At 51.8% G+C, this 284123-nt stretch overlaps 3 protein-coding genes and 1 pseudogene across 5 annotated transcripts; 1 reads left to right on the top strand and 3 right to left on the bottom strand.

The window, feature by feature from the left end:
- Positions 1 to 12423: 12423 nt before the first annotated feature.
- IFT22 (intraflagellar transport 22) lies at positions 12424 to 20790 on the bottom strand. 3 transcript variants are annotated; one of them, XR_009522162.2, is made up of 6 exons: positions 20671 to 20790; positions 18861 to 18937; positions 18653 to 18742; positions 17581 to 17783; positions 16530 to 16806; positions 12424 to 13296 (listed from the first exon to the last, which is right to left on the bottom strand). XR_009522162.2 is itself a non-coding variant. In XM_060032301.1 (5 exons), exons 1-5 carry the CDS (start codon positions 20707 to 20709, stop codon positions 16658 to 16660), a joined length of 558 nt encoding a protein of 185 aa, XP_059888284.1. In that variant the 5' UTR covers positions 20710 to 20790; the 3' UTR covers positions 13305 to 16657. The 3 variants fall into 3 exon arrangements, 2 of the variants coding, with proteins under 2 accessions (XP_059888284.1, XP_059888285.1); XM_060032301.1 differs by lacking the exon at positions 12424 to 13296 and having other exon boundaries at positions 13305 to 16806; XM_060032302.1 differs by lacking the exons at positions 12424 to 13296; positions 20671 to 20790 and adding an exon at positions 20431 to 20639 and having other exon boundaries at positions 13305 to 16806.
- A 25670-nt stretch (positions 20791 to 46460) lies between these two features.
- COL26A1 (collagen type XXVI alpha 1 chain) lies at positions 46461 to 221353 on the top strand. Its single transcript, XM_060033158.1, has 13 exons — positions 46461 to 46618; positions 90117 to 90239; positions 120879 to 120976; positions 200560 to 200621; positions 206032 to 206188; positions 208455 to 208553; positions 209239 to 209391; positions 211223 to 211306; positions 213419 to 213471; positions 217199 to 217234; positions 218406 to 218453; positions 220310 to 220394; positions 221193 to 221353. The coding sequence occupies exons 1-13, from the start codon at positions 46461 to 46463 to the stop codon at positions 221351 to 221353; spliced, it is 1317 nt and encodes a 438-aa protein (XP_059889141.1).
- LOC132438565 (histone H3.3A-like) lies at positions 62022 to 76988 on the bottom strand (annotated as a pseudogene).
- A 31842-nt stretch (positions 221354 to 253195) lies between the features above and the next one.
- On the bottom strand, positions 253196 to 261912 carry MYL10 (myosin light chain 10). Its single transcript, XM_060033157.1, has 6 exons — positions 261746 to 261912; positions 261134 to 261209; positions 260120 to 260224; positions 256053 to 256131; positions 253742 to 253790; positions 253196 to 253464 (listed from the first exon to the last, which is right to left on the bottom strand). The coding sequence occupies exons 1-6, from the start codon at positions 261779 to 261781 to the stop codon at positions 253366 to 253368; spliced, it is 444 nt and encodes a 147-aa protein (XP_059889140.1). The 5' UTR covers positions 261782 to 261912; the 3' UTR covers positions 253196 to 253365.
- Between the last annotated feature and the right edge of the window lie 22211 nt (positions 261913 to 284123).

Genomic DNA, 284123 nt, shown 5'->3' with positions numbered 1-284123 from the left:
AGAAACGCTACAAATGCGACAAATGTGAGGGCTTTCAGGAAAAGTCAAGCTCATTCAACGTCAGAGAATTCACGCTGGAGAAAAACCATATTCACGTAATGGCTGTGAAAATGCTTTTAGACAGTGCTCAGAGCTAATTAGACATCTGGGATTTCAGAGCGGATAGGAGCCCCGGGAGCAGGATGGATGAGGAAGAACCTTCAATCAGAGTTCTAGCCCCAGACAATGTCAGCTAATTCATTCGGGATGTGAAGCGGGCGTGTGTGAATGTGGAAAGCTGTCTAGGGGAAGCGTGGCGTATGCTGGACGTCAGTCAGATCATTCATGCTGGAGAGAAGCCTGTGAGTAAAGCCAACGTGGAGCATCATTTGGGGATAGTGCAGCCCTTTCTCATCTTTGGAGAATTCACAGGAAACAGACACTCTCGTTGTAAAGATTGTGGGAGAGCTTTTAGTCAGTAATCAGGCTAATTCATTCTGGAGAAAAACCTTGATTGTGGAGACTGAGGAAAAGCCTTCAGTTCTTTTCCTTATTGGATATCAGAGAATCCTTAGTGGTATATGGGGAAACTTTGCCGGGGTGGGGTGGGGTGGGGGATTCAGGGTTCATTAAGTATCGCATTAAAGCATTAATTGCATTAAGAAGGGGTTTAAACTTTTTGCTTCTTCCACTGCAACCAAAGCTTTCATTTCTGTCCCTGATTATCTCATAGAATTGTTTTTGTCTCTAATGACTTATCTTCCTTAAGGAAGTAAGGAAGATAAGCTTATAAGCTTGCTTTTGTAAGCTTAACTTCTAATTCTAGTAGGTATTCAGTACGTTTCTGCTGAATGAATGAAGTAATGCAATAGGTAAACAGCAGAGGCGGCCTGGCTTGGGCCTTCGGGGTCAGGACTCCATAAATCATGCAGAGCGTGTAAGGACCGCGTTGAGGGGGTGAGGCTTCCTGGCAGGATCTGGAGGTTGCAAATTCTACTATGACTGCAGCATATCTGTGTTCGGGCCCCATTAACTCGAGGAACTTCTACGGGCCACATCTCTACTGCTGAAGACTATTTTGTGATGGGAAGAGGGGGTGGTGATTTTTCTCAAGTTCTGAATGTAATGGAATCATTCGTATTTGAAGGCTACATTAGGAGGATGCCAGTTCCTCTTTGTTTTGTATCTAAAACTAGACATTTAAAGAGCAAGGGCTACAGTTCTTGAGTTCAACTTCTCATTTCATGAGGGAAGGGTCAGGCACACTTTCTTGTGTTGAAGCAACACGAAAACCACATTGCTTGATGGAAGCTGGATCAGAAGAAGCTTCATCTGGTTCTTATCCACCGACTGTGTTCTCTCCTCCCAACCTGACTCCTCACCCCTAGCCTAGGATTCTGAGTCTCCTAGAAGACGCCCTTGCTCACCACTATATCCATTCCCCAGTCGAGGGAGAAGAGATTCAGGTCGTGTGCATTTCTGGCTCCTGGCTTTGCATAGAGAAGACAGGAAGAAAAGTCTGAGAAAAAAGGGACAAAGAATGGAGAAAGTGGGGAGTGGCCACAACTCATGGCACCTTATTCCTAAGAGGATATGCAATGTCACTAAGGCTGGCTGGAGAGTAACTAAAGGGCTTAGTTTTGCACCAGTGTAGTTCTAGCTGCCATACATTTCTTCCAGCTGGTACGTGGGGCTCATAAAATCCTGCTGCATGGGACTGGCCTCCTTCTCTAGAATTCATCCAACCCAACCCACCCCTTGCCCATTCCAACTTGCTGCTCCTTCCGTGTGCCTTCCGTGGCCCTTGCTTAGGCTCTGCATCCCAGGGACTCATACCCCCCTACCACTATCCCACTGATTTGTTCTAAAATTCATCATTCAGCCCCATTTTAGAAGATGACCCCCATTTTAGAAGACATGCCCATATGCCTGAACTTTCCTGAATCTTTCCTTCCTTGTCGGTGCCCTGTAGGCCCTGGGACTCGGAACTAAGTGCTAAAGTTGCTTGCCTATGTAGGCCGTGACCAGTCTTGACCTGCATTTCCTACCACACAAGTAAGATTTCCAATGTCTAAACTTGGGCTGATTTTCCATTTGGAGCTACACCAAGAGCCATGGGGCTGTAAGGAATTGATGACAGAGAGGTTCAGAGGAGTGCTGTACTGGTTAAGAATGGCAAAGGCTGCGAAGAGCAGAAATCAGCTTAGGAAGTAAAGACATTCAATTCAGTGACCAACAAGACTGGAAGTAGGTGGTTCCAGGATACGTATAGTGGCTCAACGGTATCATCAAGGACCCAGGCTTTTTTTATCTGTCTATTCGGCCAACCTTGGTATGTTGGCTTTTTCCCTTGGTTTTGCTGCCTCCTGGTCTCAAGATGGCTGCTACAGCTCCAAGTATCACGTCTCAAACATCCCTGTTCAAAGCAGGAAGACGGGACAGGCCTCTTCACTCTCTCTTCTTTAATCAGAAAGCAAAATCTTCCCAGAAGGTCCCCCAGCCATTTCCCTGTAAGTTTTGTTGGCAGAACTAAGTCTTGTGCCCACTTCTAAGCCAACAGACAGCAAAGGGAAGAAGTTACGAGCTTGCTGCAGTGCAACGCATGGGTTGGGGAGCGGGGCAGGGCAGGCCTGGTGAGCCCGGGCAGCAGGGCGGCTCCAGGGCTGGCTCCTCTCTCTGCCTTTTTCACGGAGCCCCAGCTCTGCTCAGGTTATCCCCTCCTTTATCTTCTTCTTCTTCCACAAGAGGCTCATTCTTCCCCCAACTCTAATCGCGTTTTCTCCCTGTCACAGCTTGGTTTGCTTTTCTTCGGTCTCCAGTTTTCCTCCTCAGTGTAATTCTGGCCAGCACATGGCCCTACTTGCCCTCATGACATCGTGTCACACACTGCTGCCTATACGGTCTGATTTGGGGATTCAAATTTCCTAAAAGGGGAAACTGCCTGGCCTGACTGTCTTCCTTTACATTTTTGAGTCGGGCAACTTCAAAAGTTGTTGGCCAGCCTATAGAGATCCTGGTCCCCTGACCTGCCTGTGTGTGTGGTGTGGGGAGGGTGACAGAGGTGGGGTCATATGATACAACACAGCCACCTGGCGGGGGGGCTGGATGAGGCCGCTCCCCACAGGATGGGCTGTGTGTGTGTGTGTGTCAGGTGTAATGGAGTGGAGAAGAGCAGAGACAGTGGGTTCCTGGAGCCCAGGGAAACAAGATAAGATCAGGCCACTCTACACAGAGACGCCACAAGGCAGAACACGGGGGCACCAGGCACAGGAGGGAAAAAGCCATTTTTGGACATTTCAGCCCCATTTTAGTGGATGCCATGTGGAGAAGAGGAGAGGAAACTGGCTGGCAGACAGAACCAAGGCCCTTGACTTACGGCCGCAGTTGAACCTGCCCAGCCGAATCCAGATGTTCGGGTCACCCTATTTAAGGTCCAGACATGGTGGAGCAGAAATAAGATGTTCCTGCTTCGCTCCGCCTGTTACCTGACTTACAGAATTGAGAGCATAAGTCACAGATTCCTGAGTCTGCCACCACCTGGAATCTCCCCAAACTCCTACCGCAGAAATTCCAGCGACTGCTAGTAGGAAGCCGGGCATTCTCATGAACGTGGCTTTAACAGGGCTTGGAAGCATTTGGTACATTACTGGACTTGTATCTTAGAGACCCTTTTGTGGCTTTGACAGGCCACAGAAGAGACCGACTGGAGAAGCAGGACTAATTCAAGATGACCATGTAACGGACAGAAGATGGACCGGTGATTCCAGCAAAGGGAATTAAAAAGTCCGCAGTGGGAAAACGAGAACTTTGAAGAGCATGGAGAATGGGCAGACCTGGATTTGAACCTTTGCTCCTTTACTTCTTAGTTGCGTGACCTTAGGCAAGTTATGTCACCTCTCCAGGAGATAGTTACTTCATTTGTAATCTGAGGACAGAAATGTCCCATTTCAAGGGTTGCTGGGAGGATTAAATGAGATGCTGCACGTGAGGCACTAAACGCACGCGAGTCACTGCTACAGTCAGAGCCTCTCACGTACCCGGTGAGTGGGGCTGAGCCCCAGCAGGGAGAGCCCGCCTGCCGGTCCCCATCGAAAGAGCTGGCTTGGCGGTTCTGAGGGGGAGCTCCGCTGGGGCCCCTTGTGGTGGGGAGTGGCGCTGGGGGGTTATTTTACATACCATAAAGCACTTTACAGCTTTCCTTCTAGCTTCTTGAGCTCCTAGAAGCCTTTGGAACAGCCTTCGCCAGCTCCCCAGGAGTCAGAGTACCCTAGTCTCTCCGGGCTTAGAGTCCGTGTCCCTCCGGTCCCCTGCTCTCCCAACAGCCTTGATGAGTCATTTCAATCTCCTCTACCTGTTTCTATCATTTCTTACTCAATTTGGTCTTGCGATAGTCCTTAGAGGAGTGATTTGAGAGGGTGTTCTGGAGATCCAGTATAAATGACGTTCCAGCTATACACTTCCAAGTCAGGAGCACGAAAGCCCAGTGAGGAGCTGTCCTCCTGGCCAGAGACAGCGGCGTGCGTGAGCTCGTGAGCCTCGGGTAAGCAGGCAGAGAGGCAGCTGGCAAGGGGCCCCCTTCCTCTCCTTACTGCTCCACAATCTGCTCACATCTTCACCAGGTTCAAGGTTCAGCTGTTCAGAAGCAGCCTCCGCTTTCTAGGAAATGCAGTTCTTATGGGCAGTGCCAACACTAGGGACTAACTCTTATCAACCCCACCGCGAGCATTTCTAACTTACTAGCTTTTAAAGCAATTTAGAAGAGAGTGCCACGGCTATATAAATCGCTGGATATATACACAGAACCTGTCCCCATTTTTGGTAGGGGACGTAGAGATTTTGCAGCTAACAAAAGACAAGGGATGTTCCTGCACTTTGCGCTTGGGACCCAGAACTTCGCCGTATACGAAAAGATGATGTACTCGTGGCAGGGGTGGCACAGGTGGGACGTTTCAGTACAGTCGTTAACATCGTTCTCCTGGTTACCTCCACGCTGGTAACCTTGGTTGCTGGTAACCACAGAAGCACTCAGTGCCAGGTGTTAAGCGAGGCACTGTGAATACAGAGATGCTTCAGACATAGGCCTTGTTCTCAAAGAGCTCCAACTTCATGTTGAGGGTGGACCCTGAGCCAGCCATCCTTATCCAGGACACGGGCGAGCTCTCCAACATCCTGGTTTCTTGTTTGTCCCCTGCCTCCCCCTCTCAAGGTCACTCCCAAGGTTAGCGCAGTGCATGGCAGCCAGCAATGCCTCCCAGGCAGAGCCGAGGCAATGGGGACCAAGCCCCTGCCACCTCACGGACATCAGGGCTCATCTGGCTTCCGGGTCGGGAGGAAGTGTGGCAATAAGGACAAGTTGACCTTCCTCCTGTGTGACCTGGAGGAGAATGGCCGACGACCATCCCAGAGAAGGCAGGCTATGTCTTCAGTCAAGGGTAAGCGCATCTCCATCTGAGATGGCCCTGAACCACAAATCCATCTCTCTGCGTCCACTGCGGTGTCCACAGCTGCATACAGTCGCCAATCCCCAAGTCGTCCGAGTCCCTTGGTGCTCAGAGGTGCCGTGGAGAATACAAAGGACAAGATGTGGTTCTTCCTTGAAGAGCTTTCTGTCTGTCCGAGAAGAAAAAGGCACGAGAAGGTCACGAAGGACCAGAGCATTACCGGGGTGCTAGACGGGGCTCAGGGGCAGTGGATCTGGTGAGCACAGTGCAGGCTGGGAGCCCAACTGCAGGCGTGCAGCGTCCCAGGAAGGCTTCATGAAAGAGGTGGGCTTTGGGCCGGGCTTGAAGGGTGGGCAGCATTCGGAGGGATGGTGGTGGCGGCTGCATTCCTGGGGGAGCTGCACGTGAGCCATGACCATGGGTGCTCAGAACATGGTTCCCTCATCACCCCCTTGTGAAACAGAGGATTCAGCCAGTGGTTCCTCTTCTCGCTGCTGTAATCACAAGAGCCAGAGGGTTCTTGCAGGCACGGAGGTTTGCGTGGCCAAAGTGGGGGCCTGTGACACTCATTTCCTATGGTGTCTCACAGCGTGAGGCCAGGGACAAGGACATGCTGTCAACACCTGTGCTCAGCCTTTCTGCCAAAGCAGCACGGCGGGGGCCATCCTGGGGGGCCGCTGCTCCCCAGAGGCCAGGATCTGGAGCCTTTATGCTGAAGGTATTATTTTGGGAAACCACAGACTCTAAGCCCAAACCTCGCTCCACCGGCATGACACACGTGGCCAAACACTTGGACCGGATTCTGGCAGAAGATCAAAGAATTCATTCGGCAGAGGAAATCTTTGGCTACTCTGAATAAGGGGAAATTTCCATTCATCTCGTAATTCATACTAGAGAGATTCCCTATGAATGGCGCCAATGTAGGAAAATCCTCCGAGAGAGGCAGCCGCTATCACAGTTGAGAACTCACAGGGGAGGGCTGGGGGCACGGGAAGCAAAGACAGTGCAAACAAAGAGCTCAGCCTGGAGCCCATCACACGGGAGAAAACCTATATCCTCGTAAGCACAACGGCGCTCCGAGAAAACACAACCCTCACCCAACAATGGCTAAGTCCTTCTGCAGATTCATCGTGTAATGCATCAGGGGTGGTGATCATTTCAGGAGAAATCAGCCCTCATTCGTCACCCGAAGGTTCCAACTGGAGAGAGGGCAGATGCTCGTCATAAATGAGGGGGCTCTTGGGGGGTCTCTGGCCTCAGGAAACACGGAGACCATGCAGGGCCCCAGGAGGACTGTCAGAGGGGCCTCAGAGCACACGTCGTATCAAATGGTCATGGAAGAGGAAAACATGATGAAAGGGCGAATTTAGAAAACGATTTCGTTGGAACTTGCACTGTTAGCACCTGTAATGGAATGACAGACTTGGGCTGGAAGGGATGCAGACACCCCTCGGGAGACAGTCTGCTCTGGGGACACAGTCATTCGCTTGCAGCCCGAGGGGCCAACTTGCCCAGGGACCTAGTGCTGTGCAGGGGAGAAGAAGCCAGGCTCCAGAGCTCTCAGCAGTTTCCTCTTCCACAGGGCCTCGATATCGATGTTTCTTCATGGTCCCTCCTCCTTCCTCTCCCCTCAGTAAAGTCCTGGCCTTGTGTCTGCCACGTGCCCACCTGTCACTGGTGCTGCCCAAGGGGCAGGAGGCCATCTTCCCACCAAGAGGGTGGTGACCACCATTACATCTGACAACTTGCGAACACGCCGCAAGGGATGCTGCTGTGACCTGTCCCTTCATTCATTCATTCATTCAACAGATATCTTTCAAGCATCTCCTCTACTCTGTAGCTGGCACATTGTTTGTGTTGGGATAAAGGACAGGGGAAAAGGAGGTGTCAGCCACAAGTGGCTCGGGCCACCCTGGGGAAGAGAGAGGGGAATCAGGAAACCAGGAGCACCTTCGAGACTGCAGGGGTGTCTGTGTCCCTGGTTTCAGAGGGGGGCTTTGGAGAGAGCGCTGGGGAGGGAGGCGGAAGAACTCTGATCTAATGACTGCCTCCCAGGTGGCAGGCTAGCGTGTGCTGTCTCCGAGGCCCCTGCGTGCGTGGCATCCACGGTCTCCACTTTGTAAATAAAGAAAATCAGGTGCACGCGCAGCTGCCACGCGGCACAGCTGTCACGCGGCACAGCTGGTCCAGGTCTGTCTCCCTCCTGATCCCAAAGTCTTCCCATCACCACAGGGAGAGAATGGGTCCTTTAGGGGACAGTGGGAGGCCCCTGGTGAAGCGGGAGGAAAGGGGATGGAAGGGGAGAAGGGGACTGGCTTTGGTAGGCTGTACTTTAGGGAGCAGAGAGAGGCACACTCATTCATTCACTCCTCCCTTTATCCACTAGGCAAATCTCTACGGAGCCCTATGGAGGGCCAGGCGCTGTGCTTCAGTGCTGGGGACTGAGTGAGGAAGAGGGACACGGGACTTCTATTCTAGAAGGAGGTGGGTGATCCAGGAGGCTATGCGTTTTGAAGGGGAAGCCAGGGGAGAACCCTAACCTCGACCTGCACCGCTAAGGCTGACTTCTGGGAAGGGCTGACGCGTCAGGTAAGAGCTGAAAGAATAAGCATCAGCCTGGTGTGTGCTGGGAAGCGTCTTCCAGAGACAACCGCGCCGGCAGGGCTGTGGGTGACGGCAGGGCCGTGGGTGACGCCAGGGCGGGAGGAGCCGGAGCCGAAAGAGGGCCAGTGTCACATACGTGAGGAAACCCGTGCAGACACGGAGGGACGCGAGGAGGGACCAGGTCACCCAGGGCCCTTAGAAGGAGCCCAGACTGGACCCTGAGAAAAATGGGAAGCCCTGAAGAATGTTAAGCGCGGGGAGGCCCCGAGCGGTCTGCAGTTTATCCCTTCCCTCGGAAGCCCAGGGCTGCAACTGCCAGGAGAGTTGTCCGAGGATTCGTCTAACTAGGGCAGATGTGGTCAGAGAGAGCGTGTGAGTGCTGTCGTTTTTCCTCGTGAACCAAGGAGGTTTCCAACAGGTGCAGTGAGCCGAGTGAGCAATAAAGCTAGGGCCGAGTGCGGGTGGCTTGATCCCGAGGAGGAAACCTCTGGTGCGTGAAGGGCAGACCCGAAGGTCCCCCCACGAGTGCTTTGGGATGGACGTGTGTGTGCAGGCACCCCCCTCTTGTGGCCAAAAGAGGTACTGCACCCGTATTCCCAAACAGGCCGGACCCTAGGTTGTCGCTGGCTGGGGAAGCCCAGTGAAATGAAGCTGGGGCTGCAAGGAGCGGTGGACCCCAGGAGGTTCCCACCTGTTTTTTTGTTTGTTTTTTGAGAAACCTGAACAGTGGAGAAAATGTATATATATGCTTAGAAAGAAAATGCTAGAAAGACAGTGTTACCAGTGATTCTGGTATAGGCTCTGGAATAGGTGACTAAATTTTTCATCGCGTTTATACGTATCTTAAAACTTGCTCACGTATTACTTTTGTTGATAAGAGAAAAAAATGTATTATTATTATTTTTTAAAAAGAGCAGAAGTGACAGAAAAGTGCCCCAAGGGGGTACTGAAGCGGAGGCCAGGTGGCTAGTGTGAGAGCTGAGTGGCTCGGTGGGGGCTGCTGCCCGGGCAGCCCTGGGCATTTCACACCCGCGGAGCACAAGCCACGCTGAGAAGGTCCGTGCTGGGGACCAGGCTTCCTGGAGGCTGCCCTCCTGGCCATTTCTCTCTAGCTGCGTCCTACAGCTCACACGCACCCAGCTTCGGGGTCCCTGCCCCTCTGCCTTTCTCTCACGTGCTCATCCTTCTCCCATCAGAGTAGCACCCTCCTGACTTGGTCTCGCAGTGGCCCCAACCGCCAGGTTCTGGGTGACCTGGAAGTGTATTCCACACGCTCACACTGGAGGGTTCTCTTCTGCGTGGTCTCTGATTTGTAATGAGGGCTGGGTCTGCTCAGAAACTACAGCCATGCGTGTTCCATCCATGGGGTCTCTGCCTGGACAACTTTTCTGGCTGCGGACAAGTAGCTCACCTGGCCGGCAGTTCTGGTCACTCTGGTCACCTTCCCAGCTTCTCTCTTCTCTCTCCTGCTTGAAACTCTTCTCTGGGGCAGGGCAGCTCCTCGGCCTCCCCTCTGGAAAGTTCCCTGATGCTGGTCTAAGGGACTGGATCTGGAGGGCCAAGGACACAGCCCCCATCATTGCTAGGGTCATTCTTGACTGGAGAAGTTTCCAAGGAGGCTCACTTGTGCCGTGGGAGGGTTACATTTCAAAGAAACTCCTCATGAGCTTAATTTCAGAAACGTTCTGAAATACATAAAATATGTTTTTTAAAAAATCAAATAGGGCTTCCCTGGTGGCACGGTGGTTGAGAGTCCGCCTGCTGATGCAGGGGACACAGGTTCGTGCCCCAGTCCAGGAGGATCCCACATGCTGCGGAGCAACTAGGCCCGTAAGCCATGGCCGCTGAGCCTGCGCGTCCAGATCCTGTGCTCCGCAACGGGAGAGGCCACAACAGTGAGAGGCCCGCGTACCGCAAAAAAAAAAAAAAAAAAAAAAAAAAAAAAAAAAATCAAATAAAACCCCTTCATTATAGAAATTTTCAATCCCACTAAAGAGAATATAATGATACAACGAACTCTCATGTTCCCATCACCTAACCTCTATAGCTATTCATTTACTGCCATTCCTGTTTCCACCACACCTCACCACATTTTGTGTGTGTATGTGTCTGTCGAGTATTTTAAAGTAAATCTCAGTGTATCTTTTTTCAGATAGGTAACTCAGTATGTATCTCTAGATAATTAAATTACATTTGACGTTTTGGGGGAATGTGTATGATAACAGAATAGTTTAGTGATCTCCTGTACCCATCTCCACCCCCAGTAGACACCCAGCCACTCTCCTTTCATCTGCTCTCCCCTCTCCCACCACAATGGATATTTTTCAAGCAAATCTCAGACATCATTTCACCCATAAAGTCGGCAATATGTGTCTCTAAAACGCTTTTCCTTTTTAAAGCATAACCCCAATATCATTATCACAACTAAAAATTTTAAACAGTAATTCCTTAATATCGTCCATGTTCACATTTTCCTGATTTTCAAAAATTTCACAGGGCTTCTGTGGTGGCGCAGTGGTTGAGTCCGCCTGCTGATGCAGGGCACACGGGTTCGTGCCCCGGTCCGGGAAGATCCCACATGCCGCGCGGAGCGGCTGGGCCCGTGAGCCATGGCCGCTGAGCCTGCGCCTCTGGAGCCTGTTCTCCGCAACGGGAGAGGCCACAACAGTGAGAGGCCCGCGTACTGCAAAAAAAAAAAAAAAAAAAAAAAAAAAAATTTCACAATTGGTTGTTAGAATCATAATCCAAATAAGGTCTACAGGTTGCATTTGGTTGATAGTCTCCTCAGGTCCACTTCCCTCTTAAAAAAAAATTTTTTTTTAAATCTAGTAATTTGTTGAAGTATTTCAACAGTTTGTCCTTAGAACGGAATGACACAATGCTCGAGCGCCAGTTCTGTGCCAGGCACTGTGTTTTGTGCTGGAAATAAAGGCGTGGGCAGATCTGGGGCAAATCACTGACTCTCTCTGGGCTTCAGTACCCGCTTCTCTAACAGAAGAGGACTGGACTAGATGCTCTCTAAAGGCTCCACTCTGATTCACTCGGATCTCCATCTCATCACTAGGATCCACTGTGTGAGTCCACACGAACCGCAGTCAAACTTACTCCCAGGGAACCCCCGCCTTGACCCTACCTCTCTGGGCGCCGCCCACCTGCCGGGGTGCTCGGAGGTCGAGATAAAGCGGGAGGAGCTCTCCCGGACGGCGGAAAATTGCTCTGACCGCGGAAGCGAGCTGTAAAGGCAGAGACCTTGCGCACGGGCCGGCCCCGCCCAACTACACTTCCCACAGCCCTCTGCAGCCAGCCGGTTACCACGGAGACGGGCCGGGATAGTCGGCTCGGAGACTGTCCGTGGCCTGGGCCTCTGGGTGGCCGTACGCAGAACAGCCTCTACCCCCACGGCTTCCAAACGGGCCGACCACGCGCGCCCGCCACCCAGCCCTTGACTCTGGAGCCCGAGGAGGCAGGGCCATTTGGCTGGGTCTGGGCCGCCGGGAGGAGGCTGAACTACATTTTCCAGGAGCCTCCGGGCACGCTCGCGCGGGGCACAGAAAAGGTAACATCGAGTTGTTGCCAAGGAGACCAGTCCCGGGGTATTTGGGCCCCTGAAGCCCGTGGACAGAGGAGTTGGAGACAAAGAAGAGAGATAGAAGAGAGAATGAGGATGGAAAACTTGTTTATAAAGCAACATAAAGAGTACACTCCCTCCTGTTTAACTTTGTTTCCACCAACGCTCAGGGCCGGCGTGAGCATCGCACAGCCCTCTGGGAAATGCAGATGGCGCTGTCCTAAGGACTATGGGAAATGTAGTTATTGATTAACAGCCACTACCTCGAGCACCTACAGTAAGGATATGGGATTGAATCCTCCCTGCTTCTCCCTTCTTTTCCACTCAAACACAATGTTTACCTCCCCAATACTTACAGAATCTCTCTCTTTCTCTTCGTGCCAACCCTCAGTGCTGTATTTCAGACACTCCCTTAAATCTGTTCTCCTCACGGCCACCAAAGTAATTTTCCCTGCTCTCTTAGGGCTCTTACACAGCTAATAGAACCAAGTCCACATTAACCGGCTGGCATGTATATTTGACCTCTCACCAACTGTCTCACACTAGTCTCGTCATATGTAAGAACCATTCTCCTTAGATTGTTCATCTCATTTGTGATTGATATCTTAAAGCCATTGCCACCACTTTTTTTTTTTTTTTTTTGCTGTACGCGGGCCTCTCACTCTTGTGGCCTCTCCCGTTGCGGACTCCGGACGCGCAGGCTCAGCGGCCATGGCTCACGGGCCCAGCCGCTCCGCAGCATGTGGGATCTTTCCCGGACCGGGGCACGAACCCGTGTGCCCTGCATCGGCAGGCGGACTCTCAACCACTGAGCCACCAGGGAAGACCATTGCCACCACTTTTTAAAAATGCAGAGCACAACTTCTTGCTTTTAACAGTTGCCCCCCCAAAAGGGTGGTACATTCCAAGTGTAGCTGGATTTGCAAAATATTCTTGAAAAGTACTTGAAATAGGTTTCTATCAGTAGAAACCAAGTTCCTGATACTTTGATAAAATTAGGATTTTATTTCTCTGAACAAAATATTTCATTACATGATCTGGTTAATTCACACCTAGGTGTTTTCCAGGTCTTGTAAAGTCACACAAAAGATTAAAACAAAAAACAAAAACACGATGGTTCTTGTATGAATTACTTATCACAAAACTCCGGTAGGATTATAAACAGTCTTAATAGATGTTTTTGTTTTTACACAACACTTTGAAAGTCTAAGATCTATAATTACACTTGGTCCAAAGAGCTGTAAGTGTGGAGTGAATCTGCCTGAGGCTTTAGAGAAAGGAGGCATACTTTTAAAGGCTATCAGAAAGCCTAGATAGGAGTGAACTGTACGGTGTAAGAAGACAGATGAGGTATTGCTCACATCAAAGCACCAAGAAACTTTCCTTTTGAAGTGGGAATACTTGGCAGACACATTTCCATTAGCTTTTAACTTCGGTAGGAAGAATGGCCCAGATCATAAACATAGAGAATTGTTTAACTGATAAAGCAGTTTAGAAGTCACAGTCAAAAATACGTAATTTCTTCTTAACATTCAAAAGCAGAGTTTCCATCTTCCTCATTTATTTCTTTGGTTTTGGTTTTTAAAATGTAGAATCCTTCATTTCTTGCCTGAGGAAAGAGTACGTCTGTTGAAAAAGCATCCGCCACGGCCAGGATATTCATGTAGTTCTCAGGAATCAGGTGGGGAAGGCTGAAGTCAAGATCTAGAAGGGCCACAGTTCAGAATGATTTTCTTAAGTGGTACCAATGCAGTTACCTTTTCAATGGGTATCAGGAGCACTGCTCTTTTATTAACTCTTTTATGTTCTCAGTTACCAGCAAAGCTCCATCTGTTGTTATAGCAACTTAGCCTACACTTTGGACATAAGGGTCTTCTGGCGTTCCAGCAAATGTATAATGATCTCCAGGAGCTTTCCTGAACAATTTTGAGATATGGACATTCAGGTTACAATATAAGTTGTAATTTTCTTTACAACAGAGCTTCAGAATACTACTTGGTCATTTGATTGGTTTCAAGAAATATGATGGGGCTTCCCTGGTGGCACAGTGGTTGAGAGTCTGCCTGCCGATGCAGGGGACACGGGTTCGTGCCCCGGTCCGGGAAGATCCCACATGCCGCGGAGCGACTGGGCCTGCGCGTCTGGAGCCTGTGCTCCGCAGCGGGAGAGGCCACAGCGGTGAGAGGCCCGCATACCGCAAAAAAAAAAAAAAAGAAATATGATGCTAGATCTATCTGCAACATACTTGCAAACCATTTTCTGGATGGTTTAGCTCCAAAAATGGTTATTTGCCCTGCTGTGGTTGTTATTGCTTTACTAGGTTCAGTCTCAAAGGGTGAGACTCTTAGCCAGGTCCACTTGTAAACTCATCTGCCCAGTTACACAAGACAGTGGAAAGAGTGGGGGCATGGGATCCAGTTCTGTCCCAGTCCCTAACTCCCTAGCTGAGTCACCTTGAACTAGTCCTTTGTCACTCCCCCAAAACCTGCTCGTCCTCTTCCATTAATGCCTCAGTGAACAGCATCTGTGGTAGGCTGAATAATGGCCCGCAAAGACATCAGACCCCACTCCCTGTGACGTGCACATCCTGTAAATGATACTTTGCTTGGAAAAAGCGTCTTTGCAGATGTGACTAAATTAAGGATCTTTAGATGGGGAGATTATCCTGGGCCCTCAATGCAATTATAAGTATCCTTACAAGAATGAGGTAGAGGGAGAGTTGAGTCAGATAGAGGCGAAGATAATGTGAAGATGGAGCAGAGAGAGATTTGAAGATGCTGGCCTTGAAGACTGGAGTGATGGAGCCACAAACCAAGGAATGACAGCAGCCACCTCTACACTCGTCCTCCTTCCGATCCAGCCCTCACACTGAGGTCAGAGGGGCTTTTCTACCACGGAGATCCAACCACATCAACCTGCAGTGAACATCCTTCAGTGGCAGCTCAAACCCTGACACCTTGGCCTGGCAGGCAGATTCTTAACCACTGCGCCACCAGGGAAGTCCTGGCCTCTTAAATTTTAAAACATTTTTCTCGATTCAAGGGCTCACAAGGGTTGTACTCTGGCTATGGACATAAATGAAAGCTGCTGGGGTAATTTTTCTATTGAGCTCTTGGATAATCATTAAAAATCAGATAAAAATAATCTCTGTTTTGGAGCTGTAGTCTCAAGATCAATTATTATTATTGCAGCTATTATGTAAAGAAGATTTACTACAGTTTGCATTAACGTAATCTTGTGTTCCTTGCAAAAGTTCCAACTGAGAGCAGGTCAGGCAGAAGGAAATTAACCTGGGCCTAAAATGTGCTCACGGATAATCCAGGCCGTTTACTAAGAGTTGACTGTAGCTCAGTCTAAATTTACCAGGGGGCTTCCCTGGTAGCACAGTGGTTAAGAATCCTCCTGCAAATGCAGGGGACACAGGTTCGATCCCTGGTCCGGGAATATCCCACATGCTGCGGAGCAACTAAGCCTGTGTGCCACAACTACTGAGCCTGCACTCTAGAGCCCGTCAGCCACAACTACTGAGGCTGTGTGCCGCAACTACTGAGGCTGTGTGCCGCAACTACTGAAGCCAGTGCACCTAGAACCCGTGCTCCACAACAAGAGAAGCCACCACAGTGAGAAGCCCATGCACCACAATGAAGAGTAGCCTCTGCTCGCCGCAACTAGAGAAAGCCCGCACACAGCAACAAAGACCCAATGCAGCCAAAAATAAATAAATAAAAATAAAATTTAAAAATAAATAAATAAATTTACCAGGGAACTGTCGTTATCTGCCAACACCACTCTCTCAAGCAGACTGCCCACACACAGCCCTCTTCATTGTAAGAGTGGAACGCAGACAAGCATATATTTCATCTCTTGTGTCTCTACTTTTCTTCCACTCTCAGTTGAAAAGACCTACATCTAATTTTATTTTATTTTTTTTGGCTGCGTTGGGACTTCGTTGCTGCGTGCGGGCTTTCTCTAGTTGCAGCGAGCAGGGGCTAGTCTTCACTGCGGTACGCGGGAGTCTCATTGTGGTGGCTTCTCTTGTTGTGGAGCTCAGGCTCTAGGCACACTGGCTTCAGTAGTTGGGGCACGCAGGCTCAGTAGTTGTGGCTCACGGGCTCTCGAGCACAGGCTCAGTAGTTGTGGCTCATGGGCTTAGCTGCTCTGTGGCATGTGGGATCTTCCAGACCAGGGATGGAACCCATGTCCCTTGAGTTGGCAGGTGGATTCTTAACCACTGTGGCACCAGGGAAGTCCCTACATCTAACTTTTGATCTACTTAATATATTTTCAGGTTGGCTGTATTAAAAAATTCAAAAAGTACAAATTATGGAAGAACAATAATTCGTAAGATCACTAAAACAAACTCACTTGTACAATAAGCTATAAACTCACCATATTTGCTTATCCTGAGCATTAAATCTTTTGACTATTTTTACAAATGGTTGTTATGACAACATCACATTGTTTTTCCCTGTATTACATGAAATAATATTTAAGAATTAAATTAAAAAAAAACAAAGAATTAAATTCCCCTGAGATAATAAAAAACGTTTTTAGAAGATGTATATGTATTCCACCTTCCAGTGTGATACGGTGTCCAGATATCAAGGACATCTAAATAAAAATAAAATCTTGCAAAGGTTAAATGCTAATATTTTTCAAGAATATCCTAGGCAGATTGTACAGATTAAGGAATGAAAATCACATTTAAACCAATGTACGTGGATTGAACTACTGTTGGTATCACTGGGCTGTGACAGTTACGATTCCACAACTTTTACAGTATGGCATAATGTGAAGGGGAAAAAAAAACCACCTCAGTTTTCCAGCTCTCTGGAGAGATCTGGGGCAAAGGTATCAGAATTCAATAACAGGAGTTTCTCAGCTGAACTGAGGACAGAGAATAGATGGTATGAGTCAACTCCCTGGCTGACTGTTACCTTTGGCTAAATAAGGAAAATGTCTTCTACAGCCAAAGGGAGATGAGAACCTTAGTAGGTGGATGGATTTCAGATCTGCACTGAAATTGACTTCATTTGGGATGCGGAAGCGTCTAGGTGAAGGCCGGTTAGGTGATAATTGACATCTCCTCCCGGTCTCTGCTCTCAGACACTGAGTTGATTATGCTTCTTAAATACTTTACGAACTCCATTCTGATGTCTTCTGGGTCATCCTCAAGATTTGAGTGCACCAGCTTCAGCTTGTTCAAGGGTGGTGCTTAAAAAAGAAAATAATGTAATTAGGCAGGAACTTTTAGTGAGGGGCTATTCCTAGCTCCAAAGGACCTGAGTCTTTTATTTTTTATTTTAAAAAAATATTTATTTATTTATTTGGCTGAGCTGGGTCTTAATTGTGGCACGCAGGGTCTAGTTCCCTGACCAGGGATCGAACGCGGGCCCCCTGCATTGGGAGTGAGGAGTCTTAACCACTGGACCACCAGGGAAGTCCCAGGACCTGAGTGGTACAGGAGCCAATTTCTTTAACTTTCCCAAGTCCAAAAATAAAGTTGTGCCTTGCTTGACACAATTTAACAGAGAAAGGTTTCATCACACTGCCACCTGGCAACAGGATCACAGCTCTCCAAGCCACTTCCAGGCCCTCTTTGTTCTTACACCAGAGGAAGGCATTTCTGAATTTTGAGTTTTTTATGGTCACTTTGACACCTCTGTAATGGTGTGTGTCACATGCAAATTGGAGCTTAAAGGCAAGTCAGGAAAGAGTGTCCCTAATAGTACCGATGAGTGGCTAAAACCAGGTTTTTTTCCCCTCTTAGTGTCTGCCTACTTTTAAAGTGTCTGCATCCTGGCCTGGATGGTACAGCAGATCTTCCAACCCAGCAGTTCTGATTTACGTGGTAAGAAAAACAAATGTCTAGGACACAGCAGATGCTCTTTAACTGCACAGGGCTGCTGGTTTCCAAGACACAGGGCAATATAGAAATGCCCAGAGCTTTTCAGACTACAGCAGAAAGGAGAAGTCCAGGCTTCCTACCCAAAGCCAGGTTTCCTTTGTCACTTCCAGAGCCTGGTTTGTGGTGTGCAATTAACAGACATTGAGTGTCCTGTAAAAACTGCTGCTGGACGAAGCAGGAATACCACATCTCAATTTCCTTCAGGTGGCCTGGGATGTCAGCATTGAAGACGACCACCACCCCATGAGAGTCCTTCATCAGGGCTGGCCAGCAAGACTCGAACCTGCGTGGCAGAAAAGGACGCAGCGTGAAGGGTAGGTGGCTCTGGCTTCTGCATTTGTTTTGTTTTTAATTTTTATTGGAGTAGAGTTGATTTACACTGTTGTGTTAGTTTCTGCTATACAGCAAAGTGATCCAGTTATACATATACACATATCCACTCTTTTTTAGATTCTTTTCCCATATAGGCCATTATAGAGTATTGAGTCCCCTGTGCTAATATAGTAGGTCCTTATTAGTTATCTGTTTTATACACAGTAGTGTGTATATGTCAATCCCACTCTCCCAATTTATCAGCCCCCCGCCACTTTCCTCCCTGGTAACCATATGTTTGTTTTTTACATCTGTGACTCTATTTCTGTTTTTTTTGTGTGTGTGTGGTATGCGGGCCTCTCACTGTTGTGGCCTCTCCCGTTGCGGAGCACAGGCTCCGGACGCGCAGGCTCAGCGGCCATGGCTCACGGGCCTAGCCGCTCCACGGCACGTGGGATATTCCCGGACCGGGGCACGAACCCGTGTCCCCTGCATCAGCAGGCGGACTCTCAACCACTGCGCCACCAGGGAAGCCCTCTATTTCTGTTTTATAAATAAGTTCACTCGTACCATTTTTTTTCGAGTCCACGTATTAGCAATGGTTCTGGTTTCTAACTGTGGACTTTGAAAACGATGTCTAAGTATTAATCATGGATGGATGACCTCTCACTATATCATAACCCAGTCACTAAAGTTTCAAGAGCAATGCATGTCACCAGTAATTGATGGAGCCCCTAACACATGCTAGGAAGGGCGCTCGCTAGGCCCAAGTCCAAGATGCCTGGCAGGCAGCTGACTTTTGAATCATTTGATGGAGCAAATGCTCTAAAGGAAACGTACTTTGGATCGCCACCACAGTCCCAGAGCTCAAATTCACACCCCGTGCTTTTGTCGTTGCTGGTAACGTGTGGGTTCTCAAATTCCAGGATCCTAAACATAAAAACAAGAGCAGCACCTCTCCTTAGGAAACAATATACTTTGGGGATGCCAAAGTCAGGGGCGGGTGATGGTCAGGGACTGCGTGGGACGCGGACTGGTCAGGGCTCACCTCACTCCTTGGGTTGGGTTGTATTCGGTGATGTCAGAAGATTCTGTCAGGAAGTTGGCCAAAACAGTTTTTCCACTCTGTGAAAATGAAGACAGTGAAAGATCATTGCTGAAGAGCAGAAAAGTAAACCATAAGCAGGCCCTCCAATAGCCAGCCTGGACCCAGGTGGGATGCAGTAGAGGCCACGGCCGCCCTGAGATCACCAGGGCAGAGGGCTCTCTCTGGTTGGGTGGGCAGAGCCTGCTCTGGGTTGCCGGGAGCACAGATTTCAGTGCTGGCTCTGCTGCTGGGTGACTTTACCTGCTTCCCAGCAGAGGGAATAGCTAGTTCAAAGGCACCAGGCAGGAATGGACGCGGCACATTTAAGGACTAGAAAGGCCGGTAAATTAGAAGGGTAATAAGGGAGAGGGAGATGTGTATGTGCAGAAATAATTCTGTTGTTGAAGCCAGGTAATGGATACTAGGGTTCACTGTGCTCTCTCCCCTTGTATATGTTTGAGAATTTCCATTTGAAAAAGGTATCTGTGTTTGTTTTGCTTTTCATAATTCCGAGCATATTGTCGTTACTTGCCTGTTTAACAGTTTAAGTCTTGGAGAGTTCTCTGTGTCAGTTTACATGGATCTGCCTTATTTTGTTTCACTGCTGCACAAAGGAAGAATGTACCTTAGTTTATCCAGACATGTGCTCACTGATGGGCACCGAGGGTGTTTCCATCTGTTCCACATTGTGTAGGACTCATGGGGAACGTGGAGGAGTCTTTAGCTACAGTAGCTTTTGAGAAACGTAACTGCCACGCTAAAAGCTGTGCACATTTAAAATTGCAATCCCAGAATACTCCGTTCCCTGAAAGCATTCTAACACTGCATGTTATCAATATTCTAAACTTTTCTCATCCAAACTGATGAGCACATAAGTGCCATCTGTTTGTTCTGTGTTCTGCGACTGTGCGACTTTTCATACTTATTGGTCAGTTGTATTTCTTGTGCACAGACTTTGCCACATTATCTTGAGTTGCTTCTCTTTTCTTTATTGATTCTTAAACTTTCCTGTATGTTCTACCTATGAATCCTTTCTTTGTCATGCATTTTGCTAATAGTTTCCCCTGGCTTTAACGTTGCTGTCATTTCTTTTAAGGCTTCTTCATTTTTGTGTTGTGTTTAAGACCTTCCCTGTCACAAGATTAAAAACATAGCTTTCCATATATTCATCTACTACAGTGGTTCCCAGCAAGTGGTCCCTGGACGACCAGCATCAACAAAATGCAAATTCTCAGGTCCCTCCCAGACCTACTGAATCAAAACTCTGGGATAGGACCAGCGAGTTGTGCAACTGACCACCAGGCAATTCTGATGGGTGTTTACGTTGGAGAGTTATTCATTTACTACTTCCACAGTTGTTCTTTTACACATTTAGCTTTTTAGTCTATCCGAATTTTATTCTTGTGTACGGTGTGAAGTACACAGGTAGATTTAATCCCCCGCCATCACCACCCACATGGAAAAGCTAAATGTTCCAAGACCAGGTAATGGTTCAGTCTTTCCTCCTGGTTTTCTTGTTCCACAGACATACCTCATTAGGGAGAGCCACAGGCGCAAAGGAGAGTCGTGAGATCTAGGCTCTGATTCCATAACGCCACTCACTACCTTGGGCCTTCGGGCCTTAGTACAACCGGGTCGAGGTCTGGGAACACCGAGTTCACGGTGAAGCCAGCGGCGCACACCAGGATGGCCGCGGTGGGACTGGGCTCCCGGCTCCTGGGCCCCACGCCCGCCCGGGTCCCGCTTGCCGCCCCGCCGGCCCAGGCCTCACCTCGCAGGGCCCCACGAAGAGGATCTTGGCCTTCAGCATCGCGGCCCGCAGCCGGCAGACCCGCCGGAACCCCAGGCGCTGCCAGAGTCCTCGCCTCCGTCGGGGCGGAGCGGAAGCCGCCGCGCCGGTTGGCTGCCTTCGTTCCCATGGAGACGGGAGCGGCCGCGGGGGCCGACGGGAGTGGGCAGGTTTCTGCCGGGGGCCGGGCACCCGAAGGGCTCTGGGGTGGTCTGCCGGCCGCCTGGTGGGCGGCGTGGGTTTCGGGTTGGGGGTGGGCGGCAAGGCAAAGCAAGAGGGTAAGAGGGAAGTAAAAAACCCGGATCCAGATTCACTTGTGAGCGGGGAAGCCCGCAGAGCTCGCGGGGTCCCAAATCTCCTTTATTCCTCCCCGTAACCCCGAGAGCTGAAACGGGCCAAGTAGCTGGTGAGGTGGGGTGGGAACCAGGCATCTGACGCCTGTATCACTCTGGCATGATACTGTCCACACTGAGAACGGATTTATCATGTCCCTGGCCCAGTCTAGAAAAGGTCAGGGAGAAAATGAGTCTCTATGGTTCACCACTCACCGTCATTTGGATAATCTGGGAGAAACCAAAAGGATGATAATGTCCCGGCCTTGTTCACGGGCAGTGCAGGTGTCTGAACGCATTGCTGCTAAATTCAGTCACTAAGTCGGTTTTAAATTACGGAGGCGGAGCCGGTTCAGAAATTTGGGTGAGGCCATGAGGCCATTGTATGCTAAGAGCGCCGATACAAAATACGCTAGTCCCCCAGAAGTGCTAGTGTAACAACTACAACAAGAACAGCAACAAAACCAAAATAAATCTAACACCAAACTGCTTTTTTTGCAGTACAAGGTGAACTGGGACTTCCCTGGTGGCTCAGTGGTTAAGAATCGGCCTGCCAGTGCAGGGGACACAGGTTCGTTCCCTGGTCCGGGAAGATCCCACATGCCGCGGAGCAACTAAGCCCGCGCGCCACAACTACTGAGCCTGCGCTCTAGGGCCCGCGAGCCACAACTACTGAAGCCGGCTCGCCTAGAGCCCGTGCTCCGCAACAAGAGAAGCCACTGCAGTGAGAAGCCCGTGCAGCGCAACGAAGAGTAGCCCCCGCTCGCCGCAACTAGAGAAAGCCAGCGCACAGCAACGAAGACCCAACACAGTCAAGAAAAACAACAACAACAACAACAACAACAACAAGGTGAACTGTAAGGAAGAGTCTGCCTTAAGTTCAAGATGTCCTTAACTGATTGATTGAATCAATATCTTTTTTTTTTTTTTTTCTTTTTGGCGGTACGCGGGCCTATCACTGTTGTGGCCTCTCCCGTTGCGGAGCACAGGCTCCGGATGCGCAGGCTCAGCGGCCGTGGTTCACGGGCCCCTCCGCAGCATGTGGGATCTTCCCGGACCGGGGCACAAACCCGCGTCCCCTGCATCGGCAGACAGACTCTCAACCACTGCGCCACCAGGGAAACCCGAATCAATATCTTTTGAATGAATGCCTGCTGTGTGTTCTTCTAGGTACTGGGGATGTGCCTGTACCTCTTGAAGCTGTCATTCCAGTGGAGTAGATGGATATTAAGGAAACAAGTTAATAAAAAAAAGTACTCTCAGGTAGAGACAATTTTAGATATTGGTAAACGCTATGAATAAAAATAAATCACTAAAGAGTTAAAGAGTGTGAAGGAGCCAGTTTTGGATGGAGTAGTCAAGGCAACACCGTGGTGCAGAGGTGACATTAAAGCAGAAAACTGAGTAAAGAGAGGGTGCAGATAAAGCATTGAAAGATGTAGGGTATGAGCAATGCAGCAGAACAGCAAGGGCAAAGACACTGAGGTGGAAATAAACGTGGTATGTTCCAAAAATAGCCCGGAGGGCCTGTGACACCGGTGCAGGAAGAGTAAGGAGGAGAGTGGGAGGAGATGCTCTTGGAGAGGTTGTATAAGACGTTGGGGATTCATTCTAAGGGTGATTGGAAGCCTGTGCCAGGACTGTATTTGGCTATGTCATAGAAACTCCACCACAGCAACTTAACCAAATAAGGGATTCATTATTTTCTCACCTAACAAGGAATCCAAGGATGGGCGTACAAGGGCTGATGCAGCTGCCATCTCCTTACTTTCCTGACGTCTTTTGCTCCGCCTTTGTGTATTTGCTTTCTAGGCAGGAACAAAGGAGAAGAGAAAAGGTCAAAAGATATACAGTACTACAGACTCCCTTTTCTCAGAAAAACAATGGCTTCCTTAGAATCCCTATCCAGTGATTTCTCCTTCTGTCTCATTGGTTAGAACTGTGTCACGTAGCCTCCATAACTGCAAAGGCATCTGGGAAATATAGATTGTAGCTCTGTACATTTCTTTTCCCAAGAAGTGGGGCCCAGAGTGGGAGCGGGAGTGGGGATGGGGAGTTGATATTGGCTAGGAAACTGGCCAGCCGAAAAAGTCATCATGGAAGATTCTGAGCAGTGGATTGACGTGATCTGATTTATGTTTAAAAGCGATCACTGGCTGCCGTGTGGAGCAAAGGGGACAAGCGTGGATGCATACATGGCAATTAGGAGGGTATTCAGGTAGCTTAAGAGAGGGATGATGGTGGTTTGGCTAGGGCCGCAGTGGAGGTTGGATCTGGGACACATTTTGAAGGTAGAGGTAGCAGGAGTTGCTGATGGATTAGATGTCAGGGAAAGAGGAGTTAAGGATGAGTCCCAGGACATTGACTTATGAATGTCATTATTCATTGACATGAATAATGTTTGCCATTTCCAGACTTGGGAAGACTGGGGCTGGTTTGTGGTGGGAGATTAAGAGTTCTATTTTGGTTATGTTAGTTTTGAGATGCCTGCTAGTTGTTGAGGGAGAAATGGGATATAAGATTCTGTGCCTGATGGGTGAGGTAAGGACTAGAGCTATAAATCTGGACAAGATATCACTCAGCATGTGGAATGCCATGAAAGCCATGGACTAGATGAGAACTCGTAGGGGGTAAGTGTTGGCAGAGAAGATAAGTGTAGACAGATAGTGCCCTGGGACAGTCTTCTATTTAGAGGAGAATCTAGCAAAGAAAGCTGAAAAGGATCGTCCAGAGAGGCAGGAAGGAAACTAGGAGAGTATGGCATCGTGCAAGCCAAGTCAGGATGGCGTTGCAAGACAGGGAGTGATCCATTTTGTCAGATGCTTCCAAGAGATCCAGAGAAGTCACGGAAGGTGAAGGATCAACCATCAGACGTGGCAGAGGTCATTGATCATTTTTTTAAAAATACTTTTCACTTACTATCTTTAAACACGTGACCACACATACATATAGCTTTGTAAAAGTGGCTAAATATGATCATGCGTTTGCTTTCTTTCGGGGCAATCTCTTTCTTCTTTTTTTGTTTGGTTCCCTTACCTCACCCTTGACCTCTCCCTTTCCCTCTTTACCGCTTGAAGTTTTCATTCTAGTGAAGAGACAGACAGTGAGTAAACTCCCAATGGAGAGGCTATGATTACAACCTGGGGTGCATCGTTCAATATTTTTCTCCATACATCTTATAAACCCCCATTCCGCAAGGCTCTAAATGCATAGGGACCTGTAACAGGATGCTGAAAGGGTGACTCTATCCAATTTTGGCTGAGATTTAAAGGCTGACAATAGGTGTTGAGTGTCTCCCAGCGTCTAGTCCCTTTCTGTAGAACTTAAGCACATCACCTGGAAGTTATCAGAGTCATGAAGTTGAAGAGGGAGAGAGGGAAAATTTCTTTGAAGAGCATGCTGTTTGCTCATCTCGGGTCAAGTGAGACATGAGTCTTCAGAGAACTTGTATCCCCTGGCATTTGGGCAGCCCCCTGTTTTCACAATGCACCTTTGAAGATTATGTGCTTGAATCCTTAGATTGGGGCGCTGGAAGAAGAGGAGGGATGCATTCTCAGTTGATGAAAAATGAAGATGGAGTGGAAATAATCTGGATGGAGGGCCTTTGTATTTTGGGTGTGAATTAATTTGACTGAAATAACAAAACTGTATTCTAGTGTGAAGGTTGACAGTCTAGAGATGGTACAGCAGCACAAAAATGGCCTCATGCACCAGGTTCTTTACACCTTTTTTTCTCTGCTGTCCTAAGGTTTAGTCTTTGTCCTCATGCTTGTTACCTCATAGTCACAATGGCTGCTGTGCCTCCAGGCACCATGCCTGCAATTAAGGAAAGAAGAGGCGGGAAGAGCATATGCTTTTCTGGTTGAGTCTGTCCTTTTTTAAAAAAATTAACATTATTTAGTCATAATTTACATATAATAGAGTATACCTATTTTTTTTTTGCGGTACGCGGGCCTCTCACTCTTGTGGCCTCTCCCGTTGCGGGGCACAGGCTCCGGACGCGCAGGCTCAGCAGCCATGGCTCAGGGGCCCAGCCGCTCCGCGGCATGTGGGATACTCCCGGACCGGGGCACGAACCCGTGTCCCCTGCATCAGCAGGCGGACTCTCAACCACTGCGCCACCAGGGAAGCCCGATTATACCTATTTTAAGTGTTCTTTGAGTTTTGAAAAATACGTAGACTCCTATACATTTCCTATCTTACCATCTTGCTCAAGATATGGAGCTCGAGTCTAGATGGGGAGACCAACCTGTATCGTGCTTTTCACCTTGTGCTTTTCCAAATATAATCTCATTTTAATTCACAACTGGAGCTATTACTAAAAGGCACGTGATGAGTCCATACCCTAAATTGATGTCAGGGAGGAGGCAGGAACCATGAGGCTTTGCAGTGGTTCTCCTTTCTGTGTGAAAAGATGCTGTGTCTCCTCTGTGCACAGAAATGGCTTTGCCTCTCAGTCTGCACCAGCTGTGTCGGGTCCAGAGTCAGGGCTTCCTCAGCCCCTGTGTTTCCTGAGCCTCACTGGGAAATGCTACATCCTTTAACAACCTGTGACTTCTTTGAAGAGTCTTATTCATGTTTGGGTCCACTGGACCCAGTTCAAAGCCTGGTGCACAGTAGGTGCTCAATAAATTTCAGTTCCATCTCCCTCTCTCCCCACACATGCATGCAGACACACATACACATGCACATTCATTTATTCTATAAATATGTAAGTTAATGAAAGTTCCCTTATACTTGCCTTGGGGGCTTTAGTTTTTGTTTCCAGGTGAGAGAAATAAAAATTGTGAATTGCTTTACATTTCTTGGATATAGTTACTATATAAATTTGGGATTATTATTATAGTAGATTACTGAAATACTTTGCTTTATGACTTTCATTTTAATTAGAAGAGGTTGACTTCAGATGGCTTAATACCCAGCCTTTGATCCTGAAGGGAGCAATATGACATTGGCAGGGACCAGACCTGGATGACCTAAGAGTAATTTTTCTCCTGATTCTGTGATTTGATGCAATAAAACCTCTCACTTGAAAAAACTCAAAGAAATACATTTGACATATTTCAAATCCTTTCTATAAATTGTTGAAAAGATTTAATATAACCGCCCTGTCATAAAATCTTTAATTTGAGTTGACTTGCATGGTCCCAATTCTTACACATGCAGTTTTTATTACTAAAGAGTAAATGATGGATTTCCTGTTATTCAAGGGAATAAAAATGCCCTTCAATCACCTCCTCCTACAACATAGAGATTTGAACATATTCGGATGAACTCTCAAAGATAGGAATGATCACAAAATGGATTGTAACCTGGAAGTATTTTGTCTTCTATTAATGCGGGCAGCCCTTATTTTTATTATTGTCTTTTAAAAAGCTCTAGCCAAGGATAAGGTTCAGCAAGTTTGTTTAGGGAAAATTCAATAAGATAAAATTATTTTTCGTCAATTCCCATTAGAAAGCCTGAGCTATGCTTTCAATGTATATTAAAAAAAAAATTCCCAGGGGGTTGAAGATAAAACTTTTGGCGAAAACAATGAAACAGGGATGTGGCATAACTAGGACCTTTAGTCTTCATTTGGCAGTGTCCTGCATGCAGGCTTTGGGGAGGCAGTTGTGTGGTGGCAAGAGCGCTGATTTCGGAGTAAGCCGGGATTTGAAAGTAGCTGAGTGATCCGTAGAAGATTACTTATACTCTTGGGCTCAGTGGGAGCCAGCATTCAAGATGGCCCCATGACTCTCTCTTCTTGGTTTTCATGCTCTTGTGTAGTCCCTCTTGCACTGAATAGGGCTGACCTGTGTAACCAACAGGGTAGTGAGGGATATGTGACTTCTGAGGCTGGGTCATAAAAAGACAGTGTAACTTCTGTCTTCCACACTCTTTGATCAATCGTTCTGGGGCAGGCCAGCTGCCATGTCTTAAGGACACAAGCTACCGTGTGGAGAGCCCCATGGGGTGAGAAACTGAAGCCTGCTGCCTACCAGCTGGCAGCAACCTGCTGACCACGTGAGTGAGCCATCCTGGCTGGATCCTCCTGGTCCAATCAAGCCTTCGGATGACTTGCAACTCTGCCAACATCTTACCTACAACCTTGTGAGAGATTCTGAGCCCGAACCACCCAGCTAAGCTACTCGCAAACTCTTGACCCACAGAAACTGAGATAATAAATGTTTATGGTTGCTTTAAGGTGCTAAGTTTTGGGGTAATTTGTCATGTAGCAATAGATAACACCGAACCTTAGTGTCTCACCCAGTGAAATGGCGTTCCTAGACCAATCCTATAGGATTTTTAGGAGGATTGAATGAGATAAGACATACGAGCAATCTAGCCCAGTTCCTGGTACATTAGGTGGTTGATATCTGGCGATTACCATCACTTGTAGCACTCTCAGATCTTTATAACACTTGCGATGTTTTTGATGCACTCTTTTCATGCCCTTGATCACAAGAGTTTTCCCACTATACTGATTGTACCTTTTGAGCACTAATCTATCTTTGCTGTACCCCTCCCCCCTCCTTTTGGAGGAGGGAGCATTTATATGTTTAACTTATTGCAAATAAGTTAATGCCTTGACTAACACATGATATATTCCTGTTGAAATTTCTTCATAGAGAGTTTCTTCACTCTTGCTGATCTTCGCTAATTTCCTGCTTTCTCGACTTAGTTTGCTCCAGATTCTGTTTGCCTGAAGTGAAGGCTACTGTCCAGTCAATGGGTAGCTGCAAATTCCAGCCCCATGCATTACCTAAAGAAGTCTTCATTAACTCACCTCCCACACTGAGATTTTGTTTAGGAGCAAATTAGATCCTGTAGGCATGTGAAACTGTAGCTGACGATGCCCGGGAAACACTGTGATACACCTGTGGATTGCTTAGAAGGTTTGTGTTACGGAGTGTGCACCATTTATGTATTCCTGGAAAGATTTACTTTCCTAATGCAGTTTCAGATCTGATGCGTTGTCCCTTCCGGGGCCAGCCCTTAATCTGAAATTTAACCAAGATGATTCTAGAGCCTTCTTTTCTGAAAGAATGCCACCCTCATATAAAGCTGTTTTGAAATGTCGTCTTTATTATTCAGGTCTGGTGAGGCCAACAGATCAGGAGCTGGTTGCAATTGGGAAGAGAGTTTGTTCTCACAATTCCTAAGAGGAGGGTGCACATCGCCCCATGGGGGACCACGTGGGGAAGCACCAGGGTCAGTGAAAAGACAGAAGGAGCAAGAGAAAATTGTGGGCAGGAGCCTGTATTGTGGTTTCTGTAGGAAGGAGAGGCTAAGGCAGGGTCAGCAGGATTCGGGTTGGCTGGTTGGAATCATTTCAGGGGCTCTGGGATGTAGGGGCTGTCCCTGGTTGCCTGACACCTGGCCCTCAGGTGATTAGGGCGGGGGGACAGTGGTCCAGAGTTTGAGAGAAAGGAGGTGGTTGGGATGTGGGCTCCGGATTGGTTGGTTTGCATATGAAAAGCATGCTCAGAGGCAGGCCTGCGGTTTACAGTCTCTAGGAATTAGCTAGTCCGGGGAGGGGTGGTCTCTCCAGAGTCAGCGATGCCCTGGATGTTGAAGCATCAGAAGCACATGGTTCCTTCAAAAGCCCATCACTTAATAGTAGTTACCATATTATAAAATGTACCTTTTGACTTTCAATAAAGGTCCTTGTTTTTATAGACTGTTTTTGCCACTCGGTATGGATGGGTTGAAGGATTTCCTCGTTGCTTTAATACTGTATATTTAAACCTTTTTTTCTCTTTTACTTACATTTAATTTTTAAGCTAAAACAACGTATGAAAGGAATATCCGTATGTGTTTTTTAAAGTCTGTAATGAAAAAGAGTGAGAATTCACCTCTCACCGCATTCCCCACACTGTCCCCCTACCTGTCACCCAGACAACCACTTCCACCCACTTCTTTTGGTAGTTATCTTTATAATACAAAATTTTTATGCTTACACTGCTTTTTTTCTCAACATATCATTTTTAGACATAGTGTATTGATTGACTTTTCTGTTATGATAATATGTGAAGTATTAGCTTTCTTTTTTTTTGATATATATTTTTTAATTTGGCCACACCATGTGGCTCACGGGATCTTAGTTGCCTGACTGAGGATTGAACGCGTACCCCCTGCAGTGGAAGCGCGGAGTCTTAACCACTGGACCGCCAGGGAAGTCCCAGTATTAACTTTCTTGTTACCACCTCCACCTGTTGTCTCCCCATCCTCTCAATACAGTTGAATCACTATTTTTTATTTTATATCAGTAATCAGGTAAACCTTTTGTTAATAGGTTGTATTTGGAGATGTAATTATTGTGTGATGGAGTGCAGAAAAACTCTTTCAGTCCCTCTTTTAGAGGTGGGAGAGCTGGGGTCAGGAAGACCCTTGTTGGGCGGTACTGCGTGGCACCCTACACGGGGAAGAGGAGCCGGGAACGGCTGTTTCCTCGTGGCAGCACCTGCCCTCCAGGGCAGGCTGGAGAAGCATCCAAGGTGCCCTAGCGAGATAATGCCAGGTCATCATTCCCCAAGAGGCAGGAGGAACATTTTTTCCTCCTATGAGACTAGATCACGTTGTCTCCTGAAACAATTGCTATTTGACTTGGAGAGACATGCCTGCTTCTTAAGTAATTAGGAAGGAAGTTAGCTGCAATGCTGGTTGATAGAGAAACTGAAGTAGGAACCCCCCTGCCCACAATAGCCTTCCTCAGCCTGGGAACCAGGGTGCAGCCCTCCCCTTGGCCTTGGAAGTGCTTCAGTAGCCTGTGGACAAAGTCTGAGGCCCTGGAGATGCAAGACCCAGGAAGGGAGAGAAAAGCAAGGTCTCCTCTCCCTGTGGGGAGGGAATGGAGCGTTCCATAGCAGGGGTGGATCCCTGAGCTGGAAGGCTGGATTAGGAGGGGGATGGAGAAGAGAAAGCTCAGGAGACCTTGGCTTCAATGGGACTCTCTACCATCTGCTCGCCAACTTTCTTCCAAAAAACTTAAGGCTAAATTTTGTTTTATTTATGTTTATTTGTGTGTTTAAATAGGTAACAAATACACATGGTTAAAAATAAAAATTAGAAAAAGAAAAATCCGGAGGAAGTCTCTCTCCTACCTGTTCCCATCCCCCCCCACTCTGCAACCCCTTTCCCAAACATAGAACCACTTTTCTTGATTTCTCATGCACCTTGCGTTGTTTCCCCATATAAGCAAATATTAGTATACGGCCTTATTTCTCCCTTTATTGCGCAAAAGGCATCATGCTCTATATATCCTCCTCCACGCTTTTCTATTCTTCATTTAGCAGTATAGCCTGGAGATCTTTCCATATCAGTGTAGTGAGAGCTTTTGTCTTCTTTTCTACGGCTGCACAGTATTCTGCCATGTGGATGTACCATACTTTAATTAACCAGATCTGTTTTGATGTACACTTGGTGGTTTCCAGCATGATACCATTGCAAACTGTGCTGCAATGAATAACAAACACTATGTGTATCTCATTTCTGACATGCGCTGGTATATATGTAGGATAAATTCCCAGAAGTGGGTCAAAGGGTATATGCACTTTTTTTTTTTTTTTTTTTTTTGCCATACTCCATGGCATGTGGGATCTTACTTCCCTGACCGGGATCGAGCCTGTGACCCCTTGCAGTGGAAGCATGGAGTCTTAACCACTGGATTACCAGGGATAGGTGCACTTTTTGATTTGAATAAATAGAGCTAATTTGACCTCTACCTAGATTGTGCCATTTCCGCCAGCAATGTATAACAGCCCCTGTTTTCATTCAGTGTCATCCACAGAGTATATTGTAAAGTCAGCTTTCAAAGTTCCCAAACTAACGATGCCTATGGCTTGGGATAGGAATATTTATGTTGAAAACATCGGCTAACTTCTATGATGTGTTTCTTCTCTTACTTATCATTACCTGCCCAGTGGGTAAGGTGTTCAGATACAAGCTGTTGACTCCTTGGCTAGGAGAGGAGGAATAGACCATGGATGTGGTTGGACTAAGTGTCCTGAGATGCTCCTTCCATCCTGATTCTGTGGTTTGATACTGTGTCTCTTCCACTGATCTCATCGTCTTCTTCCCTCCCAATAAAATGTACATGTTGGAGTCATGTTCTAAAACATTTGGTAATTGTTTTCTCCAAAGGCACACTTTGATGTCTAAGTACGCGTCAACATTTCATGGACCAGCCCGTGGCGGAACTGACTGTGTGAGTTTCCTTTTCCTCGCGTGATGGCCAGGCTGAAGGAAGACTTGCCTGGATGTGGAGCAGGGCCTGGTGATTTTGGCAGCCCTTCCAGGAGACAAGTTTTGGGAAACAATTCCTTTCTCACACAAAGCAGCGCAGCCACCAGAGCAGATCCATTCAATGGCCTTGAGCGCTGTCTGAAGTCCCTTGGGAATCAAGCCAAACACAAACACAGGGTGTTTCCTCCATCACTGCCCTTCAAAGCACTTTGCCTCTGGTATCTAATCAATCTTCAGAGCAAGTTTTGGAAGGGAAGATTGTTTTCCTCAAGTCATGGTGACTGCAAGTCAGGAAACATGAGGAGAAGGCAGGTTTCCTGTAGCTCTCCTCCCTTGGGTGCCTTGGGAGAGTCCTGCTCTGTTTCGCCTCCGGCTTTTCTCTCTGAATCTCTTGGTGGAAGTTTGGAGGTCAGGATCATGTTCTCTCGTCTCTGAGCCGAAGGCCCTCTCCCATAGCCACTGGCAACTCAGCTTTTGCACTCTGTCTAAACACTAGTAATATGACTTTGGGTAAGCATAAGTCTTTGTTTGAGCCTCTGTAAGATAGGAATAGTAATCGGCATGTCATGGGATCATTGGGAAGATAAAATGAGAAAATGTACATGAAGGTGCTTGACACATCAGAGCCAGAATTAATTCAGTCAGGGAAAACAACCAAACCAACCAACCAACCAAACAGCATCATTACCGTCATCAACAACAAAATGGTTTGATCCAATCAGTTCAGTAGCCATCGGAAAAACATCTCAACATATCAGACAGGAACTTTATAGTCCCTGGCTGTCCCTGTTGGGTGAGTTGCTGTGCAAAGCAGTGCCGCAAAGAGTTTGGGCTCTGCAGCTGGACGGTCTGAGTTCAAAGCTTGCCTCCATGACTTCCCAGATGGGTGACCTTGGACCAGTTACTTAACTGCTTTGTGCCTCAGTATCCTTGCCTGTAAAATGGCCATAATAATAGCACCTGCTTTGTAGGACTGTTCTGAGGACAAATGTGCTAACCCACCCCAGGCACTCAGCTCAGTTCCTGGTACCTGAGAAGGGCTCCATCACCATCAGATTTCTAGAACTGCGCAAACCTGGCCCAACTCCAGGGTAACGCTGTTTCGTGGAATGGTCTTTCTCCATAGGCATGAAAAATTGCTAAGAAAGGCACTTAAGATGACTACAAATTAGAACCACAAGAGGAGCCAGAAAGAGGCTTGATTGTGTTGTGTGATGCTCTCACATGTAAACTGACTAGTTACATACCTGCCTTGCAAAGAGCAAGTGTGCTCGGGTGAGGATGGGTCAGCAAAGGATTCCTTTCAACGTCTTTCAGCTCACGGCACAGCTGTCTTGCAAAGGCTGCACAGGACTCTGGGCTGCAGGACAGCAGAGCAGATCATGAATCAAAGGCGTGCTCCCTCCTACACAGACGGCGGGAGAGCCTGGTGACACAGGACATGAGGTCCCCTCTCCCCCAGGCAAATGAATCATCAAGGATCACCGTCACATCGCTTCTGTCATCAGCTAGTTATAAGGAAAGGCCAGAGAGTTTGGGAAATTCTTACTTGAAAAGAGATCTCTGTGACCCATCTGAAGACTCTCAAAATGGTGAAGGGCATTAATCAAATTGTTTCTGATTAGGAGCATGTGAAAACTAAAAGGCACAGTTGTAGCCAAACAACTTGAGGCAATTCTTAGCATTCATATGGGATACGTTACAAAGTCCAGGAGAGGCTGGGGAGCAGGGGACGGGAACACGATGGTCACCGGGTTACAGTGGCTGGGGAACGTGTAGTAATGGTAATGAAATCAGCTAACATGAGCTGATTCCTTACCGGGTGCCACACCCAACTTGAAGCACTTTGCACCTATCCACTCCTTTAAAATTCTCAGCAACCTCATAGGTAGGTACTATTATTACCTTCATTTCTGTCTTATGGAAGGTAGAACCAAGGTACAGGGACTGTTTGAGGCCATCCGGGGTTTGAATGAAGGCTGTGTGAAGCCAGGACCCAACTCCCTGCTGCTACCCTGTCCTGCTACCTTGCTGGTACCATCATTAGGGTGGGATGTGGGTCACTTGGTGGCTTGGCAATGAGTCTTCTTTTTTTTTTTTAAGAGCAAACTTAAAAAAATATATATTTATTTGTTTCTTTGGTTGCATCGGGTCTTAGTTGCGGCAGGCAGGCTCCTTAGTTGTGGCTCACCTGCTCCTTAGTTGCGGCATGCATGTGGGATCTAATTCCCTGACCAGAGATCGAACCCGGGCCCCCTGCATTGGGAATGGCAGTGAGTCTTGATCAGGGAAACAGTGCAAGCTGATGACCAGACTGTTCCATCTCAGAGGGACGCCTCTAAACCCATTAACATTCCCCTCCCCCCCCCCCCCCCCGCCCCGCTTCCTTCCTCTCTTAACTTGTCAATATGGACAACTTAAATATATACACATCATTTGCTTTAACAATTATCAACCATTTTCGACCCCATTTTATCTACCATACCACTTTTTTTTCCCGGAGTATTTTAGAGTAAATCCCAGACATCATGTCATTTCACCGGTACATACATGTGTTTAACAGATAGGGGCTTTTTAAAAAATATAACCACCATGTCATTATCACACTTAATAAAATGAACAACGATTCCTGAGAAATATCATCTAATATCCAGTCCATATTCAAATTTCCCCGATTGTTGTAAAGATGTTTTTACAATGGATTTGTTCAAACCAGGATCCAAACAACGGCCTTCCATTGTCTTTGGCTCTTATACTTCTAAAGCCCCTCTCTCTTTAAAAAAAAAACCTTTTTATTTTGGAATAATTTTAGATTTATAAAGAAGTTACAAAGCTGGTACAAGAGTTCCTGTATACCTTTCACACAGTTTTCCTTAATGTTAATATCTTAGGCAATCATGGTGCATTTGTCAAAAGTAAGAAATTAACATGAATACATTACTATTAAGTAAATTTCAGAGTTAATTCAGGTTTCATCAGTTTTTTTCCCCACTAATATCTTTTTTTTCTGTCCCAGGATCCAATCCAGGATACCATAGCATTTGGTTAAGTCTCTTTAATCTAAATTTTGATCTAATTTAATCACCTTATTTTTCTTCCTTCATGCCCTTTGTGTTTGGGAGAAACCAGGTCAGCTGGCCTGGTGGACATCCTGCCTTTGGACTTGGCTGATCGCTCCCCTCTGGTATTGTTTAACGTGTTCCTGTGTCTCCCGTATTTCCAATAAATTCATGGTTAAACGCAGAGGCTTCATGAGATTGAGGTTCCGTGTCTTTTTGAGACAGGGATTCTTCGTGGATGCTGCTGTGTTATTGCATCATCTTATGAAACATAATGACTGGAGGTCCCACTTAAGGGCCTGGCATGTCATAGGCGCTCAATAAATATTTGTCAGATGAATCAGCAAATCGATGATCCTGTATATGTCGGAGGTGGGCCATTAGGGGGTGAGGGAGGAAGGAAGGGGCTCAGGACAGGCTGTGTGGAGAGTTATCCTAGCTGTTTCTCTCATCATGATCTGCGCAGTGATTTGTAGTTTCCGTCCCCAGCATGGATTTACCCCCTGAGTTCCAGGCCTGTCCTTCCAGTGAAATACCCTTCTTGGATAGCCTAGAGGCATATCCACATTCAACACATCCCCAAATGAATTCCTTTTTTTCTCTCACCCTCCCAGCCTGCTCCCCCGTTCCCAACCTCAGTTCATGGGACTTCTAGAAGTGCAGTATCGGTTGTGACTAAGAGCCTGGACCCTGGAGTCAGACTGCCTGGGTCCACATCCCTGCTCTGCCTGTGACCTCTCTGTGTCTTAGTTTTCCCATCTGCAAAATGGAGATAACACTGGCATCTGCCTCATTAGATTGTTGGGAGGAATGAAAAGAGCATGTGGATTAAGGCGCTTAGGACCATACCTGCATCCAGGAAGCGGGGGCTGCGTGTGGTACCCGCTATCACCCTAATCATCACTCAGTCTCCTGAGCAGATACCCAGAGTCATTGTAGGCACCCCCTCCCCCTCCATGGTCCCACTAATCCAGCACCACCCAATAGAAATAGAATGTAAGATTTAGACGTGATTTTTAGTTTTTAATAGCCACATTAAAAACATTTAAGAGAGAGAAAAGAGAAAAAAGAAAAAAAAAATCTGAGAGAAATACGAAGAGTTAATTTTAACACTTTTATTTAGTCCAGTATCTCAAAAATATAATCTCAACATAGAATCAATATAGAAGTTATTAGTGAGGTATTTTACATTCTTATTTAAAATTAATTTATTTTTGGCTGCATTGGGTCTTCGTTGCTGCACATGGTTTTTCTCTAGTTGCAGCGAGCGGGGGCTACTCTACGTTGCGGTGTGTGGGCTTCTCATTGCGGTGGCTCCTCTTGTTGCAGAGCACGGGCTCTAGGTATGCGGGCTTCAGTAGTTGTAGCACGTGGGCTCAGTAGTTGTGGCGCACAGGCTTAGTTGCTCCGCGGCATGTGGGATCTTCCCGAACCAGGGCTCGAACCTGTGTCCCCTGCATTGGCAGGCGGATTCTTAACCACTGCGCCACCAGGGAAGCCCCTATTTTACATTCTTTTTAAAATTTTGAACTAGGGACTTCCCTGGTGGTCCAGTGATAAAGAATCCGCCTTCCAATGCAGCGGAGGTGGGTTTGATCTCTGGTCAGGGAACTAAGATCCCACAGGCTGTGGGGCAACTAAGCCCGCACGCCACAACTACTGAGACCGCGTGCCTCAACTAGAGAGCCTGCGTGCTGCAAACTACAGAGCCTATGCGCTCTGGAGCCCACGCGCTCTGGATCCCATGCGCCACAACTAGAGAGAGAAAACCCGCACGCCACAACTAGAGAGAAGCCCATGCGCCACAACAAAAAGATCCCGCGTGCCGCAACGAAGACCTGACGCAGCCAAAAATAAATAAATAAATAAAATATTAAAAAAATTTTTTTGAACTAACTCTTCAAAATCTGTTGTGTGTGCCAGATGTGTAGGCCATCTCACTTTGGACCAGGTGTATCTCCAGAGCTCAACAGCCACAAGCGGCTGGTGGCTACTGTGTTGGGCAGTGCAGCTCTGACTGGGCAGAAAGTTTGGGGGATTCTCTCTAATCTGCTCCCTCGTCACCATCTCCACTTCTAGTCAGGTTTCTGCAAGAGCTTCTGAACTGGTTTCCCAGCCTCTCACCTTCCCTGTGCCTGTCTGCTCTACATCCTGCAGCCAGAGAAATGTTCCTAAAATGCAAACCTGATTATTTCTTGTCCCTTGTTTCTTGAAACTCCTCCAGGGGGCTCCATCCTCTGCAATGAGACAGCTTTGGCCCACTAAGCCCCTAATGATGTGTCTGGGCCGGTGCAGCTGTACTGGCCTCATCTCTTGCCCTCGCCCACATCTTCTCTGCTCCTGCTCCTCCTTTCCCCTTCTGTGCACTGTGCCCACTTTCTCTCGGGCAAACTCCTACGCGTCCCTAGGTCTTAGCTCACATAGGGCTCTTCTGAGACCCTTTAACTGCCACAGGCTGGTCTAGCAGCCAGTCCCTCTCCTGGGACTCCCTACACACTCCATGCAGGTGTCACACTGCTTGTATCTGTGGGTTCACTTATCTGTCTCCCCAAGTCCTCTGGGTCCTGGGCACTGAGCCATACACTGTTGCATCTTAGCTCATGCAATTTCCCAACCCTGTGTATATGGCTTGCTCTGGGATACGTGCTGGTAAAGAAGGAAGCAGTGAGAGATGATTCCAGAAGGGTAGTTTGAGGCCAGTTCATGAAGGTCTTCGAAAAATGCCAGTTCAGAGAGTTCAAACTTTATTCTGTAGGCAGTCGGGAGCCATGGCAGGTGTTTGAGGGAAGCAGGCAGGGCATGGGGTGAGGCCAAGAGGGCCTTTTGGTCTGAGCATCAGGCTCAAAGTGAAGTCAAATCTAAATCCTTGGCACCCTCTGCAAAGTCCTGGAGGGCAACGATATGATCTGCATTCTAGAACCATCTTTTCTGAAGGTCACTTAGGGAAGGGTTAGAGAGAGGAAGTGAGGAAGAGAACCAATACACATGGAGCTTCCATAGGCCCGGTTCTTTTCACATATTGTCGGTATGAATGTATATAGGTATGGATTTTCCTAGTGACCCTGCGTGAGAATATTCTTTCCACCTCACAGAGAGAGAAGGAAACTGAAGTTCAGGGAGGTTAAGAAAGTTGCCCAAAGCACCCTGCAGTAAGTGTCTGAGCTGGGGTTCTGTTGGGCCTGGATGCTTGCTGGAGGGCCAGGAGATGGCAGTGGGGACACCAGGGAGAGATACGGGCGGGACCAGGCTGCTGCTGCACCCTGAGCCCCACCCTCACACCAGGTGGGTAGCAGCCTCTGGATAGCACCGAGAGGTGCACGCTGGACTTGGGGGCTGCTTCCCCCCAAGATCCCATGGTGGGGTTCCTCTGGGTGGCTCTGTGAGGGTGTCCAGGCCAGCCTAAAAAAAACCTGTGTGTGGAATCAGACAGTTGTACAGGGCTTTGAAACAAAACGGGTCACTTACTTTGTCCCCCTCCTCCCCATAAGATTTTGACTAAATTGACAGGGTCTTCTGGTCACAACCAACGCCTTAGCTTTAATAGTGCCTTAATTTTAAAATCCTTGAAAGAAGTTTTGGCTCTCCTTAAGCATGAAAAGATTTTCCCCCAAAGCCTTTAATTCTGCAGTCATCTATTTTTCCAATCAAAGGCAATTCCGTGGACTGTCATGGTCTTAATTAATGACTCTGTAATCAGAGTTCCACTCTGGCTGCTTTCTCACGCCCCTCCCCTTTTTTCCTGGTTTCTCAATGAAGGGCTTATCTAGAACTTGTCTTGACTTCAAACAGATATTTCATGATAGTAAATTGAAGTGAGTTTTTTAAAAAATAAATAAATTTATTTATTTATTTGTTTAGTTGTATTTGGCTGTGTTGGGGCTTCGTTGCTGTGTGTGGGCTTTCTCTAGTTGCGGCGAGCGGGGGCTACTCTTGGTTGTGGTGCGCGGGCTTCTCATTGCGGTGTCTTCTCTTGTTGAGAAGCACGGGCTCTAGGTGCGCGGGCTTCAGTAGCTGTGGCTCGCGGGCTCAGTAGATGTAGTGCAGGAGCTTAGTTGCTCCGCAGCATGTGGGATCTTCCTGGACCAGGGATCGAACCTGTGTCCCCTGCATTGGCAGGCGGATTCTTTTTTTTTTTTTTAATTAATTAATTTATTTTTTGCTGCATTGGGTCTTGGCTGCTGGGCGCGGGCTTTCTCTAGTTGTGGCGAGCGGGGGCCACTCCTCGTTGCGGTGCGCGGGCTTCTCATTGCAGTGGTCTCTCCTGTTGTGGAGCACCTGCTCTAGGCACATGGGCTTCAGCAGTGGTGGCACATGGGCTTCAGTAGTTGTGGCTCGCGGGCTCCGGAGCGCAGGCCCAGTAGCTGTGGCGCACGGGCCCAGCTGCTCCACGGCATGTGGAATCCTCCCAGACCAGGGCTCGAACCCATGTTCCCTGCATTGGCAGGCAGATTCCCAACCACTGCACCACCAGGGAAGTCCCTGCACTGAGGTTTTATCAAGCGGAACAACCTTTTCATTCTCTTTGTTTTGGGTCTTGGTATCAGTGCAAAACCACCCTTAGGGAACATGGTCTGCCTTCCTCTCTGCTTCCGAGAAGCACTGGGAAGGTGTTTTCGATTATGTGCAGCAAAGACCAACATGGTAAATCCTTATAAGATGTTGGTGGGCTGGTATTTACGGGGCTATCTGGAGACTTCTGGTTTGAAGATTGCACCTGACAATCCTTTCTTAAGTTAGGATAAACTCAATTTTGGAAAGAGATGTGAGTGGGGTAGACACCAGTCCCTCTTGAAACGAATGGCAAGTCCCTTCTTTGGTCTGGTCATCTGACATTTGCATTTGTGCTTCGCTCTTTTTCTTTGTCACAGACAAAGAAGGAAGAATACAGAGTAAACAATTGTGTTGCTCAGGTTCCCAACACTGGCCCTTCTCTTCCTGAGGGCTTGGGAAAATGAACCAAGTGGTTCATTGATTTACTCAGATATCCAGCTAATATTTATTTAGCTTGGACTGAGTGTGATGCTGTTAGGCCCAGGGAGACAGAGATGGGTGGGAAACTACCCTTGTTCTTAGAGTGTGTAATGTGTGGTAGGGGAGACAGCAAACATGTTAAGAAGTAACCATGGCAAGTGGAAGTGTGTGTGGACTAAGAAGGTTGTGGAAAGACCTCTGGGAGCACAGGATGGGTATCAATCCTAGTTGGGGGGATTTGGTGACGAGCTGCATCCTGAAGAAGGCTCACCAGGAGGAGACTGAGTGAGGATGGAAGTGTCTTAATTCATTTGGGCTGCTATAATATCATGAACTGGGGGGATGATAATTCTCATGGTTCTGGAGGTTGGGAAGTCCAAGGTCAAGGTGCCAGCAGATGTGGTGTCTGGTGAGGGCCTGATTCCTGGTTTATAGAGGGTCATCACCTTGCTGTGTCCCCACATGGCCAAAGAGGGGAGGGAGCTCTGCGGGGTCTTTTATAAGGGCACTAATCCTATTCATTAGGGCTCCACCCTCGTGACCTAATCACTTCCCAAAGCCTCATCACATTAGGGGTTAGGATTTCAACATATGAATTTGGAGGGGACACAAACATTCAGTCTATGCCAAAAACATGCCAGATAGAGAGAACAATCTGTGCAAAGCCATGGCAGTGGGAAAGATCTCGGCCTGTTGAGGGAATGCAAGTGTTGCTCTGTGGCTGGAGCATGGGGTGGGGGTGGGGGTAGGTGGAAGTGGGGGTAGTGTGGCAGCAGGACAGACAAGGAAGGCAGGATGGGAACAGGTGGCAGAGGATGCACTCAGGGATCCAGGCTGACAAAGACCCAGCCTGGAGAACATCTGCTGTGGCAGGGACGGAGAAGGCTTGGAGAGAACTCATACTCTTTCTTTCCTCTTTGTCCTGGACGTGGCACAGCTCCCTTCTGCGCAGAGCTCACTGGCCAGAGCTAGTCACATGACCTTGCCTAACTGCAAGAGAGGCTGGTAAGGGAGGTTTTCTTTGTGCCCAGAGATGACAGGAGATCCAGATGTTGGTGAGCACTGGTAAAGTCTACCATACTTATTCATGCCTGTTCAGGGAAAATTCTACAGTTAATTAAATCCCTTTCTTGTCTCTGAGGTTCAAGAATCATGGTCTCAGGGCCATAGGTAGTGCTTTCTGCTTAATTATAATGTTTCTACTAGGTGCTACCCCACTCTCTGGCTGGATCCCGCTAGTGATGGGGAACTCACCCCTCAACGCACCATGCAGCTAAAGCCAACTGTGGCCAACCTGTTTCAAAGTTCTTCCTTATATTCAGCTGGCATCTTCCATCCATTGGCCCCCAATTCATCCCTCTGACTCAGAGAACACGTTTAATTCTTTTTTCCTGCATGTTTTTTTTTTCCCCCTTTCCTTTTCTAAGCCCAACGTCTCTCTTGTTACCTACCTGCCCTGATGGCTCTCCTTTTCACTCATGGTTTGTTTTACCAACAAGCTCTCATGTAGGAGCCCCAAGTGCTGAACTGCAGAACTGGGCAGTGGAGGGGGTATGGAGAACCAGGGTGGGGAGCCCTGAGCAGATCCCCCACCACAGACCCCCAGCTAGGGGCAGCTAGGGAGGGATATCATTGACATGGGTTCAATGTGTCTAAACCCCCTACATCTTCATGCCTGTGCGAGGATAAAGCTTGTTAAGCCAACACTCCCCAGGTGTTGCGTCTTCTTTATTTTATAGCTGTAATGGACTGAATGTTTGTGTTCCCCCCAGATGCATATGTTGAGATCCTAACCTCCGAGGTTTTGGTATTAGGAGGTGGGGTTATTGGGAGGTGATTAGGTCATGAGGGTGGAGCCCTCCTGAGTGAGATTAGTGCCCTTATAAAGGAGACCCCACAGAGCTCCCTTGCGCCTTCCACCATGTGAGGACACAGTGAGAAAACAGCTCTCTGTGAACGAGGAAGCAAGTCCTCACCTGGCTACGAATCTGCTGGTGCCTTGATCTTGGACTTCCAGTCTCCTGAAGTGTGAGAAATCAATTTCTGTTTTTTTAAGCCCCCTCGTCTATGGGATTCTGTTATAGCAGCCAGCCAGAAAAAGACATCCCCTTTCTTCATTTTTTCCCAGTAATCTCATTAAGTTCTTAGGGAAGCATTTGTTTAGCTGTGGCTGCATTAGTCAGCAGTCAAACTTCTTATCACCGCATTTGAGTTGGGCTTTTGGCATTGGTAGTTGGGCAGACTCCATGTTTTTAGTGTTTTTTAGGTTTTGCTTTTAATACTTCATTTTCCCTTCCAAATTTGTGTTTAAGATCATGGGCTATGGTGGTAGCCATCTAATTTGCTGTCTACTTTGTGTGTGTGTGTGTGTGTCATCATTTCTTTATTTCTTACAAGAGAAGACAGAGACAGTCGACTTGCTAAAGCCATACGTGAATGTTAATGCAAAAAAGACCTAGATGCATGAAGTATTTGTCTTAATTTGCTGTCTTCTGAACATCTATTTCACTGCCAAAGTTTGGGGAAACAGGTATGCTGAGCAAGGAAGTGTTCCCTGTTATAGGGTTGGGTGGAATTTTGCGGGTGTCCAGGTAAAGAAGAAAATTCAGAGTCGGCATCTTCCATTGTATCCACATTCTCATATTTTGCCCCTGGCCAAGTACAGAAAGTTTGGAGCAAAACAAAGAAGGCCCTTTGTTGCAACTGTCCCACTACGTTGAGTCAATCCAGCCCATTCCTGTGCTGGCCTGGGATCTGGAACAGCTGGGAGGATGGGCTGCTAAAGAGATCAGTATGAAAACCAGGCTGTCCCTACTATTGCTTCCCTGAACTTCTGGGAGGATTGCAGGATCCATGTCCTGTAAGGGTACTCACGGGGGAGGGGCAGATTCTGTTTTAGATTAACAGGAGGGTTTATCATGCCAGAAGGTCAGTATTTACCTTGGCTTCAGCTTGATGAGTATTTACTTCTCCGTTCAGTTGGTCTCTCTGCTGACTTCAGCAGAAGTGAAGATCTGCTTTTTGTCTGCCCAAGAGGATGCTGACTGATATTTTCTTATCAGAAGGGCCTGGAAACATAGTTGCGGAGGAGCCCACTTCTCTAGTGTGTGTGTGTCGGGGCCTTTGTCTACCTCCATCAAGAAATCTGATCCCTCTTTGTACAAACAACCCCGTTTCTAAGGCGCTTTTGAACTTACAGACGGGGGCGAGAGCACAAGATCGCAGACAGATCACTTCTCTCATCTCCTTGTATGATGAAAACTGGGGAGATTCTGAGAACCCTGATTGTGTCAGAGTTGTGGTGAGAGGTCGAGGAGTTAAGGGCTCAGTGGCGCCCTGCTGACCCTCATTTGTCCAGTTTCCATTTTATCGAGGTTTGGGGGTGGGGGCACGCTGTATGATGCCTGAAGATCACCAAGGAAGAGAGGAGGAGGGAGCCAGACTACGACCCGGTCCCAACTCCAAGGCTTCAATGCTTGATTTCTTGGGCTCTTGGGAACAGTGGCTTCTGTCTCTCCTGGGGCTTTAGCATGTATTTGGTGAGTGCCGCGGGCACAGTATAGAAATACAGAGACCAGTGCTCGTGTGGAGTTTGGATCAGGGGCCAGCCGGGGTGGCTGACGTTTGAGGAGGCGCTGGACCTTCTGAGGGCACCAGTACGCCCCTCAGTTAGGGGCTGTTCAAACTTTCCTGCTTTTGCCGCCGCTCACAAGTATGTTTTATCTTGAAAAATAATGCAAATGTCACATTCTATTCAATACTATCCCCGTATTTGTTTTAAAATAAAGTTTCATTTTAAACTGTCAACCACAGAGAAAGATGTACCAGGTTTATCCCGGGGCTCCAGAGTCTCCTGAGAAAGCTCCAAGCACTCCTGGGTATGAGCCCACTTGGGGCTTTGAAAAGGGAGCCATTCTTCAGTTTTATCCTTCACCAAAGCTCTGCAAATAATAATCATTAACATTGATTGAGCATTACAATGTGTCAGGCACATGATTCCAAGCACTTTGTGTGAATAATTCATTGAATTCTTTTAGCAAACCCATACATTAGGTACAGTTATTATTCTGATTTTACGGCTGAAGAAGCTCAGAGAGGTTAGGTAACTTGTCCAAGGTCACACAGCTGGTACTGGTTGGAGTTGGACTCTACTACCTGATGTCCTCTGGGGGTGAGGGAGGGGTTAGAATGTGATACCACAGAATCCTTCTCCGTTCTTCTCGGCTCCCATGGCCCCCCTTACGGGGCTGCTGCCGCTGGAAATCTTGCCTACAAGAGTGATGGCTTGCTAGGGTTGGGTTTATCCACAGCTGCCTTGGTGATAGGAGTGGAGGATGAAGGGAAAGTGAATTATAGAAGGCCACAACTGGAAAGGTCTTCAGAGACAAGCCAGTCCACTCTTCATTTTACAAATGAAGATGCTGGGGAGGACCGGAGAGGGAAGGGGTTTACTCCAGGTCACCCAGCAAGTCAGCAGGGGCACCAGGAGCAGACCTGGGGCTTCTGCATCTGGGTGGTGTGTGTGATATCACATTTCTTGGTTTTCTGCATCTTTGTCTTTTTAATCCCTTGCCCTCTGAATGGAACCTCCTCTTGTTTGCAGAGTGTTTCTCCAGACTGCCTGCTGGCTTTTAAAAAACATTTTATTTATTTTTGGCTGCGTCGGGTCCTGGTTATGGCACGCAGGATCTTTCGTTGTGGCACGCAGGCTTCTCTCTAGTTGTGGCAGGGGCTCCAGAGCACAAGGGCTCAGTAGTTGGGGCGCGTGGGCTCTCTAGTTGTGGCGTGCAGGCTTAGTTGCCCCGCAGCATGTGGGGTCTTAGTTCCCCGGCCAGGGATTGAACCCACGTCTCCTGCACTGGAAGGCGGATTCTTAACCGCTGGATCACCAGGGAAGTCCCTGGTGGCTTTTGAAAGAAAAAAAAAAAAGCCCATTGTAACGCTTCCTCAAGAATAATGTAAGCATCCTGAGGGTGAGAACCATGTTATTTGCTTCTCTAAGAGCGTTCACTGCACCAGGACAGTGCTGGACACGCAGAAGTTTCTCAATACATGTTCACGGGGCCAGAATGAACTTTTTGTCCTAGAAGTGAAACAGAGGACCAAACTAGACCTGGTTAGTCCTGAAGTTTCTGGGATGTATTAATTCTTTTCCTAAAGCTTTTCATGCCAAAAGAATCCTGCAGGTACGGAATAGTGGTATCTTTTCCTGTCCTTGGTCCCTCTAGCTTGGGTGCAGCCCATGGCACTGGAAAAATGAATTTAAGATAAAAACTAAATTCTTGTTCCCTTACTGCAGTGTCTACAGCATAAAGCCAATTTACAGCAACGTGGAATTCCTCTGGTCTTTAAGATCTCACTATGCAAGTAAAGGAGGGAAAGGAGGAAGACAGATGCTTACAAATTCCTGGCGGGGGGTTGGGGGGGGAGGATGACCTCATCATTTATTGGGTGTTGGAAAACAGCCCAAGGAACACAGTTCAGATTCCTTTTGGGGGAGGCACTGAAAATCTCCTGATAACCCAAATTCTCCAAATCTTTTAGGCCTTGAGAAAAGGATGGAGGACAAGATGAAGGAAGTGGTCCTAGGTGCAAGTGACGTTTCCCATTAGGGGACTGTCCACTCTGAGATGGACTGTTCATCCCAATTCCTAGATGGAAGCTCTGGACTTGGGAAGCGTGGAAGTTCCATTTAAAAGGCCCAGGCAGGGGACTGCAGTCCAGTGGTTAAGACTCCACCCTTCCACTGCAGGGGGTGAGGTTTCAATCCCTGGTGGGGGAACTAAGATCCCACTAAGATTCTGCATGCCTAGTGGCCAAAAAAAAAAAAAAGAAAGAAAAGGCCCAGGTAGGATTTGAGGGAATTGAATGGGTGGTTTGGGGAGAGGATAAAGGGGGTTGGAGATGATATCTTGGTATTTGTACTCAAGAGGGTACATAGGGGGAATGTACATATGGATACGTATTGGGATATGTAAACACGAGGACAAAAGCCTTGGGAGCGGCCCTTTCCCTCCACATTTTCAACAGCATCCTCCGGTTCTTCCTTTAACAACAGTCCCACAGTTCTTTTACGAAATGGATTGCAGTCCACGGAGCACTTCCATACTTGATGGCTTCTCTCCAGTCCTACTGGCATTTTACGGACTAGGAGTTCCCCACTGTTAGCAGGGACAGAGCTGGCCTCAGGACCTCTGCCAACCCTTGGTTGCTCTGGGGAGAATTAGAAAAAGACTTTCTCCCTGGGGGAGTGGGGCACGGGATGGATTTCGGGTCCCCCCTGCTTTGTGCTGGGTACAAGCCCTATGGGGATCCTGTGGTCCAGAAAAGACCAACTTGGGGCCAGGCTGGCCTTGGGCTCAGTGTGCGATCTGAGACCCAGCCTTCCCATCTGTAAAAGGTGGGATTGTGTTACATCTTCCCCCAGCTCCTTCCCAGATACGATGCCTCATGAATCTGTGAGTCCAGCGACAACTTCTCACCCCACATCAACTGCTTCCTTCCTTCCCAGCTGCTTCTCAGCTTAGAGAGACAGCTGGCAAGGTAGAGGCTGGAGGTGAAAGGGGGATAGAATTCTGGGGAAGTCTGGGTGTGCAATGGTTTGGTCAAAAGAGCCTTGGACAAGGAGTGTGTATTTTTTCTGCTTAACTTTTTTGAGCCTCAGTTTGTACCTCTGAAAAATGGAACGGCACCACCTTATATAGAGAGCAGTGCTGTAGAGATTAAACAACATTGCCCAGGTGAACTTGCCAGACACAGAGTGGGTGCTCCGTAAGCACTTGCGACCCGAAGAGGGTTTGGTTGGGAAGGTTCTAAAGAGCGTGTGTTTGGGGACCCAGGCACAAGATCTGGCTTTCGGGGCGCGCGGCTCCCCGGACCTCCAGCGGAGGAGGAACCCCAGCTCTGCCGCCACTGCCGCCTCCTCGGCCCCGGACCGCCGAGGGTTAATGAGAAAGCCCCACGCCCCCTTTGACGGCGCAGAGCCCACCTCGCCGAATTTGAAAAGGCGGCCCTGAGAGGCGTGGGCGCCCCCCAGACATTTCCAGCTCGGACCTGGGCTCCGCTCGCTCACCGGCGCGCTCGCTCGGCTCTCGGCGGGGGCCGCGGGTTCGGTCCGGCCGTCGGTGCGCTCCCGACTGTCCTCCCGCCCGGGACTCCGGGTCCCCGCGGGCGGCCGCGCAAGATGAAGCTGGCTCTGCTTCTGCCCTGGGCGTGCTGCTGCCTCTGCGGGTCGGCGCTGGCCACCGGCTTCCTCTACCCCTTCCCGGCCGCAGCCCTGCAGCAGCACGGCTATCCTGAGCAGGGCTCCGGCTCTCCCGGCAGCGGCTACGGGAGCCGCCGGTGAGTAGCTGGGGGCGGCGGGACCTGGGGGCGCGCGGCAGCCCGGGGCTGGGGGCGCGGGGAGGTGGGGTTTGGGGCTTGGGATCTTGGGATTGGGGGTTGGGGGCGCGGGCTGCCGGGTCTCGGGGCCGTCTGGGGCTGGGGGCGCGGGGGCGGGGTTTGGGGCTTGGGAAGGTGGGATTGGGGGCTGGGGGCGTGGGGCGGTCGAGGACTGGGGGGGCTGGGGACGCGGGGTGATCGTGGCACAGACAGTGGGGGCTGGGGGCTCGGGGCGGAGAGACTGAAGGTGCGGGGCTGGGACTGCGGTGGTCTCTGGCCGCGCCCACCCCCACTTCCTTCCCTTGCTCTCCCAACCTTCGCCCCTTCGGCTCCCGAATCCGGGTGGAGGTGGCTCAGACCTGCGGCGGGGGCGCGCGAAGGGGTGACCGTGGCTGGCTGGGGCTCGGTGGCTCGGTTCCTGGACGTTTACCGGCTCACGTGGCTCCGCCGAGCTCACCTGCGCGGCCGGGGCTTTGTGTTGGGGAGCAGGTTCCCGCGATGCCAAGGCCTTGCATCCGGGCCCCCTACTCTCACGCCGGCCGCCAGGGACACCGGAGGGGCGATTCCGTCCGGTCTTTGGGGCTGGGCCCGCGGAGGAGCCTCGGCTGCGGCTCCCCAGCCACCTAAGAACGCGGAGCCGGCTCCGATCGCATGAGTCCGTGGTGGGGTCGGAGAGGGAGCCAGGGTCACGGAGCCCGCGGTGCCCGGACCCACCCGCGGCCTCCTCCTCCGCCGGCAGGTGGCGCCCTGGCCACCCCAGGACGGTTAGGGCAGCAACTTCTCAATCCGTGGTTGAATTCCCCCAGAAAACGCGTTAAGTACTCAAGTAAAGGTTGCCAAATCCCTGTCTGCATAACTCATTCGAATTTAGCTTTTCCCATTTAATAGTAATTACGACTCACACGGCTGTAATAGCCTTCTAGAACACACAACATGCATTGGTAGCATCCATCTCTTTTGATCCTAACACCACCCCAGGGTTAGCTATTAGAGTATTATCTTTCCTTTAACGGAGGAAACAGGCTCAGAGAGAGGTCCTCAAATTCGGTGGCAACTCAGGGCTCACCTCTTGTCTTCTTTCTCCAAATCCTGTCCTTTCTATGGCCCCACTCTGCTTATCGTTTATGGAGCAAGGTCCATAAACCTTGCTCCATAAGGTCCCAGTTCTTCTGTCCTCCATGGTGTTTACCAAGCTAGGGAGGGCTACCAAGATGAATTCTGGCAACGTCTTGTATCAAGGAGACAGGGATATTTTGTGTTGAGAAGAGCGGTACACTTAATGGCTGGATAAGGCGGTTCTCAGAAGAGCATTTAAAGTGCTTCAGGAAAATTTTGCATGCAATTTTATTTCCTTCATTTTGTTTGGAAGTACTTCTCCCAGGCTCCTATTAGTATTACTCTCCAAACACCCACAGTAGTGTGGACTCTGCACGCTTGCATAGGAGCATATCTTAAAAACTCAGCTTCTCAAATCGCAGAATGATATGTATAGCATGATCTCACTTACGAAAAAAAATTCGATCTATGTCTAGATATCTATCTCTCTATCTCTCTATCTATTTATATCCAGGAAAAAAGTTGGTAGGAAACCATTTTTAGCAGTTACCTATAGGGAGAGACCTGGGGCTGGACTAGGGGAGAGTGAAAGAGGACTCCCATTTTTTCCCTCTGTTTGCTTGTGTCTTGTTTGCATGTTCTACAAGGAGGGTATATTCATGTATTACTTTTGTAATTCAAAAGTGTGTGTGTGTTGGGGGCTGGGAGTGGGGGTGGGGTGGGGGCAGAGCCTCCTGCAGCCTGGACTCTGCATGCAGAGAGGGGCCAGAGGGGAAGTCCATGAAGGGAGCCAGTGAATGGGGACGGGGGTTCTGGCGTTCGGTGGGCTGGAACTTGGGGACTCCAGAGACACTTGGAAAGGATAGTTTTAGCACAAATAAAAAGAGGCCCAAACAAATGTAATCTTCCAGAACTCTTTCTACCAGGCTGGGAGCAGGGAGAAGGTATAATTAGGTTCAGGGAAGATCTGGATGAATTTGTGGAAAATGGATTTCTGAATAGGATATTGGGGGGTGTTAAGGACTTGGGGCAGGTTCCAGATGCTTGAGATGGGTGTTCCGGACTGTAACTGAGCCCTTCCATGCAAAGCCCTGCGTGGGCACTGCAGGCACCTGATTCGGGTCCGGGCAAGTTATGGGCTGGAGCTGGCCTGGTGTCACATGTTCCTGCGTGTTATTTGCTCCAGAAGCAGAAGCCTTGGGGACGGCGTTTGGCACAGGGCTCTTCACAGCTTTGGCCTCTGCTTGGCTCCATACATGTGTTTACAGTGGCTTGGTTTCAGCTGATGGGCAGGGCTATAGGGCTGTTTCTCGACAAATAGTTTTATTTCATGGTTATTGCTCCTGTTGGCAGTTTGTGTTCTCCTTTCTGTGTGTGTGTGTGTGTGTACCTGTACCTACCTTCCTGGGTTGGGTGTCTGTGTCTAACACGTGCTGGGGGCATCTTGCTTTGCCCAGGGATGCTCTGCTCTGCTCACCTCCATCACAAGCCCAGGGTGGGCCCCTCTGATGAAGCTATTTTGGCAAAAAGAAGAGGACCCCAATTCCTTAGAGGCCTGTTTCCGGTAGAATCTTGCAGCCCTGTGTTTGGGCCACTCATGACTTTTGTCATCCACAGTGCTGTTCGGATGCCAAATAAAAGCTAAAGGGAAATGTAACGTTAATTGACCAGCAGGGTTGCACAAGGATGGAGCCTCTCAGCTGCCCAGCCCTTCTTCCCAGAAGAACTTCCCAGTATAAGGATAACACATTGGTGAAACTCTTTAATGGATGTATATCTCACTCTTCTCCCCGCCTCCCTCCCCCGATCATTCCCTCCCTCCCTTTCACAGATGGTGATTAGAAGTCTTGTCTGTTGGCTGCTCCTCATATCTGTATCCAACCCTAAAGGGTCCAACATAGCAGCGAGTCTTCCGGGTACGAGGAGTGAGAACCAGAAAGGGGGCCCCGCACCCCATCTGGGGTGCACATCTCCCGGCTGTTGATGGCGAGGTTTTAATTTGGATAAAAGTTAATATTCTTGGAGTGGGAATGTTCTCCTAAGAGAAACCAGAAGAGTGGTGGGACCTGCCTGGATTTTAAGCAGAGGAAGGAATGAATACACCCAGAGGGCGGGTTCGTGGGACAGGGGATGAGGGACAGAGTTGCTTTGTGCTTCTGCCCTGAAGAGTGGCACGCATTCCATAAACCTATTCCTTCTGTACAGGACCCGAGGCATGAGAACAAAGAGAGACCACATACTACATGGCTGAATATCTACAGGTTATGAGTCAAGCTAACGGATGGTTAAATAAGTAGGTCCTATCCTCTAACCTTGATGAGTAATACCTTCACAGTGACCTGGAAAGCCAAGTTCAAATGAGGAATTCTTAGACGCTTTAGAATTCTCCGCTCCGGCAAGTGGTGGCAGGGGGAAGGCTCCCCACGGCCCAGCCATCTTCACTGCTTTTTGACCTTCAACTTCCTGTCCACTTATTGGTTGTTGTGTCTCTTTAGTCTTTTTCATTGCGGGAGAGTCCTCTCCTTTAAAAGAAAGCATTTCCAGGGACCTCCCTGGTGGTCCAGTGGTTCAGACTCTGCACTCCCAGTGCAGGGGGCCTGAGTTCGATCCCTGGTCAGGGAACTAGATACCACATGCTGCAACTAAAGATCCTGTGTGCCGCAACTAAGACCCGGTGCAGCCAAACAAATAAATACTTTTAAGAAACTAATAAAAGAAGGCTTTTCCCCCTGCCATTGACTTGGTGAAGAAGGCCAGTTGTCCTGTAGAATCCCAGGTTCTAGATTTGCCTGACTGCTTCCCAGTGGTGTAAATAATTGGAACCTCTGTGCCCTGTATCTCTTCTATGTTAGAGATTAGGTGTAAATGTTTGATTAGACTTAGGATCTTTTTTTTTTTTGATGGTGGTGTGGAAGAACAAGAACGCTTTATAGTTGGTCCAGTGGATCGTGTTATATCATATCAGGAGATGTTATGGATCGAACGCTTATATTCCCTCCATCCCGCCATTCATATGTTGAAACCCTGACTCTCGATGTGATGGTATTTAGAGGTGGGGCCTTTGGGAGGTAATTATGAAGATGAAGGTTTAGATGAAATCATGAAGGTGGGGTCCCCATGATGGGATTTGTGCCCTTATAAGAAGAGGAAGAGAGACCAGGGCGCCTTTTCTCTCTTTCTCTCTCTCCTTCCCATGTGAAGACAGAGAGAACTCTGCTGTGTGCAAGCAAAAGAGATGGTCCTCACCAGGAACTAAATCAGCCTTGATCTTGGATTTCCCAGCCTCCAGATCTGAGAAATAAATGTCTGGTGCCTAAGTCACCCAGTCTCTGGTGTTTTGTTATGAAAGCCTGAGCTGACTAATATGGGAGAGCATGACATTTTTTTCCTGGAGAGCTGGGTGTCAAACCTTCACCAGAATACCACTGCCTATAGGTTCCCTCCTTCTTTGCTCTCTTTACTTTGTAATTTATTTTGAAGAAACTAGGCTTTGATAGCGTTTTCCTTGTTCAGGATTCGTTTGATTATATCCTCATGGTGCCTGTTAACGTGTTGCCCTGTCCTCAGTGTGTCCAGAAAATTGGAAGTTGGATGGGGAGGCTCGATTGGATTTTGGTTCCTTCTCCTCCTCCTTATTATTATTATTTGTTTGGGCAAAATTACCTCTATGGTTGTGTAGCATTCTTCCATTAAGAATCATATCAGGGGGCTTCCCTGGTGGCGCAGTGGTTGAGAGTCCGCCTGCCGATGCAGGGCACACGGGTTCGTGCCCCGGTCCGGGAAAGATCCCACATGCTGCGGAGCGGCTGGGCCCGTGAGCCATGGCCGCTGAGCCTGCGCGTCCGGAGCCTCTGCTCCGCAACGGGAGAGGCCACAGCAGTGAGAGGCCCGCATACCGGAAAAAAAAAAAAAAAAAGAATCATATCAGGAATCACACAACATCTTGTCATCTCTCCTCTTGTGATGTTAACAGGTGTTGATGATCACTGCCTAGGTCATTATCTCATTACGGGTTACAAAGCGGTCCTATTCTAATTCTGACATTTCTTTTTCATTTAATTACTGGAATACTTGCATAAATAATTTCCCACTTATGTACTATTTGTAGGGAATCATGTTTTGAATTCATTTTTGATTTATCTTTCCATTGTTTCATTTTGCAAATGTAAGTGTGTGTGTCTTCTTTCTTTTTAAAAAGAATTTATTGAAGTTTAGTTGATTTACAATGTGTTCATTTCTGCTGTACAGCAAAGTGATTCGTATGTATGTATAGATGTACATAGTTCTTTTTTCTATCCCTTGCACGGTGGTTATCACAGGATATTGAATATAGTTCCCTGCGCTGTACAGTAGAACCTTGTTGTTTATTCCTTCCTTTTTTTCTTATGCAGAGGTGGTACTAGTAACACTGTTGTGCCCTTGGCTTTTTTCGTTTCACATTGTACTGTGGAGATTGCTCTAGGTCGGGGCATAGATAGCTTCTGCACTTATTTTGTTTCTCACGATTTGACAATTTGTGGTGAAAATACGCGTAAAGCTTACCATCTTAGCCATCTTTAAGTGTACGGTTTGGTGGTGTTAAATACATTCAGAGGGTTGTCCAGCCACCACCAGAACGTTCATCTCCTGCATTCTTTTTTTTTCTTTTTTGGCCACGCCCTGCGGCTTGCGAGATCTTAGTTCCGCGACCAGGGATCTAACCCGGGCCCCTGAAGGGGAAGCGCTGAGTCCTAACAACTGGACCTCCAGGGAATGCCCTCCTGTATTCATTTTTGTAGCTCTGTAGTTCTCGGTGGTGCCAATGACTGTGGTTTTTTCAGCAAGTCCCCTACTGATAGACATCGTGTCGTTCTAACCTTTTGTGTCACGTGTAACGCCATAATAAATAGCCTTGTGAGTTATTCATTTCATATTTTTGCAAATGAATCTTTAGGATGCATTTTTTGAAAGCGGATTTTCTGAGTGAAAAGGTAAATGCACGCGTAATTCTGCCAGATAGTGTCAGATTTCCCGCCATAGAAGTTACACCATTTTGTTTCCCATCAGCAGGTTTTTCTTGGGATACATTTGAAGATGACACTGCAATGATGCTGGGTCCAAATAGCCTTGTGGGGGTGAGAGCGGCCTTCCCTGGCCTATACCACCTGCCAGCCCGACCCACTCCTCATTTGAGGGGTCTGGGGCAAGGGTACAGAGGGAAGCCCACACAGTGTATGTCTAAATATTTAAAAGATATCATTCAAGCTTACGGACTGTTACATAAAACAGATTCTGTCATTGACCTTGACAAACACACCCTTCTCGTTCCTGGGGGTGGGGTCGAGGCTCGGGTTTAGAAGTCTTGCCTCCATGAATTTTGTGTGGGAACCTGGCGGTGCAGGAAGAGCCACCTTCCCCTTCCCTCCGTGTCCTGCCAGATACCTCGCCCTGGTCAGGCCTCACCCACACCCCGTGGACACTCTAGTCCAGCCCAGAACCCCCTCTCTTTACCCTGACAACTGCCACTTGGCCATACCTCCTGCTTGAGTGTGCCCAGCTGTTTGGGGAGGGAGTTCCAGGCCCCTGGGTACCCACCTTTGCTCCATAAGGGGGGCTGTGGTCTCTGGAGGGTCACGTCCCCTCGGCCCCATGGTCTCCTCGCCCTGTGGGGTGTGGTGTGGCTGGAGAGGGGCCAGATTGGGGTCCTTAAAACCTCAGTGCCCAGGATGGGGCTCCTCTCGCCCAGGTTTAAGGCAGTTCTGGGGGGATGTGGAGTGAGTCTTGGGGATGGAGCAAGGACACGTGTGCCCTGAATCCTCAAAAGTTGGACAGCCTTTCCCCAGATGTCCACGGTCAAAAAAGGCTGCGTCGTGGTGACAGAGCTACGCTGTGTCCAGATATTCCCTTCCCGTGTCCTCCCTGCCATGTCCCCCGTTAGACTGTGAGCGCCAGGTGGAACATCACCCGCCTGTTTGCGACCCAGCCCAGGGCCCAGAAGAGAGTCGGGCTCTGTCGGTTGTGTGGAGTGAACCGGATCGCATCCACCACGGACCCACCAAGGCCCTGAATCCAGAGCGGATGTGGGTCCTACGGGGGTCACTTTGCAGTCCCAGTGGCACGGGCCCCATACTCTGCGTGGATGTAAAGACCCTTTGCAGAGATGACGGGGAGCTTTGGGGAAGGAGGCTTCAGGGTGGCTCCCAGGGACTTGCTCGTGCTGTTTTAGAAGCACAGCTGTATTCTGGCCTGACGTTGGGGTATTTACCCATTTTCAGACTATTCTAAGAAATGATGGGATGGATTTCAGAACTTGCTACTGCTTACGGTTTTCCGTTGAGAAATTCTCTGGGAGTCAGGTTTGGAAAGGGTCTGATCCCTGCTATGATGACAGGGCTGGACCGCGCTGTTTCCTCCCCATTCTTCTTGGTCCAGCCTCTCCATCTCCACCCCCGGCTTCCCAGGCAGGGCCATTTGACCAGTGCAGAGGCCAGGGCGCAATGCTCAGCAGGGTCCATGCTTGGAGTTTCATGCTTTGCGCTCACCATCTCCAAATTCTCGATACTCTCATTCTTAAATGTGTGCTTTGTAAGTGAAGTCCGATGGGACCATGGGGCACCAGGAAATTGACCCTCAGCTTTGACCATGACCCACCTCTCACCACCTCCTACCGTCTCCCTGGGATGGGTTCTCCGCTACTCACTCCCCACCCCTCTGGCACCCCAGGTCCACCTGGCCTCCCGCTCTCCACCCCTGCCCAGTGCCCGCTGCCACCCTCTGCCTCTGGCTGGAGCCTGGGTGTGGGCTCAGAGAGGGCCCGCACCCCGTGCCACCCTGGAGTGGGACATGGCGGCTGCAGTCCCCGCCCTGGGCTGGCAGTGCTACCGTGTGCTCAAAGGGTGACTCAGCAGGGGAGAGCCTCTGGCCACACTGATCCTAGTGTGTCCTGGGGAGAGATTGCAGGACCCTGAAGCGTTGCCCATCCGTCGTACGATAGTGGGCCCCTGGGAAGGGGTTACGCCTGGCTTCACTTCCTGCTCCAGACCGGGCCGCTGTGCTTCAGCCCGCTGGCTGGTGGGAAGGGTGGCACGCGCACTTACACACCGTGGGGTTGCAGGGAGGGGTCTGCACTTGCCCCCCAGAGATCCCTGTGCACGAGGGAGCACACATGAAACACTAAACAAATGACAGGTCGAGGGAGACGGAGAGACAGAGACCCCAGAAGAGAGGAAAACACTTTGTATTTTACTGTCTTTAATGACCCAGCTTTTTGAATGAGGGGTCCCTTAACTTCAGTTTGCCATGAGTCCCACAGATTATTTAGCTGGTCTTAGATACAGCAGGGCGCTGACTGGCTCATCACGATGAACTGGGGTGATTAAAGAATTGGGTATCCAGACCCACACGTGACTCAGGAAGTCTAGGTCCTGAGAGCTGTATTTAATGGCCTCCCCAAGCGGGTTTTTTTTTTTTTTTTTGGATGCCACCAGGTTTAGGAAGCACTGTGTGGAGAACAGAATTTTTTGAGGTTCTTTCATCATGACCCATAGTAGGAAATACCTTTTCTATGATGCCTGAGTCCATGCGTGTGCACTTACACACACATACACACACCCCCCCAAATGCACACACACATACCCCTGAAATAAGTTTCACAGAATCATGCTTACTATTACCATATGTGATACTTACTTTTTTATGGTGCTCTATCTAGTTCATAAAAAAGTGCCTGCCAAGACTCAGAAAATTGATTCCACAGCCCCTCTGGCTTACGACCTGCAGTGGGAGACCCCGTGCCCTGGGGGAATTCAGGGGTTTTCTGGCCCCATCACCCCAGTTCCCCTGCCTGGTTCTCTAGACTCTGACTCCAAAACCTCTTTCTTGTTCTTTCTGCTGAGCTGAGGTGCTTGGCCTGTCCGCTCCCCACCCCATACCTCGGATCCATCCTCTTCTGGGGGCAGTCACACACCCCCTCCTTCAGGAAGTCTGCCTGGACTGCTCTGCTCCCGTCTCTGTGGGCGGCTCCCTGCGCCTCCTGTAACTGTGATTGCTTGTGGTTTTTGTACCGAGAACTCACTTCCTGCTCTCCTTCCCCGCAGATGGAATCATTTCTCCTACCTGTTTCGTCCCTAGCGTGGCCCTGACGGGCCCACCTGGGACATGAGTGCATGAGCCGGGCCTGTGCCCTGAGCCTGGGCTGCCCGCCATCCACCCCTGCCTCTTAGACATGTGAGCTTATCCAGGCTGGGCATTTAACCACCCAACCTTTTCCGATCCCACTGTCGGTGGGTTGTAGGCTGAAGCTGGGGGCTGAACCATGGGGGAAGGGGTGTTCTGCCCTGAGCCCTGAATGGGAGGGGTTCTCTGTAAACTCCAGGGGGGTGAATGATCCCCTTTCCACCCCACCCCCGACCTGTGGGCCTTTTCCCTGCCACGGATCCAGGTTCCCTGGAGCCTTACATTCAGGAAGTTACTACAAGCACCTACTGCCTGCTTGGTGCTGGGGGTAGTGAGATGACTGCTGATTCAGACTCAGCCTCTGCCCTTGATGAGCTCGGAGGCTGGTTGGGGAAGACCCAGGAGCAAGCGTGGAATTTGCTGTGACACAAATGTGTGCAAAGTGGGCCAGGTAGGCAAGGGATGTATGAACAAGTACCTGTTTAGGGGAGTTAGGTGTGTGGGAGTTTGGCGTGTCTTTGTGCCTTGGTTTTCTCCTCTGTAAAATGGGGATGATCTACTTCATAAGGTTATTCTAGGCTTAGATGAGTTAAAATTAATAAATTGCTTAGAGAAATATGTACTAAACATTCTGTTCGTGCTTGTGGTGTATGGTGTGCTAACCTTGCAAAGATTGCCAAGAAGGGGGGGGTTTGCAAACATATGAGGCTGTGGAATCCTTTTGTTGGGATGACGTTCCAGACTCCATACCTTGGGAAACGCTGGCCTGGTGGACCAAGGCTACATGCCAAGGCCTTTCTAGAGGAATCACGTTTGAAGTGGGTCTTGTAGGGTGAGGGGGGGGTGTTCTCTGCAGTGACTGGGGGGGGGGCATTTCAGGTGGACAGGACAGCTGTGTAAGGGCTGGGAGGCGTGACGGTGTCTGACATTTATGGTTTGTGCAGTTGGGTTCAGAGTGGCTGGACCAAGGGCTGCGAGTGTGGGGCAGGTGGGGCCTTCGGACCCTGAGGGTGAAGCCCCTTTTCTGCCAGCCCTAAGGAGCTTGGGCTTTGGGTCGAGGCTTGGTCACAGTGGGTCCTGTGTCAGCGTTACTGGTATGGAGGAGATGGGGCCGGAGGAGGGAGACAGCTAACAGGCAGTGTCAGGAACCCTGAAGCAGGGCTGGGGCAGTGGGGAGGGAGCCGCCGAGTGACGAGCGCTCAGAGTCTGTGCAGTTGGCAGCATCTGGCCACTTGCTGGGCCACGGACAGGCCAGAACAGGTTGCAGCCTGGGGCTCCTGGACTTTCCCAGTGCCTGTGGGATGCCAGAAGCTGGCTGTTTTGCTTCCTGGAACCTTGCAAAGACTCCCCAGTGTTTTCTCAGCTTTGAAAAGGCAACAAAGCGTGGTGTTCACGCACCTTGTGTTTTTGTAAAATACTTGTATTTTTAACATCTAGCGCAGGCTTGCGCGTATCAGGTGTTCCGTGGTTGCTTTTTGAGCAAGTGAGTGAACAAGTGCCTTGACCTCTGTCCTCTGGGAAGCCGAGGGGGTGGCCTCTGCCCCCGGGCAGTTCTGTCCTTCTGAGAGGTCCTGGAGTGAGGTCCTTCTCTGTGCTCCACCCCCCACCAGGCCAGCTCTGGAAGCCACATTTAGGGGAGCCACAGAGGCCACCCACTTTAGGGGGTCCTGCTTCTTCCTTTGAAGTAGGATTGGGTGGAAAATCACATGGAATGGCCTCGATGTAAATATCTGGTGAGGCCTTTTCTTAAGGCCCCGGGGTTTTCTGAATCTCCTCGCCCTTCCTCTGGCTCACCTCTCCCCCCTCAGCCTCTCTGTTATTTTAAAATCCGTTCCCAGAGAAACAATTCCTATGAATAAGAACACGGCTGCAGGCTTCTCTTGGCTTGAACTGGTCCGACACTTCACTGCTGCTTCGAGAGTGTGCAAGCTGGACCCAGACCAGCTCTGCCTGGAGCAGGGGAATAGAGTAACAATAACTAACTGTTAGAGGATTTTCAGGAACCCTGAAGCAGATCCTATGGAAGGAGACACACGGCGCGCTGTTTTCCTCTCTGAAGAGTCAGGGGTCCCCAGCTTCCTCGCCTGGGCTTCCTTTCCCTGCCTCCCTGAAACCAGGGTCTACATGTTTCTTTGGTGGCCTGGACAAGACCACCTTGAAAGAAGCTGGACCCAGTCCAGGTTAATTCTGTAACACTTGGGCAAGAGGCGGGGGCTCCCACCTTCTGGGCCTCTGTCTGCCCTACCCCCAGCCGCGTCCGGAGTGATGGGCGGGAAGGTCAGAGCTGGCCAGCTGACTGCTGACCTTTGCCGGCTCCCCTGCTGCCTGTAACGATGTTGCCAAGCTTGTTCCGTCAGGTGTTAATGGAAGTTATGAGAAGCAGCCTGGGAAATGCTCGTGAACCAAGCTCAAGGGTTTCCTTAAGAAAGAGGGAGGGTGTGAAGACCAGGCTCTGGAGCCAGGCGGTCTGGGTCTGAATCCCCGCGCTGGGTGGCCCTGAGCGAACCATCTGACCTCTCTGTGCCTCAGTCTCATACGTAAAATGGGCGTGGGTTTACTTCCTCAGGTCGTTCTGGGGCTTCGATGGGTTAATGTTCGTAAAGGGCTTAGAACAGTATCTAGTAGACACTCTATGCAGCCCCATGAAATGATAAAGGCTTTCCCAGAGTGGGCAGTGTGATGATGGACCTTGCAAAGCTTGGGGAAAAGAGGAGTTTCGCAGACATCTGGGACCACTGGATCCGTTTCTGGGGAGCATGTTGGTTGGTGTTCCAGACGCGGTGCTCTGGGAAACGCTGGCCTAGTGGGTCAAGGTTAAATGCCTCAGCAGTTATGGTGCCCTCTGCCTTTTGCAGAGGACCTCTGGCTGGGCTCATTTGCAACCTCGCCCTGCAGTTGCCCACCCTGGGGCTGTGGAGGAGCCGGAGAAACACAGAAGGGAGGGTCCTGTCAGGGTTTCGGAATCCCTGAGAGCCCGCTCAGGTTTTCAAGGCCAAGAGTGAGGGACGGGGGCTGGTCCTCTCTCCCAGCAGAGCTTCCACCACTGGGTGGGGTGGGGCGGTGGATGAACACAGAGGGTCGCCCTCAAAGTATGACTGGGGAGCAGGTTGGAGGGTCTGGGGTCCTGAGATGCCCGTGGCGAGTCAGAGACTGACGAGTTCTGAGGAGCTTTGTGTCCCGGGAGTGTGACAGCTGAGGGGACCCTGTGTGGCCCCAGGATGGGGGAGAAGGGACCGGGGGACCCACAGTCAGGCCAGTGCTTCCCTTCATTGACTCAACGCCTCACAAGTAACCTGAAACTAATAGGATTGGGCTGAGATCAAATGAGGAAATGTGTTTATTAAATATGCAGGCTCATTATTACTCAGCGCAACTGGCCGAGGGCCCCCACCTTTGCAGCTCCCTCCAGCCTGAGTCCACCCTCTGGACAAGCCTGGGGGCACCAACACTTGCAGGAGGATGGATGTTTGCTGCGTGTGCGTGTGCGTGTGCGTGCGTGTGTGTGTGTGTGTGTGTGTGTGTGTGTGTGTGGCGTTGTTTGCACCCATGCCTGGCTGCAGTTTGCAGCTGAAACATTTTAGGTCTTTGAAAGGGTCTGGTCCCCTCCCCCTTCCACATTCTGGAAGGTCAGGGACTGTGTGACATTTGCTGAGAAGTCCCCCAGTTCCTAGCACGCAGGAGGCCCGGCAGAGGGGCTTCTCTGCTTGGAGCCATTGTGAAAGGCTCAGGCTTCCCTCTTCCCCAGAGAGTACCTTCTGGAGTCTGGCCCTGCTGCAGGTTGCCCGCTGACCCTGCGGCCCTGCTGGCCCTGGAGGCGCCAGGGCCTTTGGGGAGAAGGTGGCAGTTTCCCTCTGACTTGGCTCCAGCTGTCTGCACCCCCGCCAGTTGCCTCTGGCATCTGACATTTTTGTCATTCCTGAAAGGGCTTATCTGGGGAATCGGCACTTACCTCTTCCTGCCCCTCCCTGATTGACTTGGCCAGACGGCTGATTCTCCCTTCTGAGAGGTCTCAACCTGCCCGGACACCCTCTATTTCTGGGGTCATGGGATCCTAGGCCTCTGCAGGGTTTGCCAGGCTCTCTCTCTCTGTTGTCCCCTAGCCGACGATGACGATTAGCTCAGATCCTGAAAGTCTTCATGCAAGAGCTCTGAGTACGTACCTTCCTGGAGAGGCAGCTGAACTGATGGGAGAGACCCCGATATCAGGGGCTTGGAGGGAACCCAGTCCAACCCCGTCTAGCCTGCTTCTTGTCTCTCTGGGTGCTCTGCTCATCACTGGCTACCTTTTAATCTCAAGCTGCTTCCTGCCTCAGGGCCTTTGCACTGCCTTGATCAGATTTTGCTTTTTCTTGGCCTAGCTAGTTCCTGCTCAAAGCTTAGAGATCCGCTTAAACATCACATCTTCAGGGAAACTTTTGCTGGCCCCCCTCCACAAGGTAAGGTAAGGTCCTTTTGTTAAGCCCTCAGAGCTTACTCTCGTATTAGAAGTTCATGATAACTGTAAGTCAATCCTATAATTAATTGATTGATAATTAGTTAATAGTTGTCTATGCTATGACTGTAAATTCTCCAAGGGCAGGGATCTTGTTTGGTGCTGTATCTCTTGGTTCTTGCAGAGTGCCCGGATCACAGAGAGTATCCAGGAAAGGTCTAACCACTTTGCAGGCTGTGTTAGCTTCCTACTGCTGCTGTAACAAATGGCCATAAACTTTGTGGCTTAAAACCGCACAAGTTTATTACCTTACAGTTCTCAGGGCTAGAAGCCTGAAGTGGATCTCCCTGGGATAAAAGGTATTCGCAGGATTGGTCCTTCTGGAGGGTCCAGGGAAGAATCCGTTTCCTTGCTTTTTCCAGCTTCTAGAGACTGCTGGCACTCCTTGACTTATAGCTCCTTCCTCCATCTTCAGAGAGCCTCCTCCAACCTCTCTCTCTGACTCTGATCCTCCTGCCTCCATTTTATAAGACCCTTGTGATTAGCTTGGGCCCACCCGGTTTAATAACCCAGGATCAGCTCCCCACCTCAAGATCCTTAGTTTAATCACACCTGCAGAGTCCTTTTTGCCATGTGAGATAATGTATTCACAGGTTCCTGGGGTTAGGATGGGGCATTATTTAGCCTACAGCACAAACGGAAATGAAAAGTGAAAGATTTGGGGCCTTGAAGAGTTGGATTGAGCTTAGATTTCAAACAGTATTAAGACTGAAAGTGGCTTTGAGCCTCAAAAACCTGTTAAGACCCAGCCTTGTGTAGAGTCATGATAAGGGCATAGCCTTCCCACTGAAGTCTTTACAGAGGCTGTGAGGTAGGGATTTAACTTTTGTTTCTTTCCCCACAAACCTCCCCTCACACTTCTACTGAAAAATCCATCTATTCCCAATAATTTGAAATGCCACTTTTATCACATACTAAACTTCCCTATGTACACGGCCCTTTTTCTGAACTCTTAATCTGATCTGGTGCCCAAACTACACTATTGTAATTACTATATCCTTATTCTGTGTTTTGTTAGTTGATAGAGCAATTCCTCTTTGCTGTTCATCTTTATCAAAATATTCTTAGCATTTGTACACTTTTTCTTTTGGGTGCATTTTATTTTATTTTTGCAATTTTATTTATTTAAATAGTTTGATGTATTTTAACAGCAAACTTACAGGAAGAGCACAGAAGACAGACAACATTAAAAACATGTACTTGCATATAGGACAAGTCAGTTAGAAAAGTATAGTGAATGGATGGAATCTATTGTATGATAAAAATGCTACAAACAGCATTTAGTTGCAGTCAATAAGAAATTTACTTGTTTTAAAAAAATCCAAAAAAAATCCAAATACTGGCACTGTCCAGAAAAATTTGACAGGTTTATTTATAATTGTTATAAAGTTGAACTGCTGAAACTTGTTCACTCAAACGTTTTGACCTGCATTAATGCTTTATGTCCCCACATTTATATTAAAAATTCACACACAAATGAAAATGGAAAAGCTGCCATTACCTGATTTCTGTCCCCTATTTTTCCACCTGCAATCATATTCTTAGGTACCTTTTGACCCCATGGAGGGGGGGGGGGGGAATCTAACATTCAGAACTACCAATAACAGGAAGAGAAATTTTTTTTCTTTTAAAGAATGAAATGTTTCCCATGATAGTCGATTCTTAAGCACCTTCTCCACGTACGCGGCGTGCTATAGCTGGATGTCTTTTGGCATAATTGTTACACGTTTGGCATGGATAGCATGCAGGTTGGGGTCTTCAAAAAGGCCAACCAACTAGGCCTCACTTGCCTCCTGCAAAGCGCCAATAGCTGCACTCTGGAAGCGCAGATCTGTTCTGAAGTCCTGAGCAATTTCCCGCACCAGGCGCTGGAAGGGAAGTTTGCAAATCAGAAGTTCAGTGGACTTCTGAAAACGTCTGATTTCGCGGAGCGCCCCGGTACCAGGCCTGTAACAATGAGTTTTCGTCACCCCTCCAGTAGAGGGCGCACTCTTGCGAGCGGCTTTTGTAGCCAGTTGCTTCCTCGGTGCCTTACCACTGGTCGCTTTGCGGGCAGTCGAGCCATGGTAAAGAGACCTCCTGACTTAACCCCACTTCTCCTTCCGCTGGAGCTCCGCGAGCTAGAGGCAGCGCTGGAGTTGGAGAGTGACAGCGGCGCGGCGGCAGCAGCGAACACAATTGAAAGATCTTGGGTGAATTTTAGAATCATCTTTTCTTGTTCTATAAAACATGCTGTTGGGATTTTGATCTAGGCTGTGTTGACTTAATGGATTAATAGAATTCAATGTTTATAATCCTGTGTGTTTTTCAGTCTTTCTGCTCCATTTATCCAGAGCTTGTTAGATTTATTCTTAGGCATTTTGTAGTTTTTATTGCTATCGTGAATGAGTTCTTTTTGTTCCCTGACACTTTTAAATGTTGATGTCTGGCATATAGGAAAGCTGTTGATTTGGGGTACGTTGATTTTATGTCCTGCTACCATAAGGCATTAAAAAAAATATTTTGATGGTTTTTCAGGTGGCTCTCTTGGGTTTTTGAGGTAGAGAATCCTATAGTCTTCCAATGTGTGTGTGTGTTTGTGTGTGTATGCGTGTGTACGTTTGTGTGTATGCGTGTTGGTCACCGTGTAAGTCAACATCTTGGTTGACTTGGAAGAATGAGGCTTCATCTTTCTTACAAAGGATGGTGACGTAGAGGGCTCTGAGGAGAGAGAAAGGAAAGTGGGTTGTGGTTTGGTCTCCCCCAGAGTCATCTTCTCTGCTGCCTCTTCTCCTTGTTTACTCTGAAGAGAGGCAGACAATGTGTGGGTCCTGGACGTGGTTAGAAGATGATGGTATATTTGCCTCACTTCTTGGTTTATAGATAGGATATTTTTGGAGTCCGAGGACCCAGGATTCACCCACCTTTCCCTCCCTCTCATCCCCCCTTTATTAAACAAATAGCCTAATAATAGACCTCGGTTTCTAGACTCCTTGTAGGGCCAATCATTCTGATGAGGCTAAATTATTTCTGCCATTATCACACATCTGCCCTCTCCTTCCCCAGCAGTGACAACTTATTCTTCCTGAAAACAGCCCTGGTCCTAGACCATGAGCTGTCAGCTTCTGTTTGGTCTCTTTTTCCCTAACAAAGCCAGCATCTGTTTGAAGCGGGTGGGGAGGCAGATGCTGAGCTGGGAGTGGGGAGTATGTGAATTCCTCCCTCCCCCCACCCAGCTTGTCCTATGCCGGGAAATGCAGTTAAAATGAAAACCAAGGGCCATCTTGTGTAGCAGAGCCGAGAACATGAACCTATGTCCTTCTACACTGGTGCTCAGGTAGATGGTGTTCCCTGAAAACCACAGGTGGCCCAAAGCATGCCTAAGGCGAGAGAGCAGTGTTTCAGGCTGGGGTGACACTCTTTTATAGCCTGATGCCAGCTGTATTTTAGTCCACGCGTTAGCTGTCCAGTTGCTTCGTATGGACTGGGGCTGGCCGTGCGGGCCGACTCTGGTCCTCTGCACCCGTTGGTGGGGGAATCACAGGGACAGCTAAGACTGAGTCACAGCTGTGTCCCAGAGAATACAGAGGGCCAAAGTCATCAGTGCCTGGGATCTTGACACATCCTAGCAGGGAAGCTTCGGGGGGCCTGGGATTGTCTGCCTTGGTTATCGCCATATCACTGGAATCTGCCCATATGGAGCCAGAAATAGGTGATAAAGCCAAGTAGGTTCATGCTGGGTGGGCATCTGCCATCTGTGAGTAGGCAGGCAGGTCAGTTTATAAAGTTGGGCTGCGGTGGGTGGTCCCAAAAGCACAGACCTAATGATACTCAGAACTTTGGAGTCAGGCAAATTGACATCAGAACCTTGGCCCCTCGTCTCGCTGTGGGCAAGTTCCTGTTACCTTGCATCAGTTTACACATCTGTGAAATGGGACTAATCCTAGCCAGTTCCTGTGGGAGCATTCAATGAGCTGTTTGAATCAGGGCTGTGTGTTCTACTTGGAATCTAGAGTGAACAGTGGCCCCTGGGGTGGGTTGTTCTGCCTTCTGGATGGCGGAGCACCTGGCCGTGTGGCTGCCACGGGCAGCTTTCCCCAGGTCCTGTCCTGGTTTGCTTTATTCTTGTTTCACGTGCTTGTCCTGCAGCTGGACTTCGAGCCCCTTGGGGTCAGGATCCCCATCCTAGATGGCTTTGTCTGCCCCAGCAGGTAACCGGGGCTGAGCATGGAGCATGGGCTCAAACAATCCCTTATTGATTCAACCGCAGCCCAACTGGGACACCACAGTTGCTTTCTAGGCCAAGAAGTCCAAGTCACTCAGGATCCTGGAGTTGCATTCTAACCTGGAATGAACCAGGGAGTGAACAGGGGCTCGCTGGGCCATGACGCAGTGTGAGGGTCCAGGCATTGCACGAGCAAGGGGTTTGGAAGGAAAGTTCAATTCCCTGGCTGGCCGTTGGCAGGGAGGCGGGAGGGCTGGAAGTTGTCTGCCTGCTGGCCCGGGGCAGCTGCATGTGGGGACAGCTGTCTCAGCTTCGGACATAGGATCTGCCCCAAGATTAATAACAGAGCCTGGCCATGCCCGTGGGGAGCAGAGAGGGGCTTGGGTTACCGCGCACCAGGAAATTCGCCTGCCCCACTGACAGTGGGTGGGTAGCCGGCAGGATGGATGGGCTCTGGGGGCTGGGGGGTGTCTGGGCAAGACAGCTCAGTGCGGGCCCAGCCAAATGCACCCCGATGGGATGCAAGCTGACCCTCCCAAGGGCCGCTTTCTTTCCGCTGGACCCGAAACCGGCAGGAGCTGATCTCCAAGAATTATGTGAGGCGTTGGGAATGGAAACCAAATGTTGGTGTCAGGTAGAGAAAGCTGATGGAAGCTCTCGGCCCAGCAGGCCTGGGAGCAGCAGGGGTTGGGGCTCCGGTGGCCAGCACAGATGTTTAGGTGAAAGGGGGCCTGACATCTTCTTTTAAAAAAGGTTTATTTTCCCCCTGATTATATTTATCATAGATCATTCGGAAAATACGGAAAAGTGGAAAGAAAGAAATCATTTATAATTCCATTTTTGTAGGTTTAAAAATTTAAATTCTTTTTATTGTGATAGAATACACACAACTTAAAATTTACCACCTTAATCACTTTTACATGAACAGTTCACTAGCATTAAGTATATTCACATTGCTGTGCAACCGTCACCACTATCATCTCCAGACCCTTTTCATCTTGCAAAACAGAAACTGTGCGACCATTAGACACTAACCCCCCATTTCCTCCTCCCTGCCAGCCCCTGGCAACTGCCATTCTACCTTCTCTCTCTATGGCTTTGACTACTCTAGGGACCTTGTATAAGTAGAATCATACAGTATTGGTCCTTTTGTAACTAGCGTATTTCACTTAGCATAATGTCCTCAAGGCTCATCCATGCTCTAGCATGTGTCAAAATTTCCTCCATTTTTAAGGCCGAATAATATTCCATCGTCTGGGTGGACCACATTTTGTTTATCCATTCATCTGTTGATGGACACGTGGGTTTCTTCCACCTTCTGGCTATTATAAATAACGCTGATAAGGACATGGGTGTACACATTTCTCTGAGTCTCTGCTTTCAATTCTTTTGGCTAGATACCTAGAAGTGGAATTGCTGGGTCATATGGTAGTTCTATTTTTAACTTTTTTGAGGAATCATCATACTGTTTCCCATGGTGGCTGCACAATTTTATGTTCCCACTAACAGAGCAAATGGGTTCCGATTTCTCCACATCCTTACCAACACTTGTTATTTTGTAAATTTTTTTGGATAGTCGTCATCCTAGTGGGTGTAAAGCGGTGGTTTTGATTTGTATTTCTCCAGTGATTAGTGATGTTTAGCATCTTTTCACGTGCTTATTGGCCATTTGTTCATCATCTGTAGAGAAATGTCTATTTAAGTCCTTTGCCCAATTTTGAATCAGGTTTTTTCTGTTGAATTGTCAGTGTTCTTTATATATTCTGGATATTAGCCCCTCATCAGATATGTGATTTGCAAATATTTTCTCCCATTGTGTGGGTTGCCTTTTCACTCTGTTGACTGTGTTCTTTGATGCATAAAAGTTTTAAATGTTGATGTAGTCCAATTTATCTATATTTTCTTTTGTTCCTTGTGCTTTTCATGTCATATCCAAGAAATCATTGCCAAATCCAGTGTCAAGAAGCTTTGGCCCTACATTTTCTTTTCTATTTTGCCCTAGGAGTTTTATTCTTTTAGGACTTACATTTAAGTCTTTGATCTATTTTGAGTAAATTTTTGTAAATGACGTAAGGTAAGGGTTCAATGTCATTCTATTACAACGTCATTCTATTACAACGTCATTCTATTACAACGTCATTCTATTACGTGTGTACAATTTTCCCAACACATTTTGTTGAAAAGACTGTCCTTTCCCAATAATTCCATTTTTGAGAGCCATATTTCTTTTGGTATTTGCTGTGTGCTTGCATATATATATATATATATATATATATATATATATATATATATATATATAATTTTGCACAGTTGAGATCACACAGGATTTGTTAAGGAGGAAAGTCAATATATTTAGTCTTGGGTCCTGCCTTTTTTTTTTTTTTTTTTTTGTGGTATGCGGGCCTCTCACTGTTGTGGCCTCTCCCGTTGTGGAGCACAGGCTCCGGACACGCAGGCTCAGCGGCCATGGCTCACGGGCCCAGCCGCTCCGCGGCATGTGGGATCTTCCCGGACCGGGGCACGAACCCATGTCCCCCGCATCGGCAGGCGGACTCTCAATCACTGCACCACCAGGGAAGCCCGGGTCCTGCCTTTTAACACATTCGCCTGGAAGCCTCAATGAAGTGGTCTTCAGTCATTATGTAGGTATTCCAGATGCCCAGGGTTTAACAGGGACTGTTAAACGGTTGCTGAGTGTGCAGAAATGGTTCAGAGAAGGTCACTGTCTTCAAAGTCCAATAGAGGAGACTAAATGAACAATTATCACAGGAGGTCTGGAGTCACAAAAGTCTGGACAAAGGGATACAAGGAAACCGAGGCAGGAGCAATGTGGTACCCAGGACAGCTGGGGAGGCTTCCCAAAAGGGGTGACATTTGAGGTGCCTCTGGAGGAAGAAGAGGCAGAGATGGGGAAGACGGAGGACAAGGAGTGAGCAAAGGCCCAGCAAGTGGGTGGGAGGGGGCCTGGCATGGTGTGGCCCTGGGTTCTGAGAACGAGAGACAGAAGCAAGGATGGAGGTGAGCATGGTTCATCCTGGGGGCCATGAGGAGGCTCTGGAGTTCTGAAAGGATTGGAGTGGAGTGATGTGGGCCACCAGATATGACGCCCATCAGAGCCTTGCAGCCATATAGAGTCAGGGGCTCATGCTATGTCGCCAGTCTGCAGAGAGATGAGTACAGCTTGGCAAACGGTAAAATGGTAAAATGGCAAATGGTAAAACCTTCCGGAGAATATCTCACCAGTCACAATTCACCACCACCCTCTTTCAAGGCCTGTGTAGGCTGAGACATAATGTAGCACAGGGGAGGTGATCTTGCCTGGGGGTTTGTTTCTGAGGGTAGTATAATTTGATGGCCAAGGATCTGACTCGTAGTTCGAGTCCTGCCTCTACCACCTGCCAGCTGTGTGACCTAGGAGAAACCATTTCTTCTCCACAAGCCTCGATTTCCTCATCTGTAAAGTGAGGACAACCATCATATCTACCCCAAAAGTGGAGGAGAAGATTTATAATAGACTTTATCACATTAGGAATTATTATTATTTTTTAAATTAATTAATTTTATTTTGGGCTGCATTGGGTCTTTGTTGCTGCGCATGGGCTTTCTCTAGTTGTGGCGAGTGAGGGCTACTCTTCATTGCAGTGCGTCGGCTTCTCATTGCGGTGGCTTCTCTTGTTGCAGAGCAAGGGCTCTAGGCACGTAGGCTCAGTAGTTGTGGCACACGGGCTCAGTAGTTGTGGCGCATGGACTTAGTTGTTCTGTGGCATGTGGGATCTTCCCGAACCAGGGCTCGAACCCGTGACCCTTGCATTGGCAGGTGGATTCTTAACCACTGTGCCACCAGGGAAGTCCCGGAGGAGAAGATTAAACAAGAAAAGTCTTTAAAGCACTTGGTATTATCCATCTTGGATCATGTGTTTTAACTTTTAATTTCATTTGTAACCTTTTATGAAAGTTGCATATGTACATAGTTTCAAGAACCAAATAGTTCTACAAGGCTTAAAATGAAAAACAACAGCCCTCCCTCATCCACTTCCTTTCTCATGTTCTCCGGAGACAACTACTCCGACTCTTTTTTTTTTTTTTTTTTTTTTCTTTTTTTTTGCGGTATGCGGGCCTCTCACTGTTGTGGCCTCTGCCGTTGCGGAGCACAGGTTCCGGACGCGCAGGCTCAGTGGCCATGGCTCACGGGACCAGCCGCTCTGCGGCATGTGGGATCTTCCCAGACTGGGGCACAAACTCGCGTCCCCTGCATCGGCAGGCGGACTCTCAACCACTGCGCCACCAGGGAAGCCCCTCCGACTCTTTTAACTTTTCATATTTTTAGTATTTGCACCCACATCTCTAAAATACGTAGTTACATTGCTACAGCTTGATTTTTCTGTTTCGGGCATTAGGTATCAGTCTTCCACTATGAAAGGTGAGAGTGGAGCATCTTCCACACGCTGCCCTCCCCTTCACACACATTTCCTGTGGCCCCATTTTCCCAAGACACTTTATGTCACAATTCTAGTTAGCACAATACTCAGGTCTTACATTTTATGCCAAGTGGTAGCTGAGCCATGCAGTGTACTATGATGGCTTTTCCTGAACACATTTTTGACCCTTCTTGTTTTTGTTCACTTAGCTTTTCTGTGTTTTTATTAATTCATCTCCAAACTCTCTCCCAGTTGTGCAGATTTCCTCCTGACACTTCATGAGATATTCCATTACTTTCATCTTCTTCCGGCAATTGCTCCTTGAACCTCTGATCTGCTGCGATCTGGGCAGGTAGAAACCTACAATTTTGGGATTGCTCTTCACCAACAGCCTGGGGATTTCCTTTGCCCCAAGCTTTCTCCCTGTATTGGGCACCCTCTTTCCTACAGTTCATATCCACTCTTTTGGGTTTGCTCCCTCATTGTGATGGAACACATCCTCCAGTAGCTTTCTGAGAAAAGGTGGCATGTTTATGAGGCTTAAGGTCAGGTGTTCTACCCAAGGGCCAAGGCTGAGACATTTATATATTTCTCCTGCCTGCCTTGTACACGGGGCTTTACACCAGGGTCTCCCACTGACTTCCCATCATCCTCAGGTTGGACTGCCAGGGATCCACAAACCCAGCAATGCGAGCTTATCCCTCTGAATTCATACATTTTATTAGTTACTGGCCTCTTACAAATTCCTTTCCTTTCTCTCCAACTTAGCCATGCACTCAGTAATATGTGTTTTTGATATTTTAACCAGCATCATTAGTTGTGCTGAACCAGGAAGGATTTTGCACACAAGATAAGGGCCTTGGGTGGGGGAGGGGAAGAGGGACCATCTGGGGAAGATAAGAACCAGAGCCTTTCTTCAAAGGCCACAGAGAAAATTGCCTGTAGGGAATTCACACTCAAACACTCCAGGTGGGCCTGTGAGTGCCAGGAACTATGGAGGTGACTGAGGCAAAGTCAACTTTGCTGGTCCAGGGGCTCATAGGGGACAGACACCCCCTGGGAGCAAAGACCCAAACTTCAGCCCAGTCACGGGTGCAAACAACCGGGGACAAAAGCAAGGGACAAATAAGTGCACACAGAAGTGAACGCCTGACCCACCATCTTCTGGGAAACTGAGGCCCTGGCCTCATCTCTCCTCAGGGGCAGATCTGTAATTCCGAGGGGTCCTGGAGCAAAGTCCTCTTCTGTGCTTTGTTCCCACCAGACCAGCTTTCCAGAAGCCACTTTAAAGAAGCCACAGAGGCCACCAGCTTTAGGGGTCTTGCTTTTTCCTTTGAAGTGGGAGTGGGCGGAGAAGGAGTTTTCCAGAAAATTCCTTGAGGCAGCCTCAATGTAAATATCTGGTGAGGTCTTAGGAATTGGGAACTGCTTCTCTGGGGCCAGGAAGCTGAGGGCCCGCTGCAGAGGGCTTGGGTAGAGGGGTGGGAAAGGGCCTGGCCAGCTGGGGCCTCCCACACACCCCCAGAGCTCCGCTCCCCTCTCTCCTCCCCTGTGGCTCCAGGATTCCCTCCGAAGAGCATCCCCCCTCTGTAGGTCTCCTCTTTGGCCTGTGCCCTTTGCCCCCACCCTGCCTCTCCAGCCTGACCTGCTAACCAAAGCCTTCTGTGCGAGGTCAGCGCTGCCTGGCGGATGCCTGGGGGATGGGGAAGCAGAAGGGAAGGGGGATGGGGAGAGCCCCAGCCTTCAGAGCCGGAGCAGATGGCGAAGAAAAGAAGCTTGTTTTCCTCGCCGGGGGTCCGGTTCCAGTACAAGAGGGGAGTTTCTCCAGTCTCGGGAGTTTGCTTGCACACAAGCACACGTGGGAATGTGTGAGTGGGGGGGTGGGTCACCCCCTTTTTGCTGGAAGTGTTGGGGCCTGCTGGGGATTCTGGTTATTGTTTACCTTCCTCAAGGCCTGACTCTGTCTGGGCTGTGAATTCATCCCGGGCAGGGGCCGTGACCCACCCCCCCAGTTCCTGTGTACCCTGGGTGTGTGTCGGCACAGATCTGGTTGAGTGACAGCTGGTCCCAGGAGACTTCAGGCGGAAAAGAGAGTCTTCGTCTTCTCCAAGGCTCTCTGGGGGAGGGAGCGATCTCTGCATGTGGACCCAGTTCTAGAGGACTCAGAGCTTAGAGACAGCGTCTGTCCTGCTCACCGAAGTCCCTGGAACATCGTCGATGCCTGATTACAATGGCAAATGCTTCATTCGTGCTTATTCTGTGCCAGGCGGTCTTCTTCCTGTGTTACGTATATTGACTCATTCCTCACAATGACCTCACAGGTTGGGCGCTGGTATTATCCCCATTTTCTAGGTAGGGAAACTGAGGCCCAGGGAGGGAGAAGTCACTCTGGGCTTCACAGCAGAGCTGGGATGTGGGAGGCGGGTGCCGAGGCGGGAGAGTTCTCCAGATTGGGGGAAACGGCAGGAGCAGAGGCGCCCCGAGGGCAGCGGGTCTGGCCCTTTTGAGCCATCCGCACCCACCCCTGCATCCTGTCTGTAGGCACCTTCCAACAGTTCCTTTCTTTTCGTATCAGTTGTTTTGTACTGCACGCCTTCTGTATTAACTAGGGACCAAGTTTCCCAAAACCAGGCTTATGGTCACATCTGGGAACCCCGGAAAGGTGGCAAAGGTCTGTGACCCAGTTCCCACTTGTCTGAACCGCACCTCCCTCCACAGGCCTGGTGTGGCCACCGCTCGGCTGTGTGGCCTGGGGCCAACTCTGCGTAGGAGGTGGAATAAAAGCCCCCAAAGATGTCCACATTCTACTCCCCAGAGCCTGTGAATATGTTACCTTACGTGATAAAAGCGACTTTGCAGATGTGACTAAATGAACGCTGTTGAGGTGGAAGATGTTCCTAGATTCCAGGTGAGCACAAGCTAATCACACCGCCCTTCTAAGAGGGAGGCAGGAGGGCAGACGTGACGACGGAATTAAGAGGTCAGAGTGATGTGAGGAAGGGGCCTTGAGCCAAGAACTGCAGGCAGCCTCCTGGAAAAGACTCGGGACAGATTCTCCCCTAGAGCCTCCAGAGGGAACCAGCCCCATCGACGTCAGCCCCGCCGACACCTTGACTCCAGCTCAGGGAGACTGATTTAGGACTTTCGGCCTCCAGAGCTGTAAGATAATAAATGTATATCATTTTACATTGCTAAGTTGATGGTAATTTGTTACAGCGGCCCTAGCACACCAACACACCATGCCCCCACTCTGAACCACAGTCTCTTCATCTGGAGAATGGTCACAGCACCCACGTCCTGACTCCGAGGCTCTGGGGGTCAGAAAGCAGGAGACCTTCCATTCTTCTGGGCTGTTGCTGGAACTTTCTGTCACCTAAAGCAGGTTTCTGCCCATCAGCGGATGAATGGATAAAGAACACGTGGTATTGATGTGCAGTGGACTATTATTCAGCCTTTAAACAGAAGAAAATCCCGCCATTTGTGACAACATGGATGGAACTGGAAGACAGAATACTGAATGAAATAGGCTAGGTGCAGATGGACAAATACTGCATGAGGCCACTTATAGGAGGGACCTAAACTAGTCAAATTTATAGAAGCAGAGAGTGGAATGGGGGGAGGAGGGGCAATGGGGAGGTACTAGTCAAAGGCTACAAAGATGAGTAAGTTCTAGAAATGCTGTGTAGTTAACAATGCTGTAGCGTGTGTTTAAAAATTTGCCAAGAGGGTAGATCTTGTGTTAGGTGTTCTTACCACAGAATAATAGTAATAATAATCATGATAATAAGTCGGGCAGGAGGAAACTCTTGGAGGCAATGGATATGTTTGTGGCATAGATTGTAGTGATCGTTTCCCTAGCGTATCCTTGCCTCTGAATTCATCAAGTTGGATCCATTAAATATGTACAGCTTTCTGTATGTCAGTCATACCTCAATAAAATGGTTTAGAAAAAGAAAACAAGCGGGTTTCCAGGCCTCGCTGTTGTGAGGTCTCTTCTGGAGGGGAGACACCCTCACCCAGAGGAACTCTAACCAAAGGCTCTGCAATCCCACCGCAGGCCTGATTAAAAGAAGCCTTTCTATAGCAGGAAAACTGCACGTCGTTACTTTTCAGCTTTTTCTTGTGTGAACGACCGTTGGGAGGCCTGGTTCACAGCATCCTGCAGCTTGGGATGCATTTAATTTTCTGTCTTGATTCCATGGCAAAACCCACAAACAGGGGTGCGGTAGCCTGGTCCTGGCGGCCGCGCTCCTGGGATGGATGAGCTGCAGGTGGAAGGGCCCTCCTGAGCTGCCCTGTGGGAATCACCTGTCTGCGGGCGTTCCTGGAGGGACAACGGCACTGCAGAAACAAACCAAGAACTTGAAAGCGCGTCTCTCTGCCGGATGCCAGGGGAAAGGGGCAGTTCTTCTCCGGTGATTTTGTGTCTTTCTTGTGGCCGGCCCTGTGGTGCCTGGAGGACTTGGGCAAAGCCGCCAGATGAGAGGGGAAAGGTGAGGGGAAGGTGGGCTGCCCGAACAGGGGGACATCTGCCTTCAGTCACAGCGAAGAACAAAGTGGGGCTGAGGAATTACATTGGACCACGCTTCTCTGGAGGCTGCAGCCTTCGGGTGGGGTCTCAGCCCTGGGGTCGTGCACACAGGGGCTATGGAGAAAACCTTCTGGAACTTAGCTGTGTTCACGTCCTGCCCTTGCTTACAATCTGTTCTGAGGGCTCCCCCGGCCTCGGACCAAGGCTGGAATCCCGAGGCCCCTCCAGCCGCATACAGCTTCTCCAGCAATTCTAGCGCTTTGAAGCTTTTGCAAGTGACCATCCTCCTCATGAAAGTTCCTCAGCCCCGGCTCGGGGTCAGGCTGATGCTGGGGGTCCTTCCCCTCCGCCCAGGATGGTGTGCATCCTGGGAGGGACCTGGGAGGCCTGGACCAGTGGCAGCAGGAGTGGGAGGGTGATGTAGCAGCCCAGTGGGTGCTCAGGAGACAGCATAAAGCCCTGGTGCAGGCGAGGGGGCCGGGATGCTGGGGATGGTGCTGTTTGCCGAACGAAGGGCCGAGGTGTGGGGAAGGGAAGTCGGTTTGGTGTGATGCTGGGTTTGCATCTGAGCCTGGGGAGGGTGCAGTGCCCGGACGTCCTGGAGAAGATGACCGGGGGCCTTCCCCATAGAGGTCTGGAGTGGACGAGCTCCCTCCAGGCGGGCATAGAGGGAGACGGGGGAGGGTTCACGGGATCTGCAGGACCCCGACATCTAGATGAGGCTCAGAGAGGGCGGAGGAGGGGAGAAGTTGACAGGGTTCCGAGAGTCAGGAGGGGAGATTTGGGAGACAGGGACTGAGGCGCGGGCGTGTGGACTCCTCTTTTGAGAATTGCGACCCCGAAGAAGAGGAGGAGAGAGAAGGATGAGCCCTGGGCATGGGGACCCGGATCTGGTGCGAGAGCCTGGAACATGCAGGTCACTGGAGTAAGATCCAGTGGAGAGTGGACATGAAAGCATGGAATATATAGCGGTTGGGGAGTGGGGGGACACCTGGCATGGCCTCCTGATCCCAGGTCAGCTGAGAGGCGGAGAGGCCACCTGCTTCCAGGTGAGTGGGAGGGGGAAGACTCAGCCCTGGTAAGCCTGGAGGACGCTGGGGAAGAAGCCAAGGCAGTGTGCGCCTGTGGGCTCAGCGTTCCCAGTGGATTGAGAGGTGGGCGGCCTGCAGGTGCGGGGAAAGGAGAGGAGGGGAGGGGAGGACAGCAGAGCATCTTGGTGGGGGACCAAGGAAGACTGAGCTGCCACCAGCATGGAGGGCCCTGGGGGGGCCAGGCAGGACGTGGCTCTGGGGGATCAGAGTCCCTGGGCAGTGGGGCAGGGCCGGGGCGGTTTGACCTTACCATCCCTCCCCGGCAGAGCCAGGCATCTCCTCCTCAGGGCTCCCGCAGCATCCCAGGTCCTGGCCTGTTCTCATCACCTGCCTCCTATTTCTGTGGTCCTTCGCATTGTCTGTGTCCTTCCCCCAGATCGCAGATCTCCTTCCTGCTCTGTCAGCCAGTGACCACGTCAGGGGCTGGTGCCTAGAGAGGGCTTAATAAAAGTTAATGGACGGGGACTTCCCTGGTGGCGCAGTGGTTAGGAATCTGCCTGCCAATGCAGGGGACACGGGTTGGAGCCCTGGTCCGGGAAGGTCCCACATGCCGCGGAGCAAATAAGCCGGTGCGCCACAACTACTGAGCCTACGCTCTAGAGCCCGCGAGCCACAACGACTGAGCCTGAGTGCTACAACTACTGAAGCCTGCACGCCTAGAGCCCATGCTCTGCAACAAGAGAAGCCACCACAGTGAGAATCCCATGCACCACAACAAAGAGTAGCCCCCGCTCGCCGCAACCAGAGAAAACCCGTGCGCAGCAATGAAGACCCAACGCAGCCAAAAATAAATAAATAAATTTATATTTAAAAAAAAAGTTAATGGACCAAATGGCTTAGAACCACCCTCAGGACCTCAGAGTGCCTTTGCTCTGGAAGCCACAGTTAGACGGGGTGAGTGGACAATGGTTCACTTCTGTGCCTGACGTGCCCCACACGGTAGCCCTGCTTTGCTGGAAATTCTCTCCGAGCCCCTGGCTGGGGGATGACTTTGGAGACCCAGGTGTTTGCAGAACTACCTGCCTGGAAAGGATGTAGGGCTAAGGCTTTCCCTGACACCGCCAGTCCTGTGGGTGGTAGAAGCCTGGCCCGGGCCGGCTGGAGGACGTGGTACCTTGCTCGGCCAGTCCAGTTTCCCAACTGTTCTGGCTTCTGGGCGAGAGGCAGTGTTGCTCGGGCCCTTCTGCCGAGGTGGGGGTGATGGCCTCTGTAATAGTCCCCCAGCTCTGATGCTGCCTTGTGAGTTCCATCTGCTGCTGAGGAGGAGGCAGAGGCCCAGAGAGGGATGGGGCCTGTACAAAGTCACACAGCAATTCCTGCAGCTGGATCCCCCAATCCAGAGCTCTGGAAGCTCTTGTGAGGAAGACCCCTGGAACCCACTGGCTGATCTCAGATGGAAAGGGCAGGATCCGCTGTTGTCTACCCATGTTTCCCGGCTACCTGCTGGAGGGGTTAATGGGCCATCCATGAGCAGTGCTGATAGCAAGATACCTCTAAGAGGTGGGAAACAAAGGCAGATTTGAGAAGTGGTGATCCCAAAGAAAAGGTGAACTTCGCAAACAGCAGGATGTAATTCGGAACACTGCACTCATTCTCCTGGATTTTGCCCTTTGTGGGGGAATTGAGGCATTCCTTAGAGACTCCGACAGCTGTGGGTTTCTGGGGTGTCATGGGCCACCCAGCTGGGCCTGGTGTTTAGAGCCGGAACCCCTTTCCTTTGGAAAGGGATGCAGGTCCAGAAGGTGTTCTGCTCACAGGAGACTCGCTTGGTCGTAATTGTGTGTGATCCTCGGCGGGTATCAAATACCAAATTCCACAGTCAGTCCCTTTCAGCCGTCACATTCCTCAGATTCTTATCAGTTTTTTTTTCCTCAAGTGAACACTGGGAACCACTCTCCCCGCTGATTGCAGAAGGAGGGGAGAAAATTAAAAACAGGAGTCCTGGCTTTCGTCCCCGACTCTGCCACCAGCTTGCCATCCACCTTGGGTCCTTCCCTTCTTTTCTCACCTGTAAAGAGAAGGGGTTGGGACAAGATGATCTTTGCAAAATCTCTTGTACAAAGCTTTCGTAATCCTCCATCCAAGTCCATAGCAAGATGCCGTCTGGAAAATACACCTAAACAACATTCCGGCTGCTTCACCAAGCAGGAGAATTTTCCAGCACATCTGCAGTGGTGGGAGCTTAGGAGTGGTGGCCTTTCCATGTGTCCCCTCCCTCACGGGGCACTGTTCCTTCCCCTGAATGTTGCAGCAGAGATTCTCAGAGATGGGCATTCTGAGTTCCAAGGGGCTGAGCCCTCAGGGGAATGTTCCAATAGTTTTCATCTCCCTGCCCAGCAGTCTGCTGTATGGCCTTTGGCCGTACCTGTTGGTAGCAGTAGGCATGGCGGTCACTACCACTGATTTTCCTTTACAAGTGACAAACTGCTTACACATTCATTTATTTTTGTGGATCCCAGACTGCATGTTATTATTCCCAGTATAGAGAGGAGGCCCCAGAGGCTCAGGTGCCATGAAGCCCGTTCAGCTAGGCAGGGCAGAACCAGGACTGGAGCCCGGCTCTCCTGACCCGCCCACATCCTGGGCACTTTCCACATCCCATAGTGTGTGGGGTCACGCAGCTAGTCAGGGGCCTTGCATGAGGCAGGGGCTCCGTGGACATTTGTGCAAATCGGCGAGTGATGCCCCCTCGGCCCCGCCATGCAGGGCCAGCGTCTTGGTTGGCATTCAGCAGTAGGAGTCTTGGGGCACATGCTATGCTGATGTTTATGGAAGTGAAACATTTATATCCCAAGGATCCTAAAACCCCAAACCAAGGAGGTGGTCAAGCCAGAGCATCTGATGCTCACAGACCCGGATATAGTCTCTGAAACTGTCCATCATCTAGTGGAGCAAAAACATGCAGATACCATTGGGTAAAGAGCAAAGTCTTCCTTTGTCCCAGAAAAGATAGAGCTAGTTCAGGATCACGATTATATTTCCATTAGGAAGTACAATCAACGGAAGTGCTCAGTAAACGTTACTCATCCCCGCAGTGAGTCAGCAAGGTGCCGTGCATTTGTTCTGGACCTGCCAATGGTCCTCGTGTCCACTGGGGCACCGGGATGCATTTGGTCGGTGAGTGACCTCTGTGGAAAGTGGAGCTCTCTTGTGTCCAAGATCAGGACAGGATCTAGCAGCGTCTTTCTCAAAGACACAGTCCTTCGTGGTCTTTCTCAAGTGCACCGTCTCTCAAAACCACCTACTGACTCAGATTCTGTGAAGACGGGCCCCAGGAATATGCATGTGTAACAGGTTTCTGGGTGATGCTGAGTAAGGAAGGTGACCCTATCCACTTGAAGGAAGTTGGAAGCTAAAGCAGGAGTAAGAGTAACGTTTACTGAGCGCTTACGATGTGCCAGGTTCAGGGCTTCTCGTGAAAAGTGCTGGTCATGGGACCCCTAAAGTGCTTAGCCAGAGGGCATCTCAGCACGTGGTCCTCGTAAACGCGGGCAGGAACGCTGACCCCATGCAACGCGTTTGGCCCCATCTTCTCACAACTTGTGGCAGAATGCTCAAAACCACATGGTCTGTTCGGCCAAATCATATACTCCCTTAGCTGCCCTCCTCTGAATGGGTAATTCAACCCCTAAGTAGCTGATGTTCTGTGCAAGGCTCTCTCCAGCCTCCTCGCAGTGGGGGGAGGCCTCAGGAATTCTCAGCTGTGGAAGGTGCTAGAGGATGAATGCAGACAATAATTAAGTGGGAGGAAGCCCAGAGGCTGCCTCTGGCACAGCCGTGCTCCCTGGGGCTTGCCGGCTCTCCAGCCCCCCCCACCCCACACAAATCTGCATTCGCCCTCCAAGCCTCCGTGCGAGTGGGACCCTGGAGTCTGTGCCATCGCCCTCCTTTTTTACAGAAACGTTGGGTCAGTTGCCGCGGGGCTTTCGGATCAACATCTTTACCTCTAAAAGTCAGCGACCTTAAATGTACTTAAATTCCTCCCCAGTGTTGCCTTGAAACGGACCGTTCCAGTAAAAACGCCTGTGAGGAGATGCAGGCAAATTGACCCGCTTATCCAAACACTCCTACTGGTTTTTGTGCCCTGAGAACCCATCAGGCCTTAGTGTAACGTACACTCAGCTATCCTTACATAAACAAAACCCTAACTCCGGACAGTGGTTTAGGTGGATGAGAGGTGAGAGGTGGAGAGCAGCGTCAGCCGTACGGACACTTACCTTGTTGGGAGACAGCGCGCAGTGGTCCGTGGGTTGGCCCCGTTTGGATCCAGGTGGTAAAGCCCATTTCAGGGGGTTTCCGCCGGGCCTTGGCTGGTCCCTTCATGGTCTGTGCCCGTTTATCCCCAATGGGCTCAGCCTCTGCCCTCCCCCCTGCCACCAGAGGGTCCTCCTGGAACCTCTCATTTAAAAATCTTCCGAGTCTTCCGGCGGCCTGGGTTCGATCCCTAGTCGGGGAACTAAGATCCCGCAAGCCGCACAGCACAGCCAGAAAACCCCAAAAATCTTCCCTGCCTTACCTCCTCTTTTCCAATAGGTGAGTCTCCATGCTCTTTGCGGGTCAATTGTGTATCTTCACCCTCCATCCGCCAAGTGGGTGTCCTGCCTCTGCTCACCGTTCCCCTCCCAGGACGGGGCGCCCACTACCAACGTGCGGGCAGCTCATTGCACCCATGGCCCACCCTCCGGAAGCAGTACCTCCCCAGCCTGTGTGGAAGTCTGCCTTCTGGTGGGTGTTGTGTTCTGACCCGACTCCGGGCCCTCTGCGGCCCCACGAGCAAGTGTTGTCTAGCTCCCCCTGCACTTATCTTGGCGGGGGGGAGAGCTGGCCTCCCAGAGCTGCCTCCCGCCACCACGGCCGTCAGCTTACTTCTGCTCAGTATATCTGAACGCTCCATCGTCGACAGTCCTGTGCTGCTGGAGAGGGCAGATGTGGACCCGAGGGGCGTGGGGCCGTCCCCTCCACGTCACCAAACCTTGGGCTTCTGACCTGTCCTCCTCCCATGGACACTCATGCTCTGCAGGCCAACCTTCCCCTCCTCCCAGCCCTGGTGTCCCCTGCTCAGAGGACAGCGGTCGCAGCCCTCTCCTCCCAGCGCACTGGCTCTCAGTTTGTTCCTTTTCCCGTTGGGGCTCACGGCAGACACCAGGTGGAGTCTCCAGGAAGCAGATTCTGAGATGCGGTCCAAGAGGGGGGACGTGTATTGGGGGCGCCTCTTAAGATTGACGCCCGTGGAAGGGAGGGGCAGAAGCAGGAGTTAGAAGGAGAAGTTGAGCTTTGATGTGGACCCAGTGACAACTACCATTGACCTCCAGGGGGCCCTGCACCTACAATGGCCCTTCGAGTTGTCCTGAGGTCCATATGACTGAGCCTTTCATCTTGTGCTGGGACCAGACACTGGACGGGGCCCCAGGAAGAGCCGGCCCTTGGGCAAGGTGGTTCTGGGCAGCTGAGGTCTAAAGACCCTTCACTGAGGGGGATCTGGGTGGCACAGCCCAGGGTCCACCATAAGCGGGCCAGTGCAGAGGGGAGCGGGGATGTTCTCGACGTTATTCTGCTCTTAAGACGGCCTGAGATTGCCTTTGCTTTCTGCATGCTGCACACACCTCTGACTCACACCTCTGACTCACAGTGAACTTATTGTTGGCGAGAACCGCTGCGCCCCATCTGGGGCCTGTCCGCTGGGTTTTGGGGCCGCAGTGCAGGACTCCACATTTGCCTGGTCATGTTTCATCTTGTTAGACTTGGCTCCTTGCTCTGGGCTGGGGAGATCTAGCTTGGATCCTGACCCCGTCCCAAGACCCAGGCCCTGCTTCTCCCAGCTCCTGGGCTTCCGCGGTTTCTCTCAGCAGCCCCGCTGCCTTCGTCATGGTCTGTGGCACGGCCGTCTCCTGGCAGCACGGCCCCAGGTGGACAGACCACCGTATGCCGAGACCCACGCAGTCGGGGTGAGCTCTAAGTCAGTTCGGCAGGGTAGTCAGGGGGCTAGGGGCTGGGCTCGAATCTGGGTTGTCTGTTGACTTGTTGGGTGGCTTTGGATGTGCCTCGGTTTCCTTACCTGGAGAACTGGCAGAACAGCAGTTCTGACCACCCAGGATTGTGTGAGGCTGAATGGAGGTCTGATTTAGGTAACTGCAGGGAAGAGGGGGCAGGGGACAGGACCGGCTTGGAGCCCGCCCTGTGAGCCCTGCTGTGGCCTGAACTGCCCTCAACAGGTGTCCCAATGGTTTCACGCATGAGGTGGGGGCTGTCCCATCTGCTTGCGTTTTGCATGTGAGGTGGTCCCCTGAGGCCCACGGCTCGTAAGGGCCTGCCCGGGGATGCTGTATTTGCTGTCTAACTCTCTGCTGTCCTCACTGGCAAGGTGGATACAGCCTGGGGTTTGGAATTAGAAGGCTGATCTTCAAGACCTAAGATAAAAGGTATAAACTTCCAGCTACAAGATAAACGAATCTCAGGGAGAAAACGTACAGTATGGGGAATATAGTCAATGATATCGTAAACACTTTGTATGGTGACGGATGGTAACTAGACTTATCGTGGTGATCATTTTGTGATGTACAGAAATATTGAACCACTATGTTGTACACCTGGAACTAACATAGTGTTGTAGGTCAGTTATACTTCAATTCAAAAAAAAGAAAAGAACCTAAACTGATCACTTACCACTGTGTGGCCTCGAGTCTCCCCTGCAGTCTGGGGCTCCTTCTTTGTAGAATTCCTACCTGAGACTTGTTGAGAAGATTAAACAAGGTCACGTATGTGTGTGAGTTGACTAGGGCAAGCCATAACAAAGTACCACACAGGGGGCAGCTGAAACAACAGAAGTTAATTTCCTTAAAGTTCTGGAGGCTGGAAGTCCAAGATCAAGGTGCTGACAAGGGTGCTTTCTCCTGAGGCCTCTCAGATGGCCACCTTCTCCCTGTGTTGTTCACATTAGAATCCAAACTTCCTCTTTTTTTTTTTGTTTTTTGCAGTACGCGGGCCTCTCACTGCTGTGGCCTTTCCTGTTGCGGAGCACAGGCTCCGGACGCGCAGGCTCAGCGGCCATGGCTCATGGGCCCAGCCGCTCCGCGGCATGTGGGATCTTCCCAGACCGGGGCATGAACCCGCGTCCCCTGCATCGGCAGGCAGACTCCCAACCACTGCGCCACCAGGGAAGCCCCCAAACTTCCTCTTCTTATGACACCAGTCCTATTGGATTAGAACCCACCCTAAGGCCCTCACTTTAATGTAATTATCTCTTTAAAGACCCTATCTCCAAATACAGTCAGATTTTGAGGTAATTGGGGTTAGGCCTTCAGTGTATGGATTTGTGTGTGAGGGGGACACAATTCAGCCTATAACAGTATGTGAAACTGCTTTGCCAACCGTAAAACAGGTCTTGGGGGGGCTTCCCTGGTGGCGCAGTGGTTGAGAGTCCGTCTGCCGATGCAGGGGACACGGGTTCGTGCCCCGGTCCAGGAGGATCCCACATGCCGCGGAGCGGCTGGGCCCGTGAGCCATGGCCGCTGAGCCTGCGCGTCCGGAGCCTGTGCTCCGCAACAGGAAAGGCCACAGCAGTGAGAGGCCCGCATACCGCAAAAAAAAAAAAAAAAAAAGGTCTTGGGGTACTGGGCCTGACTCTGCCCACAGAAGAGGGTCTCTGTATGGTAAGGATCCTGGCAGGCCGATTCTGCTTGCACCAGAGTTGTTCTTCCTGTCCCTGGAAGGGGCTGGGAGCTGGCTCCTCTGCCTGCATCTCTCAGGGAACCAGCCCAGGCCCTGTGGGCTCTTTGTCATGGGCGTGGCCTCAGCGTGATCTGAATTGCCTATCCACTTGGCCATGGCCTTTAGGTTGCAAACCTCATTTCTCACAGAGTTTCTTGAGCCAAGCTGGCAGGCAACCCCCCTGGAATTGGCCTCTGTAGGGGTCAGGCAGGTGTGGTCAGGTAATAGAACAGTGAGGGCCAGGTGGAGAGGGGCCTGACACAGGACACCCCCAACCTTGAGGTGGGTGGCTGCAGCCACAGGAGCAAGCCCCACGGTGCCGAGCCCGAGAAGCAGCTTTTGGTAAGAGAGTGAGTGAATGTGGATGGGAAAAGGTCCCTCTGGGATGCGGGGCTTGCGGTCAGATGAGCACACCTTTATGGGGCCTGCTGTCGTCCGGAGCCTGTGGTCATCAGGTGTGATGAGGGTTAAGATAGAGGCATGCAGGGGGCCCTGTGGAGCAGGGGGTCAGGGAGGGCTTCCAGGAGGGGACAGAGCCTGAATGGAGACGGGTAGGGTAAGAGTTGGCTGAGTGAAAGAAGGTGGGATGGCATGCCAGGGAGGACAAAGTGACAGCATAAATGGCAAGATGGAGCGTCGTGGGAGGTGACAACGGGGAGGTGGGTGGGAACCGTGGAGGATGGGGAGCTGGGAAAGGGTTTCCAGAGGCCGGGTGACAGGGCCAGGTTTGTGGTTTAGGGGGCGCCCTCTGGTGGCACTTCGAGGAGATTGCAGGGAAACAGGGCGGATGCTGGCCGACCAGCAAGGGCCTGGCTGTGGGAATCAGGACTGTGGGACCAGGGCTGGGATGCAGGCAGGACTTGCCTGACGTGGGGGCTGATCAGCCGTGGAGAGTAAGGGAGGGAAAATGTGGGTTCTGTGGCGATTTGCCTCTGGGGGTTCTGGGTCAGGGGACCGGGAACTTACTGGTGCTGGTCACCAAGATGGAGCGAGAAGGGGTTGGATAGCGATGGTCTCCGTAGTGGATGGATTGAAATGGTGTGTCCTGAGGTGTTCCGTGGGCTATGAGGATGTGTGTCCATGCAAGTGGGGCACATATGTTGGGGTTCAAGAGGAAGCATTGAGGTGATGCCACACTGGGGTGGAGCAGAGCATGAGACAGTGACATGGGGGCAGACTGGGTGGTCCTCTTGGGGAGGGAGATCACTGTCAAAGCCCTCGGGCTTGGTTCAGGCTCAGGGTCCTGGGGGTGGAGGGGAAGGTGAGATCAGGTCCCAAAGCAAAGCTCAGATAGAACTGGGGCTCATGGGCCGGTGCGGGAGGGGGTCCCAGGGTTAAGGGGAGAAGGGCTGATGTGGTGGCATGCCCCGGGTGAAATAGATGGGTTGGTTAGTTATGTTCAGAGGTGGGCATGGGCTGGCGGTGTCCTGAAGACCCCTCCGTTCCATCATGACATGATTTCCTGAAAGCACTTAGCACTTGTTTTCCCAAAGGACTCTAAATTAAGGATTTCACGGCTTGGCCAACCCACAGAGCCAGACACATAGCGTGGCAAAAGCTGCTGTAGGAGCAGCCCCCAGGCCTGGTGGAGCAGGGCCAAGTCAGCTTCTCTTCCCCATCAGGGAGCGGGGCCTCCCCTCATAAGACAGACCTGGAGGGGAGCAGATCCGTCCCCAAGGCTGGGAGTGAGTTTCCCATCCTGGACCCTCCACGAGAGCTCAGCTGAGGAGGGTGGGGGGGGGGAGATGATGAAGGGAGGTCGCTGAGATGATGCCCCCAAATAAAGCCAGTCCTGCCCCATCCTGATGAAGGCTGCTGAGGCCACCCTTACTTCTTAGGCAGTTTGAAGACCAGCCCTGCCACTCCCCAAATCTCTGCCCCTGGGCCAGTCCTTCCAGTAGGGTCACAGAAGGGACGTACTTCTCCTGCCAAGCCTGTCTCTGGGCGGAGTCATCCTCTGCCCTTACAGCCTTGTTCACTCATCACTGTGCACCCACCATGGTCAGGGGTTGTGGTGGTGGTGGGCGGTGGTGTGATGCCACCCACAAAACAGGAGACATAGATATGATACTCAGGAGACGGGGATCCTAAGGGGGACCCCATATGGGAGCAGAGTGCCTGACACCGAGATTCCCTGGAACTGCGGGTGCCTGGAGATGAATGGAGTTTAGAATTCCATCTGAAAAGGCCCGGAGCCCTCTTTGCTTGTCTCTGCCTGCCTTCTTCGTTGTTTTTGGCCAGGTTTTAATTTTGGGAAACCATTTACAGCCCATTAAAAGATCAAATGTCTGGAGATGATGAATCAAGGCATTTGAAAATGTTTTCCAGTTCATAGCTCATTTCCCTATAGAAAGCTCTGACCCAGAGGTGGCTGGACTCTGTCTGTTCCAGATCGCCAGGGGCAGATCTCAGGGTGGAGCATTGTCCTTGGATTGGACAGCAGTTCATCCCGAAGAGACTCACGCTGAATGCCCGAGGTGGTGCTGATGCTCCCTGGTAGAGATGGAGGAGGGGTCCAGGCCCAGTTTCCCTGAGTAACTAGCAGAGGCAGTGGTTTGTACTGTACAGGTGGGACCCTACTGGCCGCCTGGGCAGGAAGGTTGGATTCCCTTCCCAGCTCGGCCTCTGATTTGAGCCATGGGCAGTGAGGTTTCATCTCTCAGTACTTCTTTTCCCATCTGCAAAATAGGAAGGACAGTCCTTACACTTGTATGAATGTTGTGGGGTTTCAGTAGCCAGGTAATCAATCATGACCCCTTGGGGTAGGTAGTGCCACATGGATCTGCTCACTCAGTCCTCACAATAACCTTGAGAGGTAGAATTTTTTTATTTAACTGAGGCTCAGAGAGGGAACATCACTTTGCTCAAGTCACACAGCAGACTGGTGGCAGAACCAGGTCTCCTGATGCCTTTGGGGAGAGGGATCAACTTTTGGTTACTTTTTCATGTTCTTTTTGACTGTGCCAATATATTCTCCTAGAAAATTGTCCAATTGTCAACATTTTGAAAAATGTTGATGTAAGATCAGACATGATATTTATTTACAATTTCTAGTCTCTATGGGGATTTTTTTTCTTGTTCTTAATGTCTTCTTATGTCTTTTGTTTGTTTCTCATTAAAAATTGTCTAGGTTTTGTCTGTTTGATTTTTTTTTAGACCTGTGTTTGATTTTGTTGATTCACTTTTGAAAGTAATCTATTTCATTAATTTCTTTTTTAAAAAATTTTATTTATTTTTGGCTGCATTGGGTCTTCGTTGCTGCACGCGGGCTTTCTCTAGTTGTGGTGAGTGGGGGCTACTCTTGGTTGCAGTGCGTGGGCTTCTCATTGTGGTGGCTTCTCTTGTTGTGGAGCACGGGCTCTAGGTGCGTGGGCTTCAGTAGTTGCAGCACGTGGGCTCAGTAGTTGTGGCTTGAGGGCTGTAGAGCACAGGCTCAGTAGTTGCGGTGCACGGGCTTAGTTACTCCACGGCATGTGGGATCTTCCCCGACCAGGGAGCGAACCTGTGTCCCCTGTGCTGGGGGGTGGATTCTTAACCACTGCACCACCAGGGAAGCCCTATTTCATTAATTTCTGCTTCCATCTTTGTTAATTCCTTTCTTCTCCTTTCTAATTTCATTGTCTTCTAATTACTGTGTTTTCTGTTGCTACTTTCTTGCTTTTCTAGCATTCTGTTGGGTTAATCAAATCTTTGTTTTACTTCTTTCTTTCATGGTTTGTCAGTTTTATGTCCTCTTCCTACACTTTCTAGTATTTATCTTAAAATTAAAATTTTAAAAAAATTTTAAAATTTAATTGTATATTTATCTACTGCACCTAAAGTTGCACAGTTTCTATATCTTTTCCTTAAACAAGACAAAAATATCAGCAAATATTAGTTCCTTTTGTCCCCTCTTTGCCATTGTCCATATTTAGATCACCTTGGATTTTAGATCTAGGCTGTTTTTAAATCTTATTATTGTTTCTTTGTTTGTAACTGCTCCTCATGTTTAATATATTCCTCCTATGCTCTCCTATGTCCGTTAGTTTGTTGGAATACATCCTCTAGTAATTCTTTCAGAAAAGGTAACTGATAAACTTTCTGAGTTCTTGTGCATCTGAAAATGTCTTTATTTTGCCTTCACCTTTGAAGAAGAGTTTTTTCAGGTATAGAATTCTGGGTTCTAAATATTTCCCCTCAAAACTTTGAAGCAGTTGTGTCACTATATTCCCGATTCTGATATTGCTCATAAGAAATCTAATTTCAGTTTATTGTAGGTGATTTGTTTTTTCTTTCCTTTCTTCGGTGTTTAGTATTTTCTCTTCATTCTGAGTGTTCTGAAATTTCACCGCAATATGTCTGTCTTCGTTCATCTTGCTTAGCACTCAGTGGGCCCTTCTGAATTAAGAATTCATGTCTTTTACAAATATCATAGGATATCACTTATGTGTGGAATCTAAAGACATGATACAAATGAACTTATTTACAAAACAGAAATAGACTGACAGACATAGAAAACAAACTTATGGTTGCCAAAGGGGAAAGGTGGGGGGAGGGATAAATTAGGACTCTGGGATTAATAGATACACACTACAATATATAATAGATAAACAACAAGGACCTACTGTATAGCACAGGGAACTATACTCAGTATCTTGTAATAACCTATAATGGAAAAGAATCTGAAAAAGAATATGTATATATAACTGAATCACTTTGCTATATACCTGAAACATTGTAAATCAACTATATCTCAATTAAAAATAAACATTATTCACACACACACAAAAGAATTCATGTCTTTCTTCAGCTCTGGGAAATATTCTTTATTATCGCTTTAAGTCTATACTTCCCTGTGCTCTCTCTGATCTCCCCTTCCAGGGCTACTAATAGATGTATGCTGGAATTTGGTGTGTCCTCCAGGTACCTCACCTTTTCTCACACATTTTCCATCTCTGTGTCCCTTTGCAGTATATCCTTGGAAAGTTGACGGCTCAGATTTCCAGCTCATCAGCTCATTCCTTAGCTTTGTCTGTTCTGTGTTTTCAGCCCATCTGTCGAGCCTTTTTATTTTCACAGTCATACATTTCATTTCTAACATATCTAATTTTTTGATTTCATGATAGTTCTTATGAGTGAAAAATTCTATCTCTTTAAGGACTTTAATTGTGCTTGAAAAAACTGTCTCCATTATTTGCTTCATTAATTGTTTTTTCTTGAAGTGTGATTTATTACCTGTTGAGTCAGTGCCTTTCTTTCAGGGTGTTGGCCTTTTTTCTTAAATAATTTGCAATTGTTGGCATTTGGGGTTTTCCATTAGCTTGTCTCTGTTTCTCTGTTCACTGCTGCTTTGCCTCTTGGAGGGTTGGTGGTATAGGATAAAGAATGTGCAAGAATTCAGTTGTCTGACCTTGAGAGGGTCCCTGTGTCTTCTGCAGGTCATCAGCCTTTGAGGCACCCATTCTGACCACACCTGCCACAAAACAAGTGAGTTCAATGCCTGATTCTTGACACCAGCAGGGTTAGGGATCCTGGTCCTGCCTGTCTGGCTCCTTCTACCATGGTCCTTTGACAGTCACCTCTGCTGCTCCTATATTGCACCCACCTTGAGCCCCAATCTTCCCTGTGTGTTTTGGACTGTACTTCCTCCTTCAATTTATTCCCATGTACTTTTCAGTCTCTCAAGGATTCCTCAAAATATCTGGCCCACTGCTTTTTGTTTTCCAATGCTGTTAGGGACTTATTTTTACTTTATTTGTATTTTCTGCTTTATTGAGCTCCGATTGACAAATTTAAAAAGTGTTTATTCAAGTTGTACAACTTGATTTTTTTGGTTTAAAACATGATGATTTAATTGCGTACACATCGTGAAATGATTACCGTGGATTATTAACACATCTGTCATCTCACGTAGCTACCTTTTTTATGTGTGTGGTAAGAACACTTAAGATCTATTCTCTTAGCAGATTTCAAGTATACAGTATGGTATTTTGAACTATAATCACTATGTGCAGATCTAATCTGTACATTAGATCCCCAGAACTTATTCATCTTATAACTGGAAGTTTGTATCCTTTGACCAACATCTCCCCATCTCTCCTATTCCCCCTCCCCTGGCAACCACTATTCTACTCTCTGGTTCTATGAGTTTGACATTTTCAGACTCCACTTATAAGTGAGATCATACAGATTTGTCTTTCTCTGTCCGACTTACTCACTGAGCATAATGTCCTCTAGGTTCATCCATGTTGTCACAAATGGTAGGATTACCTTCTTTTTTATGGTCGAATAATTGTATTCCATTGTACATATACATTACATTTTCTTTATCCATTTATCTGTAGATGGACACTTAGGTTGTTTCCATCTTGGCTGTTGTGAACAGTGCTGCATTGAACGTGGAGGTGCAGATATCTCTTTGGGATACTGATTTTGTTTCCTTTGGATAGATACCCAGAATTGAGATTCCCGGATCATATGGTAGTTCTATTTTTAATTTTTGAGGAACCTACCATAATGACTGCACCAATTTACATTCCTACCAGCACTGTACCAGGGTTCCCTTTTCTCCACACCTTCAACCACTCTTGTTGTCTCATGTCTTTTTGATAATAGCCATCCTAACAGGTGTGAGGTGATATCTTATTTTGATTTGCATTTCCCTGATGATTAGTGATGTTGAGCACCTTTTCATATACCTGTCAGCCATCTATATGTATTCTTTGGAAAAATGTCTATTCAGATTTTTTGGCCATTTTTATTGGATTATTATTACTATTTTTTTGCTATTGAGTTTTATGAGTTCCTTATATATTTTGGATATCAATCGTTATCAGATAAATAGTTTGCAAAAATCCTAAATTTCCCACAAAGGCATTTTTGTTCAAGAATGGCTGCTAAATTACTGTTACTGAAGGGTACTGAGTAAGGGCCCTCCTCTCCCACCATCTTGCCGATGTCACAGTGGGGACTTATTTTTAGATTTTCAATATCTAGGATCTGGAGATGGGAGGGGGAGGTGTCTGCCATCTTGATCCAATCACCATATTGTTTGCACATGTCCCCTCTTCCCCGCTGCAGGCCCCAGCTCAGGCCTCCTCAGCTCTTACACACTGCACCAGAGGGGCTTTTCTAAAATCAGACCCATCTGAGTCATTCCCCACCGCGCCCACCCCCCAGTCCTTCAGTGGCTCTCCACCAATGTCATAAGACCCACCTCTGGCAGGTTCCCCGCCTCTTCCTTTCTCCTGGCTACTCCCTTTCGTCCAGCCTCAGGCCACGCCTAGTTGCACTCTGGTCCCTGGGCAGCTGCAGTCCGTCTCGCCGACGTTCCCTTGCTCACCCTGCTCTCTCCTCTGTGAACTGTCCCCCCTCATTGCCCCCACACTTTGGGTCTGCTGACTCTGACCTTCAGTTCTCAGCTGATTGGCCTTTCTTAGGACCTGGGTTGGGGGCCCTGCTGGGTTCCCATGGTTCCCTGTGCGCATCCTGTGGTTGTTCCTATGAGCCCGTGTTCCCGTGTGTTCTCTTCATCTCGCCGACCGTCTTCCCCTCCAGAGTGGGATTTCCTGACAGGGGGACAGCCTTTATCACTGATTTCGCACGGAGTGTTTGAAGACTGAAATGATGCTGGGGCTTCATGGCTAGGGGGTGTGGGTACTCTCCCGTCCCCTTAGACCGGTACGCAGGGTCTCAGTGGGCCCCTTACCCAGGAGCACCGTCCCTCAGGCTTGTGGAGGGGCCCCTCCTCGGCCCGCACGGCCTTTTGGTCCACAGTCGGCACCTCAGGAACAGGCAGGACTGACCTGACTGTCGCTCTCCCCACAGGCACTGGTGCTATCACACGGTGACACGGACGGTGTCCTGCCAGGTGCAGAACGGCTCAGAGACAGTGGTCCAGCGCGTGTACCAGAGCTGCCGGTGGCCCGGGCCCTGCGCCAACCTCGTGAGGTAAAGGCCGCGGGGCTGAGCAGCTCTGCCTTGCCTGTCTGTTCCCTTGGATGAATCCAACCCTCGCACAGCTGCTGGGATAGGGGGGTTGACTCTCGGAAACAGAGTTGGATATGCATTTATGGAGCACCTTTTGTGTACGGGGCCTGGGGGGTGTGCGTGCGCAAAGATGAAAGGGACGTGCTCCCCACACGGAAGAGTCCTCACAATCCAGTGGGTATTTGATGAGCAGAAGGGCCAGGTGAGGCCCCCTCACACACCTCCCCACAAGCCCCGCCCCCTCATAGGCCCGCCCCCACAGCCACGCCCCCTCAAGCCGGCCCCTTTCACAGTCTTGCTCCTCTCGCCAGTGCCTTCCGCTCCCAGCCCTCAGCAGCTCCTCGGCATTCACAGGGAGAGCTCTGAATGAATGACCAGACTTTCTGGGTCTCTGAGACCCCACCTTGCAGTGCCTCGTTGTCCTCTCCCCCTCCAGGCCCTGCTCCAGCTCCAGGGACTGGCTTCCCTTACACCCTCACCCCCACACCTCTCCAGCCCTGCGTTTCTGCCTCAAAGACCCTTCCTCATCTCTGCCTGGGACCACCCTCCTCAAACTCCAAATCCCTTTCCCTTCTATGTTAAGAGAGCACTTTGTGCCCTCCACTGAAAGGACTTACTGCATGAGGTCTGTATTAGGCAAGGTTCTCCAGAGAAACAGAACCAATAGAATGTGTGTGTGTGTGTGTGTGTGTGTGTGTGTGTGTTGGATAGATATATAGGAGATGGAGAGATTTTTAAGGAATTGGCTCATGTGGTGGTAGAGATTGGCACATCCAAAAGCTGCAGGATAGGGTAATGGGCCAGAGACCCAGAGAAGAACTGATGTTTCAGAAGGAATCAGAAGGCAATCAGATGACAGAATTTACTCTTCCTCAGAGGAAGTCAGTCTTCTTCTGAAAGCCTTCACCTGATTGGATGAGGCCCACCACATTATGGAGGGTCATCTGCTTTACTCAAAGTTTACCGCCTTGATGTTACTCTCATCTAAAGAAATACTTTCATGGCAACATCCATCCGCATTTGACCAAATATCTGGGTACTGTCACTCAACCAAGTTGACGCATAAAATTAACCATCAGAGGGTCATCATGAGTTGGATATGTTTTCATCACCAGAGATGGAGAATGAGCCCATGCATGAGTCAGGGCCTGTGCCCACACAGTGCTGTCCCCTGTGGGGCTCACCATGGAGCTGACACCAGAATCAGCCTGCAGCATGAATTAGTGGGACCCACAAATGTGGCAGAGAATCTGATCCTGGGCCAGAATTATTATTGTTTGTTTTTATTATGAAGATAACGATGCATACTCACTGCAGAAAAAGTTCAAACATTCGGTAATAACTGAATAAGGTAAAGAATGAGCATTCTTTCCTCTCCCAATGCCACCTCCATAATCCCATTATTAAGATGTCATTCCAGACTTTTTTCTCCACTTATACGTATATATGTAAATATATTTTCTTTTTTTTTAAATTTATGTTTTATTGAAGTATAGTTGAATTACAATGTTGTGTTAATTACTGCTGCACAGCAAAGTGACTCAGTTATACATATATATACATTCTTTTCATATTCTTTTCCATTATGGTTTATCACAGGATATTGAATATAGTTCCCTGTGCTATACAGTAGGACCTTGTTGTTTATCCATTCTATATATACCAGTTTGTATCTGCTAATCCCAAGCTCCCAATCCCCTCCCCACCACCCTTAGCAACCACCAGTCTCTTCTCTATGTCCCTGATTATAAATGTATTTTCTTAAACAAATACTAAATGATGTTATTTTGTTCTACAACTTGCTTTTCCCCCAGAAAAATATTTTGAAATATATTCCCATAGAGCCACCTCATTTTTAACAGCTGTGTAGTATTCCACTGTAGAAAAGCATCATCATTTATTTCCCATGTCCTCAGTTGATGGATATTTAAGTGGTTTCCTAGTTTAGCCATTCCAGACCATGCTTCAATTGCATCATTATATATATTTTAATACTTTTACAAGTGTTTTTTAAAAAATATTTATTTATTTGGTTGTACTGGTTCTTAGTTGCGGCAGACAGGCTCCTTAGTTGCAGCTTGTGGGCTCCTCAGTTGCGGCATGCATGTGGGATCTAGTTCCCTGACCAGGGATTGAACCTGGACCCCCTGCATTGGGAGCATGGAGTCTTAACCACTGGACCACCAAGGAAGTCCCTACAAGTGTTTTTTTTTTTTTTTTCAAACTTTTTTTTGGGAACAATTTTAGATTTACGTAAGTGTTGCAAAAAATAGTAAACAGAGTTTCTGCATAACTTTTCCTTTCACCCAGCTTCCCTGTCTTAGTCCGTTTGGGCTGCTATATCAAACCACCGTAGACTGGGTGGCTTAAACAACAAACATTTATTTCTCACAGTTCTGGAGGCTGAGAAGTCCAAGATCAAGGTGCTGGCAGATTCATTGTCTGGAGAGAGCTCTTTTCTTGGTTCACAGACAGCCCTCTTCTCAATGTATCTTCACACGGCAGAGGAGATGAGGGAGTTCCCTGGTGTCTCTTTTATAAGGGCACTAATCCCATTCATGAGGGCTCCACCCTCATGAACTAATCACCTCCCAAAGTCCCCACCTCCAAATATCATTACACTGGGGATTAGGTTTTAACACATGAATTTAGTGGGGTGACACAAATATTGAGTCTATAGCATAACCCTAAGATTAATATCTTCTGGGGCTTCCCTGGCAGTCCAGTGGTTGGGACTTCGCCTTCCAATGCAGGGGGTGTGGGTTCGATCCCCGGTTGGGGAGCTAAGATCCCACATGCCTTGCAGCCAAAAAAACCAGAACATAAAACAGAAGCAATATTGTAACAAATTCAATAAAGACTTTAAAAATGGTCCACATCAAAAAGAATCTTAAAAAAAAGATTAATATCTTCTATAACCATAGTACAATTATCCAAGCCAAGAAATTAACAACAATGCAATACTGTAAACTAAGACCTTATTCAAATTTTACCAACTGTCCCACTAATATCATTTTTCTGTTATTTTTTTCCCCATTTTTCATTTAAGTTGTCATATCTCCTTAGTCTCCTCTAATCTGGGGCCATTTCTTAGTCTTACTTTGTCTTTCACGACCTTAACACTTGTGAAAGTACTGGCCAGTTATTTGATGGAGGTTATGCATTTTTGGCAAGGAGACTGTAAAAGGCATGTTGTACCTTTCTCAGGGCATCATATTAAGAGGTACATCAATCAATACTGGTGATGTTAACTTTGATCACTTGATTAAGGTGGTGTCTGCCAGGTTTCTCCACTGCTGTGTAATTATTTCTCCCTTTTTCATTTATAAGTATCTTGTGGGGAGATATCTGAGTCTAGACAAACGTCCTGTTCCTCATCCTATTTTCACCCAGTAATTTTAGCATCCATTGGTGATTCTTGCTTGCTATAATTATTACTATGGTGTTGGCCAAATAGTGATTTTCTATTTTCATCATTTTTTAGTAGTAGAGGTTCTTAACTTGGGGTCCGCATGGTACACAAGTGTTTTTATATACTCATTCTGCAGGAGGAATGGCTAAGTAAATGGATACGTCCATTAAAAATTGAAGGCAAAAGACTGCTTTTATTTTATTTTATTTTAGATTTATTTGTTTATTTATATTTTATTTTTGGCTGCGTTGGGTCTTTGTTGCTACGTGCGGGCTTTCTCTAGTTGTGGTGAGTGGGGGCTACTCTTCCTTGCAGTGTGCAGGCCTCTCATTGCAGTGGCTTCTCTTGTTGCGGAGCACGGGCTCTAGGTGCGCGGGCTCAGTAGTTGTGGCGCACAGAGTTAGTTGCTCCACAGCATGTGGGATCTTCCCGGACCAGGGATCGAACCCGTGTCCCCTGCATTGGCAGGCGGATTGTTAATCACCGTGCCATCAGGGAAGTCCCTAAAGGACTGCTTTTAAATGCTGTGCTAGAGGGATGGCCAATGGATCCATAATGAAGAAAAGATGCTGACCCCCTTTCCTTTTCAGCAGAGGGCACAGAGACACCCCCACCTTTCCCTCCCTCCCTCATCTCCCAGGAGCCGAATTCCAAGAACCTCCTGCCTTTCTCATCATCAGGGAGCATCAGATGACCAGGTCACCACCTCCCGATCCTGGGAGCATCTTCTGAGAAGAAGGGTCTTTGGAGTCTGGTCTGTAAGTGGACCTGACAGTGTGGATCCTGCTCAGTGTTGGAGTGGCTGCCCTGCCCTTCAAACAGCGAAGCTGCTGATGGGTCCCAGAATTCAGGCCACTGAGAAGCAAGGCTATGCCTGTCTCACAGTTCCGCCCCCACCAGTCTCGCTTTTTGCAAGTGGGGAGCCGAGCTTGGAAGTGGCTCTTTACAAGACATGGGATTTGACTTCAGCAAACTCATATTGTCTTTGGAGTTGAGGCACACGAAGAGCTTATGCCTCGACTTTAGCCACAGTCCCGTGTGTTGGGTGCACCCCACGGTCAGCTCCCAAGGTGGAAGCAAAAAAGAGCACGTACGCATGTGCGCACACACACACGTGCCGTTGTATTGTATTTGGGTTTAGAGAATGAACTGTCAGGATTCCCTTTACTGAAAAACCTTGGAAGGAAGGGAACAGTTGGCTGGCTTTCTTAATGTCAAAATTACAGCTTGAGGTTTTTATATTTTCTAAATACAATAAGGCACCTTTAAGAAAAGCCAAACGAGCTAAGTACTGAATTACTGACCTCAACTGAAAAAATGTTAAATGATCATTAATTTTCACAACTGCCCTTTGCTTTAGGACTTAAGAAATCACAGGAATAACGTTTCAGAAGCATCAGGGTCTTGTCTTTGGGGTGGGTGTTTACAGGCCTTTCAGGGAGGCCTCTCCCTCTCCTTGGCATCAGGAGCTGAGAACAGAATGTTCAATCAGAGCAGACGTGCATTTGTCACGAGCCTTCCCTCTGCCTTCAAAACGTAGCCAGCAGGAACTTTGTGAAGGAAAATTTATTTCCCATTCTTTCAAGGAATTCTGTATTTCTGATGTAATTGTCATTTCTACTTCTGTTATCGTTATTTGTTAAGGAAGGAGGGGTTACCCCACTTTTCTTCCTCACCAGTAACACACATCTGAGTTAGGACTGGGGTGTACCCCCTTTGTGGTCTCTGGCTGCTGGCTGGGCAGGAGGGTGGTGGGTTGCTCCCTGGTGACCTGGGGTATCACGTGCGTCCTGCTTTCAGGTCCCAGTTCCGCTGGTTTCACATACGATGCATTGTTTCTGTAGCAGCCACCTCACTTGTGTCCCCACGTCCCTCCTGTCCCCCTCCAGTTCCTTCTGGCCGATCATGGCACGACCCTACTCCAAATCTTCCAGAAGCTTCCATCTCACCTAAAAGTCCACACCTCTCTCTGCGGCCAACCAAGGTCTCATGTGACGTGGACCCTTTTCTCTTCCTGACCCCGTGGCCTTTCATGGGCTGCCTCGCCCCTTGGGCTCCGGTCACACGGACCTTGCTGGCCTGGAGGCTGCGTCCCTCCTCAGAGCTTCACATTTGCTTGTCCTTTTGCCTCGACTGCTTTCACCCCGAGAAACTGGAAAAGCTGGATCTCCTTACGTGATTCAGTTCTCTGCTCCAGCGTCTGTCTTACCTCAGACCCCATAATTCTCCAGCCTTTATCCCACTTAATCTTTTTTTTAAAAATTTACTTATTTTTAGCTGCGTTGAGTCTTTGTTGCTGCACGTGGGCTTCCCCTAGTTGCGGCGAGTGGGGCCACTCCTCGTTGCGGTGCATGGGCCTCTCATTGCGGGAGCTTCTCCCGTGGCAGAGCCCGGGCTCCAGGCGCACAGGCCTAGTAGCTGTGGCACGTGGGCCCAGCAGTTGTGGCACATGGGCTCAGTAGTTGTGGCACGCGGGCTCTAGAGCACAGGCTCCATGGCATGGGGGATCTTCCTGGACCAGGGCTCGAACCTGTGTCCCCTGCATTGGCGGGTAGATTCTCAACCACCGCACCACCAGGGAAGCCCTAGCCCGCTTAATCTTATTCTTAGCATTTGTCACTCTCTGACCCACAGTGTTCATCCTGTGGTCAGCCTGGTCATCGTCTGCCTGGCCCTCTAGCCTGGGGGCTGGGGGAGGGTGGGGGCTGTCTTACTCCCTTCTGTACCCCCAGTGCCTAGCGTTCTAGGGGCTCAAGAAACCTTGAAAAAGCCTTACCGAATTGATGGTTCTATGTCGGGAGGGTGAAATGAGATAAAGTTGTCAGAACACTTTGAAATCGCGCACAGCGAGTGCGTGATGGTGAGCTGTGAGCACAGGTCTTTATGGAGCAAAGTTCTTGTCTTCTAAACTGGTCTGCAAACTTGCAATGAGGAGATGGAGGCTCAGAGAGGCAAAATGACTTGCTCAAGGTCACAAGGAGAGTCACAGGGACTGGGTTGGGTTTGCTGCTGGCCCATCAAGCAGGCCCCATTGGGATGCTCCTGAGGTTTCAGGGCCCAGCTCCCTTTTCCCCCAAATGAACGTTTGTAGACCTCCTCCTGTATACAGGCCCCGAGGCTCCCAGGAGAGTGCGGGTGAGAACACACACCAGTTCCTGACTTGGAGAGATGACGGTGGGGTTGGGGAGGGGAACAGTAGTCAGAGCAGCACAGTAACAAGTGCACAGTTATGTCTGTCCCTGGTGCTGTGGGGAGACCGAGTGGGGCCCAGACCCGCGGGGAGAGCTTTCCTGAGCTGGGGCAACCTGTGAGGGGAGTTTTCCGAGGTAAGAAAGAGCTCCAGGGATTGCCCTGGTGATCCAGGGGTTAAGACTCCGCACTTCCAGCGCAGGGGCAGGGGGCATGGGTTCGATCCCTGGTCTGGGAACTAAGATCCCACATGCCGCGGGGTGCGGCCAAAGCATAAAGACAAGCTCCGGACTGTATAGCCCTGTCTCAGCGAGATGATTGTTTCTTAGTCTAATTTTTTAAAGCATACTTTTACAGTTTTCTTAAGAGTCTGCATGCTGCAAAATCTGTGTGCTGGGCTGATTACCCAGAGCAGAGCCTCAGGGCGGGAGGAGCTTGGGAGGTCCCTGGGAGCCCTTTGAGGCAGAGACTGTGTCTTATGCGTGTTTTCCTGTGTCTCACAATACCTTGGGCTGAAAACAATAGATGACATTGCTGAAAGAGGCTTCGATAACAGGAGCCTATTAATCTCACAACCATCTGGAAGAGCTGCTTCCGTTTGGGCCGATGATATGCTCAAGATCTCGGCCTCCTTTATCTTCCTCTCTGCCAGCCCCTGTGTGTCGGCCACATGGTTCCTCAAGAGTATAGAAGGGCGGCAGCAGCTCCAGGCATCACGTCTCATATAACCGTGTCCCAAAAAAGGAGGAAAGGGGATTTGGCATCGTTATTTTCCTATCAGAGAGGATTGTCTTTACCAGAGCCTTCAGCTGATTCCCCTGATGTTTCATTGGCCCGGATTTGTGCTCTCAGCCTGCCTTTCCCCACCTCTAAAATGGGAGTGATAGAGTGCTCCTTAAGAGGTTGTTGGAGGATGGTTTGAAGTTCAGTGGGGGAAGTCCCGCACAGACCCTGGCTCGTAAGAAGTGCTCTGGGAATGCAACCTGAGGCCGGGCCATGGCTCAGCTAAGAACAAAAACAGACTCACAGATAGAGAGAACAGACTCGTGGTTGCCAACGGGGAAGGGGAGTAGGGGAGGGCAGGAATGGGAGTTTGGGATTAGCAGAGGCAAACTATTATATATAGGATGGATAAACAACAAGGTCCTACTGTATAGCACAGGGAACTATATTCAGTATCCTGTGACAACCCATAATGGAGAAGAATATGAAAAAGAATATATATATATATATATATATGTATGACTGATTCATTTTGCTGTACAGCAGAAATGAACGCAACATTGTAAATCAACTATACTTCAATAAAATTTAAAAAAATAAATAAAGAAGCAGATCCCAGGAAAACCACCCCAAGGCAGCTCCCAGCAGGTAGTTCAGGCCTGGGCGTGCTCTGAGCTTGCATTTCGCATTCTGAGGTTAGGGTGGCAAACCCCAGCTGAACCCCCATAGCCGCCTTGTGCTGTGTTCTCTTGTTTGTAATCCTGGCTACTCAGCTGTGTCTTGCCATGCTTCAATCCGCCGTTCCCTTCATTTCTGGAAACATTTTGGATGCTTTGATTTGTGTTCGCACAGAATTTTGCACAGGAAACAAGATGGTACATGACTGTGGCGTGATCAGTGGCGGACTGCCTCTCCCAATTCTCCATTTCACCCTCCATCTTACCATCCCTTTGATCTCTAGGACATGAACAGATCCAAGATTTCTTACCTTTTTTCTTTTTTAAAAAATGGAGACATAATTGACACACAACATTGTGTAAGTTTGAGTTGTACAAGTTGATACATTTATATATTACAGTCTAACTGCTGCAGTAGCTTTTGCCAACACCTTATCACGTCACATGAGTATCTAGCTTTCTGGTCATGACGACACAGGAAAGAGAAAGAGGGAGGGTGACTCATTCTCATGAGAGCAGGTGCAAATTTGTCCAGATCCCCGTGAATGTTTTGATTGGGGCTGATATAGTTTAGCTTGTGCACAATGTCCCCCAAATGTGTCATCTAAGATGATGTGATCGTGTTTGAACAGATATTTGTCCACATTTCACTGGAAAAGGAAGAGGCTGTTCTCACCATCGCATACTAAAGACACCCAGGCTCCCCCCACTGCTTTTCTCCTCCCTTATTTCCTTCTTCATTTCTGACTCTTGGAGGAGTTTTCCTTTTGATCCTGGGAATAATTCACCTGCGCTCTCTTTCTCTCTGTGGCATTTTGTTTACTTTGTTCTATGCATCTCACGCCTCCTTGCCATCGCTATAGCCTGTTATGGGGGTTGGGGGGTATACAGTAAGGTGGGCTTCAGAGTCCAAAAGACCAGCTGTGTGACTTTGAGCAAGTTACTTGCCCTCTCTGAGCCTTATTTCTAAAACGGAGACAATGCCTCTCTTATAGGGCGGTTGTTAGGATTCCAGGAGAGAAAGTGCTAGTTCGTGCTGTGTGTGTGTGATGTGTTTTGGGACATGCTAATGACAGTTATTTGTTAACTGTTATTTTCCGTTGGCCAGTGAATTCCTTCTGCCTTGGAGGTCCAGCTGCACCCTCCCAGGCAGAAGTGATAAGTCCTTCAGTTATATTCCCCCAGAATCTTATTTGTCCTCTCCTAGAGCACAGCTGGACTTGTTTTAGTTAATTGTCTGCCTGGCCAGCTCTCCTCTTGCTGGAGTCTGTCCCTCAAGGGCAGGGGGTGTCTGCTCGTCACCTTGAGATCCCCTGGGTGTCTGCCTGGAGAAGGTTATCACGAACTTGGTAAAGTTTTGCCCACATCCCCCTCCTTTCTGCTTCCTGTCCCCCACTCCCCCACTGGCTGGGGTGCTCCCACCCTATAAGGAAGGGTTTCCCTCAGCTGGATCCCTTCACCAGAGGTGTGACACACCTCAGGGGAATTTATCTTTAACTGAAGACTCCTGGACCAGGCTTCACCAGGTCCTGTGTAGAATTGTGGGCAGTCCAACCAGAAAAGAATAAACATGACAAGGAAGCTTGTAGGACCCTAAACGTCCTGTCTTCTTCTGGCCGTGTTTGGAAACGGGGCTCCATCCCAATTCCCTCGTGTGGCTGTGACAGTGTGACCAGAAGGGAGGACATGGGGCCCCAGCCTAGTTGTCAGGAGAGCGTGTCTGAGCCCCAGTAGGGAAGGGCTAGAATGTCGGGTGTAACGGGGCTGTTGTCTCGGGCAGTGAGCCTGCTGGTGGGAAGGGCTGGTTGGTGGGTGGGGCCAGGAAGTGAGAGCCGAGGGGCTCTGGGTGGCATGTGATTGGGCGCCGCCCGGGGAGGGGAGGGGAGGGGATGCTCTCTGACCTGTGTATCTGGAGCCTGTGGTCCAGTCAGGAGCCCTGTCTTCATCCCTGGCTGTTTGCTGGTCTCCTCCTCCCTTCTCCCCAATTTGGGTGCTGAGTCTGGGCCCGGATCCTAGTCCGTCCCTCTCCCCCGACTCCATTCACTCACCGTGAGCTCGATCCGGAGTCAAACTTAATAAATGGTTGCTGGTGGGCCTGCCCAGTCACCTGGACACGGCCGTCCACGGGCGTCCCCTCCTTGGAGTCCAGGCAATGGCCTCCTCCCTCTCCTAGAGGTGCGCTTAGCTTTGCCTAGAAATAGGTAACATGATTTGGGGTGCTCGGAAAACCCCTGTCCCCGGAATATCCCTTCCCAGGAGGCCTGGAATGTCTTGTTTGTTCACTCATTCATTCATTCATTCATGTTTGCCTGGAGGCCGGCTGTATGCCAGGCCCTGGCCAAAAGAGAGCACATGACTGTCTGTCTCTCTTCAAAGAGATGACTGTCCAGGAGCGAGGAAGGATGGTTTGAATGGCGGCTGGGGTCCGAGGTAAGCCAGGCGCTTCAACCTGACAGGGGGCTTGGGAAGGCTCCTGGGACGAGGTGACGTCTGAGCTGAGGCAGGGCCTCGCAGCAAAGAAACAGAACAGCTGGTGGCCACAATGGGAGGGGCTCAGGGGCTCCAGACCCCTGCATGGGGCTGGGTGATGACAGATGAGGGGGCACATGAAGCAGGGGTAGGGGGACCACAGGCCTAATGCACTCAGCTGAGGGGTTGGGGCTTAGCTGGTCCTTCCCTTCGATTCTGCAGCATCTGGTCCAGGAGCCTTCAGTTAAATAGAATTATCTCCCCACCCCTCCTGCCAAGATAACTGGCTGAGGGACTGCTTTCTCCTTTGATGGGAGCACCTTGGGCAGCGAGAGCCCAAAGCAGGAGGGAGGAGGCAGAAAGGAGTGTGAGCTGGGTGAGAAGCCCTCTACCCATCACATTTGTGCCTGAGGAGTGCCCTGCTGGCTCAGAGCTCTGGGTTTTCTCAGAGGAGCAGGCTGGCCCCGCTCTACCATCTGCAGAGCCGTAGGAGATGGAGCCGGACTCAGGCATGATGGGGGCCTACCTGCACCCCCTCCCCTACCCCGCAGAACAGAGTGCCTGGGTCCTAGGGCCCTTCTACCCAGGCAGAGGGGACCCTTTAGGGAGGCCACTCTGGCCCTCCTTCAGCCATGCCCATCCTCATGGGGCAAGGAGTCCATGAGGCCAGGGGGATGTGTCCATCTGGAGCCTATGCCCCACTTCTAGACCATTCTCTGGATACCTGGCTAAACAGCCCTGAGTGGCTTCCAGGCCTGCCCTGGCCTCTTCCTTGAATCTTGGGGACGGTGCCCGTGGTGGGTGCACCACAAGCCTTAAGAGGAGGGGGAGGGGAGTGAGGCGCATGGATGGAGCTGGGACGTGCAGGCTGGGTCCACACACCAAGTGTGGGATGGAGCTGAGGGTAGGAAGAGAAGGGGTGGGGATCGGGGTCTCACTTGTTTCGTTTGTAAAAATGATGCGTTGTATGAAGTTATTGGGGGGATTCAGTGCTGGGGCGATGGCATGTGTCGGCCAGTGTCTTGCTGGTGATATGCTCTTGATATGTTGGCTACGACTCCCAGGGAAGACATATAAATATCAAGTGACTCATGAGGGGGCACAGAGCTGGGTTGCTGCCGAGTGGTTGGAGCACCTGCACCAGCGCCCTCCTGCTGCCCATTCTGCTCAGTGTGAGTTCTGGGCTGGGACCACCACAGAGAGAAGGGGTTTCTGCAATTCTGCAGAATTCGGTTTGGGGATCAGCGGAACCATAATCCTTGGTGGTGCCTCTCTTTGCTGAGCGCTATGAAGTCAGCACATTATCTCATTACACCCCGATGACATTTTTATGACAAAACTGTGCAGGTGGGGGAAGGGAGGATGTGGTTATGAAAACATGAGTGTAACAGAATCTGGGCACACTGAAGCCGATTTGGAATGCACTAGAGGACTGGCATGTGTCCCCAATCCCTCCCTGTGCCCCCACCCACTCCCCCAGGAGCTCCACGTAGGCCTCTTTGTGTTTGTTCAACCACTCAAGCGTCTCAACAAATATTTATTAAGGGCCTACTTTGTGCCCCGGGGGGAATATAATGGAGAATAAGACCAAATCCTCTCTCTGATGGAGTTTCTATTCACGTAAATATGAAAACAGGAAAAAAATATTCCCTCCTAATGAGTTCAGGAAATTAAAATCGGGTAATGACTGAGAATAAATCCGGGCTACTTCAGAGGACATGGGAGAGAGATTCTTTGAAGAGATGATGTTGATGCTGAGTCATGAATGGTGAGAAAGAGCCTCCGTGTGAAGATGGGGTGGAGATAGTTGGTGCAAAGGCCCTGAGGCAGTGAGGTCCCAGATGAAGGAACAAAGAGAAAGGTCCATGTCCAGAAGCAGAGCAGGTGAGGAGGATACAGAGGCAGAGACTGATCTCAACAAGCTTAAGTTTGGAATTTATTGTAAGAGTACTGGGACGTCCTTGAAGGTTTTGAGTACTGATGATAAATGTCTTGATTTAGGTTTTTTAAAAAAATTAAACTTTTTGTTTCAAGATCATTGTAAATTCATTAGCAGTTGTAAGACATAATTTCATTGTGTTAAAATACACATAAATCAAAATTTGCTGTCTTAACCATTATTTCTTTCTTTTGGCCACGCCACATGGCATGCGGGAACTTAGTTCCCCAATCAGGGATTGAACCCATGCCCCCTGCAGTGGAAGCGTTGAGTCTTAACCACTGGACTGCCAGGGAAGTCGCGCCATCTTAACCATTTTTAAGTGTACAGTCAAGCAGTATTAAGTATGTCTATACTGCTGTGCAGCCATCACCACCATCCATCTCCATAATTCTTTGCATCTTGTAAAACTGAAACTCTACCCATTAAACAGTAACTCCCCATTCTCCCTTCCCTCCAGCCCCTGGAAACCACCATTACCACTAATCTGTTCTCCATTTCTATAATTTTGTCATTTCAAGAATGGAATCATACAGTGTATAACTTTTCAGGAATGGGTCTTTTTATTCATAATTCTCTGGAGATTCCTCCAGGCTGTTGGGTGTGTCAAGAAGTCTTTCCTTTTTATAGCTGAGTAGTATTCTGTAGTGTGGATGTGCCACAGTTAGTTTAACCATGTGTCTGTTAAAAGACATTTAAAAACGGCTGGGTCGTTTCCAGTTTGGGGCTATATTGAATAAAGCTGCTATAAACATTCATGAACATTCAAGTTTTTGTGTGAACATCAGTTTTTATTTCTTTGGGTAAATGCCCAGTAGTGTAATTGTTGGGTCATATGGTACTTGCATGTTTAGTTTTTAAAGAAACTGCCAGACTGTTTCCAGAGTGGCTGTACCATTTTACATTCCCACCAGCAACGTCTGAGTGATCCAGTTTCACGCATCCCTGCCAGCATTTGGTGTTGTCACAATATTTTATTTTAGCCATTCTGTGTAGTCTGTTTAATTGTGGTTTTAATTTGCATTTCCCTAAGGGCTAATAATGTTGAACATCTTTTCATGTGCTTATTTGTCATCCAGATATCTTCTTTTGGGAAATGTCTCTTCATGTCTCTTGCCCATTTTCTAATTGGATTTTTTTTTTTTTTTTTTTTACTGTGGAGGTTTGAGATGTCTTTATATATTCTAGATACTAGCCCATGGTCAGATACGTGGTTTTGCAAATATTTTCTCCCACTCTGTGGCTTGCCTTTTCATCTTCTTAACCCTCTTTTGCAGAGTCAAAGTTTTTAATTTCAACAAAGTCCAGTGGATCCATTTTTCATTTTATGGATCATGCTTTCGGTGTCAAGTCTAAGACCATTTTCTCCTATTTTTTTTTTTCTAAAAGTTTTAAGTTTTATATTTGACCCATAAGTCCGTGATCCATATTGGGTTGGTTTTTGCATGAGGCGTGTGATTTAGGGAGAGGTTCATTTTATTGGTCTATGGATATCCCAGCTACACCAGTACCATTTGTTGAAAACATCCTCCCTTCATTGAATTGCTTTTGCATGTTTGTCAAAAATCATTTGGGCACAGTTGTGTTGGTCTCTTTCTAAGTTCTCTTTTCTGTTCCATTGATATGTGTGTCTGCAGTTCTGCCAGTATCACACGGTCTCGATTGCTGTAGCTATGCAAGTCTTGGAATCGGGTAGATTGATTTTTCCCACTTTATTCATCTCTTTTGAAATTGTTTTCGCTACTATAGTTCCTATGTCTTTTCATATAAACTTTAGACTAATTTTGTCTATATCTACCAAAAATCTTCATGAGATTTTAACAGGAATTGCATTAAACCTGTATATCCACTTGGGGAAAATTGATATCTTTATTACATTGACTCTTCCAATCCAGAACTATGGATTTCATTTATTTAGATCTTTTTTCATTTATTTAGATATTTTTTATTTCTTTCATCTTTCTTCATTGATTTCTTGGATTTCTTATAGCTTTTGGCATACAAGTTCTATTCTTTTTTTTTTTTTTTGGAGTGATTGTAAATAGGTTTTTTTGGTACAGTTGGTAAAATTGTAAAAATGGTCAAATTGCTAGTATGGAGAAACACAGTTGATTTTTGTATGTTTGTCTTGGATCCTATGACCTTGCTGAATCCATGTATCAGTTCTGGGAGTTTTGGGGTCTATTCCTTGAGATTTTCTGCAAAGACAATCAAGTCATCTGTAAATAGAGACAGTCTTGATTCCTCGTTTCCAACCTGTAATGTCTGTTATTTCCTTTTCTCAACCTTTCACTGACTAGAACTTCCAGAACCTATAAATGAGTGGAGAGAATGCTTTGTTCCCAGTTATAGGGGGAAAGCATTCCACCATCAACTATAATGTTAACTGTAAAGTTTTTGTGCATGTTCTGTATCAAGTTGAGGAAATTCTATTATTATTTTTCTTGGAGTTTTTATCATGGGCACTGAATTTGGTCCAAAAATTTTTTTTGCATTGATTAACATGGTCATGTGATTTCTTTAGCTTGTGAATATGGTGATTACATTGACTAACTTTGCAATATTGAGCCAACATTGCATCCCTGGAATAAACTCCACTTGGCCATGGTATATAGTTTTTTTAATGTAATACTGAATTCTGTTTGCTAATATTTTGTTAAGGATTTTTGTGTCTGTATTCATGATGGATATCGGTCTGTAGTTTTCTGGTTTTGTACTGTCTTTGTCTGACGTTGGTATCAAGGTCTCATAAAATAAGTTAGGAAGTGCTCCCTCCTCTTTTATATTCTGGAAGAGATTATATAGAATTGGTATTAATTCTTCTTAAACATTTGGTAGAATTCTCCAGTGAACATCTGGGTCTGGAGATTTCTTTAGGGAGAGTTTTTCAGCTACAAATTCAATTTCCTTAATAGTTATAGGGCTATTCAAATGATCTATTTCATATTGAGTGAGCTGGGGTAATTTGTGTTTTTTGATGAATTGGTCCCTTTCCTCTGAGTTGTTAAATTTATGTGTATCATGATCTTCCCAACGTCATTCCTGATATTGATAATTTGTGTCTTCTCTCCTTTTTTTCTTTGTCAGTCTTGCTAGAGGTTTATCATTTTTTAAAAAATCTTTTCAGAGAACCAGCTTTTGGTTTCATTGAGTTTTCTCTATTGTTTTTCTCTTTTCAATTTCATTGATTCTCGCTCTTACGTATACTATGTCTTTCCTTGTGCTTGCTTTGGGTGTATTTTTTCTCTGCTTTTTGGAGGTTCCTGAGATCGGCTGATTTAGCTTTCGAAAAGATGACTGGCTGCTGAGGGAAAAGTGGACACAGGCTCCAGATGATGGCGGGCGATAGCTGGGGAAGTGGAGAGAAGTGAGTGGATTCAGGAGGTGTTCTGGAAACTGAGATGGCAGGAGTGTCTGATTACTTATGGGCGGGAGCAATTTGGGATAACCCTAAACTTCTGGTGTGAGTGGCTGGTTGGCTGGGCATGCCATTCATTGAGCTGGGGACCCTGACAGGAGGTCACCCCTAGGAGGTGGAAAACAACAGCTCTGCTTTGGCCAAGTGAAGTGTGAGATGCCCATGGGGCATCCACGGGGAGAGGGGTATCAAGCAAGAGGTTGATTTTAAAAGTTTGGAGTTCCAGGAAGACCCTGGGGCCATATTGAATTTCATGGATTCTCAGATGCCATTGGTTTGGAAGAAGTGCATTACCTTATGGTCATTAAGAATGTTGCTCATTAAGCTATAGTGCACCATCAACTGTTACATGAATCCCAATGTCAGAGATGTTAAAGTGTAACAGTATGTGCATGGTAGAATTGGGGAAACTTGATGGTTGAGAATCATAAGCGTTTTGATGGTATTTAAAGCTATGGGACTGGAGGTGAACTTGGGGATGAACAGATAGAGAAGAGGTGCTGACCCCGGAACAGTCTGGGTACCCCAGCCTCTGAGATAGGGCTAAGGAGATGAGAAGAAGCAGCCAGGTCAGAAGGAGCATCAAGAAAACCCAGTGTTCTGGGATGAGACTTTTGGGAGGGAGAGTGGGAGTCTTTTCAATGCTTCTGGGTGGCCGACGGGATGAGGGCTGAGGAGTGACCATTGGATTTGGCAATGTGGAGTCACTGGGGACCTGGCAACTGCAGTTTTGGGGAGTGGTGAGGATGGAGGCTGAGATGACGTGGGTGGAGGAGAAAAATGAGAGGTGAGGAAATGAAGATCCGAAGGATAGAAAACTCTTTCAAGAAGTTTTGCTGTGAAGGAAGCGAGAAATGGGGCTTGGGGGACTGCCCTCGTGGTCCAGTGGCTAGGACTCCACACTCCCAATGCAGGGGCCCTGGGTTCGATCCCTGGTCAGGGAACTGGAACCCATATGCCGCAACTGAAGACCCCACATGCCACAACTAAAAGATTCCTCATGCTGCAACTAAAAAAAAAAAAAAAGACCCTGCATGCCGCAAGGAAGAGCCCACACGCGGCAACGAAGATCCTGCGTGCCACAACTAAGACGCAACGCAGCCAAATAAATAAATATTAAAAAAAGAAGAAATGGGAAAGAGGGGATATATGTATACGTATTGCTGATTCACTTTGCTATAGAGTAGAAACTAACAATATTGTAAAGCAACTATACTCCAATAAAAATTTTTTTTTAAATAGGGCTTGGTAGCTGGAGGGGAGTAAGAGGTCCAGGGAGGTGTTTTTTGGTTTGTTTTTAAGATAGGAGATACAGGAGCATGTTTGTAACTGCCAGCAATGACCTGGGAGAGAGGGGAGGCGGCTGGTGAAGGCGGGCAGAGGATGGCTGTAGGAGCAAAGCTGCCCGAGGGTGGGGGTGGGTGGCGGTGGGGGGATGTGGGGGGTGAGGGGTTGGGGGGAGTTAGGGGGTGTGAGAGGAGTGGGGGGTGGACCCGGAAGGTGGGGGGCCTTGTCAGGGCAGCACTAGGAGAGAACACTGGGGTTGGGGGCACCCATCACCCATGTGGGTCCAACCATGTGACACCCAGACGGTCTGACATCAGGGCTGACTCTTTTCACCCACCCACGGACACCTCAAAGGCAGGACCACAGTGTCCTCATCCCAGAGCCTGGGCACATTAAGCTGCTTAACAAGTGTTCATTAAAGAAACGTATCCATCCTCTTGTTAAATGAAAAAAAAAAAAAATTGTAGTACAACTGGGTCCCGTTTGGATTTTCCCATCCCATGATTTTCTTATATTGGGTTTTTGTAGTGTGTGTGTGTGTGTGTGTGTCTGTGTGTATGTAGGTGAGGGTGACACCCAAAACTAATGTTCACATGGGCCCCAGAGGACGGTGCCCGGCGCCCAGTCAGGCCAAGGGGTGTGGAGCGGGGTCCCGCCGGGCCGGGTCTGGTCTCAGGACCTGCGGCCCTGGCTCGGGTTTCTCAGATCATGCCTTTGGTCTGTTTAGCTGTTTGTCTGGTACTGAATGAGCACTTAAGCGCCAGGCACTAGTGTGCAAAAAGATCACGGCCCCTCCCTCTCAGAGTTGGGGGGGCGAGTGGAGGGAGGGACATGTCAATCAAAGACTCACAGCTATGCGGGGGAGGAGGGTGTCCCTGCTATAAGACCTGGTTCTGGGGGTCATTTGAGCTGAGATCTGGGGGATGAGGGGATTTCGCTAGAGGAAGGGGTGCAGGTCGGGGAGAGGGAACAGCCAGGGAGGGGGCCCTGGCCGGGGTGGGGGAGGGAGGTGGGAGTCTCTTCCCTGCTGGCTTCTCCTCCTGGCTTGTAGTGAGGGGCTGGACCGGGACACTTCCCTGTGAGGGGCCTTCAGAACCAGTGGAGAGGACTAGGGGTGCTGCCCCCCCGTGCCTCAGTTTCCCTTTCCCTCCCGTCTTGCTCTGGGGTGGAAATCACAGCCCTGGCTGTGCCTGGTTCACTGCAGCGGGATGTCGCACGTTTTCGTCGCTGCCCTCCTGCCCTCCCGAGCCCCCGGTCAGCTGCTGGAGGGGGTGGGCCCCAGGGCCAGACAGATTTGGAAGGAGGAGCCCCAGGCCCTCGGGGGTTAAGTTTTCCTCGGCCTGGCTCTCCTGCCCTCAGCTCTCTCCCTGGCCCCTCCAAGCTCTTTGATGGCATTAGAGCCAACCTTTTCCAGATGTGCTGAGTCGAGGGGTTTGCCGGAACTTCATCTGCCTCCGCCAGACGGCCCCCTGCCAGGCCGCCTCCCCCCTCTGGTTGGGTTGCCTGCGGCCCTCAAGGCCACATGAAGTCCTGGACTTAGTGCTTTCTTAAAACGTGGCCTGCTTTCCTGCCCCTCCTCAGCCAGCCTGTGAGGTTCGAGAAGCCCACGATGTGTCCACCTCCCCCCCGACTGGACCGTGGTTTGGGGCTTGAGTGCGAGCGGCAGCCTGGGCGGGGGACACTGCCCTCTGGGCCTCTGTCCATTCCGTCCGCACTTGGGAACGACTAGCTTGGACTGTGGGGAGACCAGAGCCTGGAGGACCCTGCCGGCTGCCGCAGAACTGCGGTGGGACTGCCCATCCCCCTCCCCGCCGGCCCGCTGCTATTAATCAAGAGATTAATAATCTCCTGCCTCCCTTTCTGAAACCCCCACTCCCGTTTCCTGTTGAGTCTCCAGTCTGTCTCGGTACCTCCCAGTCTGGTCCTCCTCGTGGTGGTCCCTGCTGAGGAAGTGGGGCTGGGGCAGGAGCCGGGGCCTGCAAGCTGCGGTGCCCAGTGAGGGAGGGCGGCCCCCCGCCTCCACCCGATGAGGTCTCTGCCCTGGCAGAGTCGTTGCCAGCAGGCAATGCCCGGACGATGGCCCTGTCCTGGCACCCACTGAAGGACCTCATGATGCTGTGGGGACATGGCCTTTGAAGGCCAGAGAGCCATGGCCTGGGCTTACACACCTCCAGTGACGGGCACCTCACCCCTCCTGGAGCTCTTTCTTCATATTCCCTCTCACGTGACCTTGTGCACCCAGGGCCACCTTTGGGGACACACAGGACTCATCTGCACCCTATCTAGGACAGTCACTGAGTGGCTGGAGGACTGCGGCCAGGACTCTCAGAGCACCTCATGACCGCTGTGCTCACTGGGAGGGTCCCGGGGACGCTGCAGAGGGCAAGGACCTCCTCTGACTCCTGGGAGGGGTCGGGGGGCAGCTTCGATGTGTTGTTGAGCGGGAGAGAACATGGGGCTCCCATCAGGAGGTCTGGTTCGGTCAAACCTCTGCTGCTTTATCACCTGGAATCTGACCCCCTCTTTGGCCTCAGTTTCCCCTCCATCAAGTGCGGCCATTCATCCCTGCTGGCCCCTCTTTCTCGGCCAGCAGCCTCCTGACTCACTTCCTCACCTCCCATCTCTCCTGTCCAGTCCGGCTACCATGCCAACACAGGTGGGGTCTTTCTTGAAAGCAGATCTGATCATGATGTTCTTCTGAGCCACAGTGCCTGGGTGGCTTCCCCATGGCCAGGAAAAGGGTGGTCTCCCCGTGGGTACACAAGGCTGTCTGTCGAGGGGTGGAAAAACTATATCAAGTCTTCTGTTTATTTTTTAATCTACAAAATAAGAGAGAAATTAAGCTCTACTGATTTTTTTTTTTTTTTTTTTGCGGTATGCGGGCCTCTCACTGTTGTGGCCTGTCCGGTTGAGGAGCACAGGCTCCGGACGCGCAGGCTCAGCGGCCATGGCTTACGGGCCCAGCCGCTCCGCGGCATGTGGGATCTTCCCGGACCGGGGCACGAACCCGTGTCCCCTGCATCGGCAGGCGGACTCTCAGCCACTGCGCCACCAGGGAAGCCTTCTACTGATTTTTTATACATGCAAAGATGGTAAATAATACCCGTATATATACATGTATAAATTAATAGAATCTCTTGCAGGCTCAGAAATACGTCACTGATCAGGAGCATGCCTGGATGCCTGGAGAGCACGGCCAGTCTGCACTGACGCAGTCCAGACTCCTTGCCTGCACTACAGGCTTTCACAGCCTCCCGAACGCCCTGTCTTCCTGTCCAAGCACTCTGCCCCCCACATGCACCAAACTTCACCCAAATTTCCTGGCTCTCCTGGTGCTGGTTGCCTCCTCACCTTTTTAGCTCAGCAGTGTTGCCTCATGTGGGAAGTCTTTGCCGGCTCCTCCTGGTGGATGGAAGTGGCCATGCCCTGCACCCTCTCCCTGCATCCATCGGTTTCCATGGATGTCATCCTGAGCTCCTCCAGGGAGCCACCCCATCTTGGTTATCATTACAGTTCCTGGCCTGGGACTCCATCTGGTACAAATTATTCAGCGATTGTTTTATTCATTCCACCAGTCTTTATTGAGCATGTATGATGTGCCAAACCCTGAACTAGGCCTGGGGTTAGTGGAGGAGACAGACATCGGACAAATGATCGCACAGGTGTGATCACCCTTATATACTTGTAAGGGTGATAAGTGTTTAGAAGTCAGGGTTCTATGACAGTGTAAATCGAAGGGACTCAGCCTGCAGTGGGGTGGGTGGAATTGATGGGTGGGCTGATCAAGGAGGGCTTCTCAGAGGAGGTGACACTGGAGACTGCACTGGAGTTAGTGGACATCTTGGGCAGAGGGAACAGTGGATGACAAGCCCTGATATAGGAAGGAGCTCTGGGGTTCAGAAACTCAAAAGCCGATTGCTGCTGGAGTTCTGAGTAACCTGGGGTGGGGGGACGGCAAGCAGCGGGGCAGCCAAGGTGGGCAGTGGTTAGAAGTCTACGTGGTCATACTAAGGATTTGGTTTTTGTCCTAAGATTGAAGAGAAGCCAGGAAGGGTGCATGGAGGAGATTTGTGCTTTGAAAACATCACTGGAGCCAGCTTCTGTGTATAGGCTGGAAGCTTGGGCACCAGTCAGGGGCCATTGCTGCTGTCTGGGAGGGTGATGAGGGAGGCTGGACTAGGGCGGGGTGGGGGAGAGCAGTGGGCAGGTAGGATCTACTTGGTGAGTGACCTCCCTGGACTCATCGATGTGAGGCGCCAGAGAGGGGTAGGGTCAAGCTCTCCATGGATGTTTGTTGAGTGAATAACAACCCCCTGGAGAATATATGTCCCTGAATTTGCCGAGTGACAGTGAGGGAAGTCCCAGGATCTGCCCTACAGAGGGAACAAATACACAGAGATCAGAAGTCCCTAGAATTGATCTGTCTTGGAAAAAAAAAAACAACTAGGGCTAGTGAGACACCAGATGGGAGACTCCACATTGGATCTGGAGAATTTCAGGGTAGCAAGGGATCTGTATGTTTTTGCATCTCAGCCCAGACTTCACAGGGGGTTCAGAGAGGCAGGACTTGCTCAGCGGCTCACAGATGGGCAGAGATGTATTGGGATCAAGTGTTGGTGAGGATGTTTTAAACCATCCAGGCTACGATATTTTGATATGGCAGCCTGAGCAGCCTAATACAAATACCTAGGGGTAAGTTTAACAAAAGATGGTACACTGCTGAGAAAAATTAAAGAAGGCTTAAATAAATGGAAATTTACGCCATATGTACGGATAAGGAAACTCAGATTATTAAGATGTCAGTTCTCTACAAATTGATCTATAGATTCCATATAACCTTATCAAAATTATAGTGGGGTTTTTTTTTGCAGAAATTGATAAGCCAATTTAAAAAGTCAATGGGAATGCAAAGGACCTAGGTGTCCAAGACAACCTTAAAGGAGAACAAGATTGGAGGACTTACATTACTGTATTTCAAGACTTACTATTAAGCTATATTAATTAAGGCAGTGTGGTTTTGGTGCCAGGATGGACAAACAGATCAATGGAACAGAACAGAGAGTCAAGAAATAGACTCATATTTAAACAATCATTTGATTTTCAACAAGGCACTAAATAATTTAATTTTAGTGGGAAAATTTAGGCCAAAAGAAGGTCTTTTCAATAAATTGTGCCGTAGCAAGGGGATATCCAAATGGAAAACAATGAACCTTGGCTCCTACCTAGCAGATAGTAAAATTTTAAAAATGATAAATTGAACTTGATCAAAATTTACAACCTGATCATTAAAAATACACCTTTAAGGGACTTCCCTGGTGGCGCAGTGGATAAGACTCCACACTCCCAGTGGAGGGGACCCGGGTTCAATCCCTGGTCAGGGAACTAGATCCCACATGCATGCTGCAACTAAGAGTTTGCATGACGCAACTAAGAAACCTGCCTGCCACAACTAAGACCTGGTGAAAATAAATAAGCATATACATACATAAATAAATAAATTTTTTTTTTAAAAAACTGGTATCAAAAATACTTCCAAGTTAATATAAAAAAGTACACCTTTAAGAAAATGAAAAGGCAAGACACATATTGGGAGAAACCATTCACAATACATATATCTGACAAAGGTCTCTCATATATCTTACAAATCAGTAAGAAAGACCCGAAACCCAGTTTAAAAGTGGGCAAAAGACTTGAACAGGCACTTCACAAAAGGAGATGTCTAACTGGCAAGCATGAAAAGGGGTTCAAATTTAGTCAATAAGAATTACAAGTTAAAACCATAATGAAAGAGTACTGCATACACCCTAGAATGACTAAAATGAAAATGATCGACAATATCAAATGCTGACGAGGTTATAGAGCAACTGGAACTCACACACTGCTGCTGGGCATGTGAACTTGGTTCATCCAGATAGGTTTGGGACAAGTGTTTGTAGTATCTACTAAAGTTAAACATAGAACCATCCTATGGCCCATCAATTTTATTTCTAGGTATATACCCTAGAGAAGTGAAAAAGTGTCCACGAAGACTTATACGAAAACACTCCTAGCGTCTTTATTCATCAAAGCTCAAAACTGGAAATAATCCAAATGTCCATGAACAGAATAGACACATTGTGGTATATTTGCATAATGGAATATTATTTAGCAATAAAAAGAAACGAAGGAGTGCTACACTTAACAGCATAGATGAACCTCACAGACATGATGGGTGAGTGAAAGAAGGCAGACACAAATGAGTGCATGCTGTAAGATTCCATTTATCTAAAATTCTAGAACAGGCAAAACTAGTATCTGGCGAGAGAAGTCAGAAGAATGGTTATGTCTGGGGGCTGGATAATCAATTTGGAAGGGGCACAAAAGGACTTTGGAGCAATGGGAATGTTGGTGTAAACATATTGAATAGGTAAGAGTTCATTGAGCTAAACACTAGATTTATCTACAGATCTTCCTCGACTTAACGATGGGGTTACATTCGCGATAAACCCATTGCAAGTCGAAAATGCATTAAATACACCTACTGAACATTGTAGCTTAGCCTAGCCTGCCTTAAACATGCTGAGAACACTTCCATTAGCCTACAGTTGGGCAAACTCATCTAATACAAACCCTGTTTAATAGTAAAGTGTTGGCCATCTCATGTAATTTATTGAATACTGTACTAAAAGTGAAGAACAGAATGGAAGGGTACCCACCGTTATCGTACACAGCTGAAGGCACGTTGGGCCTGAAGAGTGTTTGAAGCATTGAACTAAGATTAATTGCTGCATGATGGGGATGCTACGGCGACAAGGTCGTCAATTTCTCCCTCTTCTGATATGCCTGGAGAATAGCCTGGAGAAGGCACTGGGGCATCGGCACTTGTTGATGGTTTAGCGGGCATAGTGTTCTTTGGGGAGATATCAAGTTTGGACTGTCCGGTTTGTTTCTTCTTTCCATTTTATATTTCTCTAGAGCAAGGAAGAACATCCTGTATCTGCCTGTCAGCTCTTGCTAATGTCTCATAATTGACGTCCATTTCTTCTAACATCCTTACACCGCTTCTGATAGCAGCAAACGTCTCTGCCAGTCTCTTTACTGTGAACTTTCCTGGTGCCTCAGCCATAACTTCTTCCTCTTTCCTTCCTTCTTTCTTCCTCCAGTTCGATCAGCTCCTCAGTGGAAAGTTCTTCAGCTTCAGTACCAACAATCTCATGAACATCCTCTTCGTCAATGTCCAATTCTAGCTGTTTCCCAAGCACTAATATCTTGGGACTATTTCATCCACAGCGGAATCTTAGTTAAAGCCTTTGAACGTGTTCACGCATGTCTTTAAGACTTTCTTCTAAATGCTCTTCATGCGTTGCCATGTGACTCCTTCCCACGAGGCAGCGATGGTCTGGGTAGCATTTAGAATGTTAAAAGCTTTCCAAAACTCTCAGAGTGTTCGGCCAGATCCCGTCTCTTCAACAGCCTGAACAGACAGTTGGTGTAAAGAGCGTGCTTTGAACGGAGCTGTGGCACCATGGTCCATGGGTTGAATGAGTGCAGTTGCGTTCGGTGGCAACTACACAACCTTGACATCAGGATGCATGTCGCTGGTATGCTGCGGATGCCCTGGAGTGTTGTCTAAGACCAGCAGACTCTTGAATGGGATGTTGTTTTGTCTTCAATATTCTCTTGTCTGAGGGATAAAACACTTCAAAAGCCAGGCTTCAAACAATGCTTATGTCATCCAGGCTTTCTTGTGATGGCGATAACAAACGGGAGATGAATGCTTGCTCACATAGTTGAATGCTCTCGGGCTCTCCGAGTGGTAGATTAGGAAAAACTTTCATTCGAACCCTGCACCATTTCTACCCCAAAGCAGCCTTCCACGGTGTTCGAATGCCTTGAATCCTGGCATTGTCTTGGGCTCTTGATGAATGTGTGTATGCTCTGGCATTCGCTTCCAGAACAAGCTCATTTCCTCGACATTCAATATTTGTTCTGGCGAATATTCCTTATCCACAATTACCCTCTGCAGCTCTTCCTTAAAAACTTCGGCACCTTCAGTATTGGCACTTACTGCCTCACCGCTGACTTTCACATTATGAAAATTATGCTGCCTTTTGAAGCATTGGGACCGGCCATAACTTGGTATAAACATTTGCATTATTTGTAGAATCATCGACACACTTTTTGAGTGTATGGATAGACTTCTTGCCTTAGCCTGGATGGTCAGTAGGCTAAGTGGTATGAACTTCTGTACCTGGTCTTCCATCCACGTGACAAGTTTTTTTTTTTTTTCTTTTTCTTTGTTTCTTATTTATTTATTTATTTGGCCGCACGGTGCGGCTTGCGGGATCTCAGTCCCCCCACAAGGGACTGAACCCGCGCTCTCAGCAGTGAAAGCGCGGAGTCCTAATCACTGGACCACCACGAAATTCCCAGACAAGTTTTTTTTTTTTTTCCATGTCATCCATCAGCCCAGCCCTTTTCTTCATGATGACAGTGAATTTAACCAATGCTGATGATTTCACTGCATCACTCATTTGCTTCTTATCCTTTAAGATGGTCAAGATCGTCGATTGCCAAAGTCCTAACTCACCTGCGATGGCTGTTACTGGCTTACCGCCTTCATGCTGGGCAGTTATCTTGAGTTTCATCTCAAGAGTATTGTCCTCCTCTTCTTCTCACCAGAAGCAGGAGACACAGATGGGCATTTTGTAGACACGATGGGATGGGAAAACGCGAAACACAGTATCGAAAACAATGCTGGCAACACAGTACCAGTTGAGTATTGGCTGTTTACCCTTGTGATCGCAGGGCTGACTGGGAGCTTCCCATCATCACCAGAGAGTACCGTACCCCATATGGCTAGCCTGGGGAAAAGATCAAAATTCAAAATTCCAAGTGTGGTCTCTACTGACTGCGTATCACTTTCGCACCATCGTGAAATCCAAAAAATTGTAAGTCAGACCATCATAAGTTGGGGACCATCTGTGTTTTACTGCATGTAAATTATATTTTAATTGAAAAAGAGAAAACAAATCCATTACAATGTGAGGAGTGAGCTCAGCGCTTTCCTCCCTGGCACTGACCACCACGCATGGCCACATATTTATGTGTGTGAGACAGGATTAGTGCCACCAGCTCTGGCAGAGTGGAGCTCATGCTGCCTCCTTCATTCTCGTATTCCCAGTGCCCGGCTCATGGCAGGCACCCCACACGTAAAACCAAGCTGTGTACAGGGTGTTGGGGGTACTGAGGAGGGAGCCTGTCCGCTCTGGCTGGGGCTGGGGGTGCTCCACAGAGAAGGGGTTGTGGAGTCACACCCTGGAGGCCCTTGGGGATTTTTCTCATCAGAGTAAAGAAGGAGGGGTGAGTAGGCAGAGGAGCCTGCATGTATGTGCAAAGGCCCAGAGGCAGGAAGAGCTGCTTGTCTGTGCTGTGGTGGGAGGAGTGGAGGGGAGAAAGGTAGGCAGGGCCTTATTTGCTGACCTAGAGAGTGTGGTCTTAAGTCTATGGGAGCCATGGAAGGTTCTGAGAGAGGGCAGTCACAAAAGCGGATCTGCATTTTAGAAAGATCAGTGGGTTTGCAGACTGGAGCCCAGGGGAAGGGCTGGGAGTTCTTCACGGAGGGTGAAAAGATGGGGACAGCCCATGAACCCTTGCACCTGCCCTGGGCATTCAGGGGAGCTCTGAGGGTCTGAGCTCTGGCCTGCTGGGCTGGGGAAGCAGCGCCACCTACTGGCTCTCTCTGCTCCTGGACTTTGCAGGCCACCATGATGCTTCTGGTCCCGCAGTGGGACAGGCCAGCCCCTGGCCCTCAGAAGGAGGGGGCAGAAAGAGACCTTCTCTGGGGGATGAGCTCCCCCTCTGGTTCAGGGGCCTGAGATCAGTACCTTGTGCAGATGCTGGGAGGAGCAATGTTCCCCTGTACTGAACGAACACAAATTAGTATTGCTAGGTTCTGCTAATTCTGCCTGGGTTTGGAACCAAGTTCCACCACCTTCTAGCAGGGTGACCTTGATAAAGTTACTGAAGCTCTCGGCGCCTCAGTTTCCTCATCTGTAAATTAGGAATAGTAATAGCATCCACCTGTCAGGGTTGTTATGCGTCAGCAAGTGTAAAGCACTCAGCACGGTGCCTGATACGTGGTAAGTACGCAAAGCTCTTACTATAGCTATTATTATTTTATCACCATCATCACTCAGGGCACGAAGTGAGGAGTGCCTGGTGCCTCTGGAGGGCTCATGGGCTGCAGGCCGAGGGGCAGCCTATGGCACAGGGGGCCTGAGGGCAGCTGTGGCAGCTGGAGAAGGGCTGGGCCCCATGGCTAAACAGCTCAGACTCTCTCCTGACCACAGTGGGGACAGGCGAAAGGTGCTGGCCAGGAAGAAAGGGGTCAGATCTGTGTTTCGCAAGCCCAGCAGCTACACGTCCCTTTCTGCTCTCACACGTGCTCTCCCAGGGAGCCTCATACCCAGCATCCCGGTCCTCGGCGTGCAGACCCGGAAACGGGCTCAGGGAGGTTAAGGAACGTGTGCAATTCACATGGTGAATCAAGGGCAGGGCCCTAAACTCTCAGCTTATGACCCCACAGCCCGGGGCTCCATCTCTTCCATGGTGCAGTGGTCATGGGAGGGATTCCATAGCTTTTCTGGTCCCTCTCAGCCAGAGCAACAATCTTCTTTCAAGAATTAATTTTAAAACTGACTTTTTAAATTGAAATGAAAGCGTCTTCCCTTTCCCAGCTGGGCCAGTTCCTGGCTGGGAAGTTTGCAGCAGGAAGAGGGTGTGAGCGTGTGTGTGTGTGTGTGTGTGTGTGTGTGTGTGTGTGTGTGAGCATGTGAGTGTATATGTGAATGAGAAATCGTGTGTGTGTTTGTCATACAGACAGTCTATTGGGACTCCTCGGACCCAGGCTCGCCTACCCACTTATGTCCCACCAGGCTCCTTCTATAAGGAGTGGTGACGATGACTGGTCCTCTGCCACCCCCCACCCCCTCCCCAGTGGCCTATGCCAGCTGCTTCCTGCCGTGGATCTGAGAGACCAAAGGCCTGCCTTTGCTCTCGGGCACTTCTCCGTGCAGACTCCTGGCTCCTCACTCGAAAGTTCCAGTCCCTGGCTGCGCACTGCCAGCCCCTGCCCCCACCCCGCTTCCCACTTAGAGCTCCAGAGGGAAGCTGGTTTGCCGGAATGTTTACGAAACATGAGTGAGAGGATTTTTTTTTTTGAAAGAAAAATTAGTGTAGCAGGATTCTTCAGACTTAGTGCAGTATTTCTGAAATTCAAAACCTGACTTATGTATTTTCCTGTCAACAGTGCATCTCGAAACGTCACGCCTGCTGCCACCAATTAATTCGTAATTTTCCCATTCACGATTAAGTTGCATGGCGTCAGCAGATGCAAATTCTGTGAAGTCATGCAGTTCTGCTTTCAAGAGGAAGTTGTGCAGACTTTATCAAGCAGCCAAGTTATAATGACGCGTGTAAATCGAATAATAAAGCCGAATTTTTGCCCCTCGTGAAAATCAGTCACATGTTCTTGTGTTTGTGTGTGTGTGTTCATTGAGGTGTAAGTGATAGATAACACTGAATTAGTTTCATGTGTGCAACATAGTGATTTGATATTTGTGTATGTTGTGAAACGATCACCACAAATAGGTCTAGTCAACATCTGTCACCACAAGTAGTTACACAATTTTTTTTTCTTGTAATGAGAACTTTTAAGATCTGCTCTGAGCGATTTTGAACTATGTAATACGGTATTATTAACTATAGTTGCCATGCTGTACATTACAGCCCATGACTTATTATAACCGGAAGTTTGTGCCTTTTGACCACCTTCACCCATTTTGCACTGCTCCCTGCCCACCGTCCCCCAGTTGCTGGCAACCACCAGTCTGTTCTCTGTATCTATGAGCTTGGTTTGTTTTTCTTTTTTTGTTTTTAGATTCCACCTATAAGGGAGATCATACAGTATTTGTCCAAGGTCTTTCCACGTTGTCGAAAATGGCAAGATTTCATTCTTTTTTATGCTGAATAATATTCGTGTGTGTGTGTGTGTGTGTGTGTGTGTGTACGTGTGCCACGTTTTCTTTATCCACTCACCCGTTGATGGGTACTTTGGTTGCTTCCATATCTTGGCTATTGCAAATACTGCTGCAGTGCACATGGGGGTTCAGACATCTTTTTGAGTTAGTGTTTTCATTTCCTTTGGATAAACACCCAGAAGTGGATGTTATGGTAGTTCTATTTCTAACTTTTTTTTAGCAACTACCGTCCTGTTTTGCACGGTTTCCAATTTACATTCCCATCAACAGTGCATGAAGGTTCCCTTTTCTCCGTATCCTCACCAACACTTATTTCTTGTCTTTTTGATAATAGCCATTCTAACAGGCGTGAGGTGATATCTCAGTGTGGTTTGGTCCTATATTTTATATTCACTATTCTTGGAGTTTCACAAAATAGTATCAAACTTATTTTCAAGAAAAATTTCAAAATTGTGTGAAAATTTACCATGGAATCCCACAGAGCTTTGCAGGAGCGTTTGGTTGCTGCAAGGACCCCACTACTGAATTGCAAGTTTTCACTGGAGTGTCTCTCTCTCTCATCTATCAGGCTGGGATTTTCTCAAGGATGGGACTCCGTTTTATTAATCTGTGACCACAGTATTGCCTGTAGTTGATGCTCAATAAATATTCATTGGGGACTTCCCTGGCAGTCCAGTGGTTAAGACTCCATGCTTCCACCGCAGGGGGCAGGGGTTCAGTCCCTGGTTGGGGAACTAAAATCCCACATGCCACGGGGTGCGGCCAAAAAAAATACATATATATATTCATTGGATGAATCAACCAAAAGAAATAATGATTGGGAAAAAGTTGGAGTTAAGTGACTTGTGGGTGGTTGGAAGTTGTACAGGTTCTAATGATATTTTTCTTTTCCTTATTTATTATCTTGGGCTGCCTTAACAAAATATCATGGACCAGATGGCTGCAACACAGAAATTAATTTTCTCAGCCAGCCACCTCTCTGTGTCCTCACATGGCCTTTGTTCAGTGTGTGCATGTGCACAGAGAGAGATCTCTGTCTGTCCTCCTCTTCTTAAAAGGCCACCAATCTTATTGGATTAGGGCCCCACCCCTCTGACCTCATTTAACCTAATTACCTCTTCAGAGCCTATGCTTAAGTACAGTCACATTGTGGGGGTTAGGGCTTCAACATTTGATTTCTGGGAGACACAATTCAGTCCGTAGCAGTCATTTCCCCACCCTAGGGGGCCACCCTTGGAGATTTGTGGGAAGGCAGAGCTGGAAGGGACTTTACAATGCACCCGACACAGAGAGGGGCGGTCACTCACCCAGGGCCACATAGCCTGTGGGCACAGAGTTAGGATGATGGGCTCTACTGCCTGGGGGGCTCCCAGAGCCCTAGGCTGGGTGGTTTCAGCAGGAGTGGGATCTGGGGTGGGCAGGTAGGTGCTCACACTGTCCTGACTCTGCCCTTGTGTTAGTTACAGGACTCTGATCAGACCCACGTACAGAGTGTCCTACCGCACAGTGACGGCGCTGGAGTGGAGGTGCTGCCCTGGCTTTACCGGGAGCAACTGTGACGAGGGTGAGTCTGCCGGGGGCAGGGGGCAAGAGGAGGGGGTGCTGGCCGGGCCGAGCTTCAGAGTCTACAGATGCTCCTCCCTCCCCTGCCCTCCTTCTGCAAGCAGCTCTCCTTTCTTCCACATTCCTTCCTTCTTTTTCCTAAGCATCCCTGAACCAAATGCTCGGGACTGGCCAAACTGGGGAGAGCCTGGCACCCTGCCTGTGGGCACAGAGGTGGGGTCCCGTGTGCACTGCTTGGGCCAGGCATGAAGGAGAATCGTAAGCCCTGGCCTGAGGAGGAGATTCAGTGTACAGCCTATGTCTTCTGCTCTGGCTCTGACTTACCCCAGAGCCAGGGCAGGCAGAGCTGGATATCTGGGCTATGAGCAAATGCAGATGAGGATCCAGGAGCCTTGAAGCCATGCCGGTTGTAGAATAAGTCAGATGGACCTGGTGGGCGGCAGCAGCAGGAAGGCCTCACCCTGCTGCCCTGGCCCTGTTGCTGGGCAGGTGCCCAGAGGGAGGAGGGGAGGTCAGGACCCAGAGCCAGAGCCTTCCTTCTGAACCCAGGAGCCAGGCTCAGTCTGGCTCTGGAACTTGATGGGCCCAGAGAGCAGCGCTCAGGTGGGATTCAGAGACAGCAACAGAGCCCATCCCTGCCGCACCCACATCCAGGGACAGTGGGTCCTGCCTGACAAACAGGTTTGCAGCCCACCTGGTTTTCCAGGACAGCTGGGCAGTCCCAAGGCTCAGGGGTCAGTTTTGAATTTGGAAACAGTAGTTCTCCTCAACCTCAACTTTCTGACAAAATGATCCTCTCTCATCTTTTTTTATTACCTAACTTACTGATTTTAGTTATACGTATATTTAAAATATAAGTACTCTATATGTGTATGCTTTTATTGTAAACTGCCTAAAAGTCTTTGGATTACACATAATAGCCGAAGAACAGCAAGGGCAGTAATAGTAACGATGATGGTGCTTCAGTGAGCCTGTGGCCCAAAGCTGAGCTGAAGGAAGGGGCTGGGACATGGAAGCGTCCAGTGGTACCTCCTTTACTGGTCTGTGAGCCTGATTCTGGGAAGGGAGGTGGACAGCCTCAGGGGCTGGCCCATACTTGGGGGGCGCAGGACTGCCTGGGCCTTTCTTTGGGGAGAAACAGAAGGGACCCCAGGTGTGAGGGGCTGAGGGGAGGCCTGGCTCCCCCAGGTGAAGGCGTGGGTGGCAGGACTTTGTGCTTTATGTGTTGAATGACCACGGCTCACACTGGGTCCCTTGTTGAGGTCGGAGGCCCTCAGAAGCAGGTTTGGACCATGGTTGTGGGAGAGACCTCTGGTCCCTCCAGCAGGGTAGAGCAGACCTGTCCTCTGGATTCTGCGAGGGGCTGGGAGGCAGGGCTTTCAAGGGCAGTGACTGATTCGCCCTTAAGTAACTGACTCAGCGCTTCTCAGTGACCAATACAATAAATAGCATTGGCTCCACCCGCCGAAGTGCTGGCTAGCCATCAAGACTTCAACTGTAGAAGCCCTCCCTAAGCCTCAGGAAGGCTCCCGGGCCCTTCTTTCAGCTCCGGAGCCTCTGTGGGTGCCCCCCGCCACCCACCCGCCCCCTCGTCATCGCCTCGACCAACTATAATCCTGTGTCTTCACGTCGGCCTCCCCCCCCCCGCCCGCCACCCTGCAGGGCTGTCCAGTTCCTCTAGGGGTAACTAAGCCCCACCCGCATGGGGCCCCTTCCTTCCTCTCTTGGAAACACTGCAGTGCTGGAGCATATATGTTTTTCATCTCTCTTCATATTCTCTTCATTAGAGGAATGAATGAACCACGAGATGAAGTGTAGTCAGTCTCAAAACGTGTAAGTCGTAATTCTCGCACAAGTGGCTTGTGAGCGTGCGTTGTATCGAACGCATGGCTTGTGGAACCAGCAACATGGCAAAGCTGATTCAAAAGAGATTAGAGAACCTGATGCATATGCAGATTGGGGTCCCCAAGACCACGCTTGGGTTGCTGCCCTGAACCAGAGCGCTCGGTGGGACTCAGTCGTGTATACACGGTGACTTCCTGCATGGCTGAGCTGCTTCCAGCCCCTCTGCCGGTTGAGCTGGCACAAGGGACGCCCCCAGAAATCACAGCGTTGGCATAGACTATCTGGCCCAAGGCTCCCAGACCCTCGTATCAGATAGGACATTTCAAGAGCTTAGAGATAGCTCCCAGGAGCCAAGCGCAAAGGCCAGACCTCTCTTTGGGTTAGGTTCATCCTTTACTGATGTGTGTGTGTGTGTGTGTGTGTGTGTGTACACATATATATGAATATACACATATAGAATGCATAGATTTCATACATATTAAAATACAGGAACTATGATTTTTTAAAAATATATATGAAATAAGAACCTGAAATAAAATCACGACGTTAGATCCTACAGGACAATAAAAACAAAACCTTTGGGGTTATCCTTTCTACTGAGCAGAAATCGTTTACATATCCCCAGTTTCGTACAAGTTAACGTCCAGCTTTGCAGAACCTTGGCTGTCATACACAGTGAATGGCAAGTAGACAAGGTGAACTTCCCCCAGGAAGTCCCATGACCCCTGGGTGGGCTCCTTAGAGAATGCCGTAGCGTGACGCTCAAAGGTCAGGCCCTCACCTTTTTGCCCACGTCCATGTGTAGGTAATTCTTGCAGACCGAGTGGACGAAGCACAGCATTTGGCGAGCAGCAGACCTGGCATGTGTGGGGGGCAATCCTTGTCCTCAGGGAGGTTCTGCCCATCGGGACAGGAGTAGGTTCTAGCAGGGCTGGGGGGCCCATCCTTCCTGGGAGAGGAGATGTAACTGTGAGCTGGTCAAGTGCCCCCAAAGGTGCCCGCCCTTGAGAGCTTGGCACGGCACCTCCAGAAGAAAGCTCTGACCTGGTAGGCCACGGGGATGTGGATTATCGATGCACTCCCCAGAAACGTCTCGGCGTCCTGAGCTAATTATTAAGAGGTGTCGGCACCACTCCAGACACCGTCAGCCTCAGAGTCTCTGCCAGCCCCTCCTTGGTGGAGGAACCTTCCAGGTTCGCCCACTTCGGTGAGGAATGCGTGTTCACCTTAGGGCATGGGATGAGGCTTGCCTGTTTCAGGGAGTATCAGGGTTGAGCAGCCCCTTCCCAGCTCTGAGCACGAGGGTCCTGGGAACCCTGCGGGGCTGAGGAATTCCTGGGAGCGTGAGGCCCTGGGCTGAGGTCGGGACTGGCTCCTGTAAGCCCTGGTAAAGACTTTGCATTCCCAAGCATGAAACAGTAATGACAGAAGACAAAATCAAGGCGGTGTCCGTGACTTCAGACACATTCCTGAGATGGTTGTGGAGGGGTCTGGACCATGAACTCCCACTCGGTTCCCAGTCCAGCCTCTCTGGAAAGCCAGCAGGTCAGGGGTGCCCTCCTCTGTGGTTTTGCTTTGGTTCAGATGAGATTCCCCAGGAGATGCATCTTTCTCTGCTGTGTCTGGCTTTCCTTCCAAGTTGTCAGGTCTCTGGTCTTACGACTTGGGGCTGGGACTGCCTGGAGGTAGGTGGCTCCTGCCTCCCAGGTGGCCTGTCTCTGGGCCTGCTCCCCCCCTGCTGGGTCTCCCCCTCCCTTTCCTCCCTGGACACCCCAGGAGTGCTGGCCCGAAGCTTGGGGATACTTTCCTCCATAGATAAGTCTATATACAGTTGATCCTAACTATTTGACGATTCTATATTTGTGAATTTGGCCTACTTGCTAAAATTTATGTGTTACCCCCCCCAAATCAGTGACCACTTTTGTGGTCATTCACAGCTATGTGCAGAGTGACAGACAATTTGAGTCACCTAACACGTGTGTTACCAGCTGAGGTTGAACAAGGTGACCCTCTGCTTCCTCGTTCCAGTTCTCATGCAAACAAGTGTCCTTTTCATGGTCTGTTTAGTGCCGTGTTTTCCGCATTTTCGTGCCCCCCCCTTTTTTGTGACAATTCCCTTGTCTAAAATGTCCCCAAGCATAGTGCTGTCCAGTGTTCTTAAGTGCAAGAAGACTATGATGTGCCTTCCTGAGAAAATACATGCGATAAGTAAGCTTTGTTTGGCATGAGTTATAGTGATGTTGGCTGTGAGTTCAATGTTAGTGAATCTGCACTATATATTCAATAAGATGTCTTTCGATAAAAGCCCACATAAAACAAGGTTATGTATTGATTAGCTGACGAAAATGTTGTGACCGGATGCTCACAGGAACCAAATCCTGTATTTCTCCCGTGAGTGATGGTTCAGTATTCACTAATTCAGAGTTCTGGGGACTTTATGAAATGTAACTACCATGAATAAGGAGAATTAACTGCATCTATGGATCTATAACATCTATCTAGAAATATTTTTTTTCTTATTACAAAAGCAAGTACGTGTTCCGTGTAGAAAAAGTGAAAACATCCAGAATTATACCTCTTAAGGTAACCTCCAGTCTCACTTTGGTGAAAAGCCTCCAGACCTTTCTCTGTGCTTACATGTCTGTTGTACTCTACATGCTGTTTGATAACTTTCTTTTACACATAAATTGTCATGAACATCTCTCCTTGTCAATAAGGTGCTTTCTCTCGTATCATTTTCAGTGGTATGGAGTTTGGGTATACACGTTATTAACTATCCCCCACTAGAAAATATTTAAGTTGTTTCCATTTTAAAAATTGCTGTAAACATGTTTTTTTTTTTTAACTGTGGTAAAATTTACATATACAGAGTACACCAATTCTAAGTGTACAATTTAATAAGTTTTGATAAATGCATACATGTTTCCATCACCTCCCAGAAAGTTCCCCCCACTTAGCAACCTCTGTTCTGATTTCTGTCATCATAGATCAGTTTTACCTATTCTTGAACCTCATGTAAATGGAACCATACCGTATATACTCTTTTGTGTATAGTTTCTTTCACTTAGCATAATGTTTTTGAGATTTATTCATGTTGTTACATGTGTATCAGTAGTTTATTTTTGTTACTAAGTATTGTTCCATTGTATAAATAACCACAATTTTATTCACCCATTCTCCTGTGGATAGATGTTTGAGATATTTCTAGTTTTAGCCTTTAAGCTTCTGTGAACATTCTTGTATATGTCTTTCTATCAATATGTATGTTTTTACTTCCCTTGGGCAAATCCCTAGGAGTGGAATTGCTCGGTTGTGGTGTATGTTTAACTTTATAAGAAAGAGCTAAACTATTTTCTAAAGTGGTTTTACCACGTTACACTCCTATTAGCAAAGTATGTTCTAATTGCTCCATATCTTTGTCAACACTTGGTGTTGTCAGCCTTTAATTTTAGCCATTCTGGTGGGTATGAAATGCTTTCTCACTGTGATTTTAATTTGCTCTTCCCTGTTGACTTATGATGTTGAGCATCTTTTTTTTTTTTTTTTTTTTTTTTTTTTTTTGCGGTATGCGGGCCTCTCGCTGTTGTGGCCTCTCCCGTTGCGGAGCTCAGCGGCCATGGCTCATGGGCCCAGCCGCTCTGCGGCATGTGGGATCTTCCCGGACCGGGGCACGAACCCGTGTCCCCTGCATCGGCAGGCGGACTCTCAACCACTGCGCCACCAGGGAAGCCCATTGAGCAATTTTTTGTATGCCTAACTGATGTGCTTACTAGCCATTTGTATATAGTCTTTTGTGAAGTGCCTTTTCAAGATTTTGCCCGTTTTTAACTGAGTTGTTTAATTTTAATAAGAAACAGCCAAATTGTTTTCCAAAGAGATGTTAACATTCTATACTCTCACAAGCACAGTGTTCCAATTGTTCCACATTCTTGCTAAGATTTGATGTTATTAGTCTTTTTATATTTAGCTGTTCCAGTAAGAATGGAATGGTATGTAATTGTAATTTCTTCTTTTTTAAGACTGTTTTGACCACTCTAGTTCTTTTGCATTTCCATAACAATTTTACAATCCTTTTATCAATGTCTTCCAAAAAAAAGTCTATTGGAATTGGGGTTAGGATTGTGATGAATTTGCAGACCAATTTGGGGAGAATGGAGGTCTTAATAGTGAATCTTCTGATTCATGATCATGGTATAGCTCTCCATTCATATAAGGCTTTAATTTTTCTCAGCAATACTTTGTAGTTTTCACAGTGGAGGGCTTGCTTATCTTTTATTAAATGTATTTCTAAGTATTTCATATTTTTAGTGCTTCTAAAAAATGGGATTGCTTTAAAAGTTTTCATATTATAATAATTTTGCTGTTATTATATAGAAATATATTTGATTTTTGAATATTGACCTTGTGTCTGAAAACCATGCTAAATCCATTTATTAGTTCTAGCAGCTTATTTATTGATTTGTTTGGATTTTCTAAATAAACTATCATGTCTTCTGTGAATAAAAACATTTTTGCTTTTTCCTTTCAAATATTTTGCCTTTTATTTCTTTTTCTTGCCTTATTGGACTGGCTAGAACTTCTAGTAAAACGTTTACTAGAAGTGGTGAGAACAGATATCCTTGCTTTGTTCCTTATCATAGGGGAGAAGTTCTCAGTATTTCACAATTAATTATTAAGTATGTGATTAGCAGCAGATTTTTTATATATGCCATTTATCAGATGAGGACAGTCACTTCTAAGTTTGTTGAGAGTATTTGTCAGGAATAGGTGCTGAATCTTATCAAATGCTTTTTCTGCATCTATATTGAGGTGATTATATTTTTATCCTTTATTATGTCAATATAGCACATTGCATTGATTTGGAATACTAAACTAACTTTTTGTTCCTGGGAATAACCTTATTATTACTGGGATAAACTTCTTTTGGATACATTATTCTTTTTTATATTTCCGTATTTGTTATTTATCTGTAATTTGCTTTCCTTCTAATGTCTGTCGGTTTTTAATTATGAGGACTTAGCTGTTCTCATAAAAAGACTTGGGCATTTTTCCTCCTCTATTTTCTGAAAACTTTTTTTTTTTAAGATCATATTGCTTTTTCCTTAAGAGTTTAATTGAACTTTGAGTTCACAGTGAAACCATCTGGACCTGTAGTTTTCTTTGTGGGGAAGTTTTTGATAACAAATTCATTCTCTTTCATCTATATAGGGCCACACATGTTTTCTGTTTCTTATTTTAATAATTATTTACACATTTTAAATTAACTTTATTGAAGTGTAATTTGCATACAACTCATTACGTGTATTTAATTTACACACACCAGAAGTATACAGTTCAATAAGTTTTGACCCCATGAATGAATAATTTTCTACATAATTCTCTTTTCTCTGGTATTCCTCTCACCAAATTTGCCTCAGCCTCCTTGTACTCTGATTTCTTGCTCTTCAATTCAGAGAGATTGCCATGTTCTACATAGTGTCACCCTCATGAGCTCCAGTGCAGTAAGTGCTTCCAGGAATTACCTTGTTTGTTTTCCTTCTCTCAGGAATCAGTGCTCATATTGTTCAATGTCTGTGGACATTTGTTTCATAAATTTCATCCCATTTTCTAGTTGTTTATGGTGGGAGGGCAAGTTCAGTATGACTTAGTCTATCATGACCGGAAGCAGAAGTTACATATTTTCCTTTATTGGGTTTTTAGTTATACTTCTCTGTATCATGTATTAGTACTCCTAAGGATTAAAATCTGTATCCTTAACTTATCATAGTAAACATGGGATTATTCCATGTAAAATGAAAGAAAATTTTAACAGTACAATTTTAACAGTTCATTTATCTACCCCACCATCCTTTGTGCTATTGTTGTCATATGCTTTATTATTTATTTGTTTTAAAGATTTATTTATTTAGGGGTACATTGGGTCTTAATTGCTGTGCATGGGCTTTCTCAGTTGCAGCGATCGGGGGCTACTCTTCGTTGCAGTCCCCAGGCTTCTTGTTGGGTGGTTTCTCTTGTTGCAGAACATGGGCTCTAAGCACACGGGCTTCAGTAGTTGCGGCATGTGGGCTCAGTAGTTGCGGCATGCAGGCTCTAGGGCATGTGGGCTTCAGTAGTATAGTTGCTCCGCGGCATGTGGAATCTTCCCAGACCAGGGCTTGAACCCATGTCCCCTGCATTGGCAGGCAGATTCTTAACCACTGTGCCACCAGGGAAGTCCCTCATATGCTTTAAATATGAATATGTTATAAACTTTACAATTCAATATTATACTTTTTTGCATTAAACAGTCAGATTACTATTTAAGAAGTGAAGAGAAGGAAAAGTAGTCTTCTCTGTACTCCATAGTTATCATTTCCAGTGATCTTTATTTCTTCCCGGAACTCTGAGCCTTCATCCAGAATCCTTTTTCCTCAACCCCAAGAAGTTCTTTCAGCATTGCTTGTATTACAGATCTGCTTGTAGTGAATTCTCTCAACTTAAAAAAAAATTTTAGTAACTATTTTGCCTTAATATTTATCTATCTATCATCTGTCTATATTATATATATATGTATCATAAAATACACATAACATAAAATTTACCATTTCAGCCATTTTAAAGTGTATAATTCAGTGTCATTAAGTACATTCACAATGTTTTGCAATCATCACGCTATCTAGTTCCAGAATTTTTTATCACCCCAAAGGGAAACCTGACACCCATTAAGCAGTTATTTCTCATTCTCTCCTTCCCTTAGCCCTTGGCAACCACAAATCTGCTTTCTGTCTCTATTGATTTGCATATTCTGGATATTTCGTGTAAATGGAATCATACAATATGTGGCCTTTGTGTCTGGCTTCTCTTACTTAACATAATGTGGGGTTTTTTTGTTTTTACTTTTGGCTGCGTTGGGTCTTTGTTGTGGTGCGCAGGCTTCTCATGGTCACGGCTTCTCTTGTTGCGGAGCATGGGCTCTAGGCGCCTGGGCTTCAGTAGTTGTGGCATGCAGGGTCAGTGGTTGTGGCACGCGGGCTCAGTAGTTGTGGCTCACGGGCTCTAGAGTGCAGGCTCAGTAGTTGTGGTGCATGGGCTTAGTTGCTCTGCAGCATGTGGGATCTTCCTGGGCCAGGGATCGAACCCGTGTCCCCTGCATTGGCAGGCAGATCCTTAACCACTGTGCCACCAGGGAAGCCCTTGACATAATGTTTTGAAGCTTTATCCGAGTTGTGGCATATGTCTGAATAATGAATAGTATTCCGTTATACGGATGCACTACTTTTGTTTATTCATTCATCAGTTGATGGACATTTAGGTTGTTTCCACCTTTTGGCTATTGTGATTAGTGAGGCTATGCACATTCATGTACAGGTTTTTGTTTGAACGCCTGTTTTCGATTCTTTTTGGTGTATACTTAGGATTGGGAATTTCTGAATCATGTGGTAATTTTCTGTTTAACTTGCTGAGAGACTGCAAAACTGTTTTCGTAGTGGCTGCACCATTTCACATTTCCGCCAGCAATGTACAAGGGCTCCAGTTTCTATACATTATCTACAGTACTTCATTTTCCATTAATTTTAAAATATTTTTATTGAGTTTATAATTGTGGATTGATTTTTTTTTTCTTTCAGTTATTTTAAAGTTTGGTCATTCTATTGTCTTTTTGCATCCATTATTTCAGGTGAGAATCTGCTGTCATCATATTGTTTCCACACTAAGATTGTTTCCTTTTCTCCTCTGGTTGTTTTAAGAATTTTTTTTTATCCTTGCCTTTCAGCAGTTTGACTATGATGTTACCAAGTGGGATTTGAGAAATCCTGCTTGGGGTTGTTTGAGGATCTTGGATCTATAAGTCAATGTTTTTGACCAAATTCGGAAAATTTTGTCCATTATTTCTTCAAATATATTTTTCTGCCCTATTCTCTCCACTCCTCTTGAGATTCCATTTGCATACATGTTAGATTGCTTGATACTGTCATTGAAGATCTTTTTTCCCCTCTGTTCTTCAGATTGGATAATTTCTGTTGATCTGTCTTCAAGTTCATTGACTATTTCTTCTGACTTTTACAATCTTCTGTTAAGCCATCCAGTGAAATTTTCATTTCAGATATTATTCTTTTCAGTTATAGAATTTCTGTGTGTGTGTGTGCGGTTTTTTGTTTTGTTTATATTTCCCTGATAAGATGTCTGCATATAGTTTATTTTTTATCCAAGAATGTATATGTAATAGCTGCTTTTAGGTCCTTGTTTTCTATTTCCAACGTCTGGGTCATCTTATGGTTTGTTTGTATTGACACTTTTCTCTCGACTTGGGTAGCATTTCCCCCTTTCTTCCTCCCTTCCTCCCTTCCTTCCTCTTTCTCTCTTTCCCTCTTTCTTCCTTTCTTCCTTCCCACCTGCCTTCCATGTTAACAACTTTTGCTTGTATACTGGACCCTTTGAATGATATTTTGTAGAGATTCTGGTTTCTTGGAAGAGTGTTGATTTTTGTTGTAGCAAGCAGTTAAATCACTATACATTTGTGAAGGCTTGGTTTTTATACTTTATTGGGGTGGATATGTAAATCTCTTAGACCTGGGATATAGCTTTTTCACCTAAGGCATAGCCTTTCTCTGGTTTCAAAGGCAAGCTTAGTTAGGTGTTAACTAAACCCCTTAACTTGGAGAGACTCAAGCTCTAAATCACCTTCCTTTTATTGGGTAGCAGCTGATACATCAGCTCAGCTTTTGAAGCCTTCCCACTGTTGTTTTCTGCTGAGCTCATTGGAATCTCCGCTACACATGCACAGTTCAGGGACCAGCCAAGGATTTCCGGGTAGTTTGTACACAGAGTTTGAGACTCTCTGCTCTATGTTGTTCCTCCCTAATTAGATTTCTTCCCCCAGTTTCCAGGTCCTCTGGCAGCCTTAAGACTAAACAACTGCAGTTTTTGATTTGAGTTTTGGCCACCCTGCACTGCTTGAATTGGGGTGTGCCCTTGGGGGAAAAGCCATGTAATGTAGAATTCACTCGGTGCTATTCCCTTTTTGCAAGGGTTGAATTCCCACCAGTTTCTGCTGGCTTTTTGTTGCTCTCTAGTGTCTTCAAATAGTTGTTTAAAATTTTTTATCTAGAGTTTGTTATTTTTATCTAAAGTGGAATTAGTCTGACACAAGCTACTCTATCCTTACTGGCACTGGAACTTTGCGACCATCTTTTTAGTTAAATTTTTGTCCGCACCTTTAATGATTTCCTTAGGATAAATTCCTAAGCAGAATTATTGGGTCAAGGAGCATACACACCACATCAAGGTTTTTGAATTGTACTGCCAAATTAGCCCCCAGAAAGGTTGCTGATTACATTGATGTGGACATATTGAGAAATTCTAGAGGCTAATTTCCCATTGTGGTACCTGACACGGTGCCTGGCACTTCGGGTCTGTAAAGGCTGTTGACTGACTCTGGATCCGGAACATGATTTTTGCCAGTGCTGATCAAAGGAGTCAGCATTAAGCATGGGATACGGTACCGTTAACTTCATCACTAGAACTAATTTAAAAAGTGTTCCTTAAGTCCCATTCCACCAGTAGATGTCCCTCCAGTGAGTTCAACTGGCTGGCAGCAGAAGTGACACCAACACCTTTACCAACATCATATAATCACGTCAGTATTCCTCACCTCTGAAATGGTATTTTATACTTCCAAAAGGGCTTTCAGTCACGTTATTCTGTATTTCCACAGTATAGATGCTGCTATATACTGTCTGTGTCCCCACCCCCGCCAAATTCATATGTTGAAACCTGTTCCTCAAAATATAGGTATATTAGGGGCCTTTGGGAGGTAATTAGGTCATGAGGGTGGAGCCCTTATGAATGGGATTAGTGACCTTGTAAAAGAGACCCAAGAGGTCTCCCTCAGCCCTTCTGCCATGTGAAGACACAAGAAGACAGACACCTGTGAACCAGGAACTTGGCCAAGTTCATCCAGCTGAGAAGTGGCTGATGCAGAATTGGAACCTGGGTCTCTTGCTCCTGATTAAGTGACCCTTACTCTTAGTTACCTGTGACCTTTAAGGTCTTGGGAAATCCCACTCAAACTTGCCCCAGCACAAAGGACAGGTCAGCTGGACTCTCAGCTGGCTCCTTCATTCTGTACCTGCTGTGGCCTGGTCCCTGGTGTTTTAAAGGCCAGATTTCATGCTGCTTTGGTGTTGTGGAGGAGCTTTGCCTCAAATTCATCAGGAGATGATAAGTTTCATTCAACTAGGGGATGTTTCCTCTGTGTGTGTGTGTCTGTGTGTGTGTCTGTGTGTGTGTCTGTGTGTGTGTGTGTGTGTGTGTGTGTGTGTGAGCTGGAGTCCTGGCCAGGACAGGAAATGAATCCTCTGGGCCTCCATATGGACAAGGGCAGGCCTGGGGCGAGGTGGCTCAGCCAGTGCATCCAAGCACTGAACTGATTGATTTGAGTCCAAGACGATGCTGACATTTCACCCCTGGCTCGAGCTCTGTATATGAGTGTGTTTGTGTTTTGAATGGCTGAGGGTTCAAAGCCAGAAGGAGTTCTCTTGGGAGGAAGCTGTAGCCTCCTGGCCAATCTGCAGAGCTCAGCATTTTAGGGAAATGACGTTCAGTGAATCTGATGTTTCCGAGACTTGCTACCATGGCTGCCATTAAAGGGTGGGACAAGCCAGTAGAACAATATATTCAAATTAGCCTGGAGGTTCCAGGCACTGTGCAAGATGCTTGGGTCACATTGATGAAAAGGAGACCTCAGGAGCTCCCAGATGGGGGTTGTGTATGTGTTGCTGGGTGCCAGGGATAGAGGGTGAGCAGATGATCTGGTCAAAAAAAGGCTTTGCTAAAGACTTGTCAGAGGTGTTGTGGGACCCACCCGAGGTCGGGATTGGGGCGGGGGCCATCTTCCTCCAGCTCAAGACCTTACCCTCTGCGTCCAACCCAGCTCACTTTCTCAGGTCTGCACTCCTCTGGGCATGCCTTAACTCCTGTAGGTTCCGTCTTTCTCACTCACTGGTTTCTTCCCCTCAACACATAAAGCATCTCCCATCTTTACGAAAACAATCTTACTGAATCTGCACCACCCTTTACCCACCATCCCACCTCGGGCTTCCTTTCTTGGCCAGCCTTCTTGGAAGAATTGCCTTCCCTGCCTTCACCGACTTGGCTTCCTTGCTTCCAGGGTCTTCCGCAGCCTGCAAGGTAAAACCTCTGCCCCACTTACCACCCAGAGAGTCTTTTCACTGAGTGACCAGCCACTGGCCAGGAGCTGGAATGCAATACATTTCTTGAATGAATGAATGATCACCAAGGCTGTTTTCATGGGTGTGAGATATGAGGTTCAGATGGTGGAGGGATGATTCTCCCCATTGTAGAGACGAGTAACTGAGGCTTAGAGAAATGTTGATATTATTTATGTGAGGCCCTGCTGGAGCCCATGGGGGAGCTGGAGACTGAGTGATGGGAAGAAAGTACCATCACCACTGCCCGCTCTCTGGCTGGCTGAGCTGGGAGGACCACTAGGGCGCTGACCGTTCAACCGCTTATAACACCTGCCTCTTTCCTGGCATCTTTGGTAGACTTCCGGCCCTGACCTGACATGGAGAATGAGCTGAGGGTCTGCTCCATTCAGCATCTGTTCTTGCTGTCCGCTCCAACAGACAGTGTGGCCTCACTGATGAGATTCCGGGCCCTTTGATACTCCATCCCAGCCTGGAGTGGTTCCAGCCATCGAGATGGGTTTTGTTGTCAGGCAAGCATCTTTCGGCGCCTCCCGTCATGCTGTGTGGGGCTGTAAATATCCACAGATGTCACCTGCCTTTTCTTTTTCTGGAAAGCGCTTACGTGGGGGCTAGCCCAGGTCGCTGGCGCATTGCTCAACTGCTGGGCTGTCTGCGCACCCAGAGGGCTCTCAGCCCTCCCCGAGGCTGCTGCTTCTGCATCCACGGGCATCTCACAGGGCATGGCGGGGGCCACAGTGATGCCAAGGGAGATGATTGCTAAGCTCGTGAATTTTCTGAGACTCCCCTGGCCAGGGTGACACGACTTCCAGGGAAACCTAGACATTTCCCGTTGGCCACAGGGATCCGGCGTCTCTCCGGGGCAGAGGCTCCAGGTGTAAGACAAGGCTCTCCTGTCACTCCCTCTGATGTGCTGAGCACAGGGAGGGAGATGGGGACCTCTGCTGAGGTGGGCAGAGCCTGGGACAGTCAGGCTCTCTTGCTCTAATCAACCACCTCTTTGAGAGGTGAGTATCGGCCAGTCCAGAGACTTGGCGCTGGACCACATAAACCTGGTATGGGGTGAGATGCCGGGGAGCTGTGCATGGGCGAGAAGGAGGGGCCAGGCAAAGGGCAGCAGATGTGTGTTCTTCCCGCTGAGTGGCTGGGCCAAGGCAGCCTTTGTGGGGGAAACTGGGTCCCTCAATTAACAGCTGAGGCTCCAGGAAGAACATGTTCGTCCCCTAAGTGACCTGCTAGATGCCAGCGGGCTTCTTTCCAGAACGCTCAGGAAGGGAGTGGAGGACTTTCTAGAGCACAGCCTGCATGTTGGCAGGGAGAAGTTGGGCTGGGGTGGTGTGGTATTAGGAAAATAGGGGAAAACATAAAGAGAGGAGTAGTTACACTAATTCAGCAGATCAAGGAGTTGGTTTTCTTCTTCCACCTCCTGCTTCTCGTTAGGATCCTCTCTGGGGCCAAGTCCACATGCTGGGGCTCAAGGTCACACACTTTGGCTTTGGGTGGCTGCAGTAGTTGCCAGGGCCAATGCACTGGAGAGGACTGGTTTGGCCTGCTGCAGGGAAGCATTTCCAGAACCTTCCAAATGGGGCTGGGGTCCCAGGCAGTGAGCACATCACACCCACGCTGTGGCCGGGAGAGGGGAAGGGCCTTGGCCAGTGGTCATTTGCCATAAGCTTATACGTGCGATGCTGTCCAGGCTGGGCAGAGCCAGTGGCTGGCAGAGGCTGTTGGTCCACCCCAGCCCCACCCTCAGGGTCTAGGGGTGACTGTTTGGAGCCTGCCTGTGCTTTGGCAGAAGCCTTGGCCTGTTATGGTGGATGGCGCTGTCTGGGCCCCACCCAGGGAGCACCTTCGACCCGACAACTCCATCTTCTAAGTGTTTCTGCTTCTTCTCCTGGGACCTCCAGGACTGCAGTGTCATCAGCAGCTCCCCGTACTCTTATTGGAGACCTCCGTGTCTCGACCCCAGGTGACACATGGGAGGGTGAGGGGAGGTCCGGACCATCACGATAGTCCTATAACTGGGGTATACTGAAGATTGGAGAACAGCGGTGTCCACAGGATGAGACTGAGCAAAACAAACCATGAGCCCCATGCCTGAGCTGAGGAGGGCCTTACAGGGAGGGCGTCCCACCGTGACCCATGACCTTAAAGAGTGACACGGCTGTGAACCACTCTCTCCTTCCCCAGAAGAGTGATCCAAACCTCTTAGATGGCAAGGACAGGCCATGAGACAAGCAGATGTGGGCTCATTGGACTAGGCTTCCTCTGCTAAAGCCTGCTGCCGTCCTGACCCTCAGCTCAGTCTTTTCTAGAAAGAGGATGGAGGTGGGTGGCAGTCCAGCCCTTCTGAAGGCTGGACAGGACATTTTCTTACAGTTGATCCTAGTGCTGGGCAGAGAGGGGCCAGCTCTCAGGATGGGAAGTTGAGAGCGTGGCAGGGCCTTCCTGGTGAGGAGGGGCTGGTGGGAGCTGAGTCTCCTGGAACCACAGAATCAGTTGTGTATGCAAAGCACGTGCCAGAGCTGCGCAAGCCTGCGCTCTTGGTGCCTGACCGTCATCCTCACCAGCCATGCTGGAGTCATGGCAGGAGGCGGTGGGGATGCTGGAGTCCTGCCTGATGTCGCGAAGCTCGCTCTTCCAACCTCCGCAGGCTGCGTCCAGGGTCCCCGGAGCGAGCACAATGCAGCCCCATCAGGCACTGTTCTGTGAGGGTGGCTGGGCTGTCCTCCCCCAAGGAAGGATAGAGAGCCACCCTCTGGGCTGCCCAAGTGCCCCTTGGGGAAGCTCGACCCACTTTACCTGTATGAGGTGACAGAACAGTTTGTATTCTCATGAACTCAATGACAGGCTCTTTGGATCTGCTCGTCTTAGCTCGCACTGTTGTAACAGAATACCATAGACTGGGGTGCTTAAACCACAGACATTTGTTTTGCATAGTTCTGGAAGCTATGCAGTCCAAGATCTAGATACTGGCAGATTCGGTTCTCAGTGAAAGCTCTCTTCCTGGCCACCTTCTCGCCATGTCCCCACATGGTGGGGACGCAGGGAGAGGGAGAGAGCTCTCTGGCGTCTCTTCTTGTAAAGGCACTAATCCCATCATGGGGGCCCACCCCCAATATTTGCTTGGTGACATATCTATCCATCCCTCTATCCCTCTCTCCATCTTACTTTTTGGTACCTGGGTCCTCACGTCCTAGGTGGATGGGCTCAGAGAGGCAGCTTCTTTAACATCTCATCCGAATCCCACCCCGAGCCTGTGTCTACGTGTAAGCCCTGCTTCATATTTACAGTTTCCCATCATACAGTATCTCTCCCTCTCTCTTGCTGAGCAGATCACACAGGCCACTGTGGCCTCCATCCTTGCTGCCCTGTCTGGTTCTCCTGCCCCTGGGGACCATGGTGGATGAACTTACCAGGACCAGTGGGCGGAGCTTCAGTCTGAGTTGCTTCATGGGCTCCATTTAAATGTTTTTCTTCCAATGCCACGTGACCGACCAAGGCCTGCTTGGGGTCCACCGGGAGCCCAGGAAAGTTCTCTCTGCACCATTTTAACAGAATTGCAGCCCCTGGGCCCTGGGCTGGGGGAGGGGAGGGGAGAACTCCAGCCCACGCAGACATCAGGAAGCGCCTTGCGGTGATATAAGGCATCAGGCCCTTTCCCATGTAACCAGAAACCCATGGGCAGAGTGTGGTCATTTTACAAACAGGACAAGCAGAGTGGAGAACAAAATCTCACCTCCCTGAGGACCCATACATGATCCCCTGGAGTGTGGAGTGAGCCAGGCCAGCTGGCCCAGAGTGAGGGCACCCTGGGCACCACGGGGCAATGGCTTTCCACCCATCTGGGAGGAAAGGAAGGGTTGGTCACTCTCCCCCTTCCTATGGTCCTGCTTTGCCCATGGTGGCTGTTTCCCAGTTAGAGCTCCCAGACAGGGGATCTAGGCTTGGTTCCCAGCACAATTCACACGCCCAGCACCGAGGAGCAATCAGTCTATCCCTGCAGAAAGATTCCGTATCCCTCATTCGCTTGGACAGTGGAAAGGCCACAGGCTTCAACCCAGACCAAGGGCTGAAATCCTGGCTCCACACAATCGCTCTGTAGGCAAGTCAGTTCCTCTCTCTGAACCTCAGTTTCCTCAGCTGTAAAGTGGGTACAATGATACTTGTCTTGCAGAATTATTAATTCTATCGCACATCAAATGAGGTGAATAAAAAGTACCTGATGGGCATAGGAGGCCCTTAATAAGTGATTCTTGTTACTATTACTGTTCTCCCAACTTGCCCAGTGCTAGACACGGTGCCCAGTGCTAGGTACCAGAAATATACGGCGACTGATTATGGTGTCTTTTCCTTCCAAATACGGGTGCTTAGGGCTGAAATGGACCTTAAGATCTCTGTCCTTGTACGCACACGTGCGCGCGCGCGCTTGTGTGTGTGAGAGAGAGAGAGAGAGAGAAAGATTGATTCAGTCTCTGCTGTTTTTGAACAGGCCTGGGATGTGAGTGCAGCATGAGAATTAGGCCCACAGTTTCCCAGGCACTAGGGGCCACAGAAATGGGGTTCATTCAGCTGCCAGTGACTCTGAGCAGCCCCAGCAGGGAGAGGGCGTCAGGGGTCCCTGGTCTTGCTGGAGGTGCTGGGTGTCCTAGGCTGAAGGCCAGGTGAGTGATCTCACCTGCCGAGGTGCTGTTCTCCTTTGGGGAGTGGAAATTTACAGCCAGGGGCTGGGGTCCAACCAAATTGCCCTTCAAGGCAGCTGATCAACACCAAAGATGCTGGGAATGGAACCTGGGAGGTGGCAGGTGGTGTGGACAGAGCTTGGGGTGCGAGGCCAGAAGTTGTGACTATTCCTGGCCAGGCGACCTTCGTAAGTCACCTGCACATCCGTTTCTCCCCTGGAAGCGGTTGTTCTGCTGGGGAGGGGTGTAGCTTTGAGGTCTGCAAGCCTGCAGTTCTGGGCTCCCCTCAGCAGGAGCAAGGCTGTTGTAACAATGATGCTGAGCTCTGGTTATTGTAAACTTCCCAGAGAACGAGGCATACCTTACCATGATGTCATGTCTAGACACCCAGGTCAGGTATAAATTATGGAGACAAAGTAGCATGTTCAGTGGTTAGACTGTAAAACTTTAACGAGAGATTTCTGTGACTCCAACATATGCTGGGAAAGGCTGTTCTTGGAGGAGGAGGAGGAGGAAAGGCGCTTTCTTCCCTTTTCACTTCCTCTCTGGCATCTGTGGGTGGCGGGCACCGCCTTTGGGGCAAGGCCCTTGGGACTCATGAAGGCTCTGGTCCCAGGTGGCAGCTTCCTCCAGAGCAGGAAGTGACCGGCGCTGGTTTCCGGAGACCTGGTAGCTGGAGCTCTGCCCTGCTGAGCTGGGTGGACCTTGGGCAAGTCCCAACCTCGCAGGGCCTCAGTTTCCTTATCTGTAAAATGGGGGCGGAAGAGAGAAGCTTCCTGCACGAACGTTTCCCCCTACCGGTCCTCTAGGGCCTGGCAGAGCAAAGCAGTAGACACGCGTGTGGAGCAGAAGGAATGCCTTTCTGCATTTAAGACTTACCTCCTGTGGCTTTGGTGACGAGAAATGTAGCAAGACAGAGGACCAGCTTGGGGGGCTGAAAAGTGCTGACGTGAGGGGGCCTGGCCCGGAAATCCTGGGGTCTCCTGTGAAAAAGGCTGAAAGTTATGCTGGTCGCAAGTTAGGGGATATCTTCGTGGCACCGATGGATGCTGTTGTGTTTTTGTTTTTGTTTCTGACGCCAGACACATTGTTCCAACACCAATTCTCCAACTCCCTGACCACGACTGAGGGTTCAACACTCCAATTCAGTTCTGATACCAGCTACCTGGAGTTAGTGGATACCCCACAAGTTAAGGGCTCAGTCTCACAAGACTGCCCCCCACTTCAGACGCCAGCTGCAGATGAGGTCCCCAGGCTATCTGCACTTCCGCCACCCTGCTGACTACAAATCTGGGGGTTCCCACGACACCCCCTCAAGTGTGACAATTCACTAGAATGACTCAGAGAACTCAGGAAAGCGCTAGACTTACCATTACAGTTTTATCATAAAGGGTACAACTCTGGAACAGATGCACAGGGCGAGGGGTGGGGGGAAGGGTGCTGAGCTCCCACGCCCTCTCTGGATCTCCCATCCTCCCAGCACCTCTGTGTGTTCTTCCACCCAGCTCTCCAAACCCCACCATCTGGGATCTTTATGGAAGTTCCATTACATAGGCACGATGGATTTAATCGTTGGCAATTGGTGATTGAATTCAATCTCCAGCCCCTCTCCCCTCCCCAGAGGTCGGGGCTGGGGCCGAAATTTCCAACCTCCTAATCACGTGGTTGGTTCCCTTGGCTACCAGCCCCAGCCTAAAGTTATCTAGGGACCCAACAGGAGTCACCTCATTAGTATGAACTCAGGTGTGACTGAAAGGGGCTCCTTATGTATATCAAAAGATGCTCCCTTCACTCTGGAAATTCCAAGGGTTTTAGGAGCTTGGTGCCAGGAACTGGGGACAGAGATCGAATATATACATTTTATAATACCGCAGACACGAAGGCCTTTGTAGCTGGGATTGACAATACCGAAGATGCTGAGGACGCCCACCTTGGCCCTAGGTTTGAGACAGGGGAGGCCCTGGTGTCTGGCAATGACATTCCATGGTGCCAGAAGCCATGGGGCACAATACAGGGGTCTGTTCCCAGACGTTGTGTACCTGACAGCATGAGGGCTCTGCTGCAGTCATGCATGTGGCACAGGGATGGCCAAGCTTTTGAACAGGGTGGCTAGCTTTGCGGGGCGCTTGTGCCTTTGCTGTGTACGTGGACCCATGCAATCATGGAAGGCATCGATGCCAGACAGCGGTTCCCTGCATGCGCTAAGGATGCGGACTCTGCGATCCCTGTACATGTGGACCAGGGTCATGTTCATCACATGAAAATGTGATTGAACATGGAAAATGACCCCCAGGGGACCACAGAGCAGCTGGTTTGAGGACAGCCTGTCCCTCAGCCAACTGTCTCACCATCAGATCACATTTACGAAGCGCCCGCTTATCTGAGGAGCCCATAAACACTGGAGTCTATGGCGCAAACCCTCAGTCATTCCAGCTGAAGAGTTGCAGGGGGCGGAGGGGCCTCCCTGGGACCCTCAGGCTCTGCGGAGGGGGTGCATTTGGCCCTGGGTCCCCTGTTCCCATAAGAACCTCCTAAATGTTCTTTGTGGCCAAGCATTGCCTGGACTGCCCCTCAGGAGAGGCTGCATTTCCTGACTTGGGGTTGGAATGTTCCAGAATCTCTGTGCCTCACTCTGCTTTGAACAGTTATTTATTGCCTGGGCCTCTCATTCAGCGCTTCTCTCCCAGTCTCGGGGTTTTCTCCTCCTGCCCCTCCCTCTCGCCTTCTTCCCGTCCTCCTCCTCCTGTTTCTCTCAATTGCCTACATGTCCATCTTCCCAACTACTCTATGAGCTGCCTGGGGATTGGGTCTTTCTCTGCTGCTTTTTGTTCTGCAAGGACGCCACCCAAAGGAGGAAAAATGGGGTTTGGAGCCTCTCGGTCTACAGTCAAATCTGGCCCCAGTATTTCTTAGGTATGAAATTTTAGACAAGCAAATGATTGCCTAGAGCCTCACTTTCCCCAGCAATGAAATGGGAAAGTTAAGGCTTACCCTGCAGGGGTCTTAGGAGGTTCTAGAGGCTTCTGGAAGTGCCCAGCTCACTGCCCAGCTCCTGGGAGCACTCAACTGGTCCAGTGCCTGGCCGGAAAGAAGCAGGTGCTGCCTTGCACCTGGCCCTAGGGCACGATTTCCTTTCACCTTCCCGGTAACCCCATGGAACAGGCAGGCGTTGCCATGTTCCCATTTTACAGATGAGAAAGATGAGGCTAAGAGGTTAAGTGCGTAGATGAAGGCCACATGCTTAGTAAGTGATTGATCCTGGACCAGAAACCTGGTCTTGCCTTTGAACTGCTCCACACTAAGGAGGAAATGAATGGATGAATGAGTGATTACATACAGGGTCACGCTGTGGCTGCAGCTGGCTCTGCTTCCCCGGGCTCGGGGAGAAGGCCTGGGAAGGATGAAGAGAAGCAGGTGGCTGGCTGGTTGTTCTGGCATCAGGATAGGTCTCCAGACGCCTCATTCAGAGACCGAGGGCCAGGTTGGATGTCCAGGCCACTGGATCACAAGGTGGACTCGTGGACCAGGGCTGTTTGCATATATCCTGTGCATCTGCGTCCTGTTTATAATGTGTGCGTGTGCCTGGTGTGTATGGGATGTGTGTGGTGACTATGCATATTGTCCGCGTATGCATAACACTGGTGCAAGTGCATACGTGTGTGAGGGGAGGGCGTGCTGTCTATGCATGGTGGGTGCTTGTGATACGTGTGAGTGTGTGAGGGGTGTGTATTTTGGCGAGTGAATTGTAAGGTATTTGTGTCTATGTGGTATATGTGTGTAGTGAATTATGATGTGTGTACTGTCTGTGCACATGTGTGCATTAGTGTGTGAGGTTTATATGTGTGTGGTGTGTGCAGATGTGTGGTGAGTGTGTAGTAAACCTTCCATGATGTTCTCGTGGACTGGTTAGATTCCCCTGAGATAATATGTCTAATCTTGAACTTGCAGGGTGTCCGTCTGGCCACTTGCATACTGGGAGCTGAGAGGGGGAAGAGGGCTGGGGGGGAGGTTCTGACCCTCAGCCTGTAAACTTGCACTTAACCCTCAGGCTTTCTGTATGGCTCCCTCACCCTCCATCCCACCTGGTATTCTTCCATCACGAGATTCTGTTTTTTTCTCTCCAGAGAGTAAGTCTCCAGTTTTATGCCTGAGTGGGCATGAGGACCTAGAAACTTCCTCCTCCTTGAGACTTTGCATCTGTCCTATTTTTAGCACCTCCATATAGCTTCACTTTTCTGAGCACCTGATCCGCTGCCCTCTGGGGGAGGGAAACGAGCTTTTCTCAGCCGGTCCAACTGCTGACTCAGGACTCAACACCCTTGAGTCAGCAAGGGCAGCTCCCATTTGTCCATTTGTTTTGCACTTTTCACATTTGCTGCAGTTGACTCCTCTCCTATTTTCTTTTCTTTTTTAAAAAAATAAATTTTATTTATTTATTTTTATTTTTGGCTGTGTTGGGTCTTCACTGTTGTGCGCAGGCTTTCTCTAGTTGCGGCGAGTGGGGGCTACTCTTCACCGTGGTACACGGGCCTCCCATTGCTGTGGCCTCTCTTGTTGCAGAGCATGGGCTCTAGGCACATGGGCTTTAGTAGTTGCAGCACATGGGCTCAGTAGTTGTGGCTCGTGGGCTCCAGAGCGCAGGCTGAGTAGTTGTGGCGCACGGGCTTAGTTGATCCCCGGCATGTGGAATCTTCCCGGACCAGGGCTTGAACCCGTGTCCCCTGCATTGGCAGGCGGACTCTTTTAACTACTGTGCCACCAGGGAAGCCTCTCCTATTTTCTTTATCCTTGTCAATTTATATCTTTAAAAAACCCAAACCCCCAAAACTCTTCCTGTCACTTTAGTGGGGTTTCAGGAGAGTGTGGATAAATGTGTATGTGACATCTCCGCTGAAAACAGGTGAGCCAAGGAAAATGGCACGTCCCTTTGTGGAGGCATATGTCATGACACAGGGCGACTTAACTCAGTAACCCTTAGTACCTCTTACCATACGAATGGTCAAGTTAAACTCTTAATTTAAAAAATGCACATAAGAACTATTTCAAACTAATTAAAAAGTACATAAAACACCCCATAAGATACTTAGGTACCCACCACTGAGATTAAACAGCGGTCGTCAGCATCATCTCTTATTTGCTTCAGAACAGTTTTTTCTTTTTCTTTTTAAACTTTGAAATAATTCAGAACAGTGTCTTAAAGACATAAAATGTTAACGGGTATGGCTAAAGCCAGGTACAGCTGAAACCCCACTCTCCATGCCTTTTCTATGTTTCCTTCCCAGACAAAACACTAACCTCAAGTTGGTGTGTGCCCTTCTCAGGCAAATTTCTATACTATTATTATATGTATTTATATCTATAAAAATATATATGACTATGTGTTTTAAAATTTGCATACATGATGTTCTGCTGAATGCATCCTTTTGCAGTTTGCTTTTTCACTTAAGGTATTTGTGAGCTCTATTCATGATGACTTTGTTACCCCTAGTTCATCAATTTTGATTTCTAGTATTCCTGCATAACTGCATGACTATACTATACTACTCCACAGCACGAGTTTATCTATCATTCTCCCACTAAAAGATGTATTGCTTCCGTTTTTTCACAAATACAATCAAGACTACAGAGAATGCCCTCAGGTCCTTCTGTACATGAGCAAAGGCTTGCCCAGACTGAGAATGCTGATCTTTAACTCTTTGAGATAGTGTCAAATTGCTCTCCAATCTCGTCGTTCCAATTTCCACTCCACCGGCAGTGTACAAAAGTTCCCCATTGCTCTATATCCTTGCCAATATTTGGTGTTGCCAGATGTGATTTTTTTGTACTCCATTAGATGAAAAAATGTATATCAATTTAAAGATCTGCATTCCCCTAGTAACTCTGAGTTACAGCTTCTTTCTGTTTGTTCAAAAATGTTTGTATGTAGCCCTGACTCTTGAATGATAGTTTAGTTGGGTATAAAATTCTATGTTGACAGTTACTTTCCCCCCTGCACTTTGGAGATACTGTACCATTATCTTCTGGCCTCTGTTGTTGCTGTTGAGTGGTCTACTGAAGACGTCTTTGGAGATAGTTCATCTTTTTTTTTTGGTTGATTGTAAGTTTTTGTCTGCCTTTGGTGTTCTGCAGATTCACTGTGATTTGTCTAGGTCTGGATCGGTTTACTTACCTATTTGGGACTCATTGCAGTCTTTGAATCCTTGATATATGAGGATCCATGTATTTTTAAGTCAATTCCAGAAAAGTCCAAGCCATTATCTCTCCAGATTTTTGCCTCTTTACATTTTCATTCGGTCCTTCTGAAGTTCCTTTTAGACAGATAGGATCCCCATTTCGTCTTCCATGTCTCTTAACCACTCATTCTTTCTATTTCTTTATGTTTCACTTTTGTACTTTGGGCAAAATTTCCTCAGATATAACTTTTATTTTATCAGTCTTCTCCTCAGCAGGGTCCAACATGCCTTTTAACCTGTCCATTTCATTTTCATTTTTAATGATTATATTTTTGATTCTTATGGATTATATTTAGTTCTTTTTTATTTCTATCCAATTTCCAACTTCTTTCTTTTAGCACTCTACATCCTTCCTTTATATATGTTTCCTATCTTCTTTCTTATTGGAATTTTATTTTCTCCTGTTGTTGGGGTTTACTCTTCCCGGTCGTCTTCTTTGCTCCCTCACTTATGGTAGCTGTTTTCCTTGTTGCTTCTGTAATTTTATTGTATGGTGAGCTCTTCTTTGTCACTGCTTGTTTTTTTTTTTTTTTTGGTAAGGATCCCTTGTAGCCTGGATTGTGGAACCATTCTCCCACAAAGTTTTGTAAGGTACTTCAGAGTGTCACTGACCAGGAATAGATTTTTATGTTAATTTCTTGGTTTGTGGGCTTCTGGGTAAATTCTTCTGGGTTTATAATATTAATTCAAACCCGAGATCCACACAAGGCACAGGCCTGAGGTTGGCTGCATCAGGGGAGATTTTCTGTTTAAATCTAGGCAAAAGAGGGGAGCTTCGTTATTCCCTCCCTGTGCTGACTGGCAGATAGTCTTCTAGAAAATCTTCTGTGGGGGAGTGCCCCCCTTCCCCCCTTCACGGACACTCAAAGCACATGGGTGTGGAAACCCCACACTGAAGCAGTCAGGTTACCCTGGCGATAACCTTCTCACTCCTTCCCCAAGGTCAGTTAGACAATCTGCTCACATAGTAGCTACTCTGTTTTCAGTTTCCTCTTTACCCTTGTAAATACCTCCTTTCTTTCTTGGGAAGTCAGCTATGCATTTAAACTAATCTTTTGTATTTTGTCCAGCATTTCTTTTTATTTTAATCCAACATTTCTAAGTGTTTGTAGAAAGGCGTTTTTCTGATTTTCCTATACACCATCTTGTTAGAACCCGAGGTCTCTAATCTCCTTCCATCTCAATTTCTCCACTTAGAAGGTAGGAATAATGTTGCCTTCTACAAAGAGTTATCAGGATCAAGTAAGGATTTACATAATCGACCTAGCCACAGGGTAAGTACTCAATAAATGCTAGCAATAATGATTACTGTTACATTGATATCATATGTGTTTTTTCTTTTTATTGATATTTGTGGGTAGACTCGCTGGAGACCTTTGAAAATAAAACAGCTAATTTTCTCCCAATGCAGGTTGTGATCTGTAATTGTACCATATTTATTCTCAGAGGGAGGTGGGGGAAAAGCAATAAAACTAAAAGTTAGGGTACACATGGTATGCTAATTACAATAATATATATTATTTCATATCATCCAAATAATAACCCCATGACATAGGATGTTGTAACAGTCAGGATGGTAACAAACAGTCCCATGAGTTTGGGGGCAGTTGATCCAACAGAAGTTACCTTCTTGCTCAAGCCGCATGTCCAGTGCAGGGCAGCAGAGGACCCAGCATGTCAGCGCTCCTTAGGGCTCTAGGTTGACAGAAGTTCCACCATCCTGCACCTGCACCCTGTACAACAGGTGGGGAACTGGAAAGTTGTGCATGGACTTTTCACTGTCTCAGTCTCTCATAACTTACTATCCCAACCTAGTCATGTGGCCCTGGTCAACTCCAAGGAGTCGAGGACATATAATGAAGATAATGGGGTCTGGGGTGGTTACATCTGTCTCTGCCACAGGCGGGATGGAAAGATAGGAACTTTTCTCAGACGCCCTCTAAGTGTCCAGCACTGTGCCAGGCACGTGTCCTACTTTCTCAACTCTCAACAGTGCTTCAAGGTAGCTTTGCACATGAAGAAACAGGAGCTGGAGAGGTTAAGGAACTCACGTGAGATGCCACTTCTAATACGTGGTAGAGCCACTTATTAGTCTACCTTCTGACTCCATGTTACCTACTTCTGCCAGGGGACAAAAAGGGCCAGAAACATGCAGGGAGGTGAGACGAGCCCAGAGGTCAGCACTGGACATGTTGGCATTGAGAGGTGATGCTGCCTCTCCCTGAAGCCCCAGCAGCAGGGAGCCAGATCAGCCTTCCAATTCACCTGTGTGAGGGCTTCACCCCTTGGCTTCAGGGGCTAGTCATGCCGTGCCAGACATATGCGTAGTTGTGGACACATTCCAAAGTCAGGCATGAACGCTGTGTGGTAAGTGTGAGTTTGGATCCTTTGTGCCATAGGCTGCTGTGCTTGCACGGGCCACCCAGGCTCCCCTGGGACATACACTTGGGAGCTCATGGACCAGAAAGGTCCTCATGCTCTCAGCCTCTGTCCCCTGACCTGTGGCTGCCTTCGTTTGCATGTCTGCTTTGCTCAGGAAGCTGGCGTCTTCATCTAATTTATCTCAGTGTCCAGGACAGGGCCTGACCCTGAAGAGGCCTCAGGAAAGGCTCTTTGGTGGGACAGAACTGACTGTTCTGACATCCTTGAGAGCAGGTTGTTACAAACCTGTGTTGCCTGGGCTGTCGGGGAGTGGACAGGGGAGGCTTGGGTTGGGTCCAGGCCTGGCCGCTGCATTCGTGTGACTCTGGGATGGCTACTTCTCTCTCTCAGACTCCCATCCTGGATGGTGGTGTTGGGGGGCAAAGTGATCCCAGCGGGTCTGAGATTCTCTGGGATTCTGGGATCTGTCTTCACCTTCCGGCATGCCTGAACCTTGGGAAAGGTTTGGTCAGGGATCAAACCCCACAGAGGACCCAGCTGAATTCTTTTTTTTTTTTTTTTTTTTTTTGCGGTACGCGGGCCTCTCACTGTTGTGGCCTCTCCCGTTGCGGAGCACAGGCTCCGGACGCGCAGGCTCAGTGGCCATGGCTCACGGGCCCAGTTGCTCCACGGCATGTGGGATCTTCCCGGACCGGGGCACGAACCCGTGTCCCCTGAATCGGCAGGTGGACTCTAACCACTGAGCCACCAGGGAAGCCCTCAGCTGAATTCTTGATTCCGCAGCTCCTCCAGAGCCCAAGTCTGCCCGTGTCTACCTTACAGCAGTCTTGGGGTTCACCCTGGGTCTTGGGGTTCACAGACCAGGCTCAGCAGAGACCTTGAGAAGAGAGCGGGCTGGGGCTCTGAGCCTGAGATGGGGGTCCCCAAGACGGCTCTGCGGGGAAGGGCTGGAGGCAGACCCGCGCTCCTCAGCTAGCCGCAGCCTCTGTCCCCAGCAGCTGCGGGGAAGAGGACCCTGTCTGCAAAGGCCACGCAGTTGTTTTAGATTAGCATACAAATCGACATTAGTGTAGTACATCTGTTGTTAATCCACATCCCGGGGAAGGGGGATGCCAACACGTCGTTTATTAGGCACCTCGATCCCATAATGTCCTTTTTTTTGCTGCCTTTGTCTTCTATCGGCCTCCATAATGGGTTCCAGGATGTCTTTTATTTTGCTACAGACCACGTTTCCTCCTGCCTAACAGATCAGAACGTAATGGATTCCAGGATGTAATTTATGCTATTTTGGAATCAGACTCTGTACTATTAATTCTAAAGCCTTTGGGCAGTCTCCAGGGAGGCCGGAGTTCTCTGTTTGCCCCCCTGGTCATCAGACAGGCACCAGGAACCCAAGCACAGTCCAGGGGCTGGAGAGGGAGGGAGCCCATGCCGACAGCTCCCAATTAAGGGAATTCCAGGCAGGCGTGGGAGCGGAGGCCAGAGGGTGCTGGTGGAGACAAAGGAAGCTGAGAGGTTGCAGAGCCAGGAGGGGGAGGCGCAAGATGTTCGAAAAAGCCAGAGATGAGCCGAACCCCGGGGGGCTGGTCACAGACACTGGACCACGGTTTTTGAGCCCTTGGGGAAGAGAACTTGGACCCTGGCATCCAGGAGGGACGAAGCCCCAGGGAGGTGTCTCCCGGAGGAGGGCAAGGCCATGTGAGCAACAACACGGCCCTGGGAGCCACCAGACCTGGACCCGAGGCTGAGCTTGGGGACCCAGGTCCTCTTGCTTACGGTTGGCCCTAGCATGGTCACTGCCCCTCGCTGAGGCTGGCATTCTTCGCCCAGAGCCATCACTGAGCCCGAGAGACACATCAGAAGTGTTGTGGACATGTGCAAGTTCCGGAGAAGCCTGAGGATTTCGATCCTGAGTGCAGAGTGTGTCCAGTGCACTGCCCAGTCTGCCCCCAGCTCTGCCAGGTCCCTTCCCCGCTCAGGGAACCTTCATTTGAATTAGAGAAAGAGCCTCTAGGAGCATGGGTTCGGGGGAACTCTCTCCCTTCAGGCCCCGAGGGTGGGGGAGACACAGGGGTCTCTTCTGTGCCCTGTGCCTCGGGACCACACACACTCCAGGGGTGCCCAGCCCAGGCAGATCTCTGGGGCCTTCCTGCCCCCAGGTGCTCTCTCCACCCTGGTGGGCAGCTCCTTCCTCACCAGACAGCCTGGGCTGTAGTCTGAGTCCCGCCACCCCATGTAGGGCTCCCCAGTCATGCCTGCCCCCTCTGCCTGCTGCCAGGCCCTGGGGGCTAGGGTCTGACATGGCCCCAGGGGGTGGGGTCAGAGGGTCTCCTCCATGTGACCTCAACCTCTCCCCTTATGACCAGGTGTCCAGTGGTCTCTCCCGCCATCCTGGACACCTTCTCGAGAAGGGGAGGGGCTCAGGACCAGCTGCCCTGCCTGGCGGTGTGTTCTGGGGGCTTCGAGGTGGATGGAGTCCAAGGCTCCCCTCCCTCCTCTGGGACGGTCATGTTCACCTGCAGCCCTGAGGCCTCTCGCCCACATGCTAGCCCTTTAGTTTTCCACCCCCTGTGAGGGACGCCTCCCCCCTGAAGCTGGGTATGGAGAGGTTCTGAGCAGAAAAGAGCCCCTGGGGAGGTCAAAGCCCTTCGCAATACTGGTCTCTGAGGCCACGAAACAAACCCTCCGTGTCACTGGTGGGGCTACTGCCGTATCTTTCACGTGGAAGCCTTTTAAAAAAAATTCTGGTAAAATATACGTAAGATCAAATTGACCGTTTTAACTAGTGTTAAGCGCCCAGTGCAGCGGTATTAAGTACATTCACGTTGTACAGTCATCACCCGGCATCCACCTCCAGAACTTTTTCATCATCCCAATTAAATTGCAGACTTTTAAAGGGGAAAAAAAGTTGACTGTGTCTCCTGACCAATACATTCTTCTGGGTCATCTCCACCTCTCGTTGTCTTTGAGGTATTTTACAGCTCTGTAAAACTGTCCCAAACTAGGAATAACGCGAACGATGCTTGTCCATGTTAAAATAAATTAATTGAGTCCAGTGAAACGCAGTTGGTTATTGCCCTAGGGATGGGTCGGTTTGCATTTATTTGTAAATTCATCCCAGCATTCCTTATTTGCCTACATGGTCTTGTGGTTCTCAGGGTTTTCCTTTGAACTGCTTGTAGCATCTTACTGGTTTGTTCCCTCTTTAATTAATGCGTTAAATAAAATCTTTGACATATGTTCATTTTATGTTTGTTAGAGAACTATGGCTTTTTTCCCCCTTTTGTTAGAATTGGTCCTTTTTAAAAATTTATTTATTTATTTATTTATTTATGGCTGTGTTGGGTCTTTGTTGCCGCGCGCGGGTTTTCTCTAGTTGTGGCGAGAGGGGGCTACTCTTCGTTGCGGTGCGCGGGCTTCTCATTGCGGTGTCTCCTCCTGTGGTGGAGCATGGGCTCTAGGCGCGCAGGCTTCAGTAGTTGTGGCGCACGGGCTCAGTAGTTGTGCTCGTGGGCTCTAGAGCACAGGCTCAGTAGTTTTGGCACTTGGGCTTCGTTGCTCTGCGGCATGGGGGATCTTCCCGGACCAGGGCTCAAACCCGTGTGCCCTGCATTGGCAGGCGGGTTCTTAATCACTGCATCACCAGGGAAGCCCTAGAATTGGTCCTTTAACAAGATTAGAGTCTGCGGAGCTGGGGGCGAAGTGGTTTACCCCTGAAATTCCGCAGCCAAATTCACATTCCCACATGGGGTTGGAATATGTGGATACTCAGCAGGGCTGGGGATGCCTTGTACCTTAGCCTCACTGGGAACCTGTGAGGAGCTCAGATCTGACAGGTGAGAAAGTCACAAGGGAGAGGAGGGGGTGGGGAGGAGGGCTGGGGGGTGGCCTTTACCCTGCTGTAGAAAGGGCAAGGCCTGGGGTCTTCTCAGCTGTCAGAGCTGGAGAAAGACATGCCAGATATATTCCATCCTGTCACCCTGGGAGAAAATGACAGCAATGACACAGTCAGCCAGCCAGAGCTGGACGGGTTCCTGCGACCACGTCACCCGCCAACTTGCTTGTGTTACTGCCAAGGCCCCGGGGCCAGTTTGCATCCGGCCAGGTCCTGAGTGCTTCCTGTGTGCCAGTGCCTACTCTGGGCCCATCACATCTGCTCTTGTTGACCCTTGGGACATCCCTGTGAGGTGTGGAGATGAAATTCCCGGGCCTCAGGAGGGTCAGGTGACCAGCCCAGGTCCCACTGTGGCCAGATGGACAGCGGCTAAGGGTCCCAGGCCTCCAGCCCTGTCCACCCACTGACATTGGAGGGTCAAGAGGCAGAGGGACCCAAGTGGTCCCCAGGGGAGCAAACCACTTTCCAGGGTGCTGGAACTGCTCAGACAATGGGCTTTTGTTTGGTTCAGAAGAAAGGGAGTCGTTAAAGAAAAAACCAAAACAATAAAAAGCGTTTGCAGGGGAAATGTAAATACCGCCTGCTGGGTGGCTGTTCATTTGGTTAAAAAAATGCATCTGTCACTGGGGGAAATTGCAGGCTTGGTCCCTTCCGCAGCTGTCTGAACTGGCAGGTCACCTTGAGTCCAGGGCTGCACTGGCGGGCGGTGTGGGGCGGGTGTGGTGTGGGTGCGACGTTGGGCCCCTCCCAGGGGTCTGTGGATAGTGGAGCTCCCTTGCAGCTGGCTCCCGGCAATCACAGCATCCCCCACAGCCTCTCTTTGTCCATCTGTCCTTCTGCCAGCTCTCCAGGGTTGTTCTAAAAATAATGCACTTTTATGGGAGGCCTCGTGGTAAAGCAGAGAGACATAAATTCAGAGTCTCCAAGGAAGCCCTTTGAGCCTCAGTTTCCTCATCTGTAAAATGGGGACGATCGTGCTTTTCCCTGCAAGGTCTGGTCAGCTGTGCACTGGAGCTGCCTCCTACTTGCTCACAAGAGCCGATGTTGCATACCACCATCCACCTTTGTTCTCAGTGATGTCATTTCGGTAGTTTGAAATCGGCCATGGGGGGGAGTATTTCCACCACGGAAACCAGCAAACACTACAAATAAAGGATCGCCCCTGCGGAGAACCGGTTGTTAACCACTTGGCAGCACGCCACTGGAGGTTGTGCGAATGCATGGCAGGTGTTTGGTGCCCTGTACTTGGGACACTTGTCCCCTCTGGGGTGAGAGCACTTTGGTGTAAAAGGATGCAAGATCACTGGGTTTGGAGGGGCTGACAAGGGGGCGGTCCTGGCCTGGAGGCTGACTCTGGATGCCTGAGGGAGAGTCCAGTGGCTCAGAATCCAGGTCAGCACAGGTGCAGAATTTAAGAGAAGAGGGTAAGAATTGAACTTTGCTGGAAGTGACATTTCCTACTCTCTCTTCTTGCCCAGACAGTGGGACCTTCTGGGAAAAGCCTTCTTTGCTTTTTCTTAAGAACAAAAACAGTAGATCGAAGTAGTGGTTCAAATAATATGGATAATGATGACAACGATTTGTCACCATTTCTTGGGCCGCTGCCAGGTGCCAGGTGTGGTCGGCAAACCATGGCCCCTTGTTGTATTTAACGCCCAAACAAGCCAGGCATTGTCATACCCCTTCCACGGGGGAGCAAAATCAAATTCGGAGAGGCACAGTCACTTTGAGGGGCATCCAGTGGGTAAAAGGCCAGAGCTGGGGTCCAACCCAGAGCTGTCTGAGCCCCACTCACTGCACTAGGGAGAGAGAAGCTGGGACAGACCAGCCTGGCCCTCACCGCACCCTGGTTGCCCCCGCAGCACCTGCGCCCCCTCCCCACCCCTCCCCTCCAAACTGGCCACGCTTCTTCCTTCCTCCATCCAAGCTTAGGCAAAGACTCCCACCCCAGCCCCTCCCTGTTTGCCCAGCAGGCTCTGCTCTTCTGCAAAGACCCAGCTCAGAAATCACCTCCTCCGTGAAGCACCCCAGATTGCCTGGGGGTCCTACAATGGCAGCTCTGCTCCATCATCAGAGTCCTGGCCACACTGTGTGAACACTGCTGGGCATCTCGGCCAGCCCCTTTTCGCTTTTGGTGCCACAAACCACTTTGGCTGTCTGCAGAAGCCTGCAGGTCTTTTCTCAGAATAATGTTTTTAAATGCATAAAAGAAACAATCAGGATTACAAAGTACTGCAAGCTACAGTTATCAAAAAATCTTTTTAGGGAATTCCCTGGCGGACCAGTGGTTAGACCCTGCACTTTCACTGCTGAGGGCCCGCGTTCGATCCCTAGTCGGAGAACTAAGATTCCACAAGCTGCCTGGCAAAAAAAAAACAAACCCCAACTTTTTTTTTTTTTTTAACTTTTTTTTTTTTTTGGTACGCGGGCCTCTCACTGCTGTGGCCTCTCCCGTCGCAGAGCACAGGCTCCGGACGCACAGGCCCAGCGGCCATGGCTCACGGGCCCAGCCGCTCCGTGGCATGTGGGATCCTCCCGGACCAGGGCATGAACCCATGCCCCGTGCATCGGCAGGCGGACCCCCAACCACTGCGCCACCAGGGAAGCCCCAAACCCCAACTTTTAAAAAATACAGAATATAGGTAGAATAACCCACGTGTTTCTATACTAACACACAAATAGGAAGATCTAATAGCGAGCCTAATGGCTCCCAGAATGTCAAAGTACTGCTGAGCGTAAATAATATTTCTAAATAGCTGTGACAACGGTAACGTGAACTCTGTGAGTTCTGGAGGGAACAAAGATACAGGTACTTCTACTTCTGCATCGTTCACGTTGCTGTTAGGACGGTCACCATGGAAAGAAATGCCAAATTTCAGTTAGAAGTCGGTAAAAATAAAGATGTAATTCTAGGGGCTTCCCTGGTGGCGCAGGGGTTAAGAATCCGCCTGCCAATGCAGGGGACACGGGTTCGAGCCCTGGTCCGGGAAGATCCCACATACTGTGTAGCAACTAAGCCCGTGCACCACAACTACTGAGCCTGTGCTCTAGAGCCTGTGAGCCACAACTACTGAGCCCACGTGCCGCAACTACTGAAGCCCACCTGCCTAGAGCCCGTGCTGCACAACAAGGGAAGCCACTGCCATGAGAAGCCTGCGCACCACAACAAAGGGTAGCCCCCGCTCATTGCAACTAGAGAAAGCCCGCACGCAGCAACAAAGACCCAACGCAGCCAAAAATAAATAAATAAATTTTATTTAAAAAAAAAATATATATATATAATTCTATTTCCCATCACAGTTCATACAGTCCTGATTTCTATCCTTGGACCCTGGCTAAGAACCTGTGCTCCAGAGTCAGGGTTCCTTGAGGGCCGGGATTGTCTGCATTTCCAGGACATTGAGTCGTGCCTCGTTTGGACCATGCACACGAGCTGAATCTAGCAAACAGCAGGTTTGTTGAATGAGTGAGTGAGTGAGTGAGTGAATTAAGTGAAGGAAGGCATGGCAGGGGGCCAGGCCCCACTCTTCCCCAGGCTCTGGTCCTCCACCTGTACTGGTTTAATGGTGTGAACGTGACGTGGCTTAGCCCGGCTCTGTGATGGAGGGCATATGCTGGCTGTCCGGTGAGACCCCCTCTCTGAATCAGTGCTTGTCACTTGCTGCCCCAAACTGGCTGTGATTCATCTTATCTCTGGGGGAGGGGAGCTGTAATCATCACACCCCAGCTTCCCCCCTGCTTCTAAACCTTCCTCCTGGCAAGTGCAGCCTGAAGGAGCTGCCACGGTTGGAGAAATTAATTGACCTGATACTATTCTGGCCCATAGAAAAAAGGCTTCGAGGGTTATCTTAAAGAGGCATTACACTATCCGCTGAGAATGTCAGGCTATCAGGGAGCTGCCTGGGAAGAGGAACCATCACCCCCAGCTGTCACTGGCGCGCAGCGCAGGGTTGTAATGTTATCCAAGCTCTGGCAGTTCGGGGCTTTGCAAAGCACGTGGCCTCAATTTCCCTTTCTTCCCAAGAGAAGCTGTCCAGCTCTCCAAGTTTCCAGGGGACTTCTGGCGATGGGGTTTGGAGCAAGGGCACAGCCATGCGCTGTGGACAGCCCAGGGTGCTGTGCACCCCATCCAGACGCTCTGGGCCCGGAGCCTTCAAAGACCCCCTGCAGAAACCAGAAAGTGGCTCAGCGTTCCTCCACGTGACCTGGCCTGTAGCAGCCCCATGTCTGGGGGCAAAATTGACGTTACACTTGCGAAGATCATTTGCTACCATCTGGAGTGGAGCAAGGTCTCAATGCAGCTGACTCCTGGACCAGGGGGCTGAGGGCAGGCCACGTCCAGCAGAAGCCATCAGGTCTTAGGAGCAAAGAGTGGCTTCGGCCATTGGCCTCCATCGGGGGGAGGAACGTGCACCTGCCGGGCGCCAAAGGTAGCATGGCCTCGTCAGAGCAAGATGTCCCCGAGGGGTGGATGCTTGCGGCTCACAGCATGCTCTGTGGCGGGCTGGAAAACTTGTGTCATCCTTAGCCTTTATTTTTTTTTACTTCCTCTGGGTCTAGTTTGTTACCAAAATGGGTCTGCAGCATTTAGGAAGCAAAGTAGGACCTTGCCTGTATGGCTGCTGGTGGGCAAGGCAGGCGATCGCTCTGCACTCCCAGTGTTTGGAGCTGAGACCTGTGGCTAGGGCGGCAGGAAGTTCATCCTATTTTGTGTTCATCTCATTTTGTCTGTCCTGTGCTGAGCACCTTGCGTGCCAGGAACTGGCCTCAGCCCTTTAAAGACATTTAATCTTCACTGAATCCCTGCAACTACCATGAGAGGCTGGCATCATTTGGTAGCCAAGGAAACTCATCTCTCAAGGCTGAGAGAAGTTGAATAGTTTGCCTGAACTCCAGCGCATAAGTGCCAGGGTCGGGACTTGAACTTATAACCTGTAATGATCTATGGCTCCAAGAAGTAAGGCAATAAGTGGAAAATTAGGGAAATAAGACCCAGTCTTTGTCCCAGAGGAGCTCATGCCAGTCAGCAAGGGGACAGACGTAGAGACAGATAAACTGGACACAACCTCATATGTACCCTAACAGAGGAGGACACAGGCTGTGGGCACTCAGGGGCGGGGCGGCCAGCTCCCCCAGGGGCAGGGCTTCCTCGAGGAGGCATCCCTGGAAAGATGAGGAGGAATTGGCCAGGTGAGATGTGTTGGGAAAGCCCTCCTGGTGGGGGGACAGCAAATGCAAAACCATGGAGGCAGATTCAGCGAGAAATGAGTGGTTCTTTGTAAGCTCTGGAGCACGGGTGTGTGGGGTGCACGGCTGCCCACGGTGATGCCGCCTGGCCAGGCGGACTTGAACTTGGTCCTGTCGGCGATGGGGAGCCATTCAAGGCTGGTGAGCGGGGAAGCGAGGAGAACTCAGACCCACGTTTCAGAAAGAAGTCTGTGGAGTTCCAGGAGGAGGATTCCGGATCGGGGAGGGAATTCAGGGACAGTGGTGGTCACCGCTCTGCTGTTTCCCTCACTCACCACGTCCATCTGAGAAGAGCTACGTGGACTGGTGGAAGGAGGTTTCTGGTCCAGGAATTTCCCCAGACTAAAGCCCTTAGCTCGCCTTATAGGAAAACTAAGCCCAAGGGCGCCTCCTGTGCTAGGTTGCTTCGTGCTTCCCTGGGCATCCTGCCCCGGGGGCCGTCAAAGTCACATCAGAGTGATTGAGAGAGGAAATCCAGGTGTGAGAAACGGGCACGGGCTCGGGAGCTCCGGGTTCTCATGTTGGCTCTGAGCTCCCTGGCGGGCCTTGGGCAGCATCCCACGCCGCTAAGCCTCGTTTCTCTATCTGCAGCATGCGTGGTGTCCTCAAGATGCTACCCACCCCTGAGTTACTTCATGACGCTGGTGTGAGGTCAGGAAGGGCTCTTGGAGATTAGCGAACAGTAGTGTGTTTTCCTTGACACGTTTGTCACCAGCTTTCGCGAAATCCCAGTGGACGTGTTCCCAAGGCGAAGGCTATTGTCTTTTGGAGACACAGACTGGAGACGGATTCTTTGGGGTTTGTAAACTCGAGGGAGACAGAGAGGCCGTGCAGTGGCTCCCCGCACGCGGCACCCCCGAGAATCTGGTCTCCATTGAACGCTCGCAGGCATGGGTGTAAGCTGATCTGCGCACAGCAACAGCGCATTAATGAAAGTTTTGACAGAGAGATTTCATTTTGGAACGCACATTCCCTGAAGGGTTTGTAATAATTGCACTTGAAATGGAGCCATGGGTCTCAATGCTTTCCAGATTGGGGGAGCAGAGGTATGCTTCTTTCTGGGAAGGTCGGGCTGGTGGGGGGAGGCCCTCAGCCCCTCTCTCCGCATGGGTGCAGGGCCACAGGCTGACCCCAAGACCTTGCGTCTCCAGCTGTGGTCTCCATGTCCTCCCATCCTGCAAGGTGGGTGTTAGGACTCAGTTTACAGTGAGCAATGGTGGTAATGGAGCTTGCTGGGGTCTGATTCATAGACTGAGTGGGGACAGACTGGGGTCTCCTGCCTCCCCCCAGGCCCCTTGCTTCTTGCCCCAGAAATGCTTCGGGAAACATCCGCCTCCCAGAGTCCCACCGTTGTGTGATCTGTTCTCAGGTGTTTGGGACCCTTCTCCAACTTGGCTTCTGCCCACCCTGGGGGGCAGCCACGGAACAGGGCAACTTCTGACATCTGCCTCCCTCCCCCACCTCTCAGCCCCCCTTGCCCCCTCCATCTCAGCCCCACTGACCCCCTGGTTGCACCTCAACACCAGAAGCCCACGTCCACCCCAGGGCCTTTGCACTTATGGTTTCTTCCAGCTGGGACACTCTCCTATCAAGCTATCTAAGCAGAGTGGCCCCTGGCCCACTTTACCTATTCCTTTACTCTGCTTTATTTCTCCCCATGACATGTATCACCCACAACCTATGAGTGCCACATAATTGACTATTAATTAATTAATTAATAATTATCATGCTAATTATCTTTCTGCACTGGAATGTTGGTCATGCCTCTAAGGATGCTGGGAAACAAGCAAAGGACATGCCCTTCCATGGGGCAGATGCCTTTATCCCAGAAGGTGTGTGAGAAGCAGGACTTGTGGATGTGGGCAGGAAGCACCTTGATTATCGTCTCCCACACTCCCTTTAAAATGTATTCAAGGTGGGAGTTCTGCCCTGGCTCTTGAGCTACTCAGAGTGGAGTGGGCATTCTCACCTTCTCTGCCTCATCGCTATGCCCCCATCTCTCTCAGCACTGTTTCCGGCCTCTCCAGGGTTGAAGCAGGGGTGTGGGGTGGAGGCGAGGCCAGAAGGGCAGGAGAGTGGCTACTTGTGAATTGCTCATAAATGGCTTCTCTGCATGGGGCTTCCATGCTTAGAGCTGCCTTCTTTTCGGAGGGGCACCCCTCGCTTCTTCATCCCAATCACCTGGGCGAATGCACTCTCTTCTGTCAGTTGCTTCTGCCCTTTTCAACGGCCGGGAATCCAGAGGCCATCTCTGACTTCCATTGAGGTCTGTTCATCTGCGATGGACAGGAGTTAAGATGATGCCCAGGCAGGCTGATCCTACAATTCTTGTTGGTACTGCCAAAGCAGCCAGCCTGCCAGCCTCTCATCCTCTAGATTTCCAGGGCCAGGGCCACCTGACAGCCTCAGTATCCTGTAATTACAAGGAACTCCCCTTAAGCTCTCCAAGTGTCCGGACCAGCTGTCCCATTGAAGCCCGCTCACCAGACTTGAGGTGAGAGGCCAGCGCTTTGGGGTCCCTCAGCACGCCCCATCCTGTCCAAATAAAACTTCAAAAATCCTCTCAACTCTTGGATAGCTCTGATGGGAGCGAGCTAAGAGGTTTTCCGTCACCTGCTTTGAACTTCCTACATGACGGTTTGTTTCTAAATTCACTTTGGTATTTGACAGCTTAGTGCTTTAGTGGAAACTTCCAGTGGGAACGTCCTGATTCATCGTGGAAACAATACCACAGTTAGTGAACGCTTTCTTGCTGCCAGTGTTCTCTCACTGAATCCTCCCAATGACGCCATGAAGCAGGCTATATTATATTATTTTATTTCATATCATCACATTAATATATGTGTAATTATATAACATAACAATATATATTATTATATATTATTACGATTGTTATCCCCATTTACAGATGACAAAACTGAGGCTCAGAGAGATTGGGTAACCTGTCAAAGGTCACACAGCCAGCAAGAGGCTAGTCACTGCCAGGCCTTTGTTTACCCACTGGGCTTTGCTGCCTTGATCCAGGCATAAGGGCCAGAACGAGATTTGCCTTTTTCCAGAGTTCACGTGCAGGAAATGTCCCTGCCCATGGGGGCAAAGGCAGCCTCGAGACGCTAACACAGGCTGAACTGCTGATCTGCACCTTGCTGGAAGGAGCAGGGCTGTTCTTGCAAACCACTCCCTTTCCTCCTGAATCTCTGAGGATCTCAGGCCTCTGCTGGGAGTTGGTGTGTTTAGGAGGGTGTGTAAAAATGCCCAGCTGGGGGCTCTCTTTCCACTGGCTGCCATGCCCAGGGCTTGGGTACCGGAGGCCCCAGGAATCACATAGAAAGGTAGCCCAGTGGGCATGGAACTGGGCCTGGTGGGCTGGTGGTATCTCTTCCAGATCATGGTGAGGCCCAAGGAGAATGCTGCTGTGCCTGGCCTTGTGCAGGGACCCCTGATCTGGGGAGGAAGGGGGTCTTCTGACAGCAAATCCTATATCACAGACTTCCAGGGTTATCCTCTGTAAGTCACACTCATCTTTAGTGTCCTTTGTGTAAGCCAACCATCTCCTCACATTGGTCCAGCAGCATCGGCTCCAGGATGAAGCCAGGCCTCTGGGGCGGGGCCGTCCGCTTCATTAGAACCAGATTCTCACTGCAGGGCTCAGGAGTTGGGCCTCATATCCGGAGGTGTTTTATTTTTATTCTTATTAAAAAGAAAATTGCCCTGATCATTTAAACAAGGCCGTTAAATATGTAGGGACCTGCCAACTGAAATAAGCCTGAAGGATTAGGGAGGAAGTGGGATGGTGGCCGTGAGAGCTGCTGGCTGGCAGACCTGCACACACCCTCACTGCTGGCCCTGCTGCAGCTCCCACTGCCACCCCGTTGGGTCTGGAGGTGGTGGCGGCGGTGGGGTGAGGCCAGGAGGGGCTGTGAGCTCAGAGGTGACACGCCTTGGAGACGGCCTGTCTCTTCACACCCCAAAACCACCTACTCTTTCTTTCAGATCCACTGGGCACCTCCTCCAGGATGCCTACCTGGGTCTCTCCAGGTGGAAGCCAGGCTCTCTCTAGGAGTTGCCCTCTTTTCAGCTCTTGTCACTCTCTGCCTGTTGTTTCTGCCCCAGGTCTTGATCCCCTGCTCAGCCACACGCTCCATTTTGGCAAGATGGTCGTGAGGTTTGTCCCCACCGTGCCCAGCACACACCCTGGTCTCTATTGGTGCTCAGATTCTAGGTGTGTGTGCCTAAGCCTGGCGTGTACGTGCCCCTCGTGTGCAAGCCTGGGCTGTGTGCGTAGCATGCGTGTGAACGTAGGATGTGTGTGTGTAGGACTCTGTGTGTGCATAAGTGCTTGTATGTGAGCTGTGTGTACACGGCTCTGCAATCTCAGTTCAAGCAGCTCTCCAGAAAAATACACGTGGGACGGGTTATCCCTGCAAAGCCTTAGAGGTCATTTGGTCCAACCCCCTTTTTGTTCAGATGGAGAAACCGAGGTTCAGAGGGGTATTGGGCATTCCATACTTACTGGCCCCGACTCTGAAACTCCTTCAAAGCTAGAGGTGGAGACTTCTGAAGAACTGGTGGCTGCCAGGAAGGAGACGGGGCTTGGGTGGGAGTTGGGCTGGGGCCCCACCGTCCTCAGGGACCCGTGAACAGGGCCTGGCAGCTGCAACCTTGGAGGTGGCTTGGCCAGGAACCCCCTTCCCTGGCCCCACGTGAGTGGGCGGCTCAGCCCATGGGCGCCTCAGCCCATGCGTTCTTGGGGGATCAATCCTCCCCTCGGCATGCCCACCAAGTGGCTGTCCACCCTCTTCCTGGCTGCTTCCAGGGATGGACACTCCCTCCTGGGGAAGCCACTGCTCTCTGCAGGGAGCATCTCCTCTGAGGGGACTGGGACCCTGCGAGGTGTCTTCACGCTCACTCTGGTTGTCCCCAGCGCTCATCTGCTGGCGCAGGCCACCTCCTCCTCCCCAGGGTGAACTGGCCCAGTACCTCCTGTGGCTCCCCAGGACCCCGTCTGCCTGCTCTCCCAGAACCACCCCAGTTTGCCCATAACCCCCGAAGAATCGAGCCTGGGCTACATGTACTGGGTCCCTCCTGTCACACACCTTTTTCATTATTTCTTCTCTCGTCAGTGATAGGACTTCATGGCAGGACCCAGGTCTAGGGTTCTAGGTACAGAGACTCTGCGGGGCTCCCTTTCTCCTTTGCTCCTGCAGTGCTCTCCTTCCTGGGGCTCTGAGGATGCAGGGCGCTGGTGGCGGCACAGCTGTCACCGCCCTGTCTCCCTGTCCCTGGTTCTTTGTGTCTCAGAAACCGTGGCTGGAAAATAAGGCATGAGCCAGTGCTCCTTAAACTACCTCATTGCTCATGACTCGCCTGGGGTCTCGGTAAAATGCAGATTTGGGCCGGGCAGGTCTGGGGCCTCACCTGAGAGCCTGCATTTCTAACAAGCTCCCGGGAGATGCGATGCTGCTGGTCAGTGGACCCCACCTGGAGTAGCAAAGGTGCTGATGAAACACAGAGCCCACAGAAGGAGCCTCAAGGCCAGACGTGGGGGCTTTTCGTCTTTCAGCCTGAAATCGTGGGCACTGGGCAGGTTGGAGAGCAAAGGGGTGTGCGTGGCAGGTGTTACTCTTGTCCATAGAGAGTTCTTCGCCTCAGCCTTCTTTTGGGTTATTGAATACAGCTCCGGAACTGTCATAGAAACACGTTTGGGCTACTGTGGGTACGCCCCTTCCTGCTTTACAGTTGTTCAGCCTTTACAGTGACTTCTGGGAAGAGGGGGTGTGTAAGGCACCAGCTGACCCTTTCTCTCAGCAGCAGGCTCAGGACAAGGGAGGTGGCCTTGACCTGAACCCTCATGTCCATCTGGCTCCTATGGACCCCAGCTTCTCAGCCCCCCTGGGTTTACTGCCTCGCGTGAGCCAGTGCCCCCTCTTTGCCTCAAGGTGACCCCTCCTCACGCTTCGGGATTTAGGGGTCCAGGCTGTGTCCCCCCATATGCAATTCCCAATGCAGGCGGTTTCCACCCAGCTCCTCTTCAGGCCCAAGGCTCCAGCATTTCTGTCTGCCCAGGTGGCACCAAAGCTGAGCACTGATGTGTGATTCAGAGAACATCTCCCTCTGCTGCCTCGTAGGTCCTCTTCCCCAGGCCCCGGGAGGCCATCGGGGTGGAGAGGGTTTTTATGAGGTTTTTTTAATTACACACACGAGGCCCCCGAGCTCAGAGGAGCTCAGTGACTTGCCCAGGGCCCCTGGCCACCAAGTGTCACAGCCTAGGCGCTTGATTATTGTTCAGATTCTCTGACTCCAGCGAGGACTCGGGCCACTGTCAGCCCCGCCCACGGTGTGTGTGTGCGCACGCGCGCGCGTGTGCTCGTGTATCTAGTCACGTATGTGGATGGGCCTGAGTGGGCCTGGATGTGGCCATGCGTGTGAGTCCCGTGTGTGTGCATGCGTGTGCATGTCTGTACACAGCACATGTGTGACATTGTCCCTCCCCTGCCGTTCAGAAATGGCACTGGTGGTGCTGGGGGACTGGGATGACCATGGGAAACCACGAACTGCAATATTTGCTTTTCATTTTGACATCCGTGGCAAGTGCAACTCCCTTGGAACCAGGCCCCCGGAGGTTCTGGTAAGTTGGGACAGGGCGTCCGTAGAACAAAAGGAAGATGCACAGAGAGGAAGGGCAGGATCTGTGGCTGGGGCTCACCCTCACGGCCTGAGCCCCCCAGGTGCTGTGTGACAGCCCAGGGAGCAAGGGCTCTGTGCCTCCGACCCTTGGAAGTGTTCTAGAATCCGTAGAGATTTGTCATTTCACAGAGAAGCAAATGCAACCTTCGTGCCCCCCCACCCCGCCCCTGAAAGGAGTCTTTTGTGAGGTGGCTGCTGGTCCCCCACTGTTCTGTAGAGTATGATGGATCCGGGATCACCACGGGGTGCCTCAGCACTGCACTGTGACACTCCCTGTGTGACGCTGTACCAGGTGCTTTACGTAAACTAGATCCCACTACAGCCCAAGGAAGTGGGTCCTGTTATTATCTCTCTTCTGCTCATGAGGAAACTGAGGCTCAGAGAAGTTAAGCAACCTGCCGGGAGTCACACAGCTAAATAGAGGTGAGGCCAATCGTTAGACTCAGGTCCTAACCACTGGGCTCCACTGCCTCCTGATACTTCTGAGTGCTGCGCACGAATCAGGCGACTTTGGGCAAGTGATAAGACTGTCAAACAGGGGTCCCCACGAGGAGGGAATGACAGAACGTGAGGGAAGCATGCCTGGCACATCATAGGTGCTCAAGAGATGCCCTGCCCTCCTCTGCCTGTTCCCTCTGGACGCACCCATGGAGGGAGCGGTGGAGTGAGCTGTTAGCAGAATGGGCTCTTGTCCGCCTGAGCCTGCCCCAGATGGACACCAGACCTGCAGGTGGAGGCTGCAGAGCGGGATGTTGGGCGAAGGGTTCAGGAGACTTGTCCCTGCTCCCCAGACATCTAAAGTGCTGTCACGGGTGGGGAAGGAGGACCAGCAAGCACGCCTGGGACCAAGGGACAGAGAGGGAGAGACGACCCCCTGGCAGGTTCCCAGAGAGGCAGCGGACTTCTTGTTGGTGGGGGGACATTGAGGCGAAGAGTCACGTGGCACACTGGGGTGGGCTTGATCGCGTTTAAGTCACCTTCTGACTCTACTTAATCGCAAGGACCCCACAAGATCCAGTTGGCACTGGGGCCACTCCACCAGCCCTGCTCCACCGTCCCGCCTCCCCCCCCCCCCCCCCCCGCCTCCAGCCGGGAGAAACCAGAGAATGTCAGAGGTGGAAGTCACCTTTTGACATCTAGGTCAAACACCTTCTCTCATAGATGGGGAAACCGAGACCTAGCAGCCCAGAGCCGAACAGACGTCTGCCCAGGATAACACAGCGTTGTCACAGGCTAGACCTTCGGTCTGCTGATCGCCTGCTGGAGTGCTCTGCCCTCCCCAACTTGTTCCACTTCTGAGGACCCTAAGACAGGAGAAGCCAGACCCGGGGCTGTCCTCCCACCCCGCAAGCCACAGCCCTTGATTTCTCCCACTCTGTCTTCCCCCCTCCCCTCCACCAGGCTTGAGAAAGCCTTGATTTTATAAAGGGAAAGGATACAGTAAAAGCCAACCCGTTCAGAGCCTTGAGGACAAATAGTTGCGAGTCACCAATTACCTGATCCTCAAAGACATGCCTTCGACTTGCTTCCTGCTCGTCTCGGTTATGCGGCCCGGCGGCCTCCCGGGATCCCGGCTGCGACAGCCATATTGCACACACATGTTCTCTAATGAGCTGATGCCGAAAACCGCATTAAAATGAGCCGAGGAGAGGGAGTCACTTTGTAACATGCTTTATTTTATTTTATTTTTGACTTGGAAAGAAGCATGTCTTGGCTGCTAATCAAAGAGCTGGTGGGGGCCTCTTAGCAGAAACCAAAGCCACCCCAGGCCAGACCTGCCCGCCCAGCCCCCATGGACAGCGACGGCGGCTCCGGCTCAAGGGAGCCGAGAAGGGGATCCCAGACCTTGGGTGGGCCACGCGGCTGGTCCAGACGTTGGAGGTGGGCCCTCGGTGCCAGCCTGCGTCTGCCGCATCCAGGCTGTGGGACGCCGGATCTCTTTGTTCTTTTCGGTTCAGCTGCAGTGTTCTGGGGTGTCAGGGCTCCGTTCGTTCCCAGCAACACGGACCCCTTCTTATTAGTCAGGGGGCTCTGCAGCCCCCAAGGAGAGAGTATGTTTAAGGATCTTCTTGGCACGGGAGGGGGACAGTGACTCAGTGACAGTGGAAGTATATCCTGGCTTCACCTCGGCTTGCTCTGAGACCGCAGAAAGATCCCACTCCCTCCCAGGTTTCCCGTAATAGCTCTGCAGGATGTTAGGATCAGATGGGATTCCCAGCCAGAGTGCTAGCCTCTCGAATTGATGGGTCACGCGCTGAGATTCATTCCTTTACGTCCAACCACCCTCTGATGTCCTTCTTAGATTCCAAAGGTCCCCTCACCCCCTACACGCCCCAAAGCCAACTCATCATCACTCCCTAGAACCACTTCGGGTTCTCCTTGCTTAGGGATGAGTGTTACTCTAGCGGCTGTTGAGTCCAGAAACCTCAAAGCCCCAACGCTTTCCTTTCCTTTGCAACCCCAGTTCCAGGGATCCCTAAGTCCTGTGGGTTCACAGCCTTTGAACCCATCCTCTCTTCTCTGGCCCCTGGTTAGACGCCGCCCACCTATCACCTGGACCGCCCCAGCAGCCTCCAGTCCAAGATGCAAATTAAACATTCCCTTTCCCTCTTTGAGACCCTTCTGGATATAAGCCAAACAGCATCACCACTAGTGCATACAGTGTCTTTGTGCAGATTGGGAAAAGGTGCTTCTTCCTCAAGGCACTTGACTGCCATCTGCTGGAAAATGGTTGTAATAAATATATGGATCTCTGATGGCCGGGCAGTGATGGCGCCCCCTAGGGTTGTGCATGCGCAGTGGCCCGAATCCAGACATCTCCTGAGGGCCCTCATATCTCCAGCCCCTTTTACCCGCTCACATCTTACCCTCCAAGGATATTGAGCTGTCTCTGCTCCAAACGCATGATGGTTAAGGATGATTTGGGGGACAGAATCCCAGCTCTACCACATGCCGGCTGTCAAGTTCCTTACCTTCTGGGTGCAATGAGTTTCCTCATCTGTAGAATAGGGATGAGAATAAGACCCTCCTCACTGGGTTTTTGTGAGGATTAAATGAGTTAATATTTGTAAAATGTTTAAAAGAGGGTTTAGTGGGGAATTCCCTGGTGGTCCAGTGGTTAGGGCTCTGTGCTTCCACTGCAGGGGGGATCCCGCATGCTGCGTGGTGCAGCCCCCCAAAATAATAAATAAAATAAAATAAAATAGGGCTTGGTGCATTGAAATGCTATATTAGTATCTTTTATTATATTATTATCATCATCATCATCATCTCACATCTCGGTCCTTTGCATATATTCCTTCTGCTGAGAACGGCCTCTCTCCCACACCACTCTGCCCTTCTTTGGTCAGCTACTCATACTTCAGGACTTAGAAAGCCTTTCCTGACCAAGGCCAAGGCAGGTCCCCTCCCTTCCTCCTCCAGGCTCCCCCGGCCCCTGGGTGACCCTCAGGCATAGCCCTTGTTCCTTAGATGTCCCTGGGCTGTGAGCTCCTTGCCAGCAGGAAAGAGGTTTTATTAGGATGTGAATGTTCAGGCCCCAGCCCAATGCTGGCCTCAGAATAGGAACTTCCCAAAGCTTGTCTTGAAAATCACCTCAACTCATTTCGAGCATTTTGCTGTTTCATACTGGTTTTAAGTGAAGTAGCCATCACGCAGGATCTCAGTTCAAAATGGTAAAATAAATATTCCTTCGTCGATATTGTTTATGGAGTAACTAAGCCCTTTTACAAAAGGAAGCTGAAGGGGAAAATGAATAATAACAATGCACATTAATTGCCCACTATGGTGAGCACCTCCTGTGTCCTTCCTCATGAATTTTTACAAGAACAAAACCAACCCTACCCATAGTCCTGTTGCAGGAAAGAAAAGCGGGGCCAGAGAGGACGGTCATGTCCCAGGTCTCAGGCGAGTCCCTGGGACGGCCGCCGAGTGTGGGTTCTTGGCTTCGCACAGGAAAGAATTCAGGAGCGAGCCATAATAAAGAGAAAGGAGGTTTATTCTGGGAGATACACACTCCACAGACAGTGTGGGCCATCTCAGAAGGTAAGAGAGGCACCAAAGTATGAGGTGGTCAGTTTTTATAGGGGTGGGTAATTTCATAGGCTAATGAGTGGTAGGAGTATTCCAGCTATTTTTGGGGAAGGGGTGGGGATTTCCAGGAATTGGGCCACTGCCCACTTTTTGACCTTTGTGGTTGGCCTTGGAACTGTCATGGCGCCTGCAGGTGTGTCATTTAACTTGCTGATGTGTTACAACAAGCGTATAATGAGGCTCCAGTTCTAGTGGAAGTCAACTTGTCCGCCATCTTGGACCTGGTAGGTTTTAATCAGTTTATGCTGTGTCCTTGGGCTATGTCATTCTTTTAAAGGTTGTGCGCTGCCCCCTTCCCATCTCAGTCCCATTTTACAGACGAGAACACTGAGGCCCTGGAGATTAAGTAACGTGCTCAATACCTGTCGACTAGTAAGGGGTGGATCCAGGATTGGAGCCTAGGTCTGACTGATTGCAGGGCTGGAGGGAGAGGTGGAGAAGCCTGATGGTCTGCAGGCTGCTGACTTCTGCCCCGAGGTGGGGGGGGTGGGCAGGGCCTGGAGCCCCAGGGACTGAGAAAGGGACATGCTAAGGAGGTGCAGAGGGAAGGGCGGTACCCAGGACTTTGCCCTCTGAGTCTGTCTTGGCATCATGACCACTCTGTGGGAGCCATGTGATTGTATGCTGGGAGACAGGAAGTGAAATTGACATTGGGCATCACAGCAGCCTGGGGATCAGAAGCCTGGGCTCACATCCCAGCTCTGTCACCCGCTGTGGCCCTGGAGAGTCGCTCACCAGACTGAGCCACAGCCTCATCTTGCAAACATCGCATCTGCCTGGGGCTTGCGTGCAGGCAGCTGATAAGAAAGGCTGTGTAAATGGTCCCGAAGAGAAGCAGTGCCTGGCGGCCAGGAATTCTCTTGTGAGGTTCGCAATTATCTGAAAGGAGATGGGAGTCTGGGCCTGAGGGATTTACATCAGCAGCGCTTTTTCAGATCAGCATCCTTTCCCGCTGGGGCGTGACTTTGCCCGTCATTCTTGGGGTGGGGCCCGTACGCCAGAGCAGAGCCTAAGAGGTCAGGCTGGTTGTGTCCTTCAGTGGCTTAGCTCAGGGGACTCGGCTCAACCCCGTGGGGCGGTTGGAGACAACTTACTGGATCAGGCGCCTGAGATGGGATGGGGGTCTTGTCCAGCCTAGGGAAGCATATTCTATAGTTTCTACTAGATCTTCAGGTTTATTTATTTTAAAAATAATTTATTGAGGTAAATTTCACATAACATAAATGTAACCATTTTAAAGTGAACAGTTCAGTGGCATTTGGCACAGTCACTATACTGTATAACTACCATCTCTCTCTGGTTCCAAAATGTTTCCATAACTCCAAAGTAAAACCCCTTAACCAATTACTTCCCACCTCACACTGCCCCCACCCCCGCCGCCCCGCACCTGCCCCTGTCAACCACCAATCTACATTCTGTCTCTGTGGATGTATCTATTCTGACATTTCATATAAATAGAATCACACAATACGTGACCTTTTGTATCTGGCTTCTTTCGCTTCTCATAATGTTTTGGAGGTTCCTCTACATTGTAAGCATGTACCAGTACTTCATTCCTTTTCATGGCTGAATAGTATTCCATAATTTGTTTATCCATTCATCTATTGATGGGCATTTGGGCTATTTCCACCTTTTGGAAATAGTGCTGTTATGAACAGTTAGCCTCTATGTACGCATGGTTGTTTGAGGACCTGTTTTCAGTTCTTGGCATGTACCTAAGGTCTAATGGTAGAATTGCTAATGTTACCGAGTCCAAGCTCGCTCTGCTCGCCGGACGACAGGCCAGTGAGTCGGAAACACGGTGCTGAGGCAAGGAATACGACTTTATTCAGAAAGCCGGTAGACTGAGAAGATGGCAGACTAGTGCCTCTGAAAAACCATCTTAACTGGGTCTGGGTGCCAGTTTCTTTTATAGATCAGAGAGGGAGAGGCGGTGAGGAAGTAATAAGTAAAAGGGCCATCAGTCTTGCAAAACATCTCCTGGAATGACCAGCCTCCCTGAGGGGATGTGTTAGTTTCTTTTTTCTTGCAGCCATTCACAGGTGAACAGGGTTCCTTGAGGCAGGCCATTATGTATGATTATAATAACAAAAGCCACGAAAAGCAAAGGTTAAAGTCAAAGAAACAGATCCAAAGTGGAGTCGATTTAGCTCTTGCCTGTGACAATTCCCCGCTGTCAATGTCCGTTCCACAGTCTTGTGGGAAAAGGGGTGACAACGTTCTAACAGCTCCGTCAGACAGATCTTTCCGGGAGTGTCCACCATCGGTGTCAGTGTTCCAACTGTTGAGATTTGTCTTTCGTTCCGCTTTGGAAGTGTCTGCTTTATACTTGTAGACTTAAAAATATTCACAACCTAAAAGTTGAGAGTTATCAGGAATTTTGAGGACTTCAAGCCCAGGAGGCCACATCTCAAGTTAAGGGATTTAGTGTTTTCCTATGTATGGAAAGAGGCAAGAGTCTGGGCTTACTGAAATCATTTCTTTGATATGCACCTCAGCTATCTGGGGCCTGTATCCTGTATTTTCATATCCTGGGTTTCCTCAGGGCTCGCCACAGGGAGTGGCTGCAGTCTGATGGCTGCTACGCGGAAGGTATTCTCCTTCCTGAGTTTCCTCAGGGTTCACCGGCTCACATTGGAGGGCTGCAATCGCCAATGACTGATCCTCTCCTCTTGGTCAGGAATTTGACCAATATTTGGGAGACATTTCACGATCAAATTTTGTCCCACGGTGCTGGAAGGCTCATCCCAGGTCAGACGAAAATTCTTGATGTGCCACTCCAGGTGCTAATTTTTGGATTAGGCCCTATTGATAATTAAAGATTCTCTGGATCCCCTAATTATGATCCAGGAGACATTTTCCCTCGTTGCTTCTTCCCATACCTAGAATCACATTATTACAATTATTTTATGCTATAAAGTGATATATTACCTTAAGATGTTTAGCCATACAAGTTTTGTGGGAGGCCCCGTTACACACTGGGTACTGCAAGAGACAACAATCTTATAAAATAGACAGGATATAAGTAATGCAGCTAGTAACATTGACAAAGACATAGTGCAGCAGGGAGACAAAGCACAAACAATTTGGAAACAAAGAACAAATCAAAACAATGATTAGCATAATATCAAGTCCACAGGAGAGCCAGCTGGAGACCACAAATTCTGGCAGGATCAGGTAGAGAGAGAAAGATAAACATTTTGTCTTTGTTTACATACTTTACCAACTTGTGTAGGTCATAGCATAAGAGAAAAGGTTTTTCCGCAAAACAAAGATTAAAGCCAGTATATTTCCCAAAGTCATAAAGTTATAAATCATATTTACCAATTCATTCAGTCCCATGTAATTAATTCCCATTGATCGGGATAAAATAATCGGGTTTCCCATTAGTTCTGTCAGTTGTTACCCAGCCCACTGATATTATCTAAAAGCTATCAGAAACTTATGTTTGTTAAAAAGTTCGTTTTTAATCGGTCTTTCTTGAAAATCTTCATTTTGTAAAAGCATCAGGACAAAACTTAAAATAGCGTGGTTAAAGATTTGAGTACAATGCAATTAGCAGGAGACTTGGATATAACATTTTAGAATAACTAGTATTATGATTGATAACATATCAGGACATATCAGATGTTAGGGATTCCATGTGAATTTTGGAATATCTATATAAATGACATTTATCCATACACTGTAACCTAAGGTTCATCTCCAATCACTTGACAATGTTTTTGAAGTACTTTAACATACCAAATAAACTTAGTTTGACATTTTTCTCTGAGATGTCTCAGAGATGTTCTTTCGAAGTATCCCAGAGTCAGCTGGAGGCTAAAAAGCTTTTAGTCAGATTTTGATATTTGGGAAGTTTGTTAAAAATATCAAAAAGGTTTTAAAACACAGCAGGATAGAATTAGGGGTGGGGGGGGCAAAAAAAAAAAGAAAAAAGAAACACAACAGGATCGTAGGTCACTGTGAAACAGTATTTATTCATTTAACCAAAGTCACAAAACGATTAAAAGAATACAAATACAGATCATCTGTTATCAAAAGGAGCACGTCTTGGGCTTCCCTGGTGGCGCAGTGGTTGAGTGTCCGCCTGCCGATGCAGGGGACACGGGTTCGTGCCCTGGTCCAGAAAGATGCCGCGAAGCGGCTGGGCCCATGAGCCATGGCCGCTGAGCCTAAGCGTCCGGAGCCTGTGCTCCGCAACGGGAGAGGCCACAACAAGTGAGAGGCCCGCGTATCGCAAAAAAAAAAAAAAAGAAAAGAAAAGAAAAGGAGCACGTCTAACAGAGATCAAATTCCAGTCTTGTAGTAGCTTACTTAGCAAAATCCATTTACTTTGTTAACTTCAATGTAAATTTAGTTAATCCTGACCATGTATAAAGCCTTCTCAGTAAAATGTAATTCCATTACTACCTTCTTAACTGAAAACACACATTCTACCATACTGAAATGTCTTATTTTCAGTAGCTTTAATTATATATTTAAATTAGTATCCCCGATTCTTAAAAACCTTAATTTCCAGTGACAACCAAGAGGCAAGTAATAGTTACCAAAATCTGGAGAAACTATTTTTGATGATTTTTAGAACATAATTATTTTTTTTTTAAATTTTATTTATTTTATTTATTTAGTTTTTGACTGTGTTGGGTCTTTGTTGCTGCGCACGGGCTTTCCCTAATTGCGGCGAGCGGGGGCCACTCTTCGTTGTGGTGGGAGGGCTTCTCATTGTTGTGGCTTCTCTTGTTGCAGAGCAGGGGCTCTAGACACACGGGCTTCAGTAGTTGTGGCACGTGGGCTTCAGTAGTTGTGACTCGCGGACTCTAGGTGTGCGGGCTCAGTAGTTGTGGCTCACGGGCTTTGCTGCTCCGTGGCATGTGGGATCTTCCTGGACCAGGGCTCGAACCTGTGTCCCCTGCATCGGCAGGTAGATTCTTAACCCCGGCACCACCAGGAAAGCCCCATAATTATTCTTATAGTTTACCTAAAAGCTCTTATCTCATTTATATTTAAAGTTTCATCATATCAAGTTATTTTTCTTGCTGACAAATTTGCAACAGATATAACAAGATTTATTTAACTTTTATTAAACCTAGGTGCAGTGAAAGTACTATACTTAATGTTGATGGCTCTAAAGACATGTCTATATTAATTAGATCAACAAACTAAAACATTAATACCAGGTATTAATTTAATACTATATATTTCCCAGTTCACGTGAACCTGAAACTCATTTAGCTTAATTTCTCTCTTTTTAAAATATTTATTTATTTATTTATTTATTTATTTATTTATTTTTGGCTGCATTGGGTCTTCTTTGCTGCGAGCGGGCTTTTTCTCTAGTTGCGGCGAGCAGGGGCTACTCTTCATTGCGGTGCGCGAGCTTCTCATTGCAGTGGCTTCTCTTGTTGCAGAGTCCGGGCTCTAGGCACGTGGGCTTCAGTAGTTGTAGCATGCGAGCTCAGTAGTTGTGGCTTGCGGGCTCTAGAGCGCAGGCTAAGTAGTTGTGGCTCACGGGCTTAGTTGCTCCGCGGCATGTGGGATCTTCCCGAACCAGGGCTTGAACCTGTGTCCCCTGTATTGGCAGGTGGATTCTTAACCACTGAGCCACCAGGGAAGCCCTAATTTCTCTTGTATGTAGAATTGTTTGGTTTGTAAGCGCTTACTTTTCTTTAAGCCAATTGAATAGAGCTCATTTACAGATTGACCCCAGCAATGTTATCCAAAGACACAAACACATACAAATACACAAACAGAGAAACATCACAGTTCTCATTTCAAACTGTCAGCCCTGAGTCAGGTACAGGAATGTAAAACCCATCAGTTTACAAAAGAGGTTGGATTAAAGTTAGTTTTCTGGCAGATGGAACAAATCAAGCTCACTTGTCTAGATGACTAAACTCTTTCTACTAATATTTATGGAAAGGAAAACAAGTCAAGTTCTAAATTACTGTACCCGCCTTTTCAAGATTTGCATTTTAAAAAGATGGCAGAGATAAGGGTTTTTGAGAAGATCAGATAGGACATTTGTATCTCAAAGATACAGTCAAGTTTCTCCTAGGATGACTTTGTTTCCCCTTTGTTTAGTATCTACAAGCCTCTTAAGATCACCTGTATTTATTAGAAAATCAATCAACTTGTTCCCCACTCTCAATGTTACCCAGGCCCCTGTGGGGAAATCAGACGCCTCAAGTGCAAGGGAGTCCCCCGGCCTCTTACCAGATATTGGGGCAAGGGAAATTGCCCTGCTGCAGAAGTGGCTCCCGGTCCAAATTGGGTGCCCTGTCGGGTCTTAGATGGTGGTACTAAACCAGGTCCCTGGGCCCTGGAGGTTATCATAGAAACTTCTATTTGATCCCCTTGGGTAGGGGAAATAGGAGGCTGTGAATATGTTGGCGGCATGGGAGGGGGGCAGTTGGAACAACTGCCGGTGCAGCCCGCCCAGCCCCTGGGGGAGATGGATAGGCTGGAAGGGGGGTTAAGTTTTGAAACATGTCCCCACTCTCATTTTTTTCTATTCCCTTGTAGAACAGGTTTCCCCTTGGGTTTCCTTTCAGGCCGCTGCGCCATAAAGGGGCAGCCCTCTGACTCCTTTTCCTCCTGATGCAATAGCATAAATGCTGCTACACATGAAATCTCATCTCTTTTCCCTGCTTTCTTTTTTTTAAGTAAATTTATTTATTTACTTATTTATTTTTGGCTGTGTTGGGTCTTTGTTGCGGTGCGCAGGCTTCTCGCGGTGGCTTCCTCTTGTCTCGGAGCACCGGCTATAGGCGCATGGACTTCATTAGTTGTGGCTCGCGGGCTCTAGAGCGCAGGCTCAGTAGTTGTGGCGCACGGGCCTAGTTTCTCTGCCGCATGTGGGATCTTCCCGGACCAGGGCTTGAACCCGTGTCCCCTGCATTGGCAGGCGGATTCTTAACCACTGCACCACCAGAGAAGTCCTTCCCTGCTTTTTTGCAGAACATTTCTAACTGTGAGATTGTGTAATAATTAAGTGAGCCATTCAGGGGCCATCGTTCTTCTGATCCTAACGTATATTGGGTCCACACCCTATTACAATAGTACATCACGTCTTTCTTAGTCATTGCCTCACGGCCATGTTTTGCCCATTTATCTAATATATCCCCAAAGGACTCCCCTTCAGGATAGATATTTTCCACTTTTAAAAGTTTAATACGGGCTTCCCTGGTGGCGCAGTGGCTGAGAGTCCGCCTGCCGATGCAGGGGACGCGGGTTCGTGCCCCGGTGCGGGAAGACCCCACATGCTGCGGAGCGGCTGGGCCCGTGAGCCATGGCCGCTGAGCCTGCGCGTCCGGAGCCTGTGCTCCGCAACGGGAGAGGCCACCGCAGTGAGAGGCCCGCGTACCGCAAAAAAAAGACGCAGACAAATTCCAACACAAAAGGCACAAATTCTAGCACTGATGCGCGCAAAACCAAGACAAGACCAACGAACCCGTTCCCAGATCGGGTAGACTTACCCTACAAAACCAACGAACTAGTTCCCAGTGAACTGGTTCCCAGAATCAGGTAGAGTCCAACAACAATTCCCCCCTCCAGCAGGTACCCCGACCTGATCGGCTTTCCCGTAAAGGAAAAGCCCAGACTGAAGGGGGAATATGTTCCCAGCATGCAGGCCTGAGCGACTTACCCCCCAGAATCGAATCGAGTCCGTCGACTTGTAGCCCCAGATGGAACCAAAGTTCCCCAAATGGAAGTTTCTCGGTTCCTGGCCTCAACTGCCAAGTGCTGGGGTACCTGGTGCCACTTCAAGGGAACTTTGAAGGGAAGATCCTCAGGGCAAATGGTCCCGGCAGCTGCTAGGGCCTTGCCCCAACATTCCCCGAGCGGGACCAGCTAGGCAGCAAGGCGCCCGGCTGGCCAAGCCAAATTCGTTACCGAGTCTGCGCTCTCTCTGCTCGCCGGATGACAGGCCGATGATTCGGAGACGAGGTGCTAAGGCAAGGAACACGACTTTATTCGGAAATCTGGCAGACCGAGAAGATGGCAGACTAGCGTCTCTGAAAAACCAACTTATCTGGGTCTGGGTGCCAGTTTCCTTTATAGAGTCAGAGAGGGAGAGGCGGTGAGGAAGTAAAGTAAAAGGGCCATCAGTCTTGCAAAACATCTCCTGGAATGACCAGCCTCGGTGAGGGGATGTGTTAGTTTCTTTTTTCTTGCAGCCATTCACAGGTGGGCAGGGTTCCTTGAGGCAGGCCATTATGTATGATTACAATAACAAAAGCAACAAAAAGCAAAAGCTAAAGTCAAAGAAATAGACGGAACATGGAGTCTGATCTAGCTCTTCCCTGTTACACGAAGTCATATGGTAGTTCCTTGTTTACCTTAATGAATAACCAGCGAGCTGTCTTCCATAGCAACTGGACCATCTTTCATTCCCAGCAGCAATGTACATGGGTTCCAAATTTCTCCACATCCTCGTACACACTTGCTATTTTCTGTTTGTTTTGTTTTTCCTTTTTTTTTTTTGCCACACCGTGAGGCTTGTGGGATCTTAGTTCCCCGACCAGAGATCAAACCCATGCCCTCGGCAATGAAAACGGAGCGTCTTAACCACTGGACCATTGGGGAATTCCTCCAAAAATTTTTTATTATTAACTATCGTAGAGGGTGTGAAGGGGTAGCTCATTGTGGTTTTGATTTGTATTTTCCTAATAACTAATGATGTTGAGCATCTTTTTGTGTGCCTGTTGCCCATTTGTATGTCTTCTTAGGAGAACTATCTATTCAGGTCCTTTTCTCTTTTTTAAACTGGGTTGTTTGTCTTTTTGGTGTTGAGTTGCAAGATATTTTGGACACTAGACCCTTTTCAGATATAGGATTTGCAAATACTTTTCCCATTCTGTAGGTGGTCTTTTCACTTTCTTGATAATGCCCTTTGATGCACAAACATTTTTAATTTTGATGAAGCCCAGTTGATCTATTGTCTCGTTTGTTGCTTGTGCTTTTGGTGTCATATCTAAGAATTTATTGCCAAATCCAAGGTCATGAAGGCTTACCCTGTGTTTTCTTCTAAGAGTTTTATGGTTTCAGCTTTACATTTAGGTCGTTGATCCACTTCAAGTTGATTTTTGTATATAGTGTGAGGTGGGGGTCTAACTTCATTCTTTGCACGTGGATATCCAGTGTTCCCAGCACCATTTGTGGAAGAGACTCTTCTTTCCCCGTTGAATGATCTCGGAACCCTTGATGAAAATCAGTTGGCCGAGACTTACGGCTCTGTCTTTTGCAAAGGCCTGGGTTCTTTCCCTGGCTCTGCCACTTCCCATCGTGTGCTGTGGGGAAGGCCTTGGGCTCTCTGAGCCTCCGTTTCCTTGTTTATGAAATGAATCCTTGGGCTTGCTCAACACTGAGGCTGCGTGGCTCCCTCAAGGGCTCTATGTTCTGAGCTGTAATTGCCGTGGGCAGGCCAGTTCTGAGCTGGCTCTGCCAGTGTGCAGGGGTATCGCCCTTTCCTGGCTCCCACTTACGGCTGATCCCTCTCTGGCTTCTTCAGAGAGCACATTTCTCTTTCCCGTTGGTGAAGCTACTGAAAATCTTCCGGGTCTGCAGTCTTCCATAGCCCTTGTGTTTGGAGTCACACTTTCAATCTGCTGTTTGGGGGTGTGGGTGGAGGATGTTAGTTTTCCCATCCGCCTCCCTGTTTATTTATTCTGCAACTCTGAAAGCATTTGCCCAGTGAGTTGGAAATGAAATCCCCAGACCAGACCCAAGTCTCTGCTGCGCTGCCAGGATTACAGCTCTGTTGGGGGATGCTCTCGGAATACTGCAGTGCTGAAGATGCCAGAAAATTCCTCACAGTTGCCCACCTGGCTTCTCCCTACCTTTAAACAGTCCCCGATGGTGACTTGTCCTGTTCTTTTCATTAAAAAAAAAAATGTATTTATTTATTTATTTTTGGCTGCGTTGGGTCTTCGTTGCTGCACGCAGGCTTTCTCCAGTTGTGGCGAGCAGGGGCTACTCTTCGTGGTGGTGCGCAGGCTTCTCATTGCGGTGGCTTCTCTTGTTGCGGAGTACGGGCTGTAGGCTCAGACTTCAGTAGTTGTGGCACACAGGCTCAGTAGTTGTGGCTCACGGGCTCTAGAGAGCAGGCTCAGTAGTTATGGCACACGGGCTTAGTGGCTCCGTGGCATGTGGGATCCTCCCGGACCAGGGCTCAAACCCATGTCCCCTGCATTGGCAGGCAGATTCCTAACCACTGTGCCACCAGGGAAGTCCCTGTTCTTTTCATTTTGAGGAAGAAAACTCACATCTGTATACAGCTCCTCCTGCCTACTCTGGGCCTGGCTCGGCGTGGGGTGGGGATTCATGCCACCTGGCACGCCTGTAATTCTCACCATAGCCATGTGAGGGCAGTAGAATGGCCCACAGGACAGGTAAGGGGGCTGCCTTGCCCAGGCTTGCTTTTAGAGGCCTTGGGAGGTCCTGGGAGAGGCTCCTTATGTGCCGATATGGCTTTCTGCTGCAGAGGCGCTGGGGACGTCACCTTTCCACTTACCCTCCTTTTTGGGAGGCCCCTGAAGGAGCTCCTCAGACCTTTGCCAGAAGTGCAATTTCCGTTTTCTCCAGCAGCTGGTGGTTTCTGTTCTAGGGATGTGATTCTCTGTCTTACCTTTTAGAAAGCCTAGAGCCCCATACTATCGAACTGTTGACAATTGTGGTGGTTTTCCCAGTTCCATTTTTCATCCCCTCACTTAAACCCTGGCTCCATTTTCTGCCCTGATATTTCCTCCGCTCCATCTTTCTACCAGTTTTTGACCTGCATGTATGTGTTTCAGCATCTCCAACCAATCGTCCCTCCTTCCTCATCTGTAAGAGGAGGGATTGAACTGGACAATCAAGGCAGTGGTCTTAACATTTAGGAGGGTCATGGATCCCCAACTCTGAGAATTGGACAAAACTTCAGACAGTTTCTTCTAAAACATGCCCAGGACAGATCATCTTGCTTACAGTTTCCAAGGGTTCAGAGACTGAAAACCTTCGAGGGTTCCCTGATCTCTCATTAAGAAGCCTGCATCCAAAGGTCCTTCGACCTCAGTGGGAAAACAAGGAGAGACCCCCCCTAATCTTTGCCGGGTCCCATTTCACATGGGATAAGGGTCACTTTTCAAATTCTCAGGCACTTGGGATTTCCCTGGTGGCTCAGTGGTTAAGAATCCGCCTGCCAAGGCAGAGGACACGGGTTTGAGCCCTGGTCCAGGAAGATCCCACATTCCGCGGAGCAACTAAACCCGTGCGCCACAACTACTGAAGCCCGTGCACCTAGAGCCTGTGCTCTGCAACGAAGAGTGCCCCCACTCGCCACAACTAGAGGAAGCCCGCGCGCAGCAACAAAGACTCAACGCAGACAAAGATAAATAAAATAAATAGATTTATAGAAAAACAAACCAAAAAAGCCACAAAAACCCCACAAATTCTCGGGCACTTGCCCACCCACTAGAGTGGCCCAGACCTTTCTCAGCTGATCCTTGGGGGTAAACACACTAAGTTCTGATAGAGCAGCAGGACTTTTGGGAGACCCCCACATCCCTCATAACTGGGGAAGAAACCCAAAGGAAACTCTGTCCTTGGGGGGAAGAGCAGTGTATGGAGGAGTTGGGCTCAAGATGGAGCCCAGCCAGCTTCCAGCTGACCCTGGACAGGGCCTGGCATCTCTCGGGTCCACTGGTGAAATGGGGATAAACCAGGAAACCCCTAGTGGGAGTGCTAGCTCAGGGAGCTTGGGTCTCCCTTCATAGTGAATGGATAAAAGATTCCTCTACCTCTTCCCATAAGTGGAGCTCATATCTGTTTTCCTAGCTGGGACTGAGTCACAAAAATTCTTTTATGATCCATTTTCTGGCCCCCACCCCTGTTGTTTTTGGAAATCTGAAGCAGCATCCGAAATTTCCTCGGCCTAATTTTAGTCTCTGGGAACTGCAGCCAGATGATGTCAGACTGAATATTAGATGCCGTTGGTCTTCCCAGGCCAGACTCTGTCACCAGCTCCCTGCAGCTGCCCCATCCCATGGGGTCAGGTGTGGGCCTGGGAGGTGTCACGGTCACCGGCCACAGGGGGGCTGAGCAAGTGATGGGAATCTTGCTTGTCTATAGGAAATGCCCTCAGCATTTGGAACCCACCTAAGTGCAGGGCTGGGAAAAGTTTTCCCAAAGGGAAGGGGGCACGTGTTCCCGGAATACCCTACTGTGTGTCCAGAAAAAGTGGGCAAGACCCTCTTCTAAGAAAGTGGACCCCGTCCACCTCCCGCACTCAGCCCGGCCGCACCTTCCAACAGCAATTTTTAAAAATTTATTAATTTATTTATTTTTGGCCACGTTGCGCGGCTTCCTGGATCTTAGTTCCCCGACCAGGGATGGAACCCATGGCCCCCGCGGTGGAAGCGTCCTACCCACTGGACTGCCAGGGAACTCCCCAGGAATTGTTTTTTTAAAAGACTTAATTTTTTTCAGAGCAGCTTTAGGGTCACAGCAAAATTGGGCTGAAGCACAGAGTTCCCCTGTACCCCCTGCCACCACCCGTTCACAGCCTCCCCCATCACTGACATCCCCCACCAGACGGGTGGATTTGTCACAATGGATGAACCTACACGGACACAGCCTAATCACCAAGGTCCATCGCTCACGCTCGGGCTCACCCCCGGTGTCGTACGTCTTATGCCGGGAGCACCTTCTAACAACCAGATCTGATCTCATCATCCAGGGGCAGATCCGGATTCACGGGCCCTGAAGCTCATCCGATTTGAGGGGCTTTTAAATAAAAAGAATACATAGAAAACTCTTACTTTGGTGAATTTTACAAAGACCTGTGAGCGTGTGAACACATTGCCTAGAGTTTCTCTCTTGAAGGACCCCTTGCAGGTGAAGGTTCCAGAAGCCTAAGCTTCATGGTGAAGCCTCTGCTGCTTCTTATTCCCTCTTTTAAATTGTTCATCTGCTTCTGCCACTCTGAGGATGAATCCCAGGCACCTTAGCAGGCGTGCAGGGCGCGGCATGATGAGACCGGGGCCCGTGTTCTAGCTACCCTGACCCGGGGCTGTCTGCGCTCTGGGGCCCCTGCCCGGGCTGGCCTTTCCCCTAACCAGCGTCCCTGCCGTCTTCACTTGCTTGTTCCCGCTCTGGGGGCCTCTGCTAACAAATGATGTCTCCGTGTTCTCAAATGGCCCATCACTACTACTATGACAGCACACGGGACATCACAGGAGCCGTCTGGTGACCCCATGTCTCCTCCATCAGACTCAAGGTCAAGGAGCATGTTGGACCCACTATGTGTCGTAGCCCCTGACCCGTGGCAGGACACAGTAGAGCATCTGTTGCATAAGCGGATGGTGGAAGGTTGAACGTGTGAACGGTGGAGGGAGAAGCATCCTGGGTTCCTTCCTGCCTGGAGCCCTCTGCTGGCCTTAACACAGCTGCTGAGCCCTGCTGACTCGAGCATCCTGCACTCTGCCGAGTGTGGCTGGGTGAGACATTTAGGGGAATAACCCCCTGCCTTTCCGATAGACGTATTCTCCTGAGGGCTCCTCTGTTCCTGGCCTCAGCGTGCAGTCCTTTTCCTCTCCCTAAGCCCCAATAGCTTTAGTGACCCAGAGCCCTTGGCTGCCTGCTGGAGGATGGGGCGTGGGATGTGGACTCCCCTGACCAGCCATTCCCTCCTCCGCACCAGCCCCAGCCCCTCCAGTTCATGGCCTTGGCGATGTGATGCCGGCCTGCTGCCCGGTCTCCTGCACGTCCCAGAATGCAGCAGACTGAGGCTCCGTCACTTCGCGGACCCACAAGGGCTCCAGCTGCTGAGATTCTGCATCACTTGCAGCTGCCCAGGGCCCCAGCTAGGCTCTGCTGCTGGGCCTCCAAGAACGCACAGAGCTGGAGGCAGCCCTTCGGCCCTTCCTGGCCAGATGTGGAGACAGCCCTTCCTGGCCAGATGTCGAGACGGAAGCCTCTCCCACGGAGATGCTTCTCGAGACATCTTCTTATCATCAGGTCACGAAGCTTGGAGGTGCTGTCCCCTTGCAGGCTTGCAGGGGTTCTGCGGCCTGCAGATGGCTGCTCCAGCGGTGCTGACTCTCCATCTGAGGATCCCGGCTCCAGCCCCCCTGGCCTGGGGTGGGGTGGGCAGTGTGGATGGAGGAAGGAGCATCGTCCTGGGAGGTAGGCAGGTGGGGTTCAAGCCCTGTCTTCTTTGGGGTGATCTTGTCTAACTCCCATTTCTTCTTTGAGTCTCTGAGTCTCTTTCACTTGTTTTAATTTATTTTATTGAACTATAATTGATTTACAATGTTGTGTTAATTTCTGTTGTACAGCAAAGTGATTCAGTCATATATATGTATATATATATATTCACACACGTTCTTTTTCATATTCTTTTCCATTATGGTTTATCACAGGACATTATAGTTCCCTGTGCTCTACAGTAGGACCTTGTTGTTTATCCATCCTATATATATAATAGTTGGCATCTGCTGAGTCTATTTCTCTATCTTTATTCAAGGTAAAATTCTTCCTCCTCCTTTTTCGAAACGTGAAGGATGCTTTGGTACCTCCTCGTATTTGCAGTTGGTCTGGGTTCTGTAGCCTTTGATCAAAACTGTGGTCTCCATGTCTTGTCCTAGGGTGGGGCTGCAGTCGGCTCATAGACAGTCGTGCTAAATATGGGCACAGCCCAACCCTGCCCAAAGCGTCAAGGAGCAATGGTTTCCTCAAAGTCCTCCGAGACCACCAACCTCCCAACATGGGGCCCCAGTCCTTCCAGGTCCATTGCTCGGCCGTGACTGAGGCGTCTGTCAGTGGGGTCAAGGAGGGCCCTGTCACAGAGATGCTGTGCAAAGTTCAGGAGCCAGAGAAGGGCAAGCTCTGCTCTGGGAACTGCAGTCCATGCGATGTGATGCACAGGGAGGATGTGGGGAAGGTGACAGGTGGGGGATTCTGGCTGGGGGTGTCCAGAGCCACTCCGTGAGGGTGTTGAAGGGCAAGCTGAGGGGTTTGCACTTGACACCACAGGTGATGGGGAGCCCGTTGTCCAGAGAATTTGAGACTTTCCTTAAGGGAGCTGGTAACAGCCTGGGGAACCCCGACGGGGCTGAGGACAACTGCAGGATGGAGAACTTGCAGAGGCCTGAGCCCTTCTGGAGCTGGCGTGTTGGCCACAGGCTCTGGTCCAGCTGTGCTCTTGACTGGACTTTCTTGGGTAGATTCCTACCCTCTCTGGGCCATTGTCCCCATCTAGATAAGATGGAGTTTAGCCTCAATGTTCCTTGAGGGACCAACTGTGGTTACAGCCATCATGGACTCCTGGGAATGCAGACCAGCCCCACTTGTTGGGAAGGAGGTTCTACGGTCGGTGAGAGATCCTGCTGCTTTGGACCAATAGGCACCTGATGGAGCCCTGGGCACGCCTGAGCTGGAGTCTTGGATTCCCGGCATCAGTCTGGGGAATTATGAACGAAGTTAGATTTGGAAACTACCTAAGTACCATTTTCCCTTCCCAGTAATTCTGACTTACTCTTTATATTCTGGCCGCCACCCTCAGGAAGCCCTCCTTGACTACCCTGCCCCACCCCCTTGGCTTCCTTGGCTCGCTGTTATAATGGTCCCGTAGATTACCTCTCCCGGGGCCATGGGTCTGTGTTCTCACTCCCTGAATCTTGAATGCCAGGGCCAGTGCCAGGGTCCTGGGCAGCGTTTGCCAAATGAATATCTGTGAGGTCATTTACTATCTATTTCTCCCAATGTTGGGCAGTTGTGAGTGCCCAGTTCTGTGTTCCGGAATTTGCCAGGGTCATTGCCATCTGGGGAATGCTCTGGGAGCTGATCGGTGCTGAGACCTGGCCTCCCCCTTCACGTACAGCCTCAGGCCTGCCTCCCAGAGCTGGCCGCTGTCTCTGCCGGGCTCCCCCAGACCCTCACATGCCACAGGCCTCGGGGCTGGATGGAGGGGTGTCCCAACTCTTGGCTTTTGAGTCAAGTCTCAACCTGGAATGTCCTATATGGAAGGCTTCAGGGACTTCCCTGGCGGTCCAGTGGTTAGGACTCAGTGCTTTCACTGCCGGGGACCTGGGTTCAATCCCTGGTCTGGGAACTAAGATTCCACGAGCCACAAGTCTCCGCCAAAAAAAAAAAGGAAAAGGAAGACTTCAGAGAGTGTCATGATGTATAGTGTGCGTGTGCGGGCGTCTGCACGCGTTGTGAGTATCAGAGAGTGCCATGATGTATAGTGTACGTGTGCGGGCGTCTGCACGTGCTGTGAGTATATGTGCCTGTGTGTATGTGCGTGCGTGTTCGTGTGTGTGTGTGATCCCAGCATCAGACTCCTCACGCTCATTCAGAGCTTGGACATCAGTCCTTGGGGATATATATGTGTGTATATGTGTATGAATATATGCACATATATATATATATATATTATATATGTGTGTATGCTACATAAGGAACTTTGGGCCCGAGGGAGTTGGCTCTGGCCAGTAGCAGGAACCCTTGTTCATAAAGGTGTGAACCCAGGGCAGAGCTCACACACTGAGAATCTCTCCATAATCCAGGCCCAGGTGACCTCTTCACATCAGACTACTGTGAATTCTACCAGCACTTAAGAACTATGTATTATTACCCTGTGCTTGGGTCGGCTGGTTGACTAGGAGGAAGATTGTATCCTTCTGCCTCATTCATCAGCATTTTCAAGAACCATTTCTTTTACATTTTACATAGAACTTCCGCTTGAAAAAAAGCAGGGAAGAGGTTGCTGATGCTTCTGTGCCTCCCCTCCAGGGCAGAGACCAAGCGGGGGCCCGCAGGATCCATCCAGGCTCTGTGGCCCCCTCAAGCTCCGGTGCCCAGTAAGCTAAGGAAGCAGAGGGTCTGACGCTGTTGCTGTGATTGCCCGTGGTAGGCGGGGAAGTGGGTCCTGGGAATCTGGGACCAAGTTTTATTCCTGAGCCAAAACAGGGGGAAAGGGTGGGCTCCTGTGTTACAGGGTGCAATAGCTGAGACGTAGTGAAAGAAGAGACAGGAAAAGTCCATGGCTCACGGTAACGAGGAAGCTTGTCTGTCTGGACTTTGGAAGGGGAAAAATAAGCCTGAGGAACCAAAGCCTTGGGCTTCAACCTCCCACAGGTTCAGGACTGAAAGTTACCCTAGTTCTGGGACCACCGAGTTGGTTCTGGGTTGGAGCTATAGATGAGTCAAGTGAAAAATCCGAAATAAAATATTAGCTATTTAAATCTGTCCATGCACAAAAAGTGATAGATTGTGACCAAGGAGAATTTAGAAAATCTATTCATGTGATTCAGCTCACGAACAGTTTAAGAGATACGATTCAACACCTATTCATGATGGAAACTCCTGGGAAACAAGGTAGAGGAAGGAACTTCTGGCCGTGTAGAACTCAGCTACCAAGTAAGTCAATATCACGCTAGTATGAGTGAGTCATTAAAATTGCCCCTTTAAAGTTGTGAACGGGTTAGGGAGGGAACTATCACGACTCCACCTGATACCTTTAAAGGAATTAAAAGCAAATCGTTTGGGGGACTTCCCTGGTGGTCCAGTGGTTAAGGCTCCGAGCTCCCAGTGCAGGGGGCACGGGTTCAATCCCTGGTCAGGGGAACTACCATACCGCATGCCTCATGGCGTGGCAAAAAAAAAAAAAAAAAAAAAAGTAGCTTGGAAAACTTCTCTCTGACAAAAGACAGCCTTACCAAAGGCAAAAACACAAGCCACAGGCTGGGAGGAGATACTTGCAATGCGTAAAATTGACAACGGGTTGGTATCAGAAATACAGAAAGAACTCACGTGAATCAATATGGAAAAGACAGAAAAATCCAACAGATAAATGGGTCAAGAACACGGACAGGCCTTTCACGGCTGGAGGGGAGGCGCTGGGGAGAAATGGCTCCAAAACCCATGAAAAAATGTTCAGTCTCATCAGTGGTGTGGAAAATGCAAATTCAGACCACAATGAGATAGCATTTCACACCCACCAGATGGGCAGACTTTTGTAGTCTTGGACGGCTGCCTCTTGGGGCTCCTGGATACGGGGCTGAGGGGGCAGTGTTGGAGGAAGAGGAGACCGGGTGCCCCACACTCCCAGTAGGGAGGCTCATTTCAGACTCCTTTCGTCCTTGGACTTGGTTCTGGCTGGGACGATGAGTGGTCCCAGAGCGGTGCTGTTTGGGTCCTACCCCAGCCCCTCCCCGCTCCACTCTTTGCCCCTCCACCCCAGGCCCTTGGGTTCTGCGAGACCGCTTCCTTGGAATCTGCCGGATTCCCTGGCCCGCCTGCCCCCCCGCCCCCCATATCCCTAAAGCTCAGAGAGGCTGAAGGGAGGAGGGTTGGGCTCTCCCTCCCCGCATACTGCAGCCCAGCTGTGAGCAGGGAGCAGGCATCAGACACCGAGGCCAGCCTCTGGCGGTCCCCTCACCTCCTCTGCAATGGCTCTGCTTCTGGCCCGAGCCTTCTCCCATCTGCCACTTGGTGAGTCCAGCGGGGCTCCCAGGAGCCTGGGGTAGGACCAGTGTGGACATGAGACCTGTTCCTGGAAAAGAAACTTCTCCCGCTGCTCCAAACCAGGATCTGGAATGCGGGAAAATGTGGCCAATAAGAACCCCGACCCAGTAACCGCACTCCGTGCCTGAGCAGAAGGTTTCTCATCCCCCTCCTCTAATCTGCACGCAGATGGAGCCGCTGAGCAAGGAGGATTGGCATTTCCGGACCCTGGGCCACATTTTACCTTTCTGGGCTGGACCATCTTGCTCCTCCTTAATTATGGGGATTATATTATCTTCCTCTAAGGCTCTTCTGGCAGGAGAGAGGGATGGCAGAGTGCTTTGTAAGGTGTTGTGCTCCCAGTGGTACTGTATGGACTCATTCTTACTATGGTGTAAATGACTAAGGGGGAATAATGAGGTGCCTGCCCTGGGAAGGTGAAAAGGTGCAAACCCAGAACTGGGTTTTAGCCCTGGGTGGGCCACCACCTCAAATGTGTGACTGTGGCCAGATCTGTGACCACCCCAGATCTGTTTTCTCATCTGTGAAAAGAAAGGGCCCGGTGAGATAGCCCTAAGACGCTTCTGGTCTTTACAATTGTATGGGAGATTTGCTTTCTAATATGAGTACAGATAATAGCTGCCTTTTCTCTGCACGTACTCTGTGCTGATCCCGCATTCTCTCTAACCGGTTCAGGGCCCTAGGAGGTGGCCTTGATTATCCTCATCTCTTGTTGAGGGGCAGGGCCCAGAGAGATGACTAAGCCTTGAGCTATTAGGCAAATGCCTTTCTGTTGTTCAAATGTGTTTTAAGCTATTGGGACAGTCGGTGGAGGGAAAGTGTCTCTAAGAAAGAGTCAGCTTGTGTCTGACTTGTGATCTAGAAAGTCAGATCAGGAGCTGGAAACTACAGGCAATTAGCAGAAAAATCCATCCCCAGTGAAGGTCTGTGCCTGATGAGGGGACTGGGCCCCATCTCAAGTGGTCCTTTAGTTGCCATGACAACCTCCTCCTGTTAGGAAGGATGCAGTCCAGGTTTGACCCTGGGAGTCAGGAGTCTTGTCACCTGCCCACTCCTCCTCCCTCCGTGTCTCGACAGGAGGCCACGTGGGCCTGGGCTCCAGCCAGACCCACTCCTGGCTAGGAGGGTGGAGGGGCAGCTGACCAGTGCATGGTGGCCCCTGAGGGAGGGGGCAGGCCAGGCCCGGAAGAATGTAAGCCCCAGACGTTGCCTGGGGGAGCTGAGTCCAAACGGCCCCCTGTCACGAAGCAGGAAGCTTCTGTGTGGGCGCTACGTCCCCCACTGGACATGGGATGGGCCTCTTCACATGCTGTTCCCTTGGGTGTCTGAGAACCAGGGGTGGGGACACCGAGACCCATCTACCTCTTGCCCACCTTGAACCCAGGGGGCAGATGGTGGCTGATTTGGGGGCTCTGGGCTCCCACCCCCTGCAGTCGGAGCAGCCTCTCTTTGATTTGTTACCTGTTGGGGTCCCAGAAGCCATTGTGTGTAGGAAAAAGACTTCTTCCTTTTAAAAAGGCATTTGATGGGACTTCCCTGGCGGTCCAGTGGTTAAGACTCTGTGCTTCCATTGCAGGGGGCACGGGTTTGATCCCTGGTCAGGGAACTGAGATCCTGCATGCCGTGGGGCACAGCCAAAAAAAAAAAAAAAAAAAAGGGCATTTGATAACTGCTGCTCTGGGCTCTCTCCAACATGAGGTCAGGCCCATGGTCCTCCAGACTGAGATTCGACCTCTTATAGAGAACTCGGGAGACCTGGTGTCAGAGGAAGCATCCCACACTCACGTCCCAGCTCCCCTAAACAACCATGAAGAGGCAGATGGCGGCATGAAGACACCAAGCCTTTCCTGGAGCCCAGATGACCCCTGAATAGAAGCTGAAGCTACCTTGGGCCTTCCCCTGCCTTTGGAGGGATAGAGACCCCAAGAGGGGAAGGGGCCTGCCCAGGTGCATGCAGGGAAAGGCCAGAGCTGATTTTCCTGGGCTTCCTCTGATGCACTGCCCCGTCCAGACCTCCCGCCTGGGGACTTTGAATTCTGCCACCATTTTCCTCTGAAAGCCCCAAGACCAAAGTGACTATGGCCCCTTCTTGCTGTCTTTGGGGCACCTCATCTGTTTCCCCAAGAGAGCTCATCACCTCTCCTGAGCCTGGACCAGCGCTGCAGGAGGGACAGGCCCCAGCCCGGGGCCAAGGCTGTGGGCGCTCTACCCAGCAGAGTCAGGCAGCCCCTCCCATATTCTGTCAGCCAGCTTTGCTTTATGGCCCCTGAACCTTGACCTTGGGCTTGGAGCCTTGTTAAAAGCGATTCTTTCCCACTGACACAGAGTGATGGTGGCAGTACTGACGCCACATGTCCAAGAGGATCGGGAATCGGAGCTCGTCTCCCTGGGCTGTGCCTGGTGTCAGCTTTCAGATCCAGGCAAGGCCGCCTGCCAGCTCTGTGGGACCCTGGAGATATTTATGATTTCTTTCTGGATGAGGAAAAAAGAGGAAGAACACTTCAAACAATAACTTCAGTTTAAGAACACAAACCTCAGAAAACCCTGAAAGATAAAACATGTGCAGGGATGACCCTCCCCCCAGTTCCTCGATCCCCCAAATGGCTGCAGAGACTGGATCTCTTATTTCTGTTGTGATAAAACCCCCTTTAAGTCCTGAGGGATGTTCCTGGAAGGCTGGAAACCGCTCCGCTGAGCAAATGGTCCCACAGCCACCTTCATCCAAGCGCCCCCCAGCTGCGGGGGCCCTCCTCCAGCCCCAACCAAGGACCCAGAAGTCCTTTATCCTGCGGGATTCTGGCTGTTCCAGTCTCATGCCGGGGGTTTCTGGGGACGGACCTCCCCCAGCCGTGCCAGTCTGAAGGGAAGCCACTCCACGGCCCGTTGGGAGCAGCGCTGATGAGAAAGTCATTCATTGTGTCAAACAAACCTGCCATCACCCGCTATAACTCACCTGTCCAGAGACACAGCCACGACAGGGCTGGATCAGCCCCGGGGGGCCCCAGGGTCCAGGCACTAAAGCGCACACACTTTTCTTGGGTGCACTCACCGACGCTACAGTTCTAACCCCCTTGCTGAGGAGGTTTCCAACGTGGCCAGGAATCGTGAAGGAAAGAGCGCTGGCTTTGGAGCGTCTCTGATCTGGTTCCTGCCCCTGCCTGTGGGGCCTGGGGCAACTTCACAACCTCTCAGAGTCTCCGTTTTCATCATCTGTAACAGAGGAACCAAAACACCTATGGGGAGGATGCGTAATGCACATGGTGACGCCCGAGGAGCGTTAGAGATACCCAGGAAGTATGGCTTTCGTTACTACGTCATCATCAACACAGAAGGGACTCGGGGAGAGCATGAATCCAGACCCAGAATCCAGGGTTCAGGAATCCCGGTGGTTAGTGAGGGCGGAAGGAGGGGTGCAGTGGAGACGTTCATTTCAGGGGTGAGCGCCCTCCACACTTGGGTGCCCTGTGAGTGGTATACCACAGGTGTGCTGTATACCCCCACTCTGGGGGCTGGGCAGTCAGTACTTCTCAGATGAGTTTCTCTCCAAAATGGTCCAGATACCAAAGGCTTTGCTGGCCAGAAGGCTGGATCTTTGCTGCCTGGAGGGTCCCGAGGACACTGCGCTCTCCCCAGCTGTGCTGTCCTCCTGACGGCTTCTGGACGTCCAAGCAACTGCCTCGCCCAGCATGGACCCAGGAGAGTCTGCCCCTTCCTGCATATCCTTCCTGCGCAAGCGCGAGTACCAAAGCCCATGGCAAAGGTCTGGATTGGGCCTCGTGAATACACAGGGCAGGGACTATTGTTCCATTTTATTGTGGAGGAAAACTGAGGGCCCAGGGTGGGTGCTCCTCACCTGGGCTGTGGATTGCCTGGACCCACCAAGTGGCCTCTCCAGCCCAATAGGATGCTTCCCAGGGGATCACCTTTCACCACAGAAGCCAGGGAATGGGCCACCGTGATATGATCCATTTGCTTGCAGGAAGCAAAGCCTGGCTCCTTTTCCCACAGGAGAGAGAAGGGGAAAGGTGGATGCCCAGCTGATGTGCCTTCTGACTCCAGTTACGGTTACTGACTCAGAGAACAAAAGGCTGAAAGGGAGCATCCAGTCCATCCCTGCATCTGACTGATGGGAAGCTGAGGCCCAGAGAGGGCTGAACTCTGCCTGAGGACACACAGCACAGTTCCTAATGCTGACCCCATTCCTGGTCCATCAGAAGGCATATGCTCCCAGAGCAGGGGACCAGCCCCCTGGATTTAAGAGCTCCTCCTCCTGCAGCCTCTTCTGACTCATTTGGGTCCCCATGGAGGGTGTAGGTGGGGTGGGAGGGTTCCTGGCCTTCCCCAGAACACATTGGGGTTTTTGCTGCAGTTCTGTGCGACCTGGGGAGGTCCTCCCCCACTCTGAGCTGCCCTTAACACAGCTATAAGTTGGGACCATGGATTGTGGGGCCTCACTGGCCACAAAGGTACCAAGAGATGTCAAAGATGCGAAAGGGCTTTGTAAACCCCGGGGCCCGTGGAAATGGCGAATGCTTCTGAGCTTCCACCCACGTGTCAGAAATAGGACCAGACACGGACTTCCCTGGCGGTCCAGTGGTTAAGACTCTGCGCTTCCACTGCAGGGGGCAGGGGTTCGATCCCTGGTCTGGGAACTAAGATCCCGCATGCCGTGTGGTGCGGCCAAAAAGAAGAAAGAAAGAAATAGTACCAGACAGGGACACAAACACAATGTGCACACAAATGTCCACGCGCAGAGACACTCCCATGTAGAACCCCTGCCTTAGACCTGAGTGTATCCACACTCATGCTCACTCCCACGCACACCCTTGAAGGTCTGCATTCTGGTACAGGGACGTGCCCTGTGGGTTGGTCTCTCTCTATGCCCCCTCCCACACCCCCTCCCCAGCAGCAGGGCCCTGACCCTCTTGAAGCCACTGATGCCCGTCCCTGCGTGCCAGCCCCTCTGGCCCCGCAGTCCCCACGCCATGCCGCTGCCAGATTGGGTTTCTTCTCAATAGGGCCCAGCTGCCTTCTGGGGAAGGGGGGCCAAGGGACCATGTCATCCCTACATAGCAGCGGGCCTCTACTCACTTTTGGGAAGGGTCTCATTTCTTAAAAAGTTGCATTTATTTAATTCCTGTCTTTTCCCCCCAGAAGTCAAGGGCCCTGATGTTTTAGAAAGGAAATGCCGTGGTGCCCTCAGCTGGGGTGAGGGGCCAGGATGGCATCTGGGGAAAGGCTGTGGAGCCCCACCCCACAACCCTGGGGGTAGGACTTCCAGAGGACAGCAGGGTGGGGGCCACCGAGGGCAGGGCTCCAAGGAGCCCGCTGGGACTTCAGGCGTTTTCAGCAGGCCAGTTCCTGAGGCTGCCAGGATGATGGCTAAGAGCCAGTGGCAGCCCCTGGCTCCCTGGGTTTGAATCCAGCCTCTGGCACCTACTAGCTGTGTGACTTTGGGCAAGTTACCTAACCTCTCTGTGCCTGGGTTGCCTCATCTGTAAAACAGAGATAATAATGGTTCTTCCCTCATTGGGCTGTTGCAGGAATTAGACAAATTTACATGAAAAGCGGTGCATCAAGGTCTCGCCCTTCCATTAGCGTCTGGCAGATTGAGTGCTCTGTGAACTCCAGTTGCTTTTTCTTCTTTTGATCATTATTATGACCTGCATGGCTCCACATGGGCCAGACCCTCTGCTCTTGTGAAATCGGAAGAGAACGTTTCCTCCCTTCCTCCCCTCCCACCATGACACAAGCCAGAATATAATGAACTTCAGCATCAAAACATCTTCCTTATCTCTACTTTAAACCCCTTCCGTTTTTCCTGACTTTGGTGGAAATGGAAAACAGCTGCTCAGGGGCTGCAGCGCTTGCCGTGTACAGTGAGGAAGCTCCCGGCACAGAGCTGCCAGGGTGCACCTGGGACCGACGGCCCCCTGCGGGAGGAGAGCAGTCCCTCCCCTCCCCCGGGGCCCCCTGAGGTCCTCCGAGGCAGGCTACCTGGACAATGAGCTGGGGGTCCCCTTCCATATCTGCTCGCCCCCCTCCCCAAAACTGCTGCTTCCCAAGAGGACACACGAGCATCTTTGCAGCCCCACATGATGGAGGAATATTCTGCCCCCATTTTTCAGAATACGAGAATGGGTGAGACATGGCCCCACAGGGAAGAGGGGTACACAAGAGGTTCCCCGTCCACGCCGCCGAGTGCTGTCAGCAAGGTGTACACAGGATGCATGGCAATTGGTGGGAAGGTGGGTGCCTGAATCTGCCTAGAGTGGTCAAGGAAGGCTTCCTGGAGGAGGTGGTGCTTCACGAGGAATTCGCTCATCAATGGAGTGGTTGCAAGCCATTTCTAGATGCGATGACAAGACAGACAAATGCTAAAGGCCTAGAAGAGTTAGAGGTGCTCAGAGTATGGCAAGTAGCCCATCCCAGGGGTGGGGGTTGTCCTCAGGGCATCGGGGAGCATTGGGGGCTGACGGGTCAGATTGGTGTTTAGGATGGGCAGGACAGCAGCTTGACATGTTTTACATACACTGACCACACCTGTGTCCTAGCGTCCAGCTCAAGAAAGAATATTTTCATCATCTTAGAAGCCCTTCTCCTGCCTCTTCTGGTAACTGCCCTCCCCAAGATAACCGCTAACCCGCAGGCCACTGCCTTTGACCTGTCCTGCCTGTGCTGGAACTTTCGATAAATGGACTCACACGGTGTGTGCTCTTTGGGGGGGGCTCTGTCATCTTTGTGAAGTTCATCCACGCGGCCGCACGTGGTTTGCGTGCGCTTTTTACTGTGTCAATAGTCCATTTTGTGAATATTCAATTTACCCAGGTGGCCACCGATGGGAATTTGGATTATTTATAATTTTTGGTTATTATGAGCAACGCTGCTCATTCTTGCACGTGTCTTTTGGTGAAAGGATTTATTCATTTTTGTATCTAGAGATGGAATTGCTCCTACTCAGCCCTATTAGAAACTGCCACATTTTAAAAATGTGGTTATTCCATGGACGTTCCACTGACGCTCTCTTAGAGTTCCAGTGGCTCATACTCTCTCGGATACTACATTGTTAGTCTTTAATTTTAGCCATTCTTGTGGGTGTGGCTTAATTTGCATTTCCTGATACGGCTAATGAGTTGACCCCTCCGCCTATGACTGTGGGCCATTTGGCATCTTTTTTTAAAAAAATTTATTTATTATATTTTTATTTATTTTTGGCTGTGTTGGGTCTTTGTTGCTGCGCGCGGGCTTTCTCTAGTTGTGGTGAGCCCGGGGGGGCTACTCTTCTTCGCGGTGCGCGGGCTTCTCATTGTGGCGGCTTCTCTTGTTGCGGAGCACAAGCTCTAGGCGCGCGGGCTTCAGTAGTTGTGGCTCGTGGGCTCTAGAGCACAGGCTCAGTAGTTGCGGCGCGTGGGCTTAGTTGCTTCGCGGCATGTGGGATCTTCCCGGACCAGGGATCGAACCCGTGTCCCCTGCGTTGGCAGGCGGGTTCTTAACCACTGTGCCACCAAGGAAGCACTTTTTTTTTTAAAATTTCTTCACCATCACTAAGATTTTTTTTTAAAAATAAATTTATTTATTTATTTATGGCTGCATTTGGTCTTCCTTGCTGCGCGCGGGCTTTCTCTAGTTGCGGCGAGCGGGGGCTACTCTTCATTGTGATGCGCGGGCTTCTCATTGCGGTGGCTTCTCTTGCTGTGGAGCACAGGCTCTAGGTGCGTGAGCTTCAGTAGTTGTGGCTCGTAGGCTCTAGAGCACAGGCTCAGTAGTTGTGGCGAACGGGCTTAGTTGCTCCACGGCATGTGGGATCTTCCCGGACCAAGGCTCAAACTCATGTCCCCTGCATTGGCAGGTGGATCATTTGGCATCTTATTTTGTGTTTTTATGTCTTCCAAGGACCTCTTCTACTCGGTGATAGGTCTCTTCATTCTCTTAATGATGTATTCTGATGAAAAGAAATTCTTAAATTTAATGTGCTCCATTTTATCAACGTTTTCTTTAATGTTAGTGCTTTTTGTGTCCTAAGAAACCTTTGTCTATTCTGAGGTCATGAAGGTAAGTTACCCATTTTTTCTAACACTGGTATTGTTGGAAATTCCCTGGCGATCCAGCGGTTAGGACTTGGAGCCTTCACTGCCGGGGCCTGGGTTTGATCCCTGGTCTGGGGAACTAAGATCCTGAAAGCCATACTGCGCTGCAAAAAAAAAAGCTGTATTGTTCTTCTTTTAACATTTAGATCTACAATCTGTCTGGAATCGACTCTCATGTGTAGTGTGGGTTAGGGGTCAGAGTTTTTTATTTTACTTTTCAATTTGGATGTCCAATTGACCCAGCACCATTTATTGAAAAGTCCATCCTTTCTCTCCTGTACTCATATGTGCCTTTTTATATGAGTACAGGAGAGGTGAATGTGTAAACCAGGTGAATGTGTAAGTGTGGGTCTCTTTGTCTATCTTTGCACCAATAATACAGTGTTTTAGTTACTGTAGTTTTATACTAGATCTCATTTCTGGTCCTAAACGTCTTCCACTTTTGTTCTATTTGTTCTAGATCGCCTTGGCTATTCTTGGACCTTTGCATTTTCATATATATTTTAGAATCAACTTGCGAATTTACACGCACACACACACAACATACACAAAGCCTTCTGAGATTTAAATGGGACTGCATTGAATTTATAGATCAAGTGGGAGAGAGTTAACATCTATAATATAAGGCCTTCCAATCCATGAACATATCTTTCCGTTTATTTAGATCTTCTTTAATTTCTCTCAATGATGTTTTATAGTTTTGAGTAGATTTATTCCTAGATAATTTGATGCTTTTTGTGAATGATGTTATTGTCAATAGATAGAAATATGGTTGATTTTCTTTTTAATTGAAGGCAAGCTTTTTATTTTATTTATTTATTTATTTGGCTGTGCTGGGTCTTAGCTGCTGTAGGCAGGATCTTTTTAGTTGTGGCGTGGGGGATCTTTAGTTGTGGCGTGCAGCATGCGGGATCTTTAGCTGCATCGTGCACGACCTAGTTCCCTGACGAGGAATCAAAACCAGGCCCCCTGCATTGAGAGCGCAGAGTCTTAACTGCTGGACCACCAGGGAAGTCCCGGAATACGGTTGATTTGTATAAACTGTCTTTGTATTCCGTCAACCTTGCTAAGTTAACGTAATAATTCCAATAATTCCTCTTTAGATTCCATTGGGGCAAAGATGCTTTGGGGTGTGATCCAGCCATGGTACAAGACCCAACAATCTTGAACTCTGGGCTGGATGTGGAGGTAGAGAGGGAGGAAGACAGACTTGGCCAGTTAGGTCAGCAGAGTTTTTAGGGCCATGGTGGGGTGAAGAAATCACAAACTTCACCCATGTTCAGCCATGGTCCAGGCACTGTTTTCACATCACGTTGAGAGTTGCTGCCCCAGCCAGGGCACCTAGCCCAGCCCACCATGGGCTTATGAGAATGGAAGGCCTGGGTTCTGATTCTGGCCTTTAATCGACAAGCTGTGTGACCTTGAGTGCATTGCTGAACCTCTCTGAATCTCATCATCCTCACTCATAAAGGGAGGGACACACGCCAGGGTATTTCTGCCTCTCACCCTGTAGGTGACTGATTAGTGAATTGGTTTCACTCACCAGTGTTGTCCCTTTTCCCCACGGGGGGTTTCTGAACATCGCTGGAAGGCTCTGCAGTCCAGGGGCTGCTGGTGTCGGGGTGGAGGTGGCCAGCTACCCGTGCGCTCTGAGCAGTTTCAGCGCAGCTGGTCCTCTGGGGATTTGTGTTTCTACAGCGGTGACACCCATGCAAGGCTGCCCCTCTCCAAGAAGAAACTCAAATTACTTTTCAATAAAAACTCTTGGCAGAAGTTCTTGAAAAAATATCTGGCTTTCTCTGTGATCCGTGATAGAGAAAAAGATGGAATTTAATTATTCTGTCCTGTCCATTAGCCCCACGGCTGGGCCTGGGAAGCGGCCACAGCTCCATCCAACCAGCAGGCTCCCGACCCCCGATGGGCTCCGTCGCTCTGGCATGTGTGGAGGAGCACAGGGGGGCCCAGGGTAGGGCCCCCACCTTTGGCCTGGCCTTGTCCTTTCCACGCTTCCTTCTGGGGTATGTGTCTTAGAAAAATCCGATCTGTCTGCAAGTACCTGGACAAGCGGTTCTCTACAAGTTAACTGGAAAGGTGGCTTCCCAGGCCCAGGGAAGGTTTTTTTTTTTTTTTTTTAATTAATTAATTAATTATTTTTGCCTGAGTTGGGTCTTCGTTGCTGTGCACGGGCTTTCTCTAGTTGTGGCGAGCGGGGGCTACTCTTCGTTGCGGTGCACGGGCTTCTCATTGCGGTGGCTTCTCTTGTTGTGGAGCACGGGCTCTAGGCGTGCGGGCTTCAGTAGTTGTGGCTCGCGGGCTCTAGAGCACGGGCTTAGTAGTTGTGGCGCACGGGCTTAGCTGCTCCACGGCATGTGGGATCTTCCCGGAGCAGGGCTCGAACCCGTGTCCCCTGCATTGGCAGGCAGATTCTTTAACCACGGTGCCACCAGGGAAGCCCCCCAGGGAAGGTATTTTACAAAATTCCTACCAGGTCCTCGCTGCTACCCACGGAGCTAGGCTCAGAGCAGCAGAGGGCACTTAAGAGCTGAACTGGAAACACCAGGACTGGAAGAATCTGGAACAATCATGTCTTGGTGGCACTATCTCTGGAGCTCCAGCCTGCAGCTGGCTTGTTTCCTGCCGGCTCACGAATAGATACAATTTTGTGTATTTTCCACACAGCATCATAAGCACGTTTCATGCTTTCACCCAGTGAAAAGTTTAAATTACATTACGTATATTAAATATATACATTGTTTTAAAAAGGCCAGTAGCTCTTCAAGGCTTACCATGAGAAAGGAGAGTCCCCTGTACCCCTCTTTACCCCCAATTTTCATTCCCTAGAGTCAGGCTTTTGGCGGGTGGGGGGAGCTTACCTCCATAGCTCTTGTCACATTAGGGAAACAGATCACTCAGGACCTCCTTATTCCTGTGGTGCCCTGTGTGCACCCATGGCCAGTCTAGCTGGCCTGCCCTACCCCTGTCTCCGCAGTATCTTACCCTATTGACCTCCTTGGAGGTTTTTTCCCCTAGAAGTCTTGACTAGGGTCAAAGGTCTCCCGGGGGATTATAGGGGTCTCTTCCAGCTGGGCCCCGTTGGGTTGGCTGCAGGTGACATCCACCCTGCGTATGCCCCGTACCTGCAGACCATTTCAGAGACCTCTCAGAGGGAGCTGGGCCTCTGGGGACAGGACCATCCAAGTGCCCTGGCTGCACCTGTCAGGGTCTCATGGCCCAAGCAGGAAAGGGATGGGTGAGGTAAGCAGAACCTGGAGGCACAAAGGTGGGATGCCCTGGGAGGAGGAACAGAAAGAGAGAGGCAGAGAGGGCAGCCGGCCGGCAAGGGCAGGAGCAAAGAGTCCAGGAGCCCGAGGCCGCTGGAGCTGAGCAATGTAAACCCCTTTTACAGATGGGGAAACTGAGGTGCAGAGAGAAAGAGGGCCTCACAAGCCACACAGTGAGTTAGTGGCCTCTATAGGACTCTCTCTACTGACCACGCCAAGCAGTCAGTTTCTCTCTCTCTTACACACACACACACACACGCACACACACACCAGTTCGCCTGGCACATCCACCCTTCTGATATATTGGCAGAGAATTCCCAACACAGGTTCTGCCGCTGTGTCCTCAAAACGAGGAAACACTCGTGGGCCTGTGTGTGCTGGGAACGTGGGAATCCTCAGAATCCCAGAGAGGTAGAGTCTGCGTCTCAGGGAGGGGGAACCGGCCCAGAGCCAGGCGGCAGGGCCTCGGCCAGTCACACAGCCAGGACTGTCCCCACCAGGCCCAGCTCCGTATTTCCACCGCTCCGAGGAATAGTTAGAGAAAGTCAAATGCATAATTTAATTGCTGTCGATGACAGAATGCCAGGGGAACCATAAAACCCGCCCAGTCTCAGAGCGCCTGCCCGGGCAGGTGGCACAGGGAGGCTGGGCTGGCAGCCTCGCCCCTGCCCGCTGGCTGGGCCTCTCTGCGGCTGGGGAGCTGGACCCCCTGTGCCTGCTGACAGCCAAACCGCTCCCCACAGGCCAAGCAGGGTGCCCGGTGCCAGAGCAAACTAGGTCCGGGCCCAGCACACTTTCCAGAAACAGGTTTCTGCGAGAGCCCAAGGCTCACCCCTTCCTCTGCTGGCCTTCCCCCCTGCCTCACACCCTGGAAATGTGTTCACAGCCTCTAAATGCCTCAGGAATGTTCACTGGGTGGGGCTGGGGCTCTGACTGACACCTCACCCATGGCCATCCTGCCCCCGCTTCCTGCTGGGCCCCGGGGTGGGGCAGTGCCCTCCTGTGTGTGGAGGGGACAGCTGAGGCTCAGACAGGAAAGCTCTCCAGGCCAGCCCTCCTCCAGTGTCAGCGCCTGTTCTCCCATGAGATGCTCTTGGGCCTTCACTGCGAGGGCAGGCACCCCATCCATGCTGCCCTGCCACCCACCCATCAGGATCAGCACGGGGTCACCAAGGGGCCCACGGGGAGCCACGGTGCCTCCAGGTGGATGAAGGGATGGTTGGGGATGGGTAGCGTCCGGGGCTGAAGGGAGGGGTGGGGGATGGATGAATGGGAAGGTGGGTGGGTGGAAAGTAAGGTGGAGGGTGGAGGGTAGGGTGGGTGGGATGGAACCCTGTTTGTTTTGATGTCTGTCTTTCCCATGAAGGGCCTCCTTCAGAGGCACAGGAATCCTGGACCATCTGTATTTAGGAGGGAGGCACTAAGAGCCCCCTGGGGCTCTTTCCGTGTGTTTGGCCTTGTTGACTGGAGGCCATTGTACAGGAGGTGTGTGGGGGGGGAAGGGGGCCTCCCTAGGTATCAGCGCCTGTGGGCCTTTCCCCTTGGGTGGGTCGCTGAGCCCAGAGAGGACCCTCTCCTTTCCCTGATCTCCAAGCCCTCCCGTGTCTGCAAGCCTGGGACTCGGCCCCCGGCTGCCTTTCACTGCGAAGTCTCCTCTGCCCATCTCTCTGCTTTGTGGTTTGTACCTTTTTCTCCCTTCACCATCCCTTTCCTGGGAGGAACTAGAGGGACACATGTGTGTTCAATTCCCCATGTTTAACCAGAAAACCGCCTCCTTTCTCGCTGATCCTTTGTGAAGTCCTGCCCGTCCCCGAGTCAGACAACTGTACACATTCTTCTGGTTGTTTTAAAGTTTCAGTGTTTACGCCTCAGTTTTTAATCTCTTTTATGTATCGGGGTTCCTGACAAGGTTTTATTGGGGGAGAAAGAGTTCTGTTCCTACAAAAGGCTTATAAACCACTGACTGGGCCGAGCCCAGGGTAGGTGGGGAGGGAGATGAGGGTGAGGGGACCCCTGCCAGCCCACATAAAACCAGGTAGGGCTGGTGAGCAGAAAGTGGAGGCTGTCAGCACCCCTGGCCCCAAGGCTGGGCGCCCCTGGGGAGGACACGGCCTGAATCACCTGTTCCCATGGTCCTAACGTCCTGGTGTCTCCTCACATCTCTCACAGAGCACTCATTATTTTAAAATAGGGACATTTACAAGGTGGTTTGCATTCAGCGACAAAGATGGGGGACAGACAAGGCTGATGATGGGGGGCCGGGGGCCTCGCTGTGGCCAAGGGGCCTCTGAACACCAAGTGGGACCTGCCGAGTTACCCTAATAGCTCTCGTGTGTCTGTTTAACCAGAATGGGGTTCCTGTAGGGTCAGGCTTTGAACTGAGGGAGGAATCTAAGCATCTCTTGACTTCTAGAGCAATAAAAGCTCCTTAGAACAGCTTTGAACCGTCTATTTCCTCATTAAAGAGCTCTGGGTCTCTGGGGGAGACAGACATAAAGAGATGATTACAGCCCAGGGAGATGTATGCCTGGGAGGTTAACAGTTACTGGTCTCCTAATTGGCCTTCGGCTCCCAGGCCCTCCCACTCCCACCCATGGGACACTTCCGCTGCCAGAGTGAGCTTTTAAAAATGCAAATCTGACCTTGGCTTTCACCCCCTCCAACAGCAGCCCATTGGCCTCAGGATACTGCCAAGCTCTTCCCCCCAGGCCTCCTGTGTCAGGGCCCAGCCCTCTGCTCCAGCCTTGGTGGCCCACAGGTGTGCTCGGATAGACCAGGCTGCTGGCAGACGCTCCCCTGTTCTGTTCTCCTTGGGGCCTCAGCCCTTATTCTTCCTTCTGCTGAACCTGACCAGTCATTGTGCATCCCTCAGGCCTCACCTTAGATGCCACTGCCTCCAAGAAGCCCTCCTGGACCACTGCCCACCCCAGATGGGCTTTGACATCCCCCATGACGCTCTTTTGCACGTTCTGTTCTTCTAGCCCTTACCAGCCTGTGTCTATTTGCCTGTATCCTTCCCCAGACCGTAGTTCTCAAAGTCAGGGAGCGTGTCTCATTTACTATCCATTCAGCAACTATCAGATATTTTTTTGAGCCTCTATTTTGTGCCAGGCACTGAAATGCATGAACAAACAAAATAGACAAAGACCCCGCCCATACGGCACCCACAGACTGAGAAGGCAACCCAGGTGCTGGCTCAGACAATTCACTGAGTAAACAGACAGTACTCTGTGCTGTGGATGCCCAGAAAGGAGGGTCAGGGGTCAGGCAGACTGCATGGAGGAGGGGGCGCTAAGGGTAAGGAGGCTCTGAAGGATGGTAGGAGTTTTGCTGGCAACAGCTCAGAGATTTCCCTGCCCGCCTGACCAGAGGCTATCCTTGTGGCTGGGCTGCTCTCTCCCCAGGATCTACTCCACTCTCACCTCTTCTCTTTCAGAATGCATGAACTGTACCCGGCTCAGTGACATGAGTGACCGGCTGACCACGCTGGAAGCCAAGGTCAGATGGTCTGGGGATAATGGGCCTAGGGAGCTGGCTGGGGAGGGGCTTGCATCAGCCCCAGGGAGCCCAGCAGGACTGAGCAGCCTGGTCCTGAGGGATGGGTGCTGTTTGGGGCTTCAGTGGCCCGGGGTAACCTTCTCTGGGCCGGGCCAGTCTCCTGGGGTTGGGGAAGGGAGTGGGGTGAGCAAGAAAGCTGAGGGTCCCAGGTGTGAGGGACGCTGGGGAAGATGCTGGGATGTACTTCTGGTACCCGAGACTTTAGAAAAGGTCGGGTCCCCAGGCTGGCTGGCCTGACGGACATTTTCCAGGCACCTGAAACCAGGCTGACAGCCTGCTCTGGCCCAGGCCCAGTACGCTCACTCGGGTGTTAAAAGTCACAGCTCTGGGGGAGGACAGGCACCGTGCCAGCTGTCCCCTGCCCACTTAGCCCTCGCCCATGCCCTCCCGCCGTGAGCAATTCCTCCCCTGGTCCTCCCACCCTGACACCTCCCTCTGCCTAGAGAGGCTGTACCACGACCATGGCCAAGGCCACGGCAGCGGGCTGGGGGTGGGGCTTACTCTCTGGCCCTGAGGGTGAGGGTCATGACCCCTCTGTAGACCTCAGGGGACTACAGAGGTGGGGGGGTCAGGCTGTCCCAGTAATTGCTCTGCCTTGGCAGGTCCCTTCCTAGCTCTGGGCCTCAGTCTGCTGCCCTGTAAAATGGAAATCGAAGGAGACATTTCCTGGCCCCTCCTTCTGAGGCTGGTGGACAGGGGTGGGCTCGGTGGCTCCTGGGTGGGGGAGGGGAGAGGTAGCTCGAGACGGGTGTGCAGAGGTGGCTGCCACTGCGTTTCTTCTGGATCCCCAGGTAGGGGGTGGGAGACTCCTGTCTCAACTCCTGTGTCTTATCTGGATCACCTTCTAGCTCCCCACCTGCCTGCTCTATGCCCAAGTGTCCCCTGGAGGAACTGGGCCCCTGGGAGTTTCGTCAGCCTGGTCAGAGGGCCCTGAGAGGCGGCAGCCTGCAGAGGGAGGGGGACACAAGCCAGGCTAGCAGCCAGGACAGCCCCGCAGCCTCAGGGGCTGTGCTGAGGCCAGGTGAGCCCGCAGGGGTCAGAGAGAGCACAGAGCTGGGCTCAGGGGCTGGGGTCAGGTGGGCGAAGGCAGGACCAGGCAGACAGACCCCAGATGGGGAGTCAGAACCCAGGCAGCTGGCATAAGAGAGCAGAAACTCTGAGGCCTGGACACTGCAACTTCTGCTTCTGCAGACAAGAAACCTGTTTTGGCATCAGAAGGGATGCGTTCAGAAACCCAGCCACTGGCAGCTTACTCCTTACCATTTATCGTTAGTTCACTAGGAAGTCCAGAAGTTAGTGGTCTCAGGATTGGTTTGGCGGCTCAAGAACCCAGACTCTTCACATAGCCTTCCTCTCCACCTCCTTAGTGAATTGGCTTTTGGTCTCATGGTCAGTGCCTCATGGTAACAAAGTGGCTGCTGCAGCTCAAGGCCTCACATCCTTATACCTTGTTCAAAGGCAGGAAGTCGTGGGGGGAAGTAAAGCACCCCAACAGATTCATTATGTGTCATTGGCCAGCACTGGGCTATATGCCCACCTCCTAGTTGCAAGGGAGCTGGGAAAATGAGTAATTGGCCACTCATGATTCCTCCTCTGGGGCACACCCGCAGGCACACAGTAGGGGGCTCTGGAGCCAGGGAAGAGGAGGAGGTTGGAGGCCAGGCGACCACAAGGGACTGTTCCATTTACACTCCGCACGGTGCCCGAGTTGCAAAGGACCCAGACCTAGGAGCTCGTCTAGATTCCTGCCACCCTCTTTTCCTGGGACAGGCTGGAATGGCTGTTGGGCGATGGTGGGGTGGAAGGCCAGCAGACAAAGTTTCCTGCCTTCCTTCCTCTCCTGCCCCTCAGTTTACACTCTGACTCCAAGGACCAGACTGAGTGGGAGGCAGCCCGAGGGCGTTTCCCTGAGTGAGGGTCACAGGAGCCTCGGAACTCGGCTGCTCTCCAGTGCAGGAGGGTGGTGTCCTGGCCAATCAGGCAGGCCGCCATGACGTCATCAGAGCCACTGCCTCCGAGGCTGGCCAAGGTCTGGTTTTCTTGGGCTAAGTCCCCACGCCCACTGCTGCCCGCCCTGGTGTGCTCATGCCCGGCAGGAATGGGGTCAGTTTCTCTGGGAGGTTGGCCATGGCCAGGCCAGGAGGACTTGGACTCTGGTGGGGGCTGATTCTAACTTGACCGTGGCCAGGGCGTCTCTGCCTGGGTCCGTGGGCTCTGTGGGCCTTGGTGTCTGCGTGGGAAGTGCCCCAGGAAAAAGTGAGCCGGGTGTCTGGTGCAGGGCTAAGGCTGCAGGTGGCAGGTCCCCTTGGGAGCTGGGCCTGACCCCCTCCTTGATCTTTCCAAGCTGCTCCAAACCCCCTTCTGCTCCTGGCTACTCCCTGTTAAATATTTCCATCTGGAGGTTCCCCCGAGACACTCCATCTCAACTCACCCCTGGACTGATCACCTTCACCCCCGACCTGCCCTCTCCTGCGCCCCTGTTTGACTGGAGGCAATCCCACCATCTCCAGAGCCAGGCCAGAAACAAGGGAGCTACCCCTGCCTTCGCCCACCCTCCTGCCCCCAAGCCTTGGGGCGCCAGGTACTGACAGTTCTCCCCGCCTCCATCCTCACACCCACAGCTCTGGGCCTCATATCATGGGCACCGACAGACAAGTCTCCTTCCCCTGCCGCCCAGCTCCTCCACTTGGCCGTGGCCGGTCAGCTTCCCAGTGGACAGTCAGTAGTTGGGACAGGAATTGTAACCTTCCCTTCCTAGAGGGCGTTCCAGGGCTCAGGAGATGGAGTTCCACCCCCGAGCTGCTGTGTGATCTGAGCCAGCCGCTCCCCTTCTCTGTGCCTCCGTGAAGCTCCACTGAGGCCAAGGTTGTGGCCCGGCTGTGGGGAGGTGGGTGAGGCACCACATGGGGCCCTGGCCCCACCACCTACTTGCTGGGTGACCTTGGGCAAGTCACTTGCAGTCTCTGAGCCTCTATTTCCACCTCACCTGTGATGGGGCTGCAGTGGCCCTTCCTGCCTCATGAGCCCTTGTGAGGACCAGAAAGGAGAGGGGCTGAGAGACAGGGGCCCTGGGAGTCACCAGAGCCTCAAGGGTCAGGAACCCACCCACCCAACACAGACGGGGACCTGAGATCTGATGCAGGGGTGCCACTTTGTTCCCAAGAGTCCTCAGAGACTCTGTCACCCAGGCCCCGGAACACTGCAGAACTGGTGGGAGGGGGCGCTCAGAGGGACCCTTTCTGCACAGCCACAAAGCCTCAGCCCAGCCAGCCAGGCCTGGGTGCAGGGAAGGGTGCCGTTTGTTCCCGTGACCCGCCCCCCCGCCACCGTCCCAGCATCAGCAGGACTAACTGGGTTGCCCATGTGTTGAGCGCTTCTGATCTCCCGTGGCCCTGCAGGGTCAGTGTTATCACCCCCATTTTGCTGATGAGAAAACTGAGGCCCACAGAGGTCACAATGCTTGCACAAGGTCACACAGTGGTCACCTAGCAGGAGAGCAGGGATTCAAACCAGCCTGGCTGGTAGCAGGGCCTCAGCTTCCCCCATCACATGGCACTTAACCTGTGCTGGGCTCAGAGCTTCCCCCATCACATGGCACTTAACCTGTGCTGGGGACCCAGAGCAAGGAGGGCGCCCCCTCCCCAGGTGGTCCCTACTCCTGAGGGCGGGGCTGGTGGCATTGCTCCCACCGCCGCCCTGGCTGTGGGTACAAAGTGATTGTACAGGAGCTGAGGGGACACACAGGAGGGGAGGCCCGCCTTCTGCCCAGAGGGTCAGACAGACACAGGGAGGAGGGGACAGCTCACTGGATCTCAGAATCTTCCAGGGGTCGGGGTTGTGGGCAGGGCTGGTGGAGGGCCCTGCAGGAGCTTGGGCTTGGAGGTGGGGCGGTCTTGGGCTTGAGGAGCACTGGGAGAGTTCAGGGCGGCTGGAGCAGAGCGGGGTGGAAGAGACGCCGGTGAGGCCAAGGCGGGCGCCTGTGTATGAAGTGTGGATACTGGCGGTGTCTAGTGGTTTGCTTTGCAGGAGGTCCTCATGCACTGCTGTTGATTGTGGGGACCGGGGGCTGCAGGAGAGGGAGGGGGCAGGCGGAGGTGGGGGAGGCAGAGGGCTGTTGCAGAGCCTGAGGCCACAGGCCTGGGGAGGGGGGACATGACGGGCCGAGCGAGGGCCACAGGCAGGCGGAGGGGCACTGGAAGAGGCCTGGGGGCCCATTAGGCCCTCCGGGAAGTATGGACTCCCGTGTTGGGGTGGGCGTAGGGTGGGGTATAGGCCGGGGGCTTCAGTTTGGATGCCTTCAGGCAGCAAAACCTGCGGGATTAGACACCAGTGATTCTAATGGGGGGGCGGGGGGCCTGGGGGGCGGCGGGGGTGTGCTCAGCTCCATACTCAGAACACTTTCATCTCACACGCTGAGTTGGAGACTCGAGCAGGACGCGGGATTCGGGTTTCTAAGAGCTGGAGGGGACGTGAGACACTGGGCTTCTTCCTTCCTGTCTGGCAGATCGGGACAGGAAGCCGGGCTCCATCTGATACGGCCCGGGAACCCCAGGGCCCCTCTGCTGGGGTGGGGGGGGTCTACTGTGTGCTAGCATCTGCCTGCCTGCCCTGTGCAGGTCCCGGGCACGCAGCGCCCCCTGCTAGCCTCTCTGGGGACAGCAGGGCCTCTCTGAGGCCTCCTGGCTCCCAGTTCACGTGAACTGAGGCCCTGGGTCCTTTCGGTTTTTGACCCCTGCTTTCCTCCAGGGGAGAGGACAGTTGCTTTCCAGGCTGGCCCTGAGTGACCATGGCCACTTCTGTTTCTCTGGAGCTCCTGCTAAACGTGCATGAAGCTGGACCCATTTATTTATTCTTCCTCCTTCTTTTCTTTTCTTTCTTCTTCTTTTTTTCTTTCCTTTCCTTTCCCCTTCCCTTTCTTTCCCTCTGCCCCTCCCTCCCTCCCTCCCTCCATCCATCCGTTCATCCACAAACATTCCCTGACTGCGTTGTTTGTGCCCTGAGCCAGGCAGTGTGGGGACAGGCGGGCCCAGTCCCTCCCTTGAGAGGAGCCGGTGAAGTGGAGGTGACCGTGGTCGTTATTCCAACAGCCAGTGTCTAATCCCAGTGACAGCCGCTCTAGGAGAAAAGTACGGTGACTCTGAACGTGTCCAAAGGGGACCTGCCTGAGCCCAAGGGTCAGGAGGGTTTCCTGAATGGGAAGGGGAGGGGGGCAGAGGTGGGAGAACATTCCAGTGAGGGGACTGGTGGTCCCAAGAGCAGCGGCAGCTGCTGGTCTCCTGGCGCACACGTTCCCATTCACACGTGTCCCCGGCCTGGCCTGGGCCTGACCCTCTGCCCTTTTCCGGCCCAGGTTCTCCTTCTGGAAGCAGCAGAGCGGCCCTTAGGCCCAGACAATGACCTGCCGACCCCTCAGAGCACCCCACCGCCCTGGAACGAGGATTTCCTCCCTGACGCCCTCCCTCTCGCCCACCCCGGGCCCCAAAGGAGAAGGCCCACGGGCCCGGCTGGTGAGTGAGGCCTACAGGGGAGGCATGGCCTCCCAGGGCCTGCACAAGGAGGTCATACATGCCCACGTGGCATTTTGAAAAACTGAGCTAATGTTTAAAACCTGGGGGGATTTCACATAAAAACCAGGATTTCTCGCTTCTCTTAGAAAAATGGAAGATCTGGCCATTGGGGTTGGCTGTCTCTTAACAGAAACAATTGGCTGGGACTTCCCTGGTGGTCCAGTGGTTAAGACTCCACACTTCCAATGCAAGGGGCACGGGTTTGATCCCTGGTCAGGGAACCAAGATCCCACATGCCGTGTGGTTTGGCCAAAAATATATATTAAAAAAAAATTTAAAAAAGAGAAACAATTGGCTGCAGCTAAGTCACAGCTGCCCCTGCAGATCCCGTTCAAGTTCTGCAGTTTGCCGCAGTCCCCACCATTCCTTATTGCCTCACAGTCCAGCTACTGTGCTCACTGACTTCCCTGCTGCCCCTTAGCATCTGCACTTAGGCCCCCAGCCCAGCTCCATCCAATTTTACAGCAGCCCCTGCCTGCATACCACCAAGGACGGGCAGCTTACTGACTGCCCCCCTTCTGGGACATCCTCTCTGAACTCTCTGACCCAAGTTGGAAGACATCCACTGACCTGTTGTTTTCACCCTTCCCACCACACTTTGAAGTCAGAGGTAAACGTTTTCTCTCTGCAGTTTCTATCCATTGTTTTGGGCTCTGCTCCCTGGGACTGCAGAAAGTAATAATAACTGTAATACTGGTAGTCAGCATTGTTGAATACCTGCCACGTGCCAGGAGAAGCGCTGGGGCTTTACCCTGGGCGGTGAGCTGGCACTGTCTGTGTGGCTGAACTCAAGAGTTTAAGGCTGAGGTCTCGTCTGACTGGTCAGTATCTGTGCTGTGCCAGTTATTAAATATTTTTGTATCACCCTAGTCTGTACAGATATCATTGCTAATCATTCCAGTAAGCTCGTAAAGCTCGGGTTACAGAGGAGAGAACTGAGGCTCCGAAAAGTGACCCCTGGGGTCGCCCAGCGATCCAGGGCCATTTTGACTCAGTGATTCTCGGACCCACTGGAGCCCTTTGCAGGTGACGCCTTCCCTCCTCCTGTCCCCAGGCTGAGCCCCCAGCTTCTTAGCACTCCTGCCCAGACTCAGCTCTGAGCACGCTCCATCCCCTTCCCTGCCTGCAGACCCCCAGCAGTGGGAGAGTTGCCTCCAGTAGCCATTCCAGGGGCCAGGGAAGCATCAGATATTCTGTAGTCTCTGGAGGCTGGGAGGGTGTAGGGGTGAGCTTAGGCCTGCTATGAGAGGAGGGGGCATCTCACTTTGGGTCCCCCCCCACCCCCCGCACCTCTCTAGCCACTCTCCCCAAAGTCTCATTTCCAGAGGGCTGCCCCATGCTCATCTTCAGATCCTTCTTCTTGGACTGAGGAGGGAGCGGGGGCTGGGGGGAAGGGGGGGCTTCTCATCCCCTGGAGGACCCAGGCCCCAACACCCCCTGGAGGGGAGGGAGGAAGCTGGAATGGGTTCCAGGTCTCCTGGGGCACCTTTCTTCTTACCGGGACATGCAGTTCCCAAGAATGGCCACCAGGTGGAGCACAAACCCTACAAATGCTGACACCTGGGTGAACCCTGGAATCCTCGCGAGCAGGTGGGAATCTCTCTGGAAACCGGCAGCTCCAGGGCCTCCATCAGTTCAGCAGGCATTTTTGAGCATTCTCCCCAGGCCCAGGGCTTCCAGAGGGAGAGAAGAGGCTGTCCCCAGGCCACACAGGGGGACTCTGGCCTCTCCATCTACTCTTGCCCACCCGTGGGGCCTGGAGACCGTGAAGCTGGGCAGGCATGTCCTTCAGGGCTTCCTGGGGTCTCTAAGGGGCCTCATTGGGAAGCTCTTTGCCAGAAGCCCAGTTCCTGAGCCTGAGCAAGGAGACAGCAGGACGCGGAGAGAGGATTCTGACTCATGTACAGCCTGGCTCTGCTACCTTGAGCAAAGGGCCACACCTTTCTGAGCCTCTGTTTTCCCATCTGTCAAGTGGGGACACAAGTAGCTCTTGAGATCATAGAAGTTAATAGGAACAAAAATGGTTTGCAAGCTGTAATGACTGATGTGAGCTAGTGATGGTCCCTTTGCCCATTGTGGGGGGCCCCAGGTGGGCCGGATTCCTGGAGGCAGGTCTGACCGGACAGCCCAGGTGGTCAAGCCTGGAGCCACGGGGGGCGCAGGTCAGCCCACAGTGTTCTCAGGCCTCATTTCATTCTATCCCCAGGGCCCCCGGGACAGACGGGACCACCAGGGCCTGCAGGTCCCCCAGGCTCCAAAGGTGACCGGGGCCAGGCAGGAGAGAAGGGCCCAGCGGGTCCTCCTGGTAAGGACACACCCCCACACGCCCCAACCCGACTCTGTCCACTGGGGGAAGGGAGTTGGGGTTTCTCCCCTGTCTGAGCAGGCGAGGCATCCCAGACACCCCCTTTCTTGCTGGGGCTAATGACTGCCGTCTTGGGGGGCTCCAGGCCCACTTCCTCCCCCTGCCCCCCTTACGGCAGCCTCACCCCAAGCACTTAGGGCTCCGTCTCGCCCCGGGCTGTGGGAAGAGAAGGCTTCTGCAGTTGTGGGCGCAGGTTTCCGGGGGGGCTCCTGGGGGCTGGGGGTTGTGCTCAGCCGTGTAAACAACACCTCCAGAGACCACCCAGCTCCTCCTGGGCTCTGTCAGGGCAGGTACAGGGCTGGCCCAGGCTGGCTGCCACCCTCGGCGCCCCCTCCCCAGAGCTGAGGTCCCTGGAGCGGGCAGAGGGCATCTGGCCGGAGCCCCCACTGGTTCTGTGGCTCCTGCCTCCCTCACCTCCCATCCAGCTGCCCCGGGTCCCCTGTGCACTGGGCTGGGTAGGGGAAGTCATGTTATTAGCTCCCGGAAGAGCCCTCCAGGGTGTCCCTGGGCCTGGAGGCCACCACCGGCCCTCGCCAGCCCCATCCCCTTCAGGGTCTGCTTCTCGTCTCTGTTACATCAGCCATGAGGCCCGGCCCTCCTGTGACTCCTCTCCTCCCCACTGCAGGCCTCTTGGGACCGCCAGGGCCCCGTGGGCTTCCTGGAGAGATGGGGCGCCCCGGCCCCCCCGGCCCCCCCGGCCCAGCAGGCAGCCCAGGCCTCCCTCCAAACGGCCCCCAAGGCGTCCTCTACTCCCTGCAGCCGCCGACGGACAAGGACAGTGAGTGGCATGCCTGAGGGGTGGGGCGGGAGGGCGGGCCTGAGTCTGTCTTCGGGGGGACCAGCCCTCCCCAGAGGACCCCATGAAGCAAGCGGACTGTCAGTGAGGGGAGCCTTGGCTCTGCCAAGTGGGGGGCGGGGTCGCCAGTGGGGCACTGACTCGGGGTGGGGCGGCAACCCACGCTCAGCTCCGGCCCCGGGGTCTGACCCCCACGGGTCACTCCGCTCTCTGGCCTGGCCTCGGGTCATCCGTTACCCCGTGTCCTCTCCACAAACCCCCTCACTGTGGGCCACTGGACATGTGTTGATCACCTACGACGTGTGGGACTCTTTTTACCCGCCCGCCTCGTACAGCCGTGAGCAAAACAGCCTCCTGCCTGCAGAGGCTACAGTCTAGCGCGAGAGGGCGCCTCTGAGCACACACAGCCGCCCCAGCGCGCGGGGAGGGCGGTTCCAGGGAGGCCCCGAGGACGGGGGTGCGGGTGGGGCCGGCAGCCCACGGCGGGCATCGTTTTGGTTAAGGGCCCTGGGGAGTGGGAAGGGTTTTACGAAGCAGGATTGACTTGAAATTCTGAATGGGTGACATCCCAGGGACCGCTTTGTCGGCTGTCGGAGAAACCCAAGCCCCTCCTCCTGGTGCTTCTGCCCCCTCCGCCCCGCGGCAGCATAGCCCTCCCCTGAGCGTTAAGACCTGTGTCCCGCTCTGAGCCTCAGTTTCCCCATCCGTAGAGGAGGGGTGGTAATACATCCTGATGGAGATGCTCTGGGGGTGAAAAAACACAGCCCCCAGCCATGAGGGAGGGGCTCATTCCAAGGGGACTGAGGGGCCTGGGCTGCCCTCAGTGGGTACAGGGGCAGGAGAAAGTGTTAACTCCCTGACGACCCAACCGCCTCACCCTCACGGTGGGCTCAGTGGTGCCCCCTAGTGGGGAGAATGGATGATGCGTGTAAAGTGCCTTGGGAGTCTAAGGGCTCAGCCGGCATCCCTGGGCCAGGAGAGCTGCAGCCTGCCCTGGCCTGGGCACGATGCCCTGCACCTGGCACTGCCCGCCTGCCACGTCTAGTGCTGGGAGCCCTCCTCAGACAGGACCCTCCTTCCCCAGCCCTGGGGCCCTCCAGGGAGGGCAGCTTTCCTGGAAGACCCAGGTGTGAATGTTTGGGGACAGTGGGGGGTGCCCCAGTGGGGGCACCTGGCTGGCCAGGACTGAGCACCTGTAGGAGGCCACCCGCCGTGAAGCCTATGGAAGGGCTCTTCAGGCTTCCATGAGTGGAGGGAGAGGCAGAGGCAGCCACCCCCATCCAGACATTTCCAAGCCTGGCTGTCTGGTCCTGGCTCTGAGAATAGGGCAGAGTGAAGTCACACGGGGCTCACCCTGGAGAGACCCAGGCCACTAGACAGACTCCACCCGGCTCTGAGGCCCTGATGGAGGCAGTCCAGGGCCCTGCAGCTCAGAGGGGTGGGCAGGGAGGGCTTCCTGGAGGAGGCCCCACAGGAGTGAGCTAGCCAGGTACGTCAGGATGGGTATGTGGGGTGGACCCTGGAAGAGCGTCCAGCCCGGGTGGTAAGCAAGGTGGGGCCAGAGTCAAGGGCCTGGAGTGTTCAGGAAGGAGTTTGTGTTTTAAATGGAGCCCATGGGGCTTCCCCTGCCCTCTGATTTGGCCTCTGTGTGCTCCTCTTGAGTCGTGGGAGCAATGGCGTCTGCTCACCAGGGCTGCAGTGAGGCCCGGTGGGGCCGGGCATGCCCACCCTGGCTCCGGGGGATCTCAGCTCTAGCCCCCCCACCCCGCCGGCCCTGCCCCCCAGGTCACGGGCCGCTCTGCCCTTCCCGCAGATGCAGACACGCAGCTGGCCTCTGCCGCTGTGGACACGGTGCTGGCGGGCGTCCCAGGGCCCCGGGGCCCCCCCGGCCCTCCAGGTGAGCACAGAGGGCAACAGCACAGGCTGGTCTCCACCGGTAACCCCTCCTGGGCTTGGCCTGGACCAAGGGGCCTTGAGGGGCCCAGGTGGGGGTCATGGCCTTGGCAGGGCGCTGGGTCTGCCCCAGCCAGCAGTGGCTTGAGGTGGGGCCTCTTGCTCCTGGCGGCAGCTCCCCCGGGACTGGACACAGTGTTTCTGCCAGAACAAGGCCTGACACCCACATGATGCAGCCCCGGGCTGCCCTCGTGTGAGCCGGAGCAGGGATGCTCTGGGTGTGGGGAGGCCTGCGTCTGCACGGGCGGTGTGGGGGCCATGCGGGAGACCCAGGGAGCTGGTGGGGCGGTGCCCACAAGAGACAGGAGGCCCTGGGCCTGCAGGCAGAGAGCAGGGCCCTGGGGGAGGGCATGGCATGGGACCCTCACTGGGGGAGGAGGGGAGTGTGGGGAGGGGATGGGATGGGACCCTCGCTGGGGGAGGAGGGGAGTGTGGGGAGGGGACGGGATGGGACCCTCACTGGGGGAGGAGGGGAGTGTGGGGAGGGGACGGGATGGGACCCTCACTGGGGGAGGAGGGGAGTGTGGGGAGGGGACGGGATGGGACCCTCACTGGGGGAGGAGGGGAGTGTGGGGAGGGGACAGGATGGGACCCTCACTGGGGGAGGAGGGGAGTGTGGGGAGGGGACTGGATGGGACCCTCACTGGGGGAGGAGGGGAGTGTGGGGAGGGGACGGGATGGGACCCTCGCTGGGGGAGGAGGGGAGTGTGGGGCGGGGCTGGCACCCAGGTGTGTGGACGTCTCCTCTGACAGGTTCTACCTGTGAATGAACGAGCAACAGAGGCCCTGGGGGCCGGCAGGTGGGGGGCCTCTTGATTAGGGCTCCAGACCCGGGCACTCATTCTCTGTCATTCATTCACCCTCTCATAATTCAGGAAATGTTCACCGAGCACTGTTCAGCTGGGCAGTGGTCTAAGTTCCTGGGATACTTATATAAACCAAACAAAGATTCCCGTCCTCATGGTACTTCCATTCTAGTGGAGAAGGCGAACGGCACCCACATACTATCAGTGAATCCCACAGGGTCTGAGAAAGCAGGGCTGGGCGAGCAGCTGGGCCGGGGTGGCCCCATTTAAAAGGTGGTATTTGGGAGTGAGCTGGGAGGGTGTTTGTCCTTTAGCTAGACTGAGTCCAGATCGTCACCCCACCAGGGGTACTTTCCTGCGGGTCCTCCCTAAGCGTGCCGGGGGCTCATTGGTACAGCCTAGCAGCCCAAGAGGCGCAGACCTGTGCCGGCCACTGGGGACGGAGGCCTCACTCTTCCAAGCATTCGGGAAGTTCAGTCAGGAACACCACTTCTTGTGCTGCACCCATCAGGCCTGGCCTGACCCTCTGGGCACTCCCTGGCCCGTGGTGGGGGGCAGGCATGCAAACCGACAGTGGCCAGAGGTGGCAGCTGGTCTATCAGGGCTTTGCCTAGAGAAGAGGCGGGGTAGGTTCCTGGAAGGCTTCCTGGAGGAGGGGATGCTTAGCCTGAGACTAGTAGCAAAGAGTTTGCTGGGGTGTGGAGCGGTTGGAGAAGCTCCAGGAGGAAGCAACAGCATCGGCAAAGGCACAGATTCAGAGGAACTTTCCAGAAGGGGGTATCTGACTGATGAAGGTGGAGGAGGCTGGGCTGAGAGGGACCTATTTGAAAGGTCACTCTGGGGGGCTGCGTGGAAGGCAGATGGTCAGGCAGCAGTAACCCAGGTAAGAAGGATGGCTTCAGAGGGGTCAGGTCTGAGGTCCCGAGGAGGGAGAGACTCGAGATTTGCTGGGGGACTAGCCGGCTGGGGAGGGGCTGCGGGGTGGCCCCGAGGATGAGGCTCTGGTTGTGATGTCAGGGCTGCAGGGAGAGTGGGTGGAGGTGGGCTCTCCGCTCTGGCGGTGGGCAGGGGAGGCCAAGGGAGCGGGTGCCCCCCTCCCCCACCATTCATTCACCGCACCTTCCTTTGCTGCCCATGGAGACAGACCCAGGGCAGGGACTGGGGTGGGAGGGTGGGAAAGTCCTCTCCGGAGCTGATGGGGGCAGCGGGCTTCTCTGGCCCCAGGTGACCATCTGTGACTCTGCCGGCAGGTCCCCCTGGACCACATGGTCCCCCTGGACCCCCAGGTGCACCAGGATCCCAGGTAAGGTCTTTCCCATTTCTGGCAAGGGAGGAGACATTGTCTCGCCAGGAAAGGAGGAGCCAGGCTTCTTACCAGCACAGTTGCTCAGGAAGGAGCCAGCCCACCTGGCCGGTCCCCACCTGGGTCCAGGCGGGCCCCAGAGGAAGGCAGGCGTGGGGTCCTGGTTTTGTTAGCAGCAGCGACCATCTGCTGCCCACTCCGCCTACGCCAGGGAGGTGCTAACATGGCTCCTGGTTCATAAGTGAGCTGAGACCCAGGTGCCACCTGAGGTCGTCCAGAGGGTGTGGTGGAGCTGGGCCAGGATCACAGAACGTCCACCCCAGCCCGTGGCCCCTCCTCAAGGAGACCTGCCTGTGCAGGGGCCACTCTGACGCCTGACTGTGTGGCCCGGAACCCCAGCTTGCTCTGCCTCCCAGCTGTGTGACCTCGGGCAGAAAGGCAGCCTCTCTGGGCTCCGGCTTCCTCAGCTGCTAAGACGGGGTGTACAGGGCCTCCCTGGTGGATTGTCACAGGGAGTGAAAGAGAAATAAATTGCCGGGGGGATGTGCCTTGTGCCGCAGGGGCCCAGGGGCCTGGGGGGAGGTCACGTGGGGGGGGGTCCTGGACGTGGAGGCAGCAAGGGTGGCGGCTGGGGATGTCTGCACGGAGCTTCCTGCAGCCCCTCCCCTGGGCCTCGTCCAGACCGAGGGCTCCGAGGTCCCTGGAACTCAGGCCCGGGTGGGGTGGAGTGGCTGAGAGGTGCCCCCCCTCCCACTGCAAGGGAGGTGGGTCCGGGCCTTGGCCCTGTGGGTGCTGGGACCTCAGGAGTCCCACACATTCATTCATCCCTTTAGACATTTGACAAATATTCCCCAGACACAGGGAGGGCACGAGCCACGCCAGCCGAGGATACAGCCGGAGCCCGGGGCCACAGGCCAGCCCTCTAGAGCACATGTTCTAGACGTCAAAGAACCCGTGTCCCACGGCTCCTGATCTCTCTCTGTTGTTCCCCGCGTGTTTTCCCACCAGGAGGATGCGGCGTGGAGGAGAAGGGCCAGTGGGGTGCACGGCATAGGGCAGAGCCAGGGTGGGTGTGGTACAGACCAGGCCGGCAGGCGGGGCCTGGGGGAGGGGGTGGCTGCAGGGGGGACAGGAGGCCCTCAGACCTGATCTGCCCCTGAGTCAGGTGGGGTGGCCAGCTTAACCAGGGGTCTGGGCGCCCCAGAGCACCCTCCTGGCCCCTCAGGCTCCCTGCCACAGGCCCAGGCCCCAGAGAGAAGGGGTGGGCGCGGGTGAGAGAGAAGGACAGTGACAGTGACAGGACTGCGGTGAGGGTCGGAGAGGCCCCGGGAACTGTAGGAGCTTGGCAGGGGGCGTCTGGCCGAGCTCCACGCGCCAGGAGCCCCGTGCCAGCAGCGTGGTCTCTCCTGCTTCTGCGGTGCTGGGGGCTCCCCCCTCCCTTCAGGCCGGGCCTGCTCAGCCCTGACAAAAGGGCAGGAAGAGGGGGAGGGGGGCACGTGGAAGGCCGGCAGATACTCTCTCGGGAAGGGCGCACAGCGACAGGGCAGGTCAGCGATGCGAAGGGATCCCATCGTTCTATCCCAGCAACAATGGGGCGGTGGAGGCTCAGAGACTCTGTCACCCGCCAGAGTCACACAGCAGGACAGCAGAGTGCCAAGAATGCAGTGGGTGCTTTGGGGTGGTTGATCCCGCCGGCTGGCTGATTTTTAGGGTCTTCCAGGCCCTTGCAGGCAGGGCTGCCTTGGGTGGCTGTGCAGACCGTGCCCGCAGCAGCCTTGTGGGGACCCAGGGCCTGCAAGCTTCCAACAGGTTCAAGGGGACCAAGTCAGAGCTGCTCATCCAGCCCCGCTCGAGGCGGCGTGACCGGGCACCAGCCTGGGGCGTCTTCAGGCTGGCGGCATCTTGGCCCCTTTCCTCCTTGCGGTGGTCCTTCCTTAAACCTGAGGGTCTGTAGCCAGGGCTGGGATGCCAGGGGCACCAGACAGTGCCCGGCATGGCCCTGGCTCCCCAGGGCCCCACTGAACAGGTGTCGAAGAGCCCCCTTCCAGGACCCACTGCCAGGACCCACCGAGGCCCCTACACGGCAGGGATGGGGCTGGGTTCCAAGGCTCCATCGTCCCAGTATTGACAATGTCAGAATGGCCACGAGGTGGGCTGGACTGTGGCTTCATGGTGGATGGTGGGGCCAGTCTGATGACCCAGTCTCCGTCTCCATCCTTGCCAAGGAGTCGAGGCCTCTGAGAATTGGCGGTCTGTGGGGAGGGATGTCTCCTAGTCAGGGGTCAAAGAAGAGCGAGAAGGGACAATAACAGGGGACCATGTGGTCCCGACTTTCTCGAGTAGGACGGACAGCCCTGGGTTTGAAGCCTGGTTCTGCCAATTTCCAGCTAGGTGGCCCTAAACAAGTCCCTGAGCCCCTGGGCCTCAGTTTCCCCATCTGTGAACTGAGGATAAAAATCCCTTCTGGGTAGGTTCGTTGTGAGAAATAATGGGGAAAACAGGTGGAGAATGCCAGGCTCCTCGGAGACCCTTAATGAACGCTATTCATTAACTATGTACGTCCTGGGGCCTCAGTTGCTCCAGACACTGTACTGGGCACAGGAACAAGGACGTGGGGATCCCTGCCCTCCGGTAGCTGATAGTCTAGTGCAGGAGGCAGACGTGATAGAGAATAACTGGGAAAGGACCTATGGTGACAGGAGGGGGTGACAGATAGGAGGAGGTGACATTCCGACTGAGACCCGAGGAACCGGAAGTCCTACAGAGATGCCAAGAGCATTCCTGGTTGAGGGAAGGGCAGGTGCAGAGGTCTCGAAGCAGGGAAATGCCTGGCGCATACTGAGCGGGGGAGAGCGTGGGGTGAGATGAGGTGGGGAAGTGGGCAGGGCCTCACCTGCAGGGCTGATGTGTGGATTTGGGTCACAGTAGAAAGGGGACTCATCGGGGTTCAGGGAGGGAGAGTCCGTGACCTGATTTACAGCTTTCCAAGGCCCCTCTGGCTATCGAGGGAGGGATGGAAGGCGGGGGAGGCGGCAGTGGGGCAGGGAGACCAGGGAGGAGGCCACAGCAGCGCAGAGGAAATGGCAACGTGAACAGACATACTTAGAAAGTGAACCTGACAGGTCTGGCTGATGGAATAAATTTGGTGAGGGAGGGAAAGGGAAGGTTAGCTCCAAGGTGTGTGTGGGAGCAGCTGCGGGACCGTGGAGCCGTTTCCGTTTCCGAGAGGAGAGACTGCAGGGTGGGGGTGGGTCGGGGGGGGAACCGGGAGTTCCACTTTGGAGAAGTTGAGGGGGGGCATCTCCTGGCTGGCCGGGGGAGGGTGCTGGAGGACGGCGGGATGCACAGGTCTGGGGCCCTGGGGAGCCTTCCGGCTGGGCATCAGCGCTGATGGGGAGTCCACGCAGGCACCCTCACGATCACCGTTGCTGTCACTCGTTCTCTGAGGGCCCCTCTCTCGCGTGCTGGGGGGATGTGTGCTTTGCCATCCGGTCCCCTTCTCCGAGTGATAACCATGCTTGGCATTGCCCCATTTCACAGGCCAGTGGCGGGGGCGCCAGGACCGGGGAGGCCCCCGGCTGTGGCCTTCGTGTTTCCTCTGCGCCACCCTCCTCCCCGCATCCATTTTTCAGATTTCCAGAGCCCAGTGCAGGGGGAGGGCCAGCGGAGGACTGAGAGGTTGTCAAGGGCAGGCAAAGCCTAATTTGCTTTGTTTGATTTTCTACAGGGCCTGGCTGGAGAGCGGGGCGTGACAGGGCAGCCTGTAAGTGTGGGGCCGTGTGGATGGGCCACCCCCAGGACGATGGGCTCTGGTACAGGCCCAGGGTACCAGGTGGGCGGGCGTCTGCCCCAGGCGGCCTGGCTGAGTTCAGCCCCCCAGCTTCCCCAGGCATGGCCGGATCCAGCCCAGCCAGGATGGGGCAGGGGAGAGAAACGGGCAACCTGGGTGCAATGCCAGCTGCCCAAGTTGAGAAGGGGTGACTTCGGGAGGTGGGAGCCCCCTCGCTGAGCGTATGAAGTAAGGACTGAAATAGCCTCCTGTTGCAAGGCTTAGATGAGAGTCCTGAGGTCCCTTCCAGGGAGCCCAGGCCCCTGGGTTAATGTGCTGTGTGACCTGCAGAGTCCCTTGCCTTCTCTGAACCTTCTAGGAATAGAGACATAGATAGCTGACCTCTAATTCTCCTCTTGGAAATAAGAATTCATGAGTCTCAGCCCCTATCTCCAGGGCCAAGGAGGTGGGTACCTCCTTCGTGCCCAAGTCTTATGTCAGGAGCATGGGGCTGGGGGCAAAGGGGTGGATCTTTGCTGAGCATCTTCTATGTGGAAACCCTCTTCATCCATAGCGTGTTTAAGCTTCACAGTGACCCCATGAGACAGTGCTTTATTTTCCCTATTTGCCAGAACTGGCAGCTAAGGCTCAGAGAGGTTAAGCAACTTGCCCAAGGTCACACAGCTAGGCAACGGTAGAGCCAAGATTTAAATGCAAGAGTGTTAGCCTCCAAAGCCATGCCTTCTCCAAGCTTATTATTGAGATTGATTCATTTAATCCTCCTAATAGCTCTATGAGGCTATTATTACCTCCATTTTGGAGATGGGAAAATCGAGGCACAGAGAGGTAAGGTAACTTGCTCAAGGTCACACAGGAGTAAGTGGCCACCTAGGTGTTATTGTGAGGCTGATGTTACTGGGGTTACTGGCCCCATTTTAGAGTCAGGGAAGCAGAGACCTGAGGTGCAGGGGATGTGATCCCTAGAAGGGCCAACCCCTGAGCTCCTGGGGTTCCAAACCTGACTCCTCCCTCCCTAGAAACAGAATTAAGCCCCTAAAATCAACCCTGTGCCGGGCTGTGCAGGGGTGCCCAGGGAGAGAAGCTGGAGAGGGTGGAGAAGCGCCCCACCCCACACCCATCATTGACTGCACGACTTTCTTCCCAGGGCGAGCCTGACGGGAAGGGGGAAGAGGAAGAGAAAGCTACCGCCGAGGTAACTGTGCCCCTGGGCCCGTGCTTCCCTCCTGCCCTTTGGCTGTGTCTCAGCAGGAGAGCGGGTACCCAACAGAGCTGGACTGACACCGTCAGCCCTGAGCCGGGCATCAGTCACGGGGTGAATGGGGTCCCAGCCCAGCGGGGGAGACAGCTGAGTGAATAGCGACTGCAGCACAGGGTGAAGTTGCCTGCAATGGGGTAGCACAGATCGGGTGACCGGCCTGGGACCTGAGTCGGGGGGAGACCCTGCCGGAGAGGGCTGGAGGAACCACGAACCTGCAGAAAAGACCTTTCTTTTAAGGAGGCTTCAAGCCGTGGCGTCCCTCTCCAGGGACAGGACTCTCCCATGACAGCACCTGGCACACGGGTGTGCCCAAGGTCGCTGTGGTGGACTGAAGGATCCATGGGCATGCGGATGTGGGAGAGGACGATGAAAGAGTGAGGTTGGGAGCACACAGGGGCCAGGGCAAGAAGGGATGGGGAGGGGGCACAGATGGAGTGCGAGCATGGCTGTGGGGAGCCACGCCTTCTGGGACCAGGAGAGGAGGCTGGGGACCAGGGTGATGGATAAAGGGGGCGGAGGCAGTAGGGCCAGCAGGGGAGGTCTTGCAAGCTGAGAATGAGTCCCGTGGGAGTGTCAGGGCTCAGCGGGCTGGCCAGCTCAGTGGGCACACAGCTGAGTGAGCTGAGGGAGGTTCTAAGCCGGGGGTGGGAGTATCTGCAGAGGTTGGAGGTGGACGGCTGCGGGAGGCGGGCTGGGCTGGAGAGGTGAAGCTGGGGCCAGGGGACATTCCAGAGGTCCTTGCGGGACTGGAGAAGGGGGAAGAGGCTGGAATCAGGGCAACCGTGGTGGGCACAGGAGGCAGTGGGAGGAAGATGTGGATGCGGGGGTCACTTGTGATGGGGAGACAGAGAGGATACCCACGACTTCCCCTGGTCCATCTCATCGGCGTGCGTCCTGTGGCCCAGGGACTGAGGCTTAGTCGGGTCCTGACAGAGGGGGCCTGGACCGCCTGCTCCTAGCTGGGACACCCCCATCCCAGACGCCACCCACAGCCCGGCTTCTCACGGCCTGTGGTGGGAAGGCCTCTCTCTTGCAACTCAGTAGCCTGCTTTTGGTTTTCTTTTGTTTTAAGCTAACTTAATCTGAATGTCATGACAGAGCTGTCATGTTCTACCAGCCAAAGATGCCTGTTTGCTGCTGAATCCAGGGCGGGGCCTTGTCTCTCCACCATCACTTTTTATTTCAAAGTGGCCTTGTCACCTGTCTTCTCGATTAATCAGCTCATTCACGTGTCTCGACACACGAGGTCCTTCGCCCGTGTGTAGGCTGGCTCCCAGAAACGCAGACATGCCATCATCGCGTCCTCCTGCTGGCTTCCCAGAAGCCGTGGCTCTGCCCTCTCTTTTTCTCGCCCGGGTGACCACCCTGGAAATCTCTCGGGTGGGCAGTGCCAGGAAGGAGACAGGCAAAGCACCCCCGACCCGTGGGCCCGTACTAGGTGCTCTGCCCACAGCAGAGTATTTTCCGGAAAGAAGGGCACACAGAGGAAGCAGCAGGCAGCCATGGGAGCAGGACGAGCCCAGGCTGGAGGCAGACAGGTCTGGGTGTGAAGCCCCGGTCGGCCATTTCCAGGCTGTGTGGCCACAGGACTCTGGTTACCCTCTCTGTGCGTCAAGTTCCGTGTCTCTGAATAGTAATTCGAACCCCAGCCCTGGCGCCGGGATGTCCGCCCTGTGATGGCTGTTGGGAGGAGGGAAGTGGCAGGAGGGAAGTGGCGGGCGTGGGGAGGGCTGGGACAGTACACTGAGGCGGGATGGCCCTGACCTTGGCTGCCTCCTCCCACCCCCCAGGGCGAGGGGGTGCAGCAGCTGCGGGAGGCGCTGAAGATCCTGGCCGAGAGAGTCCTCATCCTGGAGCACATGATTGGAATCCACGGTGCGTGGTGACCAGGACCTGGGGACAGGCAGGCCCACAGGCGGCCGCCGAGTCCGAATGCCCCCTGTTCCGCCTCCCTGCCACCCTCGTGGTGCTGCCTCTGGCGCCTGCTCTCCCTGCCCCAGTGGCCGCTCACTTGGCTGCCAGTCTGGCCCTGTCCCACCCCCGCTCAAGGACCCTCCGTGGCTCCCTGCTGCCCGTGACCGACATCCAGGTCCCAAGTCCCTCCCCAGCATGACCTGGTGTCCAGTGACACACAGCCGTCATCCGGTTACCCCAGGCCCTTTCCCACCTTGGCACCTTTGCTCAGGCTGGTCCCTTGGCCTCCTGGGCACCAGCTCCCGCTTCGGGACCTGCCCTGGGATCTCTTCCTCCCTGAAGCCGCCTTCCTGTCTCCCCACCAAGCTCTCTCTGCTGAACCTTCTGTTCCCTTATGGCGTGAGGTTTCCATGACTCTCCCTAGCACTTCTGCAGGGCCTGGAGCCTGGCCCTGGTTAGCGTGTGTTGAAGAATGGATGAATGAGTGGATGAATGAGTGAATTGGTGAATGGATAGATGAGCAAATGGGAGAATGAATGAAATGAGCGCCTGGATGAGTGGATGAATGAATGAATGAGTGTACGAATGAATGGATGAATGAGTGAGTGAGTGAATGGATGCGTGAGGAGTAGAAGCCAGCTGCTGCTTTGTCGTGTCCTCACTGGGCACAGAGCTTCCGTTGCTGGCGGGGCTGGAAGTGAAGGTGCTTTGCTTGCTCCCAAGGCCCTGCGCAAGCCCACCCTCCTGCTCTCCTTCCAGATCCCCTGGCCTCCCCTGACGGGGGCTCCGGCCAGGACGCCGCTCTGAAAGCCAACCTCAAGATGAAGCGTGGTGGCCCCCCACCCGACGGCTCCCTGGCTGCCCTGCTTGGCCCCGACCCTGGGCAGAGGAGCGCTGGCCGGGCCAGCGGCGGGAAGTAAGAGGCCAGCGCTCCAGGACAAGCCCCGACTCCGCCAGAGACCCAGCCCCGGGGCCTGTGCAGCCACTGGCACCTAAGGACTCCCCGAGTGGGACCGGGCTCCAGGCCTGGACGATCGTCAGGAACACTGGCTCCTGGGGGCTGGGGGCCTTGGGGACAGATGGCAGCTCCAGGGGCAGGGGCCCGAGGCCAGAGCCCTGCCCTGGTCCCTTCCCTCCTCACCTGCACTCCCTGCTGGAGACGGGGTCTGGTGGGCCGGGCGGGCTGTGAGAATAGTCGTCATACTCATCATTTACTGGGTCCCTGCGTCGTTCGGGCCTGTCCGAGGAGCTTCCCTACATTGTCTCATTTAACCCTTAGGAGGTAGGCTTGTTATCCCGACTTTACACGGGGGACAGAGGCTTGGAGAGGATGACTCACCTGCCCAAGGTCCCCAGACCAGGGATGGCTGGGGCAGGGTTTGAACCCATGTTCTCTCTACCCTGCCAGCTTCCCCTCTTCACGGGGAAACTCAGGGCGGGTGTCGGGCCGGGCGGCTCCTGAGGTTCCAGCTGGGAAGGAGGGCAGGGCCCTGCCCAGCACGAGACAGCGGGGGCCCTGGGCCTCCTCCCTCGACTCCCCTGCCTGGGCTCGGGGTCTGCTCCACGGGTTGGGGAGCAGCTTGGCCTGTAGCTACTCTCGGAGGCCAGGGAGACCTTGAATAAACCCGAAACAGTCACGAGGACTTGGAGACCGTGAGAGAGGAGCGTTGGGGTGCAAGGACCCTCAAACTGAATTGGCATTGCCCACCGCCGCATCCCAATCTCTCTGACCCCGTTGAGCTGGGAGGAGGGAGGATTTAATGCAAGTGTGCACCTCCAGGGGCCATCCCTGCAGCCCCGCCCTCTCCCAGGCTCTCTGGGAAGCCACAGGGTTGGCCACTTCTGCGTTACACGGCAAGTCCTATGTCCCAAGGAGGAAGAGGGATTGCTGCCTGATTCCCAGGCCCTGCTGGAGAGAGATGCTCCCACCCTCGGCGCTGTGCTCCCAGCCAGGCTCCACAGCAGACACCCAGGTCCCCGGTGCCCCAGAGCAGCTCTCAAGGCCACAGCGCTCGAGGCCTCTCCGGCCCGGGTCCCCTGTGCCCTGGGCTGGCCCTCGTGCTCCTCTCGCTGTCTCAGCGACGGCCGCAAACTCAGACATTCACAGGTGCTGGCGCCGCCCCAGGTGCATCTCCCCTCGTGGCAGGAGCGACTCGTCCCCACTGCCCTTGTTGCACCGGGGAGGCTGTGGCCTGGTTCCTCCGGGCCCTGGTAACCTCTCCCTGCCCTTGAGGCCTCGACTGCCCCCCTTGAGGCAGGGCTGGCCGTGTGGGAGCCAAGACGTGGCTTCCTGCAGGCCTGTCTTCACGGAGGGGCGGTCAGAGGCGGCGGGAAACCTGTAACCCTCCGACAATAAAGGTGCTCTCCCCGCTGTGCTCTGGTGTCCTGTGGCGGCGGCTTCTGGGGAGGCTGGCTGTGCCGGGTCAGCTTCGGCCGGGCCCAGCCCCAGGGGTGTCCGACGGGAGCCCCCGGGAGCCAAAGGGACCACAAGGCCCTGAGGCAGGGAGGCCTGGCTCTGCCCCCCGGGAGCCCCACGGGGGGTTGGGAGAGCGAGGGGAGCCCCTCAGAGGCTCCCCACCCTCTACCCAGCAGCGCTGCATCTGGGCTGGGCCTGGGCCCAGCTTTGCTAGATGGAGAGTGAAGTGGGGAGGGCTCGGGGCTCTGGGCGGAGGGACCCCTACCCACCATGCTCCTGCCCCGGGCCTGGGGTCCTGGACATTTTCGTCCACTTGGGGGCCCAGCGTCTCGGACCTTCCCCTGAGCCCTCAGCCGAGGTGGGGGACTGGCTGAATGCCACCCGGGGCCTCCTGCAGGCCGTGTCCAGCCGGAGCTCACCCTTGCTGGGACCACCCCACCGCACATGAGGGGACCCAGGGGAGCCCTGCTCTGATGGCAGCCCCCTTCCCGTTGCAAGACCCTGTGTTCCCAGCCGGAAGCTTCGGGCTTGGTGCCCCCTGCCCCCGGCCCCACACTGTCTCCCTAGAATATCCTCGCCCGCCCCGAGCTGGCACCCCGCAGGCTCGCTCACAGCAGGGCTGGGTCTGGCTGACTTCCATCCTCCCAGCCCACCTCCCTCGCCCACGCCCCCGCCGAGGGCCTGGCCCAGATGAGACGTCAGTTTCTTAATAAAGGAATGCCTTCCCCCAGATGGGGACACCCACCCCATTACCCAGCAAGAGCACCTATGACGGCTGCTGCCGAGCCCGGCCGCGGTGACCCGCCGGTGCTGCAGGAGGCCGTCCCCGGGAGGCCCACATCTAGTGACAGTGCAGCCCTCTCTGCCCAGAGCACCCCCCCTTTGTGGGGTGAAGCCTCATTCATGGAGCAGTGCACCTCCTGGGGCTACGCGAGGACCGATGCCATCTGACAAGCTAAGCTCCCCCACCCCTTAGTGAAGCAGGACACGAGGCATCTCGTTCTCGCTGAGGCAGCGGCAGACGGGGGGCCCTAAGAGAGATCGTCCTGCCTTACCCAGGACCCCAAATCTGCTGCCCCAGCGGCCCCCAGCCTGAATGTCTCAAGGACAGACCCCACAGGCGTCAGCATCCTTAGATCAGGGGCTGCTGCTTGGAGGTGGGGAGGTGTAGACTGAGCACAGGCGGGCAGAGTGGGTGCCCACGTGCACACACAAAGGCCCTCAGTGCAAACAGAAGAACGTGGGCGGCGTGGGATGGGTCAAAGGGCAAGGGCCTGGCTCTGCCCGGGCCGTCACGGGCCAGTGCAGAACTCTGCAAGGTCACAACCTGAAATCAACCTGGCCTTCCTGGTCCTTCTAAAGGCTGTTTGTCACAGTAGGAGTGTAGAGTTTCTTTTCTTTAACAGTTGATTAGCTGAGCGTATAAGTTTTAAATATTCAGACGTACGATGCCTCCCTTTGTACCCTGGCCCTGGACCCTGCACTTTCCGGGGCAGGCCTGGGTTGGGGGCTGGCAGAGTCTGGAGTGACCCTGCCCCCAGGACTGGATGTCCAGGTGCTCCCAGGCCCATCTCAGAGCCACTGGGAGCAGAAGGGGTTCAGGAGGGAACCAACGTCCAAGGGGGGGCTCGTGCCAGCAGGGCGGACAGGCCAAGCCTGCGGGGTGTCGGACGGGGCCAGGGCACCAGGATTCGTGGACCTGGAGAGGTCAGGGGAGCTGTGCCCTGCACAGCCTCCCAGCGAGTGGTTCTAGAAGGAAGAGTGGAGTTCACGTCCACCAAGAGACCAAGGGACAGCACTGCCGGGCTGGGCAAGCGTGAGCAAAGGGCAGAGGTAGATGACAGCAGACAGAATTCCCGCAGGAGACTGAAGTAGACGCCAGGGGCCAGGTCTTGGAGGACCCTAAACACTGGAGGGGGAGAAGCTGACCCGGAGGGGATGGGCTGCCGTGGCCGGTTTTCACTGTCCATCTGGCCTCTCCCCTCCGTCTGGATGGTAGATCGATCTTTCTGAAAAGCGAGCCTGGCAGCATCCCCCCTTGATCGTGAATCTGCAGTGGCTCCCTTGTTTCTGGTCCCCAGCCTGGGCTCTGCAACCTGGTACCACCATCCGGGCCTCTAGCCTCCTGGCTGCCGGCTGCAGAAGAGACCCACCACCTGGTCTCGTCTCTGTGCAGTCTGGGTGCTGGTGCCCCGCAAGGCCAGCACTTGGTGCTTGCAGGACGTGGGAGAGCAGGGGGTGCCTGGGGCGTCCGGCACTTACAGCCCCACCGGGAGCACAGCTCTTGGCTTTGGGCAAAGGCCTCAGACGCATCACCTCCTCTGACCCCTGCAGCCTGACAGCTGGGCTGTGTCCCTCTGGTCCTTGGTTCTGTCGTGACCATGAGCGTCTTTGTGCTGATGTGTGGAAACCCTAACCTGTTCAGCCTGCAGGTCCCAAGATGGATTCAGATGGTGGGGTGCGTTGCTCAGAGCGCCCCTAGGATCCATGACTGGGCTTCCAGGGCCAGGCACCCTCCTCTGCCTGAAACTGCCCCTCTCCCTGCAGCTCCTGGGGACGGGGTCCATGAGGGTCAGCCCAGTGCAGGGGATGGGCATCTCTGAGCTCCTAACTCCAGCCCTGCCTGCAGGGTCCACCCAGGGGGTTAAGGAGGGAGAATTGGCTCAGGCCGACCCCCTGGCCTCGCCTCCCCTCACTCCCTTCCCTGTCTCCTCCCCCAAGCCTGCTCTATTCCTCCAGCCAGCCTCAGGGCACACCCAGCCTCCCTCCAGGCAATGCCTCCTGCACACACTTCTCTCCTGTGCCCCAGTGTCCGGATCAAACCACGACAGGGACTGAGAGCTCTTTACTAACACCTTCCCTTCCAGACCCACCTCCCCCAGAATCCTGAGCAGCCCTAGTCTGCAGGACCCTCTTCTCCTCACCCTCCTGCCTAGCTGAGCCCAGGGAAGCAAGGATCTGAAGGGCACAGGCTCAGGCAGGGCCCCGGCTCAGGCCCCCCTTTCCGTGGGCGGGTCCCCAGGGTCTCCTGGGCAGGGCAGGTGTGGGACCTGGTTGCAGCTCCTGAACTCATACCCAGGGACCCCCGCCAGACCCCTTAGTCAGCCACCAGCCAAAGCAGAAATTCAGGATCCCCTTGGTCAGATGGTGACTCTGGCAACTGCCCGGATGTGGTGGCCACAGTGAGCGTGGAGGGGACTCGGGCTGGGCTGATCTTCAGTAGCTCCCACTGGGGCAGCGAAACCTGTAGTTAAAATATCGAAACACCCCTGTGCTGACGGACCCAGCTCCTCACGTGCCCCCCACCATCCCACCCCTCCCGTAGCCTCCCCAGAATCTAGGACCCCGCTCCAGTGCTAGGAAGAGGACCTGTTCTGATGGGTGGGATCCTGTGCCATACGGATCATAAAATATTTTTAGCATCTCTCCCGATGCGGCAATGAGAAGCTGATGGCAAGAGCCAGGGCTGAGGGGGTACGCTTTGCCGCTGCTCGGGGCACATCCTGACCTCAGGCAGAAATTCACAGCTGACGTGCTGCCTTGGGATGGGGAGCCGGATGGAGGTGCTGGATGGTCATGGTCAAAAGCTGAGAAGTGGGCCAGAAGCCCTGGTGAGCCCAGGCTGGGGTTCCTCTCGGGCACTCCAATAGGACCCCACGTTTCCTGCTGCACCGCCTTGGGATTGGAACTCAAGAGAACATGGTGACCTGTTTCCTGGGACCAGGAGGGAATCAGGGTGAGGCTGGAAATTAATCAGACACTCGCCTGACCCCCAGGGGTTCAGAGGTCACCTGTATCTCTTTTCCCAGAATGCACTGGGTGAGGTTGGCCCCCTCCAGGCTGGGGGGAAGGGCACTTGGGGGCACATTCTTCTCGTCCTGCACTTGGCATGTCCCAAAGACACACAGGGGGTGATTCTCCTGCTGGATGGACAGGAACTACCTAACTCTGGCCCTGGGCCCCAGCCAGAGGTGGTCCAGGTGCTACTGGGGTCCCCCAGCACAAGCCCTCACCTCCCTGGATCAACAAGACACCCTCACAGCTCCACCCCCCACCCCACGTCACTCACTCGGCTGTGATCCTCTTGTGGGCAGGGTCACACGTGCATCCCCAGTGCCCAGCTCTGGTCACTGCAGTGAGTCACGGGACATTCACAAAGGAGAGGGACTCCTTCCCAGACCCCAGAGGCAGTGACCGAGGTGGTGGGTAGGGGGCCAGGTGGGCATCCAAGACGGTCCTAGGTCAGACAGAAGCCTCCTCCCCACTGGCAATCCCACACCTGCAATCCCAACTATCTCGAGGTTTCTGGAGCACCTCTCTGCCAGACCTGTTTTATGGACTATAAAAAAAGAGAATTTCATGAGATTTGCAATTACGTGAATTCCAGGGAGATTTATTTCCAATGTTATTAATAAATTCTAATGCCACCTATAACTTTCAATTACCAGTTAATTAACATGCAGTTGGTGCATTGTAAAAGGCAAATTAAATACTTTCTCAGGCGGGGGCTGGTGAATCTAATGAGCCAGTGTGTCCCGAAGGAGCCAGCTGGGCTCACACGTCCTGGTCTCCCCCTCCCCCGTATTGATGGGTGTGTGACACATTGATGGGCAAGTGATAACCCGGCCTCAGTGTCCCCACAGAACCCGCCTCCGGAACTCTCATGGTATCTGGGGTTGAAGCTGGTTTTTATTCACATAAATACAACTTGAACCTAGAGTCTGTCATACAGAGTGAAGTAAGTCAGAAAGAGAAAGACAAATACCGTATGCTAACACATATATATGGAATTTAAGGAAAAAAAATGTCATGAAGAAACAAGGGGTAAGACAGGAATAAAGACAAAGACCTACTAGAGAATGGACTTGAGGATATGCGGGGGGGAAGGGTAAGCTGGGACAAAGCGAGAGAGTGGCATGGACATATATACACTACCAAACGTAAAATAGATAGCTAGTGGGAAGCAGCCGCATAGCACAGGGAGATCGGCTCGGTGCTTTGTGACCACCTGGAGGGGTGGGATAGGGAGGGTGGGAGGGAGGGAGACGCAAGAGGGAAGAGATATGGGGACATATGTATATGTATAACTGCTTCACTTTGTTATAAAGAGAAACTAACACACCATTGTAAAGCAATTATACTCCAACAAAGATGTTAAAAAAAATCAAGTGATAATTAGAATCAAGTCTGGCTCTTTGCTCCCACAGGCTGAGCGACCGGACCAGTTTCCCGAGGCTGCGTTAACAGGTTGCCAGAAACGTATCCTCCACGGTTCTGGAGGCTGGAATCTGAAATCAACGTGTCCGCGGGGTTGTGCGCCCTCCGACGTCTCCAGGGGAGAATCCATTTTTGCCTTTACCAGCTTCTAGTGGCCCCAGGCGTCCCTTTGGCTCCTGACTCCATCAATCCAACCTCTGTCCCTGTCTTCACGGCCTTCTCTCCTATGTCTGTCTTGTCGTCTATGTGTCTCTCATAAGGACGCTGGTCACTGGGTAATCCAGGATGATCTCTTCATCTCAAGATCCTTGACTTAATCCCATCCACAGAGACTCTCTTTCCAAATAGTGTCATGCTCAGAAGTTCCGCAATTGGGACTTGGACATACACTTGGGGGCCGTTCTTCAGTCTATGACAGTGACCTTGGGCAAGTCACTTAACCTCTCGGGGCTTCCGTTTTCCTTGTCCAGCAAAGGGCTTCTTCACTGAACTAGTAAGAGCAGCTGCTGCCGCCGGTCAGGCGCCACGCCGAGCCCGTCATGTGCGTTGACTCATTCAGTCCCCACGCCAGCCCCAGGATTTGTCATCTTCATTTGTTGCAGGTGATCAAATCCAGGCACCAGGAGGTTAAGTGACTTGCCCCAGGTACCAAGTCGTGGGGCAAGGATTTGAACCCAGGCCACCTCACCTTGCAGCCTACACCCCCCTTTTTGTAATTGAGCTTTTTAAAATCAAGCAATAATTCACATGCCATTCAACTCCCCCATTCCAAGCGTACAATTCAGGGGGTTTTAGTATATTCAGAGCTGTGCAACCATCGCCTAAAGAAATCCCGTATCATTTAGTGATACCCCGCAGTCCTCCTGCCCCCCCAACCCTAGGCAACCACTGATCTACTTTCTGTCTCTATGGAGTTACCTGCTCTGGACATTTCATAGACATGGAATCAGACACTTTTGTGTTTCACGTAGTATGATGATTTCAAGGCTCATCCGTGTTGTGGCTGTATCAGGGCTTCATTTCTCTTTGTGGCAAAACAAGAACCTATATGCTTAACCGCTACAATGACCTGTAAGGTCCCTGGCCGCTCTGAAAGCCCCTCTGTAGGACTGACACATTCCAGAAATCTCAGCCAAACCCTGAGGTTTGATCTGCGAAGATTCTGTAGGACTTGGGGGCCAGAATCTCTCACCCTCTCTGCCCGAGGCACTGTCCTCTCTCTTTACCAGATTCCTGGCGCGGCAAGAACGCTGGTGGGGCCGGGCGCCAGTGGGTGAGCTGGAAGAGCAGCCGTCAGGCCCGGTCACTCCTGAAGTGCAGCTGCTCGGCCCTCACCTGGAGCAGATCTTCCCGATCTTTCTCACGACACGGCTCACAGGGAACAGGATATTATTTGCACAGCACTCGGGGTAAACAGGCAGAGCTGCACCCAGCAACGTGCCCAGCCTGGGGTCTCTGGCTGTCCCGGCACCACCCTGGTAGCCTCCAAGGGCCGCCACCTGAGACTACCTGGAGCCCACCTGCAGCACAGGGCTGGGAAGCTGTGATCTCGGGCGTCAGGGCTCTCACCCAAAGGATGCTCCTGCTGCGTGTGAGGCGGGAGGAGATGCTGGCTCTTCAGGGGCCAGGCCTTCAGACCGTCCTCTGTCGCTGGTTGAGGAGGGGAAGGGAGGGCGCGAGAGGAAGGATGCCTGGACCTGGGCTCTACAGGCCTCGGTACCCGGGTCCTCAGGGAGAAGAGGAAGGGGGTGGGTGGTTAATTAAGCCTGGAGACCCAGGGCCACCAGCACTGCCTACAGCTGTGCCAAGTGGAAGGCCAAGGGCACCAGGCTGGGGCCCCTCACACTGACTGTGATAGGGGCTGCTTTGCTTATAAGCATGATGAACCCATTCCAAGTGCCTCCGAGAGTAACAGAGCTTATCGCAAGGCTTCAGGGACAGCAGGGGACCCAAAGGATAGGGGCGTGAACAGGGGCAGGCCCCAAGGGAATAGCGCCGGATCTGAGTCAGCCCTGGGGACCTCTGCAGCGGGGGGGGGGGGGGGGGGGGGGGGGGGGGGGGGGCGGGGGGGGGTGAGGTTGCCGATTCTCATGGCTCTGCCGCGTGTCCATCCCTCCTCCCACCACGATTTGTCGTCTGTCTCCAGCCTCAAGGCTTCTGCCTGCTCGTGGCTTCTACGTGTTCCCACCACGGCTTCTGCGTGTTCCCACCACGGCTTCTGCGTGTTCCCACCATGGCTTCTGCATCTTCCCACCACGGCTTCTGCATTTTCCCACTGTAGCTTGCCATGGCCTTTTTTTTTTTTTTTTTTTTTTTTTTTGCGGTACGCGGGCCTCTCACTGTTGCGGCCTCTCCCGTTGCGGAGCACAGGCTCCGGACGCGCAGGCTCAGCGGCCATGGCTCACGGGCCCAGCCGCTCCGCGGCATGTGCGATCTTCCCAGATCAGGGCACGAACCCACGTCCCCTGCATCGGCAGGCGGACTCTCAAACACTGCGCCACCAGGGAATCCCCTTGCCATGGCCTCTTGCTCACTCTCTTCTCACAGCAGGTGGCTTTGCGGTCACCCAACATTCAGCGTTGTTATCAAGCATCTTCACGGTCTCCACTCCAGGGCTCAGGCTCCCTGGCACCTCCCCAGAGGAGGACTCCTTCTCCTGCTCTTGGCAAATGAACTCAGGTCCAGGTCTCATCCCCTCCAGCCTGGGCACAGATACCTGACAGGGAAGGAGAACTCTGGGAACCTAAGGCCAGAACCCCAGAGAACGGGCAGTGTGGGCTTTGCTGCCTGTTGGTGGCAGAAGCTGCCTTCCCAGGAGGGGAGGGAATGCTTGGGGCCCCAAGCTGGGCTCCTCTGGGCCAACAGCGGAAGTCTCTGCTTTGTTTTACATCATAGTTGTATTCTCATCCCCGCCCTCCAGCTTTTCAAGGACCTTGATGACATCCATCCAGGTCCTCAGGATGTATCAGGAGTATATCACTCTCCACTTTCTCACCCCACCGTCCATGCCCCGCCCCCTCATGCTCCAACTACTCTGGCAGGCCCAGCTCATAACAGATCAGACGTGAAAGGACCTTGGCCTTAATTTTCCTTTGGCATCATGGCTATAAAAGGAGAATTTTGTTTTTTAAAAAAGGCAAAACCAAAAAGTGCATCTTAATTAGGGAAGATGTGCAGTGAGGCCAGACTGAGCCCTGCTGGGCACCAGCCCTCCACTGGGTGAGAACAAATGCTTTTAACGCAGTCCCGTTGCCAAGGTGATCACCGCATCTCAACTTACTGAGGTTGCATTGCAAATCTGTGGGGAAAGAACAGATTATTCAATAAATTATGCCAGGACATTTGCTTAGCTATTTGGAAAGAAATAAAATTAGCTTTTTCCTTCACACCATACTTCAATATAAATTCCAGAGGATTTAAAGAATTAGATGTAAAAAGGGAAATTATAAAAAAAACTAGAAGAAATTATAGACAAATATTTGATCTTGGGGTGACTAAAGACTTCTAAACATAAAAGCAGTGGAAAAAAGAATGAGATAGGCAGAATTTAATACATAAAATTTAAATCTCTTTGTGTTTTAGAGAACCTTTTAATTAAATTTATTGGGGAACTACAAATAAGGCTAAGACAGTTGCAACAAATATGACAAAGGGTCATATATAAAAAGCAATTACAGGACTTGCCTGGTGGTGCAGCGGTTAAGAATCTGTCTGCCAAGCAGGAGACACAGGTTTGGGCCCTGGTCTGGGAATATCCCACATGCTGCGGAGCAACTAAGCCTGTGCACCACAACTACTGAGTCCGCATGCCACAAATACTGAAGCCCGCACACCACAACTACTGAAGCCTGCGCTCCTAGAGCCTGTGTTCCGCAACAAGAGAAGCCACCACAGTGAGAAGCCCGCGCACCGCATCGAAGAGTAGCCCCCGCTCCCCGCAGCTAGAGAAAGCCCGTGCACAGCAACAGAGGCCCAACGCAGCCAAAAATAAATAATAAATAAATAAATAAACTTTAAAAAAAGCAATTACAAATAAATAAAAATGAATGTTCCAATAGAAAAATGGCTAAAAAGAAATGCACAAAAGAAGAAATTTAAAAAGGCAAGAAACATATTTTAAAATATTCACCTTCGCTGGTAATCAAAGAAATGCCCAGTGAAACACCAATGAGATTTTCCTCTCTCACCACTTATATTAAACATTGTACTGGAGATTCTACCCAGAGTAATTAGACTAGAAAAATACAGTCACCCAGATTGGTGATTGCTGGAAATTTGTCCATTTCATCTAGGTTATATAATTTCTGGCATACACTTATTCCTGGTATTCTCTTATAATCCTTTTTATTTCTGTAAAGTCAGTAATAATGTCCCCATTTTCATTTCTGATTTTAGTAATTTGAGTCTTCTCTCTTTTTTTCTTGGTCAGTCTACCGAAAGGCTTGTCAAATTTTCTGATCTTTTCAAAGAACCAAGCTTTGTGTTTTGTTTTTTCTCTGTTGTATTCCTATAAGGTAAAAATTTAGGTTATTGGTTTGAAACCTTTATTCTGTTTAAATATAGGCAATTAGAACTATAACACTCCCTCTCAGCACTGCTTTAGCTGCATCTCACATGTTTGGGTATATTGTGTTTTCATTTTTATTCATCTCAAAGTATTTTCTAATTTCCTTGTGATTTCTTCTTTGACCCATTAGTTATTTAAGAGTGTGTTAGTTAATTTCCACATATTATTCCACAAGTATACTTCTGCTATGGATTTCTAATTTCGTTCTGTTGAGACAGGAGAACACATGCTGTATGATTTCATTCCTTTTAAATTTATTTAGTCTTGTTTTATGGCCTAACATATGATTCCAACTGCAGATTCCAACATATGATTCCACGTGCACTTGAGAAGAATATGGGTTCTGATGTTGCTTGGAGTGCTCTGTAGTTGTCTGTTTAGGTTCAGTTGGTTACGAGTGTTGTTCCTTTAATTCTTTAGACCTGGTTTCCTTTAGTTCTTTGCACATATTTATAACAGTGTATTTAAAGACTTTGTCTAGGCCTTCCCTGGTGGCGCAGTGGTTAAGAATCCACCTGCCAATTCAGGGGACACGGGTTTGAGCCCTGGTTCAAGAAGATCCCACATGCCGCGGAGCAGCTAAGCCCGTGCGCCACAATGACTAGAGCCTGTGCTCTAGAGCCTGCGAGCCACAACTACTGAGCCCGCGTGCCACAACTACTGAAGCTTCGTGCCTACAGCCCGTGCTCCACAACAAGAGAAGCCACCGCAGTGAGAAGTCTGCGCACCGGAACAAAGAGTAACCCCCGCTCATCGCAACTAGAGAAAGCCCGTGCGCAGCAACGAAGACCCAAGGCAGTCAAAACTAAATAAAAATAAGTAAAGAAATAAATAAATAAAAGAAATGCAACAAAAATATTAAAAATTTTAAAAAATAAATAAAGTCTTTGTCTAGTAAGTCCAGTGTTTAGGCTTCCTCAGGAACAGTTTCCTGTGAATGGGCCATACCTTCCTGTGTCTTTGCAGGTCTCATGAATTTTTGTTGAAAACTGGACATTTAAAAGAATATGATGAGGCAAATCTGGAAATCAGATCTCCCCCCTCCCATGCAACACCATTTGCCAAGGGTTTGTTTTTATTATTGCTGCTACCGTTTATTTCTTCAGTGACTTTCCTGAACTAATTCTGCAAAATCTGCGTTCTTTGCTGTGTTTGGCCACTGAAGTTTCTGCTCAGTTAGCTTAGTGGTCAGCTAATGATTAGATAGAGATTTCCTTAAACCCTTCAAACCAGTAAGTCTTCCAGCCTTTGTTGAGGGGCTTTGTATATGTGATGGGGCATACCTTCAATGCTCTAGCCTTAGCTTTCACTTCCTGATTGTGCAGAGCCTCAAGGTCAGCCAGAGGTGAGAAATTAGGTCCGTCACAGGTCTTTCCTGGGCGTGTGCAGAGTTATGCACGTGCATATGGCCTTCAAGCAACCCAAGAATATGTTGGAGCTTTTCAAAGCCCCCTACGGACATCTCATTTGCCAGCTTTTCCTTTTAATATTTTCTTTAGCCCCAACTGGTGCCACTTCAGGCAGCTACAAAGTTAAACAATTACAGCTGATTGTTTTTTTGCGGTACGCGGGCCTCTCTCACCGCTATGGCTCCTCCCGCTGCGGAGCACAGGCTCCAGACGCGCAGGCTCAGCGGCCGTGGCTCACGGGCCCAGCCGCTCCGCGGAATGTGAGATCCTCCCGGACCGGGGCACGAACCCACGACCCCTGCATCAGCAGGCGGACTCCCAACCACCGCGCCACCAGGGAAGCCCGCAGCTGATTGTTTTTGACAAAGGCCCTGGAGCTAGGGCACACAGAGCAAAGACTGAGGTCAAATAAAAGACAATCCCTGAGAACGCAGCTTTTCAGGGAGCTGCCCGACAGGTCAAACAGTGACAATTCTCTGGCCGTGGGGTTTTGGGGAAGCTCCAAACCTTTTCTTTCCCTTCTAGTAGCTGCTGGGCTACTGGTTTTCACAACCACCATAGTTGTGAGGCTGTTGCTTTTCAAAACCTACAGTGGAGCTGTGAAAAGGGAAATGGGAATAAGGCAAGTTCACACTTCACAAAGCTTGCTGTTCTGACTGGGATTTGGCCATATAAGGTAAAAAAAACAAAGCAAAATAAAACACTGCTCAAGTGTTGAAAGCCTTTGGTTAATTTCTAGAGCCATGAAAAAGTTGATTTTGACAGGTTTTGCCAGCATTTTCATTGCTTTTATAAAGTAGCGTATTTTTGGAAGTCCTTACTCTGTCGTTCCGGAAGTGCTTCCCTCCCACCTGTTTGTGTACAGAAAATATTACAGGAACACAGCCATGCCCATTCATTTATGTATTATCTATAGCTGCTTTCACACTACAATGAAGATCTGAGTAGTTGCAACAGAAACCATATGGCCGGCAAAGCCTAAAATATGTACTATCTGGCCCTTACAGAAAAAGTTTGCCAACCCCTTCGGTAAGGCAAGAAAACGATAGAAAGATTGGAGGAAACAAATTGCTGCTCTTCACACTGAAGAGATTTTTGCATTAAAAGTTGCTTTTTTAAATTTGTGAACAACTTGTGAGCATTAGTAAGTGAGTTTAACAAGGTCACTGAATGTGTTATACCAAACCCAATTATAGGACTTCCTGGATCCAGCTAAGAGAGTGTGAGCACACTCCACCTTACCTCTCCCACGGATGAGAATTAAAAAGCTTGGACAGAATACATAAAGCCGCTATCTGAGGACTCTGGAAAGTCAATCCTAAGAAGTGGACTGGGGAGGGAAATCCAAATGCAAAGGATGACTGGAATAGCTGTGAGTTTTCTGGCTTGTTTGTTTGTTTTTCTCCTGGGTTAAACTTTAGCATAACCCAAATCCTGGAAGTGAAGTGAAGTGAATGAAAACAGAATAAGCTCTAAGAAAAACTCTGTCTTCTGGCAGGAGAACCAGGAATGGGGCATCTTGCAAGACTGAGAGCCTGGTGGGTGGGGGTGTGGTGATCCCAGTATTTTTCTTTCACTTTTAACTGTCTCTGTCCTGAGACAAGCCCCTGTTAGGAATCCACATTCCTGGGGTTCCAGTAGACCCACATGCACCTAAAACTCTGAGAGAAAAAAATTCCTTCTGATCAGAGAACCTAGGCACCTTCAGGCAGTGTCTTGTATGCCTCCTAATTTACTGTCTGGGGTAGCCATCATTGTTACTCCCATTTTCTTGGTGAAGAAACTGAGGCTCAGAGAGGTTAAGTAGCTTGCCCAGGGTCACCCAGCAGTGAAGTGGCAGAGTTAGTATTCTCACCCTCCCTGCCTCCTTAGTGTACCTGTGAGCTCTAGCACCTGGCTCAGTGCCTGGCACAGTGCCGGGCAGACAGTGAGTGCCCCGTGAGATGGGTCCATCTCCGCTCACTGGCTCCAATGCAAGGCCTGGCTCAGAGCGTCCGTTGACCCGTGTCCGCTTCTCGAACCTGTGCACACGCAAAGGAGACCAGCCCCCAGCCTCCCTGGCCGACGAGGAGAGGCCTTGAACTCCACTCTGGATCAGCCGTTCTCAATGCAGATGAACTGCCGTTGATGTTCTTTGCACATAATTTTCAGCGAGACAGAATCATTTGGAAAGCCGTAAATACACATTCAGATGCACATGATGGATAATAAACTCGGCTCCAACGAGTCACTTGAGCCCCCATAAATCTTGGCTGCATTTTCTTCCCTGGTGCCCGTAAATCAGGCCCTATCTCTGCCTCGTCTCTGTCATCCTGCCGGCCCCTACCTGCCATGCATCATGATGCAGGTGGAGCGCCTGGCACCTGGCCTCACACGCTGCCCTCATGCCCCGCGTGTATCCCGCTGCTCCCCCGAGGGACCCAGGCGTCTGGCCCATTTCGGGCGTCCTTTGTGCTTTTCTGAACAGCAGTCACCCTGCACATCACGGTTCACACAAGCCTCAAGGGGTTTTCACAACATGCAATTTTTTAAAAGCAGGCTGTAGCTGTTCTCTGCCTCTCCCTCTCCTGGGCTTGTGCCTCTGTGGGCTATTGTTAATAAGCTGACAATGCGAGGGGCTGGGAACACCTCACAGGGTCTGGCGTTGGGCACAGTGGTTCTAGAGATTTCAGCCAAGTCCCTTTTCTGGGCCTCAGTGGGCTCATTTGTGAGATGGAAACAATAATCCCTATTCCCCAGGATTGTGTTATTCAGGGTAACAATGCACAGGCAACCAGCATTAGAGGAAGCCTCAAACCCCAGTTTGTGCATAGCCCAACACGAAGTTTAATTTTTGCTGCAAAGTCCGATGTGGAGGTCTTCTTCCATCTCATAGCTTCATTATCTGGAACGTGAGGCCCTCCAAGATTGCCACAGCGGGAGAAGAGAGACGTGGAGACACATTGGCTCATAACAACTTCAGCCCAGAAGGGATGTGGGTCACCTCCGCTCACATCCTATTGGCCAGAACGAGTCACGTGGCCCCAGGCTAATCGCAAAGGACGCTGGGAAACAGAGAAGCACATGGCTGATTGGTGAGCATTTACATTCCTGCCAGAGTGGTTGAAAATGCTTAATTAAACACAATTCACAAGAGACAGCAAGGAAGGGCTCTAGTAGAAGCTCAAGATGTCAGAGGGGAATCTAGATCAGTATTGGCTGATGGGGGATTTGCATCCAGCCCTCTTCCAAAATGGTGTGTGTTGGTCCCTGCTCATGGATAAAGCATTTGCCGTCATGCCTTCCTTGGGGCCTGGTTGTGAAGGACGCAGAGCCAGGTTCCTAATAGGTGCTCAGGAAGTGGGACTCACCCAAGGTCACGCAGTTTTCCGTGATACACTGCATGCTCCCTGCGAGCCAAGCTCTCTCCCCTCACGTTCCCACCACCCGCTCCTCCTAGCAGCACTTAGCAGCTCCTACTCTTTCCCAACCCCTGGTTTCTCCCAGCCTCCATTGCGGCTTCAGGCTCCCATTACTCAAGAGGATGGCTCCCACCCACAGCTGGGCCCCACCTACAGGAAGCCCTCTGTGATTTCCCTGGCTCTTGTGTTTGGGGAGAGGGTAGGTGGTTCTCTGAACTGTGGCTGAATAGGGAGGAGGTGATCTGGCATATGAGGGTCTTCTGTGTCTCAGAGCCCGCCCGCCCACTGAACAGCCTCCCACAGCTGGGCCATGTGATTTCACAGCTGGAACTCCTCATACCTTCTGTCCCCCTTCCTCATGCATAGAAGCAGCAGGTCATGGTAAGGCTTGGAAGCAGGAAGTCCAGGAGGCCAGGGCCTGGTGCAGCTGGAGGAAACAGACTGATTTGGTGCCCTCTGCTATCAGGGTGGGAGGTTGGAGACCCCGAGGGCCGCTCTCCCGTGGCTGGAGACAGCTGGGCTAGAAAGAATCAGCCTAAGCTGTAAGGGCAGATGCCCCGTGTTCCAATCCTTGCCCGGCTACTAACTGAGCATGTGGCCTAAGCTGATGCTTTCATTCCTGGGCCTCAGCTTGCTCATCTGTAAAATGGGAATCTGTATTCATTCTATCCAGCTTACAAGATCAGCTACAAAACACTTGAGAACAGGGTTCAGGGTGGGGGTGGGCATGGGGGTGGAAGGTGGGGAGCCAGGGGACCTCTGCTGGGGTCTTAAATCCTGCCTGGGACCAGCTCTGGGCCAGGGCAGCCACTCAGTTCCTCTGGACCCAGGTGGAGCCCAATGGTGAGCACTGGACCAGAGGGACTGTTTCTCCTCTCTCCTTCCTCCCAGCCCAATGATGAAATCTGCTGCTTATTCCTAGTGGAATTCTCTTTTTCCATCTCCCATCCTCAAAATCACCCCATAAAACACCAAAAATAAACACTGTGCCTGGCTTTCATTTGGGGAGGGTTTGCCTGTCCCCTTTAATTACTTCTTACCATGACATACCAGCCTTTCATCTTTGCGTGCCCGGGTTGGTGACCCTAAGAGGCAGGCCAAAGGCAGTGCAACTGGACCTCTTTGGTCAAATGAGGACTCAATACTTAGAATGCTGGGGTAAGCACGGGGGACTGCCTGGGCTAGGCAGCCAACGCTGAACAGATGAGGAGACGTTGAACCTGGGTTTAGAAGGATCAGTAGAAGTTTGTCAGGTGGAGAAAGTTGAGGGAGAGCATTCCCAGCAGAGCCAACAGTATGTGCAAAGGGATAGAGAGAGGAACGGAATGGAATGTTTTAGGAAGAAGTAGAAGTTCAGTGAGGCTGGATATTAGGGTGTCCAAGGGAGGAGAGGGCGCCCCAGAGTTGCCAGGAGAGCTGGGTTGCATAGCCCTTGAATGCCAGGCTAAGGAGCCTGGACTTTATCCTAAGGGCCACGAGGAGCCGAGGAGGACTGTAAGTGAGGTGGGGACACCCCCGGACACCTGGCCACCAGGGTCAGCCTTTGTGACACAGCTGCTTCTTGTGTCAATGGAAGGTTGGGGGCTGGCAGGGTGACCCGTCTCCTCCCCAAACTCAACTTCCCTGGAGGAGGAAGTCTTGAAAGAATCTAAGAGGAGCCTCCACATAAAATGACTCTCTTAAAAAGTCAACATTTCTGTGATTTTGTAGAAATTAATCAGGAACACATGTGTTCTATTTTTCATAAATCGCGAGGGATCAAAAGGGAAGGAAAAATCTCTTAGGGTAAAAGATGACATGAGATCCACCACCCGCTGAAAGACTCCACACCACTGCCTCGCAGCCTGGGGCTTTCCTTCCACCCGGCATCCCCCGTGCACCCCGGTGGACGTGGGCCCCAGGCTGGTGTGGGACACAGAGGGATCTCAGACGCAGCCCAGACGCTGAGGTGCTCCCAGGAGGGAGGGAGCGCCAGCCAGTGAGGGGCCAGGGCAGTCGCTGTGTGTGACGGGTGCTGGAAGAGGAAGCCTGGCACTGGGGGAACCCAGAGGAAGCCTCCAGCCCAGCTGATGGAGGGACCAGAAGAAGGGACACTTAGAGAACAGATGAGAGAGGTGGGAACAGATGAGGACTGCCTTGAATGCACTGCTAAAGAATCTAGATTGTCCCCTGCATTTTTCCCCACTGCTGTCTGAGGACCGGGGTGTGATGGGAAGGGTCCTGGGCTTGGGGACAGAAACTCCATTCAGCCTCCCTCTTACAGTGGGACCTATCCCAGACCTGGAACCTCAGTGTTCTCCTCTGTCAAATGGGTATAATAATGAGGTGTACCTCCCCCAGGGGAGCTGTGCAGAGCCGTGGACAGGCGGGTGCTCACTCAGGCCTCTGTCACCCTGGTCTCACCCTTGCTGGCCTCACCTGTCCTCTGTGGGGACCACGGTCAAGGACAGAAGAGGTGAGGAAGCAGTTTCTCAGGCCTCCACCCCGCCGATGCCCTGTGTCCAAAGCCCAGTGGTTCCACAGCAAAGAAGAGGGGCCCAGGCCTCCCGGGGTCCCAACATCCCTGCGTCCATCCTGGGTGGAGCCCGACCAGGGGGCCTGCCCGAGACCCCGTAGGCCCCTCGTTCTTCAGCCCCCAGATCAGGGGCTTCCTCCCTCCCCACCTCCCTCTCCACTCCAGGCCCCCCCAACCCTGGGCTGAGCGGCACCCAGTCCGCCCCTGCTGTGGGCGCCGTGCCAGCCCTGTGGACGGGCGCTGAGATAATCCGGCTAGACAGGCTGCCACCTTGGCACGTCCTGGGGCGCCCGGGGCCGCGGGGAGCCTCAAAAGGAAAATTAATGTCTCTTACCAGCAATTAGAGGACATTATTTCAGTAGAAATCTTGTTTTATATCCTCCCCATCCTTGTTTTTCAATCCCCAGCCTTTGATTTCTTTCTTCTTCGGGGATTCTCAGAAAGGCACTTGAGAGCCTGGGCTGCACACCCGGGCCTAGGGAGCGCCAGGGCCTCCCCTGTGGAGACCCTGGGGTCTCCCAGCGTGGCTGGCGGCCCGTCGGCAGCCGGGGCTGTACTCCCAGGTGGGCAGTCGTGGGTGGGCCTCTGGCTGGCTGGCTTTTCTGCTGCCCGACGCGGGTGACTCCGGGGCCCAGGCCTGGCCAAGGTCATGGCGTCAGGGGGTGGCACGATGCTGAGGGGGAATCCAGGATGGGAGGGGCCCAGAGGCCTTCTGGGTGAAGGCCAGCACCCTTCCTCTCTCCTTGGGGAGACTGCCTCACATCTGTACCCTTCATGTCGCCCCAGTGCCTCAGACAAGGTCCCTACTCTGCAGCCTGGAGCTCAAAGCCCTGCAGATTCACGCCTGCCAGCTCCCCTGGTCTGGTCCGCCCCTCCACCCCCCATCCCCCTCTGCAGCTGCCCAGGATGCCTGGCTTGACCCAGAGTGGGGCCGAGCAGCTGTGGCCTGGGGTCCCTTGCACAGCCCGGGCCTGGAATCAACAGCCTTTTCTTTCTCTACCTGGCCAGCTCCGGCACCTTCTTCCAGGTTCAGCCCTGCCTCACCTCCTCCGAAATCCTGACTCGGAGTCCACCTCCCAGAATGTTTGGTGCCCCCGGCCCTTAGCACAGGCCTCTGCCCTGATCCTGTCAAACTATGCATGGGCCGGCTGCCCTAGGAGCTCCTCGAATCCAGGGAGCAGGTTTGCTTTAGCCCTAAGTCCCTAAATGGGCTTCAGCCAGCTTCTGCTCGAGTGGATGGGTTGTGCTTAACCCATAGAATGCCCTGGAAGGGACACCGTGCTAGTTCCAGTCCCGGCCTTTAAGGAGACTGGCCGCTTCTGCTTCTTCCCTCTTAGAAAACCCCCTCTTGGAATCTAGCCATCACGGTCAAGCATGTGGAGAAGCCACATTCAGGTTAACAGCAGCAGCTAAAGTCCCAGCCAACTTCCCACATCAGCTGCCTGTGACGTGAATGAGCCCCTGGGTGGCTGCAGCCCAAACGAACATCACTTGCAGAAGAACCTCCAAGCTGAGCACAGTCAACTCACAGGATCACGAGATTTAGCAAGATTGTTTCTGTTTTAAACGACCAAATTTTGGAGCACTCTGTTGCAGCAACAAGTAACTAAAATGTGTAGTATACATATTTACCAGATGTGTATGTGTTTCTAAGTATTTAACTACTATTTTTCAAAAGATTAACCATTCTACACTACAGAACAGGAGTCCAAGAACTACAGAAAACAGCCAGCTGCCTGTTTTTGTGCCACCTGCAAGGAAAGAATGGTTTTTACTTTTAAAAAAAAATGTTACTTATTTAATTATTTTTGGCTGTGTTGGGTCTTCGTTGCTGTGCGTGGGCTTTCTCTAGTCAAGGTGAGCAAGGGCTACTCTTCAATGCAGTGCGTGGGCTTCTCATTGCGGTGGCTTCTCTTTGTTGCGCTCTAGGTGTGTGGGCTCAGTAGTTGCGGCATGTGGGCCCAGTAGTTGTGGCTCACGGGCTCTAGAGCGCAGGCTCAGCAGTTGTGGCGCACGGGCTTAGTTGCTCCGTGGCATGTGGGATCTTCCCAGACTGGGGCTCGAACCCGTGTCCCCTGCATTGGCAGGTGGATTCTTAACCACTGTGCCACCAGGGAAGTCCTGGTTTTCACATTTATAAGTGGCTTGAAAATCAAAAGAAGGATGTGATTCGGTGACTGGTGCATGAAGATTATATGAAATTGAAATTTCAGTACGTAAAGTGGGATTGGAGCACAGGTATGCGTCATTTGTGTACGTATGATCCTTGGTTGTTTTTGCACAGTGGCCAACTTCTGTGGTCGTGGCAGAGACCAAACGGCTGCAGAGCCTGAAAGATCTACTGTCTGGTCCTTTCCAGGAAGCTTACCAATCCCTGCTGGAGGACATTAAATGAGCATCATCATTTTGAACTTCAAACACGGCATCAAAAGATTTGTATGTGTTTCTAAGCATTTATTTCCTTGGTCCACTAAGTATTAAAAAAAGAAAAATTGTGGACTTTTTGGCTTATTTATTTGTTTATTTGGAAGTTCGAAGAAGTATAAAAATGGTCAAAGAGAGTACAAAAATTTAACAAATTATGGGAGGAATGCTGAGAAAGCGTTCGAGGAGAGGTCAAAATGAAACTTTCTGATGATGGGGAGCAATGGAGGGTTTTGAAGAAAGGGATTAAAAATTGAAAAGAGGGCCCAGCTGGACAGGGTCACCCGCTAAGGCTTTGGAAGCATCCGGGCAGACTGCCTCCTCCTTCCCCTCCCCCACCTCCCCCCCACATCCTGCCCTGGCCAGTGCTTCAGGCCTCATGCCTCTCTCTGGGAGGCGTCACAACAGCTGTCCCCCTCCTCGTCCCCTGCCTGCCTTCCTGCCCTCCACCGGCGCCCCTGCAGGCCTTTGAGTCAGCCATCAACCCCGCCCCTACCATAGCTCCCCCTACACAAAGCCTTCCCCCACCTGCAGGCCAGCATTCACCCGCTTCTCTGTGCTCATCCTTCTAAGATCCCACCTGCCATATCACACCATTGAGACCCACTTATTGTCCTTCTGCTTCCTGTCCTTCTCCAGAGCAAATGGCTGGATCCCAGGGGAGGTATCAGAGCCCAGCTACTGAATAAAGGAGCTCTGCAGCCCTTACTGAGCGGTGAGGGTCAGAAGCCCCAAGGATGCTGAGTGGGCCGAACAGTGTAGATTTCCGTGATGCGGCACCCCCACCCCACGCCCAGCCTGTTGGGACCAGGGATGTGGAGAGATCAGGGCCTCCAACCGGTGGGCACCTTCAGGGTCACGCCTGAGCTGCCCCACCCTTGCCTGGCCTCTGGCAGGGCCTCGGGCCGGGCAGGAGTGGCTGACAGAGCCACCTCCCTTTCACAAGCCAGAAGCTGACAGCCGGGTTCGGGAGAACAAGAAGCCCATTCAGGGCGCAGGGCCAGGCGGGCCTGCTTTCAGGTGCATGATCTCACCTTTTGGAAACGCAGAGGGCCCGCCAGGGGACCTCCTAAAGCCTTTGATGACCCATGTGCGGGACACAAATCACAGGCCCCGGGGCCTCCAGGGCCTGGCCGACACTTCGCTCCATGGACTCACATTCCCGTCCAGAAAGGGGCGCGGATGGGTGGGGCCGCGGGCTGCACAGGAAGGCAGCAGGGTGTCCACCCTGACGGCAAGTCCAGGCCTGACTGGGGCCCAGGCCCCGAAGAGCGCCCAGAGCAGAGGTGGCCCAGGCCCCTAGGCCCTACTCCCTGGGACCCGGCAGCACGTTCGTTCACTCTGGTTGGTCGACTTTGACCAAGCTGACTGGTGACACCAGGCAGACACACACCACCCCAAACCGGTGGCCATAACACACCGGGCCCAGCTGGGGGCTGGAGCTAGAGGGACTTTGGGTCCGGACTTTGTCCCCTGATGGCCACCAGCCCTCTGCAGGGGAGGGACCAGCCAGGGGGAGCAGCTGGCTCCCTCTTGGGTGGAGAATTCCCTGGCCGGCAGCTCATGGGAGGCCCGACTTTTCTGTGAGCTCATAGGGCATGGCCCGGGAGCCAAAAGTGACCCAGAAGCAATGGAACTCAGATGGCCACAGAAGCCACTGCCCTCTGTCCCCCTGGCACAGTTACTTGGCTCCATCTGCAAAGACGGGACAGTGGCCTCCGGCTTCTCCAAGTGCCCGCAGGACAGGATACCAGGACAGGGCACGCACACCTCTCCCTGTGCCCAGCCTCGTGTCCAGCAGTGGCTTCTGTCACGACTTCTGTGGATGGCAGTACTGGCCTGCCATCCATTCCCTGGAGGGAAGGCCGGGCCACATTGCCCATGTGGGCCCCCAAGCCCTGGAGGGCAGCTCCCAGTGCCCTCAGGATAAACCTCCAGCTCTGGCTGGAGGCCCAAGGCCCTGCCCTGACCCTGAGGGCTTCTCCCAGTCTCAGGGCCTGCCTCCTGATTACCCGTGAGCTCGGCCATCTGCTGGTCCCCCGGAAGCTCCTCCTGTTCTGCCAATCTGCTTCTCCCTCTGGCCCTGGCAGCAAGGGGTCCCTCCTCCAGGCCCCCCAGGACTCTGCGCAGCCCATACGTGGGCGGTTTATGGAGGCACCCACCGCTCTCTGGACACAGCTGCTCCGGAACAGAGACCAGGGGTGAGCTGGCCCTGACTCCCAGCCCCCAGCATGGACCTGCCAAAGGAGGTGCCCGCTGGTGGTTTGCAAAGTGACTGATGCATTCAGGAAGTCTCTGGTCAGCAAAAGGCAGTCTGGCCACACCCTTAAGAGTAGAAAGATGGCAGGCTTGGAGGGCAGGAGGCCCTGGGCATCCTTGGCCATCGGACGGGGGTCTTAGCTTCTCTGAGCCTCAGCTCCCTCATCGGCAGGATGGGAATACTATATGCACCATCTTTTTCATTTTAGCCATTCTGGGAGATGTGTATCTTATCGACGTTTTCATTTGCGTTTTCCTTATGAGGAATGACGTCGAGCACCTTGTCCTTCTTTGCCATCTGGATTTTTTTTTTAATCACCTACCTGGGTTTTTGTAGATTTGGGGTTGTTGTTGTTCCGTGATTGATCTGTAGCTTTTTTTTTTTTTTTTTTTTTTTTTTTTTGCGGTAACTGGGCCTCTCACTGTTGTGCCCTCTCCCGTTGCGGAGCACAGGCTCCGGGCGCACAGGCTCAGTGGCCATGGCTCACGGGCCTAGCCGCTCCACGGCATGTGGGATCTTCCCGGACCGGGGCACAAACCCGTGTCCCCTGCATCGGCAGGCGGACTCTCAACCACTGCGCCACCAGGGAAGCCCAATCTGTAGCATTTTTAAAAAGTGTATTTAGGAGATGCGGTCTTTGTCAAGATCTATTTTCAGTTATCACAGGGCTAAAGAGAGGTTTCCGAGAGATCGACCACATGAAGCCCCAGGCACAGGTCCTGGCACCCAGGTGTCCAAAAACTGTCAGTTTCTCTCCAGCCTCAGGCACTGCCCATCACCTGCCTCTCAGAGTCCACCGCTTTGCTTCATCCCCGGGCCGTCTAAAATGCCCCCTCGTCCTAGACCTTCACCGTTTCCCTGGTGTCTGCCTCAGGGTCCATGACCTGCCCCATCCCTGAGCACCCTTTGAGCACCCGTGTTCTCTGTGCCCACCCCCAGGAAACAGCCCAGAGCCAGGGACTAGACCCCTAGGGCAGGCAACGGGGAGAACACCTGGCCCAGAGCCCTCAGCCTCCGCCTCTGGGGGTTATTCTGCCACTTCCTGCCTGCATGCCCAAAGGCAAGTCGCTTTTCCTCTCTGGGCCTCAGCCTTCTCATCTGTAAAATGGGCTCTCCTGCCTCCCTGGCCCACCTCCCAGATGGTGGCAGGCCTGAACCTCAGAGCGGGGGGGTCCAAGTGTGGTGGAGACTGTCAAGAGCTAAGTACCAGGTGGCTCAGGCCGACCAGTCCCCAGCACTCGGTGACAGGGAGCTCACCCCCTCACTGGTAGGTTGCATAGAGACAGGCTCCATCCAGGAGGGCCTTTCTGGATGGTGGCCCAGGGAGTGTCCACAGTCCCTGGTCCGGTCTCCTCTAGGCCAGCTTGATCTATGGTCCCGTCTCCAAGTCTCCCAAACTGGACAGCAGGTTTCTGGGGCCCCCACTTCCCTTTCCACTTTATTTGGAGTTGCTCAAGCTGGCCCAGGCCTCCTGCTTCTACAGTAGACTCCTATCTCTCGCAAGCACTTTAAGCTTGGAGGTGGGGCAGGAAGGAGAAAAAACAGTAATTACAGAGCTGATGGGGGCATTTCCAGGAAGGGGCATTCCACTCAACGGAGGCCCATGTGGAAAGAGGGAGGCTGGACTGGGACGGCCATCCTAGCAGCCTGAGCCTTGTGGCCTCATCCTTGGCCCTTCCATCCCCCACCGTGGTGGCCAGGAAGCTTGCTCCGCAGTGGAGGTGTCTGGAGGCCTAGGACCATGTCCTTGGCTAATCCAACACCTTGATGGGCCCACTGTGGGAAGAAGGGAAAGGTGGGAGCTTTCGAGCTGGAAGTGGCTAGAGCTATAATGTAACCCCCTTTGCGGACCGGAAAACAAGGGGTCTCAGAGCAGATCACAAACAGATGGTGGCAGGCATTTCCTCCCACCCCCATCATCGTCCTGGGAGAGCCTGGATTCCCAAGTGGGTGGTAGGGCTAGGCTATGCAGGGGACCCCTAGAGGCCTACAAGAAGAGGAAAACTTCTCCCACCAAACTTGGAGGAAGGTGTGAGGCGGGGTCGACAGATGAGGTCCCTCCACAGCTGCTTCCCCCTCCACTCACGGCCCCAGGGCTCAGGTAGCCTCAGCCCTCTCTCCTGGATGCGGGAACCAGGATGAAGTTCCCTTCCGTCTGAACATCCAGCTCCTCCCCAGTTGTCAGCCTTCTGGTGCCCCAGGGATGCAGGACCGTGGCAGTATGAGGATGGCTTTGTGGACCAACCACCTCCGGGTACACGTGGACCAGCACGGGCCCACCTGCTCAGAGCAAGGACGTCCCCGGTGCCTGAGAGCAATGAGGAGCTCACGGTTGCCAGGGGCTGGGGTCCCTTCCTTGCCTCACCTCTGACCCTTGCGCTGAGCCATCGATGAGGACACTGAGGCACCAGCGCTGGGCGGCTCACGCAGGCCCCACAGCTAGCGAGTGAGTAGTGGAGCCAGGACGAGAACCCAGGGCAACCGCAACTCCTGTGCTGGAGTCACTGTGACACACCCCTTGAGCCGAGGGTCTCAGCCCAACTACCAAGGGTAACTCTTACCCGCAGCCTTGCAAGGCAGCTATGCTGTGTCTTAGCCTGTGGTGGCAAGTAGGGGATGAGGACCTAGACTGCCTGGGTTCAAATCCCAGCTCTGCCACTTACTGTGCAGCCTAGGGCCGGTGTCTTACCCTCTCTGGTCTCAGTTTCCCCATCTGTAAAAGGGGATGGTAGTAGGCTCTACTTCCCGTGGTTGTTGAGTTCTACGTGTGAATGCACGTGAAGCACAGCGCCTGGTACACAGAGGGTGCTCTTAAGTGCTGCTGCCGCCTTTTACAGGAATCTCGAGGTAAACGAGCTTGCCTTGTCTTCCAGCCAGAAATTGAACTGAGGCAGCCAGGACTCACATGCCAACTTGTCTGCCCTCAAATTGCACTTTTAACCTTGCACCCATGGCCGCTTCGAAGATGCAGGCCCGGAAAGGCCTTGGGGAAGCCGGAGCCGGGCGAGGCTTCTCATCCGTCAATAGATGGCGCTGTGCGGCCATAAGGGCCACCCTCGCGGCCAGAGTGAGAGCTCACACACCAGGCCTTGCAGACTGAGGCCACCACCCAGGGCCAGGCCCTACACCGGGTGCTGCTTTCAGAGGGATGTACCACTCGCCCTGTTTCTCTGATGAGAAATACGAGGGCCCAGAGTGGTTAAGCCATTGGCCTGAGGTCACACAGCCATAAGGCGCTGAGGCTCTCCAACCCCAGATGCTCCAATCGAGATCTTCAGCCCTGTCCTCCTGCCACCCACTCCACCCTCCAAGGGGCCTCTGGAGCTTGATGGGAACGAGGCACCCCCTCTCCACCCCCACCAAGACTGGACAATTCCAGTGAAGCTGAAGCCGCCAGCTCTGAAGTCGGAGCTAAGCCCCCGATTAAGGCGGCTCCAGGCCGGGCTGTCCCTCCCGGCCCCGTCGCCAGGCCCACGCCATGGGCTTCCCCAGCCCAGTCCAGCATCCTCGTGGTACCGAGAAGTCTGGGGCCCAGAGACGGAGGGACCTGCTCAGCAAGATACAGCCCATCTCCTGGATGCCCTCTTCCTGGTCACTAAGGAGCCCCAGGTCCCCCACGATCTGCTACAGGCCCCAAATCACATCTCACAGTCCCCCGTCATCACCCAAGAGGCTGCATGCTAACATGCCCCCAGCTCTGTCCCACTGACACACACGCATTAGAACCCATCACCCCAATAACAGGTCTTAGACAGGAATGTGATCCTGACCATGTTCAGGGGTGTGAACGGAAAGACGGAAGGAACGTGGTAGGTCTGGAGCTGGGAAGGGGGAGCTCCCTCTGGGCCTCGGCTTCCTCATCTGTTCACCGAGAGTTCTTCTGCTTCAGCCTGCCCTGGGCTCTGTGATTCTGGTTGGACCACAGTGAAGCCACGTGGGTATGGGGAGAGGGATACCCCACTGTGCACCAGGCAACGAGCTAGGTGCTTTATGCACCCCTATCTTTCTGCTCTGAGGAGCAATTCAGGTTCTAAAAGCCAGCCAGCCCCATCCCTGCCGCGTGTTCACCATCTCCGGCTTGCATACCTCCAGTCATGGGTAGTTCACTCCCTACTGAGGAGCCTGTCCCCAGGATGGCTCAGAAAGCCAGAGAGGTCCAAAGGCTGGGTCCCTGTACTCCAGACACCTGCCCGGCTCTGCCTTGTGGGACACCTGAGCCAGCTCCACGCTCTGCCCCAGGACAGGGATTTGAAAATAGGTTTTACCAGACTTCCCTGGTGGTGCAGTGGTTAAGAATCCGCCTGCCAATGCAGGGGACACGGGTTCGAGCCCTGGTCCGGGAAGATCCCACATTGCCGCCAAGCAACTAAGCCCTTGCGCCACAACTACTAAGCCTGCACTCTAGAGCCCGCGAGCCACAACTATTGAGCCCGCGTGCCACAACTACTGAAGCCATCGCACCTAGAGCCCGTGCTCGGCAACAAGAGAAGCCACCGCAATGAGAAGCCCACACACCGCACCGAAGAGTAGCCCCCTGCTCGCCGCAACTAGAGAAAGCCCGTGCACAGCAACGAAGACCAAACACAGCCCAAAATAAATAAATACATAAAGTTTAAAGAAAATAGGTTTTCCCCACCCTGCATGCGCAGACTCACAGGACACTCCTCAACCTCCCTCATCCCTGGTCCTGGCCTCCCCGCCTTCAGCTTCCCTTCACCTTTGTCAAGTGAGACTTGAGGGCTGGATGCGTGAGACAGACAGGAAGAGGTGAATAGACACAGATACCTGGGGGTCCCGGGAGGCCCAGATGAACCCTCAGCCAGACTGAAAGCTTGGCCCAGCCCAGGGCTCAGCTCACAGACGGAATGGAGTAGTTTTCCTACCAAACAGACTCTATGGCTACTGGGGCGTCCCCTCGGAACCTCACCGCTTGCCTTCCCCACCCCCAGGCCTGAAATTCCACCGGGATGTTTCATTACTGCTCTGAGGTCTAGCGCCCCCGTTCCTGGCTGAGGACGCCATTGGCTCCCCCCAGCCCCCCACCCCTGCCACTTCCTGGCTGTGAAGAGGTGCAGAGTCACCCCCAGAGTTGCCACGGAGACAGAGCGATGGTAGAGCCGCATCAGGCAGGGTCTCTCCAGCAGCGACGAGGTCCTGGTGGGGCCCCACCCGCCCGCGGTTAGCAGAACTTCCCGGGGAGATTCCCCGCCCAGCCGGCTCTGAGCCCCGGGGTCCACCCTGGAAAGACCTTCAAAGGACTTGGCCATTCTTGAGTGAGCGCCAGGAGGGAATCTGCTCTCAGAATCAATTTCGCCAGCCGCACGGGTGGAAGGAATTTGCCATTTCTCCTAACAGTGACCCCTCGTGATTTATACGGGGGCCACCGTCCGAAGGCCCCAGTTAACGGATCACAGTGGAAAATGAAAGGCCCAGACCCAGGCGTCTCACTGGGCTAATTACCCTCAATAAGACCCAGCTGGCTGGGGGAGCTGGCGGGACCAGGGCAGGGCAGGATCCCTGCACGCAACTCCCTGGGGACACGGAGACCTGCCATGGCCACGCCTGGGCTTCCTGCCCATCACCCTCCAGGGCGCGCTGGAGCCACCAAGCATTCCGGGAGAGCCAACCCGGCCAGCTTACGAGACAGGTCACCTCTGGGGATGGCCACGGCCTCAGGGTTTGCTGCTGCCGAGGAGCTGGAAATCCCTGGGACCCAGAGAAGCACAGGGTCCCATTCTGCCTATGCGGAGACTAAGGCCCAGACAGATAGGCAGGTCCCAGGGAGACTCGGGCGTGGCTCTGGCCTGGCTGCAGGCCCAGACCTCAGTGCTGGCCACGGAAGCCGCCTCCAGAGGCCTCATGCACCTCAAGATCAGCTTTCTGGGCCGCCTGGAGTTCGTTAAATGTTTCCCAAGAGTCTGTTTTGTGCCAGGTCCAGTGAGGGTTGCTAGGGGTAGAGTGATGGGCAAAATCCAACCTGATCCCAGGCTTGCAGCTCTTTGGGGAAGGCCAACGTCATGTACACCTCCCCAGCAAAAGTACTTGGTGTCATGAAAGTACACAGAAGGGGATTTGACCTATTCCAGGCACCTGGGACAGGGCATGTGACGTGGAGCTGAGAGCAGAAAGCTGAGTAGGGGTAATTGGGCACTTATCCAATGAGAGAGTATCCTAGGCAACAGGAGCGGCATACGCAAAGGCCCTGTGGCAGGAGGGAATGTAGGGCACTCAAGGAACTGAATGAGGCTGTGCAGGGAAGCACCGTAAAGATGGTGGTAAAGGGGCAGGTGGGCAGGTGGGGGAGGCCACAAGTAGTTCTTGTACCTTTAAAAAGGTGATTCCAGATATGATGACTCAGGAGGGAGGAGTCAATATCTCTCTGGCTTTCAGGAGCCTCAGCCCCCACCCCTGGAAGGGGCAGCTCTGTGGACCACCCCAGCTGCCTGGACCAGAGAAGGACCCAGAGGAACCCATCTAGGGGTCGTGGAGTGCCAACCCAGGCGTCCCTTGGGAACTAAACATAGAGTCATGGAGACTGAAGGAAGCTGGTGGTAGGCCCAGGTCAGGGGCAGCCAAGACCACCAATGAGCCCCAGCTGGAGGGGGAGGGGTCCCGAGCAAGCAACGCTGTGAAAAACGCCAAGAGAAGCAGAGGCCAGGGCCTTGGAGCCACCAGTAGCCTCACGACTGGTCCCCCACTCCTCTCCCGACTTCTTTGCCCTAGGCCACTGGTGCCTCCTGTCCCTGTGGGTCCCCCACCCAGAGCCCAGGTGGGTGTGATAGGCGCTACTGATTGCGTCTGGGCCCTGGAACAGAGTGGGTGTAAGTGGACAGCTGTCTGAAGGGCGGAGGAATGAATGAGCAAAGGAAGGGCTCCCAGTCTCCCCTCCTGAGCTGCATGGAGCCCCTCCGGCCTTCCCCACTGGCCACCCCGTGTCCTCGTGGAGCCAGGCCGATGCAGGGCCAGCAGGCCTGGTGTCACGGAGTAGGGCAGCCCGGAGCTGCCGGACGGGAGAGCAGGTAGCCACGGCTCCCACTCCCTCCAAAAGCTTGACTCTGGCCTGGTTCCTGGGGACACAAACAGGTCTGACGAGTTCCTCCGCGGCTGAGTCCTTGACTTCCAGGAAAGCTAAACTCTTCGAGAGCAGAGAGAGCGAGGCCTGGGAGGAGGGAGGGATCTTTTGGAATATTCCTCTGCCTCTGCCTCTGCCTCGGCCCTGCTCTGCGGATCTCGCCCCTTGTGTCCTGAGCCTGGGAGCCCTAGGCTGATGGGGACGCCTCTCTCCCCACCTCCCCCAGAGGGAACATGGAGTGCAGGAGGGTAAGGGACAAGGAAAGGGACCTCCTCACTGTGACCCCAGATTCAGTCCCCGCCCCCATGTCCCAGTGCAGGGTGTAGCAGTGTGGGGTAGAGCTTATGGGCACAGGCTCAGAGCCATGCTGCCAGCCATGCTGTCCACTCCCAGCTCTGCCATCGACCTCATCACCTACCTCGTTTCTGTTTTCTGTTTTGGTTATCTTTCCCTTATTGATGTCTAGGATTTTTTTTTAAACCCTTGCTTCCATGGACCTTACATCCTTTTTTTTTTTTAATTTATTTATTATTTATTTTTGCTTCGTTTCTGCACGCAGGCTTTCTCTAGTTGTGGCAAGCCTGGGCTACTCTTCGTGGTGGGGCACAGGCTTCTCATTGTGGTGGCTTTTCTTGTTGCGGACCACGGGCTCTAGGCGTGCGGGCTTCAGTACTTGTGGCACACGGGCTCAGTAGTTGTGGCTTGCGGGCTCTAGAGCGCAGGCTTAGTAGTTGAGGCGGACGGGCTTAGTTGCTCCGCGGCATGTGGGATCTTCCCGGACCAGGGCTCGAACCCATGTCCCCTGCACTGGCAGGCGGATTCTTAACCACTGCACCACCAGGGAAGTCCTGATGTGTAGAGTTTTTTTAAAAGTATATTTGGGATTTAAGATCTTTGTCAATATCTATTGTTGCCAATATCTTCTCCAGCCTGGGCTTGCCTTTTCACGCCCTTCATGGTATCTTTTGCTGAGTGGAAGTTTTCAATTTGAAGTCCAGTTTCTGCCCTTTTATCATATGGTTGGTGATATGCATGCCCTGTTCAAGAAATCTTTGCCTCTTCCATAAACATCCTTTGAATCCACCCCCCCCGCCCCCTCCGCCCACCACCTTCTTTGCCTCTGTCTGGCTTCTAGCTGCCAGGTCTCTCCTGGCCCTCTCCCACCTCCTCCCCACTGTGTCCCCACCCCAGTTCTTGTCTCTCTCACTGCATGATATTTCCGCCCGGGGACAGGGCTGGCTCATGTCCATGTCACTGGGCCTGGCACCAGGGCTGGCACGCACTAGGTGCTCAATAAAAGCTTCATAAATGAAGACAGTGTCTGTGCCCCAGCTGGGGATCAATTAGTTCTAAACACCAGCTCATCAGGAACATTTGAGCAAAGCCAGGAAGTGAAAAACTTTGGAAAAACCAACAACATAGGAATGTTTAGCTTTCTCCCCAACCGGAGCATTAATCACAAAACCTCAGACCTTGTTACATTATTTATTCTTACCTTGCCCCTGACCCACAGGCCAGAGAGCCTTTTCCTCACACACACACGTTGGCTGCAGGGGCTCCTCAACGGCCGCCCCTCTCCCCCACCCCCAGCCCCGTGTTTGCTGCCTCTGAATGTGTGTATGGGGTGGGGGGGGGCGTCGGCGGTCCCCTTTTAGTCCTTCTCTTCGCCATGCGTGATGACGTAACACAGGTTCCTATAGTCCAGATTGCCACACACATCTGGCGGGAAGGCAGCAAACATCTGCTTGATCTGGGGAAAGAGCCGGGAGTCAGCCTCAACCAGGGCCGAGGGGGGGCCAGAGCCGGGGATCACCCAAGGGCATTAGGCAGAATGTCGCTCCCCTCTTTGGAGAGGGAGGCATCAGGGTGGAGACCACAGAGGCCAGGCCAGCAGGCCAGGATCCCACCACCCTTGTTCCCATCCTAGGAGTCAAGGGGGCATCATCTCAGCAGATCACTAAAGAAAGAGCGCTTCCCAGGAAGATGCTCGTCAGTGCTGAGCAAGAACCTGAAAAGCTGGCGCTCACCTCGTCCTCACTGAAGCGGTCTGCCTGCGTCATGAGCTTCTCTTTGATGCTGTTCAAGGGAGAGAAAGAGTCACATTCAGGGTAAGGGCCGCTCTGGATGTGGACACGCAGATCCTGGGGCTGATGGCCCAGGAGGACCCCAACCAGGGCTGGCCCTACAGCCCCCAGATGGCTGTGTGGCCTCGGGTGGCCACTTCAGCTCTCAGCCTCCATTGTAACGTGGACTCCCCTCTTCACATCAGGTGGGGACCCAATGACATGGCCTTGGGACCCCGACATGACTGTGGGGGCCACTCTGATGTCCCATCGTGCACTAGTAATCAGCCTCTAGGTCACGGAGGGGAGCCTCTTTGCCCTGGCTCTAGACGCACCGCCTCTTCAGCTTATGAGTTTTGTGGACATCTGTAAGGTGTTTCGGAGCGTGCAAGGGGCTTGCACTCAGCCAGGGGGCAGGAAGGCTGCCCAGGCCCGCGTCCTCCTGCGCCTGCCCAGGCCTCCTTTGCTCCTCGCAGCCCTGGGAAGTGAGTACTATTATCCCCCTTTTACAGAGAGGGAAACTGTCCCCCTGCGTGGTCCAGAGGAGCAGCCGCCCACAGCGGCCAGAGCTGCCCGGGGCCCGGAGGGATGGCCAGAGGTGGGGCATTTGAGGCTGTGGGGGAGGGACTGGTGCCCCCGGGAGCTCTCAGGGGGTGCAGAGGGCAGGGGTGGGACCAGAGGGCTGAACAGGGCCCTGAGCACCCGTGTGCCCTGTGGCGCCGGCAGCCGCCGCCCTGCTCCAGACCGACGCACATTTTCCATTATTTATGTTACTACAGGACAGTCACAGTTTCCAACTCTCCACGCTGGGGATTTTTCACAGACTCTCTTTCAACCAGAGCCTCCTCTGTGGCTGGCCTGGCAGGCAGCCGTGTCTCTCAGATCCCATAGCCTGGGGATGGCGCCCGCGGTTCCCAAACTGGGTCTCCAAAGGGTTCCTCCCAGCCTTGACTTTGCTCTAGTGGGAGGGAAGGTAGGTGGCAGTAGAGGGGTGGGTTTGGGTCACCCCAGGGGTTCCCCCAGTGCCCCCCTAGGTCTCCAAGATGGGGGTGGGAACCCGGACTCTGAGGGAGGGCTGAAGGAGAGGGCTGCGGCCTGAAGAAACCCTCGGGAACCTCAGGAACCCCTCCCCGACCCCTGAGGAGAGTGTGACTCAGAACTCTGGGGGGTGAGGGGCTGTAAGAATGTCTGAGAGACAAGATCGACCCTCGCCACTTCCTCCCTGCCCCCTGCCCTCTCCCACCCCACCTCCATCACGTGCTATGCTAACGTGGAATAGAAAGCAAAATTAGTCTCCAGCCGAGGCCTCAAGCATCACAGTAATTGGTCGCGAAGCCTGTGACTAAGGAAGAAATCTTGCCTGCCCAGGGTCACCCACAGGCCCAGGGAGGCCTTGGAGGCCCTGAAGGGACAGCTCAGGGGTTGACTCAGAACACTCAGTGTCTCAGCCCCTGGACCGGCTGCCTCTGCCCGGCCCGCCCCGGCCCGCAAGTCTTGGCTGTCTGCCCTGTGCTCTCCCTGGGCTGAGGCTCCCAGACACAGCAGGCATTAGCGCTCCCTCCTTCAGTGATGCCAGCCCAGTGGAGGCCGGACAGCTGCCCACGGCCACCGCACTCTCTCTGCGGCCCCAGCTGAGCTGGTTCCTTCCCATGGCTACGCCTCCATCCCCACATCCACTTGGGCCCTGGCTAACATCTGGCTCAGTCCTCTTCCCAACACCCTGGATCCCATTGGTGCTGGCCTCTTGTATTTCACTCACCCATCCACTCGCCTCCATCCCGATGGCCAAGACCCTTGTGGCCGCTGCAACCCTCTCTTCTCCTCCTCCAGGCTGGCCTCCATGTTGCCCCTGCCTAACTGCTGCTTAGGCTCTCCCATGCCCCCAGGGCAGACCCAAGGTCCAGGGCCCACACAGGCCCTGCCTTCCTCTGTGTGCTCCAGCCAGGGGGATCCTTAGTCATCCTTCAGGGCCCACCTCTACCCCCACCCGTTCCTCCCTCGCTACTGGGAAGCCCTCGCCTGGGGACCCCATGTTCCCCATACACATCCACACAGATGGGGACATCGAGGCTCAGAGAGGGGAAGGGACATCTAGTAATGGCTGAACTGGGCAGGGCAGCGGCCTCCTGGCTCCTGGCTGGAAGCTGCCTGAGATGCCTGAGTTCCAGGCAGGACAGGAGACTGGGCTGCGACCCACCCTGACCCGAGCTCAGTCCATCTATCACCTGAGGCTTTGGGGAGAGAAAAACCAAAACAGAAGGCCGAGGAGACTTACAAATCAGCCTTGACGAAACCTTTCCCTTCAGTGTCGAACACATTGAAGGCGTGGAGAATGGTCTCCTCCGGGTCCGTACCTAGAAGCAGCGCACACAGGCAGGGGGAGCATCAGGATGAAGAGGCCAGGCAGCGGCTGGGGCTGGGGCAGGTCCCATGGCCCCTACAGAGGCCAAGGGCTCAGGGAGCTTCCTCCCCAGCTTCTAGTCCACAGTGAGGCCAGAGAAGGGATGTTTCAGAGAAACAAGGAACAGTATAATAGCCAAGGGCTCTGCATATAGCAACAATCAGCCTGCACAGATGCACCTGGAAAGGCCTACCAGGCATTTACTATGTGCTTAACCCTCCTGCCCATTGGTCCCATTTTACAGATGAAGAAACTGAGGCTCAGAGAGGTTAAGTGACTTGTCCAAGTTCTCACAACTGATGCTATGTGATTCGACGATGGATGGAGGAGAACAGCTTTTACTTGGGGGCTGGAGGTGGGGGCTCTGGCAGCGGCATTGGAGGAGTCTGAGAGGTTGTCCGGGCCAGAGGCGGGGCAGGTGGGTCCACAGGTTTGTGGGAGTGAGGGTGGGGGGACAGGAGAGGCAGAGCGCATCCGGAGCAGTTCTGGTTTTATCACTTTTATGGTGTGGGCTTTGGGGAAAGATGTCATTAGAAGAAATGGTTCTACTAACACAATGGGATTAAATACCCAGCCCCCTGGTGGTACAGATGGGGAAACTGAAGCCCAGAGAGAGGAAGGGTCTCACCCAAGGTCTCAGGGACTGTGTGAACGACAGCAGGTGGCCTGGTGACCCTTACCTGGTGCTCTTCTCCCCGTCACACTGACCTCCCTTCTCACTATGGAACCACGGGATGTCCCCTTCCTTCTTAAGGCTCAGCTGTGTCATTGGTGAAATGGAGACAAGGGCGGGGTTTGCTGCCCGCCTCCCAGGATCAGTTAAGATAAAGGGTCATTAATGGGCAAGGTCTTGACCAACATTATTATGGCCACAGACACATCTGAGCGCTCTGTGCCAAGTCCATCCTGCAGCTTCGGCACTGTGCCCCATGGGACTCCAGCACACCCCTTGTGGTAGGTCCTGATGCGCCAGTTTGTCAAAGAGGAAACTCAGGCTCAGAGAGGCTCTGTTACTTGCCTGAGGTCTCCAGATATAAGGGGAGGAAGGGTTTGAAGCCAACTCCTTGAACCTCCAGAGCCCCCTTCTTGTTCTGGCATGCTGTGCTCCTGTTACTCAGACCGGGTCAGGGCCAGCTGTGTCCCCATCAGACCGGGTCAGGGCCAGCTGTGCCCCCACATCAGACCGGGTCAGGGCCAGCTGTGTCCCCACATCAGACTGGGTCAGGGCCAGCTGTGTCCCCACATCAGACTGGGTCAGGGCCAGCTGTGTCCCCCACATCAGACCAGGTCAGGGCCAGCTGTGTCCCCACATCAGACTGGGTCAGGGCCAGCTGTGCCCCCACATCAGACCAGGTCAGGGCCAGCTGTGTCCCCCACATCAGACCGGGTCAGGGCCAGCTGTGTCCCCCACATCAGGCTGGGTCAGGGCCAGCTGTGCCCCCACATCAGACTGGGTCAGCGTCATCTGTGTCTCCCCCATCAGGCTGGGTCAGCGTCATCTGTGTCTCCCCCATCAGGCTGGGTCAGCGTCATCTGTGTCTCCCCCATCAGGCTGGGTCAGGGCCAGCTGTGTCCCCACATCAGACTGGGTCAGCGTCATCTGTGTCTCCCCCATCAGGCTGGGTCAGGGCCAGCTGTGTCCCCACATCAGGATAATCCAGGACAGGATGATGTCTGAGTGACTCCACATTTCTGAGACTGGCCCTGAGTGACTGGGCCGGGCTCAGTGCTGACCTTGCCAGCCTGGGAGCTCCTAGAGGCAGAGCCGTGGGCTTCCTGTAGGTAGGGTGGCAGGGAGCCAGTGTGCCCAGGCCAGAGGCTCCACCCAGGGCCCGTCACAGCCTGGCCTTGCAGGAGGAGAAGGGTTGGCCACAGGATTATGCTTGGGGAGCTGCTATGCAGTCTCTGCCTCCCAGGGTCTCCGGAGAGACCTCTGTGCCGGGGCGGCCTGGCTCCAGCCTGCTTTCCTCAGGACTGGCTGTGTGTGGACCAGCTGCCCTGGGTTCAGGCCCCATGGCTGGACATTCACCACACCCGCTCCTCCCTTCTCTCCTCTGCTCTGCAGACTGCAAACCTCATCAAATGGGCAGCAGAGAGACTGCTTCCCCTCACTGCTGTTGGGAACCTCATGACAGTGTCCTTGTCCCAGTTAGAAGGACGAGGTGGTGCCTGCCCAGCCCCCCGGCTCCTGTTCCCACCCCAGGCTCAGCCACGTTCGCATGACAGGCTCAGCTGGAGCTCCAGCCCCGGAGCCCCTGCGAAAATGAGAAAAAGCTGCAGCCCTGGGTCGGAGCTCTTAGCTCAGCTGCAGACGGACACGAGCTCCAGGACTTGCTTTAAAGCCATGGCTGGAGTCACGCATGTCTTTGCCTGTGAGTGTGCCCCTGCCCTGCCCCCTGGACTTCTGCGCTCTTCAAGGAGGTGGCCATGGTCCCAGGAATAACCCTTAACAGCTTCCCAGAGGGGGGCCTGAGGGCACTGTTCTGTCAGCTGGGCAAAACCAGGCCGTCGTGGGTTTAGTGGTGGCCCCCAAAAGATATACCCAGGTCCTCATCCCCAGGACCTGGAAACGTCACTTGGCAAAAGGGCCTCTGTAGATGTAAGGAAAGGCTCTTGAGATGGACTGATCACCCTGGCTTATCTGGGTGGGCCCTAAATCCAATAACAAGTGTCCTTACAAAAGTGAGGCAGAGGGAGACAGAAGAGGAGGGGGCAGTATGACCACAGAGGCAGAGATGGGAGGGAAGCAGCCACCAGAAGCTAGAAAAGGTCAAGAACGGCTTCTCCCCTGGAGCCTCGCAGGGAGCCCGACCCGCCAGATTTCAGATTTCTGGATTCCAGAACTGAGAGAATCCATTGCTGGGGTTTTTTTGTTTTGTTTTGTTTTGTTTGCGGTACGCGGGCCTCTCACTGCTGTGGCCTCTCCCGTTGCAGAGCACAGGCTCCGGACACGCAGGCTCAGTGGCCATGGCTCACGGGCCCAGCTGCTCCGCGGCATGTGGGATCTTCCCGGACCGGGGCACGAACCCGCGTGCCCTGCATCGGCAGGCGGACTCTCAACCACTGCGCCACCAGGGAAGCCCCATTGCTGGTTTTTTGAGCCGTCAAGTTCAGCTGCTGTTACAGCAGCCTTGGGAAACTAACACAACCCCCATTTTACAGACAGAAAAACGGAGGTGCAAAGAGCCGATAAGCCTTGCCCAAGGTCACCCTGGGGGTCAGTGTGAGACCAGGTCTTAAGCCCAGTTGTAGCCGAAGCGCCAGGGGAGGGTCTTAGGCAGGGGCTGCCTGAGCCTGGGATGATGATGAGCCCCACCCCGCAAGGGCAGCCGCAGCCCAGGCTGGCCCTTCCTTCTGACCACAGAACCCCAGCCCGGCCTGATGCTGCATCTCGGGGAGTGCAGTGGTTAGAGCCAGAGTCGGGGTTACAGTTCCATCCCTGCCGCTTCGATGCTGGGACACCTGGAGCAGGTGTGGTGACCCTCTGAGCCTGGGTCTCCTCACTCACGAATGAGGCCCCTGATCCTTTCCCTGGAGGAGAAGCCCATCCTGTACTGGGGTTGGCCACAGAAGCTTCCGGAATGCCCCTCCCCCATACCACCTTCTCCTGTCAGCAGCGGGTGGTAAGGCAGAACAGGCAAGATGAGCCCAGGGCTAGGAAGGTGGGGCAGGGGCTGGGGCACCATCCTGACGGTGGGCAAAGGGCTTCCTCGCAAACCATCCCGCTGGGCGCCTCACAGCCCTGCAAACTGGGGGTCATTACATTCACCCCACTCTGTGATATAGAGGTGGAAACCGAGGCAGGGTCTTGTGTGTGTGCCCCGGGAGCTGGTGTCTGGGGCTGCATCGTGCATCGGTGCGGGGTACATCAGCACGCAGGGCCCTGCCTACCCACACCCACTCGCCCACCCCCTCCCCAGGGCCCCTGGGGCCTCACTCACCCTTCAGCTTCTCCCCAAACATGGTCAGGAAGACGGTGAAGTTGATGGGCCCGGGGGCCTCCTTCACCATGGCCTCCAGCTCCTCGTTCTTTACGTTGATGCGGCCTAGGGGAGGCACCCAGGAGTACAAGGAGGGTCAGAGGGGACCTGCCTGCACGCAGCCCCAGAGAGCAGAGCATCCTGCAGGATCCCCCAGCCCTGCCGTCTCACCCGCCCCCCACTCAGCCCTGCCCCCCTGCTGGGGGACCTCGGGATGGGGACACATTCAGCCGTGGTCAGCACGGGGCTGCCCCCAGCCTCCCCACCCACCTGCCACCACCTCAGCCTCCCTGGAAAGGAGAGCAAGTTGGTGGTTATCCCAATGTTACAGATGAGGAAACTGAGACCCAAAGAAGCTGCAGCTGAGGCCCACAGGGGTGGAAGACCTGGGCCTCAGGGCTCAGGTGCCCCGGGAGGGGACGGGGACCCGGGTTCCTCACGGTCCCAGGGGACAAGCAGATCTCTGGGGGCTTAAGGCTCAGTCCGGAAGTGAGTTGGTTACGCCCCTGTCCCCCAACCCCAGTGCCCCCATCCAGGCTTCAGGCCCATCCCTGGGCCCTCAGAGAAGGCAAAAGCCTCGCTGGCAGCTGAAGACCGCCCGGTAACCCGAGTCCCACCCCTGGATATCTCCAGCCTCGTCCCCACCCACTGCGTCTCCCCCTGCTCTGCTGACCCCTCCCCCTCCCCTCCCCCTCCCAGCCTTTGCACGGGCCACTACTGCCCCTCTTCCCCACCACCTGTGTCTCCCCCTGCTCTGCTGCCCCCCTCCCTCCCCTGGCCAGTCCTCCTCTAACACCCGGGATCTCCCCTGACCTGCCAGGCGGTGGCCGCCCCTCCTCGGCACCCCCAGAGAACACCAGCCCCTCACATCCCCTGCGCCAACCGCCCTGGCCTGCCCCCAGCTGCCGACCCTTTCTGGATGGCCAGGGCTCGGATTGCCCCCCATCCCCAAGCCTCCGGCTGCTGGGCACCCACCCAGGGCAGCAAAGGTGTCCCTCAGGTCCTCCTTGTCGATGAAGCCATCCCGGTTCTGGTCCATGATGGTGAAAGCCTGGCAGAGACACGGGCACTGAGCAGCCACCCCCGCCTGCCCAAGCCCAGGCGCCCTCCCCAGAGAGATCCCCCCTCCCTGCAAGGGGCTGTCCTCCCAACCACTGTTGCCTGGGCAACCTCAGTACAGGCCCTCTGGCCACCCGGTCACCCAGCTCAGCATGACGCCGGCATGAGAGTGATGGTCAACCTGCCCTGGGCTCCTGCTGTGCGCCAGCACGTGCTGGGGCTTCGTGCCCGTCCCTCATGTCATGCTCCCAGCAGCCCATTTTACGGAGCGTGAAACTGAGGCTCGGAGAGAGGAAGGGCTTGCCGTAGGTCACACAGCACGCAAAGGCTCGGGGAGAGGCGGGGTAGAGGCTGCCCAAGGACAGCTCGTCACCTCTCCAGAGGCTAAGCTATAGCACGGCAGCCTCTAAGGATAGTGATGTCATCACCCCCCAGCGACTGAGGGCTGAGCCCACGCCCTGCCGGCTCCCTAAGGGCTTTCCGTGCATTCCTGTAACCCTCCCCCGGCCCTGGGGGCGGCTGACCAACCTCTTTAAACTCCTGGATCTGCGACTGATCGAACATGGAGAAGACGTTGGAGCTGGCTCCGCCTTCTGCTCTTTTCCGGGCTCTCCTGGGTGCCTGTGAGGGTCCAGGGGACGCCTTACAGAAGCCCCTTCCCGGGAAGGTCCCCCATTCGCCCCACTCAACCCTCAGGGCTCATCTCCTGAAGGACACTGCCCACCCCCACGGACCCCAGCAGACAGACCAGGCTCCTCAAGAAGGCTGGCAGAGAAGCAGGGCGTTTCCCCGCTTCTTCTTCCCGGCGAGAAGCCAACAGAGCGGCTACCCCGCGGGGCTACCTGCGGCTTCCCCGACAGGCCCCTGACTCCAGAATGCAGGAGGTCAGTGCCCAGGATGCGGAGCAGACAGGGGGGTCTTTTCTGGCACCAGCCACCGTGTGGGGGCCCCTCCTCTCCTGCCCCCCTCCCCGGTGTTCAGGGTAACACCCAGATCCCTTAGCCCTGCGACGTCTGCTCCCTCTCCCAGAGCATCCTCCCCCGGCAACCTGGGTCCCCCCCACTTGCTTTGAGCTTCCTTCTCTCCCAACATTTGCTCCTGCCATTCCCACTACCTGGGACACCTTCCCTGCCTTCCATCGGGGTGAATCCTCATCCTTCAGGCTTAATTCCCCCGCCTCCTCCTCTGAGAAGCCTTCCCTGACTAACCCCTCCCAAGGCCAACTTAGAGCTCCCCCACCCCCTCTGTCCCTCCCCACCAGTCTTGGGCTTCCACACCCCGTAGCACGTAGCACACTGTCCTGCCATATCTCTCTGTGTCTGTCTCACCGCTGGGCTCCCCTCCCCCACCCAGGGCCTGGCTCCGATCTGGACTGGTTTGGAAATAGCGGCCCAGAGCTCAGGGCATATCTCATGGCAGCAGGCAGAGCAGGTGACCACCCACGTGGAGGGTCTCTGGCCAGACTTCCTGCCTCCGTGTGTTTCTTTCCACATGTCATGGTGCCTGAGGGTCGTCCACTACTGGGCATTTGCTGAAAGCTCTCTGTTCCCAAACCCCTCCAAGGGACCGTTCTCTCAGCAGCCGTCACTGAGGTCCCCATGTGCAAGGAGCCCCAGACTTGGCTTGTGATGGGGGGGACAGGACAGGCGGGACTTCACAGAGGAGGAGGTGGAAGGGGACCCTCCACAGATGTGGGCGTCCCCACACCCAGCTCCGGCCTCCGTCTCAGCCCCTTCCACCCTCTGTGCCCATCCCCGTCCACCCCACCCCAGGGCCCGGGCTTCCCTGGAGCCCCCGCGCCCGCCCCCAGCGCCTCTGTGGTCTCCCCTCCTCCTGGCTCACTCCTGTCCGCTCGCCCAATGTCCCCATCCCCGCACTTGCCCCCAACTCCCCTGGGTTCCTGGGCTCACTTCAGGAGCCCCAGTGCCCGGCTGACTTATAATTAGCTTTTACTGGGTCCTTTGTCTCCACTAATCCTTTGAAAGGGGGCTGGCGGGGCGGCCAGGACGTTATGATGCTGTGAAACCCCTGTGATATTTATAAATCCCTTCAGACGTCATAAAGAAAAGAACCTCCCTGTGGAATTCATCTCCCATAATTACATATACATTTCCTTAATAAAGAGCAGTCACTTCCGTCTGTGGGATATGCTGCCCTTTCTCTCCTCAGACCTGCCCTTGGCCACGGCATCCCCCATCCCTGTCTCGCCCCAGGCTTTCAAGTCCATCTGGGGGAAACGTCACCCTACTGTGTGGCAGACCCTGTTCTAGAACCTTGCAAGGAAGGAAGGGGTTGTTTTCTCCCACTGCACAGGCAAACCTGAGGCCCAGGGCCCTGACCGGGCTTCTGATCTCCCAGCCAGGACCCTTTCCAGCCCAGCTGTCTTGGAAATTCCCTTTTATAATGTGCCTCTAAAAATCCGCTGAAGGGAACATCTCAGGGCAGAAGGGGTCACCCAGACCTGAGTTCTAATCCTGCCTTGCTACTCACAGCCTCTGTGATGTTAGGAAAATCAGCTTTCTGCCCTGAGCCTCATTTATAAAGGCGAGATGACGTCTCCCTCGAAGCATCCGGACATGTGTTGGGTACCTGCTGACCTCCAGCCAGGCCCTGTGCCCAACCCCAGGGACCTAGAGCTGAGTCAGGCCTGGTCCTTGTCCCCAAGGAGCTCACAGTCCAGCTGGGAGACAGACAATCACTAGAGGGTGATGGCGGCGGGGAAGATGCTGAGAACACAGAGGAGCCTCTGTACCGCTGGGGTACTCAGGGCGGACCTCCTGGAGGAGGTGGCTTCTGAGCTGAGGCTTGACAGAGTTCTCAGGCCAGGAGGGACCGATGAGGGTGAGTGAGACAGGGGCATGAAAGAACGGCACCACTGAGAGCCTACAGGGAGACCCAAGGGGCTGGAGCACAGGGGCAAGGGGAAGGTGGCAGGGCAGGCCCCATATGGCCTGAAGGACCCCGTAGCAAGGCCAGCAGCCCCCATGCCAGGCTCCGTAGGACCCAGGCTGTCCTGGAATAGTGACCCCGACCCCCATAGGAAACATATTCTCTTAGTGAGATCAGAGCCCCACTTTTCCCTGAAACCTCCAAGCCTGGCCCACCCTGTCCCCCTCCACCCTCCTCTTCCTCACCCCCCGCCCCAGCTTTCACCTCAGCAGCCCCCACCGAGTCCAGGAAGGCACAGACCCAAATCAGGACCCACAAGGATGGACTGGCCGGGTGCAGGGATGACATCAAGGGTGAAGAAAAGGTCAGGACAGGCACAGCATCAGGTCAAGGTCAAGGTCAGGGTGAGTTCAGGCAATGAGGTCAAGGTCAGAATCACAAATGCAGTCAAGGTCACAGGATGAGGTCAAGGTCAGGAGGCGGGGCAGCACCAGCCTACCATGGTCTGGATGGCTCCCTCGCGCTGCAGCAGGGCTGCGGGAGCGCGGCGACAGCTCTTTAAATAGTGCTCCGGGTCCGGACGACAGTTTGGAAGGTGACAAAGGACAGGAAGGGGGCCTCCCTGCCAGACACCTGTCAGGGGCCATTGAGAGTGGGTGGAGTTGTGGGATCCAGAGACCGTCCAAACCACAACGATCTCCACCAGTGCAGGGCCAACAGGATCTCTGCGGCCAAGGGACCAAGGCCCAGGAAGGGGCTCCTGGCTGAGGGCACACGAGAAGCTGAGGCCTGGAGCCAGCTGGGGAGACTTGGCCTTGGGCCATGCAAGTGCAGGAGAGCTCCCAAGGCAGGGCCACCCACGCCAGCTGGGGAGACTCAGGGCGGCACCGTGGCCCGAGCCCTCGAGCTGTGTGACTCTCGGTGGGACACCATCCTGCAGAAGGCTCGGGCTCTCATGTGAAAAGCGGGGAGCGCCATCCTGCAGAAGGCTCGGGCCTCTCATGTGAAAAGCGGGGAGCGCCATCCTGCAGAAGGCTCGGGCTCTCATGTGAAAAGCGGGGAGCACGTGACGCTTCTTGGTCAGCCCATGGAAAGGGTTTCTGCATCAGCCTGGCCCGCAGGGACCCCTCAACCAATAGGACTACTGCCACCATTACCCACCCCAGCCTGGGCCCCCTCAGGGCCTTGAAAATAGTCCAGGGAGTTGAGAGAGCAAAGAGACAAGAAAAATGGAAGTGACTCTGATGAAGGAGAACTGAGAAATCACATGCCCATCCACTCTGGCCACACACATAGTGGGACGTAGCCCGTCCCCACCAGGCCTGGGCCGGCCCAAGAAGTCTCTAGTTCATGTGACAAGCCGAGCCTGCACCTGTCCCTGGCAGGGGCCCCGTGTGTCCAAAGCAGCCCGGCTGCCCAGTCTATCCAGCCAAGTCGGCCCCCACCGGGGACCACCACGCCTGATGGGCTGCCAGGGCCGGCAGTGCTGGGCTCAGGCTGTGGGCCCACCCGGCCCCAGGCACAGGACGGCTTAACTGTCCCCGGAGCTGGCCTTAGGCCTCCAGGCCCCGGTACGGCTGATCCCCTGTCTTGGGGGAGGGAATGTGATGACGATGAAAACAGTAAGAGTAGCTAACATTTATGAAACGCAGCAAGTCAGGCTATGTCCTAAAACTTGTGTCTTCACATTGACTCCTTTACCCCATTTTCCAGGTGAGGAGACTGGGGCACACACGGGTTAAGTGACTCACCCAGGCTGATAAGTAGTGGTGCCAGGATGAGGGCTCCTTTCTAGTGGTTCCAGAAGGTTGTGCCCATTGCGATGCTCCCCTCCCCGAGCCATCCTGGACCAGCTGACTCTTACCAGCTCCTCTGACCTCCCCGAGAACTGTGATGGAATCTCCCGCCCTGAGCTGGGGCCAGGCCCTGCCATGCTGCCCCCTGGCAGGGACCAACCACACGGGGTACAGGTGTTCAGCAGGTCAGGGTGAAGGGAAACTGGCTCTGGGCACAGAGGCCAGGATTCCAGCCGCAGCCCCATCTCCAGCCACGGTGGGAGATGAGCTGCGTGAGCACGGCAGACGCCTGCCCCTTTCTGGGCCTGAGTGGAGGGGCAGGTGGCCACTGTCCATGCCAGCTGTGGCACCAGCCTTTCCTGGCCTGGTCCATGAGCCTGGCCCTGGGGCCTCCTGGCTCTGGGCTTGCTGAGCGGGGAGAGGTGATGCCATCCGGGGCTACTACCCCTGCTTCCTGCTGGCCGGAGGTGTCCATATGCGAGGCCTGGATGCCCCTGAGCTCCTGCTTCTGGGGATCACTGCTCAGGACAATGCAGGGGCTCTTGAGGGCCCAGGACAGTCCTGAGCACTCCGAGGGCCGCCCAGCCTGCCAGGAGGAGGGAACTGCAAGAGGGAATCGCAATGAAACTCGGAGTGAGTCACACAGAGCTCACAGTGCTGAGTAAACGGGCCCCCGTGGTTTCCTTCCCTGGCCGCCTCTTCCTTCATATTATGAAAGCAGGAAGAGCTAGTCAGAAACCTGGTGGAGACCGTGGAAACCCCCAAGGAGAGATGGTCGGGAAACACTTGTCCCTGGGGTGGAGGGGAGTAGCGGGAGATGTGGGGAGCATGCAGCGGTCCTGAGAGAAAGACGCTCTGAGTTCCACCCTCGCGGTGGGACTCTCTCTCAGCAACACACAGACCCTCAGTCTTCCCCATCTGAGAAATGGTGCCAGTGAGCTGGCTGCTTGGAAGGAGCCCTCAGGCAGTCCAGCGCCCTGGGAAGGAGTCACTGGCCTGGTTTGGAGGGCAGAGCCCCCACATGGATGGAATTCTTTTTCTTTTTTTAATAAATTTATTTATTTTTATTTTTGGCTGCGTTGGGTCTTCGTTGCTGTGCGCGAGCTTTCTCTAGTTGCAGCGAGCGGGGGCTACTCTTCGTTGCGGTGCGCGGGCATCTCATTGCGGTGGCTCCTCTTGCTGCGGAGCACGAGCTCTAGGCGCGCGGGCTCAGTAGTTGTGGTGCGCGGGCTCTAGAGCGCAGGCTCAGTAGTTGTGGCGCAGGGGCTTAGCTGCTCCGCGGTATGTGGGATCTTCCCGGACCAGGGCTCGAACCCCTGTCCCCTGCATTGGCAGGCTGATTCTTAACCACTGTGCCACCAGGGAAGTCCCTGGATGGAATTCTTGATGAAACTTAGCACCGCAGTCCCCCATCTGCCTGATGGCACCACGGCAAGTCTGTTGCCATCATCAGGTCACATTGTTCGGCTCGGCTGACCACTGGGTGACGGCCAGTTGTTGGGGTCAGAGAGACCCCCGAGGGGTTTGTGCTCCCAGCCAGGTGCCTCCAGGAGCAATTAGTCTCGGAACTGGAATTTCAGGTGGGCCCCAGGGAGTCAGAGGACTTAGACGCTTGTGAAGGGCACCCCACTTTCCAGAGGGCAACCCGAGGTCTCAGGGGTGACCAAGCCAGGATGGGAACTTGAAAGAGACCAATTGCCTTAGGACAAGGCCACCCCCCTGCAGGGTGACAGCTGTCACCCAGACCACATGAGAGCAAGCTGGGGCAGGTGACTTTACCCCTAACCTCTCACCACTAACTCTCTGTGATCAGCAGGCTGTCCCCTGCCCTCCCAGGCCCACTGCCCTGGGATACTGCCCCCACCGCCCCCGCCAGCCACCACCTTGACCTCCAGTGCTTTCCAAATCCTCCCTTCATTTTCCTTCCTCCAAGCCTTTGCCCCCTCCCCTCCCCCACTGGAGTCACTGTCTATCTCCAACCTCTACTCCGCAGAGCAAGGACCACCTGCTTTTCCCTCACCACCATTGCCCCACCTAGAGGCTTCTACTCACCTGGCCTATGGGAGCATGGAGGGAACCAGCAGTCCTCTGAGTCCAGCCCTGCTAGCTGCTGAGTGTCTTTTGCAGCCTCCCCATCAAGTGGCTGTTGCTTGCATACCACCTGTGATGGGGAGCTCACCACTTCCCGAGCAAAGGCAACTCAAATTGGCAAATGCTCATTGATTTTCTACTGTGGCCCTCCACTGGGTGTTCTGGGGGACTAAGAACTCATCCTTGACAATTCCTGGGCTTGGGTCATTGTAGTAATCCAGTCAGACAATGTACCCTGAGTTTCTTCATTCACTCATCAATTATTTATTGGGTGCTGGGCACAGCGCTGAACAAAACAGGTGTGGCTCTGAGAGTGAGGGGACCAGACAAAAAGTGCCAACGCCCACCCGTTCAGAGGGGACATTATGGGCTGGGACCCAATGAACTGGGCCTTGAAGGATGAGGAAGACGCAGTGGGAGAGGTCACTGCTCTGGGAGGAGAGCAGATAAGGTGTGGGTGTCCCGGGGCACCTACGGAGTTGCTCAGATATGAAGGGTCAAGTGGGAGGGGCCGGGGCCCAGCGGGAGAGGGGAGCAGAGGGGGCAGGGCTGTTCAGAGGTGGCCTCCCGACCATCGAGAGGTGACCTCGAGGCCCCAAGCAGGACCCAGCAAAGAGTTCCCAGAGCGGGCTTGGGGCTCCCTCTTCTCTTGGTCTAGGGTCACTCTTGGCACACTGAGCAGAGGAATCCCGTCCTTTCTCCTCCCGCAGCCTTCAAACCCGCAGCTATTTTTATAGCAGGATGCTGTGGCCACAGGCCCCTTGAACGGGGCGCCTCTCCCATGCTTCTGCAGATCGAGCACGCTGGCCAGCTCTCTTGCCGCTGCTGTGAAACAGGCAGGAGGCGTCCTGGGAGACATTCTTCTTAGCTTTAAAGGCTTCCGTGTCTTTTCTAAGTGGCTCCAAATTAGAGGAAGGCTCCAGACAGGGGCGGGCCTGGGGAGGAGGGGACAGCAGGGAGTTTGGGAAAAGACAGACCTCCCCCTAATTATCCTTTAGATCTCGGGCCATCCCATCTGCTAATTAGAAAGTTGATGTATGTGAAAGGCAATTTCCTTTGGGATAAGAAGGAGCAAAGGGTAAATCGGCTCTAAGTCTGGGTTCTGCTTGAAACATTAACTGCAGAGTGGTGGCCTGCGTCTGGCCCCCCGTCACTTGGGAGGGGGCGGATGCCTCCACCATGAGCACAGGGACTACTGTGGCAGCAGTACGTGTTGGATGTTCCGCGACCAATGCCGGATTTACTGGTCTGGATTCTGAGTGGGGAAGGTGGTCCTCAGGAAGCTTGCACCTCCCTGGTGTTAGGGCCCTGCCTCCTTTGGTGGGCCTCCTTGGGAGAGGGAGGGGACCGACCCCTTTGTCCATCTCTTATCTCATGACTGGGGATGTGATGAGGAGGTGGGGGATGGTGAAAAGCAGGTATCAGAAGCCAGACCTCCTGACCCCGGGCTTGACCACCCCCCGGCCCCCCAGGGGAGACGCTTCTCACATGCTCACATCGCCTTCCTCAGAGTTAAGTGGCTACAGAGTTTGACAGGACGGTTTGGCGACCAGGTCACAGCCAGGAGGATCCAGGGGTCCACGGGTAGAAGTGGGGGCTCTCACTGCAGCGTCACTGCAGAGGGTGACAGTGACTTGTCTTCCCAGCCTCAGTAGCCACAAGGCAGGTCAGACCTAGCAACACCTTGTGCTGAGGAGTTGCAGGGAGGTATAGTAGCACAGGAGCAACCCAGGGATTGTAGCTCACAGCTCAGCTCAGACATGTGCAGGTATTCTTGGGTTGCATTAATAGAGGTCTAGGTCCTCAATACAGGGAGGTGACGGCGCTACCTTCTGTTGACCTACACAAACAATAGAAAACTTAGGCTTGAACCTAGGACTGCGCTTTGCAGGGGAGGGCTTTTAGGAGGATAGCCACATGAATTGTGGCTGGAGAGTAACAGCCTCGGTGGGAAGCATAATTGTGGCAGCTTAGCAGCTGGGCCATGCATGGCCGGTACCCACTCAACTGGGACCACTCTTCAGCTCTCCAGCCTCCATTGTCCTTCCTCCGGGTATTTGCCGTCAGGCTCATAGGTTTTCTCCAAGCTCTGTGCCTTGGGAAGAACTTCCCCTCTGTTATCCCATTTTAATTCTACTTTGGGTTATTAGCTATTGCTACGTAAAGAATCACCCAAATCACAGTGGCGTGTTCACAGTTTCTATGGGTCAGAAATTCAGAAAATGCATAGCAAGGAAGGCTTGTCTCTACTTTGAAATGTCTGGGACTAAGGCCAGGGATGGCCGGACAGCTAGCACTGGAAACATCTGAAGGCTTGACCACGCATGTGTTTGGGGTCTGGGCTGGGAAGGGGAGAGGGGGACCAGCCCCCTGGTTCACAAAGCACAGACCTCATCCCATTGGACAGCTGAGAAAACTGAGGCCTGAGGCAGGGAAGGGCTGGCTCGAGGTGCCACTGGAAGACTTTTACCACATCCTGGAAGAGACACCTGGGAGCCGAGTCAGCGGGGACGTCCAGAAGGGCTTCCCGCTCTTCGAGATGCAGGACATCCCGGCGGCAGACGGTGGCACAGGCAATGCTTGGACCTGGGCCCCCCCCAGGGGCCTGGAGGCTGCCAAGCAGGCCCATTTGCTGTACTAATGTGTGCCTTCTGCTGCTCGGGGCCTCCTCACAGCCTCTCCTGTGAGCCAGGCCAGAGGCAACAGGACAAACTATAATGACGTCAAACCACGCCCTGCTGCCCTGGCTCAGCAAATAGCCCGGTTGCCCAGTATCCAGCAGCTTCCACCCCCGCCTGGCTCGGGGTGGGGTGAATCAGAAGCCAGGACAGGGGGTGGGCCACTTTTTTTTTTTTTTTTTTTTTTGCGGTACGCGGGCCTCTCACTGTTGTGGCCCCTCCCGCTGCGGAGCACAGGCTCCGGACGCGCAGGCTCGGCGGCCATGGCTCACGGGCCCAGCCGCTCCGCGGCATGTGGGATCCTCCCGGACCGGGGCACGAACCCGTGTCCCCTGCATCGGCAGGCGGACTCTCAACCACTGCGCCACCAGGGAAGGGGTGGGCCGCTTTTTAATGCCCCCTCCCACCCCTACCCCCCAGGAAAAGAGCCTGCAGGTGGAGCTGCCTTCCCCTGTGAAGGAGATCATGGAGCCGGGCCCCCTCCCACTCCACAGGCTGGAGCACCCACAGCGGAGGGACAGTGGAGAGCAGAGCCCTCCCTAGAAGGCATCCCTCCCCAGAGCCCGGGCCTGTGGGCTGATCTGTACGGGGAACAGCAGTACAGCTGCAATCTTCTCCCCAGGGTCTGGGGGCTGGGAATAGACTAGAGCTTGAATTTGGGATTAGACCTGGGTTCGGGTCCTGCTGGGCCTGACTTCTCTGTGACCCTAGTGCACATCACTTAATTGCCTCAGGGTCTCTGTTTCTTTACCCGTAACCCGAAATTGTTTGTATTTAAAAAAAAAATTTATTGAAGTATAATTGATTTATAATGTGTTCATTTCTGCTGTGCAGCAAAGTGACTCAGTTATACATGTATATATATATATATATATATATTCTTTTTCATATTCTTTTCCATTATGGTTTATCACAGGATATTGACTATAGCTCCCTGTGCTGTACTGTAGGACCTTGTTGTTTCTCCATCCTATATATAATAGTTTGCCTCTGCTAACGAAATTGGTTGTATTTACTCAGCAAGTTTGTTATGACGGTTAAAGCGTCGTGCCTGGAACATGTTCGGTGATTATCAATCGGGGCTACAAACCCTGTCTGGTCATTGGCAGAAGACATGGCTGTCAGTGACAAGATCCCCCAACTGCAAGGTCACGTGGCCCGATCGTCCTCGGGCCCAGCGTATAAGCCGGCTGTTACGTCACTGCACTTCCAGATGCTAACTCGCAGGGGAACGCTGGCTGTGTCTGTGTCACGCAAATACAGGCCTGCACCCCAGCCCGAAGCAGAGGACCCGAAACACAGTGGGCACTTATCATCAACAGCTGTGGACTCTGCTTCGCATTGATTCCTTCTGCAGACGCTGGCTCGACCACAGGCCGGGCTTGTATCCTCCACTGTTCAAGACTCAGATTAGCTTCAAACTCGTCCCAGTTGTGTAATAACCGTTCGTTGAGACCTTCCGGAAAGATCAAGGAAGCGTCAGCATCTTAGGTGGAACGGAGCACAGATGTATTGGGAGGATGGTAGGTTGGGAAATGTGGAAGGCGTGAGTGTGTGCGTGTGTGTGTGTGTGTGGGGGGGGGGGTGTGTGTGTGTGTGTAGATAAATGCTCGCCTCCTACAGTAGGAAGTCCTCAGATAAACTTGACACTGAAAAGCCAACTGGTAGCAACACAAGCTTGTTATTTAGTGCTACGGAGGGAACTCTGAAAGAATCAGCTAGAAATGAGAGCAGTGGCCTCTGCGGCAGGGGAGAAATGGGGCAGGAGGAGGGGTAGGCCTGTGTAACAGTGTAACTACACAACTCTTATTACAACCTCTAATTGAGGGACCTGCTTACATCTGACAAATTGAAATTAAAAAGAAGAAATATGTACTGTTGAGTCGACCTCTGTCTCCCTAGTCTTGGGGGCCCTGAGGGGAATGGGGTGGGGAGCAGTGCTGCCTTGGGCCTGGTATAGCCCACGCAGGGCTGGGCACATCGTGGTCCTCAGGGAAGCCACCCGAGGTCACACTCTCACTGTCACCAGACCCTGGGGCCCAGTGGTGCAGCAGACGCCAGGTGTTGACTTTGGGGTGCTCACACTGTGGGGAGCCTGCAAGGCGCCCCAGTGGCCCAGGGGCACTTTTGAAGTCCCAGTACCTTCTAAGGATTCCGTTTAACAAGCTGGGTGCTGCAGGCACCTGGATGAAAGATGCTGTATGAAGACATGAGATAATTACCAATTAAAGCCATTTTCTTAGAAACAGGAAGGTCCCATTTGCCAAGAGTAAACAGTGGGGGCATGCCCAGCCTGGGAAAGTCGTTCCAGGGGGCCTCAGAAGCCGGTGTGAGTCAGAGCTCCCTCCCCCGAACCCCGAGGGTGAGAAGTCAGCAGAGATACAGCGGCAGGGCCCCCCCAACCCCAGGGTGGCAGGAGGAGCCCCACCCCACGGCTCTCCACCCTGCCTGGCAGGAATGGAGGAACTGCTAGAACGGCCCAGATGGAGGGGCCCCCTGCCCTGAACGCAGGGACATCCCCACATCCTCTGCAGGATGTAACCTCGATGAGGGGACAAACGAGGGGAAGCGAGCCTGGGGCTCCCTTTTCACTAATTTCACAAACCCCTGTTGAGGACCTCCTGCGTGATGCTGGGTGCCTGCAGTGAAGCGGTGGAGTGCCCTCCTCGGCCGTAACTCTTAGCAGCCAAGCCTCATTGGTGCTTACGACGGACCAGACAACTCTGTCGAGTGCTTTAAGGGCTGCCTCTTTTTACCTTCACCCTGACCCTGGAAAGTGGTCTGTTAGGATCCCCATTTACAGAGGAGGCTAAGTGACTTCCTGAGGTCACCCAGCTAGTAAGTAAGAAGCTCCAGGCTCTGAGCAAGTAACCACTGCACTACCCATCCCCCGATCTCCTCGGCATCTGCCCTGCCTGCAGCTGCGAGGTTGGTAATCCGGCTGGCGTCCATCCCTCGATGGGCAGCCTCACCTTGCAGACTCCCAGCCTCCAGGAGGACTCGAACCCCTCTCCAGCCCGTGCCTCTTTCCTGGAAGCCCCTCAAAGCCAGATCAGGGAGTCAGGCACTCCCTGCACACACCCATGCTGACTGCATCCCCATCACTGAGAACCATCCATTCAAACTTCCAAGCCAGGGAGCTGGGACCAGTTCCAACTCCTCCTGTTCCCTGCTCTCCAAGTTTCATCAGCTCGCAGAGAGGAGAGGCCGCATGTCTCTGACGGGCCAAGTGGGACCTGGGGCCAGGACCCAGCAGCCCAGAGCAGATCCACAAAGAGACTCGGCTCCTTTTACCACGTGTCCTAGTTACCTGGTTACCGCTGGCCGATGGCTAATTCCTGCTCCCCTGCCCAGTGGGAAGGTTCCTTGTAAACTATAAAGTCCCTAATAATGGAAGCAAGTCTTACAATACTCAGGTCAAATGTACAGGCATAGCTCAGTTCCCAAAATCACATGGTTCTTGGAGACGGTCGTATTCAGCATTTCACAAAGCCACCTATTGTGTGCTAGCATCTACTACGTGCTGAGCGGACCTCAGATCTTAGCTACCCCAGGGTATCTCCGATAACCCGTCCTTACAAACGAGGGCCTTGATCCTCGAGGAGTGTAAGTTCTGCCGGAGGTGAGGGACAGCTACACCAGAGATCAGCTCTTTCCCGGATGCCTCCTGAATTAGTTTTCTGTTGCTACATAAAAACACAACCAGAGATTTCGTGACCTCAGACAACACACACATTTGTTATCTGACAGTTTCCTTGGGACAGGAGTCTGGGCACAGCTGGCTGAGTCACCTGCTCAGCATCTTACAGTCAAGCTGTCAGCCGGGCTGTGTTCTCATCTGGAGGCTTGACTGGGGAAGAATCCGCTCCCACACTTATTCTGGCTTTTTCAGAATTCATTCCATTTCTTGGTGTCTGTATGGCTGAGGACTCTTTGCCGGCAGTCCACTGCAGGTGGCCTCAGGTCCTAGAGGCTCTGTGCCATTCCCTGACGCATGGCCTTCTCCAACATAACTACTTCGGGAAGCCAGTAATGAAAGTCTCTCTCCAGTCTGCTCAAACGGGTCTTATATAATGTAACATAATCGTGGGAGTGACATCTCATCACTTCTGCCACATTTTTTTTTGGTTAAAAGCAAGTTACAGGTCCACACACACTCAAGTGGAAGGGATTGTACATTGGGGGTCATATGAGGGTCTGCTCCTATGTGCCCCCAGGAAGGATGAGGGGCACTCCTGACCCCAGTGGGGCTGTCACTGGTCAGGCATCCAGGCATCGCTGGCAGCCGGGAGGGGATGCACACACATGCACGTGCACATGTGCACACGCCAAGCATCCTCCTGCTGGGAGTTTCCCATCAAAGACCCCATAACAAGCTCTCACGTTCTTAGATCCTCATCTCAGGAAATCCTCACCTGGTTCCCTGAGCAGGAACCAGGGCAGGGCTTACTGTCCCTTCATGAGCACAAGAAACCGAGGCTCCCAGTTAGTCCGTGACCAGGCTGTCCCCTGGCCTCCCGCCCAGCGTGTAGCCCTCACCCCCGTGCCTAGGCTGTGTCACCTCTTCTGTCCTGCAGCGTCAGCGCAGCCTCAAGCTACAGCCCCTCTCTAAGCCCTGAAGGAGTCGACGCGCCGCTTCCCGGCAAGAGTGTTTCTGCAGCCTTGTTTACAGTTGTTGAACTATTTTCATCAAATTAATTAAATACATGCTAAATCCTCTCCAATTTGTTGTGCGATAAATTAAAGATGCTAAGATTGTGAAATGCATAACAAAACCTGTTTATTCTGATAAAAGCCCGCATGACAGCCCTGAGACAAGCATCTGATGGTCCAGAATCTGCTTCCACCGCCGGCTTTGTCAGAGCGGGGCTTCTGGCCAACAAGCCCCTCGGTGGCTGGGGTCCCGGTGAGCCCACATGGCTACCCAAAATGGGGACTTGAGGCTCAGAGGGAGGCGACGGGCCCCACATCACCAGAGAAGACGCTGCACAGAGGCCAGGGCTGCAGAATGCATCGTCCTTCCCCAGAACCTCCTGCTGGCTTCCTGCTGCACCGGGTCAGCAGCTTGTAGGAATGATAACAGCTAATATGGGCCTGGGGTCATAGTATATAAACTCAAGTAATCCTCATGCAACTCTCAGAGGGCAGTGCTGCTATTACCCCATTGTACAGAGGAGTAAGTAAAGGCATCGCAAGTAACCAGCGGAGCGCACACAGCCTAGGACATGGAGAAGCCGGGATGGGGCCAGCAGTCCAACTACAGGGTCTGTGCCACTCACTCTATGTACACAGGATCCTCCTCCAGCTCTGGCCACCCATCCCCAGGCCAGGCTATAGTCCCAGAATCCCTCTGGGTCCAGGACACACACCACTACCACCACCACTCCATCCCACATCTAGTGTCTGTCTCACTCCGTTCTTTCTCTGTGCAAAGTGTGCCCCGTTGGCCACATGAGCATGACGGGTCACCTGTGAGAATCCCCTTCACCCACACAGGGGCATCCTGCAGCTCCTGAGAAAAAGAGGGCAAGGGCATTCCCGCCAGCCAATCTGGGGCACAGAGAGCCTTGCAGCCATCAGCCTGCGGCCCCAACCCTCCCTCCCAGACCAAGCGGATGTATGGATTCAAAGCGACTCCACAGCCACTACCCATGTGGGTCACTTGGCCAAACCCAGAGCTGTACTTTGTTATTCCCATTTTGTGGATGAGGAAACTGAGGCCCAGGGAAGAAAAGGGACTTTCCCGACTCCCACAGAGAGATTGTGGGATAACTAAGTTTAGACCCAGAAAAGGCTGAGCTGAGGTACCCAAAGCCCAGCTCCTGACTTCAGTGCAGCCTGGTCATCACTGTCTCTCAGCCTCCCTCGGCCTAACCAGGTGTTCTGGGCACCTTGGGACCCAGGGCACACTTAACAGAGGTCCCGATGCAGGCCTGACTCCACTCCAGTCCTAGCTTCCACCCCCACGAGTGGGCATTTGCAGTACCCCACTTGCTGGGCCCTTAAGAACCTCAGAGCAAGTGGGGATTGTTACACCTTGTAAACTCTGAATCCCCAAAGCGATGGTAATTGTTAGCAGTACTGCTGCTGCTGAGGAAGAAGAAGAGGACAAATTGGGTGACTTCCAAGCTGATCCCTCCTTCCAAGGCAGGCACCCCTTATTCCTATATGTCCACTCCGGTGAGCCCACACTGCCCAGGGCCAGGCTTCCCAGGAGGGGAGGCAGGACACACACCCTCAGTGGTCTCTCCCAGAACTCTCTTGCCCCTTTGGTGTCCCCAGGTGGTGTGGCCCTGGCTCCCTCGCAAGTTCTTTGATGACAGTTTGACCACGTGGCTCCCGCCCCGTGATGTCCCCTTGCTCCTCAGCGCATCAGCTCCCATCACCCTGGCACGTGGGAGGTCTGCTGACTGGTCACTCATAGGCAGAGGGAGACAGAGAGAAAAACGCCGCTGCCGTCCAGTGGGACAGGGCGAGGACACTGGAAGCCCAAGGAACCACAGGAGAACCGGAGGGAGTGATCCGTTCTAATGGGGGCCAGCGGGGAGGGTGTGGTCCAGAGAACAAGTGAGCGGAGGTGAACACAGAGGCTGAAGTTCTGAAGGATGAATAGGAGTTTTCCAGACAGACACGGGAGCAGTGAGCAAAGTGGGGAGTGGGATTCGGACAGCCTGTCTGCAGGACACTACCTTTCCCTCTCGTTTCCCCCAGGACAATCATTAGCGACACTGATTCAGCAGGGGTGGAGGGGGCGATTTGGAGTGGCTGACACAGGGCACAGGATGAGATGGTGGGGACTTGCCTGTGAAGGTGCTGAGTGTGGGCCTGGCAGGGTCCCTGAACCCCAGGTAAAAGTCTTGGTGCTCGTGCGTGTCTGGGAGCTGCAGAGAGATTTGGGGCAGAGGGAAATACGAGCCACAGACACAGAGCTGGACCAGAGCTAGAAAACCAGAAAAGACTGATAAAATAGTGCAAAACTAGCGCAGGCAAGAAGGGACAGAGGCCTGGACGGAGGAGCACATGGGGGGAGTGTGTCAGTTAGAGGCGCAATAAGGGCGTACAGCCAACAGGACATGGGGAGCAATTAACTATGACCTGAGGACGAAGGGGGCATCCAGGCTGCTCTCACTTACTCTGATGTGGGTAAGGGGTGGGCCTCATTCGGGCTCAGTGACGGAAGCGGAACCCCGGTGAGGGTTATAGTATAGGAATTAGCACCCACACCGCTGGGGAGGGTCTGGGAAGGAAAGGTCCAAAGTAAGGAGCTTTATGGTACCCGGGAATGTCACCAGCCAGCCCTCTCTAAGCAGGGGTGTAGGTGGAGCTTGCAGAAAAATCTGGAAGCCAAGTGGGTCTGGCTGCTGGAGTGGGAAGGCAGAGCCAGTGTAGACGTTGATGGAAGTACCTTCACAGCTTCTGCTCTGTGAGATCATAGCCAAGCATCTGGTGGAAGGCCCAGGTCACTGTGAGCCGGCAGGGCCAGCAGTCCTCAAAAGGAGGACAGAGGAAAGGGCAAGGACAAACCAGAACCTGCTGGCATCTCTGTGTCTGTCTCTCCCACCTCTAGCCTTGATGGCCTCAGAGCACAAATTTCTCTTCAGGCCAACTAGAGGGGAGAGGATTCTAGGGAACAAGGTTCCAGCCAACTTGATCGGCATGAGCCACCACAGGGGAATGACACGGCCATTTGCTGAGACCCCGCACCCAGGAGGGGGCAGGTGCAGGGCCACCTGGTACAGTTGTGCATGTCGTTCACTGCTCAAGGGCACTTGGCTAAGGGATCCACAAAGGCTGAACACCTGATCCTGGCATGAAGCTGTATCTACCTGGATTCAGGGGTATCTTTTTCTAATTTATATAAGATATTCTTTGAGCGTGGGCAGGGTGCAGGGAAAGAGGATGTGTTCCAGGTGGGATGGGGGGGTATCTGGGTATCTGGGGGGGATGGGCTTCCCCATCTGTGGCCAACACCAAGGAAGGGATCATTTCCCTTTAAGGGCCAGGCAAACAGGTTTCTTGTTAATGGTTGGACTAATCAATAACAGGGGTGGGGCATATGGTGCTGGTCCTAAAATCCCCAGAGGGCAGAGCTAGGCCCAAGGAAGAAGCGCAAAAGTGGGCAGAAGCCAGCTTACTCTGAGGGAGAATTCTGCCCTAGGCAAAGTTATTTCAGATACAACAAGCTGACTTTACAGGTGATGAGCCCCCCGTCACTGGAGATATGCAAGCAGGGCCCGACGGATGCTTAGAGGGTTTGCTGCAGGGGATGTTATGAAGCATCAGTGGCCATTCAGCTACCTGCCCCTCCTGGGCTGTGAGTCAAACAGGAGAGAGATCTCTGATGATGGGAGGGTGGGGCTCCCCCCAAGCCCACCCCCATGCTTTCTCTCTGCTCACTTCTTTTTGGAACCGCCTTGGGTGTTTAGAAGATTAATTTCATGTTTGTGCAAAGCAGGGGATTAGGAGGGGAGGAGACTGAAGTTCTGTGTAGGTTGTTAAGAAAACATCATCTAAAAAAAGACTGGCAAAATCGTTGTGGATACAGATTACAGTTGAATGACCTGTTTACCACCAACAACCCAGGGCTTTTAGTTGTAGGTAATTTGCTCTCGTGCTCTGCAGTCTCAGAACCTAAACCCTTGGGCTCTGGGATGTTAAAAGACAGAGCATGGCGGGGTGACCTCTATCCCTTAGGGCAGGGAGAATGGGGCATCTTACCACCACCCCTGTCCTGCCAGGGTCCAGGCTACAGACCTCAGGCAGAATTCTGCCGTGGGGACCACTGGCTCCTCTGTCCACTGCTGCTTCCTGCATCACTTCTCAGTGCTCCTGGGGGAATCAGGGGAGAGAATGAGGCTCAGAGAGGGCACAGGCTCACCCCAGCACACACAGCAAGTTGCTGACTCCTGGTCCGGAGCTCCTTCTCTAAGCTACCACTTGCTCTTTGAGATCAAGATGATGGGAGCTGCCGGACCATAGCAGGCCTTTGCGGGAGGGCCTCGGGAGACAGAGCCCACACCATCCAGCATCCTATCCTTTTTTTTTTAACAGCTTTGTTGAGATATAATTCACATACCATACAATACACCCACTTAAAGCATACACTTCAAGGGCTTTCAGCACATTCACTTCGTTGTGCAACCATCACTACAACTGCTTTTAGACCATATCTATCACCCCAAACGGAAACCCTGTACCTTTCAGCAGTTACCCTCCAACCCCTGCCAGTGGCTGCCAGAGCCTCCCCCCAGCTCCCGGCAACCACTAATCTATTTTCTGTCCCTATGGAGTTGCCAACTCTGGACACTTCACACAAATGACATCTTATAGGAACTTGGTCTTCACTTAGCATAACGTTTTTGAGATTCATCCGCGTTGTAGCATCCATCGGTACTTCACTCCTTTTTATGGCTGAATCATATCCCGTTGCATGGATACACCATACTTTGTTTATCCATTCACCCACTGATGGACATTTGGGTTGTTTCTACTTTGGGGCTATTATGAATAGCCCTGTTATGAACGTGTATATATAAGGTTTCTTTTGTTAATTAATTGATTGATTGATTTTTGGCTGCATTGGGTCTTCGTCCCTGCGCGCGGGCTTTTCTCTACTTGCGGTGAGCAGGGGCTGCTCTTCATTTTGGTGTGCGGGCTCCGCTATGCGGTGGCTTCTCTTGTTGCAGAGCATGGGTTCTAGGCACGTGGGCTTCAGTAGTTGCGGCACGAGGGCTCAGTAGTTGTGGCTCGTGGGCTCTAAAGCGCAGGCTCAGTAGTTGTGGCGCATGGGCTTAGCTGCTCCGCGGCATGTGGGATCTTCCCAGACCAGGTCTCGAACCTGTGTTCCCTGCATTGGCAGGTGGATTCTTAACCACTGCGCCACCAGGGAAGCCCGTGTGTATAAGTTTTTGTGTGGTCGTATATTTCTCCTCAGAGAACTGGAATGCTGGAGATAAATAATAATTATAAATGGGGAGTAACTATGCTGGAAGAAGTGGGGCTGGAGCGAGGATAAATAAGTTAAATCTTCAGGTCTTGGAGGAAGAAGTCGTCAGATATTTAAAATTGATAAATCAAGAAATACCAACATAGTAGACATATGTCATCCTTGTCAACTACTCTGAGTCTGGGCCCCTCTCCATTGTTTGGGGAATCTTCCTCCCATCCAAAAAAAAAGGAAAAATGCCAAACACTCTTTCCCAGCCTCCCCCGCAGCCAGAGTCAGCCTGCTCAGCCAAACGCACCCACTCAGACTCTGATATTAAAGCCATGAGGTGGAGAAGCAGACGTCACACAGGTTCCATTCTGGTGAGGTTGGAGGCTGCCTGGGGAGACAACACTCAGATTCTAGAAGTGGCAGGGACCACAGAGCAGTGTCCAGCACTGAGGGCTCTGGAGCAAGAGGCTGCACCACACCGATGCTGGAACGCGAATTGGGGTGTCATTCCTATGTGAACCTCTACCCCCTAGCTCTCCAGCCTCCCACTGATGTTGTAAATCTCTCGATATATAGACTTCTAATAAATGCCTTTTCTACTTCAATTTCCCGGAGTTGGTTTCTATTGCCTACCACTCACATCGCTGACAAAACAAGCAATACCGGCTTGTTCTTAGAGATAAGAAGGTAATCTCCAGGGAGACGTGAAAAAAAAAATGCAGTTGTTCTTCGGTACCCTCAAGGGATTGGCTCCAGGACCAGCCACAGACACCGAGATCCGAGGATGCTTAAGTCCCACAGCTGACCCTCCGAATCCATGGACGATTCAAGAAACCGCGGATTGTTGCTGTTGGGTGAATCTGCGGATGTGGAATCCAAGGATACGGAGGGCAGACTGTATACATATCTATTGGAAAAAAATCAGTATAAGTGGACCTGAGCAGTGCAAACCCATGTTGTTCAAGAGCTAACTGTAATTATAAGTGGTTGTCGCCAAAGAGGGGGGACGTGGGAAGGGAGGGGCAGGGCTGTAGGAGTGAGTTCCCCATCAGGGGAGGTGTGTAAACAGAGGCTGCACCTCCACCCAGCTGGGATGGTGTTGGCAGGATTCCTGCATGGGATGAGAATCCTCCGACCCTGAAATTTTACGAAAAGGAGATGAGGAAAAGGAGCAAAGGGAAGGACAGCAAAACAGGGCCCAAGGCAAGAAAGGAGACGCCACAACAGCAGCTGCTGGAGCAGCAGCCCAAGATGGAAACACGCCCTTATTTGTGGGGAATTTGTTTCAGCAAATGAGAGACAGTGATGATGCCCAGGCTGTCTCCTAAAATTAATACTATCTGGAAAAAAATACCAATTCAACAGGACTCGTTTTTTCCCCCCACTAATGAACTAAGCCAAGTTTTGTGCCCATCCTGATTTATCTGTTTAGAAAGAAGCTCTTTATTTCCAGGCGCTGGACCATCCTTCTGGCCAGATGAGGGCTCATGACCGCAGAGAAGTTCCACATCTGAGGCTTTTTGGTAAAACGATGTTTCTTGTGAAATAGATCAGCTCTACACAGAATGGAGTAAATGTATAGGTACACTTTATATGATAAACATGAACTTGACACCCAAGAACCCATTCCCTGGCTTAAGAACCAGAGTATTACTAGAACCTTAGAAGCCCCCTGTGTGCCCTTGGGGGTAACCACTGTTCCAAATTTCAGGTTAATTACTCCCTTGCTTTTCTTTAAAACCACCTACATGTATCCCTAAATAGTATGTTTTTCACTTTGCTTCTCTGTGACCTTAAACTAAATGGACTCATACTGCATCCATTTTTCTATGACTTTCTTCTTTCGATAAATATTGCTTTGAGATTTATTTGCATTGTAGCACATAGCTATATTTCCTTTGTTTTTATTCTCCATAACATCCTACCCCATGAATATGGGTATTTTTTGATTGACTTGTGAACTGAGACATTTTTTAAAAATTTCTAAATGTATACTGGCTTTCTGGTTATCTATTTATCATTGATTTGTAAATTAATTTACAAATTAATTCTAGTCTTAGAATAAGACTAGAGACACATCCTTTGAAATGTGTTGAAGCTAGCTTTATGAGCTAACGTGTGGTCTTTTTCATAAATATTCATGTGCACTTGAAAAACATAACTATTCTCTGGCCGGGTACAATGTTCTCTACGTATCCACTTGATCGAGTCTGTGATATATACTATTAAATACTTTCTGGTTTTTATGTACTGGATTTATTAACTATTATAAGCAATAATTTTAACTGTCCCATATCATTTTGGACTTCTGTATTTCCTTTCATGTCTGTCCATTCTTTTTTTTTTTAATTTTATTTATTTATTTTTGCTTGTGCCGGGTCTTAGTTGTGACCGGCAGACTCCTTAGTTGTGGCAGGCGAACTCTTAGTTGCAGCATGCACGTGGGATCTAGTTCCCTGACCAGGGGATCGAGCCCGCATCCCCTGCATTGGGAGGTGAATTCTTAACCACTGCGCCACCAGGGAAGTCCCTGTCTGTCCATGCTTGCCTTAAATATTTTAGGCTATGTTATTAATGTATAAAAAAATAAGAATTTTTCTACCTTCCTGGTGAATTAACTCTTTTTAATCCTTCATTGATCTTCTTTATCTTTAGTAAAACTTTTAGCCTTAAAGACAATTTTTTTTCTGACATTAATACAGCCTTTCCACTTCTCTTTTCTTTTTTCATATGCCTACCGCATATTTTCCCACCCTTTTCTTTTCAATCTTTGTGTCCTTATGTTTTGTGTGCATCCCGTGTAAATAGCATGTGGTTGAATTTTATTTTAACGCTGTTTGACAGTCCTTGTCTTTTTTTTTTTTTTTTTTGGCTGTACCGCGCGGCAAAGCACTGAGTCCTAACCACAGGACCGCCAGGGAATTCCCGACAGTTCTTGTCTTTTAACTAGAGAGTTTTAGTCCATTTATGTTTTAGTGATTGGTGATCAATTGGGTTTATTTCTACCATCTCATTACATTTTCTAACTTGACCTCAGTTTCTGCTTCTTTCCTCCTGCTCTTTTCCTGTCATCTTTTAATTTGATATGACTGCAGTAATATTGCAACAGACAACTCCAAAATCTCAGGGGCTCACGACGACAAAAAGGTATTTCTCACTCTCAGTCTGAGGTTGGCTGCAGCTCTGCCTGGTCTTCCTATTATTCCATATTGTGGGTCGGTTCCAAAACGATGCTCACTGGGACTGGGCTGAAGCAACAAAGGCTGTCTAGGGCGGGTAACAGTGGCAAGAACACAAGAGACAAAGCCAAATCGTGCAAGGGCATCTCAAACCCCTGTCTGTGCCACATCTACTCACATTCCATTGGCTAAACCAAGTCACGTGTTCAGGCTCAAGCTCGGTGTAGTGGGGCTATCTATTCCTCTCGTGGAGTGGGACGTAGGCAGGGTGAATACTTGCTGAATGATAATATATCCCACCATGACTGACCGAAGATTTTAGAGGGGGTTTCCTCT

Source organism: Delphinus delphis, chromosome 15 (assembly GCF_949987515.2).
Source record: "Delphinus delphis chromosome 15, mDelDel1.2, whole genome shotgun sequence".
Lineage (NCBI taxonomy): Eukaryota > Metazoa > Chordata > Mammalia > Artiodactyla > Delphinidae > Delphinus > Delphinus delphis.
This window is presented reverse-complemented; position numbering and strand designations above follow the sequence as displayed.

What these genes read in the sequence shown, in the direction of transcription:
- IFT22 (XM_060032301.1), bottom strand. Translation starts at nt 20,709, where the DNA reads ATGCTGAAGGCCAAGATCCTCTTCGTGGGGCCCTGCGAG. An exon ending in GACTGTGGTGGCGATCCAAA is followed by an intron (nt 17,784 to 18,652) that starts GTACGTTTCCTT and finishes TCTGCCACGCAG; the next exon opens with GTTCGAGTCTTGCTGGCCAG. An exon ending in CAAAGGAAACCTGGCTTTGG is followed by an intron (nt 16,807 to 17,580) that starts GTAGGAAGCCTG and finishes TTCTTTTTTAAG; the next exon opens with CACCACCCTTGAACAAGCTG.
- COL26A1 (XM_060033158.1), top strand. Translation starts at nt 46,461, where the DNA reads ATGAAGCTGGCTCTGCTTCTGCCCTGGGCGTGCTGCTGCCTCTGCGGG. An exon ending in TGACCACGCTGGAAGCCAAG is followed by an intron (nt 200,622 to 206,031) that starts GTCAGATGGTCT and finishes TTTCCGGCCCAG; the next exon opens with GTTCTCCTTCTGGAAGCAGC. An exon ending in GCACATGATTGGAATCCACG is followed by an intron (nt 220,395 to 221,192) that starts GTGCGTGGTGAC and finishes CTCTCCTTCCAG; the next exon opens with ATCCCCTGGCCTCCCCTGAC.
- MYL10 (XM_060033157.1), bottom strand. Translation starts at nt 261,781, where the DNA reads ATGTTCGATCAGTCGCAGATCCAGGAGTTTAAAGAG. An exon ending in AGATCCAGGAGTTTAAAGAG is followed by an intron (nt 261,210 to 261,745) that starts GTTGGTCAGCCG and finishes TGTCTCTGCCAG; the next exon opens with GCTTTCACCATCATGGACCA. An exon ending in GTTTGGGGAGAAGCTGAAGG is followed by an intron (nt 256,132 to 260,119) that starts GTGAGTGAGGCC and finishes CGCTGCTTCTAG; the next exon opens with GTACGGACCCGGAGGAGACC.